The sequence below is a fragment of the Odontesthes bonariensis genome, chromosome 18, assembly GCF_027942865.1.
Source record: "Odontesthes bonariensis isolate fOdoBon6 chromosome 18, fOdoBon6.hap1, whole genome shotgun sequence".
Classification (NCBI taxonomy): Eukaryota; Metazoa; Chordata; class Actinopteri; order Atheriniformes; family Atherinopsidae; genus Odontesthes; species Odontesthes bonariensis.
In genome coordinates this window covers 31,927,724-32,214,103 of record NC_134523.1, presented here as the reverse complement: position 1 = coordinate 32,214,103, position 286,380 = coordinate 31,927,724, and the positions used below count along the sequence as shown (strand labels likewise).

The following is a 286,380-nucleotide window of genomic DNA, read 5'->3' as shown; positions in this document are numbered from 1 at the left end:
TTATCATTTGACTCGCATATAAAACAGGTTTCTAGGACTGCTTTCTTTCATCTTCGTAATATTGTTAAAATCAGGAACATCTTGTCTCAGAGTGATGCAGAAAAACTAATTCATGCATTTGTTACTTCAAGATTGGACTACTGTAATTCTTTATTATTGGGCTGTCCCACATATTCTCTGAAAAGCCTCCAGCTGATCCAAAATGCTGCAGGCAGAGTTCTGATGAGAACTAACAGGAGAGATCATATTTCTCCAGTTTTAGCATCTCTTCATTGGCTCCCTGTTAAATTCAGAATAGAATTTAAGATTCTTCTCCTTACATATAAAGCTCTTAATGACCGAGCTCCATCATATCTTAAAGATCTCCTTGTAAGATATTTTCCTAACAGAGCACTTCGTTCCCAAACTGCAGGTTTACTTGAGGTTCCCAGAGTTTCTAAAAGTAGAATGGGAGGCAGAGCCTTCAGTTATCAGGCCCCTCTATTGTGGAATAAGCTGCCAGTAAATGTCCGGGAAGCAGACACCCTTTCCACTTTTAAGACCGGGCTTAAAACTTTCCTTTTTTATAAAGCTTATAGTTAGGTCTGTTCAATTCAATTCATTTTTATTTATATAGCGCCAAAAACAACAAATGTCATCTCAAGGCACTTAGATAGTAAGTCCAATTCAAGCCAATTGGAATTCAATTAATTAATAATAATCATAATTCATAAAATAATCCAATTCGTTCATATAGAGCCAATTCAAAAACAATTTCCTAGCTAAGAAAACCAACAGATTGCACTGAAAACTTTTTGTTTTTTCGGTCCAATCTCCCGGCCTGAGCGGCGTGCCTGAGGCGACTGTGGAGAGAAACGACTCCCTTTTAACAGGAAGAAACCTCTGGCAGAACCAGACTCAGGAAGGGTGGCCATCCGCCTCGACCAGCTGGGGTTTGAGAAGACAGAAAGGGGGGGGGGGGGGGGGGGGGGGGGGGGGGGCACCGCGACGGCGGCACTGTAACACCATTCAAAGGATATCTGTTGGAACAGGGAAACACGAGTTAATGACCACAATAATATCACATATACATAAAGAGAGTAAAGTGAGGAAAGGTGTGTCAGATGAGGCCCCCCAGCAGTCTAGGCCTATAGCAGCTTAACTATGGGATGTTTCAGGATCACCTGAGCCATCCCTAACTATAAGCTTTATCAAAAAGGAAAGTTTTAAGCCTGGTCTTAAAAGTGGAAAGGGTGTCTGCTTCCCGGACATTTACTGGCAGCTTATTCCACAATTGAGGGGCCTGATAACTGAAGGCTCTGCCTCCCATTCTACTTTTAGAAACTCTGGGAACCTCAAGTAAACCTGCAGTTTTGGAACGAAGTGCTCTGTTAGGAAAATATCTTACAATGAGATCTTTAAGATATGATGGAGCTCGGTCATTAAGAGCTTTATATGTAAGGAGAAGAATCTTAAATTCTATTCTGAATTTAACAGGGAGCCAATGAAGAGAAGCTAAAACTGGAGAAATATGATCTCTCCTGTTAGTTCTCGTCAAAACTCTGGCTGCAGCATTTTGGATCAACTGAAGGCTTTTCAGAGAATATGTAGACAGCCCAATAATAAAGAATTACAGTAGTCCAATCTTGAAGTAACAAATGCATGAATTAGTTTTTCTGCATCACTCTGAGACAAGATGTTCCTGATTTTAACAATATTACGAAGGTGAAAGAAGGCAGTCCTAGAAACCTGTTTTATATGCGAGTCAAATGATAAGTTCTGGTCAAAAATAACTCCAAGGTTCCTCACTGTAGAACTAGAAGCCAAGGAAATACCATCTAGAGTAACTATATAGCTAGACAATTTCTCCCTGAAACGCTCAGGTCCAAAGATAACGACTTCAGTTTTGTCTGAATTTAGCAGCAGACAGTTCTGAGTCATCCAGGTCTTTATGTCTTTAAGACATGCTTGTAGTCTGACCAACCTATTGGGTTCATCTGGTTTTATAGATAAGTACAGCTGAGTATCATCAGCATAGCAATGGAAATTTATGCCATGCTGTCTAATAATGTTACCTAATGGAAGCATGTATAAAGTAAAAAGAATCGGTCCAAGCACAGAACCCTGGGGAACTCCATGACTTACTCTGGTGTGTGAGGAAGATTCTTCATTTACAAGAACAAACTGAAATCTATCAGATAAATATGATTTAAACCAGCCTAATGCAGTTCCTTTAATCCCAATAACATGTTCAAGTCTGTGTAATAAGATACTGTGATCGACCGTATCAAATGCAGCACTGAGATCCAACAGGACAAGCACAGACACAAGTCCGCTATCAGAGGCTAAGAGGAGATCATTGGTAACTTTCAGCAGTGCAGTTTCTGTGCTATGATGCACTCTGAATCCTGACTGAAACTCTTCAAACAAATTATTTCTGTGTAAATGATCACAAAGCTGAGCTGCAACTATTTTTTCAAGAACTTTAGACATAAAAGGGAGATTGGATATAGGTCTATAATGAGCCAACACTTCTGAATCAAGAGTAGGTTTTTTAAGTAAAGGTTTAATTACAGCAACCTTAAAAGTCTGAGGTACATATCCTGTCAACAAAGACAGATTGATCAAATCCAATATAGAAGTGTCAATTAATGGGAAAACCTCCTTGAACAGTCTGGTTGGGATTGGGTCTAAAACACAAGTTGATGGTTTAGAAGAGACTATTGCTGTTGTTAGTTCAGAGAGATCAACTGGGCAGAAGCCGTCTAAATACAAATCAGGTTCTAAAGATACTTCTAAAGCTGCTGTACTTGATGATACATCACTGATAATAGTGGGAAGGACTCCATCAATCGTCTCTCTGATAGAAACAATTTTATTAATAAAGAAGCTCATGAAATCATCACTGCTGAGAGTTAAAGGAATAACTGGCTCAGCAGAGCTCGGACTCTTAGTCAGACTGGCTACAGTGCTGAAAAGAAACCTGGGATTATTCTTATTCTCTTCTATCAATGATGAATAATAAGCAGTTCTAGCTTTACGAAGGGCTTTCTTATACATTGTTAAACTATCTTTCCAGACTAACTGAGACTCTTCTAAATTAGAGGAACGCCACTGTCTCTCCAGCTTTCTTGCAGTCTGCTTTAAAGCACGCAGCTGTGAATTATACCAAGGAGCCAACCTCTTCTGACTGATTACCTTCCTTTTCAGAGGGGCAACATTGTCCAGTGCTGTACGCATTGAAACTATAGTGCTGTCAACAAGAGAGTCAAGTGCTGCTGGAGTAAAGTTTATGTAGTCGTCCTCTGTCATATCTGCACATGGCAGTGAAGAAAAGGATGATGGAATTAATTCTTTAAATCTGGTTACAGCATCCTCTGATAGACACCTTCTATATGTAAATTTCTTCTCAGAAACTGTATAGTCAAGTAATGTAAACTCAAAGGTTATCAGAAAATGGTCAGATAAGACAGGGTTATGAGGGAACACTGTTAACTGTTCACTCTCAATGCCATAAGTCAGAACAAGATCAAGGGTGTGATTAAGGCAGTGAGTCGGTCCGTGAACACTCTGAGAAAATCCAATAGAGTCTAATATAGAATTAAAGTTCATATTCAGGCAGTCATTTTCAACATCTACATGAATATTAAAGTCACCCACTACAATGACTTTATCTGTACTCAGCACTAACTGGGATAAAAACTCTGAGAATTCAGACAGAAACTCAGAATAAGGGCCAGGTGGACGATACACAACAACAAACACAAGAGGTTTCTGGGATTTCCACTTTGCGTGGGAAAAACTGAGAATCAAATATTCAAAAGAGCTCAAACTAATCTTGGGTCTGGGACTGATGAGTAACCCTGATCTGAAAATAGCTGCCACTCCTCCTCCTCTGCCTGTGGTTCAAGTAACGTGAACATTTAAACAGTCAGAGGGAGTTGCTTCATTAATGCTAACATGATCCTCCTGCTGCAGCCAGGTTTCTGTAAGACAAAATATATCAATATGATGATCACAAATCAACTCATTCACTAACAGAGACTTCGAAAGGAGAGATCTGATATTCAGCAAACCACATTTAATAGTTTGATGTTTTTGTTCAGTTAAAGTTTTTGTTTTAATAATTTCTTTTTGCACAAGAGGATTTGCTCCTTTTGTGTTAATTGATTGGGTGGGTAGCAGCAGGTGGGAAGCTGCAGAGAAGTGTGTAAGACTACAACTCTGCATCCTGGTCTGAGCCCTGGGTTGTCATGTTTTAGGGTGGCAAATAAATTCATCCATATTTCTAGAAATGAGAGCTGCTCCTTCCAAAGTGGGATGGACGCCGTCTCTCCTCATCAGACCAGGTTTCCTCCAGAAAGATTGCCAATTATCTATGTAGCCCACGTTGTTTGCTGGACACCATCTAGACAACCAGCGATTGTAAGACGACATGCGGCTAAACATGTCATCACTGGTCAGATTTGGCAGGGGTCCAGAGAAAACTACGGAGTCCCACATTGTTTTGGCAAAATCACACACCGATGCAACATTAATTTTAGTGACCTCCGATTGGCGTAACCGGGTGTCATTAACGCCGACGTGAATAACTATTTTACCATATTTACGTTTATCCTTAGCCAGCAGTTTTAAATAGGATTCTATGTCGCCCGCTCTGGCCCCTGGAATGCATTTGACTATGGCCGCTGGTGCCTCTAATGCCACGTTTCTGACTATGGAGCTGCCAATTACCAGGGTTTTGTCCTCAGCGGGTGTGTCGCTGAGTGGGGAAAATCTGTTAGAAGCGTGGACAGGTCGATGGTGAACAACGGGCTTGACTTTAGAGCTATGCCTCTTCCTGACAGTCACCCAGCCACGATGTAATCCCGGCTGCTCGGGTTCTGCCTGGGGGCGGCTAATGGAGCTAGCTACGCTAGGTGGCTCCACACTGGCAAAAGGGGCCTGGCTCGCTATCGGTTGATTTTCAACAGTGCAGAGCCGAGCTTCCAATTCAGATAACCTCGCCTCCAAAACTACAAAAAGACTACATTTGTTACATGTACCATTATCGCTAAAGGAGGCAGAGGAGTAACTAAACATCTGACACACGGAGCAGGTGAAAGCAGGAGAAGGAGGAAGAGAAACGGTAGCCATGCTAAGCTAGAGAGCCAGACACACCGCTAAAAAGTGAGAATAAAGATTAAAGATCTGTAGGAGTGTGTTAGAACAGAACGGTAAGCTATAGAGTTTAACTATGCAAAATTGTGTAAGTTATAGATCGAAATAAAGTGATTATCAGTACTCCAAGCGGAGCAAGAAATTCCACAGTGCACAAGCAAGGTAACAGGAAGTGATGCAACACGTCTTACCGCAAAGCGTCACAGCGTCAGATACCACCAGAGTACCTGGTTAGGCAAATGAGAGTCAGCATTCTGTTGAATCTGATAGTGTGTCTGCTAGTGTGTCTTGTCCTGCCTCCACCTCTGGCACCCTCTATACTTTCATTACCCCCTACCCGAACCAGGGTTTGAATCCCATTCCCGCCTATCTTACCTCTTTTATTTCTCCCCCTACCCGAACCAGGGTTTGCATCCCCACCCCGCTGTGACTGGTGTGCAGTTGGTGAGAGGCTGAGGTAGCTTGTGGCTGTAAAAAGATGGTTGTTGTGGTGTGAGGAGCAGATCTATATAGGGAGTATAGGGAATTACTTACTGAGTCTGCTCCTTTATTTATTTATTTATTTTCGTTAGCACAAGTTTCTTGTGTTTACCTTGAATAGGGATGGCTCAGGTGATCCTGAAACATCCCATAGTTAAGCTGCTATAGGCCTAGACTGCTGGGGGGCCTCATCTGACACACCTTTCCTCACTTTACTCTCTTTATGTATATGTGACATTATTGTGGTCATTAACTCGTGTTTCCCTGTTCCAACAGATATCCTTTGAATGGTGTTACAGTGCCGCCGCCGCCGCGGCCCCCCCCCCCCCCCCCCTTTCTGTCTTCTCAAACCCCAGCTGGTCGAGGCGGATGGCCACCCTTCCTGAGTCTGGTTCTGCCAGAGGTTTCTTCCTGTTAAAAGGGAGTCGTTTCTCTCCACAGTCGCCTCAGGCACGCCGCTCAGGCCGGGAGATTGGACCGAAAAAACAAAAAGTTTTCAGTGCAATCTGTTGGTTTTCTTAGCTAGGAAATTGTTTTTGAATTGGCTCTATATGAACGAATTGGATTATTTTATGAATTATGATTATTATTAATTAATTGAATTCCAATTGGCTTGAATTGGACTTACTATCTAAGTGCCTTGAGATGACATTTGTTGCGCTATATAAATAAAAATGAATTGAATTGAATTGAATCGCAAATTAGAACTGTTGTATGCGTACACTCTGGAGGGGCTCTGGACGGTGGCGAGTGACCGTCTTCAAGAAGCCAAACTTGGAGAGGATCCACAGCTCCCTCTCAGTCAGGTCTGGGGCACCATCACCGCTCTTCTTCTTGTCAAGGCGTGTGTGGGTGTCACGCAATGACCGGAACCAGCCCTTAAGGGTGTCGACTGTCTTCTCCATCAGCTGGGCCTGGTCTTCCCAGATCTTGTTCTTCTTGTCCTTACGCCTGTAATCTGTCATCTTGACATTCCATAGCACAGGGTTATCAATTATAAACTCCAGCATCAGCTTCTCCTCAGCGATACTGATGTTGCAGGGGTTCTTTTTGGCCCTCTTCTTCTTTTTCCCCTTGTCATCAGCCAGACGGGCGGAGATGGAGGCGGCAACTGACATATCTGAGGCAACCGACGATTCACGGGAGCGGTCAGGAGGAGGAGTTGGGGATCTTGATCGCTCAGAAGCATGTAACTCATCAGCCGCAGGTGCATCAGGCATTTCAGCAGGTTTGGGTGAGAATGATTCTTGTGTTTTCTTGCCTTTTCCTCGACCTCGGCCTCGGCCCAGGGCCCGGGCAAACAGTAGCCCCTTTCACACTGCCGAATAACCCGCGTTTAATTCGCGAATTTAGCGTGTCCGCTGTTGCGTTCACACTGCCGACCCAGGCTGCCACGTCAACTCGACTCGCCTTTCGACCCGCGTCGGACCCTAGTCTTTTTGCCGAGCCGAGTTTGATGTGAACACAATCAACGCGGGTCGGACGTGGGCGTGGCGTGACGTGAGGAGTTTAAAAGACAGAATGGACAGCTGATTCAGAACAACAGCGACGGGTGAGGACAAGTTTCACTCTGTTTTAGCCTACATCAAGTTCGAGACATTTTTTAATATGGCCAACTGGGGAGACAAGGAGGTCCGCGAGCTCCTCAGCCTCCGAGCAGAGGACGTTATTTACCGCCACATTTCGGGGACGGTGTTCGCGTTCTTCTGCTTCAAATTGTAGCTGGATTTCCTCAATTTGGAGGTTAGTGCTCCCGTATTCTCCGCATATGTTCATCGGCGGCATCCCATGTTGTAACCATCCACACACCGTAAAGTAACATCTCCATGAACTGCATATACAATTGCATAAACAATATCTCAAGGTGTCCCGCCATCGTTTGTTTGAAAAATTTGATGCAGACAGGTGTATTTAACCCTACCTCCGACGCATGGCTTGTGCCTACGTCATTGTACATGCCCAGCATTTTATGTGTTTCGTGTGACGCTCTGCCACTAGGCAACGCCCCCTGAACTCGTCTTCAGGCAACACGGGTCACCCTGACACGCCAAGCGTTCACATTGCTCGACGCGGGTCGAAGGTGCAATTTGGACCCGCTAAGGTAGCAGGTCGCAGTGTGAAAGGGGCTGACGATTGCTTCTTGGGAGGCATGATCGAGATGAATGTCTCGAGAGATGTTGATAGCGCGTCGTCTACTGCAATAATGGAGCAATGTGGAAAGGCTGCTGATATAGGCGCGTTGAAACGTACGCTGGGCATGCGCAGTTCATATGCTACTCATACGCTAGTCATACGCAGAGTACGCTGGTTATACGTTGTTCATACGCTGACATACAATGGCCATACGCTGTCAATACGCTGACCATAAGCTACTCATACGCTACTCATAGGCTACTCATAGGTTCAATACGGTAAGTGTCCGCACAATTCTTTATTTTTAAGGACTTTTCGTGCGTATGAAAATTATATTATTAATTTTCATACGCAACTCATACGCTTCTCTCATACGCAACAGTGTGACAGGGCCATAAGTCTGCTATAGTACAAATGCCCTTTTCAGACCATAAAAGAAATGCATTATCTACAAGGCCAGGAGGAAACTCTGGGTTAAAATGAATGGGGGTGGAAAGAGAGAGACCATCCTCCTGAGTCCCCATCTTATTGAACATTCTCCAAACCTTTAATGTATTTTGGAGGAGGAAGTTTCCCATTACTTTGTTTGACACCCATTTTTTAGAAACATACATGATATTACGAAGAGGAATTGGATCCAGAGGGGCAGCTTCAATCCTAAGCCAAGTGGATCGGGAATCGTTTCTAAACCATTCCCAGAGGGGCGCTGCTGAGCATGGTTAGCGAGTAGACGTGTCCCAAACCAGCTCCTGAAACATTCGACAATAATTTAATGCAAACTTAATAGTTAACAGCTGTAAACCTGCCAGTATAAACCGCAGTGACACATTTTACTATCAAAATGTCAGGAACGAGAAAGACCAAGGGGAAAAGCCAAGCTTCGACCCCAACCACGGATGACAACGTGAATGCTAATGACACCGAGCCGACATTGGCTAACGTGATGAGTCTTTTGGAAAAGTTCAGGGAAGAGACTCACACCTCGATTGCAGCGGTACAAACAACTGTTATGTCTTTTGGGGGACGCTTGACGGATGTCGAAAACTCACTGGGCGATATTGACTCCAGAACATTACAATTGGAGAGTTTGTGTGCTCAGCTAGCTAAAGGAAATGTTGCCCTTAGCGAGAAGCTACAGGACCTGGAATCTCGTAGTCGCCGTCAAAACTTAAGAGTGATAGGCAACCCGGAGGATACGGAGGGACCAAGGATTACAGAATTTATGGAGGAATTTTTCAGTGAGACTTTGGACATGCCCAAGCAACCAAATCAGCTGCTTATCTGTGACAGGGCGCACAGAAGCCTCGGAGCGAGAGACCCCAGACGTCCCCCTCGACCGATCATCGTTCGGGTGCATCACGACCAGGTGAGACAAGAAATACTTCGGCGATCAAGGGAGAAGGGTGCGCTGACTTTTCGAAACAACAGAGTTCACATCTTCCAGGACTGGCCCCCAGACGTTGCGAAAAAGAGAGCTGCATTCAAGGATGTAAAAGCCAAGATGAAAGATCTCCCTGGTGTACGGTATGGCCTGATTCCCACAGCAAAGCTGCAGATCACCTTCCGAGGTAAGCAACAAGTTTTTGACAAACCAGAGGAGGTGGAGATTTTCTTTGCCAACACTATCGCCCCTGCTCTTGAGACAGTTATGGATGAAGCAGCTGGGGCCGAACGTGACAGTGAAACTACTGACTGAATCAAAACGTTACGCACGTCATGTCGGCTGCTGTCTAAGATGCGTCAAGGCAAGAGTTAAAATAAAAAAAAAAATAAATAAAAAAAAACACTTTTGGACACTATATCACGTTGTTACTGTTGTTTGGCAGGGCTCCAGAGTAAGTGTTTGCAGATCAATAATGTTATGTTAAGGAGCAATGGTTTTAGTGCTAAATGCACCAACTTGTGCACTTCTACGGGGAGAATGGAAGTGTCGGGGGGGAGGTGGGTTTTGTTTCTAAGGGTTTAGTTTGTGTGTTATTTTTATTGATATGTTTTTTTTTCCTTCTTTTTGTTTGGACAGAACAATTTCATGTTATGTATATCTATGGTAGAAATGGCAGATTACAGGGTACAAGTGATTATTTTAAGTGCACCACAATTATTTACTACTTACATTTCAATATATCAATATTGCTATAACAGCCCTTAAGGTGTGCTCATGGAATGTACATGGCATCCAAAACCCAATTAAACGGAAAAAAATCTTAAGTTATCTTAAAAAAGAGAAGATTCAGATAGCTATGTTACAGGAAACACATTTAAGTGACTCAGAACACCTCAAATTAAAAAAAGACTGGGTAGGTCAAGTGTATCATGCATCTTTTAACAGTAGGAGTAGAGGTGTTGCCATTCTGATACACAAGTCCCTTCCGCTATCTGAGGTGGAGATCAGGACAGATAAATGTGGTCGATACGTTTTAATCAAAGGTCTTCTGTATGGAGAATATACATCTTTTTTTAATATTTATGCACCTCCAAACCATCCAATAACATTCCACACGCATGTATTCTCTATTCTCTCAGACTGGTTGTTCCCCTCCTCAGTGGTGGGTGGAGACTTCAACTGTTGTCTACATCGCCTTGATAGGTCCCATAAGTGGCAGCTCAATTCTCGCTTCAGTCAGTCTCTCTTGCAATGCCTCTCTGAATTAGGTCTGCTTGACACTTGGAGAACATTACACCCCAATGCTAAAGAGTACACATTTTACTCAAATGTACACAAGACCTCCTCTAGAATTGATTATTTCTTTACATCTAAAGTGTCAATGGGGAATGTTATTTCATGCTCAATTGGAAATATTTTGATGTCTGACCATGCACCAGTATTTCTTGAAATTTCATGTTCTGTCGAGAGACAATATGGCGGATGGAGATTTAAAAATTATCTGTTAAAAGACCCTCATTTCAAAATATTTGTGAGGGCACAGTTCCAATATTTTATGGCAGTCAATAAAACACCCGAGGTAAGACCTCAACTCTTATGGGACACAGCTAAAGCGTTCATACGAGGGGGCATTATCTCATACACGGCACACCAAAAAAAAACTCCAGCCAATAAGCGACTGGAGCTGGAAAATCAATTATCAGATTTACAGAGGAAGTTTAATATCAGTCCATTACCTGAAATACGGTTACAACTTGATGCAACTAAAACAGCCCTTGAGACCATTCTTACTTCAGAGGCTGAGAAATCTTTACTTTTTTGTAAGCAGAGGATGTATGAGCATGGGAACAAGCCCAGTAAATACCTTGCAAACTTAGTACGAGAAAAAAGACAAGCACAGGCTATACCAGCTGTAAAAGACAAACACGGCAATAGACAATATCATAACAAGGACATTAATGCTATCTTCCTGGCCTTTTACGAGAATTTATATAAATCTGAGACAACAAATGAGTCCAAACAACATATGCTGCATTTTCTGTCTACCATTGAGTTGCCCTGTCTTTCCTCAGACGAGAGGAAATCACTCAACGACCCAATTAGTAAGGAAGAACTTCTTATTGCAATAGGCCAACTTAATAATAATAAGGCTCCTGGGCCTGATGGCCTAACAGCAGAATTTTTTAAAGAATTTAAAGACTGCTTAGTAGAGCCACTACTCTCTGCATTGGGACAGTCCTTTGAAGACGGTACTTTGCCAAGCTCTGCATATGAGGCTTGCATCTCTCTGATTCACAAGAAGGGTAGACCAGCAGATGAATGTGCATCCTTCCGTCCAATTTCCCTGCTAAATTTAGACAGAAAACTGTTAGCTAAAATATTAGCAATGCGACTTGAGACTGTGATGCCACAACTAGTGTCTGCTGACCAGACAGGGTTTATAAAGGGCCGTAACTCTTGTAATAATGTGAGGAGGCTTTTAAATTTAATACAGTATGGCAGCAGGATGACAGAAAAAGCATTGGTAGTGTCACTGGATGCCGAAAAGGCCTTTGACAGAATAGAAATGCCTTATTTATTTCATATTCTAGAGTGTTTTGGGCTTGGGGATAATTTTATACAATGGGTAAAAGTACTATATGCTGCGCCAAAAGCAAGTGTGCTAACTAACGGCAAACGTTCTAATGTCTTTCCACTTGGGCGGGGTACTGCTCAAGGGTGTCCATTGTCCCCCCTCCTCTTTGCACTAGCCATAGAGCCATTAGCAGAGGCTATCCGCACAGACGATTGCATTAAAGGTATCCAGACACAAATGAAACAGCATAAAATTTCACTTTATGCTGATGACATTTTATTATATATAAGCAAACCTGTAAACTCTATCCGTCGCATTATTGAACTCATCGATATGTTTTCTACATTTTCTGGATATAAGATCAACTACCTCAAATCAGAGGCAATGTCTCTTTCCAAGCAGAATCCCTGTGTATCTGCTGATGCCTCCCCATTTAGGTGGTCCCCCTCAGGGTTTACATATCTAGGCATTCACATTACTCCTCTCTTACCTGATCTGTACAAGGCTAATTTTGTCCCCCTTATTCGCCGTATTAAACAAGACCTTGCCCGCTGGTCTGGTCTGCCATTGTCACTTTTGGGTAGGGTGCACCTATTCAAAATGAACATACTTCCACGTCTATTATACCCCTTCCAAATGGTTCCAATAATACTGACACGCACATCCTATAAAGAGTTAAATAGTGCACTCATATCTTTTTTATGGCGTAACAAAGGCTCAAGATTGAAATTGGCAAGATTACAACTCCCAGTAGGGAAGGGTGGTCTAGCTGTTCCCGACATTAAGTTATACCAATTGGCATGTCAGTGCAGATATATTCGAGACTGGTTTCAGGAGGATCCAGAATCCACATGGCTGGATATAGAGTCTGAGAAGACATCCCCTATACCTTTAAAGAACATTCTATACACGTCAAAGAAATGGGCAAGCTCAGCTGTAAAAGGAGATTTTATTTTACAAAACACACTTAAAGTTTGGAGGTTGATAAAGAAAATAAAAGGCCAGAATGAAGTCACATCTTTACTGACCCCACTGCACTTCAATCCAGATTTCCCTCCCAGTCTTGAGAAAGGTTCTTTCAATGTGTGGTATGACAAAGGTATTCGGACATTAGGGGATATATGGGTAAATGGCTCAGTGTTAAGCTTTAATCAGCTGATAACTGAAAAAAAAATACCAGCCATGCAACTTTTTAGATATCTCCAAATGCGTAGCTATGTTGTAAACACTGCCAAGAAGTGTCAGATTAGTTGTACAACTTCCCCCCTGGAGGTTATATTCACTGGTGAAAATGACTCAAAATTAGTTACAAGAATTTATACAGAGTTCTGCAAGGTGATGAAAGAGAACACAACGACAGTGCGTTCAAAATGGGAGACTGACCTTGGTGTTCAAATACAAACAGAGGATTGGGACGAGCTATGGGTTAATCTAAATGGCTGTTTTACCACCAATAAAGCAAAGGAGCTACAATTTAGAATCACACACAGACTACACATCACCCCATTGCGACGTAATAAAATGAACCCGGACCTATCAAGGTTTTGTAACAAGTGCAAAATTGAGGAAGGCTCATACATTCACTGCCTATGGGATTGTGCTCACATTAATACGTTTTGGGGAGATGTACTTAAGGAAATCAATGTCATTTTGGGTAAAACAATTTGCATCTCTCCTTTATTTTGTATCCTGGGTATGAACCCCCCAGATATCCCTGCCACCAAGTTGACACTTGTAAAAATTTTGCTTTTCTGTGCCAGAAGATGTATTCTGTTAAAGTGGGTGTCAGAAGAGTCACCCAATGTAACACAGTGGATAAATGGGGTGTTGGAATTCATGCCTCTTGAGGCCCTCAGCTTTTACTTATACTTCGGCGATCAAGGGAGAAGGGTGCGCTGACTTTTCGAAACAACAGAGTTCACATCTTCCAGGACTGGCCCCCAGACGTTGCGAAAAAGAGAGCTGCATTCAAGGATGTAAAAGCCAAGATGAAAGATCTCCCTGGTGTACGGTATGGCCTGATTCCCCCAGCAAAGCTGCAGATCACCTTCCGAGGTAAGTGGGTGTCAGAAGAGTCACCCAATGTAACACAGTGGATAAATGGGGTGTTGGAATTCATGCCTCTTGAGGCCCTCAGCTTTTACTTAAAAGAGGAACCTTACAACTTTGACAAAATCTGGGGGCCATTTATGACTTACCTGGGCCCGGACTGTTTGGAGACACTAACAAAAGGGGTATGTGGGTTGGCCTGGAGAGAATAGTTTGTATTGTCCATGTGCTTGTGCATGTACATTCCTTATTATTTTTATTTATTTTTTTTGTACTAAAGTATCGTTGTGCCTCTGTCTGATGCCAATTGTGATAACATGTAATTCTGTCCATGTTCAATTAAAAAAAAAAAAAAAAAACATTCCCAGAGATAGCGACCGAGACAAGCCAACTGATAATATTTAATATTCGGCAAGGATAACCCAACCTCTCCTAAGCAAAGTTGTAGCCTTTGTAATTTCAGTCTGGCCCGTTTGTTCCTCCACAAAAATGAAGATAACGAGCTATTCAGGATGGAGAATGACTTTCTAGTCAGAAGAACTGGGACCATTTGGAACACGTATAGCAGACGAGGAAGTATGTTCATCTTCACACATTAACTACCAGCGGTTTTTACAGAATTATGTTGTAGACTCCCAGCGTTCTAAACCATTTTTTTGACATTTTTTGTACAGTCACAGCATATTATGTGATAGGGCCACTGAAACATGTTATGGCTCGTTTGAAAGCTGAGACTTTAAACTCTTTGTGGGTCAAAACTGCGTGTCTCTAGGTGCCGCCATTAGCGAGCTATCCTTAGCTAAACCAAGGCGGGTATCCACCAAAATCAACAACAAACTGAGATCGGGGCTTTTGTGAAACGTGCGCTCTTTCAGCCTGTGGCACTTTAGATACTTACATATCCGGGTCAGAGGATTTGCGTCGTGTCGCATGTGGCAAAGCTAACCTGTTCATAAGACCGCCTCCTTAGACTTGTCGCGTGTCTTCTTCTCCTTCTTGTTGTTTGTTTATGTTACTTTACCGTCACCCTCTGGAAACCGACACGTGCGATTGGACAAAATGCGGAAATGCACAACAATCAATGCAGCGTTATCAAAATTGTTCTTGAGTTGATGCAAAGCCATTGGCGTAATGATCAAAATGTCCAGATGATGACACCAGTTTTTGACTGCCATCTATGTCAGTTCTGTTCATCACATAATTACAAAAATCACACAGAATGTGCATTAGAATGTATAGATTCAGAATCCATAAAAAAAACGTAAAAACGTATTTTTACCATTTGGGAGCCAACGCATGGGCAGTAAAAACGTAGTTTTACGTGACTTGGGAGTCAATGTGTTAAAAAGGTTTGCCCTACCTATAAGAGATAATGGGAGATTGCTCCAACGTGCCAGATCTTCTTTGATTTTACGGATTAAAAGGTACAAAATTAAGGGAGGGAGTGATATGTATACCAAGATAAGTGAACCCAGAAGGTGACCATCGAAAAGGGACTGCACTGGAGGAGGACCAGGGAGTGTGGAGGGTTAGGGGCATAGCCTCTGACTTTGAATAATTAATCATGTAGCCTGAGAACTGGCCGAAGGTTCCAATTATTTCAACAATTCTGACAATAGAGATCTCAGGTTTACTTAGGAAGAGCAGCACGTCATCCGCATAAAGGGAGATGATGTGTTTTTGGGGACCTATATTAATGCCAGCCACCTGAGGATCGATCCTTATCGCCTCCGCCAAGGGCTCAATGGCGAGGGCGAACAGAAGAGGAGAGATTGGGCAGCCCTGGCGAGTGCCACGTGCAACTGAGAATGAGAGAGACTTCCAACCATTTGAAATGACAGAAGCACAAGGGGAATCATGTAAGAGAGAAATCCATTTAATGAAACTATCTCCCAAGTTAAATTTAGAGAGGACCCTCAGCAAATATGACCATTCGACTCTGTCGAAAGCCTTCTCGTCATCGAGAGAGACTACAACAGCTTGGGCTTTCAAGTTTGTGCCAAACTGAATAACATTCAGCAGTCTCCTAATATTATTGCAGGAATTACGTCCTTGAATAAAACCAGTTTGGTCCATTGAAATAAGGTTTGGGAGGACATGCTCTAATTTTCTAGCTAAGATTTTTGCGATAAGTTTCCTATCTACATCAAGCAAAGCGATTGGTCTGTATGAGGAGCAATCCACCGGTGGTCTGCCCTTCTTCAGAATCAGCGAAATGTTGGTATCCATCATAGTATTTGGGAGGTGACCAGAGTTAAACGAGTGGGATAACATTTTAAGCAGAGGGTCAACGAGCAGGCTCTGAAAAGTTTTAAAAAACTCAGGAGTCAGGCCATTGGGGCCCGGGGCCTTGTTATTTTGCAGTTCATTAATAGTAGCAATGACTTCGCCTCGTGAGATGGAGCTAGCTGTTTAACAAATCTTTCTGGGACTGAGACGCCTGAGGTAGAGTGATGGTTGATAGAAAATTTTGCATCAGGGTCTCAAACTGAGGCTCAGATTCAGATTTATATAAAGATTCATAAAACCCTTGAAAGCATCTATTGATGTCCTTACTATAATGGACTTTTTTACCCGTCTCATCTTTTATTGCAGAAATAGCTTGCGAGTCAGATCTGGTCTTAACCAAGTTTGCCAAGTATTTACTGGACTTATTCCCAAACTCATACATTCTGTGTTTAGCGAGAAACAGGGATTTCTGAGCCTCGGATGACAAGAGTGTATCCAGAGCTACTGTTGTGGTATCAACTTGAGATCTCAGATCACTAGAAGGGTTGCTGTCAAATTCTCTCTGGAGCTTCTTTAATTGTTGTTCCAAATTCTGCCGCTCTGACTCATTCCTGTGCTTGAGATGGGCAGAAAAAGATATTGTAATGCCCCTACACACAGCTTTAGCAGTCTCCCAAAGCACATTAGGAGAGACTTCTGGGGTATCATTCTCCGCCAAAAAAAGAACTGCTCAGTAAAATATTTGATAAAATCTGGGTTTTTAAGCAGGTGGTTTTTAAAACGCCATTGCGGTGGAGGACGCTGTTCTTTACTGGACATAACCAAAAACAATGGGGCGTGGTCTGAAATAACGATATTACCAATTGAGCATGAGAACACTTTTGAAAGGGCATGGCTAGGAGTGAAAAAATAATCAATTCTCGAGGAGGATTTATGTACTTTAGAATAGAATGAATATTGTTTGTCCATAGGGTGGAGGGCCCTCCAGGTATCTATGAGATTTAAATCTTTACAGCAGCCTAGAAGTGACTGACTAGAACTAACATTAGATCTCGACCCAGTATGGGATTTATCTAGGCGGGGGTTAAGACAGCAGTTAAAATCGCCCGCAATAACTGAAGATGCAACAATCCAATCAGAAAAACGGGAAAATACTTTGGTGTGGAAGTCAGGAGGACACATTGCTGGAATATAGACATTTAAATAAGAAACAGTGTCACCATATAGAGACCCTGATATCATTACATAACACCCAAGTTTATCACTCTTGACCTTCACTTCAGTAAGAGGCAAGGCTTTATGGATCAAATTGAGCTTTAATGTTGGCCTGTTCAACTGCATTGTGGGAATTTGATATACCTGGCTGAGATGCGGATAATTCTGTCCCACGCGGCTGGCAAAGTCTTCTAATACTTTTAAAGCAGCCATTGTTTTTAATGGTATGCATTGCACCACTTTGCGCTGCTTTTATATCCACTCGTGTAATTGCAGACACATGGGTGTGTTAATTGTTTATCAGTATTAATTGTTCATGTATCTCAAATGTGCACATCACTGTCTGATGACTAATTGTTTTCACATTTATTTATTATAACAGTTTCCCAAAATCACCTTAGGTGTCGCCAAAGAATCAACAGCTGTAGAAAAGTGCGTATGCCAGCCCTGAAGTTGGCGTGAGGCACCGCACATTTCCACGGTCATTTCTCTCTTTATACATCTGATCGTTGACGTGAAAAGGTGCGTACACCACTATTTTGTGCGTGTGCACCCTTTGTACATGAGACCCCTGGAAACAGTATGATGGTGATATAAGAAAACACATGCATCAATCCAAACATTCATATTAAAGGGATAGTTCGCCTCTTTTGACATGAAGCTGTATGACATCCCATATCAGCAACATCATTTATGAACATCTTCTTACCCCCTGCTGCGTCCTGTGAGCAGAGTTCCAGCTGAGTTTTGGCGTCCACGAAGGTAGTCCCGGCTAGTTGGCTGGGGCTAGAAAAATAAAGCGTCTTGCTTCTCAAAACAATATGCGTTCAAAAGAGTAATAGATTTGCATCACAAAATCGTTCTCGATGAAAAAGTCAGACCTCACATCGCTTGGCGCTATCTTCGCCTCCCTTGATATCACTGCGTGTTGTGTAAACTGTGCAGACCGAAGAGCAGACCGAGCAGTCCCCTGCTTCCGAGCAGCAAACACCGTAACAGGTGCGGCTATCGTTAGGTGGCTAAGACGCATTGATATCAAGGGAGGCAAAAATAGCGCCAAGCAATGTGAGGTCTGACTTTTTCATCGAGAACGATTTTGTGATGCAAATCTATTACTCTTTTGAACGCATAATTCCAATGCTCTGCAAGCCATAATATTTAAAGTAGTGCTTAATACTACACAAGCTATACAATTCAATAAGCCAGCCAGATGGTAAAAATATAACAGAACAGAACAGATCTGTTTAGCTGTGTGTGCGAACTGTGTGCAACATACTTATCAAAAGGCACGGGTATCAAGAACTAGGAGACTGGTGGACACAAATGCAGGCAGACAGACGGTATTCAGATCTCAGGGTCATTTATTCGGTCCAAGAGTCAAAATCCAAGGAGTCAATCAGAACCGGCGGAGGTACAAAATCAGAAGGCTAGACTCAAAAAAACTGGGAACGAAAACGATCAGACACGGGGAATTCTCTTTTACAAAACGCTGGAGAGCTGCTCGAGGAGACAAGACAATCTGGCACCGACACAAAGGGAAGCACTGATTATATACTCACAGGAGGGAAGGGATAACCGGACAGGTGAAACACAAAAGGGCGAGGACGGGTGATCAACGGGGAACAGGGAGTGAACACAGAGACAAGACTATCCAAATAAAAGAGGAAACTGACACAGACACAGACCCTACACCATGACAGGCTGCAGCAGTAAACATTTGGTGAGCAGGTCTGGGATGACGAGGCAACATTTGGCATATAAAAAGTGTGAGATTGTTGGTCATTTGAAGCCATCGGGTTCTCCAAATGATGCTGTCCCATCTTGACTATTTAAAGAGGTTTTTCCCACTGTAGGGTCATCTGTTGTTAATAGCAATCTGTGGTCAGGTGTTGTCGCAGGGATTTTTAAACAGGCAGTAGTGCAGCGTCTGATTAAAAACTGGTCTGGGTCCTGCTGATCTTACCAACTACAGACAGTATTCAAAGTGCTGCGCTTTTTCCACAATATTGTATATTACAGACTTATTCCCTTATCATTATATACTGTGATTATAATTAGAACTATAATTATATACTTAATATTATATACTGTAATATATTCCTTATAATCCCTTATTTCCTTATTCTTATAGATTAAATCATCTTTTCCCTCAAAATTCTCAACACAATACCCCATAATGACAAAACTTTTGCAAAAAAATTCAAATTGAAAAAATACAACATTATTTTTATTTATTATTATTATTATTATTATTATTATTATTATTATTATTATTTTTAATAACTTTTCAAAAGTTTCAAACAAACTTGTTTTACTTTGTCATTATGTAGAATTTCCAGGTAAAAGATGAATGTAATCTATTTGGGAATGAGGCTGTAACGCTGTGAATACTTTCTGGATGCACACTGTACAGGCCAGTCTCCAAACTACCTTTTCTATCAAAAATCCTTGAGTAGATATTATATAGTCTGTAGGAGCTAAATGTGTTGTGTTGGTGTCCTGAGTCCTTGGTGTAATGTACTCTGTATGTGTGTGGGGTCGCTGTGCTGTCACCAGGGGGTCTCAGGTGCATATAGGAGTCTCGTGCACTCTTGTTTGTCAGGTGTTTTGACCCGGAAGGGCAAACGGTGCTCGTCATGCCGCTGTTTGAATGTTGAATGCCTCTAATACTACAGGGAAGAATGAGCTAAATGACCCACACATTGGTGGCTCAGTGACACACATGTGACCATAATGTTTATGGTAACATGACCATCCATCCATCCATCCATTTTCTGTACCGCTGAATCCGTCGGTCGGGTCGCGGGGGTGCTGGAGGCTATCCCAGCGGTCAATGGGCGAGAGGCGGGGTATACCCTGGACAGGCCGCCAGTCCATCACAGGGCGTAACATGACCAGCTAATGTTTATTCACTATTTCTATTTTATTTTATTTTATTTTATATTTATTCTATTCTATTTGCTTGTTTTTACTTTAATTGTTTACATATCTTTTACTGTATGCTGCTGCAACACAACAATTTCTGAAATTGGGATGACTACCTAAACGAAGTGTGAATGGTCTTTCTGCTGCTTATAAAGTCATACTCCCCACCAAATAGTTTATAAGAAAAAAATACTTTATTTATGCCCGTCATGAAAATGCCAGGCTGGGTCTTACGTTTAGGTCTTTTATTAACAACTCATTCAAAACATATTCGTTGACATGCTCCTAACCTAGCATCTTCACGAATACAACTAACTCCCAGAAGTCCAAGCTTCACGTAATGACGTAACCAATATTATGCGTATGACAGATAAACATTACATCGCATCACATCTCCCCCCTAAGTTAAGTAAATCATTCCCATAAAATCAATCACCTGTTTATAACTAAAATTCCCAGCATATTTACTTTAAAAATAAACCTGTAATAAAGCATAACATAAATGGCTGGTTGTTACTTCAAATCTTTGTTACTGTTGTTCTTGCTTCTTTCATTTAGGTACCATTAAACCAATGAACTCATTAATGAACTGTTTAACTCATTAACTCAAGTAAGTTATCACTTGTTAAAAACCTGCAACATAAAATTCAACATTAACTTATTTTGCATTCTTGTTACATTTCTCTTTTTTCACAATGTTTTCATTTGACATTCTTGTTGCATTTCTTTTTTCTTTTTTTTTTTCTTACCACCTTCAGTTCTATTTAGGCACATAGTCCCTGAACCAGGCAGGAGGGTTAGTAACTCTCCCAGATCTCTTGGGGGTGGTAGGTGGTAGGCTTTGGGACACAGTGGGACCAGGAGTGACAGGCCCCACGGCAGGAAGGGAAGGGGAGCCCGGGTCACAGGACCTGGCCTGGCTCTGGTCACTAGTCTCTGATGCAGTGACCTTTTCTGATGACCCCGGCACTTCCTGGATGTGTCTGCGGTTCCGGCGGGCGAGTGTCCCTTGGTCTGTTTGGACGTAGTAGGACCTAGGCTCAGGTGCCTGCACGATGACTTTTGCTGGAGTCTTCCAGCCTTTCTCTCCATCCAACTTGATGTTGACGTGTTGACCTGACTGTAGTACAGGTAAGGGACGTGCTAAGTGCCGTCTGTTGTAAAAGAAACGATAGGCACTTTTGGCTTGTTGGTCTTTAATCTTCACAGCATCGTTGTCAACAGGACTCGGAGCCAGCTGTGCAGGTAGCACGGGAACTGTTGTCCTGATCTGTCGTCCGATGGCGAGTTGTGCTGGACTCCGACCTGTTGCGGTGATTGGAGTAGCCCTGTAGCTCATAAGGGCTAGGTGAGGGTCTGGCTGCCGCAGGATACGCTTAGCTGTGGCAACACTCCGCTCTGCTGCTCCATTGGCTTGTGGATAATGGGGACTGGACTTTGTGTGTGTGAAGTTGTACTGCTCACTGAACGCTTGAAACTCAGCTGAAGTGAACTGGGTACCATTATCTGACACCAGCTCCAGGGGAATGCCCCACCTGACAAACATGCTTTTCAGGCGAGCAATCACTTGCTGACTGGTTGTGGTAGTCAGCTGTACTATTTCAATGTCACGTGAGTAATAGTCCACAACAATGAGGTACTGCTTACCATCTTGTTCACAGAGATCAGCGGCAATTCTTTGCCACGCACCACTGGGCAGGGGCGTGGTCATCAGTGGCTCACGCCTCTGCGTAGGCTTGTTCTTAAGGCAGAATCCACATTTTCTCACTGTTTCGGTGATGGCGTGGCCAATCCCTGGCCACCACACCAACATGCTGGCCCTTCTGCGACACTTTGTAAGCCCCTGATGGCCATCATGTAGCTGGGACAGTACATCTGCTTGCATAGAGCGAGGAATGACAATTCTGTCATCATACAAGAGAAGTCCTTCTGCTTCTGACAAGTGTGCCCTGGCAGCATGGAATCCGTATAGTGTATGTGGAATGCGTGCTAACTCACCTGGCCAGCCGGCTCTGGTGTAGCGAATGACAGTTTGGAGATCAGTGTCCCGGCCAGTGGCTGACCTGATCGCGTCCAGTCTGTCCCCTTTGATTGGTCTTGTTCCAATCACAGCTTGTACGTAGGCCTTGACCTTGTCCTCCGTGTCAGACGTGTCTGTGTCTGGCAGAGGATTGCGTGACAATGTGTCTGCCACGACAAGTTGCTTCCCTGGGACATGCACGGCGTCGGCGTTGAATTTCATGAGACGCATCAGCAGCCGCTGGCATCTCACAGGTGCCTTGTCGAAGTCGTAAGAGTTTATGAGAGGGACGAGCGGCTTGTGATCAGTTTGTAAACAGAATTTCTCAATTCCCTGCAGATACCTGGTGAACCGCTCACATGCCCATACGCTGGCGAGACACTCTTTCTCGATCTGGGAATACCGTCGCTCGGCATCCGTCAGCGTTCTGGAACAGAAGGCCACTGGTCTGAGTCCGCTCCCCTGCTCCTGTAGCAACGCAGCCCCCAGACCGTAGCTGCTGGCATCAGCACTGACTACGGTAGGTCTGGATGCATCGTAGTACGCCAGCACTGGTGTGGAGGTCAGCATTTTCTTTACCTCCTTGAACGCCTCCTCTTGTGCCTCTTCCCAAACCCAAGCAGTGTCCTTTTTCAGCAGGCTGTTGATGGGGTGCATGACAGATGAGAGGGCAGGGAGGAATTTCCCCAAGTAGTTGATCATTCCAATGGTCTGGCGTAACTGGACAATGATCTCAGATTTTCCGAACTGGCACTTACTCCGGTTGAGCTTCAGTCCAGACGCTCCGATGGTCTCCAGCACCTTCCGCAGATTCTTGTCGTGGTCCTGTCTGTCCTTGCCGAAGATAAGGACATCATCCATGACCACCACGGTGCCTTCATGGTCTCTCAGGAGGGCACTCATCTTCTGCTGGAAAATTTCCGGGGCCGAGGTTATGCCAAATGGCAGCCTCCGGAAACAGAAACGACCCACCGGCGTGATGAATGTCGTGAGCCTCTTGCTATTGGCATCCAGTGGTATTTGCCAAAATCCACTGGAAGCGTCGACAGTGGAAAACACAGTGGCGCCTGAGAGCTTTGGTGCGATGTCTTCAAGCGTGGGCAGGATGAATCGCTCTCTTTTCACTGCTTTGTTTAGTTTTTTCAAGTCCACACATATTCTGGGCTTTTTGTTCTTTTTGATCACCGGCACCATGGGGGCGCACCAGTCTGTGGCTTCGTGCACCTCCTATATGATGCCCAAAGACTGCATGCGCTTCAGCTCCTCTTCCACCTGAGGCAGGATCGGGAAGGGAACACGGCGGGGTGTGGCGAGGCTATAAGGAGTGGCATTGGGCTGGAGCCTAATTTTCACAGGCTCACACTTCAAAAGTCCAATATCTCCAAAGACATCCTCAAAACTTTCGATTCCATCCACTCTGCGAATCAGCCCCATTTCAGAAGCTATTCTCCTACCCAGCAGGTTGGTGGTGAATGGGCCCCTCATCACATATATCCAGAATTTTTGGTTCACGCCATGTTTCTCAGCCTCTGCTAAGAATTTGCCTTTGCAGTCGAGCTTCCCACCAGGGCTAGTGAAAACGGCATGTGTTTCTTTCAAAACAGGGCGCTGGGGCAGGCTGAGCAATGTCTGTTCTGAAATCACAGTAATAGCTGCGCCTGTGTCAATCCTAAATTGCACGGTAGTCCCTTTAATTTGCAGATCTACGAGCCACTTGTCCTCGTCGACATCGTTGTTCTCAGTAACGGCTCCTAAGAACCAAGAGCTGCCCTCGTCACTATCACTATTAGCCGCTGCCACTGCTCGCACTGCTTTTGTTTTGCACATAGCTTCAAAGTGTCCATTTTTACTGCATTTCCGGCACTGTTTGCCGTTTGCTGGACACGCCCCGAACTCGTGCAATCTGCCACATCTCTGAGATCCATTTCCTTGTTTCAGTTGCCCACTTTTAGCTTTAGCAAAACTTTGTTTTCTTTCTGTATGTTTGAATTGTTTTGGCTTACGTGTGACTGCACTGACTTCACTCTCTGTGGATCGGGCAGTGAGGCTTTGTGCCTTGATGAGCTCTGACTGACGTGCCATGTTGATGGCTTTCTCTAAAGTCAAGTCCGGCTCCAGCTGTAGTTTTTGCGATATCTCCATGTCCACTAATCCGATGACAATACGATCCCGTATCTGTTCGTCTTTAGTCACCCCTAAGTCGCAATACTCCGCCAGTTCATACAAGTCTCTCACGAATGCCTCTACACTCTCACCATGCCTCTGCGAGCGTCTGTGAAAGCATGCCCGCTCGTGGATAACAGTCCGTTTGGGAACAAAGTGTTCGTCAAACTTTTTCATTGTTTCCCCATAGTAATCCTCGACATCTTCCGGAAAAGCAAACGTACTGAATATTGCCTCAGACTCCTTACCCATCGCGTAGAGTGTTTACTTGAATTTCACCATCCTCTTTGTCGAGCTTCGTAGCGATTCTGTAGCGGGAGAAGCGTTGTCTCCATACCGGCCATGTGGACGGTTGGGTGAAGTCAAACGATTCCGGAGCATGAAACTTTGCCATCTCGTCGTTGCTTCAGTCGGGTCTTCCTCCTCGCGGTCGATCACTGCTGCAGTCACTGGGCCACTTCTGACACCATGTCATGAAAATGCTTGGCTGGGTCTTACGTTTAGGTCTTTTATTAATAACTCATTCAAAACACATTCGTTGACATACTCCAAACCTAGCATCTTCACAAATACAACTAACTCCCAGAAGTCCAAGCTTCACGTAATGACGTAACCAATATTATGCGTATGACAGATAAACATTACATCGCATCACAATGCCCCCGTGGGAGAAATTCAAAATTAGTCAGGGAGCTCAAATTTTTTCTTTTTTTTTCCTTTTAAAACTTAACTTAGTTTTAATATTTATAACTGAAGAAGCCTTTCACCTGAGAGGTGAAACGTCTTCAACAACAAGAAAAACAAGTCCAGTTGCCCTTATTCAAGCTTTTACAATTACTGTGACTTGAGTGACTGAGACTCTACACATACATCTGAACAGGGAATCATGCTTCTACGTCATGTTTTGGAAAGAAGAAAATAAGAAACGAGCTGTGAGTATTGGTCAACTGCAGGTTCCTGATCATCAACGAGTGCTTGTTTGCAAATCTTGGTTATTTTGCCCTGGTTAATGCTGGTTTGGGCTGTGTTAGCAGATCAGTGCAGTTATAGGACGTCATCTACAAAGCTGTAAACTGTTATTGATGTTATTTTTTACATAAATTTGTGCATCTCTGCAAATCAGGGTCTCATAATATTGTTACATTATACTTCACTTCATACACTGTCCAATCTTGTGTGGATTTAGCAAATATTGTGCAGGCACCGCAGCTCGTTGTGTTACTTACACAGGCATATCTGAATGAAGCATAAGGAACATTAACGCAAAAATGACCAATGACTGAATGTAATTAATAAAGTAGTTAATAAGACAAAGAAAGCAGTGCTACTCTAAGGGCGTATTCAGACCAGGAAAGTCCGATAGTTCACTTGCTTTGGTCCGAACCTTTATTTTTCAGTTTGGTGCGGTTCGCTTTCAGACTGTACATTTCAGTAAACGGACCAAAATATGTCCACAAAGCCACGCGCCCTGAAGTCGTTCGGCTATTGGTCAGAATCGACACGCGCAACACAAAGTGCTAAGTTCAAAAGTGAATGTAGTCATGGATGCTTTCCGTGCCGTTATTGCTTTTAATATAATCAAAACTATATGTTTTTTCAACGTTTTGCCATTTTCACAACTGTGTAATTACTATGCTGCTGTACAAGTAATTTATCAACAACGACGACAAAGGGCAAGGCGGCTACGGAGGATAACGCTGATATGTGCTCATCAAGCTGAGACAATTCGGGCCCATGTTTGTCCCCTACTCATTTTCGGTCTAGAAATATTATTTTCGGTTTTTCGTTAGCTTTACCACAGCCGGTCTAGTAATTAGAAGAACGACGCTCTGTTCTGTTACCTAGCAGCAGACAAACGACGGATGCTCCCGAGGTACAAAAAAGCAAAAAGTCTGGGATTAGGTCCGGTCTGCTTTCACACCTTCAAAAGATCCGCACCAGGGTTCGTTTGATCCGGACCGAGTCCGACCTTTCAGCTCGTCTCGGTCCGCTTGTTTGGTCCGGACCAGAGTTCGGTGGTTTGTATTCAGACCATCCCAAAAGGTCCGAACCAACGAAAATCTGGTCCGTTTGGTCGTTTGGTCCGGACCAAACGAGGTAGGTGTGAACACGCCCTAAAGAAGCCCGAGGACACTTGGACCACCGTCCTTCTGATTGGAAGACAACAAAGACCCCACACCAACAAAGCAGATAAAGTGGACCATTTAGCCTTGAATGTCACTTAGAACTCCAAGGATCACAACCTAGATAGTTCATTAAAAAATAAATAAATAAATGATAATAATCTAACGGTAAATGATGGATTTTAAAGTTCATCTAAATGCTAAAACAATTAAACATAAAAAAGACATAGGTAAACGTGAGCTAAACGTCTTTATTTGGTTTTCTGCATATTGGAACACTGGAAAAAGGCAGAGTACACTTCAGACATTTAGGCAGAGCAGTCTGTATTCACACAGAGACGGAGCAGTGTGGCAGGAACCAGATGTTTGTGTTGTGCACATGTTGCCATGATACCTCTCCTGTTAAATATACCCTCATTTAAACAAGGGACACTAAATAAAACAAATAGTCATGTTTTGAACCTCTAACAACTTGAACTTAAACTCAAAGTAATATCTTTATCAATTGAGTTATGTAATGATGCTTCTTTGGCAACATCCTAAACTGTATTTTAATAACAACCCAATCACTAGAGAATATGTTCAGTTGGGTTTTCAGGAAACCACAATGGCGTAAAATGTCTGTTTTTTTTAATGTGTGACTAACTTTCAGATGAACAAAGATGTGCTTACAGGAAGAAAGAGAGGGAAGCCCAGTTCTAACCTGAGACCCGAGCGTAATCCCCCTCTCTTCTTTTAATTCTCCTTTGGCAAAATATATGCATTAACACCAGTTGGTAAGGGACAGAAAACCCAATAATTGGTTAGAGGGAATGAAATGGCTGTAAAAAATGATTTGGTGTTAAATAAAGGACTTCCGTGGCCTGCATCTTCCTCCCACACCATCACTGTGTCTCACAGTGGCAGAGACACCAGACTCCTTTGGCTGAGGACTGGACATGGAATATGGAATTGTGGTTTCCAAAAATGTAATGTCTTCTTACAAAATGTACAAACTCTCATTTAACGCTAAAGAAATCTATTCCATCAATTATTGTGTAAATGTTGTACTTTAACATGTCCTGTGAAAAGCTGTGAAATCAGCTGGTCTCTGTAAACAGCTGCAGGTGTTCTGCACTCAGTCTTTTCCTGTCCAACCTTTGGGCTTTGGCCAAAGACCATGAACAGTACCTTCTTAACAACAGTTTAAAGCTTTAGCAAGTAGCAGAATCAGGAGAAAGGTTGGAGGACAGGGAAGGACACAGAATGATTAAAGCTTTGTTTCTTACTGGTAATAGCTGCCAGTTTCTACTTTCCTACATTTCTCTACATTTCTGTCTTTCTCTTTCTTCTTATGACTGGCTCCTCGGACCAGAATGTGTGTTTGGCATCAAAAACGTTCCAGTCTTAAATTTACTCTCTGGAAATCTCACATCACTTCCTCAAAGGCCATCAAAAAGTAAAATCATTTTATAGCTCCCTTAAACATGTTAAACAGAGAAAATACTTCAATCTAATAATAATAATAATAATACTAACAACAATAAAAAGCAAATATTCATTCGGGCAACATTTCCTGTGCACAGCAGGAAGAACAAATGAAATGAAACAGAGCCGTTCCAAACAGAATCAACTATTTCAACAACCACGACATAATTCATTCTATAATCAATTCACTTTTTGGTTTCACATTGGTTTGACAGCTTCTTTGAAAAAAGGATAGCAGACAAATGTCCTTATTTTTTACAATGTTCTGCTTTGACCTTGAACACTCATGGATGACGACAGTTTACCTCGAGGGCTATAAAAGTCTGAGACGTGAAAAGGGGGAAAGCCGAGGTTGAAACCTGCGTTTGACTTTCAGCTGGGAAGCTGCTCCCTCTGAAATCACAAGTCATTTATTATTTGTTAATATTATATATTTTTTTGTTATTAAGCCTTTAAAAAGACACTACATTTGCGCTGGATATATGGATGCTTGGACTGTGCTGCAGAGAAATGTCAAAGTTACCAGGGTACCATTTCCCGTTAAACATCTATTCTAACATTTGTTTTCTTGGCTAAAAAGAAACATTCTTTTTTTTTTTTGTATTTTCAACTCCAAATGAGAAAAAGTTTGGATGGTATGGAAAATGAAAAGAAAAGAAAAGAAAAAAAAGAATTTCAGCGATCTTACGTTTACTTTGAGCTTTCTTTCTTTGCAGACACTATGAGCCCGAGACATTTTTTTTTCTCATCAACTCAATTCTATTTGTTAACATACATCGTTTTTTGCCTGCTGGACATTCCAAAACAAGTTGAGATGGGGATCATTTCGGCTTATCTGGAGGTAAAATGTGTTATTTCAAACAACTGATGTGAACAGATGACTGTAAACATGATTTGGTTCAAAAGCACCACCATGAAAGTGATCATCTTTTTAAGGGACATTCATGCCTTTTTCACCAAGTCAGTGTAAAACTGCATTCTGCACACATTCTGAAGGCTGAAAACGAGGCAGGACTGGCCTGTCCAAAAATACAACCCAGAACTGAAAGATGTGTTTGCAGGAAGGAGACTAAATAACATTTAAAACTCTTCATCACTCGGTATCAATGCCAAACTGACTTTCATGTGTTGTGAGAGGAAATGGCAACATTACAAAATAAAAACCTTTCTTTTGATGCAGGTCTGAAATGCAAAAGTTCACATATATTAACAAATTAAACTAAATCAATGAAAAAAAAATTCATGAATTGTCATGGCATGATACTGTTTGCAAAGAAATACAAATAAGAGTAAATGATTTATTTTTATGCATTTTCCATACCATCCCCAACTTTTCCTAATGTGGGATTATAGAGAAAGACACATTTAGTATTTTTCCTGTTATTCACTGTGATATTCGATCATATTGTTATACAGTTTGATATTCTTTGGTGAACTGTTCGAAGCAGCTCTCAGACTTTTAAATGCTTTTGCTGGCAAGCTTCAGGCACTGTTTTGCTTCCATGCATGTTCCTGTGCTTTGGTAATGAGAACGTGTCACGGTAAAGACTCTGAATGTTCACATTTTCACTCTTATTTTGTCACACATGTTTAGAGATAAGTAAATATTTGGCAATAGTTCAACTAATTTGAAAAGACAGCATATATTCCTAAAAGTCTTTCAAAAGATCTGACATCTTCATTTGGTCAGTCTTTAAAAGTAAAATGCTTAAATCAAGAAGATAAAAAGCTGCGTGTTGATGGGGTGCATCTGAAATGAATCATTATAAAAAGTAGCAATGAAAACATAATGAAACTTCTTTTGGTATGGGTTCAGTTAAAGCACTTTACATTCAGGTGACCCCTTCAAACTGAAACAACCTAAAACTGAAAGTTCATCTACATCTCTCAAAGGAACACACAGAAAACCATCAAATGTTTCCATCTTTGGGTAACTATTCAGTTTGGTTTTCATCAAAGAATTTGTTTTTGGAAAGGCTGACATAAATGATCTTTGTTCATTCAAGTGGATATCATACCACCAAACTCCTCGAAAAGCCAGCTCAGTGTCACTGGGGGTCCAGGCTAAGCAGTCAGCCACTGGGAGACGGAACGCTCTTTTTTCCTCCACTCTGGTGCACCGGCAGCTTTGTGTTGATGAAACCTCCATTTTGTTTTCTTTGATGGACTGAAAAATTAAAATAGTTGACTTCAAAGTTTCAAAGTCTCTTTTTGTGATCATCTGCATGTTTATATGTCTTCTGAGGTGGACAAGATGTCACTTTAAAGATGTGGAGAAGCACATGACAGAGCAACAGTAACCATGGACGCAAAACGCATGGCCACATCAAAATCAGAAGGTTTCTTCCAAAGTTTCTCCATGTTGATGGAAAAATAAGGCATCCTGGCTTGAACAGGAGGTTATTAAGGTTCAAGATGATCTCTGGTCCAATAAGGCTTAGGGCTGTGGCAGTGAGCACTCTCTGGGCAAACCTGGTCAGCGGCTGGCACGGAACACTGAGACTGGCACCGGTCAAGAAGAAGTTCTTAAAAGGATAGGATTTGCTGCTTGGTTGAGTGGGCCAAGTTAACACTAACTTCAGTTATTGCTCAGACATTGCTGTCACGCTGAGGTAGATCATTTGGGCATGGGCAGCGTTTGGTAGAGAAGGAGCTGAGGAGAAAGCCTGGTTTTATGGTCCCTACCTAAAAGTGATGGACAGTCGTCAGACTGCTCAGACTCACCACAGTTAGGTGTTTGCAAAGGTCGCTGTGTCTCTTTCCTCGGATCAGAGAAACTGAAGGCAAAGTCTGTCATAATAGATTCTGTAGAATTTCTCTTTAAGGTGATAATATTTGGTTTCATTTTGGCTTTTTAGAACACGGTACACATTCTTGCATGTCAGCTTTCCGATAGAGATCTGAGGGATAAAATCTTTTGGTTATAGAACAGACCCCCGTTGGAAAAGTGACATGTCTATTGTGAACGTTCTAAAATACTTTTACAGGCAATAATCTGAAGAGGCAATGCTTTGTGAAGGCTTTTCAGCATGTTGATGTGCATGTGCACAGGCAATAAAGGTAATTCGCTTTGGTTTGAGGTAGGGGCAGAGTGAGGGCTCAGGATGGCAAAGGACCAGTTTGTCTACATTCAGACTATTAGCAGCAGGTTTGGAGAAAAATGAATGGATGACAGAGTTTACTGGGTGAGTAACAGACTGTTGGAGGGGAAAACAGGGATGTGGGTGTTGAGATACTATTGACCAATGTCAGCCAGTGCTCGTGCCAGGCGACCCTGGGGAATGCTGCTCAATCAGAACCTGGCAAGGCGTTGGACACACCACCTGCTGACAGGAAAAGTCACAAGAGAAAAGAAAAGAGGTCATACATCAGATACATTCAATGGTTTTTGATCTAGAGATTTTTAGATCAAGTTTATATTCTGGCAGTCATTGTATATGACTCATTATCTTCAGCACCAAACCCGCTTCATACATGGCTATCGTGTCCACTTCTCCACCTCCGAGCAGGCTTTTTTGACCATCATCACCAATTAGGGTCCTTATACACCAAACTGATGTTAAGAAGCAGCATCAACAACAGGGCCCCTGTGGGCCTCCTCATGTTGCCAGCATCAGAACAGACAAAATACCAGAGAAACAGAAAAAAGACAAAGCTTGCAGTGCGAAAGGGGGGTAGTACGCAGAGTATACAGTAGGGGAAACTAGATGACAGGGTAGATTAATTAAAGAAAAGAAAGAAAGAAAAAAAACGTAAACTTTGTATTTTTCAGCAACGTCAGACCCAGTTCGTCTCTCTGGAGTCATGGCTACCAGCTGCTCTTTCGTTTCTTCAGTCCACAGGGACATGCAGGTCTTTCTTGTTTTGGTTAAATAAGATGAGATTTTGTGTGATATGTTGAATTTAGCCTTTAGCTTTCTGATGCTACTGTGCCGTTTGCAACACTGAACAGCCAATCAGAATGACCTCTTTCACCAACAGCCAATCAGAATGACCACTTTCACCAACAGCCAATCAGAATGACATCTTTCACCAACAGCCAATCAGAATGACCTCTTTCACCAACAGCCAATCAGAATGACCTCTTTCACCAACAGGCAATCAGAATGACCTCTTTCACTAACAGCCAATCAGAATGACCTCTTTCACCAACAGCCAATCAGAATGACCTCTTTCACCAACAGCCAATCAGAATGACCTCTTTCACTAACAGCCAATCAGAATGACCTCTTTCACCAACAGCCAATCAGAATGACCTCTTTCACCAACAGCCAATCAGAATGACCACTTTCACCAACAGCCAATCAGAATGACCTCTTTCACCAACAGCCAATCAGAATGACCTCTTTCACCAACAGCCAATCAGAATGACCTCTTTCACTAACAGCCAATCAGAATGACCTCTTTCACCAACAGCCAATCAGAATGACCTCTTTCACCAACAGCCACATTGGAGATTCTAGAAGTTGTTTTAGCTTAAATAAATGTGCCAATAGAGTTGCAAAAAATAGCTACAGGGGTGCACACACCTAAAATACAATAAAGAGACGGATGTTCACTGACCCCCCAAATGCTTGACAGACAGTTGTGGGCCCCTTAGAGCAGGGGTCCCCAACCTTTTCAGCACCAAGGACCGGTTTGGTTCTGCAATTTGTTCCCGCGGCCCGGTCGGGGGGGATACTTTTTTTTTTTTTTTTGTACTTTACGTTCAACAGACATTACATTTAGCAGACGCTTTTACAAATTAGGATATGATGACAGACAGACAGTCATCATTGAAAAAAATAAACGTGCACAATCGGCCTCCTATAATGCAATCTATGCAGTTTCCAAGTATAGAATCTAGCGAGTGAAATGAAAGAATTCCCGATTTCCATGTCTTTTTAAAAAAAAAAAAAAATAAATAAATAAATAATTCCCCCCCCCCAATCTCACGGCCCAGTTTGGAATGTCTCGCGGACCGACCTGGTGGTTGGGGACCCCTGCCTTAGAGGAAACGCAGAGTATGGCACCAAAGCAGGACAGAAATAAATCGTGGGACACCTGGCCCGGGTAACTGCCACCACAGTGGTGGTCTTTTGTAGAACCATTGTGTTCAGATTGAATCTAACTTGTGTTTTACATTTATTTTTGATGTTCATCGTCAGTCACTGCTTGGTTAAGTTTAAGCAACAAAAGCAGCAGTCTGAGTATTCTCACGCGAGGTCAGAAACCCTCTCACAACATTCATGGTTTCTGCATGCAGGCGGGGGAACTGATCAAACCTTTGCAGATGCAAATGCTGCTCCATTCATTCCACATGTTGGGTGAGCAGTTCCAAAGTGAGGAGTTGCAGAGGAATGGATAACAGCAAATCTCCTTTAAATGTCTTTTGAATAACACCTATCCATGTTGTTGTAGCAATATGCAATATAGATAAATGAGAAAACTACATCAACATATTTGTAACTTGACACAAGAAGCATGTTGGCTTGTGTTGCCTTTTTTTCTATAAAAAACCCAAACATGTACTGTAGTATGAAACCATTGTGCCATGTACCAATCAATTTGAACAAAATGTTGGGTCATTGAATGGATAAAGAAAAGATGTTTCAATTATACATGTAAGATGTACAATCAGCTATGATTGCTTTGTTGAATATAGTTATACATGCACTTCCTTTTGGAGTCTGGTTATTCATTTCATTTCTTTTCTTCTGCTCGATATCTTTGCCCTACATGTACACCAAATTTTGAAAGGAAAGGCACATTTTGTTGGGTGCAATATGTACAGTTGGCATGATTACAAAGATTTGGAATGCACGTGGAAGGCTGCAGAAGGGACAGTTGTACGTGATGCTGTATACATTACACTGGCCTTGTGCACCCTCTTTACCTTTAAAACTAGGCTTAAAACACCTTCATTCAAATTAAGGGTCGGCTTTGGGGTCTCTTAGCTATCCCTTTGATTATACTGCTCCCATGATGCACTGAACATCCCTTCTCACTCTTTACTGGCTATGTTCTAGTTTATTCCAGGATGACTCATGACATTGTTATCATTAACCCCCCCTCATGGTCCATGAGTTTTTGTGTTCTGGTTTTGACTGTCTTTTGGTTCCCTGGTTTCTCTGGTTTGTCTTCAGTTTACTTCTCGCTCTTCAGTAGCTCTGCATCCTGTTTTTTTTGGAAGAGTTTGGTCTGTGTATTCTGTTCTCATTCAGGGTGACATGCTTAGCATTCTGCTGGCCATGTTGCTTTTTGAGAACTTTGTTTTTCCCTTACACCCAATATGGAGTCAATGGGATGACCCACTAAGTGTATCGTCCAAACCCATGCATGTACAAGAAAAACTGCTTTTGTAAAGTTCTCCACTTTCATGTGAGGATTTTTACAATTGATAAGTCTTTATAAGTGGATACTACTATCATAATGATCCCTTAGATCAGGTCACCTGCTCTTCTAATAGGGAAGGAGGTACATATAATCCAAAATGAGAAATGAGAAAAAGAAAGTAGTTTTCTAAAATGTGTTTTATGATAGTGTCAAGTTACAATAAAAAAGTATGGTGTACACAATGAGATCTACACATGCTGCCTAATGATCAGTTTGATCATTACTGATCATTATTGAGGTTATTGAGCAGTGTCTGAATATGTATCTTCCTTTTGTTTTGGCCTGTGCCACAGTAAATCTGCTATGATTCCTTTTAAATGACAGAAAAAGATGACTTTAGCATTTAGTCTATGGACCAAAACCAAAACCAAGACAAACTCCTGAAAATGGAATATAGCTGCACAGCTTACCTGAGTCTCAGACTCCACCCTGGCACAGTTTGCTCCACCTTTAGGGATGTGTCCTGTATTAATTGTTGATACAGACCAGCTGTCTTGTGTGCCTTTACTGCAAAACAGACTGCGGGTAAGAGAACAGATTGAGCTACATATCAACATGACTAAAGAACTTTTCATCTAGGGTGATCACTAGAAGAGTTTAGTTGAGCAGGATATCAGTGAACATGATGAATAATGAATATTCATTTTTATTATCGAAGAAAAACTATTAATGGTGCTTAATGTACATATTTACACAGCTAAGAAAATGTTGACACTTGCCTGCGACGATACCCAAATATGAGAAAGAGAACACAGAAGATGATGCAGGCGGTGCCGATGTGGATGCCAATGACAACGCTGCTCAGAGACATCTCCCCATCCCTGCACTGGCATAGACTGTTTCCTCCTTGGAAAAAAAAAGAAGCAACATGCAATATTATTGGAGTCAATGATATGAGTTTTCATTTCAGTCTCAGAGCTGTCCAGGCAGGGGAAGGCGCTGGGAAAACGTTCTTATCCTGAAAACAGTAGCCTCAGCGTTTGAAATCTTTAATTCTGTGACTTCCAAATTTCTTGAAAACGGGGACCTTAGATCATAACTGGGTTTGAATAAGCCACATAATATGACAATATTTCCATTTCTGTTTTTAATTTACACTATCAAACAACTTTTGAACTTTTATTCCTTACAGTGATGCTAACTTCAGGCACTGGATTGCTTTGAAGTGTACGTCTACAAAAACGTGGGAATTATTTCGGTCAAATAATGGAAATATTGATGAAACTGCTTTCTGCAAAGTTATTGTGTTTTATAAAGGCCTACTGAGTGGTAATATGTTTAAGCCCGTCCGGAACACAGTGTCATCACACTTACCGGTGATTTCGTCATGGACGCCTTGCTCTGCCAGTGACACCAGCCTCTTGGAGCAATCACTCTCTCCATTTCCATTGTAGGCTGCCAGTCTGACCTCATACACGGCACCTGGTTCTGAAACAAAATGTCACCTCAGAGTTAAAGATATTTTTCTTTAAACTGAGTGATTTGTGTTGACTTCAATGAATATTTGCTACTAAAAACCTGAATTTTCTTTCTGAGGACATCGAATAAACCTTTCTAACCCAGAGGAAGAAATTCCCGTTCATCTAAATTTAATGATTATTTTCCATAAAAATGATTTATGTATGCCTTAAAATGTCTTTGAGGTACCTGTGTCACTGGAACTCATACTTCATATGTAATAACAATCATTATATTATATCCTGTAAGACTTATAGATAAATAGATACAAAAAACCTCATTGAGACTGATGCTCAGTCTGGTTAAACACAAAGAGGTAGCTGTGTTCCAGATCACACAGAGCCATAATTTGGTTTGTTGCTGGGGTGAAAACATTCCGCTTTGGATTTTGGGAGCATGCACAGGAATTTACAACCTGAAAAAAAGAGGAAAGGGCTGTGATAGCATCCAGAGAGGAGACCAGGTTGATCTAACCATTAAAAGAGAGTCCCTGCATCCTCAAAGGGGTTTCCAGGGTATGCAGGAAGGGTCGCAGGACAACAAGGAAGCCGGTAACAGCTTCGCATGAAGAAGGCACAAAGACAGAAGAAGTAGCCTTTGCTCTGTTCCTTATTGTTGACAACCAAAGAGTTGACTTTCTAGTTCAGTCTGTTATTCAGGTATGTGCAGACCTCCATCCCTCTTCTAAGAGTTGGACTTATTCCTGCTCCTCATGAAATCCAGAAGAATCTTTGTCTTATCCATCCATCCATCATCCATCCGTCCGTCCATCCATCCATCCATCCATCCATCCATCCATCCATCCATCCATCCGTCCATCCATCCATCCATCCATCCATCCATCCATCCATCATCCGTCCGTCCGTCCGTCCGTCCGTCCGTCCGTCCATCCATCCATCCATCCATCCATCCATCCATCCATCATCCATCCATCCATCCATCCATCCATCCATCCATCATCCGTCCATCCATCCATCCATCCATCATCCATCCATCATCTGTCCATCCATCCATCCATCCATCCATCCATCCATCCATCCATCCATCCATCCATCCGTCCGTCCGTCCATCCATCCATCCATCCATCCATCCATCCATCCATCCATCATCCGTCCATCCATCCATCCATCCATCTATCCATCATCCGTCCATCCATCCGTCCATCCATCCATCCATCCATCCATCCATCCATCCATCCATCCATCCATCCGTCCATCCATCCATCCATCCATCCATCCATCCACCATCCATCCATCCATCCATCCATCCATCCATCCATCCATCCATCCATCATCCATCCGTCCATTCATTTATTTATTCATTTTCTACACCCGCTTCATCTGATTAAGGGGAGGCGGAGCCTATCCCAGCTGTCCCAGGTCCAGAGGCAGGGTACATCCTGGAAGCTGATTAACCTAACATGGTTTATTTTTAACTTTGACTTATTCCCAGCACATTTGGTGTTGAGGTGAAAATACTGAGTCTGATAAGGATTTGAACCAGCATGTGCATCACAGTGTGTAAGAATGGTCGGCAGGCCTCCCTGAGCATATATTTACAGAATGATTGACTGGAACAGAGGACCGTTTGCTCACGTGTTGCTCAAAGCTTCCAACAGATGAGGAACTGGCTCCACATTATGCGTCTTGTTTTATAATGCAAGCATTTCCTTTTCTTCTGCTCTGAACTAACAGAATTGATCTCTTTTGTTGTTCAGTTTATGATTCCAAACCTGAGATGCCACTTTTCTCCAGTGTCTCACTTTCACATTCTCTAAAAGTCTGCTTCTTTTTAGCTGTTGTTTTTATTGTCATTTGTTCTTAGTTGGAGTGTAAACAGTGTTCCTAAATGTGGAAATGGAAATCAGGCTTGCTCAGAATGAGAACCAAACATGGCTTTTTAAATCTGTTGAAAAAGATGCCCAGTGTGTAACCCACTGCTTTGGTGACGAGTCGACAAACAGCTTCAGAGTGAGTTTCTGCTGGAAGTGGATGGTCTGATAAAGTATTCTGTTACTGCTTATTCATGGGTTATTTGTCATTACTGACTTACTATGTATGATACAAAGTTCATATTAGTTCATTTGAAGAGAACTGGAAGATACATACAGATTAAGATTATACGCACTGGTCAAACTAGGAGCTACACATACACCACAAATAGCTAGAAATAAAATCAAACAAAAACCAGTTGAAAGTCAGTTTGAAATCCTAGATATTTACTCATATTCATTGTGTCATGCAATCAAAAGTCCCACACATAATAATTTCACAATGTGACCCCCTGCGTGTGCTGAGGTGTGTGCACTAATACATGTGAAAGTTTTAGTTATTCACGGCTCCCTCTTACTGTGTGTTTTAAAGAATGTAGATTTATTCTGTTCAGATTGGACCACTCTGTGATGCAGTATTGTGGCTTTCACAAAGGAACTAATGTAGGATGATCCACATGCTAAACAAGCAGTGGAATAGCCCTTTAAGTGTATGTCTGAGAACATACACTTAACAGCGCCTGGCCACCAGGGCCGTGGGAAGTAGTTTTTAACAGGGGGTGCGGTTTAAAAAAAAAAAAAAGAAAAAAAAGAAAAGGGGGGGGGGGTTCTCAAACTTGTAGAATATTATGTAAATACAATAAATAGCTGTATATATCTCCTTCAATGAAATATTTTAATGAGCAAAAAACGGAGCCTTTCCTGCAATCTGACCGTGGAACTCTATCCGTGCTCGTGTGTAAAGGGCGCATATTTTGCAACATTGTTGCGAGCTTTAATTATATTAGAACGTTGTTTAAGTTCCTGTTGTTACATTGTGTTTAATCGTGTCCTGAACACACAGTTTAGGTCAGTGGCGGCTTTTTCGCCCTCGTTATGGTCAACGCAAACACACATACCATTCCAAAAAAAAGTATGCAGCCTCATCAACTGGTAAAATATTGCATTTTATTAAAGTACTAAAAATTCATGGCAACAAGGGTAGCCTATACATTAGGCCTACTGAACTCATGTGTGTGATGTGTCCCACGTCAGCTCACACAGCATCAGTCGAAAGTAATCACTAACAGAACTAATTAAGAATTAACTACATGCTGCGCGGAGGTAGCTGCAATAACAGCATCATCGAAAATAACTCAAAACTCAAAAAAATAACTATGCGTACATTACTGCTCGGCGGCAGCATTTAAAAAAAATTCGGCTATATAGAGAACAGAATGTTGCTGGGCTGAACTTGTTGGCCACACCTCCATCGAGGGTCTCTGTGGATGACGAGCACAGACAGACAGACATACAGTGGACATTAAACCAGAGGTGCCATAATATCATAAACCACGTCTCATTCTCAGCCTCCTCATGGAATGAGCCTACACGCAGGAGCAGGACTCGCGTGCCGCACGCTGTACGCTGTACAATAGGTTTTCATGAAATATATTTTTGTTAGCTCCCCACCATCTCGCAATGCACATTCAGCAGGGGGTGCAGCCGCACCCCCTGCACCCCTAGTTCCCACGGCTATGCTGGCCACTGAGAGGCTTCAAACAGGATGTTGTCAGACAGATGTGGCCACTGAGAGGCTTCACACAGGATGTTGTCAGACAGATGTGGCCACTGAGAGGCTTCAAACAGGATGTTGTCAGACAGATGTGGCCACTGAGAGGCTTGAAACAGGATGTTGTCAGACAGATGTGGCCACTGAGAGGCTTCATACAGGATGTTGTCAGACAGATGTGGCCACTGAGAGGCTTCATACAGGATGTTGTCAGACAGATGTGGCCACTGAGAGGCTTCACACAGGATGTTGTCAGACAGATGTGGCCACTGAGAGGCTTCAAACAGGATGTTGTCAGACAGATGTGGCCACTGAGAGGCTTGAAACAGGATGTTGTCAGACAGATGTGGCCACTGAGAGGCTTCATACAGGATGTTGTCAGACAGATGTGGCCACTGAGAGGCTTCACACAGGATGTTGTCAGACAGATGTGGCCCCTGAGAGGCTTCAAACAGGATGTTGTCAGACAGATGTGGCCACTGAGAGGCTTCAAACAGGATATTGTCAGACAGATGTGGCCACTGAGAGGCTTGAAAGAGGATGTTGTCAGACAGATGTGGCCACTGAGAGGCTTCAAACAGGATGTTGTCAGACAGATGTGGCCACTGAGAGGCTTCATACAGGATGTTGTCAGACAGATGTGGCCACTGAGAGGTTTGAAACAGGATGTTGTCAGACAGATGTGGCCACTGAGAGGCTTCAAACAGGATGTTTTCAGACAGATGTGGCCACTGAAAGGCTTCAAACAGGATGTTGTCAGACAGATGTGGCCCCTGAGAGGCTTCAAACAGGATGTTCTCAGACAGACAGACAGATGTGGCCACTGAGAGGCTTCAAACAGGATGTTGTCAGACAGATGTGGCCACTGAGAGGCTTCAAACAGGATGTTGTCAGACAAATGTGGCCACTGAGAGGCTTCAAACAGGATGTTGTCAGACAGATGTGGCCACTGAGAGGCTTGAAACAGGATGTTGTCAGACAGATGTGGCCACTGAGAGGCTTCAAACAGGATGTTCTCAGACAGATGTGGCCCCTGAGAGGCTTCAAACAGGATGTTGCCAGACAGATGTGGACACTGAGAGGCTTCAAACAGGATGTTGTCAGACAGATGTGGCCACTGAGAGGCTTCAAACAGGATGTTGTCAGACAGATGTGGCCACTAAGAGGCTTCAAAAAGGATGTTGCCAGACAGATGTGGCCACTGAGGGGCTTCAAACAGGATGTTGTCAGACAGATGTGGCCACTGAGAGGCTTCAAACAGGATGTTGTCAGACAGATTTGGCCACTGAGAGGCTTCAAACAGGATGTTGTCAGACAGATGTGGCCACTGAGAGGCTTCAAACAGGATGTTGTCAGACAGATGTGGGCACTGAGAGGCTTCAAACAGGATGTTGTCAGACAGATGTGGCCACTGAGAGGCTTGAAACAGGATGTTGTCAGACAGATGTGGCCACTGAGAGGCTTCAAACAGGATGTTGTCAGACAGATGTGGCCACTGAGAGGCTTCAAACAGGATGTTGCCAGACAGATTTGGCCACTGAGAGGCTTCAAACAGGATGTTCTCAGACAGATGTGGCCACTGAGAGGCTTCAAAAATGATGTTGCCAGACAGATGTGGCCACTGAGAGGCTTCAAACAGGATGTTGTCAGACAGATGTGGCCAATGAGAGGCTTCAAACAGGATGTTTTCAGACAGATGTGGCCACTGAGAGGCTTCAAACAGGATGTTACCAGACAGATGTGGCCACTGAGAGGCTTCAAACAAGATGTTGTCAGACAGATTTGGCCACTGAGAGGCTTCAAACAGGATGTTGTCAGACAGATGTGGCCACTGAGAGGCTTCAAACAGGATGTTGTCAGACAGATGTGGCCACTGAGAGGCTTCAAACAGGATGTTCTCAGACAGATGTGGCCACTGAGAGGCTTCAAACAGGGTGTTGCCAGACAGATGTGGCCACTGAGAGGCTTCAAACAGGTTGTTGTCAGACAGATGTGGCCACTGAGAGGCTTCAAACAGGATGTTGCCAGACAGATGTGGCCACTGAGAGGATTCAAACAGGATGTTGTTAGACAGATGTGGCCACTGAGAGGCTTCAAACAGGATGTTGTTAGACAGATGTGGCCACTGAGAGGCTTCAAACAGGATGTTCTCAGACAGATGTGGCCCCTGAGAGGCTTCAAACAGGATGTTGCCAGACAGATGTGGCCACTAAGAGGCTTCAAACAGGATGTTCTCAGACAGATGTGGCCCCTGAGAGGCTTCAAACAGGATGTTCTCAGACAGATGTGGCCACTGAGAGGCTTCAAACAGGATGTTGTCAGACAGATGTGGCCACTGAGAGGCTTCAAACAGGATGTTGTCAGACAGATGTGGCCACTGAGAGGCTTCAAACAGGATGTTCTCATACAGATGTTGCCACTGAGAGGCTTCAAACAGGATGTTGTCAGACAGATGTGGCCACTGAGAGGCTTCAAACAGGATGTTCTCATACAGATGTTGCCACTGAGAGGCTTCAAACAGGATGTTGTCAGACAGATGTGGCCACTGAGAGGCTTCAAACAGGATGTTGTCAGACAGATGTGGCCACTGAGAGGCTTGAAACAGGATGTTGTCAGACATATGTGGCCCCTGAGAGGCTTCAAACAGGATGTTCTCAGACAGATGTGGCCACTGAGAGGCTTGAAACAGGATGTTGTCAGACAGATCTGGCCACTGAGAGGCTTCAAACAGGATGTTCTCAGACAGATGTGGCTGCTGAGAGGCTTCAAACAGGATGTTGCCAGACAGATTTGGCCACTGAGAGGCTTCAAACAGGATGTTGCCAGACAGATGTGGCCACTGAGAGGCTTCAAACAGGATGTTGTCAGACAGATGTGGCCACTGAGAGGCTTCAAACAGGATGTTGTTAGACAGATGTGGCCACTGAGAGGCTTCAAACAGGATGTTCTCAGACAGATGTGGCCCCTGAGAGGCTTCAAACAGGATGTTCTCAGACAGATGTGGCCCCTGAGAGGCTTCAAACAGGATGTTGTCAGACAGATGTGGCCACTGAGAGGCTTCAAACAGGATGTTTTCAGACAGACAGACAGATGTGGCCACTGAGAGGCTTCAAACAGGATGTTCTCAGACAGATGTGGCCACTGAGAGGCTTCAAACAGGATGTTCTCAGACAGATGTGGCCACTGAGAGGCTTGAAACAGGATGTTGTCAGACAGATCTGGCCACTGAGAGGCTTCAAACAGGATGTTCTCAGACAGATGTGGCCACTGAGAGGCTTCAAACAGGATGTTGTCAGACAGATCTGGCCACTGAGAGGCTTCAAACAGGATGTTCTCAGACAGATGTGGCCACTGAGAGGCTTCAAACAGGATGTTGCCAGACATATGTGGCCACTGAGAGGCTTCAAACAGGATGTTGCCAGACAGATGTGGCCACTGAGAGGCTTCAAACAGGATGTTGTCAGACAGATGTGGCCACTGAGAGACTTCAAACAGGATGTTGTTAGACAGATGTGGCCACTGAGAGGCTTCAAACAGGATGTTCTCAGACAGATGTGGCCCCTGAGAGGTTTCAAACAGGATGTTGCCAGACAGATGTGGCCACTGAGAGGCTTCAAACAGGATGTTGTCAGACAGATGTGGCCACTGAGAGGCTTCAAACAGGATGTTGTCAGACAGATGTGGCCACTGAGAGGCTTCAAACAGGATGTTGTCAGACAGATGTGGCCACTGAGAGGCTTCAAACAGGATGTTCTCAGACAGATGTGGCCCCTGAGAGGCTTCAAACAGGATGTTCTCAGACAGATTTGGCCACTGAGAGGCTTCAAACAGGATGTTGTCAGACAGATGTGGCCACTGAGAGGCTTCAAACAGGATGTTGTCAGACAGATGTGGCCACTGAGAGTCTTCAAACAGGATGTTGTCAGACAGATGTGGCCACTGAGAGGCTTCAAACAGGATGTTGCCAGACAGATGTGGCCACTGAGAGGCTTCAAACAGGATGTTGTCAGACAGATGTGGCCACTGAGAGGCTTCAAACAGGATGTTGTTAGACAGATGTGGCCACTGAGAGGCTTCAAAAAGGATGTTTTCAGACAGATGTGGCCCCTGAGAGGCTTCAAACAGGATGTTGCCAGACAGATGTGGCCACTGAGAGGCTTCAAACAGGATGTTGTCAGACAGATGTGGCCACTGAGAGGCTTCAAAAAGGATGTTTTCAGACAGATTTGGCCCCTGAGAGGCTTCAAACAGGATTTTGCCAGACAGATGTGGCCCCTGAGAGGCTTCAAACAGGATTTTACCAGACAGATGTGGCCACTGAGAGGCTTCAAACAGGATGTTCTCAGACAGATGTGGGCACTGAGAGGCTTCAAACAGGATGTTGTCAGACAGATGTGGCCACTGAGAGGCTTCAAACAGGATGTTGCCAAACAGATGTGGCCACTGAGAGGCTTCAAACATGATGTTGCCAGACAGATGTGGCCACTTAGAGGCTTCAAACAGGATGTTGTCAGACAGATGTGGCCACTGAGAGGCTTCAAACAGGATGTTGTTAGACAGATGTGGCCACTGAGAGGCTTCAAACAGGATGCTCTCAGACAGATGTGGCCCCTGAGAGGCTTCAAACAGGATGTTGGCAGACAGATGTGGCCACTGAGAGGCTTCAAGCAGGATGTTCTCAGACAGATGTGGCCACTGAGAGGCTTCAAACAGGATGTTCTCAGACAGATGTGGCCCCTGAGAGGCTTCAAACAGGATGTTCTCAGACAGATTTGGCCACTGAGACGCTTCAAACAGGATGTTGTCAGACAGATGTGGCCACTGAGAGGCTTCAAACAGGATGTTGTCAGACAGATGTGGCCACTGAGAGGCGTCAAACAGGATGTTCTCAGACAGATGTGGCCACTGAGAGGCTTCAAACAGGGTGTTGCCAGACAGATGTGGCCCCTGAGAGGCTTGAAACAGGATGTTGTCAGACAGATTTGGCCACTGAGAGGCTTCAAACAGGATGTTGTCAGACAGATGTGGCCCCTGAGAGGCTTCAAACAGGATGTTCTCAGACAGATGTGGCCACTGAGAGGCTTCAAACAGGATGTTGTCAGAGAGATGTGGCCACTGAGAGGCTTCAAACAGGATGTTCTCAGACAGATGTGGCCCCTGAGAGGCTTGAAACAGGATGTTGTCAGACAGATGTGGCCACTGAGAGGCTTCAAACAGGATGTTCTCAGACAGATGTGGCCCCTGAGAGGCTTGAAACAGGATGTTGTCAGACAGATGTGGCCACTGAGAGGCTTCAAACAGGATGTTCTCAGACAGATGTGGCCACTGAGAGGCTTCAAACAGGATGTTGTCAGACAGATGTTGCCACTGAGAGGCTTCAAACAGGATGTTGTCAGACAGATGTGGCCACTGAGAGGCTTCAAACAGGATGTTGTCAGACAGATCTGGCCACTGAGAGGCTTCAAACAGGATGTTCTCAGACAGATGTGGCCACTGAGAGGCTTCAAACAGGATGTTGCCAGACAGATGTGGCCACTGAGAGGCTTCAAACAGGATGTTGCCAGACAGATGTGGCCACTGAGAGGCTTCAAACAGGATGTTGTCAGACAGATGTGGCCACTGAGAGGCTTCAAAATGGATGTTGTCAGACAGATGTGGCCACTGAGAGGCTTGAAACAGGATGTTGTCAGACAGATGTGGCCACTGAGAGGCTTCAAACAGGATGTTGTCAGACAGATGTGGCCACTGAGAGGCTTCAAGCAGGATGTTCTCAGACAGATGTGGCCACTGAGAGGCTTCAAACAGGATGTTCTCAGACAGATGTGGCCCCTGAGAGGCTTCAAACAGGATGTTGCCAGACAGATGTGGCCACTGAGAGGCTTCAAACAGGATGTTGTCAGACAGATGTGGCCACTGAGAGGCTTCAAACAGGATGTTGTCAGACAGATGTGGCCACTGAGAGGCTTCAAGCAGGATGTTCTCAGACAGATGTGGCCACTGAGAGGCTTCAAACAGGATGTTCTCAGACAGATGTGGCCCCTGAGAGGCTTCAAACAGGTTGTTCTCAAACAGATTTGGCCACTGAGACGCTTCAAACAGGATGTTGTCAGACAGATGTGGCCACTGAGAGGCTTCAAACAGGATGTTGTCAGACAGATGTGGCCACTAAGAGGCTTCAAACAGGGTGTTGCCAGACAGATGTGGCCCCTGAGAGGCTTTAAACAGGATGTTGTCAGACAGATGTGGCCCCTGAGAGGCTTCAAACAGGATGTTCTCAGACAGATGTGGCCCCTGAGAGGCTTCAAACAGGATGTTGTCAGACAGATGTGGCCACTGAGAGGCTTCAAACAGGATGTTCTCAGACAGATGTGGCCCCTGAGAGGCTTGAAACAGGATGTTGTCAGACAGATGTGGCCACTGAGAGGCTTCAAACAGGATGTTCTCAGACAGATGTGGCCACTGAGAGGCTTCAAACAGGATGTTGTCAGACAGATGTGGCCACTGAGAGGTTTCAAACAGGATGTTCTCAGACAGATGTGGCCCCTGAGAGGCTTCAAACAGGATGTTGTCAGACAGATGTTGCCACTGAGAGGCTTCAAACAGGATGTTGTCAGACAGATGTGGCCACTGAGAGGCTTCAAACAGGATGTTGTCAGACAGATCTGGCCACTGAGAGGCTTCAAACAGGATGTTCTCAGACAGATGTGGCCACTGAGAGGCTTCAAACAGGATGTTGCCAGACAGATGTGGCCACTGAGAGGCTTCAAACAGGATGTTGCCAGACAGATGTGGCCACTGAGAGGCTTCAAACAGGATGTTGCCACACAGATGTGGCCACTGAGAGGCTTCAAACAGGATGTTGTTAGACATATGTGGCCACTGAGAGGCTTCAAACAGGATGTTCTCAGACAGATGTGGCCCCTGAGAGGCTTCAAACAGGATGTTGCCAGACAGATGTGGCCACTGAGAGGCTTCAAACAGGATGTTGTCAGACAGATGTGGCCACTGAGAGGCTTCAAACAGGATGTTGTCAGACAGATGTGGCCACTGAGAGGCTTCAAACAGGATGTTCTCAGACAGATGTGGCCCCTGAGAGGCTTCAAACAGGATGTTCTCAGACAGATTTGGCCACTGAGAGGCTTCAAACAGGATGTTGTCAGACAGATGTGGCCACTGAGAGGCTTCAAACAGGATGTTGTCAGACAGATGTGGCCACTGAGAGGCTTCAAACAGGATGTTGCCAGACAGATTTGGCCACTGAGAGGCTTCAAACAGGATGTTGTCAGACAGATGTGGCCACTGAGAGGCTTCAAACAGGATGTTGTTAGACAGATGTGGATACTGAGAGGCTTCAAAAAGGATGTTTTCAGACAGATGTGGCCACTGAGAGGCTTCAAACAGGATGTTGCCAGACAGATGTGGCCACTGAGAGGCTTCAAACAGGATGTTGTCAGACAGATGTGGCCACTGAGAGGCTTCAAACAGGATGTTCTCAGACAGATGTGGCCCCTGAGAGGCTTCAAACAGGATGTTGTCAGACAGATGTGGCCCCTGAGAGGCTTCACACAGGATGTTCTCAGACAGATGTTGCCACTGAGAGGCTTCAAACAGGATGTTGCCAGACATATGTGGCCACTGAGAGGCTTCAAACAGGATGTTGCCAGACAGATGTGGCCACTGAGCGGCTTCAAACAGGATGTTGTCAGACAGATGTGGCCACTGAGAGGCTTCAAACAGGATGTTGTTAGACAGATGTGGCCACTGAGAGGCTTCAAACAGGATGTTCTCAGACAGATGTGGCCCCTGAGAGGTTTCAAACAGGATGTTGCCAGACAGATGTGGCCACTGAGAGGCTTCAAACAGGATGTTGTCAGACAGATGTGGCCACTGAGAGGCTTCAAACAGGATGTTGTCAGACAGATGTGGCCACTGAGAGGCTTCAAACAGGATGTTGTCAGACAGATGTGGCCACTGAGAGGCTTCAAACAGGATGTTCTCAGACAGATGTGGCCACTGAGAGGCTTCAAACAGGATGTTCTCAGACAGATTTGGCCACTGAGAGGCTTCAAACAGGATGTTCTCAGACAGATGTGGCCACTGAGAGGCTTCAAACAGGATGTTGTCAGACAGATGTGGCCACTGAGAGTCTTCAAACAGGATGTTGTCAGACAGATGTGGCCACTGAGAGGCTTCAAACAGGATGTTGCCAGACAGATGTGGCCACTGAGAGGCTTCAAACAGGATGTTGTCAGACAGATGTGGCCACTGAGAGGCTTCAAACAGGATGTTCTCAGACAGATTTGGCCACTGAGAGGCTTCAAACAGGATGTTGTTAGACAGATGTGGCCACTGAGAGGCTTCAAAAAGGATGTTTTCAGACAGATTTGGCCCCTGAGAGGCTTCAAACAGGATTTTGCCAGACAGATGTGGCCACTGAGAGGCTTCAAACAGGATGTTGTCAGACAGATGTGGCCACTGAGAGGCTTCAAACAGGATGTTCTCAGACAGATGTGGCTCCTGAGAGGCTTCAAACAGGATGTTGTCAGACAGATGTGGCCACTGAGAGGCTTCAAACAGGATGTTGCCAAACAGATGTGGCCACTGAGAGGCTTCAAACAGGATGTTGTTAGACAGATGTGGCCACTGAGAGGCTTCAAAAAGGATGTTTTCAGACAGATTTGGCCCCTGAGAGGCTTCAAACAGGATTTTGCCAGACAGATGTGGCCCCTGAGAGGCTTCAAACAGGATTTTACCAGACAGATGTGGCCACTGAGAGGCTTCAAACAGGATGTTCTCAGACAGATGTGGGCACTGAGAGGCTTCAAACAGGATGTTGTCAGACAGATGTGGCCACTGAGAGGCTTCAAACAGGATGTTGCCAAACAGATGTGGCCACTGAGAGGCTTCAAACATGATGTTGCCAGACAGATGTGGCCACTTAGAGGCTTCAAACAGGATGTTGTCAGACAGATGTGGCCACTGAGAGGCTTCAAACAGGATGTTGTTAGACAGATGTGGCCACTGAGAGGCTTCAAACAGGATGCTCTCAGACAGATGTGGCCCCTGAGAGGCTTCAAACAGGATGTTGCCAGACAGATGTGGCCACTGAGAGGCTTCAAACAGGATGTTGTCAGACAGATGTGGCCACTGAGAGGCTTCAAACAGGATGTTGTCAGACAGATGTGGCCACTGAGAGGCTTCAAGCAGGATGTTCTCAGACAGATGTGGCCACTGAGAGGCTTCAAACAGGATGTTCTCAGACAGATGTGGCCCCTGAGAGGCTTCAAACAGGATGTTCTCAGACAGATTTGGCCACTGAGACGCTTCAAACAGGATGTTGTCAGACAGATGTGGCCACTGAGAGGCTTCAAACAGGATGTTGTCAGACAGATGTGGCCACTGAGAGGCGTCAAACAGGATGTTCTCAGACAGATGTGGCCACTGAGAGGCTTCAAACAGGGTGTTGCCAGACAGATGTGGCCCCTGAGAGGCTTGAAACAGGATGTTGTCAGACAGATGTGGCCCCTGAGAGGCTTCAAACAGGATGTTCTCAGACAGATGTGGCCACTGAGAGGCTTCAAACAGGATGTTGTCAGAGAGATGTGGCCACTGAGAGGCTTCAAACAGGATGTTCTCAGACAGATGTGGCCCCTGAGAGGCTTCAAACAGGATGTTGTCAGACAGATGTGGCCACTGAGAGGCTTCAAACAGGATGTTCTCAGACAGATGTGGCCCCTGAGAGGCTTGAAACAGGATGTTGTCAGACAGATGTGGCCACTGAGAGGCTTCAAACAGGATGTTCTCAGACAGATGTGGCCACTGAGAGGCTTCAAACAGGATGTTGTCAGACAGATGTGGCCACTGAGAGGCTTCAAACAGGATGTTCTCAGACAGATGTGGCCCCTGAGAGGCTTCAAACAGGATGTTGTCAGACAGATGTTGCCACTGAGAGGCTTCAAACAGGATGTTGTCAGACAGATGTGGCCACTGAGAGGCTTCAAACAGGATGTTGTCAGACAGATCTGGCCACTGAGAGGCTTCAAACAGGATGTTCTCAGACAGATGTGGCCACTGAGAGGCTTCAAACAGGATGTTGCCAGACAGATGTGGCCACTGAGAGGCTTCAAACAGGATGTTGCCAGACAGATGTGGCCACTGAGAGGCTTCAAACAGGATGTTGTCAGACAGATGTGGCCACTGAGAGGCTTCAAAATAGATGTTGTCAGACAGATGTGGCCACTGAGAGGCTTGAAACAGGATGTTGTCAGACAGATGTGGCCACTGAGAGGCTTCAAACAGGATGTTCTCAGACAGATGTGGCCCCTGAGAGGCTTCAAACAGGATGTTGCCAGACAGATGTGGCCACTGAGAGGCTTCAAACAGGATGTTGTCAGATAGATGTGGCCACTGAGAGGCTTCAAACAGGATGTTGTCAGACAGATGTGGCCACTGAGAGGCTTCAAACAGGATGTTCTCAGACAGATGTGGCCACTGAGAGGCTTCAAACAGGATGTTCTCAGACAGATTTGGCCACTGAGAGGCTTCAAACAGGATGTTGTCAGACAGATGTGGCCACTGAGAGGCTTCAAACAGGATGTTGTCAGACAGATGTGGCCACTGAGAGGCTTCAAACAGGATGTTGCCAGACAGATTTGGCCACTGAGAGGCTTCAAACAGGATGTTGTCAGACAGATGTGGCCACTGAGAGGCTTCAAACAGGATGTTGTTAGACAGATGTGGCCACTGAGAGGCTTCAAAAAGGATGTTTTCAGACAGATGTGGCCCCTGAGAGGCTTCAAACAGGATGTTGCCAGACAGATGTGGCCACTGAGAGGCTTCAAACAGGATGTTGCCAGACAGATGTGGCCACTGAGAGGCTTCAAACAGGATGTTGTCAGACAGATGTGGCCACTGAGAGGCTTCAAACAGGATGTTCTCAGACAGATGTGGCCCCTGAGAGGCTTCAAACAGGATGTTCTCAGACAGATGTTGCCACTGAGAGGCTTCAAACAGGATGTTGTCAGACAGATCTGGCCACTGAGAGGCTTCAAACAGGATGTTGTCAGACAGATCTGGCCACTGAGAGGCTTCAAACAGGATGTTCTCAGACAGATGTGGCCACTGAGAGGCTTCAAACAGGATGTTGCCAGATAGATGTGGCCACTGAGAGGCTTCAAACAGGATGTTGTCAGACAGATGTGGCCACTGAGAGGCTTCAAACAGGATGTTGTCAGACAGATGTGGCCACTGAGAGGCTTCAAACAGGATGTTCTCAGACAGATGTGGCCCCTGAGAGGCTTCAAACAGGATGTTCTCAGACAGATTTGGCCACTGAGAGGCTTCAAACAGGATGTTGTCTGACAGATGTGGCCACTGAGAGGCTTCAAACAGGATGTTGTCAGACAGATGTGGCCACTGAGAGGCTTCAAACAGGATGTTCTTAGACTGATTTGGCCACTGAGAGGCTTCAAACAGGATGTTGTCAGACAGATGTGGCCACTGAGAGGCTTCAAACAGGATGTTGTTAGACAGATGTGGCCACTGAGAGGCTTCAAAAAGGATGTTTTCAGACAGATGTGGCCCCTGAGAGGCTTCAAACAGGATGTTGCCAGACAGATGTGGCCACTGAGAGGCTTCAAACAGGATGTTGCCAGACAGATGTGGCCACTGAGAGGCTTCAAACAGGATGTTGTCAGACAGATGTGGCCACTGAGAGGCTTCAAACAGGATGTTCTCAGACAGATGTGGCCCCTGAGAGGCTTCAAACAGGATGTTCTCAGACAGATGTTGCCACTGAGAGGCTTCAAACAGGATGTTGTCAGACAGATGTGGCAACTGAGAGGCTTCAAACAGGATGTTGCCAGACAGATGTGGCCACTGAGAGGCTTCAAACAGGATGTTGTCAGACAGATGTGGCCCCTGAGAGGCTTCAAACAGGATGTTCTCAGACAGATGTGGCCACTGAGAAGCTTCAAACAGGATGTTCTCAGACAGATGTGGCCACTGAGAGGCTTCAAACAGGATGTTGTCAGACAGATGTGGCCACTGAGAGGCTTCAAACAGGATGTTGCCAGACAGATGTGGCCACTGAGAGGCTTCAAACAGGATGTTGCCAGACAGATGTGGCCACTTAGAGGCTTCAAACAGGATGTTGTCAGACAGATGTGGCCACTGAGAGGCTTCAAACAGGATGTTGTCAGACAGATGTGGCCACTGAGAGGCTTCAAACAGGATGCTCTCAGACAGATGTGGCCCCTGAGAGGCTTCAAACAGGATGTTGCCAGACAGATGTGGCCACTGAGAGGCTTGAAACAGGATGTTGTCAGACAGATGTGGCCACTGAGAGGCTTCAAACAGGATGTTGTTAGACAGATGTGGCCACTGAGAGGCTTCAAGCAGGATGTAATCAGACAGATGTGGCCACTGAGAGGCTTCAAACAGGATGTTCTCAGACAGATGTGGCCCCTGAGAGGCTTCAAACAGGATGTTCTCAGACAGATTTGGCCACTGAGACGCTTCAAACAGGATGTTGTCAGACAGATGTGGCCACTGAGAGGCTTCAAACAGGACGTTTTCAGACAGATGTGGCCACTGAGAGGCTTCAAACAGGATGTTCTCAGACAGATGTGGCCACTGAGAGGCTTCAAACAGGGTGTTGCCAGACAGATGTGGCCCCTGAGAGGCTTGAAACAGGATGTTGTCAGACAGATGTGGCCCCTGAGAGGCTTCAAACAGGATGTTGCCAGACATATGTGGCCACTGAGAGGCTTCAAACAGGATGTTGTCAGACAGATGTGGCCACTGAGAGGCTTCAAACAGGATGTTCTCAGACAGATGTGGCCCCTGAGAGGCTTCAAACAGGATGTTGTCAGACAGATGTGGCCACTGAGAGGCTTCAAACAGGATGTTGTCAGACAGATGTGGCCACTGAGAGGCTTCAAACAGGATGTTCTCAGACAGATGTGGCCCCTGAGAGGCTTCAAACAGGATGTTCTCAGACAGATTTGGCCACTGAGAGGCTTCAAACAGGATGTTGTCAGACAGATGTGGCCACTGAGAGGCTTCAAACAGGATGTTGTCAGACAGATGTGGCCACTGAGAGTCTTCAAACAGGATGTTGTCAGACAGATGTGGCCACTGAGAGGCTTCAAACAGGATGTTGCCAGACAGATGTGGCCACTGAGAGACTTCAAACAGGATGTTGTCAGACAGATGTGGCCACTGAGAGGCTTCGAACAGGATGTTGTTAGACAGATGTGGCCACTGAGAGGCTTCAAAAAGGATGTTTTCAGACAGATGTGGCCCCTGAGAGGCTTCAAACAGGATGTTGCCAGACAGATGTGGCCACTGAGAGGCTTCAAACAGGATGTTGTCAGACAGATGTGGCCACTGAGAGGCTTCAAACAGGATGTTCTCAGACAGATGTGGCTCCTGAGAGGCTTCAAACAGGATGTTGTCAGACAGATGTGGCCCCTGAGAGGCTTCAAACAGGATGTTGTCAGACAGATGTGGCCACTGAGAGGCTTCAAGCAGGATGTTCTCAGACAGATGTGGCCACTGAGAGGCTTCAAACAGGATGTTCTCAGACAGATGTGGCCCCTGAGAGGCTTCAAACATGATGTTGCCAGACAGATGTGGCCACTGAGAGGCTTCAAACAGGATGTTGTCAGACAGATGTGGCCACTGAGAGGCTTCAAACAGGATGTTGTCAGACAGATGTGGCCACTGAGAGGCTTCAAGCAGGATGTTCTCAGACAGATGTGGCCACTGAGAGGCTTCAAACAGGATGTTCTCGGACAGATGTGGCCCCTGAGAGGCTTCAAACAGGATGTTCTCAAACAGATTTGGCCACTGAGACGCTTCAAACAGGATGTTGTCAGACAGATGTGGCCACTGAGAGGCTTCAAACAGGATGTTGTCAGACAGATGTGGCCACTAAGAGGCTTCAAACAGGGTGTTGCCAGACAGATGTGGCCACTGAGAGGCTTCAAACAGGATGTTGTCAGACAGATGTGGCCACTAAGAGGCTTCAAACAGGGTGTTGCCAGACAGATGTGGCCCCTGAGAGGCTTGAAACAGGATGTTGTCAGACAGATGTGGCCCCTGAGAGGCTTCAAACAGGATGTTCTCAGACAGATGTGGCCCCTGAGAGGCTTCAAACAGGATGTTGTCAGACAGATGTGGCCACTGAGAGGCTTGAAACAGGATGTTCTCAGACAGATGTGGCCCCTGAGAGGCTTGAAACAGGATGTTGTCAGACAGATGTGGCCACTGAGAGGCTTCAAACAGGATGTTCTCAGACAGATGTGGCCACTGAGAGGCTTCAAACAGGATGTTGTCAGACAGATGTGGCCACTGAGAGGTTTCAAACAGGATGTTCTCAGACAGATGTGGCCCCTGAGAGGCTTCAAACAGGATGTTGTCAGACAGATGTTGCCACTGAGAGGCTTCAAACAGGATGTTGTCAGACAGATGTGGCCACTGAGAGGCTTCAAACAGGATGTTGTCAGACAGATCTGGCCACTGAGAGGCTTCAAACAGGATGTTCTCAGACAGATGTGGCCACTGAGAGGCTTCAAACAGGATGTTGCCAGACAGATGTGGCCACTGAGAGGCTTCAAACAGGATGTTGCCAGACAGATGTGGCCACTGAGAGGCTTCAAACAGGATGTTGCCAGACAGATGTGGCCACTGAGAGGCTTCAAACAGGATGTTGTTAGACATATGTGGCCACTGAGAGGCTTCAAACAGGATGTTCTCAGACAGATGTGGCCCCTGAGAGGCTTCAAACAGGATGTTGCCAGACAGATGTGGCCACTGAGAGGCTTCAAACAGGATGTTGTCAGACAGATGTGGCCACTGAGAGGCTTCAAACAGGATGTTGTCAGACAGATGTGGCCACTGAGAGGCTTCAAACAGGATGTTCTCAGACAGATGTGGCCCCTGAGAGGCTTCAAACAGGATGTTCTCAGACAGATTTGGCCACTGAGAGGCTTCAAACAGGATGTTGTCAGACAGATGTGGCCACTGAGAGGCTTCAAACAGGATGTTGCCAGACAGATTTGGCCACTGAGAGGCTTCAAAAAGGATGTTTTCAGACAGATGTGGCCACTGAGAGGCTTCAAACAGGATGTTGTCAGACAGATGTGGCCACTGAGAGGCTTCAAACAGGATGTTGTCAGACAGATGTGGCCCCTGAGAGGCTTCAAACAGGATGTTGTCAGACAGATGTGGCCACTGAGAGGCTTCAAACAGGATGTTGCCAGACAGATGTGGCCACTGAGAGGCTTCAAACAGGATGTTGTCAGACAGATGTGGCCACTGAGAGGCTTCAAACAGGATGTTCTCAGACAGATGTGGCCCCTGAGAGGCTTCAAACAGGATGTTGTCAGACAGATGTGGCCCCTGAGAGGCTTCAAACAGGATGTTCTCAGACAGATGTTGCCACTGAGAGGCTTCAAACAGGATGTTGCCAGACATATGTGGCCACTGAGAGGCTTCAAACAGGATGTTGCCAGACAGATGTGGCCACTGAGCGGCTTCAAACAGGATGTTGTCAGACAGATGTGGCCACTGAGAGGCTTCAAACAGGATGTTGTCAGACAGATGTGGCCACTGAGAGGCTTCAAACAGGATGTTCTCAGACAGATGTGGCCACTGAGAGGCTTCAAACAGGATGTTCTCAGACAGATTTGGCCACTGAGAGGCTTCAAACAGGATGTTCTCAGACAGATGTGGCCACTGAGAGGCTTCAAACAGGATGTTGTCAGACAGATGTGGCCACTGAGAGTCTTCAAACAGGATGTTGTCAGACAGATGTGGCCACTGAGAGGCTTCAAACAGGATGTTGCCAGACAGATGTGGCCACTGAGAGGCTTCAAACAGGATGTTGTCAGACAGATGTGGCCACTGAGAGGCTTCAAACAGGATGTTCTCAGACAGATTTGGCCACTGAGAGGCTTCAAACAGGATGTTGTTAGACAGATGTGGCCAGTGAGAGGCTTCAAACAGGATGTTGCCAAACAGATGTGGCCACTGAGAGGCTTCAAAAAGGATGTTTTCAGACAGATTTGGCCCCTGAGAGGCTTCAAACAGGATTTTGCCAGACAGATGTGGCCACTGAGAAGCTTCAAACAGGATGTTGTCAGACAGATGTGGCCACTGAGAGGCTTCAAACAGGATGTTCTCAAACAGATGTGGCTCCTGAGAGGCTTCAAACAGGATGTTGTCAGACAGATGTGGCCACTGAGAGGCTTCAAACAGGATGTTGCCAAACAGATGTGGCCACTGAGAGGCTTCAAACAGGATGTTGTTAGACAGATGTGGCCACTGAGAGGCTTCAAAAAGGATGTTTTCAGACAGATTTGGCCCCTGAGAGGCTTCAAACAGGATTTTGCCAGACAGATGTGGCCCCTGAGAGGCTTCAAACAGGATTTTACCAGACAGATGTGGCCACTGAGAGGCTTCAAACAGGATGTTCTCAGACAGATGTGGGCACTGAGAGGCTTCAAACAGGATGTTGTCAGACAGATGTGGCCACTGAGAGGCTTCAAACAGGATGTTGCCAAACAGATGTGGCCACTGAGAGGCTTCAAACATGATGTTGCAAGACAGATGTGGCCACTTAGAGGCTTCAAACAGGATGTTGTCAGACAGATGTGGCCACTGAGAGGCTTCAAACAGGATGTTGTTAGACAGATGTGGCCACTGAGAGGCTTCAAACAGGATGCTCTCAGACAGATGTGGCCCCTGAGAGGCTTCAAACAGGATGTTGCCAGACAGATGTGGCCACTGAGAGGCTTCAAACAGGATGTTGTCAGACAGATGTGGCCACTGAGAGGCTTCAAACAGGATGTTGTCAGACAGATGTGGCCACTGAGAGGCTTCAAGCAGGATGTTCTCAGACAGATGTGGCCACTGAGAGGCTTCAAACAGGATGTTCTCAGACAGATGTGGCCCCTGAGAGGCTTCAAACAGGATGTTCTCAGACAGATTTGGCCACTGAGACGCTTCAAACAGGATGTTGTCAGACAGATGTGGCCACTGAGAGGCTTCAAACAGGATGTTGTCAGACAGATGTGGCCACTGAGAGGCTTCAAACAGGATGTTCTCAGACAGATGTGGCCACTGAGAGGCTTCAAACAGGGTGTTGCCAGACAGATGTGGCCCCTGAGAGGCTTGAAACAGGATGTTGTCAGACAGATGTGGACCCTGAGAGGCTTCAAACAGGATGTTCTCAGACAGATGTGGCCACTGAGAGGCTTCAAACAGGATGTTCTCAGACAGATGTGGCCCCTGAGAGGCTTCAAACAGGATGTTGTCAGACAGATGTGGCCACTGAGAGGCTTCAAACAGGATGTTCTCAGACAGATGTGGCCCCTGAGAGGCTTGAAACAGGATGTTGTCAGACAGATGTGGCCACTGAGAGGCTTCAAACAGGATGTTCTCAGACAGATGTGGCCACTGAGAGGCTTCAAACAGGATGTTGTCAGACAGATGTGGCCACTGAGAGGCTTCAAACAGGATGTTCTCAGACAGATGTGGCCCCTGAGAGGCTTCAAACAGGATGTTGTCAGACAGATGTTGCCACTGAGAGGCTTCAAACAGGATGTTGTCAGACAGATGTGGCCACTGAGAGGCTTCAAACAGGATGTTGTCAGACAGATCTGGCCACTGAGAGGCTTCAAACAGGATGTTCTCAGACAGATGTGGCCACTGAGAGGCTTCAAACAGGATGTTGCCAGACAGATGTGGCCACTGAGAGGCTTCAAACAGGATGTTGCCAGACAGATGTGGCCACTGAGAGGCTTCAAACAGGATGTTGTCAGACAGATGTGGCCACTGAGAGGCTTCAAACAGGATGTTGTCAGACAGATGTGGCCACTGAGAGGCTTGAAACAGGATGTTGTCAGACAGATGTGGCCACTGAGAGGCTTCAAACAGGATGTTCTCAGACAGATGTGGCCCCTGAGAGGCTTCAAACAGGATGTTGCCAGACAGATGTGGCCACTGAGAGGCTTCAAACAGGATGTTGTCAGATAGATGTGACCACTGAGAGGCTTCAAACAGGATGTTGTCAGACAGATGTGGCCACTGAGAGGCTTCAAACAGGATGTTGTCAGACAGATGTGGCCACTGAGAGGCTTCAAACAGGATGTTCTCAGACAGATGTGGCCACTGAGAGGCTTCAAACAGGATGTTCTCAGACAGATTTGGCCACTGAGAGGCTTCAAACAGGATGTTGTCAGACAGATGTGGCCACTGAGAGGCTTCAAACAGGATGTTGCCAGACAGATTTGGCCACTGAGAGGCTTCAAACAGGATGTTGTCAGACAGATGTGGCCACTGAGAGGCTTCAAACAGGATGTTGTTAGACAGATGTGGCCACTGAGAGGCTTCAAAAAGGATGTTTTCAGACAGATGTGGCCCCTGAGAGGCTTCAAACAGGATGTTGCCAGACAGATGTGGCCACTGAGAGGCTTCAAACAGGATGTTGCCAGACAGATGTGGCCACTGAGAGGCTTCAAACAGGATGTTGTCAGACAGATGTGGCCACTGAGAGGCTTCAAACAGGATGTTCTCAGACAGATGTGGCCCCTGAGAGGCTTCAAACAGGATGTTCTCAGACAGATGTTGCCACTGAGAGGCTTCAAACAGGATGTTGTCAGACAGATCTGGCCACTGAGAGGCTTCAAACAGGATGTTCTCAGACAGATGTGGCCACTGAGAGGCTTCAAACAGGATGTTGCCAGATAGATGTGGCCACTGAGAGGCTTCAAACAGGATGTTGTCAGACAGATGTGGCCACTGAGAGGCTTCAAACAGGATGTTGTCAGACAGATGTGGCCACTGAGAGGCTTCAAACAGGATGTTCTCAGACAGATGTGGCCCCTGAGAGGCTTCAAACAGGATGTTCTCAGACAGATGTGGCCACTGAGAGGCTTCAAACAGGATGTTGTCAGACAGATGTGGCCACTGAGAGGCTTCAAACAGGATGTTCTTAGACAGATTTGGCCACTGAGAGGCTTCAAACAGGATGTTGTCAGACAGATGTGGCCACTGAGAGGCTTCAAACAGGATGTTGTTAGACAGATGTGGCCACTGAGAGGCTTCAAAAAGGATGTTTTCAGACAGATGTGGCCCCTGAGAGGCTTCAAACAGGATGTTGCCAGACAGATGTGGCCACTGAGAGGCTTCAAACAGGATGTTGCCAGACAGATGTGGCCACTGAGAGGCTTCAAACAGGATGTTGTCAGACAGATGTGGCCACTGAGAGGCTTCAAACAGGATGTTGTCAGACAGATGTGGCCACTGAGAGGCTTCAAACAGGATGTTGTCAGACAGATGTGGCCCCTGAGAGGCTTCAAGCAGGATGTTGTCAGACAGATGTGGCCACTGAGAGGCTTCAAACAGGATGTTGTCAGACAGATGTGGCCCCTGAGAGGCTTCAAACAGGATGTTCTCAGACAGATGTGGCCACTGAGAGGCTTCAAACAGGATGTTCTCAGACAGATGTGGCCACTGAGAGGCTTCAAACAGGATGTTGTCAGACAGATGTGGCCACTGAGAGGCTTCAAACAGGATGTTGCCAGACAGATGTGGCCACTGAGAGGCTTCAAACAGGATGTTGCCAGACAGATGTGGCCACTGAGAGGCTTCAAACAGGATGTTGCCAGACAGATGTGGCCACTGAGAGGCTTCAAACAGGATGTTGCCAGACAGATGTGGCCACTTAGAGGCTTCAAACAGGATGTTGTCAGACAGATGTGGCCACTGAGAGGCTTCAAACAGGATGTTGTCAGACAGATGTGGCCACTGAGAGGCTTCAAACAGGATGTTCTCAGACAGATGTGGCCCCTGAGAGGCTTCAAACAGGATGTTCTCAGACAGATTTGGCCACTGAGACGCTTCAAACAGGATGTTGTCAGACAGATGTGGCCACTGAGAGGCTTCAAACAGGACGTTTTCAGACAGATGTGGCCACTGAGAGGCTTCAAACAGGATGTTCTCAGACAGATGTGGCCACTGAGAGGCTTCAAACAGGATGTTGTCAGACAGATGTGGCCCCTGAGAGGCTTGAAACAGGATGTTGTCAGACAGATGTGGCCCCTGAGAGGCTTCAAACAGGATGTTGCCAGACATATGTGGCCACTGAGAGGCTTCAAACAGGATGTTGTCAGACAGATGTGGCCACTGAGAGGCTTCAAACAGGATGTTCTCAGACAGATGTGGCCCCTGAGAGGCTTCAAACAGGATGTTGTCAGACAGATGTGGCCACTGAGAGGCTTCAAACAGGATGTTCTCAGACAGATGTGGCCCCTGAGAGGCTTGAAACAGGATGTTGTCAGACAGATGTGGCCACTGAGAGGCTTGAAACAGGATGTTCTCAGACAGATGTGGCCACTGAGAGGCTTCAAACAGGATGTTGTCAGACAGATGTGGCCACTGAGAGGCTTCAAACAGGATGTTCTCAGACAGATGTGGCCCCTGAGAGGCTTCAAACAGGATGTTGTCAGACAGATGTTGCCACTGAGAGGCTTCAAACAGGATGTTGTCAGACAGATGTGGCCCCTGAGAGGCTTCAAACAGGATGTTGCCAGATGGATGTGGCCACTGAGAGGCTTCAAACAGGATGTTCTCATACAGATGTTGCCACTGAGAGGCTTCAAACAGGATGTTGTCAGACAGATGTGGCCACTGAGAGGCTTCAAACAGGATGTTGTCAGACAGATGTGGCCACTGAGAGGCTTCAAACAGGATGTTCTCAGACAGATGTGGCCACTGAGAGGCTTCAAACAGGATGTTGTCAGACAGATGTGGCCACTGAGAGGCTTCAAACAGGATGTTGTCAGATAGATGTGGCCACTGAGAGGCTTCAAACAGGATGTTGTCAGACAGATGTGGCCACTGAGAGGCTTCAAACAGGATGTTCTTACACAGATGTGGCCCCTGAGAGGCTTCAAACAGGATGTTCTCAGACAGATGTGGCCACTGAGAGGCTTCAAACAGGATGTTGCCAGACAGATGTGGCCACTGAGAGGCTTCAAACAGGATGTTGTCAGACAGATGTGGCCACTGAGAGGCTTCAAACAGGATGTTGTCAGACAGATGTGGCCACTGAGAGGCTTCAAACAGGATGTTGTCAGACAGATGTGGCCACTGAGAGGCTTCAAACAGGATGTTCTTAGACAGATGTGGCCCCTGAGAGGCTTCAAACAGGATGTTCTCAGACAGATGTGGCCACTGAGCTGAGAGTGAGACACCTCTGGGATCAGCAGCTGTGGAGCTGCTCCTAACTGTCCCCCAGAACCTCAGAACCTGAGGGCCGCCCAGCAGGAGCGGGACGCCACACCTCAGCAGACAACAAGTCGAACAGCGTGAGACGTCGTTGTCGAGCTGTAACTGATGCTCAAGGGCTTATGACAAGTTATTGAGACATTGACATTTTTTTGTTGTGGTGTACCCACCACTGTTGTTGGTTTTTGTTTCAATAAATGGTTTGAGATGAGGAAATCACCAGTGCATGCTTTTACTTTAATGCCCTACTTTCAGGATTTAATATCACCGTAGCGGGAAGTTTTTACATTTCCCATAAATTGCACCCGAAAGCATGGGGTCAGTGTGAACTCCTCCCCTCATATTAGCCGACAGGCATGCAAACTATGGTGGGTGAACTCGTCAGCTGTTTCGAGTTGTTTAAAGTCGTGAGACTCAGACGCAAGAAAGTGTCATGAGAAAAAAGGGTGAGAAAGAGAAGAAGATTTACTGTCACGGGTTGCCAAGGGGAGCCAGGAACCAGCATTTGGAGAAGCTGGAACTTGGAAATAGTTTCGATACATAAGAGAACAAAGATTCCGACCTGCTACAAACACACTAGATGTGTGGTGTTAGTGCCTGTTCACCTGGTTGTACTCACATGTCCAAAGGTCAAGGTATCATCAGATCATTTAGAATTCATTTGTGAAACATACTCAAGAAAACCATGACTCTGTTACTTGTTTAAAATCCAATTACAAGATAACAGTCTGTTTTTGATAATTCCTTTTTTGTTTTCTGTTTAGAAACTAAAAACAGAAGTCAAGTGGGTCTTTTTTCTTTTTAAAACCAAAAACCCAAAACCACATGACATATTTGTTTTGGTTTTGTACGTGTTCAAACCAAAAAGAAGTAAATGAAAGTCAAATGATCGTCCAGTTTTGTGTCTTTAAAATTCCATCTGAAATTCAAATTTGGAGCATACAGAAGGCAACCTGCAGATAGAAACTCGAATCCTCTAAATAAACCCTGATGTACTGTAGAAAAGATAGATGTGTTCTTTTCATCAGGCGATCTCTGCCTGTGGGTGTCTTCTAAATAGTGTTGTCCACCAAGCCACCAGCAGAGGTCGCCACATGCCAATAAATGAACTGTTTCAGAGGTCCAGCGGTCCGTTTCACAAAGCAGGTTCAACAAACTCTGAGTCTATTCCTGAACTCTGAGTTGATCTACTCTGAGTTTTCGGTTCCAGAAACGCTGATTTGAGTGACTTTACAGACACACTGAACTGTTGCTCTGAGAGCGTAGGGCACTCATGCTTCAGTTTTGACACATCACCAGGTTAAGTTGCTAAATTGCCGTATGGATTGTGGCCATGGTGGACTCACAGTTCAAAAGAGGAGGTAAATTTGGTCCTCAGGACAAGAAAATACAATGTTTAACCCGTGTGCGCTGGATTACTTGTTCAAGCAGTCCGTTAGAATTATGTGCAACAATGTGTATAAAGCCTTAAAGAGAGAGATGGCAAGATTTCAAGACTTGACCTTCTCTTCTTACACATGGACATGCAAACTCACACAGAAACAAGAAGCACTCAGACTTACCGAGGTTAGAGATGGTGTGGGCATTGATATTATAAGGCAACTGAATGGGCTCCAGGTATTCAGCGTTGGGGACCCTTCGGTAGGAGAGCCTGAAGCCCTCAGCTTTCCCAGGCTTACCGGGGAGCTCCCAGAGGACCTGCACAGAGCTGGAGTTCAGCACCTTGGTGAAGTAGGTGGGTGGGGCTGGAACTGGAAGAAGAAGACAGAGAAAGAAAACTGACTATCAAATCTGAAAAAAAGAAATGTCTGTGCTCCCAGGAAATGGAGGAGAATATTATGATCACAGCAGCCAAAAGAAAGGGCAAAGACAACAGACATAAGAGCTGGGAAAGACCTAGTTCTGGCAATTTAAAAAAAACCAGCAATATGGACAATTTATTGCAAAGTCAACACAAACTGAAGACTTGTGACACTTGTGTGAAAGCAGGAGTCACTTTAAGGAAGTAGCCTAGATAAGAAGTCTTCTCTGTTCAATAAATAAAAAAATGTGTTTCCTGACTGCAGCCTCCTACTAATGATCAAACCAAATAAGTTGGATCAATTTAGCCCTCGCAGTAATGAAATAATACAACTAATCTAACCACCAACTGAAGAATAACATTCTTAATTCATTAAGATTAAGTTGAGAAATGGCCCTGCCGAATGAAAGGGGCTTTCTTTGACACAGTTTGGCGATAAAGCCTAATCCTTCATCCTTCTCCTGGATGGCTCGCTGAAAGGAATTGGACTTTGCACAGAATGCATGAGCCTGTGTTTTTGTCCAGTCAATTTTCTGATCATGCAAATCATGTCAGGATATTTAATTCTCTTTTATGTTTGTTTCAAAAACTAACCTCACTGATCTTCTCCCTTCTCTCATCATTTGGACAGTGATCAGTACAGACATCTGTCATATATTCATGATAAAAAATATACTGTAAGTTTTATCATGTTCTTACCCCCCCCGAGTGTTGTAGCGACCACGGTGCGGGACTGCTGGCTGGCTCCCAGGGCAGAGTAGGCCTTCAGGTGGAGGGAGTACGTGGTGGACGGCTCCAGGTTGGTCACATCGTGCTGAAAGCTGTCTTTACTTATGGCCTCCTGCAGTTCCATAGTATCAGGCTCTAAATCAAAGACACACACACACACGTTGAGATGCAAACACACACCGAGTTTGACTTTGTGTGTGCTCATGCTCACACTTACCACCTATTTTGCGGATGTGTAGGACGTATCCGATGATGCTGTCAGTGACGGCCGTGGGTGGGTGGCTCCATGTTATCTGCAGGGAGTTGGTGGAAAGGGCTCCGGCTGCCAGGCCCTGAGGGGCAGCGGGCAGGTCTTTGGCCTGGCTCACAGCCAGACGGGCGCTGGCCTGGTTGGTGCCAGCGCTGTTCTCAGCAATGCACTGGTAGATAGCCTCATCCTCTGTGCTGATGCGGGTCAGAGCCAGAGTGCTGCACAGAATGCCATCAGTTCACTCTTAATTCAAGTCTACGGTACTCAGGGTGTAAGGCATCCAGTCTGTGAGCAGAACAACTGCTATCGCTGGTACAGTTAGTGTTATTACTACAACTCTGAGCAGTTAACCGGAGTAATACTCCATCCATGTCGTCTGCATACTTATAACTGAGCAATATCAATAATGAAAGAAGTTACTATTCAAGCTAAAATATGTTACAATGAATGTAGGAAAACAGAAAAAGAAACGCATCTTTAAATGTATTTTCATATATCCAAACATAATTCATGTTCATGAAAACAAAGTTTCAGTGCAATCTGTTGGTTTCCTTAGCTAGGAAATTGTTTTTGAATTGACTCTATATGAACGAATTGGATTATTTTATGAATAATTATGATTACAATGAATTGAATTCCAATTGGCTTGAATTGGACTTTATTATCTAAGTGCCTTGAGATGACATTTGTTGTATTTGGCGCTATATAAATAAAAATGAATTGAATTGAATTCATCAAATCGGAGCATCAGCACAGTTTAAGCTGACAGTGGACTGATGACATGTCATTTAATGTCATCATTAATCACACATTCATCTGAAGACATTCACAGCCTAACAGGAGTTATCGGATCTGTGTCGTGTTGCCACCATATGGAGCATGTGATGGAACACCACATAAAGCAAGGCTACAATGCCTGTAGTAGAAGTCATTTGCATACGTTGAGTATTTGATCTAAAACCATGAACTCTTTCTGAGAATAACACTATTCTGAGGAAAGCTTTCAAATGTTTTTCTTCTGAGATGCTGAGGTGAGTTATCTCTCTGTTTCTGCTCTGTGTTACAAACACACACGCTTTCAAAAAAACAACATTTCCTTTAGAAATCTGAATATAACTCCCATGTTTTGTCTGCTAACAGTAACACACTGACACAGTGTGACACGTATCATCATTAGCATCATTCTGAATGACTTTTTTTATTACTAATTTGGGTGCTCCAGTCTCCACCCACAGAAACATGCATCTTAGGTTAACATTGTTTATGATTGGAGCATGAACATGCATGTATTCAGGATATATCCTCTCTAGTGACTAATGTCAGCTGGGATAGTCTCCATCATCAACAGCCTTTAACAGGTGTAAACACCAGATGGATGTAACTGAAGTCAGTAATACATGTACAGCATCATTTACCTGTTGTTGTTTGTCAGCTTGACATTTTGTCCAGGCATCAGGACCTTGCCATTCTTCAGCCAGATGAGGTGAGGATCAGGGACACCTTGGGCTACGCAGGTGAACACAGCACTGCCCCCTGCTGGTCTGGATACAGACTGCGGCCATTGTACGAATTCAGGTGGAGCTTCGGAAGAACAGAGAGGGAGATGAGACTGGGTGTGCTGTACAAAGGCTCAATATTTTTACAACTGAATCATCATTGTAAATTAGTTTCTGACATAATATGTGAAAACATGAATCAGAGAAAATAAAAAACAATTATTATTCAGAGAGACTATAAAAGTTATGAAAAGATACCATGTTTAAACTTTTATTATAGACTCCCTCCAGTGAAAATCAAATTTGGGCTGCTGAATGTACCCTACCACTTATTACTACTTTACTACTTAAAGAAAAACAACAACAACAGTCACCAGGTTATGACCAAGATTGGGAAAAGACTGAAAACATTCTCAAAGGTCCAACAACTGCTCTCCTCAGTTCCCAGACGGCTGTTGAAAGAAGATGCTTCACAGTGGGGAAAACGGACCCGTCCCAACTTTTTTGGAACATGTTGTTACCATCAATCAAGCTGCCCCAATATTTTTCATGAAATAGTGAAATGTCTCTATTTTAGCATTTGATATGTTTTCTATGGTCTAATTTGAATAAAATATTGTTTTACGAGATTTGCAAATCATTGCATTATTTGTCAAGTGTCAAAACTTTTTACATGCCGTCATCCCCCAGCTTTTACTGCTGCTGACCATCAAAGAATTACTTTTACTGGCTGTTCATCCAAACTGAACCTTAACCATCACCAGTTTATGCCTAACCCTGACTTCAGGCTTAATTTACACCTTAGCTCTAACCCTGACCAAGACCACGTTAAGTATTGGCTTTGGATCCTTTAAGTACTGCTGTACCTAACAAGCTACACATCTAGAAAAGATGCCATTGAGGGAAAAAAAACATGAAGACACACAAACATTTTGGCTGACCCTGGCCAGTCCATAGCGGACCTTGGACAGATGCAGGGTTCACTGCTTCCTATTCAACCATTTCACTTTTAGAGACACAAAGGACAGATATTAGATTTAAGTGCTTACCCCAGAAGACCTGCAGCCCCTCCCACTTGGATCTGCCCTCAGCATCTCATTGATCTGTTGACCTCTAATACTGATACTATTTTGTATACAAATGGACATACAACAGCATAAACCAAGGGGGACCTACAAATGAGACTTCTAAATATCACTTCCTGTGTTTTGAAAAACTAAATTGTTTAGAAACCAAAATGAAAGCGCATGGATCAATGAAAAAAAAGCCTGAAAAGATTCAGTTAAAAGAGTTTTCAGATAAAGAATGCATTGAAAAGGTTTACATTATTAAACTTTTTGGTATGCTTTCAAATATTTGTTTATTTGTAACTCCTCTCATCAGTCACTTATTAGAGAAGATTAGTAATACAGCATGTTTGATTTGACTATATGTGGTCACAGATACAATGGAACAGTAATCTAGGCCTTATTTGGCCGCAGATACAATGTCCCCCTGCCATAAAATGACATTGAGGTCCTGGTTGATATCCTGGAATACGACATCCCAGTTACTGAAGAACATAGTATTCAAGGGTGGTTGGACATTATTGAGAAAAGAACATTTTGTTTATGCTAAAAAGTATAAAAAACAATGACTTACTCTGAGTGATAGGGTAGGGACACCTGGTCATAAGTAACAGCACAGTATGAACTTTCATCCTAGGATACTGTTTCTTACTTAATCTCATCTCCTCTGATTAGTGCATTCGAAGCTGGATTCTAAACTATTTAAAGGCTCAAAAAACTGAGATGTTTTGGTGCAAGAATTTCATAAACATTATATTCCATAAACCATTCCATAGACAAAACATTTGAAAAAATGAGAAAATATACATACTTCTGTGGTCAACTAACAGATTATTAATTCATATATGTGTGATTTTTCTCTGTGTGGGTAACATGATGATTAAAGAATGTGTAAAGTAAGCTGAGGCAGGTTCTGTCTGAAAAACATCAATAAATGACGGGCAAAAAAAGCTGAAACATGAAAGAATAAGAGTATTTAAACCAACATTCTGCAAAATTGCCGGCCATGTTTCACGTCTCCCTGGAAGAAATGCAAATGTAGTTGACCCTGACCCCTCCCCCCCGGGTGCTATCCCTCTTGTGGCCCACACCTCCTTCCTCTATCCGCCCCCATTTGTGGATGTCCTGCCTCCAGTGCCTCCTCCCTCCCTGCAGTCATTTTACAGACACATCCCCGCAATCCTTCTGTCAGGGTCAGGGGTCAGAGGTCACAGGTCATTCTGAACCCCAGCTCTTTTCCAACTGCAACCCCCAGCTGCACTTTGCATTGACCATTGAATCATCCCCCACTTTTTGTCTCTCCATATGTTGTTGCTTTGTCCCTCAGTGTGACCATGACCGTGGACATCCAGTCACAGACTGTGTGAACGTTCAGACCTCTGCTAATCCTCATCCTAAACAGCAGCCATATTCACTGAACTGAAATTCAGTCAAATAATATAAACAAGGAATTTTACTGAGAGTCATGAAAGCATCTCTGGACATTTGAATTTCAAGCTTTTGTAGTACATTTAAGATTCTTATAAAACATGAATGCTGACTGATCTAAAACAATATTGTCTCTGTTTACAAACGTGTTTCTGAAAAATACATTTCCATTTTTAAGCTCAAAAAAATGTTTCAATTCATGCATGTGTTTTTGTAACTCACCAAAGGGCTCAAATCTGGGGAAATGGAATTGGAGCTTTTGAAATGCAAAAGAAAACAGTTCAAAGCTTTTTGTAATGAACAATAATTCCATATTATCACATGTGGGGCTAATCTCAGCCCGGACCCCTGCAGCATGGTGATATTAATCCATTCGCAGATGTATTAAGGCATTTAGCTTTCTACACTTTCAGTGGCTTTGTAACCCAGAATGTCTGTAGTCACATGACCAAACACCGAAAGCCAAAAGCTCTTTGTTCTCTTTCTCTTTCCCATGAGGACAAAAAGATTGATCAATAAGTCGATACATTTTTCAGAGATCAGACCCTTTTCCCCTTCTCTACGCCAAAGGTACTGCCGATCGCTGTGAGAGAGTGACAGAGGGAAGGATTGATTGTTCCAGTCATTAAGTCCAGCACAAAAGGTGAAAAGGGACGATGGCAGAAGGCCACCATGAATCATTTGAATGATGTCATGCAGATTACAAGAAACGTGGTGAAACACACTTTAGTTGGTTTTGGGATTATATGCTGTTAATTATTAGTTTCTCAATTTAGAGGATAGATTATGTCGTATAGTATTCTCAATTAAATTATTTAATTGAAGGTTTCTTAATTCTATTTAATTTTTTTGTAGCAGCCTACAACATAAAGGAAATTCAGCTCTGTACCCTTTCAGGCCAGAGTTCCGGAAGCTATACCAGGTAACATTCTAGAAGCTTGATCACTTTTCAGAATAAATCATTACAGTTAACATCACGCCTAAACATTTTTATATCAAATATAAAGCAAAGCAATCAGGATGTAACTCTGAAGGATTAATAGAGCATAATTCAAGTTATTTTCACATTAGTTATATGACCGTATAAATCTGATAAAAATATCTTATCATTTTGTTACATGGTCTGTGTTTTTAGTGTTTGAATAAAAAAAAATCATTTGAAAGCACAATACTGAATGATAACATCTTCACGTGGTTAAATGTCACAGCAAACCAAACTTTTGTCACATATAGATGACAGAAGGACAAAGTAACAAGCTGCTGTCTGACTGTAACATTTTACATTCAATCCAACTTTAAAGACAACACAGTTGGCCTGTAAAAGTCACAGTAAGAGCCGGGGTGAATTAAAAGCCAATAAAAGAAATGTGCTTTAAGAGAAAACCTGAAAGCAGGAAGTGAGTTGGCCTGCCAGATGTTCAAACTCAGAGTTTACAGTTTTAAAAAAGTGTGAAAGCGTGTGAGGATTGTGACAGTTAGAGGCAGTAATATCATCCATCCATTTTCTAGGCCTGCTTAATACATCTTAGGGTCATGGGGGACTGGAGCCTATCGCAGCTGTCATTAGGTGAGAGGCGGGGTCACCAGTCCATCACAGGGCCCCACAGAGACACACCATCCACAGAGCAGAACCCAACCCTCTGCTGTGAGGGGACGGTGCTAACCCCCGCACCAACGTGGAGCCCCTGGCAATGTTGTCAGAAAAAGATTTCCCAGTTCTCCTATAAAAAGCCCAGCTGTCCTTCAGCATCTGGAAGAACAGCTCTGAACTGTCCTTCAGCATCTGGAAGAACAGCTCTGAACTGTCCTTCAGCATCTGGAAGAACAGCTCTGAACTGCAGCTCTCCTGCGATCACACCTGACAGCCCGGGTAGCATCATTTAACTAAGGCTCGGGTTTGGCTTTGGAAAGCTTCGGTATCTAATATTGTTAAACAAAAAGAATGAAATTGAGAGGATGAAGTCTTAATATCTGAATCAAAACACAGAGATTCAGTTGGGTTTATTGCTGAGTGGAACGCTGCAGAGAACCAAGTAGCAGTGAAAGATTTATCAACACGACAGCGTGGAGGTTTAACCACGTGACAAAGGAGAGGCATGTGGTCTGAGAACACAGCATCCCAAACCAAAGGTTACAAACAGGGAAACTATTTGTTAAAACAAGATCAAGAGTGCGTCCACCTTCTCGTGTCCCACAGACACACAAAAATATCCCGTTTCTGGAACACTTTATTAGAACTGTCTCTGCCAACGCAGTCAGTTGGCAGTTGGTAAGTTGAGATTTAAACAAAATTTGTGAATTACAAGTGGTCAAGTTTGATTTAATTTGTACAAAAAGTTAGTACAATATATCCTTTAGAAAAGGCAAATGCATATATTTTCTCTATTATTCTTTACAATATGCGTCTCTCTACAGCATGTGGTAGAAAGGATTGATTTACATTTACTCTATTGTGAAATCAGTTTTCCTCAGCACAGAAAGAAGATGTCTCTTGGTTCCTAAACAATGAGCCGAGCTCTCTTGATATTTCTTGCTTCCGTACTGCAAACTTCCCCCAGATACTCTGGGAGGTGAATTCCTGCTGGTCACCGGGGAGGAAGAGCTAATGAGAGTGAGAGATAAGGTAGGGCTGGGTGTGGACATGTGCACACCTCCATCCACCTTACGCAGCAGGCATTGCTGTTACTAAGTCTGCCCAGCAAACACCAGGGGCAAAGCTGGAAAAACAGGCATGGAGCTTCGTTGTGGAACCCCTTCCTCTCTTCCCCTCAATACCAGCACCAGGTAATATGGTCAATATTGCACCTCTATAGGATCTATCATGAAAATCTATTAAAATCAGGTTTAAAAAAAAAAGTCTGCAACATGGTTTCATGTTTCCTGGAAACAACTCATCTGTTTACAAAGCTAAATAAAGTCTGCTATTTATCTGATATTCACTGAGTCTAGATGATGATAATAATAAGAAACATTTACAGATTTTATGACTGTGAATCGTAAATTTCCAAATAGGTTCTGACATTGAAAAACATGCTGTTTAAGCTTCTGGGTGTACTTGACACACAGACATTCCGACGTAAAACAATATGAGGAAGATGTGATCACAAAGAACCAGTAAGGCCTCACCTTGTACTACAAGGCGTCCGAGTGCAGTACGTCTCATTCTGGTTCCAGGACGATTGGCAGCACACACGTACACACCAGAGTGTTGCAGGGAAACATCTGAGATCATCAGATTTCCAGTCCCTAGGACTTGGATACCCTCCACCCCAATGGAGCGCCCATCTGTTGGACACACAGACACAAAGAAATAGAAATAAAAGGGAAAGCACATGGCTTGCTTATAATAATCTTTCACAGACATAAATTCTATTATGATCAAATCAAGGTACCCAGCCTGCTCCAAGAAACAATGGGCCTTGGGTTTCCTGTAGCGATGCATTCCAGGATAGCAGTCTGATGAACAGTGATGGTTAGATTTTGGGGCCCGGACAAAATGACTGGCTCTTTGTAGGTTTTGGGAGCTCCACCTGGAAGGGTGAGACAACAGAAAAAGGAAAGAACACACTGAGACAAGGCCTATGACTAAGTGTTAGCTGAAGCACTGGTTTCCATGTCAAACCACACCAAACTATGGATTGAACAGCTCAAAAGATTGAATGCTATCTCTCTCGTATTTTTGGTTCTTAATACACAAGATATAAACAGAACAATTCAGCTTACCTGTTTACTGTTTTAATTTGAAAACTAGACTCTAACTGTGAAACAAACTTAATGGATTTTCTGAAGAAATTAGCTTTCATAATTACAGAAAGTCTAAGATCCAAACTCTAAGGAAGAAATAATGTTTCAAGTGAGGACTCTTTTTAGGAAAACAAAAACTGGTGCATTAGAACTACTCAATTATCTCAGCAATTATCTCTAGAGGCAAAGAGATATGTAGCATTTTACTGTATCATTCAGAAGGGAATAGAATCGTTTGTTCCACAGGGGTCTCTCTAGCTACTAGCATTTTACATGTTACACAGATGTTTACCTACCGGTAACATTGAATGTGGCCTCATGGCTGTAGCGAGTATTGGCAATGTTGGTGGCAACACAGCGAAAAAAACCCGTGTCCACCTGCCTCACCCCTGTCACCTGGAGGATACCCATTGGAAGGAGAGTGTACCTAGACAAAGGAGCCAAGGAAACGGTAAGGCACTGCAAACTATTGCTATATCTGTAGAACTATTACAAACAAGACATTCATTAACATTACAGCATTGTCAGTCCATAAATATCAACGGTGGTGTCAATTATGGTCAAATGATGAAGGTGTCCAACAGAACATAGTCAGCGTAAAGGTCAGCATAAAGCTGCTTGAAGTGGTTTAAAGGGTTTTTATGGTCTTCTATACTTGTAGCTCTGACTTTCACAAATGAGAAAAATAATGATAAAGAAATCAAAAAGTACTTTTATAGTTATAAGCAATGATAAAATATAAATGTGTAGTTGTCACATATGGTAATATATGATAGTAGTATATGATGTTAAGTGTATATGAACTACAGATACAGGTAGTTCAGGTGGTACCTGCTGTCAGAAGTGTTGAGCGGTACTCTGTTTTTCTCCCAGCTGATTCTAGCCTCAGGTACTCCATTGATCTGACACTGGAAACGAGCAACACCTCCCTCATCCACCGACATAGACACTGGGTGGGTGTGGAACTTTGGAAGAGCTAAAGATCAAAGTACAGAGAGCCAAGCCTGATGAGGAAGATTTTTGACAAGACAGGTACTTTGAAACATTGTAGAGAACATTTTAGGGAACTTCATATGTTTATTGATCAGTGCTTGCCTGCGAAAACAGCTTCAATACGTATTCTGTGGCTTTCTGTGAATTACAATATATCCCAGATTTTCTCATTGTGATGTCATAAGTGTCATCTCAGGCTTTAAAAATATCTTGATAGTAGAATTAATAGATAAACTTAATAATATAGATATTGTACAGTTTTAATACAAGACATATGAGAGACAGGTAGAATCTAATAATCAGTATTTTTCAGGTGTGAAAGAAATAAACAACATCTAATCATATTTTGTAATGTTCACTTTTTATTCATTCATGTCATCTATATGGCGTACAGGGGCTGAGTAGGTTACAGAATGAAATAGAAGGCCCTATTTGTAACATTTGTTGTGGTAAATGGTGTGTTTTTTTGTTTAAATATGTTTTTTTGTTATCAATGTTATATGTGCCCAAATCTAAATTCTGTCCACTCACATTCATGTATACACAAACACTACTACTCATAAAAACGCTTGATAAAACTTAATCAATACCCGTGTTTACCACGGAGAAGCTGTCTGAAACTAAAAGAGCATTACTATAGCAACTCACTACACTGAAGAGTACTTCTCCTTGACTACCACAAACCTGTGGTTTCATTGGTCTCAGTAGGGGTAGGGCTGACGTGAGATAGTTGTTCTCTGAAGTAGTGCACTTGTTGAGTGTTGAGTGCAACATGTTTTATGGACACCAAATGATGGGCCTCATAAAGGTGGCTTTAAAGTGGTTCTACATGCTGTTGAATCATAGAGAAATGTGCATATGTCACAAAATGAATGCAGACATTGTTTGTAATGGTAAATGGACTGTACTTGTATAGTTTCTAGTCTAACTGACCACTGAAAGCGCTTCAACACTACATGCCACGTTCACCCATTCACTCTAACAGCACGCCTTAGATAACTACGAGCTTTCTACTCATTCACACACATTCACACACCGATGGATGCATTGGTAAGCAACGTGGGGTTCAGTGTCTTGCCAAAGGACGCTTAGACATGTGGCCCGGGGAAGCCGGAGTCGACCTTCCGATTGGTGGGCGACTGCTCTTCCTCCTGAGCTACAGCCGCCCCTGAATTGGAACGGAATTGGAACTTCCATTAATGTAAACCCTGATTAAACATAACCCTGTTAGAACTTTTTTTGAGAATTGTGGTTGTCATCAAATTCAAGTGTTGATTTTAACATTTGATATGTTTTCTATGTTTTATTGTGAATAAAATGTTAGTTCATGAGATTAGCATATCATTGCATTTTACACAATTTCCCAACATTTTTGGAGTTGGGGTTATAGTTTTTTTACCGGTGGATAGGTTGGATGCACGAATAACATCATCACTTACATGCCAAATGAACTTTGGCCTTGCGGCTGACCAGCAGACCATAACGATTTTGGACCGCACAGTCATACTCGCCCATATCTGCATCACTCCCCTCTCTGCGTTTTTGGAATCTCTGGATTAGCAATGTGCCATTTTCTAATACCCGAACTCGCGGGCTGCTGGGTAAAGGTGTCCCGTTTTTACGCCATGTGACTGTTATTGGTTCCTGGCCCTGCACCTGGCAGTCCAGCATGAGTGGGCGATCCCTGACCGCAATCACATCACTGGGTTGCAGCAAGAAAGATAGCTCTGAGGCCAAACAGCCACCTGCAGACAGGAAAAAGCAAAAGAGAGAAATGCTATATTACTCCACTGCTTTCTTACAAGTATTATTTACTCTACAATGAAATGGCATATTTAAACTAAGATTCATGTAATCTTTTTAAACATTCCTGAAAATTAGATCCATAAAGGTCCAAACAAACTATTCGTATCTCTAAAAATTGAAATACCCTTTTCAATATGACCTTTAAGATCAAGTCAGTGTTTACAACATCATAATAGGAATCCAACAGATATGGGAATATTTTTGTCTGATCATAACTCTCAAGAATCCCCAAATGATTTGAAATGTTATGATATGATATGAATGGTAATATGAACGAAACACTGTGGATAAAAGAAAATGGAAAAATATTTCAATTAAATCTAAAACTGCAAGCAGGGCAGATATTTCTGATCCAAGTTCATCACTTCAAAGGTACATGTCATGGGCTCTCTCTATCTGCCTGGTAACAACCTCTGTTGATTACCTCCACCTGTCCCTGCTCTGCTCTGCTCTGCTCTGCTCTGCTCCACTCTCGTTAACCTGCCAGCTGCACCTCATTCCAGCTCATCATGCTCTGTATTTAAAGCCCTGTTTTTCAGCCACATCTTGTCAGATTGTCTGCAAAGCTCACAGCCGGAACCAGGTTGCTTGTGACTCTCTCTGACTCCTGTTCTGTGATCTCGGACCCGCCTGATTCCTGACAACTCTTCTGCCCTGGAAAACCAGACCTGCCCTCTGCCTTGACAACTGCTGACTACTCTTCTGCCCCGGTAATTCTGACCAGCCTTCTGCCTTTGCAACTACGATTTCGGATTCTCCTTGAACTGCACTTCTGCCTTTTCATCTGCCCTGTTGTCTGTGTGTTCCCCCCCCAGGACTTCCGGACCATCCACCAACAGCTCCATAGGACGCATCACTGCCACTGGGGGGGACACACATTCGGCACCTTGGACGGACCACCATAACCCCGGTAACCCCTGTAACCCTCGGAACCCCTGGAGCCCCTGAGACTTTCTCCTCAACTCACTCCAATCTTCCCTTTCCCCTGAAGTTAATAAACCTTCTTGTGTGACGCAATTGTGGTCCTCTGGTTGTCTGTCTGAGCCGTGACAGTACAGAGCTTAAAATCAAACAAGGTAACAGTTTCATTTTTCAGTTCAGAAAACCATTAGAATCCATAAAAAAAAGAATAAACTAACAAAAAAAGCAGATCCAATGGAACAATCATTCAGAACCGTGAGACGTTGTTATATCGACGTGAAATGAGTTGTATGTAGGAGGGAAACCTGGAATTGCGGGAGAATTATGGTCTATCAGGGCAATTCCAACTTGAAAGAACATCAACAAGCCAACCAACCCAGAGAAGGCAACAGCAATGTCGCTGCTGGGGAGGGGAGTGCTCAAAAGTGTTGCTGGGGTCAAGTGAGTTGAGCCTCCATTGAAGCAAGGGCCAGTAGTGACAATAGTATTGTGACTATGCTTATTTGCACCCAACCCCCAGCAACCTCTGTCAAAAACATCCATCAGCCTCCATCCACCCTACGCCCAAAGGCACCATCTGCCCCTTTTTTTTTTTTTATACATCCACTCAACCCCTCCCGCATCTTTCCCTCCTTTCAGACCCAACTCGAAGGTTACTTTCCCATGCCACCAGATCTCTCTTCCTTAACCTTGTCCGCTCCCCTCCATGACCTTGGTGACACCCCCAGTCTCTCCCATTTTCTCTCAGTTCTTTTTTGGTGTTAATGTCCTCATATGCAAAAAACCTTTGCGCCACAATAGATGCTATTCCACAGCTGGGAAGCATTAACAAACACTGTTGCACTTGAACTAGAACTAGCAAGATGCCTTATCAATGTCCTTATGGAGTTTTCTCTCTCTCTACATTTATTTATATATATATATATATTACATCTCTTTACCAACAGTTATTCTCTATTGTAATCATATCTCACACAATGAAACTTGCAAATAGATTTTAAATCAAATTTGCAGACCATCTGAAGAAAACAGTGAGTTCTGTTGTAATTGAATTTGACTCAAAATAGTTTCACCGTAATATCTATATTATAAAGATGATTCCTTTCTATTCTTTAATGCAACCCACAGAAATGCTCAATAACTATACCATAGTTGAACTGTTTGAATTACAACAGTTTTTTTATGATGTTACAAAGGTTCGGTTAGATTCAGTCCCAAAAACAGCCTGGTGAGGTTTACAGGAAAAAGGACTTGGATTAGAATGAGTATGACATGAAAGTGTGGGGACCTTGTTGTTGTCATTGTTGTCACAGTTATGAGAGTCTCAGTGAACAATGCTGATAGTCAGTATTACATATGAAATGGAAAGCACTCTCCAATATCAAAGTCCAATGTTTTGACAACCTATACATGACTCCATCAACACTGTCTCATTAGCATCATCATCCTTTTCTCCCAGTATTATCTCTACAGCCACAAGAAGACTTCCCTTTGATGTAAACAAGTATGTGTCAGATTTTCTGGGGTGTTTGCTAAAATGTCTGATGCTGTTCACACTGTTCAAGGTGTATTGAAACTCGTCTCATATTACTCGGTTTCAGCATATCATTTATTGGATAAGAATTGCTCTCCGATCACTGAAGTTGACAACTGGAATTGACTGGAAAACGTATCTGTTATGATACTTCAGTGTTCAGGTGGATCTCCCCAATGGATATAAGCGAGGTAGAGGGATCCTTTGTTGACAAAGCTTTAGTGTGCCAAATGAGGAAGAACCCCTTTCTTTTTCATTTGTTGCATCAGCTAACAAGCTTAAAAAAAAACACAAGTTTGCGTGTATAGCATATCTTACAAGATATTGTGGGAGATTTCAAGCAAAAGATTCATGGTTCATGTCCCGTGCTGCTCAATCTTTGAAGCAGTTCTTTCCTTTCCCTTTTTTCTATTTTCTTTTTCGGCTGTTTTTTTTAGCTTTTACCTACTTTTTTTACTTTGTGACCATGAGCTAATGATTGCAGTTAGGTGTTAAGTGTATATGGCTAGAGTTACAATTTATGTACAATTTATGGTCGAGGCAGAAGGAAGCACTCCCTCAGCCTGGTTCTGATGGAGGTTTCTTCCTGTTAAGAGTTTTTCATTTCACAATCAGAATCAGTTTTATTGCCAAGTAGGTTTTCACATACACATGACTAAATCCTAAAATTAAGGGAAGCTCTTTACATTAGAACAGATTTTTAAAAAGATTAGTCCAGACAAAACAGGGTAAGCAATAAGGAGTTCAGTGTACTTTAGGCAAGATCCAACAAGCTAAACCTGTTTAACGTGCGACTGAGTAAGAGTGGCCCGTTTTAAATATAAGGAAAGGACTATAGTGAGATTTTATGAAGAATGGTAACAGTCAAGAAACCCTTTTAATAGTTTGAAACATCAGGTCCAGAGCTCATGAGAGTCAGAGGTCAAGATGATATGTAGATTAAGGGGGATGGGGCAGTGGGTTGTTGTGTCCAGCAACTTTCCCCATCCTCTGCTCTGCTGCCCCTGAACTTTACAGACTTCTCACAAACCCCCATTAAAAAAAAAAGAAAAAGTGGTCTTGATCCCTTTACACAAATGTTGTACCCATACATACACAACAAGCTTACGTGTTATGTATTAATTGCACGTATTTGAAGACAAACCAGTAAAGTAAATTTATTTTGCTTAAATATTAAGGAAAAAGGGAGCATTTCAAAAGCCTCACCATCTATGAAATATTATTTTCCAATGTTTCTGCCTTATTTTCCCCACCCTCTGACTTCTTTTTCTATTTCATCAGAAAATGAAACAAATTTAACCTTGAATCTGTGGTTGAATGAGAGAAAAGCAATGCCCTGCTGTTGTTCCTTTGTCTTCTCATTGGTCAGTCCCTTGAGGTGGCATGCTTTCTTGTGCATGCTGGTTTAGGCCAGGCTAACCAAGCATTGTGTTGAAACTTAATGATGTTTAAGTACTAGGTGTCATATGCCAAGCTCAGAGTCTTAACAGTGAGAAAAGAGATACATCAACCGTGCTTGTGTCCATAAAACTGCAGCTTAAATGATATTTTTAATTTTAAGGTAGGTTTCTATTTAGCCTTTTTTATTATTAAAAAGAGAAAACAGCTTAAATGAAAAAATACGGTTCCGCACATTTCTCTGTGCAAAATCTTGGAAAAGTACAGAAGTTTTCTGAAATGTTCTGATTTTAGGGGTTGATTTAAAAAGTCCATGCAGAGCCCGACCAGCAATGAGGTCCCCTGCTGCCATGGACATATATATAAAAAAGGCCATCTTGTTTTCCTTGAAGTAGTAATCTGTGATGTCACAGCTCACATGGAGGGTACAGCAACTTTGGAAACTTCGTTAGATTATCATTTAGTTTAAAGATAAAATAGATTTGTCAATATCTCAATAAATTCACTGTTGACTTTAAAAATTGCCAAGGATTTGAAGCACTGCTCATGTAAATGTTTACAATTTTTATTTTTTACGTTTTATGAAGATAAATCTATTTCCAGATTTCAGAAAACAGGAATGTTTTTGCACATTTGTGCATCCTTATACTTGCTAAACCAGGTGATGCATATATTCCCGTATATAACCCATATATTCCCTGATATAACCCATATATACCCTGATATAACCCATATATATATACACCCAGATATAACCCATATATACCCATATATAACCCATATATTCCCTGATATAACCCATATATTCCCTGATATAACCCATATATTCCCTGATATAACCCATATATTCCCTGATATAACCCATTTATACCCTAATATAACTCATATATATACCCTGATTTAACCCATATATACCCTAATATAACCAATATATACCCTGATATAACCCATATATACCCATATATAACCCATATATTCCCTGATATAACCCATATATTCCCTGATATAACCCATATATACCCTGACATAACCCATATATTCCCTGATATAACCCATTTATACCCTAATATAACTCATATATATACCCTGATTTAACCCATATATACCCTAATATAACCAATATATACCCTGATATAACCCATATATACCCATATATAACCCATATATTCCCTGATATAACCCATATATTCCCTGATATAACCCATTTATACCCTAATATAACTCATATATATACCCTGATTTAACCCATATATACCCTAATATAACCAATATATACCCTGATATAACCCATATATACCCATATATAACCCATATATTCCCTGATATAACCCATATATTCCCTGATATAACCCATATATACCCTGACATAACCCATATATTCCCTGATATAACCCATATATACCCTGATATAACCCATATATTCCCTGATATAATCCATATATACCCTGATATAACCCATATATACCCTGATATAACCCATATATTCCCTGATATAACCCATATATACCCTGATATAACCCATATATTCCCTGATATAATCCATATATACCCTGATATAACCCATATATACCCTGATATAACCCATATATTCCCTGATATAACCCATATATACCCTGATATAACCCATATATTCCCTGATATAACCCATATATACCCTGATATAACCCATATATTCCCTGATATAACCCATATATTCCCTGATATAACCCATTTATTCTCTGATATAACCCATATATTCCCTGATATAATCCATATATACCCTGATATAACCCATATATACCCTGATATAACCCATATATTCCCTTATATAACTCATATATACCCTGATATCATTCAGTGCAAGTGATAGAGGACAAAATGCACACTGCTTTTCAAGTAGTCCCATGTTGAAAAGTTCAACTGAAACGGAAATGCACATCAGTATTTTTTTACAACATGACAAACTGACTGTGGCATTCTCCAGCATAACAGAGACTATTCTCAGCAAATGTTCGTACTTTTACAAGTAGCATAAAGATCATCACAAGCACCATGAAGGTTGACAACTATACCTTCTTACACAATCTGGAATCTACCAGAAAGTATTTTCCTCCGTAGCCTTGCCGTCAGCCACCTAGTTGCAGTGGACATGTACTTATTATGTTCTAAGGTTATGTCTGGGTGCCTATACAAAAGAATTCTGAAACCCATATGAGGATTCCATAAGTAACTGTCCATTACTCTAATAAAGTGAGGTTAACGTTGATGAGAATTATCTTCAGAAAGTCCCATCAGCCTCATAGTTGTACATAGTTCAGATCCTATTAAAATGACCCAACTTTTCTCAGATGGAGATGTTAGATTATTTTCTGTTGCACTCTGTTAGTCTTGACAATAATGGACGCTGTGTGTGAGACACAATGTGAAAACCTGACAGGGAGGGGTGGACACCATCATGGGCAGCTGCAGGGAGATTACCTTAGAGACACATATCTTTAATAAGGCCTCAATATGAACACAGACAGGGGGCAGTGTTATGGAGATGAGGGTGTCAAGGTCAGATCACTGAGGTCTGAGGACTTTGAGGGGGGCTATTGTGTCCGTAGTCCCCCCCCAACTCAGACGACTCTGTTGACCCAACAAAAAAAACTCAGGTCAGAGATGGTAAGCAGTGTCTGAGGTCGGAGTTAAAGACCCCCCAAAGCTGCTCCTCCTCTCACAAACTGCTTCTCCGTGTCGCTTTATTTTTCACGTTCTGCCATTTTTGTTTACATTTCAAAGATTGTGCAAATATCCCAAAAATGAAAAGAAATCATTTTTGCTTCACATTTTCATAATTTTCTTCAAAATACTTAAAAAGAATAAGATGTGGATGAAAGGGAAGTAAAGTTGTCAAAATGTTGATTTTTTTTTTTTTTTTGTAGAAGTTGATTGTAAGCTCCAGTATATACCCATATATGCACATCCACTTTTAGTCAGAATATTTTGCAGGATCTGAGAAAATCAGTTTACGTCTGTGTTCTACATTGAAGCTGTTCCAGCCATCTGGACTGAGAGGAACTGATAATTCAGCCTTAGTTGGTGACGAGGACAGAACAACAGTTACAACAATCCAAAGTGATAGCATAAAGAATTAACTCTACTTACTCAAACAGTGGAAAGCTGACAGACACACGAGGATGAGAACTGCTTTCATTTTCATCTGCTTCCGTCCAGCCTTCTTGACATTGAAGCTTCTTACCCCCAGAACAATGAAAAGAAGAAAAACAAAAGAAGAAAAAAGTAATCCAAACGGAATGGGAGCAAATTCAAATTCCACCTACTTTGTAAATTCTTCTGAAATGAAGTTTTAGTTCATGTTGTTTTCATAAAAACATCATTCTTATGGGCTTAAGCATTTGGCCCACTACAGTCTGCTGACCACGTCCAAAGCTGCTCTGAGAGTGGCGTCAGGAAGACACCTCAGCCTGGACGGAGCTCATTAGTTATTCAGCGTCATTGTTGTCACTGAATGGATAGACTCTCATCGACCACTGGTAAATTTTTCTCCTCCGGACCAATCCCAGCTCTGTGAGGGTTGTAGCTTAAAGTGGAAGGAATGATTGATATTCATTTAAACAGAGGATCTCTGGACAGCCGCTTAGTTCCAGCCAAGTGTCTGATGAGCCAGCTGTGGCCTGAGCTGGACACATTGCTCCCAATCAAGTTGAGATTCGGACCTTTTATTAACACAAATATGCCAAAAATATATTTACAGGAAGCCAATATCAGGATGGAAAACATTCAGGATTCAGGAACATGTCCCATTCTTTTAAGAAGTTTCTTTTGTGCTGTCACAGTATGGAGCTGAGCTTTTCAAAAAGGCTCATTATCTATTGTTTTATCTTTAAGGTTGTTTGATGGAGCTCAAGTTCAGTATCAAGTGAACACTACAATAAACTCGATATATTGAATATCCACAAATACGACTTAAGTTGATGCAGAAAGGTCATTTTTTTAACTGCAAACCCTTGCAAAAGAGATCTTTGATTTCAATGAGACTTTTCCAAGTTAAATACAATTTATAATAGCATTATAAATATCTAAGCAAGCCTTACATGTTTGACAGTGGGATATAGGTGCCCTTGCTTAATGAAATTATGTTAAATATTTCAAAGTGAAAGCTGACCAAATTATGTGTGGATACTCATAATTTTACTCATTTTAAACAAGTTCTTTTATTTCAGTCAATATTGGGATCTCTGGAACTGATTTATTACATTACAATTGATCAATAATTAGATGAATTGAAAGATACTTTATTTATCATGAAAGGAACCTAATATTCTTGCAGTTGTAGAAGTCTTCATCTTTATAAGAAGTGATTTTGTAGAGTTACTGCTGTAATGTTCTTTGTAGCAGCAGAGCTGAAGAAGTCTCTGGTTTTTAATCACAATGTCACATACAGGCTATGCAGTGTTGTCCTTATAATCAGTAACTTATGCAGCAGTTTTCTTTGTACATGTAGCTCTAAGGGATCCAGATCAGTCCCCAACAAAATCCCGTGAGAAACTTTACTTGTGAGAAACCTGGCTACACTCCAGGTTTCTCACAAGTAAAATAACAAAATAATGAAATTACATTTCATTAAATGACATGAAAGACAGAATAACATAATAGCATTGCCCTAGAAGCTTGCAGCCTGCTGCAGTAGCTCTGGACATATTGTGTCACAAGATTTGCTCGTTTTCTCTGTGATAACACTCAGTGGGTCTACATGATGAGATTAATTCCATTATAGCTATAGTTGGATTCTGCTCCTTATTTGAGCAAGGGTAATTCTCCTTGGATATATGGCGGTGAATGAATGGGATCAGAGGCACAAAGCGTGTCATACCCCGGTATGATAGGTGGCGCTGTACCCATTCCAGCTGTTGCTAATAGAGCCACTTCCTGTTGACCTCTTCACCACCAACAACAAACTCAGGCATTGGAGAAAGATGGAGAACGCAGAGCAAGATGAAGCTACGTCCCTCTACATTTGGTCTGTGATGAGCTGCTTGTTGCACAAACGATGCCCAACGGAGCATTCTCCATCGCGTTGTTTGTTTCTTTCTGACGACAACAACAGGAATATCGTCTCCTTTGACTTCCGGGTCACGACCCCTGGAAAACATCTGGAGCATGCGCAGAACGCAAAGTCCGATTCACCACGTGCTTCAGCGTCTACAAGCAGGTTTAGAGTGACTTTCAACCCACTTATCTCGGGGTCTGAATCCCATCCGATCCAATTCTTAGTCAGATTAAAGGCCTACAGAAAGGTGATTTTTTTGCACAAAACTGAAATAGAATTGAATAGAAAAATACTTTATTTATCCCCCAATGGGGGGAAATTCAAATTCGTCAAGTAGCTCAACATTTTTTTTAAATATTTACAATGATTGAATTAACAACAATAAAACAACAATAATAATACTACTACTAACTAAATAATAATAAATGACTTAATGGCAAAATAAACAAATAAATAAATAAAAATCAATCAATCAATTTGAGAAGAACTCAGCAGTCCCTGTTAAAAAGCCTTCTGGCTGTGGGAACAAAGGACCTCCTGAAGCTCTCAGTCCTGCAGCCTCTCACTGCAGCTGCTCCTCTGTCCTGTCAGGATGCGGTGGAGAGGATGTTTATTATTCTCCATCACTGAATCTAACTTCCTCCTCATCCGTTGCTCCACCACAGCACTGAGAGGGTCCAGCCTTCTGCCTACAACAGAACCAGCCTTTTTCACCAGTTTGTACAGGCGCCTACAGTTTGTGTCTGTAGTGCAACTCCCCCAGCAGACAGCAGCATAGAACAGTGCACTCTCAATGATAGTGTGATAAAACATGCACATCATATCACTGCAGACATTGAAGGACCTGAGCCGTCTCAGGAAGAAGAGACGGCTCTGGCCCCTCCTGTACACTGATTCTATGTTGGCAGACCACTCCAGTTTATTATCCAGCACCACCCCCAGGTATCTGCAGGTCTGAACAGTCTCTATCTCCCCTCCATCAATGCAGACTGACTGGTTTGGGGTTTTAGATCTCCTGAAGTCCACCACCAGCTCTTTGGTCTTGGTGGTGTTCAGGAGCAAACCGTTCTTTTTGCTCCAGTCAGTAAAGGCCTCCACAAGGTCCCTGTACTCCTTCTCCTGTCCACCATGCACACATGCCACAACAGCCGTATCATCAGAATACTTCTGAATGTGGCAGGACACTGAGTTGTACCTGAAGTCTGATGTGTACAGGGTGAAAAGAAAAGGAGACAAAACAGTACCCTGCGGAGCACCAGTACTGCATTCCAGTGTTCCAGAAACACATTTCCCCATCCTGACATACTGTGGTCTGGCAGACAAATAGTCTATAATCCATGATGTCAGGGAGGGGGCCACACCCATACCGAGCAGCTTGTCTTTCAGTATGGGAGGCCGTATGGTGTTGAAGGCACTGGAGAAGTCAAAGAACATGATTCTCACATATGAACCAGGCACATCCAGATAAGCATATGCCCGATGCAACATGTACAGAATCGCGTCTTCCACTCCTATGTGTTTCTGGTAGGCAAACTGGAGGGGGTCAAGAGCCTCAGCAACCTGCAATCTCATGCGACGAACAAGAAGTCTCTCCAAGGTCTTCATGATATGAGATGTCAGAGCCACCGGTCTGTAGTCATTCAGCGCCACCGGTTGCCCTAATTTGGGCACCGGTATGAGACAAGAACTTTTCCACAGCACCGGGACTTTTTCCATCTGAATGCTCATATTGAAGAGCCTCTGAAGAGGGACCGCTAGTTGCTGCTAGGCGCAGCTGGACAGAGGAGGGCAGGCAGTGGAAGCTGCCGCAGAGGTGGAAGTACAGAAGGGCAGTGGAAGCAGTATAGAGGAAGCAGCTGTAGTGGTGCGGGTGGAGGGAGCAGCAGCAGAGGAGGGGAAAGCCACACTGTCAAACCTGTTGTAATAATGGTTGAAAGTATTGGCTCTGTCCACATCACCTTCTACAGACTGAGAGTTCTTCAGTCTGTATCCAGTGATGGTCCTCATGCCCCTCCACACCTCCTTGGTGTTATTGTTCTCCAGCTGTCTCTCCACCTTTTTCTTGTACTCCACCTTAGCTCGACGTAATGTCTTTTTAAGCTCCTGTTGTACACTGGTGATCCATGGTTTGTTATTTGGATAGCACCTTACAGTCCTGACTGGAATCACAGTGTCCCTACAGAAGTTAATGTAGTCTGTGATGGTGCTGACCCTCCTGTCCATGTCAATGTCAATTTCATCTTCCTCCAGCAGTACAGCCCAGTCTGTGACATCAAAGCAGTCTCTCAATGCATCACTCGCCTCTGGTGACCACTTCCTGAAAGATCTGGTAGTAACAGGAAGTCTTTGTACACAAGGTCTATATGTGGGTTGTAGATAGACCATGCTGTGATCACATCTACCCAGTGGTGGAAGAGACACTGTCCTGTAAGCCTCCTTCACGTTAGCATAGAACAGATCTAATGTCTTTTCTCCACGTGTTGGACAGTCCACATACTGTACAAAGCCAGTCAGGCAGGAGGATAGAGAGACGGGGTTGAAATCTCCTGTGATTGCAATGAATGCCTCAGGATGCTGGGTCTGTATCCTAGCAACGGCGTCATGGATGACGTCACACGCCGTTGCAGGTGCCGCCCTCGATGGAATGTAAACAACAATGACGACTGTGTATGGGAACTCTCTGGGCGCATAGAACGCACGGAAACCAACTGACAGCAGTTCGATGTCTGGACAACAAACCCTCTCCTTAACGGTCACATAGCGGGGGTTTACCCATCTCTGATTAAAGAACAGTATAACACCCCCTCCTTTACGCTTACCGCCGCTCGTATTCAGGTCTCGATCCGCTCGTACGGCTGTGAAGCCGGGTGTGTCCACACATGAGTCTGGTGTGTTGTCGTTCAGCCAGGACTCAGACAGACAGATCAAACTGATTTCCTTATACAGCCGTTGGTTCCGCACAAGCGCCTCTAACTCATCACACTTGTTTGGTAGCGAGTTAGCGTTTCCCATGATCACCGAGGACAGAAAAGGTTTGTACCTCCACCTCCTGTTGTGCCTCTTTGCCTTTAGTTTCACTCCAGCTCTGCATCCACGGTACAGCTTTTTAAGCTCGGTCGGAATTGGATGTTTAATTCCGCGTCCAATCCTTGACAGTGCCAACAGTTCTTCTCTTGTGTACACTGCTTTAGTAGTAGTGCACATTGTCAAAAAAGATAATTAAAACAAAAAAGCAGATCAATAAAAACTAACTAAAAATTTTTAGATTAATGACAATTAATCATATAAACGATGAGAAAAACTGAGAGCTACACAGACTTGCTGCCGATAAGGTCGGCGCATAGCAAACGAATCATGATAGCAGATCGATTCCTTATATACCATGGAATTTTTATGATTTTAAAATAATTTTAGGCCCCTGGATAGTCCTGATTAGGCCCAATAAACTATCACCACATTTGACTCGAATTTGGCAAACCGAAAGTAGCAGATGACAGGTGCGTGACGTCACGAGTGCCAGCTGCTGGAACAACCCCCAACAATCAACATGTCTGATACTAGTAGTTCTAGTAGTGAAGCCAGCAGTTTGCCAGACCTGGACAGCTTCTTCATGGCAAATTTCGATCCGAATATTGTTGATGACAATGAAGAAGACAATGAAGAGCCTGAAGAAGAAACCGAGGAGGGATTGGGGCTAGAACCATACAGGTTCGAGCCAGCCATTGCCAGTGACAGTGGGTCGGAGTCCGAGTCCGAGAGCAGTGGGGACGATGATGGTGATCATGGTGATTTTGGTCGTCTTCAGAATGCCGATTGGTGAGCATACACTGTGTTTGGTCTGGGCCACGAGTCACAAAAGCAGCGTGTAATTGTGCAGCTATTTCCACCGCTGTATACACAGCTGGACTGTTTGGCACCAAAGCAGGTGGAACAAAAAAAGGTCACCGGTAATAAAACATAACAGTCCATTAGGCTGCAACAAAGAGACAGAATCCCATAACGCCCTCCTCTCCATCTCTGATAGATAACACCACTGTTGCTACATTTGCGGCACTGAAACCTTGTCCAAACACAAGTATACTCCCATTCACTTTCGTGCTTGGAAGTTCCCCATGTGTGCTGCGGGACGTCGGGGCTCTTGATGATCGCTCTGCCGGCTGATTTCAGGGCATCCATCCCGAGGTGTGTCCGCTCTCCGCCAGGTGGATTCCCCCTGAGCGTCCGCACCGCAGGGAGCTGAACACGGCGGGATGCGCTCAGGCTGATTTCACCAGAGAGGAGGCAGGCGAACAGGGAGACACAGACACAAGTTCCGACCGCGGGTCTCTCTGCTTCCTCTGTCCCCGGTGGTGTGAGCTGCTGGTGCTGAGGGCAACACACGCACCCACAGCACGTCGTATACTCGCAATAAAAACTGCACTGAACCCGACGTTTTATTGCCTTCACCACTCAACAAGCATACTACAATAGCGGCAGCCAGGAAAAACCATGGCACATGTGATGTCGCACGGAAGCCCCGCCCCCAGTCTGGAATTCCAGGAAGGATTTCCAAGCGGCAAATTCAAAATCGCAAATTTCATGCGTTTATGAAATGTTTTGGTGTAGGGTCCAATGATCATTATTGTTCCTCTGTGTATGTATTATCATTATGTATTGGGTGTAGTGTCAGCTTTTAAGGTGTCTACATGCACTTAATAACTAAGTCTGATTGTAATTTAGCCAATAATCCGATTTTTACAGTGCCATGTAACCCCACTGACAGATTTCTCCTTTTTTTCCTTTAATCTCAGGATTTCTCTGTGTTGGCTTGGATGTTGTGCTGCCTGAATGACTTTACAACTGTTGTGATGACGTATAACCATGGCAACAAAAAAGTTGTTTGTCTGCAGGAGCAGCTAACTGAGCTCTCCAAAGCTCCTGCCTGGAAGTGCCTGGAATAAGACGTCCGAATCAAGATGAGTTGAAGAAGAGACTCAGATGCAGAGTGGGAACAGACTGGAAAGAAAAATCAAAGAGGTTTAAACCAATTCTTCCCTTGATCGTCATGGGATCTGTGGTATCACTAGCAGATGGAATGGACAAGTTTGGACCTCTGATGAGGAAACAGCAGGAATATTATTTTTTTTATTGAGATGTGGCTGCAGGAGCAGCTCTGGCACCTCTCTACTCAGTTTTACTGGGTGTAAAACTGCATGCAGTGAGACGTTGAAGTATTGCCCCTGAGTTCCTGTACATGTTGTCTGCAGATAGAGTTCAGCTGGGTTACCTGCCAATGCTCTATCTGACACTGTGAGCTACGTTGTTGACAAGCTAGTGTGAATGCTGCACATGTGAAAGAATGTTACATTCAGGTCAAAATGCTGTTCTTTTGTTGTTTGTTGGGCTTGGGGTCATCATGATAAGCTTTCAGCACATATTTTTTAAGAATGCTGAAGAATGTTCTCTGCAATAATTATCAGGACAATTTGGTTAAAAACAGCCGGGAGCGCTCGATTTTTGCAAGCACGATTACAGGCTTTAGAGGGAGCTACAGAATTCGGGATTTTTCCTAAACAGCCTATTTAATATTCTACTTCCAGAATCCCATGACAGTTCAAGCTAATATGACTAAAAAAAAGTTGCCGACGGCAGCTTTAATGACCACAATAATATCACATGTACATAATGTCATTTGAGAAATTAAACAGGGGAAAAAAAACAGGGAGTAAAGTGAGGAAAGGTGTGACAGATGAGGCCCCCCAGCAGTCTGGGCCTATAGCAGCTTAACTATGGGATGTTTCAGGATCACCTGAGCCATCCCTAACTATGTTCTTTATCAGAAAGGAAAGTTTTAAGCCTGGTCTTAAAAGTGGAAAGGGTGTCTGCTTCCCGGACATTTACTGGCAGCTTATTCCACAAGAGAGGGGCCTGATAACTGAAGGCTCTGCCTCCCATTCTACTTTTAGAAACTCTGGGAACCTCAAGTAAACCTGCAGTCTGAGAGCAAAGTGCTCTGTTGGGAAAATATCCAACTATGAGAAGCTAAAACTGGAGAAATATGATCTCTCCTGTTAGTTCTCATCAGAACTCTGGCTGCAGCATTTTGGATCAGCTGAAGGCTTTTCAGAGAATATGTGGGACAGCCCAATAATAAAGAATTACAGTAGTCCAATCCTGAAGTAACAAATGCATGGACTAGTTTTTCTGCATCACTCTGAGACAAGATGTTCCTGATTTTAACAATATTACGAAGATGAAAGAAGGCAGTCCTAGAAACCTGTTTTATATGGAGCTGTATGAGGATTTTAAAAGTGTCATCACCAGAAATGGTAATACAGCTGTGATCAATAAAGCGAGGGAAACGGCATGGCAAACAACTGCAGACAGACTAAATACTGAAGTTTCATACCATTGTCAATTGTTACACGTTTATTTTACTGTCCTCATGTATTTATGCTCTCCTCTTTGTGTTATAATGTGTTTACATAAAGCATGCTGAATTGTCTCTGTATGAGATGTACACCACAAATATACTGGCCCTGCTCAGTTTATTAATAACCCAATAATTGACACGCATCATCATACTTTGTGACTATATTATCCTGTGTGTGTGACCCACATATTAATTCTTCACTGTTACATCTCAGCAGGAGCAATGTTAACAGCCAAAAGCGTACCTGGCAGCAAGTGAAGGTAAAGTACAGGAACATGTTTCAGAGTGGTAAGTAGCCTTTGAAGAAATGTGTTTGTCCAATAAAGAGAGCACCAAACTAGATATGGGTGTGGAAAGAGGTGTGGAAAGTTATAAATCATCTCTGTCCATTCAGCCTTCTTACACTTGCTCTGATTTAAACTGCTACTGTGTCAATGCTAAATTATGAAAAGAAGTTCTAACTCAAAGGTCACAACAATAAGGATCAAAGGAAATAAGCCTGAAAAGTTGTCCACAAGACAAAATGTATAAAATATGAAGTATACTATTAATTTAAGATGGCTCTGTCAGAAGTCAGCCATGGTGCCTGAGAAGTTTAAGCAATGAACCTGGATTTAATTTGGCCAAAGGTCATTTCTATCCGTGCCCTTGATTTAGCATGTGCATGTGAATGTGCATGTGCATGCCCTTGTTCGTGGATCAGGATATGGTGTGAGGAGGTACGGCCAGCATGCATAGCCTCTGTCCCCAAGCAGGACACCACTGAACTCTCCTGCAGAATAAGAGTAATGTTGGATGGATATACATGTGTTAAGACTTTAGGCAATTTGATGCAATATGTGCCTTATATGGCTATTTATAATAAAGTATGACAAGCACTTTAAATTCCTTAAGATGACCTCTACACCTGACCTCTCATTAGATTACCAAAATTCTGCCTATGCTACACCTTACTTCAAAAGTACACTCCTTCGGGTCAGTAAAATTCTCGCGCCTTGTGCAAACCTCTGTGCCAGTGAGGATGCTCGGAAGATCCTAGAATCATGAACCGATCCCGGCCATTTAGCCTCAATGTTGGAAATGAAATGAGCTCTATCACAGATCATCTGTATGCACGGAGGATAGGAGTCAATGATGAGGTTTCACAGGGCATAAATGTAACATTGCTCAGCATTACCCAAAGGGGTTGATGTGGTGTTTTTCAAAATGAGAAATCCAGTTCAGAGTCTATGGACAATTATCCCCAAGTGTACCTGTACATTTAGGATATGGAAAAATGTTTGGTGTACATAGTCAGCCTCCACAGGTCCAGCAGGGGCCTGGATGCGTACATGGGCACAGTGTAGTGCACCGATAACATGGGGAAGCCTGAGGGAGATGATGAACTTAATGCAAATACTTCAGCCAGTAGGTTGTTTTACATTATCGGCTACTGTAAATGTGGAGCAGCAGCCTGAAAGGACCTGTCCCCCATTTTTCTGAGTCTGGTCCTGGGTGGGTGTTTGTGAAATGTGGGACGGAGATGTAATAAGGTATCAATTAGTTTTAATGAATTCCATATTCTTTTTCATTCAATTTCATGTTCAGTGCTTGTATAGTTGCATTTCTTTAGTTGCACTGACTGATTGATTTATTGATTTTCTGAGACAGTGAAAGTGGTGATATGATAACCACAATTTTTTTTTGTTTTGTTTTTTATATAAGACATGAGTTGAATTCTACCAGGTGGAACTTTCTTTCGGGAGTCTGTTTCAGATATTCTTTGAGACACAGAAGCTAAGCATGAACGTTAGCCTGCCCAAGAGCATGCTAGTTCAGCAGTATAAGTTACCATGGTTACTCAGCGGGCATTCAAATAAGCTACGTTGGTGGAACGGAACTCTCTGTTAAATGAGCCAGAATGATGTGTAGAACTCGTATGAACCGGGTAAACATAGGAGGACAACTTCTCTGGTTAGCGGTATTTATTCGGATCAAACATAACACGACTGCCCGTCACAGTAGCAGATCTTCAACTGTCATATCAACTGTCATATCCAACTGTCATATCCTCTGTGGCACGCACATTAGATTCATTGTAACAACATTAGGCGCATGCGCACACTACATGAGTGGCTCATGACATCTTCCCCTTTTTGAGACGAAGGCAATGGCTGGGCTCAACACAGAAATGAAACAAAATTGTTTAACTGACTATTAATTATTATACCCAGGCACACTGACAGACAGGTCTCTGTCAAGCATACATATACACACATTACGCAAACGCATATCTGAAACAATCTAAGTGATTTCAACACTTTAAATATAAGCCAAGCATTTCATTGTTTTTAAATATTTCTTACTCTATCATAAGGCACATTGGACATAGGCTACTATATACTTAACTTTTCATGCAATACAACATACAATAAATATCAAAGATATCAATCTCTTTTTTTTTTTTTAATCACACAGGTAATCTAAGGTCATGGGGTGGACTACCCAGTAACCTGCATAGTTGCCGGAGGTTATTCTGCTCCATGTGGCAAACTATGGTCGATCTAACACAAAGTCTTTCAGTCTTGCGGGTGTATGAATGACTCTGCCTCTGGAAGTCACTCGAGTTAGGGTGTTTTCTGCAGGAACAGGCTGTTCAGGAACAGTCTCTGTGTGGCACGCCTGCGTGCCCTCTGCCTCACCTGGCTGACTGCTCAGCTGCACGTTGTCTTCACCATGCCGCTGAGCTGTGTCGAATGTTGGTCGTAGATGACGTCTGTTGCGACGCAGGACTCCCCTGTCGGTCTGCACCAGGTAGGACCTAGGCGCAGGGTGGATGCTGTGGACCGTGCCGGTTGTTGTCCAACCAGACTCGTTGTCCAGTTTCACCGCCATGCTCGCCTCTGGGGTGAGAGGTGGAAGTGCACGGGCGCCGTGACGCCTGTCGAATGCACGCCTGTAGCCCTCCTTGGCTCTGGCGTCGGCTTGCCTGACTGCTTCCAAGTCAGGCCACTTTGGGGAGAGGACTGTGTCGAGAGCAGGCACAGTCGTTTTGATCTGGCGGCCCAGCATCAGCTGTGCGGGGCTGGCACCAGTGGCTTGCAAGGGTGTTCCTCTGTAGCTCATGAGAGCAAGGAATGGGTCAGCCTGCCGCATGATCTTTTTGGCTGTCTGTACAGCTCTCTCAGCCTCACCGTTGGACTGTGGGTAGTGAGGACTGGAAGTGTGGTGTGTGAAGTCATAAGTGTCAGTGAAGGATTTGAATTCTCTGCTCACGAATTGACCTCCGTTGTCTGTGTACAGCTCATCTGGACACCCCCACCGCGCGAAGATGTTCTTCAGACGGGCACAGGTGGTCTGGCTGCTCATGTCAGGCAAGTGGGCGATCTCCAGGTAACGAGAAAAATAGTCAATCACAACTAAATAGTTCTGCTTGATCCGCTCCAGTTTCGATGGGGATACTGGCCAGGCGGTGTGTGCTGCATTTTCAAAAGCTGTCACATCACAGATCAGTTCTGACACTTCACTTTGTACTGCTGGTAACGGTTGTCTGGAAAGTGTGTCTGCTACAGTCAGTGTTTTACCAGGTACATATTCTGCTGTGGGGTTGTACTTCATCATACGCATGAGTAAGCGTTGGCATCGCAGAGGAACTGTGTCGAGATCTTTGTTGTTGATCAGTGGAACTAATGGCTTGTGGTCTGTGTGCACTGTGAAACTCTCTAGGCCACACAGATACTGGGAGAACCTCTCACATGCCCAAACAGCTGCCAGGCACTCTTTCTCTATTTGCGCATAGCGCGTCTCAGAGTCAGTTAGTGTCCGAGAACAGAATGCTACTGGTTTTAGTCCATCATCATGCCTCTGCAGCAGCACGGCGCCTAGCCCATAGCTGCTGGCATCGGCGCTCACTATTGTTGGCTTGTTGATGTCATAGAATGACAGTGTGGGTGCTGTGCAAACGAGTATCTTTACCTTGCTGAAGGCCTCGGCTTGGGCTGTGTCCCAGGACCACACAGCGTTGTTCTTCAGCAGGTCGTTGAGGGGTTTTGCTGTCGCTGACAGGCTCGGCAGGTACCTGCCCAGGTACTGAACCATACCCAGGAACCTCCGCAGCTCGGGCACGTAGCTCGGGCACGTCGCTCGGCGCTGGAATCTCCATGATGGCACTGACTTTTGATGGATCGGGTCGAATGCCCTCCTGATCGATGCAGTGTCCCAGGTATGTCAGCTTTCTCTGGCGCAGGCGAAACTTGTCTTCATTGAGCTTTAGGCCTGCGTCCTTCAGGATGCGTAGGGCTGCCTGCAGTCGCTCCTCATGTTGGCCCTCGTCAGCACCATGGACAAGGATGTCGTCCATGAATACCTCAACGCCCTCCAGGTCGCGGAACAGCACCGACATCTCCCTTTGGAATATCTCGGAGGCGCTGGAGATTCCAAAAGGGAGCCGCTTGAAATAGTACCTTCCCATGGGTGTGATGAAGGTGGTGAGCATCTCCGTGTCTTGGTCCAGTGGTGTCTGCCAAAATCCACTGGCGGCGTCTAGAAGGGAGAACACCCGAGAGTCTGCCAGCCTCGGCAGGATGTCATCTATGGTGGGCAGGACATACCTCTCCCTCTTAACTGCGGTGTTCAGGCGTTTGAGGTCGACGCAGATTCTCCCCTCGCCATTCTTTTTGGGAACCGGGACCATGCGTGCGCACCACTCCGTCGGCTCCTTGACCTCCTCAATGACGCCACACTGCACCATCCTCTTCAGCTCAGCCCTGACTTTGGGGAAAAGAGGAGCAGACACCCGCCTAGCAGTGCTCACGCTGTAGGGAATAGCGTTCTCTTTTAGGTGGATTTTTACAGGTTTTACTTTGAGTGAGCCCAGCTCTGTGTCGAACGTGCTCTGTACCTCATTTAGCCTCTTCACCAGCCCCATCGCCTCTGCCACATTGCGCCCCAGCAAGTTACTTCCCTGTGTTCTAATAACATGAATGCTGAATTTGTACAGCTGGCCCGAGTACTTCACTGTCGTGTTGAACATTCCTAAGCAATCCAGTCTGCCTCCCGGGCTCTGGAGGGATGTGGTGTTGTTGGCTAACGCTGGTCTGGGTTTTAATCGGCGATATGTGTCTTCCGATATGACGGTAGTGTCGGCCCCTGTGTCGATCTTAAACTCTACTCGGGTCTGACTTATTCGCAGCTTTACAGTCCATGGGGTGGTGGAGTCGGTAACGGTAACAGGCGGCTTTGATTTCGCCGAGAAAGTGCCCATTGTCTCCGCTTGCCTTGTACTCTGCCCCCATGTTAACAAGCTCGTTGAGTTTGGCTGACCGGCATACGGTTGCGAAATGCCCAACTTTTTGGCAATTTCTACACGTAGCGTTCACCGCTTTACACTGTGCCTGTGTGTGGTAGTCTTTGCCACACCTAAAACATTTTTTTCCTTGCCCCCCCGGCGGTTGGAAACGGTTGGTTCCAGGCTGCTTTCGTAGTTCATCTTTGTAGCTAGCCGGTATCTTTGAAATCTTTGACGCCACTCCGGCCACTGCTCCGGTCGAGTGAAATCCAGACTTTCTGGTGGATGAAACTTCGCCGTTTTACGTTTTTACTTCTGACACCATGTAGAACTCGTATGAACCGGGTAAACATAGGAGGACAACTTCTCTGGTTAGCGGTATTTATTCGGATCAAACATAACACGACTGCCCGTCACAGTAGCAGATCTTCAACTGTCATATCAACTGTCATATCCAACTGTCATATCCTCTGTGGCACGCGCATTAGATTCATTGTAACAACATTAGGCGCATGCGCACACTACATGAGTGGCTCATGACATGATGGAGATAAACCAGGCTTTCCCTTAATCCAGCTTCGTGGAACACCCCTCTGGACCCGGTGTTATGCCGAGAAATGCATCCCCATTCGCGGGATCGTTTCAGGTGTGGATTATTATCAAATCATCAAATCAAATCAAATATATTTATATAGCACATTTCATGTACAAACAGTTCAAAGTGCTTTACATAAAATAAAAGCATTGCAGCAGGGAGTGTAAGAAGCATTAAAAATACATAAAAGAATATAAAGAGAAACAAATAAAATAATTTAAATGAATTTAAAAACAAGCAACAGTCTAGATAAGTTCAAAGATATTTCATGCATAGACACATGAGAACAGAAATGTCTTTAACCTGGATTTAAAAATGTCTACATTTGGTGAAAGTTTAATCTCCACTGGCAGTTTGTTCCACTTGTTTGCAGCATAACAGCTAAATGCTGCTTCTCCATGTTTAGTCTGGACTCTGGACTGGACCAGCTGACCTGAGTCCTTGGATCTAAGAGCTCTGCTGGGTTTATATTCTCTGAACATATCACAGATGTATTTTGGCCCTAAACCGTTCTGGGATTTGTAAACCATCAGCAGGCTTTTAAAATCTATTCTGTGACTGACTGGAAGCCAGAGTAAAGGTTTTAAAGCTGCTGTGATGTGTTCAGATCTCTTAGTCCGGGTTAAAACTCCAGCAGCAGCTTTCTGGATGAGCTGCAGATGTTTAATGCTCTTTTTGGGAAGTCCAGTTAAAAGAGCATTACAGTAATGGAGTCTACTGGAGATGAATGCATGGATGAGTTTCTCCTGGTCTTTTTGGGAGAGGAAACCTTTAATTCTGTTGATTTTTCTGAGGTGGTAAAAAGCTGCCTTGGTGACAGCTTTGATGTGGCTGCTGAAAGTCAGATCTGAGTCTATCAACACTCCGAGGTTACCAACTTGGTCAGTGATTGTAAGGTCCCGAGTCTCTATTACGTTTGTCCAGTAAAGTTACAGTGATAATATTGAGCTGGTGATGGTGTTTCATTCGTTCATCTTTTATTCTCATTTTTTCATGTGGATTAATATGATAATCCGACATTTGCACATTTTATATCATCTCTTTCACCTATTATTATATTATTGTACAAATATTCCAAAGTAAGGGCCGTGACTAACACTTTTATAGTAAGCCCGAAAGATGGAGACATTTTCTATGAATATCTATCTTTACTCAGTATAGCCCAGATGAAATAATCTAAAAATTAACCTAAAACTATGAAATTTGATTATTTTAATTTTAAAGACAATTTTGAACTTATTGAAATTAGCATCTGTTAATTCAATCAGGTAAAGTCATGATAATGTAGTTATGTCATTCCATTCTCTCTTTAAAGCAGGGGACCAGCAGGGGATGCATTGAACATACCGAATCATGTTCCTGAGCATCATGTGATCTGTGGATTAACAGTTGGTGAAATTGCAGAATATTTTGGTGTGTCGAAGAGGACCATCAGGAGAGAATGTGGTCTAAGGTAATTACAGCTAAATACACACACTCTTTTCACAGTACTGATTTCACTACTCCTATAACTACCTAAAATGTAGCTGTACTCCAAATTGTCTCTCTGTGCAGAAAGACAGATCGTTATTCATCTGTTGCTGACGAGGAATTGGACCGCATGGTACTCAACGTTCACAGAACCCATCCAAACACGGCTACAAGCTCATGCATGGACTTCTAAATGCAAGAGGTGTGCGTGTTCAAAGTGAGTATACAATTAACATGCTATAGGTCACTGACTAGATATAAATACAGATATGAATAATGTTGGTAGTAGAAGCACCTAGCCTAGTTAAAAGCTCTGTCACATTTTAGACAACTTGTGAAAATGTTATGAGTATAATACTCATATATTCAATAATCATTAGCATTACAGTATGTATTTGTAGTATGTATGTATGCACCCAAGGTCAGCATATTGTTTGCGTTGGAGCCCCTGCTTTTTGAGCAGCCAAATTAAGTTTCTCTTGCTAAGAATCACTCCATGCCTAACCGCCAGTGACTGAAGAATATAATTGTAATTAATTCCTGCATCATAGCACAGAAACAGCACTGCTGAAAGTTACCAATGATCTCCTCTTAGCCTCTGATAGCGGACTTGTGTCTGTGCTTTTCCTGTTGGATCTCAGTGCTGCATTTGATACGGTCGATCACAGTATCTTATTACAGAGACTTGAACATGTTATTGGGATTAAAGGAACTGCATTAGGCTGGTTTAAGTCATATTTATCTGATAGATTTCAGTTTGTTCTTGTAAATGAAGAATCTTCCTCACACACCAGAGTAAGTCATGGAGTTCCCCAGGGTTCTGTGCTTGGACCGATTCTTTTTACTTTATACATGCTTCCATTAGGTAACATTATTAGACAGCATGGCATAAATTTCCATTGCTATGCTGATGATACCCAGTTGTACTTATCTATAAAACCAGATGAACCCAATAGGTTGGTCAGACTACAAGCATGTCTTAAAGACATAAAGACCTGGATGACTCAGAACTATCTGCTTCTAAATTCAGACAAACTGAAGTCATTATCTTTGGACCTGAGCGCTTCAGGGAGAAATTGTCTAGCTATATAGTTACTCTAGATGGTATTTCCTTGGCTTCTAGTTCTACAGTGAGGAACCTTAGAGTTATTTTTGACCAGAACTTATCATTTGACTCGCATATAAAACAGGTTTCTAAGACTGCCTTCTTTCACCTTCGTAATATTGTTAAAATCAGGAACATCTTGTCTCAGAGTGATGCAGAAAAACTAGTCCATGCATTTGTTACTTCAGGATTGGACTACTGTAATTCTTTATTATTGGGCTGTCCCACATATTCTCTGAAAAGCCTCCAGCTGATCCAAAATGCTGCAGCCAGAGTTCTGATGAGAACTAACAGCAGAGATCATATTTCTCCAGTTTTAGCTTCTCTTCATTGGCTCCCTGTTAAATTCAGAATAGAATTTAAGATTCTTCTCCTTACATATAAAGCTCTTAATGACCGAGCTCCATCATATCTTAAAGATCTCATTGTAAGATATTTTCCCAACAGAGCACTTTGTTCCCAAACTGCAGGTTTATTTGAGGTTCCCAGAGTTTCTAAAAGTAGAATGGGAGGCAGAGCCTTCAGTTATCAGGCCCCTCTATTGTGGAATAAGCTGCCAGTAAATTTCTGGGAAGCAGACACCCTTTCCACTTCTAAGACCAGGCTTAAAACTTTCCTTTCTGATAAAGCTTATAGTTAGGGATGGCTCAGGTGATCCTGAAACATCCCATAGTTAAGCTGCTATAGGCCCAGACTGCTGGGGGGCCTCATCTGTCACACCTTTCCTCACTTTACTCTCTTTTTCCCCCGTTTAATTTCTCAAATGATATTATGTATATGTGACATTATTGTGGTCATTAACTTGTGTTTCCCTGTTCCAACAGGTATCCTTTGAATGGTGTTACAGTGTTTGTTGTCCCCTCTTTTCTGTCCTCTTAAACCCCAGCTGGTGGAGGCGAATGGCCACCCTTCCTGGTTCTGGTTCTGCCAGAGGTTTCTTCCTGTTCAAAGGGAGTCGTTCATTCTGCCTGAAAGGCAACAAATGACTTACAACATATTTTGTTCTACAGATGGTAGTGCAGCCTCATTGAGGGGCATTGACAATAACAGCTTGAGATGTCACCCTGCAAGGTAGTTACATTACATATAATGTGAAGGGGTTGCACAGTAGGCCTACCTCAAAAAAAAAAAAAATATTAGACCAACTTAAACAGATGGATTGTAGTATTGCTTACCCTCAAGAAACACACTTGTCTGAGGCTGAACATAAGAAATTAAACAGATCATGGGCCTTACAGATTTTCTATTCCTCACACAAATCAGGTCGTAGACGGGGTGTAGCCATTTTGATACATAGATCACTACAATTCTGCCTTGACTCCTCATTTCAGGACAAAGAAGGGCGTTATGTATTGATTAATGGTACCATAAACAGAACCCAGGTGTCAATGTTAAATGTGTATGCCCCAAATGATAACAGCCCACAATTTATGAAAACTATATTTGACTTAGTACTTGAGAAGGCACAAGTTTTATTCCTGATTAGAGGAGACTTCAACTGTACGCGGAACCCATTTCTAGATAAAAGTATGAACTCAAACACTCACCCAGATTATACGTTTTACTCTCATTCTCATACTCCAGGAATGATTATATTTTTATGCCTAGTAATGAATCATTTAGAGTACTAGACTGTCAAATTCACAATATAACCCTGTCTGATCATGCACCTGTGTCAGTGGTTTGGAATGTGGGAAGGGCGGCCACCTCGAGTAGATGGAGACTAAATACCTCCCTGCTGGGAATACCAGCATTTCAAACATCTTAAAGAGATGAGTTTACCTTTTATCTGGAATCTAATGACAAAGACATATCCCCAATCATACTGTGGGAAGCGGCTAAGGCTGTGATACGGGGAAAAACAATCCAGTTGGCCTCAACTTTTAAAAAGGCTAGGACAGATAAACGTATAGAACTGGAAAAAAAGATAGATGACCTAGAAAAACAACATCAAGAAAATATATCGGCAGAAAATCTACTTAAGTTGAAAAGGGCTAAACAGGAACTTGATGATCTCTTGATGAAAAAAGTCGAAAGAAATTTAAGGATCCTGAAACAAAAATACTATGAGCATGGGGGTAGAGCTAGTCGCCTACTGGCGTCTCAGTTGAGGAAACAATACAGTCTCACAACAGTTCAAAAAATCAAAAGTGACAAATCAGACAAACCATTCTTATACAAACCAAATTAAATAGCAGAGGCCTTTGCAGGGTTCTACAAAGACATGCACTCAGACAAAGATGAAGAACGCGACCCAGAAAAAATGGACAATTACCTTAAACAACAATTTTAACCTTAACAATTACCTTAGATAAGAAGCTATCTGACTAAACACCCAGACTGGACATCCATTAAAAAAACTGATTCACCCATAGAACAATCCTTGACAAGGATCCAAAAAAGAGAGCATACTAGGAGACCAATATCTACTGCAGTGTTTCTCAATTCCGGTCCTCGGGACCCACTGCCCGACACATTTTCGATGTTTCCCTCCTCCAGCACACCTGATTCAAATTATCAACTCGTCATCAAGCTCTGCAGTGGCCTGATCAGGAGCCATTCATTTGAATCAGGTGTGCTGGAGGAGGGAAACGTTGAAAACATCGAAAACATGCAGGGCAGTGGGTCCCGAGGACCGGAACAGAGAAACACTGATCTAGTGTATACAATACGCTGTCTACTATGAAACAAGAAAACACTCTACATATTAAACAAAAATGGGAAACATAAGTTGAACTAGAGATAAGCATAGAAGTATTTCAGAAGTGCATAAAGTTACTTGTGCAAACCTATGGAGAGAGTTCCAGTGGAAAATAGTCCATAGATTCTTTAGAACCCCGCTAATCCTTTCCATAATGGATCCCAGTCAAACAGGTACATGCTGGAGAAATTGTGGATATGAGTCTGCTAACCACACACATATATTTTGGAAGTATCCCCTTTTAGACAATTTTTGGAGGGAGATATTTGATTTATTAGACAAAACATTTGCTTCTCAGGAACCTGCTGCTGGCCATCCTTGGGGCCATCCCTGAAACAGAGATGAGCAAGAAAAAAGAGATATCTACTGCATATATTACTTACAGCAGCTAGGAAAGCAATAACCCTAAACTGGCTTAAAAAAGCCCCCCCAACACTTGATACATTGCAGTCAGTAGTTAGGAGAATTTACATAATGGAAAAAATTACTTTTATGTCGAGACTCCAAAATACACAATTTACAGAGCGTTGGGCCCCGTGGCTGGAAGTGGTGGTGAGGAATGGGGTTAGGTGAGGGTGTAAAACTCTTAAAGTTCATCAACCTGTGCACCAGGGCCAAGAACTGTGAGAACTGTTTCTTTTACACTGTCATTGTTTTTGTTTTATGATCGAGCAGAATGGAGAAAAAAAAAAAGAAAAAAAACTGTAACAACTCGAACATTTTTTTTTCTGTGGCGGTGTTGTTCAATAAAATATAAAGTTGAATTATTGGTCTTCTATATTTGATACCCTATCCAAAGTATTTAAAAGAACAATAAACCCAAAACCTCTCACAGCCATTTTTGGTATTCAATGTGAGAATGACCATATTCCTAGGGCACAATCTGATGGAGTTGCTTTTGTCACCCTCATAGCGAGAAGAATAATTTTACTTTTTTGGAAGCAGGCTGCTCCACCCTCCTACAAACATTGGGTTAGAGATACGCTACAACTCTTGAAGCTAGAAAAGATTAGACTGGCTCTACGACGTCCTAATAATAATTTCAGCAGGTTATGGCAACCTTTTATTACAATACCTGCTCGGACAGGTATAACGTTTTGATATGTCATGTATATATTGTCATTCATCATTACTGAAAACCACATGAATGCTCTCTCACACACCTTTATTTTGTCTTCATTTCTTTAATTAATATGTTTTATTCCATTTTTTTTTCTTTTCTTTTCTGCTTGTCCCCTTGGGGTGGTGGGTGTTCTTATATTTCTGTATTTCTGTATGTCTTATGTGTCATTTTAAATTGTGAAAACCAATAAATAAAGTTGAAAAAAAGTCGTTTCTCTCCACAGTCGCCTCAGGCACGCTCAGGACGGGAGATTGGACTGAAGACAAGTTTCAGTGCAATCTGTTGGTTTCCTTAGCTAGGAATTTGTTTTTGAATTGGCTCTATATGAATGAATTGGATTATTTTGAAATTAATTATGATTACAATGAATTGAACTCCAATTGATTTGAATTGGACTTTATTATCTAAGTGCCTTGAGATGACATTTGTTGTAATTTGGCGCTATATAAATAAAACTGAATTGAATTGAATTGAATATATATATACACAGATTGCACATTATATTTTATTGCACCTTTGAGTTCCAGGCCATGATTACTTTGGGGTAAAAACTGTTTTTTAGGTGATTTGTCCTGGTTTTCATTGCTCTGTATCTCCTGTCTGATGGTAAGAGTTGTAAGAGACAGTCAGTGGGGTCACATGGCACTGAAAGGATCGGATAATTGGCTAAATTACAATCAGACTGAGTTATTAAGTGCATGTAGACACCTTAATCTGACTAAGAATTGGATCGGATCGGATTCAGACCCCGAGATAACTGGGTTGAAAGTCACTCTAAACCTGCTCGTAGACGCTGAAGCACGTGGTGAATCAGACTTTGCGTTCTGCGCATGCTCCAGATGTTTTCCCGGGGTCGTGACCCGGAAGTCAAAGGAGACGATATTCCTGTTGTCGCCGTCAGAAACAAACAAACAACGCGATGGAGAATGCTCCGTTGGGCATCGAGTTTGTGCAACAAGCAGCTCATCACAGACCAAATGTAGAGGGACGTAGCTTCATCTGGCTCTGCGTTCTCCATCTTTCTCCAATGCCTGAGTCTGATTCGATTCATTCACCGCCATACATCCAAGGAGAATTACCCTTGCTCAACTCATTCTTATTGTAATTTAGCCAATTATCCAATCCTTTCAGTGCCATGTAACCCCACTGAATGACCGGGGTTTGAAGAGTCTTCTGAGATGTCCATTGCTTTCCTGCGGCATCTGGGGGTGTAAATCTGCTGCTGCTGGGTGGGGAGGGGGCAGCCTGTTGTTTTCTCTGCAGCCCTGTGGAGCGCCTTCTTCTCCGAGGATGTGCTGCTGCCGTACCATACACACAGTCTGTACGTGAGCACACTCTATGGAGCAGTGATAGAAGGCCAGGAGCAATTCTTGGGGGAGACAGTTCTTCCTGAGGATTCTCAGAAAGTACAGTCTCTGCTGCGCCTTCTTCAGCAGCTCCTTGGTGTTGGTACTCAAGGTAAGGTCGTTCTCCAACCCTGAACCCTCCCCACACAGGCCCCGCTGATGATGAGTGGCTGGATGTCAGTTTGGTTTTTTCTGAAGTCAATAACCAGCTCCTTTGTTTTGGTGTGTTGGGGAGCAGATTGTTGTCTTGGCACCACTCTGACAGCCGCGCCACCTCCTCCCTATAAGCAGCTCACCCTTCTTCATCTGCCAACTTCACGATCTTGACTCACACGTGTAGAGGGTGTAAAGGAGTGGGCTTAGCACACGACCTTGTGGCGAGCCGGTGTTCGGGCTGAGAGCAGTGGAGGTGTGGGAACCCAGCGTGATAGAAAGTCCAGAATCCAGCTACAGGTGAGGGGTGGAAGCCCACGATCCACCAGCTTGGACAGCAGTCGTTGTGGATGGTTTTAAATATTTGGGTCAAAGCCCATTAACAGGCCTAAATCACAGGACCACCAGAATAGATCCAGATCTTAAAAGTTGTGCTCACAGTTGCTTTGTTCACTGCTACTACAGAAATGCTAAAAGTTGAGAAGGATGTGTTCTGTTAGTGATACAACCATCAGTTGTTTCCCTGATGAACAGTTTCTACCATGAACTTGTTTTACTTACAGCCACATTGCTGCTTTCTGCTATACTATATTTTTATTCTTCACTCTCTCCATTGAAATAACCTGCTTTTATGAATGAGATGTTAGGCGATCGGTGTATTTTGTTCAGAAAAGGACTCCTTAAATATTCCCTTTTATGTGAGCACTCAGAGAGGATGAAGAACACATCTTCGTTAACAAAGAAATATAATAACCACTGTTGTAGTGGAAATCTGTGGCTTGCCTATGCTTTGCCAAAGGAAGGTTGGCTCTGTTGCTTGGACATTATCAGTGGATCTGCTGATGACTCTTTGATGTAAATTGCAAAGCTGACTGCATATCAGATCCCAAGCTGTCACTAAAGATGCATATGTGGAGGTATTTCAAAGCCAGTTGTGAACACCTCACAGCATATTGAAAGATAACAGCTGAAAACATGTTAGTCTCCGCCCGGTGGCGCTGCTGTCCAACTTTCGACACAGAACACTGCTCGTCTTGAATCCTACCTTTTTCTTTTTTGTAAACACCTTTATTGAGCTCAATGCAACTTACAAACAAATGAGAAACAACAGTAGCGTAGCATAGAAAGATATGGTGTAACTATCAATTGGGGAATGTTTCAGTAAGTCTCGCTAAGTATTTATGAATTTGTTACCACTGAACCCATTTTAACCATTACCATTGGATTTGTTATCAGTTGTAACCCAACCCAGAGTGGTGTAAAAAGAGAGTGGCGACACTCCCATAGACTTCTATTGAAAGAAAGGAATGCGGAAGTCACGTGGGTCACGGAGACGCCACAGTTCCAAACAACGGACGCAGCTCCGTTAACCTCAATTGCTCGTCAAGAACAATTACTGGTAAGTTAATAAAATAACAGCATTTTAAACGTTTTTTTACATTTTTAAGCATTATCTATCAGAAGTATACTCTTAGACATCGTTATTTTTACATTTGGTTAGCATGAAATGTCGATGTTGATGTTAAAAATGGAATGGATTTAGGGACCTAGCTTAAAGCTTGGTAACGGAGGCTAACGTGAGGTAATTAACGTGATCATTTCACTAAAGTCGAGAGGCGTCTGGCTGCAGACCTGCACTGTCAGGACCCATGACCTGCACTGTCAGGACCCTTAGTTGCAGACATGCATTGTGACGTCACCTGCACTGTGAGGACCCGAAGCTACAAGCGAGGAGCACGTATTTTTCGTTCCCCATTTGAACTGTGGAGACGACGAGGTGAGTAAAAGTCGAGTGAAAACAACTTTCTTTCATACAAAGAAACAGAAACAGTCTTTATTCACCTTAACGTTACGTTGCACACTATATACTCTAAAGTTATATTAATTTTAAAGAATCAGGTTTTTTTTTTAAACTTTTGGCTAGTCTTCAGCGTTGTAATCGTATCGATAGTGCTCACTTAAATGTGCCATTTTTCGTATCGATAGTGCTGACTTGTTTAATTTTGTTTGACTTATTACGACATTATTTGTCTCTTACAGATGCATATTTCAATAACTATATACTGTAAAGTTATATTAATTTTAAAGAATCAGGTTTTTTTTACTTTTGGCTAGTCTTTAGCGTTATCGTATCGATAGTGCTCACTTAAATGCGCCATATAGGCCTATATATATATATATATATATATAAATATAAATAATTTAGTTTTACTTATTACAACATTATTTGTCTCTTACAGATGCATATTTCAATAACAATCGCCGGCACTACGCCCAAAATTGAACGCTGCACGTCATGTTGCAAACTGTTTCACTGCCCTCTGTGCCTACAATTTAAACCAGCAAAAGCTGCAGAGCCACTTAGAGGCACATACAAAAGGTGGCATTTTATTTAAAGGTAAGCATAATGTATTTGTCTGTTTGTTTGTACTCATAAGTATTAGCCAACGCTACTAACTTCTGGCAGGTTGTGGTTTGGTTTGTAAAAGGGTAAAAGGAAAATGAAGGGAATGTAGGTTGCAGTGAAGAACATCTGACACCTCACTTTCTGTCTTTTAGAAACCTATCCCAGTCACTAAATCCTGGCAACTGGACAGAGAAAACTGGACTACAAATTCAGGTAAGAGTATAAAGTATGTATAATGCATATATTCATATTAATAGTTGAGTACTCAGGAAGAAGAGCAGCAGGCAGAGGTCTCCAAGAGAGCCAGACTTGCTGATGTGGACACACCAGTGGAAGGCGTAAGCTTTTGCACAGTATCAATTGGTCAGATACTGTTGGTGTGGCAGCTATAGTACAGACATCTTTCTTTCTGTCTTTTCCATAGGACTCGGTTGAAGATCGCATTCTTCAAAATTGCAGACATGCAGCAGAGTGGGCTGAGGCCAACAAACCACTGTTGTCTGCCAGAGTGGACCTGCCTGACGTTCTGGGCATGGGGGAAGAGGAACAGGCAGAGGCTGCTCTACAGTATGGGAGGTTGTGGAACGAAGAACTGGACGAGGATGAAAGAGAAGCGATCCTGGAGCCTTTCAAAATGATATTTCACAATATTAACGACATGTTGATATTTTGTGAACAGGTAGTCGACAAAAACAAAGATTTTTTTGTCATATTGTGAATGTTTGACTGAATAAACACTACAGAACATTTGATCATGTTGTGACTTGGTGTGTTTTTTATGTTTTCTCATTGATCCCTTAATAATTTGACTAAGATTATACTGTAGATATCAAGAGTTAGGGTACTATTTAGTGGTACTAAGGTGTTCCAGCAGCACAAAAACATAATTGGCATAGACATAGAACCAAACATGAAATTTATGGTGGTTAAGGATAAAAATACAGAATAATACAACAGAAAAACAAATTGAAAGAAATATATATATATATATATATATATATATATATATAAAGAGCAGTGCGATAAAGTCAAAATGAAATGATAATGAAATAGCAGTGACTTACTCTATAGTACACAATAAAATGTACAGTATAGGCCTATGGCATCTTGTGAGATGTTGACTTATGAATATGAGCCTAAGAGAAAATGTGTGCAGTGACCAAACAAAAGCTTACAATACAAATAAAAACAATAGACCGGGAATTGATAGATTTTATGTCGTACTGTTAACTAATTAATTCATTTGTGAGGACCTCTTGAAAAATATAGTGTTTAAAATCGTTTAAAAATACGTGCTTCCGATACACACGCTTTTATTTTGAAAGGCTTCAAATCAACTTCCGGTCCTCACAGTGCACTTCCGGTCCTCACAGTGCAGGTGACGGTCTGCAACAGGGTCCTGACAGTGCACGTCTGTGGGTCCTGACAGTGCAGGTCTGCAGCCAGACTCTCTTGCTAAAGTCCGTTAACTTTTTATTGTCAGGTGACATTGTGTAAAGTTGTTTTGATTGTTAGGTTTTAAAACATTACCAAAATACAATATATTTAATACATTTTTGGTATTTCTGACGTATTTTCTCCGGTAAATTGATTAAATTACTACATTTTTGGCATAGTGAGGCATTAGCTGACTGTTCTTTAATTAAGTAAGTTTTTTTCAGCATGACTTTGCAGCTGTGATAATAAATTTATTAATTTCTCTGTTGTTGTCAGGGAGGTCAGCAGATGTGGTGCTCGCTGCTGCCATGGATCAACCCTTAGGACTTCAGAACTTTTCTACAATGTCCAAACCCTTGAATTTGATCAAATACAGTTCATTGTTGCAGATTAATCTACCCAACAGTAGAGATAGCAGTAAAATAACTTCTTTATTAAGGCTTGTTTTACATGTTCTATGATGACATTTTATAATAAAATGTTTGGTTTAAATCTGTTTTGTTTATTTTTTTCACAACTGACACATTTATTTTGTCATTAATATGGTTTTAACCAGAAAAAAAGTTAAATTCATATTTTAATCCATCCATTCATTATACCCGCTGAATCCGTCGATCGGGTCGCGGGAGGGGGGGGCTCATTGTCCATCTGACACCAGAGAGAACAGACAGACTGAATGACATCTTCTACAGATAGAGTGTTTGGGACAACAGGAGTAAATCCTGGGAACAGACAGTAACATCATGCTCTGTTGAAGGATGTAGATCTGAAGGTAAGCTGGACCACTGGCATGATTCAGTATAAAGGAGGACGAGGTAGCTGCCCCCTGCTAGCATGCAGGGGTACCCTCTACGATTTAAAATGGTGATAAATGTGTCTCTGTGCTCCAAAAAAGAAAAACGTTGATTAAAATACATAGTCGGTGAAGTGATCAATGCACATTATGGGTCAATATTTACCGAAAATTGCGTCGTAAATGTTAAAGTTATCGTTTTTGTGCTCCGTCCCGCTAAAACCCGTTCAAACTGACTGACAGCACTGATGTTTGGAACTCCGGAGGCTCACATGAACCACGTGACAGCCCTAGCGGCGACTTCAAAGCGTGTCGCAACTCTGTATTACTCTATAGCTCTGACCCAACCTAATCCTTTGTGCGTGACGTTGCGAGGTAACGTCACAAAATAAGGAAGTAAAGTATTCAGACTTTCGAGGTTGATTATGGTTTCGATTGGAGGCCGGGATGAAGTGGGAGGGATTTTATGTTGTGATTGGTGGTTAGGTTTGGGCTGTGATGGGTGATTGGTTGTTTGGGGAAATGGTCCACGATCTCAGCTGACACTATCTAGCACCAAACCTAATCGCAGGCGAAAGTTCTCTACCCATATGTGTTCATTTTCAGCAGACTAATACGCAAGTATCACATGAAACTAAACGCTTTATTCTTCAGTTTTCCATAAATCATATATGCGATTAACATTGTTAATGGATTTGATGTAGCCATCGTATTGTAAACAATAGAAAGCTAACTAGTTAGCACAAATTAGCTAGGAAGCTAAAAGCGGAGAATAACTCAATACGGTCTGTCGTAATATTCCGTGAACAGAAAGCCAACTGAGCTGACTGGCTCTGTATTATGCACATTCCTGTACATGAAACGTGCTACCATTATGTCCCAGCTATAGTGTGACGTATTCCAATATTCCGAACGCCTGCTCTGTTTGAACATTAGCAGGCTTATGTGTTAACAAGCTAACAGGTGTCCGGAGCCATTGAAACAAGTTTAGGTTTACCTCTCCATCAGTAAAACAGTGAATTTCAACCATCCGGACATAAAAGGTGACCATGTTAGACATAATGCTACATATCGAACGATGGTCTTGTCTGCTTTTTTTGTGTCAAGATTTTGGTAAACATTAGCTCTGTGGCAGGGACGCCCACATCCGGTCCTGGAGGGCCGCGGTCCTGCAGGTTGGAGATGTTTCCCTGCTTCAGCACACCTGATTCAGATCAGTGCATCATCAGCAGGCTGCTGCAGAACTTAACAATCTGTTGAAGAGATCCATTTCATGTGAATCAGCAGGACAGCGACCCTCGAGGACCGGATTTGGACATCCGTGCTCTATTATATTGACATTCAGAAATCATGTCCTCAACTGAGACACAACCTAATATAGTGTATAATTGCGCCCCCCCCCCCCCCCCCCCCCCCCTTTACAAAGTGTTTTGATGTATGTCTTATATTCTGTTGTCTGCACTTAGAGCTCACCAACTGAGGGGCAAGGACAGACTCAAACATGTCGTATGGCAAAGCAGAGTTCCGCCCTGTCTCCAGGGATTTCAGCACGCTCATTCAGACATGCAGCTCCAACATCCAAAAGATCACGCAGAACAGTAAGTGCTTCAGTGTGACAAAGCCTTTCCACATGCTCAAAAACTGATCATGAATGATTGCTAGAAAGATATTTAAAAGCGTGCTATTGACACTTGTAACTGGAGAGAAGTCGGTGGTGTTTGTCAAGATGGTCTCCATCCCTTTGTAAAAGCCTAATATCAGATGTTCAGGTCCCATTTTCCTAAAAGTACCCACAGGAGCCACACTTCTGGGTGTAATAACAGAGACGGGCTGGTTGACCAGAAAGCCGCTCACTGGGTGCTGTTTGTTCAAAAAGGAAGAGAAAAGTAAAAAAGTATTTGAATTGGTCAAGCATGCTGTTCATTTTTCAGTGACAGGGACATCGGGTTGTCAAGCCAATTTCCATTTTCACACTTTTTAAAATGAGTATCTCATAATTCTACAAAATGATTACCGACCCAATAAATGGATCATTCGCTGGTAAAATCGATTTTTTTTTTTTTAAGATGTATTTTTCTACACATAATCAGACTTTCTCACGGTGAGGTGAAGTTCCTCCAAAAGAGTGGAATGCCACCTCAGTTTTAGCGTTCTCTGGGTTGGCACAGCCGTGAATCACTAAGGAGGCTTCTGTTTCAGAGGGGCAGCACAAACCTGCTGAGATGAATTCCAACGTCAGAAAACTTTTCTCAGTAATGGATGAAATGACTTTGTGCACATGTAATGGCTGTGATTCCTATTTCCAGGTTCTTGGGTAGGTCTATGTTCTTTAAATTCCAACAGCATTGCATCTATAGTTAAATGTGTGTATTTTAGGAGAAGCAGCGAACACCAAGCTGTGTCTTTGCTATTAAAGAGTTTGTACTCGTTGGGTTTTCTTTATATGATGGTCCCAGCAGACAGACATTGAGGTGTTTTTAAAAAAAAAAAAAAAAAAAAAAAAAAAAAAGTTCATGTGACTTTTCTATTAAACATTTTGTGAGCTTCATTGCTTCTTAGACTATTACTATTGTTCTTATCTGGATGAGCAGCTCACAGCTCTCATTTGAACACGTTGTGGTGTATGCACTACATCGTTTACATTATAAATGAAACACGGCGCAGATGTTAGAAACATTTTCTCAACACTATTTGAACTGATGTGACCCCTGTTGGCTTTATCACAGACTTTTGTAGTTCATGTCACTGCTTCGCCTCACTCTGAGCTGCATGCCTACTGGTTTCATGGATCTTAGACAGCAGACGGTTGAGGACAGGCTGCATTAGAGGAGTAAGCAAGCCGCATATCATCACTCTGAAATCTGAAAAAAAGCCTGTGTTGTATCATGCATACACTTGAGCTGGATGTGCTTTGGTGCTTATTTTCCTCTCTACATTGCAGAGCCACTCAAATGTCAAGCTGATACATGGCTTTGTTTTTCATGGCTGGTGTGCTTAAAGTATGCAGTTTGCAACAGTTTCCTGTAGAAAAAGGCACTGCCATTTAAATGGCTTGGGTTAGTCCTGCTGTATTAATAATTGTTTGTGTTGACGATTGAATTGGAATGCCACACATTTCAGTAGGTTCTGTTTGGGACGCAGATGGAAGCATTATCCCTTCACTGAAAGACTCCTTGCGGTCCTGAGTTGATTCCACATTGAGTGACACTGTGATGGAGTGGGACTGTGCAGAAGCCACATTTCTATTCACACACGCTCCTGCGCCTCTGATAGTTTCCTTTCACATGTTGTAGCATCTGTATGTTCTAATTAACTGCTGTTATTCATATTCACGTATTAAGACTTGTCATTGTCTTCTCATGACAGCTGCTCATATCAAGACCATGGTGAATCAGCTGGGAACCAGGCAGGACACCAGCGAACTTCAGGATCGTTTGTATGTACCGTTTGATTAACCTCCAAATATTATTTTTATTATATTTATAATGTTTTCAGCTCCCAGAAACACAGATGGAGAGTTTGATAAATTTGCTCAATCTGACAGTTGAAACCAACACAGCTGTTACACTCTAGTACTGTTGTTAGATTGTCTAAGATGACTAGTCTTGTTACATTTAGAAATGAGATTTGTGAACCTATAGAACCTAAAGAACCTGTAGTGTGTGTGGCGAGAGGGAAACTTGAGAAGCGGCAGCACCGACACGTTTTGGATGTAGAACTGAGAGAAGCTCGACTAAAGCAAAGCAACATTTTTACTAATGTCCAAATGTATTTTATGAATGAAATTGTTTGCAGTTAAATTTGTGAAAACATCTTTTGTAGACGAGCCAAATTTGGACTGAAACGGAACGATTTGAATTCATACTGAGTCGAATCGCAACCATGTGAATTGGAATTGAATTGATTCAGGAAACCAGAAGTGGTACCCAGCCCTGCTGGAATGCTACACCGTCATGTGCTTTTTTTTTTTTTTTTTTTTATACAGGCAGCAGATACAACACTATACCAACCAGCTGGCAAAGGACACCAACAAGAACCTGAAAGAGTTGGGCTCAATCCCGTTGCCCTCCTCTCCCTCAGAGCAGGTAAGTGTCAGTCTGCACATGTAAATATCCGTCCTCTGTCAGCTGTGAGAACAAATGACTTATCCCCCCCGGGTTCATACAGCAGCTCCTACAGCGGCTCGTACAGCAGCTCCTACAGCGGCTCGTACAGCGGCTCGTACAGCGGCTCGTACAGCAGCTCGTACAGCAGCTCCTACAGCGGCTCCTACAGCGGCTCGTACAGCAGCTCCTACAGCGGCTCGTACAGCAGCTCCTACAGCGGCTCGTACAGCGGCTCCTACAGCGGCTCGTACAGCGGCTCCTACAGCGGCTCGTACAGCGGCTCGTACAGCGGCTCGTACAGCGGCTCGTACAGCAGCTCGTACAGCGGCTCCTACAGCGGCTCCTACAGCGGCTCCTACAGCGGCTCCTACAGCGGCTCGTACAGCGGCTCGTACAGCGGCTCGTACAGCGGCTCCTACAGCGGCTCGTACAGCAGCTCCTACAGCGGCTCGTACAGCAGCTCCTACAGCGGCTCGTACAGCAGCTCCTACAGCGGCTCGTACAGCAGCTCCTACAGCGGCTCCTACAGCAGCTCCTACAGCGGCTCGTACAGCAGCTCCTACAGCGGCTCGTACAGCAGCTCCTACAGCGGCTCGTACAGCGGCTCCTACAGCGGCTCCTACAGCGGCTCCTACAGCGGCTCCTACAGCAGCTCCTACAGCGGCTCGTTTGCTTCTCTGCTGCATTGTTGTTCGACTTCTGATTCTGGTTCATCATAATTTCTAATCCGGATTAGAATCAGATGAAAACTGTTACATTCTTCTTACAGTCAGAAGAAACTTGAGTGACAGGTTATGTCATTTGTACCATAGATGAACTCCTAAGTTCCATGATTCATGGCAGATGATCAACTGAACAGAAGTTCAGTGTGTGTCTTGTTGAAGTTGGTTTCTGTGCTTTCTTCTTGTCCTGCTGCTGATGATACAACAAAGTGCACATGTTGTGGGAGCCCATCTGGTATTCGCAGAACTGGAGAATAATTTGTCCCATCTTCTTGTCTCTAGAAACGATAATCTTCGGCTGATACGCAGTCATCCTGATTTGTTTTCAGATGTGCCTCCATGTACAGATATATTAATGCTGGTGATCATCAGCCGGTCCAACAGCATCCCTGCCGTGGGAGTCCTCTCAAGCAGGCTGGGATGCAGGAGGAGGTTGAGTAGGGATGTCACCATACCAGACATTTAGTAGTTGATACCAATACCAGTGAAATTCCACCAGTCTCGATACCACGATACCATGATTTTCTATAAAATCAGCCAGACATTAATGCGTTGGGCCACCATTGTTAAAAAAAAAAAAGATAACTTAGACGTTCGTCCTAGGTGGTAAAAACGTTGCTGATACCTTGTCACAAGTTCATGAGTGACGTCACCTTTTGGTGGCGGTTAGATCCTGAACTGATGGACCAGCCCCTGTAATCTGTGCAGGTTAACCTGGCTCCATCCATCCATCCAGAAGCACCTTTGTGTGCTCGGCATGTCCTTTTCTCATTCATGTTTCATCTTTATTAATAAATATTCAAACCCTGGTGCCGTAACACCACAAACTGTTGAGCAGCTCAGAATGAGAATAATAAGAATGTTCAATAAGAGTGGACACAGATTCCTCCAGATTTGTTTCATTTTCATAGATAAAATGAATCAATGGAAAGCAAGTTTACGCTTCTAGTGTTTAAAGATATAATGTCAATAATAAGAAAAAGTAAGGGTTAAATCATTGCTTTGATGAAGACTTTTAGGAATCCATTTTATTCCATGCTTTCTTCTCTGTATGTCTAACTCTGCTCTCTCTGCCCTGTGGTGTCCTGTGGTGTTCAGAGGCAGCAGAAGCTCCAGAGGGACCGTTTGATGAGCGATTTCTCAGCAGCGCTCAACAATTTCCAAGCAATCCAACGACAAGCCGCAGAGAAAGAGAGGGAATCGATAGCCAGGGCGAGAGCTGGCTCACACCTGTCAGTAAGTGACGAGCAGACAGAAGAAAAGCCAAAGATTTGAATGAATGAATGTATTGATGCTTGAAGTGTAGCCTCACCACTGTGATAGGGATGGTTAAACATGGCTTTTCCCCTCTCTTTCAGACTGAAGACAGTTTTCGGGATGAAAAGCTTGTGTCTTTTGATAAGTAAGTGATAGTCAGTGAGTTTTTATCCAATGGAACTTGGCGAGGTGCATCATCGAGACCCAAAGTGTGAAATGATTGAAGAATCAAGACGATACATAACAGCTAATTGTTTGAATGAATTTAGAAGAGAAAATTGTCCGTTAAAAACTGAAAATAAAAAGGAATTTTTATAAAGGTGAGAGACGAATATAATCCGGTGAAAAGCTTTGACTGTTGGGGGTTGAGTGGGCACCCTGTGTAGAGGTTAAAGCTCCTCAATGCTCGGGCCGTTTGCTGCAAGCCATCCACTCTCTTTGCCCCAGTTCCTGTCAGAACTTTTGAATAAGGACCACTAACTCCAAAAAGCCCCTAAAAAAAGTGACAATATCACAGCAAAAAAATCTGATGTATAAATAATTAGTTTTTCGAATGTATTGAATGAAATCTGTAAATTTGTAAAATTCTGTGCAGACTTTCTTTTCTTGGCATAAAATAGCCTGTTTGTGGAAAGCTGGAGCTAATTCTCTCTGTTTTCAGTATGATCACAGACCCTCCATATTCAAAGAGTCTTTGTTTGGATCAAAATGTTTGTTTGACCTGCATGTCCAACAGGCAGAGCGTAGTAATATTTTTTTTTTTTATGGAGATTTGTTCCCAGTTCCAGTCGATCTCCTTCTTAGTTTTGGTAGATGAAAACAACCAACTTTTCCTTCAGTGCCAGGGAATATACCCGACGCTGCGTACACCCACGCTGCGTACACCCACGCTGCGTACACCAACCAGAGAGAACCTCCAAAGAACGCTACCAAAACAGAACAAGACCGCTCATTATCCATTTTTTTCTACTTTTGATTAGCGCATAAAAGCGGAAAATGTTTTTGTTTTTCATTTCAAAATATTTCTTCATTTTTTGTTCCATTTTGAAATGGAATTGAATGACTGACAGACTCTTTTAGGTTTTCTGTACAAAGTGTAGGCGCATTTGTCTCTTTTAATTTATCCTCTAACTTTTCATGGACACATTTCCTCAAACCTTTATATATAAACTTTGTGTGCCCTTACAGTTGTGTTGTTAAAGTTCGTTGTACATGTGTAAATGACAGAAAAACAAATGTTGTCATGTTTTTTTCTGTCCTGTGTGTAAAGCCAGGAGGACTGGGGTCAGATGACCACCCAGACAGAGGAAGCGGCCATCACTGAGGAGGACCTCGAGCTCATCAAAGACAGAGAAACCAATATTAGGCAGCTGGAGGTGACCTTTGCTTACTCTTCTATTTGTAAAGTGTATTATGGGGGACCCAACAGTAGCTTATTGCCTTGTCCTGTCCTGGGCCTGCACACACCTGCCACAGCTGATTCTTGCTTTTTGTCCGTTCATCAGTCTGACATCATGGATGTGAACCAGATCTTCAAGGACCTGGCAGTTATGATTCATGACCAGGGAGAGATGATTGGTGAGTAGTCCTCGGGTCAGTATGGAGGAGTGAGATCCTGTCAAATGCACCCAGAGAGGTCAGTTAATTTCTTAGCTTAGGAAAAGTGTGGACTCAATGCCCTGAAAGACAACATTCACAGTCAGACAGAAAGAAACGGGCTAACGCAGTCACAAGACTTCCTGTTGGTGTGGGACACTTTTTTCTTAGCAGGTCCTGGGATGTTTGCACAGATCTGGGGACAGTGCTGTCTTATTGGAATCATCATAGAGTCATTCTGCCACACCTAATCCTAATCCCACATTGTGGCAGTTCTGTGCCACTCTGGGTTCGTTCAGCAAGACAGCAAGCCTTTCTTGGCAATTTTAAATGCTTTATTTTACACGATTGCTCGTTCTCATGTGGAGTCTTCCCAGCTCCTGCGTCCAACTCCACATGCGGTTACTCGTGTCTCCTTCCTCCCCTCCCAGGTCCAGCTCGCTACTGTTTTTAAAAGGGGAGAGTGATTAGACAATTGGTTTCTGGTGTACTAATCACTCACCTGATGCTGCTTCCCTGAGCCCCTTCCACACCTCTCTCTCATGCAGCTGATGCACCACGCCCCCTCCACATACCTCCACTGCCCGACTTAGGCCGAGGAGCCGTCTGGCCCCCCCCCCCCCCCCCCTCCCTCCTGCGAGCGGGAAAGGAAGTCGGCCACAACCATCTGTGCCCCCGGCCTATGGATCACCTTAAACTTAAACGGCTGTAGTGCGAGATACCAACGGGTGATCCGCGCGTTGGCATCCTTCATGCGGTGGAGCCACTGGAGGGGAGCGTGGTCCGAGCAGAGAGTGAAGGGGCGCCCCAGCAAGTAATACCGCAGAGTGCCAACCGCCCACCGGATGGCCAGGCACTCCCTCTCCACCGTGCTGTACCTGGTCTCCCTCTCCGAGAGTTTCCGGCTGATGTACAGCACTGGGCGGTCGACACCCTGCACCTGCTGGGACAGAACGGCCCCCAGCCCCCTGCCCGATGCATCAGTCTGCAGGACAAATGGGAGAGAAAAATTAGGTGTGTGGAGAAGAGGCTCCCCGCAGAGGGCCTGCTTTACCCTCTCAAGCGACACCTGGCACTACTCCGTCCACTGGACCGGATCTGAGGTACCCTTTCGGGTGAGGTCGGTCAAGGGGCTGGTCAGCTCCGCGAAGTTGGGAATAAATCGCCGGTAATATCCGGCCAGCCCCAAGAACCGCCTCACCTCCTTTTTTGTCTTGGGCCTTGGGCAGGCTGCAATCGCTGCTGTCTTGTCGACCTGTGGACGCACCTGCCCGCCGCCCAAGTGGTACCCCAAATACCGTACCTCCCTCCGTCCAACTTTTCACTTCTTCGGGTTGGCCGTGAGCCCCGCCTGCCTCAGTGACTCGAGCAGCGCAGCCACCTGCTGCAAATGCTCTGCCCAGCTGTTGCTGTGGATGATAATATCATCCAGGTAGGCGGCAGCATATGCAGCATGCGGCCGCACCACCCGGTCCATGAGGCGTTGAAATTTGGCTGGGGCCCCGAACAACCCGAACGGAAGTGTGACAAATTGGTACAAACCGTACGGAGTGGAGAAGGCCGTTTTCTCCTTGGACTCTAGAGACAAGGGAATCTGCCAGTAACCCTTGGTCAAATCCAGTGTCGTGAAAAAGCGAGCAGTGCCCAGGCGATCCAGGAGCTCGTCGATCCGGGGCATGGGATAGGCATCAAACCGTGAAACATCATTCACCTTGCGATAGTCCACACAGAACCGAATAGACCCATCCTTCTTGACCACAAGAAGGATGGGGCTACTCCAGGCACTGTGGGACTCTTCTATCACACCCATATCCAACATAGCTTTCAATTCTGCCTAAACCACTTTTCTCTTGTGCTCAGGTAACCGATAGGGCCGTGAACGCACCGTCACGCCCGGGTGAGTCTCAACCTGGTGTTGAATAAGGCTTGTGCGTCCTGGCAGGGGGGAGAACACATCAGCGTACCGCTGCTGCAACTTGGCTATGTCTGCTCCCTGGGACGGTGAGAGGTGGCTTTCACAAAGGAGCGAGAAGGGATTGGTCGATTTTGGTACCTCAGGCCCCAGCTCATCTCCCTCTGTAATTGTCGTCACCAAGGAAACAGACTCTGCCTCTCTCCAGGCTTTAAGGAGGTTGAGGTGATAAATCTGTGTTGCAGCTCCCCTGTCAGATCGCACAAGCTCATAATCAACGTCACCCTCTCGTTGTGTGACCACAAATGGCCCTTGCCACTTGGCGAGTAATTTTGAGCTGGAAGATAGGAGCAATACAAGTGCTTTATCTCCCGGTGAAAATTGTCTTAACCGAGATCCTCTGTTATACAGCCGCTGCTGACGTTCCTGGGCCTGGAGCAAGTTCACACGTGACAACTGCCCTAGTGTGTGGAGTTATGCTCTCAGGTCCAGGACGTACTGAACTTCGTTTTTACTGGGGCTCGGACCTTCCTCCCAGCTTTCTTTAACCAGGTCCAAAACCCCGCGTGGTTTCCTGCCAAAGAGCAGTTCGAAGGGAGAAAATCCCGTGGAGGCCTGGGGTACCTCGCGCACTGCAAACAGCAGAGGATCTAGCCACCTGTCCCATTTACCACTATCCCCGTGCACAAACTTGCGGATCATGGACTTCAAAGTCTTATTCAGGCGCTCAACGAGGCCGTCAGTTTGAGGGTGGTACACACTGGTTCGAATGGACTTGATTCCCAATAATCCGTACAGTTCTCGCAGTGTTCGTGACATAAATTGTGTGCCTTGATCAGTCAGGATCTCTTTCAGGATCCCGACTCGGGAGATAACTTGAAACCGTGCTTGTGCAACGCTCTTTGTAGAGATGGTGCGCAGCGGCACTGCCTCTGGATATCGTGTTGCGTAATCCACCAGGACTAACAAAGCGATATCCACGTGCGCTTCGGTGGAATGGCCCGATGAGGTCCATCCCAATATGCTCAAATGGGACCTCAATCAGCGGTAATGGGCGCAAAGGCGCTCTCGGGATGGCCGGTTGGTTAACCAACTGGCATTCGGGGCAGGACGCACACCAGCGGCGTACGTCTGCCCGAATGCCTGGCCAATAGAATCGGGCCATTACACGGTTCAGTGTCTTTTCATACCCCATGTGCCCAGCCATCGGGTTATGAGCTGCCTGGAAAACCATTTCCCGACGGCTTTTCGGGACCAACAGCTGTGTTATTGTTTCCTCTGTCTGAGTGTCACGACTCACTCTGTACATCCTATCCCTGCACAATGAAAAGTGTGACCATCAATTTTTATCACTTGGTCAAAGGCACAGCGTAGAGTATCATCACGAGACTGCTCAAGTGGAAAATCTTCCATGGAGTCGAACACGGGAACCTGCGGAGCCTCCTGTGAAGGCGCCGCCGGCTCCCCCTCCCCGTCTGCAGTGTCGGACAACCTTGCGTCACCACTGAGCACAGCGCACATATCCCATGTCCCTGATGGTCGTGAGCGCACCCCCACACACTGCCCCACTAATCTATCAAACCCAGGCCAATCAGTACCCAAAATCAGGGGGTGCACCAGGCGGGAGCTAACCGCAGCCTTCACACTATGCTTTTTTCCCTTATAATGAATTTCCACTGGAACTACAGGGTATCTGTGAATATCCCCATGTACACACCTAATATCCACCCACCCCGCCTCTATCAAAGCCCCGGGTCGAATCAGATTCTGGTGAACTATGGACTGCGTGCAGCCTGAGTCCACCATTGCCTGATGTGTACCCCCCTGAATCCTTACCGGAACGCTGTACGTCCCTCCTGGACCGGGGGAGGGTGCTGGAGGGCCGACAACCCGAATCACCTGGCTGACCTCCATCAGCGGGCACTTGCGGCGAAAGTGACCGGGCTGCCCGCACCTCCAACACTCCTGCACTGCCACCTGAGGGACCCTCTGCGGGTCGGAAGCAGCACCTGTAGCGGCTGGAACCTGGGGTGGAAAGAGCGGACGGAGGGTGTTAGTGCGGGAAAGGGGGAATGGTCGGGCGGGTGTGTGGTGTGCCGCCTCGGCCGTGAACTGTCTCCTTCGGGGCGCTGATGACCGAGGTCTGTTGGCCGGGCCTCCGGTGTCCGGCCCCGGGAAAAGACCGCCAGGTGATCCTCCGCGAGGGTGATTGCAGCCGCCAGGTCGGTGGCAGCGCACCCACTCTGCAGTACCGGACGGCAGCCCCTCAACGAACTGCTCCAGGATTACTTTATCCAGCATCATCTGCATCGTCACCTGGCTGCAGCCATCGAGTCGCCGCATCTTTTAACTGCAGCGCGTAGGTGAAAGGACGGTCAGTGGGGCCCAGTTTTGCCCCCCTAAAGCGGCGGCGATGGTCCTCCGCCGAATACCCGAGTCGATCCAGGATGGCTCTCCTGATGTCTGGGTATTCTCCCCGACAACGAGTAGGAAGACCCACGCCGCTGTTTGGGCGTACCCTGACAGGAGGGGAAGCAGTCGCACTGCCCAGTCTTCCTCCGGCCACCTGCATGCCGCCGCCGTTGTCTCCAACATGTCGAGAAAGGACTGTGGGTCATCGGTCGGCGACATTTTATGGAGGGTAACTCCGGCGAGCGAGGGAGTCAGTGGCGCTGTTCCGGCTCGATCCACCATTGCTTCCATCAGCTGGGTCTGCCTCTCCGCCTGGTCCTGGAGCGCAGCCAGCTGTTGCCTGCTGAGCACTGCCTGGTCCCGGTTCATCGCCGCGACCTCCGCCAACAGCTGAGCCAGCATGGCAATCGGCTGTTGCGGTTCAGTCATTTCCGAATTTTTTTTTAATTTTTGTTGAGTCCCTGGTCAGGCGCCAAATGTGGCGGTGCTGTGCCACTCTGGGTTCGTTCAGCAAGACAGCAAGCCTTTCTTGGCAATTTTAAATGCTTTATTTTACACGATTGCTCGTTCTCATGTGGAGTCTTCCCAGCTCCTGCGTCCGACTCCACATACGGTTTCTCGTGTCTCCTTCCTCTCCTCCCAGGTCCAGCTCGCTACTGTTTTTAAAAGGGAAGAGTGATTAGACAATTGGTTTCTGGTGTACTAATCACTCACCTGATGCTGCTTCCCTGAGCCCCTTCCACACCTCTCTCCTGCAGCTGATGCACCACGCCCCCTCCACATACATCCTATTTCGATTTCCACCACGTTTGAGTTTTGTTAGTTTTCAATCATTCTTACCTCCTTTTTCTGTTATGTTCAGGACACTAATCTACTTATTTCAGCTAATAAATAGAATAGATTCTGTTAAACAGACAGTGGATGTTAGGAGATGGCATTTAAAGAAAGGACATTTTATATATGTTCTATTGGAATATTTGTGCATATACAAGAGCTTGTTTATCATTCGATCCCAGATGAGCTTGTTTGTGTGTTCTGGCCTGCAGATAGCATTGAGGCAAATGTGGAGAATGCTGAGGTCCACGTAGAACGAGGATCGGAGCAGCTCCAGAGAGCCGCCTACTACCAGGTGAGCCTCCACCGGTCGCTTTAAGCGCTGCCACTAACCCTACTGTCTCTGATTTCTTCTCATCTTCTCTTTTTCACAGCAAAAGTCCCGGAAGAAGATGTGTATCCTTGCTATGGTTTGCTCCGTTATACTCACCATACTCGCCATCATTATCTGGTGGGCTTCTAAGTGAGCTGATTTCACACCACCCGTGTTTCACGACTCCATTTTCCGCTGCCCCCTCCCTGAAAGTACATGCTTGGAATCCCAAGAACAAGAAAAGCCTGTAACTATAACAAGATCAGCAGAGTAAAGCCATACAAAGGGCTGTTCAGTGTGTCATCTGATCAAGTACTTGTAAAGTAGTTGGAAAACGTACTTTAACTGGAATCAAGGAGACAATGGAGAACTGAGATGGTGTTCGGGAGCAATCTGTGATCTGAAATTCCTTCAATTTCCTCTTATTTATCTGTTGTCTTATATATTGCACTAACACTAGCTGTCACTGTATTTCAAAAGTAATAAAAATATATATTGGGAATGACTTAAGAATATGCTACTTGTTTAGATATTCTCAGATTTTTCTGTTTTTCATCTCCATAACTTGTGGTTGTGGCATGAAGTTAATGAAGAGCTGCCGGAGCTGCTGCGGCTCGTTGCCTGGCAGCAACGCAGTGTTTGGTGGTGACTGGTGTTGTAGAATGAAAGATGCAGTTTACCGACATAAGTTAAGTCTAAATATTCTGCTAAGAACATGAAGGATGATAAATGACGAAGTGGAAGACCTGTCTTCAGATTAAATGTTTTAAGTTGGTTCATATGACTCCAGACAGTATAAATAATAAATGTCTTAAGCGCTTGTACTCTTTTCTGAAGGTGTCATCGTTCCTCTGAGTGTTAACATGGTGCTTCCAGGCTCAACTCACAGTTGAACCTTCATTTGGGCTGGAAATTTGAATACCTCTCAAAGTTAAAAAAAAAAAGTATCTCCATGGTTTAGGAAAAGGAAAATATATTAGGATATACTGATTGATGTATTTAGTTACCATTTCTATCACGTATAGCACTGAACAAACAAAAATGAATATTTGCTTCAACAAGAAATTCGGCAATAGATGCACAAGCAGATCTGCATAAATAGATACATTTATTTCCTTTGTTTAGCCAGGAAGGCCCCATAGAGATACAAAATCTCTTCTTCCATGGAGCCCTGGCCAGGAAGGCAGCACGAGACAAAATGTCAACATGAGTTCTTTCTAAAAGACTATTTCAAATTTGAGTTAAAGAAATCAAATGAAATAAAAGGGTCCATACCAATTAAGTGCAACATGTTTTGCTTCTGGTAATAAAACTTAGTATTTAAAACACCTTTAAAAAATATGCAATGAGGGGAGTGTTTGTAGGCCGATGATATTTTGAAGCTCATTTCATTCATAAAAATGTTTCCAAGTGACTATAAAGCTTACTCTCCCCAATTACATCAGAGAGCTTCTTGAAGTGATTTACCAGAAGATGCCATTTTTCAGTACGATTCAAAAACACTGTTTGCAGAAAAGTTTGGAAATATTCTAAAAGGCAGTAAAAACTGAAATTTGTTCATTTGGTGGACCTATATTTAACCGATGCATGTCTGAGGAAATTACTTTCAGTGTTGTTTCTCACCAACCGTTTCACTGCTCGGTCCCTAATGATGCCTGCATATCTCTCTCCCTCACCCACTCACACTATTGTGATCACAGTATTCCCCAGCAGGACATACGCATCCCCCTCTTACATTAACAATCTGGGCAAAGTGAGGCTCCACTTCTATAAACTGGAGATGCATTTAGCTGCCTTTGAATACTCTGACCTGGTGGTGGTAGCCTGGCTCCTTGTGTCTGCCCACACTGACCTGCCAGGGCTGCTGGTTTCATGGCTGGGGTCTGACTGGGCCTGATCTGGGTCTGACTTGTGCTTCTTTACAAAGAAGTCTGCAATATTTCCCTTTTTCATTGTTATCTGTCCCTACACAAAATAAGACAGCCTCGTTAAAGCTCAATATTGTGTAAATCTTAAACTATTTGTCTCCATTCTTGTGCTTTAACTTACTTTAAAAACAACTACCAGCCTAGCTACTATACAATTAAACTAGATCATGTAGGTTAGTCAGGTGAAGTAGCTTGGCTAAAGTTATACTTTTATACATTTATAATAACAAACAAGCTTCATGGACATTGTAACAAATGCCCAAAGATTATATCAGTTTCATCTAACGTTACAGTATGAAATCCTTACGAACTGTGTTGATTATACACTTACTGAAAACCAACAATGATATAACCTCACCCCCCCCACATTATCCCAACACAGTGGTACATTGAGTTACGAGTTTAATTGGTTCCGTGACAGAGCTCATAAGTCAAATCAATATTCACCATTGATGCCATAAATGCCATTAATCCTTTACATGCCCCCCCAAAAACCTCCCCAATTATTTTTGTTACGGCTTAAATTTAGCAGCGCGTTTCAATAAAAACCTGTCCAAGGAGGTTTGGTTAATCCTGCCTTTCAGAATGTTTCTGTTTCTGTGTCATTATATAGCGCAGCTGCACGACCAGTTGCATTTTTTAAGGGTGTTTCTTTTCAATGGACTTTGAAATTTTGGCTAAACAAGTGCACAAATGCGAGCCAAAAACACAAGAGATGCTTCCTTGGTAAGGTAACAAAGTGAAGTGAATGAGTAAGAAGCGGGATGCTGGCCGGATTCACTCACCAAGCCAACTAGCGGCGGTGTTCCTGAAGCTTCATAACAAGTAACTTAAATTTCTGCTTGCAAATCAAAGCAAAAAAATCAACGGAATAACGGCTCGTAACTCAAAAAACTCGTATGTCGGGACACTCATAACTCGAGGTACCACTTCCAGTGTTGGGAGTAACAGCGTTTAAGTATAACGGCGTTACTAACGGCGTTATTTTTCCAGTAACGGAGTAATCTAATTAATTACTTTTCCCATCGTTACAACGCTGTTATCGTTACTGAGAATATAAAGTGGTGCGTTACTACTATAGGGCTCGGGCACACGCGTTGCATTCTGGGATATGGTCGCCATATTGGAGGCTCAATCTCGTAAACAAACCCTGAGGCAAGACGGAGATCAAGGACCAAACAGTGAGAGAAAAGTGAGAGAAAAGCATGTTAAAATCGAAGAAAGGATGTGGGATATACCGGGATACATTACAGAAGGAAGCCAGAGATCGGTACATACAGAAGATTGGCGTTATAAACGGACTGAACCCTTATGAAATACCGAGCAAGGAATGGACTGTCGACGAAGATTTAGTGCCTAAGTTCACCCTTTCGGACATAATTGCGTATATAGTATGTGGTGTCAGTGCTTATACTTTGCAACAGTTTCAATTCTAATGACACTTTACACTTTTGTCATGTTACTCTACTTGTAAATAAAAAATGAAACACACACACTTGGCTGTATCTCAAAGCATATTTATTTCAGACAACTTTAACTTTGCACAACACTCCTGCTCATGGTGGTCAGAGTACAACATACAGACGCAATCTTGTCAAAGAATGTTTTGTCTTCACCTACGCATGGCAAAACTATGTTGATAGGTACTTTTGCTGACAAAAAGGTGTTTCTGACAGTTCCAATCGCCCTTTCCATGTGAATTTGGAGATGGGCAATTTTCCTTGTATTTTCCACATTAAATTAAGATTAAGATCAGATTTATTGTCATGTATACATGCATACACACGAAATTTGTCCTCCGCTTTTAACCCATTGAGACATCCCTTGCTTCCAACTGACAGTGTCCTCTTGTGAAGGCGGGGATCTTTACCTCAGCACACAAAAGTCTGTAACTTACCACAATGAAAATGCAGAGAACACACTCTCATCGACACCGGGATTGAGTGGAAAGTTATGCTTGGTCGTCTTACAGCAGCGATCCATGCTAGTCGACGACGCTTTGTTATCTCGGACACTTGGTCTCCGTGGGTGCGCCTCCAAGCAGGAAACCGTTAAAAAGATAAACCATTTACGATTTCCCCCCCATTCCTGTCACAGCTTACGCTATTGCACCCCACGACACAGCAACGTGCGACCATAGTGGCAAAGACAATAAGTAAAATAGATAAACCAACGAAGAAAGTTCCGAGACCAGGCGGGAGTACGTCTGCGCGCAGTGGAAAACAATGTAAACAAAACAGTTCTGAGCCTCCAGTATGGCCGCCGCTCACGTAGTGACGTCACGTGCCCGAGCCCTATTGGGTTGTAGGCTTTCGGCTACACATCAGCTGCATGCTGCCTGGAGAGAGCAGGGGTGGGGGTGATGACACCGTTGCAAATGCGATGATGATTGGCTGTGTGGGCGGATGCCTTGCTCACGCTGTCTCACTGCACTCGCTGACGACTACAACTAAACACATACAAAGACAGCGACAATGGCGATGAGCCAGGGAAGTTCAAAGGTAGCGTTCTCTAACTGGAAGAACCGGCACTACTTCTCACTCGTGGAGATAAAAGGCAAGAATGTGTATGTAACATGCACGCTATGCCCAGGGAAAAAAACTTTATCCACGTCTGCCTCAAGCAGACATCCCAAGTTCCAAAAACTCATTTCAGGGAAATGCTTATCGAACTCCCCCCCACACACACACACACGCACACATATTTTCTTTAATTAATTTACGCTTAATTTATTTTGCATATTTATCTATCCTATTTATTATCAACATATTAAATTGGGGATTTTTTAAAACGCTTTGACAGGCTGGATATAGATGGTTAGATACTGTAGCTGGCTAGTTAGATATAGGCCTACACAATTTAGTAACTAAATGTGTATTGATACTTTAAATAAGTCTTTGATACGTTTTGCTTTATTTTATAACAGCATTTAACCTCCACCTCCACCTTAATGTCGGACCACTTCTTCTTCACATCCACCTTAATGTGGGACCATTTCTTCTTCACATCCACCTTAATGTGGGACCACTTCTTCACCTCAACCCTAATGTGGGACCACTTCTTCTTCCCCTCCACCTTGATGTGGGACCACTTCTTCTTCACCTCCACCTTAATGTGGGACCACTTCTTCTTCACATCCACCTTAATGTGGGACCACTTCTTCTTCCCCTCCACCTTAATGTGGGACCACTTCTTCTTCCCCTCCACCTTAATGTGGGACCACTTCTTCTTCACATCCACCTTAATGTGGGACCACTTCTTCTTCACATCCACCTTAATGTGGGACCACTTCTTCTTCCCCTCCACCTTAATGTGGGACCACTTCTTCTTCACATCCACCTTAATGTGGGACCACTTCTTCTTCCCCTCCACCTTAATGTGGGACCACTTCTTCTTCACATCCACCTTAATGTGGGACCACTTCTTCTTCACATCCACCTTAATGTTGGACCACTTCTTCTTCCCCTCCACCTTAATGTGGGACCACTTCTTCTTCACATCCACCTTAATGTGGGACCACTTCTTCTTCCCCTCCACCGTAATGTGGGACCACTTCTTCTTCCCCTCCACCTTAATGTGGGACCACTTCTTCTTCACCTCCACCTTAATGTGGGACCACTTCTTCTTCACATCCACCTTAATGTGGGACCACTTCTTCTTCCCCTCCACCTTAATGTGGGACCACTTCTTCTTCACATCCACCTTAATGTGGGACCACTTCTTCTTCACCTCCACCTTAATGTGGGACCACTTCTTCTTCACCTCCACCTTAATGTGGGACCACTTCTTCTTCCCCTCCACCTTAATGTGGGACCACTTCTTCTTCACCTCCACCTTAATGTGGGACCACTTCTTCTTCACCTCCACCTTAATGTGGGACCACTTCTTCTTCACATCCACCTTAATGTGGGACCACTTCTTCTTCCCCTCCACCTTAATGTGGGACCACTTCTTCTTCACATCCACCTTAATGTGGGACCACTTCTTCTTCACATCCACCTTAATGTGGGACCACTTCTTCTTCACATCCACCTTAATGTGGGACCACTTCTTCTTCACCTCCACCTTAATGTGGGACCACTTCTTCTTCACATCCACCTTAATGTGGGACCACTTCTTCTTCACATCCACCTTAATGTGGGACCACTTCTTCTTCACTTCCACCTTAATGTGGGACCACTTCTTCTTCCCCTCCACCTTAATGTGGGACCACTTCTTCTTCACATCCACCTTAATGTGGGACCACTTCTTCTTCACATCCACCTTAATGTGGGAGCACTTCTTCTTCACATCCACCTTAATGTGGGAGCACTTCTTCTTCCCCTCCACCTTAATGTCGGACCACTTCTTCTTCACCTCCACCTTAATGTCGGACCACTTCTTCTTCACCTCCACCTTAATGTGGGACCACTTCTTCTTCCCCTCCACCTTAATGTCGGACCACTTCTTCTTCACCTCCACCTTAATGTGGGACCACTTCTTCTTCACTTCCACCTTAAAGCTGCAGTCTGCAACTCTTTTTCAAGCATAATGCCTGGAACTGTCCGGGGATTCTGAAAGTAGTACATTAAATACCCCAATACAAAAAAAAAGAGTTCTCTAGGTCCCCTATATGTCCCGCTAGGTCCCTCCAAAGCCAGCAGGTTTGTTTACAAAATTGCAAACCGGACCGGTAAAAGGTAACCAATCAGGTTACGAGCTGGGCTCTGCTGCCTGTCAATCACCGATTGTTTACGCGCGATAGAAGGTAGGCTCGTCCCCACGCTTATTTATCTAGACTATTGAACTTCATTACGGGCTAGTCTACTTACTGTGTCTTCCATGATCGCAAATGACAGGTGAGTTGATGAATGAGGAGTCGTGTACGCGCATCTGGCGTGCACTTAGACGTGCACGAGTTCTCATGTGTTTTGATGGGGCGGGACAGGAAGTTGAATAACTTTTTATTTTTCGGTTAAAAAATAAGCATTTCTTGCATTTTGCGACTACGGAGGTCACCGTTTTCAACTTCAAGTGTTCTGATAGATCATGTAAACTCTTAAAATGCCAAAAATTAGGACTTTACGTATGACAACAAGAAATCCTGCAGACTGCAGCTTTAATGTGGGACCACTTCTTCTTCACATCCACCTTAATGTGGGACCACTTCTTCTTCACCTCCACCTTAATGTGGGACCACTTCTTCTTCACCTCCACCTTAATGTGGGACCACTTCTTCTTCACATCCACCTTAATGTGGGACCACTTCTTCTTCACCTCCACCTTAATGTGGGACCACTTCTTCTTCACCTCCACCTTAATGTGGGACCACTTCTTCTTCACCACCACCTTAATGTGGGACCACTTCTTCTTCCCCTCCACCTTAATGTGGGACCACTTCTTCTTCACCTCAACCCTAATGTGGGACCACTTCTTCTTCCCCTCCACCTTAATGTGGGACCACTTCTTCTTCACATCCACCTTAATGTGGGACCACTTCTTCTTCCCCTCCACCTTAATGTGGGACCACTTCTTCTTCCCCTCCACCTTAATGTGGGACCACTTCTTCTTCACATCCACCTTAATGTGGGACCACTTCTTCTTCCCCTCCACCTTAATGTGGGACCACTTCTTCTTCACATCCACCTTAATGTGGGACCACTTCTTCTTCACATCCACCTTAATGTTGGACCACTTCTTCTTCCCCTCCACCTTCATGTGGGACCACTTCTTCTTCACTTCCACCTTAATGTGGGACCACTTCTTCTTCCCCTCCACCTTAATGTGGGACCACTTCTTCTTCCCCTCCACCTTAATGTTGGACCACTTCTTCTTCACATCCACCTTAATGTGGGACCACTTCTTCTTCCCCTCCACCTTAATGTGGGACCACTTCTTCTTCACATCCACCTTAATGTGGGACTACTTCTTCTTCACATCCACCTTAATGTTGGACCACTTCTTCTTCCCCTCCACCTTAATGTGGGACCACTTCTTCTTCACATCCACCTTAATGTGGGACCACTTCTTCTTCCCCTCCACCGTAATGTGGGACCACTTCTTCTTCCCCTCCACCTTAATGTCGGACCACTTCTTCTTCACCTCCACCTTAATGTGGGACCACTTCTTCTTCAAATCCACCTTAATGTGGGACCACTTCTTCTTCCCCTCCACCTTAATGTGGGACCACTTCTTCTTCCCCTCCACCTTAATGTGGGACCACTTCTTCTTCACCTCCACCTTAATGTGGGACCACTTCTTCTTCACCTCCACCTTAATGTGGGACCACTTCTTCTTCACATCCACCTTAATGTGGGACCACTTCTTCTTCCCCTCCACCTTAATGTGGGACCACTTCTTCTTCACCTCCACCTTAATGTGGGACCACTTCTTCTTCCCCTCCACCTTAATATGGGACCACTTCTTCTTCACATCCACCTTAATGTGGGACCACTTCTTCTTCACATCCACCTTAATGTGGGACCACTTCTTCTTCACCTCCACCTTAATGTCGGACCACTTCTTCTTCACATCCACCTTAATGTGGGACCACTTCTTCTTCACATCCACCTTAATGTGGGACCACTTCTTCTTCACTGCCACCTTAATGTGGGACCACTTCTTCTTCCCCTCCACCTTAATTTGGGACCACTTCTTCTTCACATCCACCTTAATGTGGGACCACTTCTTCTTCACATCCACCTTAATGTGGGACCACTTCTTCTTCACCTCCACCTTAATGTGGGACCACTTCTTCTTCCCCTCCACCTTAATGTGGGACCACTTCTTCTTCACATCCACCTTAATGTGGGACCACTTCTTCTTCCCCTCCACCTTAATGTGGGACCACTTCTTCTTCACATCCACCTTAATGTGGGACCACTTCTTCTTCACATCCACCTTAATGTTGGACCACTTCTTCTTCCCCTCCACCTTAATGTGGGACCACTTCTTCTTCACATCCACCTTAATGTGGGACCACTTCTTCTTCCCCTCCACCGTAATGTGGGACCACTTCTTCTTCCCCTCCACCTTAATGTGGGACCACTTCTTCTTCACCTCCACCTTAATGTGGGACCACTTCTTCTTCACATCCACCTTAATGTGGGACCACTTCTTCTTCCCCTCCACCTTAATGTGGGACCACTTCTTCTTCACATCCACCTTAATGTGGGACCACTTCTTCTTCACCTCCACCTTAATGTGGGACCACTTCTTCTTCACCTCCACCTTAATGTGGGACCACTTCTTCTTCCCCTCCACCTTAATGTGGGACCACTTCTTCTTCACCTCCACCTTAATGTGGGACCACTTCTTCTTCACCTCCACCTTAATGTGGGACCACTTCTTCTTCACATCCACCTTAATGTGGGACCACTTCTTCTTCCCCTCCACCTTAATGTGGGACCACTTCTTCTTCACATCCACCTTAATGTGGGACCACTTCTTCTTCACATCCACCTTAATGTGGGACCACTTCTTCTTCACATCCACCTTAATGTGGGACCACTTCTTCTTCACCTCCACCTTAATGTGGGACCACTTCTTCTTCACATCCACCTTAATGTGGGACCACTTCTTCTTCACATCCACCTTAATGTGGGACCACTTCTTCTTCACTTCCACCTTAATGTGGGACCACTTCTTCTTCCCCTCCACCTTAATGTGGGACCACTTCTTCTTCACATCCACCTTAATGTGGGACCACTTCTTCTTCACATCCACCTTAATGTGGGAGCACTTCTTCTTCACATCCACCTTAATGTGGGAGCACTTCTTCTTCCCCTCCACCTTAATGTCGGACCACTTCTTCTTCACCTCCACCTTAATGTCGGACCACTTCTTCTTCACCTCCACCTTAATGTGGGACCACTTCTTCTTCCCCTCCACCTTAATGTCGGACCACTTCTTCTTCACCTCCACCTTAATGTGGGACCACTTCTTCTTCACTTCCACCTTAAAGCTGCAGTCTGCAACTCTTTTTCAAGCATAATGCCTGGAACTGTCCGGGGATTCTGAAAGTAGTACATTAAATACCCCAATACAAAAAAAAAGAGTTCTCTAGGTCCCCTATATGTCCCGCTAGGTCCCTCCAAAGCCAGCAGGTTTGTTTACAAAATTGCAAACCGGACCGGTAAAAGGTAACCAATCAGGTTACGAGCTGGGCTCTGCTGCCTGTCAATCACCGATTGTTTACGCGCGATAGAAGGTAGGCTCGTCCCCACGCTTATTTATCTAGACTATTGAACTTCATTACGGGCTAGTCTACTTACTGTGTCTTCCATGATCGCAAATGACAGGTGAGTTGATGAATGAGGAGTCGTGTACGCGCATCTGGCGTGCACTTAGACGTGCACGAGTTCTCATGTGTTTTGATGGGGCGGGACAGGAAGTTGAATAACTTTTTATTTTTCGGTTAAAAAATAAGCATTTCTTGCATTTTGCGACTACGGAGGTCACCGTTTTCAACTTCAAGTGTTCTGATAGATCATGTAAACTCTTAAAATGCCAAAAATTAGGACTTTACGTATGACAACAAGAAATCCTGCAGACTGCAGCTTTAATGTGGGACCACTTCTTCTTCACATCCACCTTAATGTGGGACCACTTCTTCTTCACCTCCACCTTAATGTGGGACCACTTCTTCTTCACCTCCACCTTAATGTGGGACCACTTCTTCTTCACATCCACCTTAATGTGGGACCACTTCTTCTTCACCTCCACCTTAATGTGGGACCACTTCTTCTTCACCTCCACCTTAATGTGGGACCACTTCTTCTTCACCACCACCTTAATGTGGGACCACTTCTTCTTCCCCTCCACCTTAATGTGGGACCACTTCTTCTTCACCTCAACCCTAATGTGGGACCACTTCTTCTTCCCCTCCACCTTAATGTGGGACCACTTCTTCTTCACATCCACCTTAATGTGGGACCACTTCTTCTTCCCCTCCACCTTAATGTGGGACCACTTCTTCTTCCCCTCCACCTTAATGTGGGACCACTTCTTCTTCACATCCACCTTAATGTGGGACCACTTCTTCTTCCCCTCCACCTTAATGTGGGACCACTTCTTCTTCACATCCACCTTAATGTGGGACCACTTCTTCTTCACATCCACCTTAATGTTGGACCACTTCTTCTTCCCCTCCACCTTCATGTGGGACCACTTCTTCTTCACTTCCACCTTAATGTGGGACCACTTCTTCTTCCCCTCCACCTTAATGTGGGACCACTTCTTCTTCCCCTCCACCTTAATGTTGGACCACTTCTTCTTCACATCCACCTTAATGTGGGACCACTTCTTCTTCCCCTCCACCTTAATGTGGGACCACTTCTTCTTCACATCCACCTTAATGTGGGACTACTTCTTCTTCACATCCACCTTAATGTTGGACCACTTCTTCTTCCCCTCCACCTTAATGTGGGACCACTTCTTCTTCACATCCACCTTAATGTGGGACCACTTCTTCTTCCCCTCCACCGTAATGTGGGACCACTTCTTCTTCCCCTCCACCTTAATGTCGGACCACTTCTTCTTCACCTCCACCTTAATGTGGGACCACTTCTTCTTCCCCTCCACCTTAATGTGGGACCACTTCTTCTTCCCCTCCACCTTAATGTGGGACCACTTCTTCTTCACCTCCACCTTAATGTGGGACCACTTCTTCTTCACCTCCACCTTAATGTGGGACCACTTCTTCTTCACATCCACCTTAATGTGGGACCACTTCTTCTTCCCCTCCACCTTAATGTGGGACCACTTCTTCTTCACCTCCACCTTAATGTGGGACCACTTCTTCTTCCCCTCCACCTTAATATGGGACCACTTCTTCTTCACATCCACCTTAATGTGGGACCACTTCTTCTTCACATCCACCTTAATGTGGGACCACTTCTTCTTCACCTCCACCTTAATGTCGGACCACTTCTTCTTCACATCCACCTTAATGTGGGACCACTTCTTCTTCACATCCACCTTAATGTGGGACCACTTCTTCTTCACTGCCACCTTAATGTGGGACCACTTCTTCTTCCCCTCCACCTTAATTTGGGACCACTTCTTCTTCACATCCACCTTAATGTGGGACCACTTCTTCTTCACATCCACCTTAATGTGGGACCACTTCTTCTTCACCTCCACCTTAATGTGGGACCACTTCTTCTTCACCTCCACCTTAATGTGGGACCACTTCTTCTTCCCCTCCACCTTAATGTGGGACCACTTCTTCTTCACATCCACCTTAATGTGGGACCACTTCTTCTTCACATCCACCTTAATGTGGGACCACTTCTTCTTCACATCCACCTTAATGTGGGAGCACTTCTTCTTCCCCTCCACCTTAATGTCGGACCACTTCTTCTTCACCTCCACCTTAATGTCGGACCACTTCTTCTTCACCTCCACCTTAATGTGGGACCACTTCTTCTTCACATCCACCTTAATGTGGGACCACTTCTTCTTCCCCTCCACCTTAATGTGGGACCACTTCTTCTTCCCCTCCACCTTAATGTGGGACCACTTCTTCTTCACATCTACCTTAATGTGGGACCACTTCTTCTTCCCCTCCACCTTAATGTGGGACCACTTCTTCTTCACATCCACCTTAATGTGGGACCACTTCTTCTTCACATCCACCTTAATGTTGGACCACTTCTTCTTCCCCTCCACCTTAATGTGGGACCACTTCTTCTTCACATCCACCTTAATGTGGGACCACTTCTTCTTCCCCTCCACCGTAATGTGGGACCACTTCTTCTTCCCCTCCACCTTAATGTGGGACCACTTCTTCTTCACCTCCACCTTAATGTGGGACCACTTCTTCTTCACATCCACCTTAATGTGGGACCACTTCTTCTTCCCCTCCACCTTAATGTGGGACCACTTCTTCTTCACATCCACCTTAATGTGGGACCACTTCTTCTTCACCTCCACCTTAATGTGGGACCACTTCTTCTTCACCTCCACCTTAATGTGGGACCACTTCTTCTTCCCCTCCACCTTAATGTGGGACCACTTCTTCTTCACCTCCACCTTAATGTGGGACCACTTCTTCTTCACCTCCACCTTAATGTGGGACCACTTCTTCTTCACATCCACCTTAATGTGGGACCACTTCTTCTTCACATCCACCTTAATGTGGGACCACTTCTTCTTCCCCTCCACCTTAATGTGGGACCACTTCTTCTTCACCTCCACCTTAATGTGGGACCACTTCTTCTTCCCCTCCACCTTAATGTGGGACCACTTCTTCTTCACATCCACCTTAATGTGGGACCACTTCTTCTTCACATCCACCTTAATGTGGGACCACTTCTTCTTCACATCCACCTTAATGTGGGACCACTTCTTCTTCACCTCCACCTTAATGTCGGACCACTTCTTCTTCACATCCACCTTAATGTGGGACCACTTCTTCTTCACATCCACCTTAATGTGGGACCACTTCTTCTTCACTTCCACCTTAATGTGGGACCACTTCTTCTTCCCCTCCACCTCAATGTGGGACCACTTCTTCTTCACATCCACCTTAATGTGGGACCACTTCTTCTTCACATCCACCTTAATGTGGGACCACTTCTTCTTCACATCCACCTTAATGTGGGAGCACTTCTTCTTCCCCTCCACCTTAATGTCGGACCACTTCTTTTTCACTTCCACCTTAATGTCGGACCACTTCTTCTTCACCTCCACCTTAATGTGGGACCACTTCTTCTTCCCCTCCACCTTAATGTCGGACCACTTCTTCTTCACCTCCACCTTAATGTGGGACCACTTCTTCTTCACTTCCACCTTAAAGCTGCAGTCTGCAACTCTTTTTCAAGCATAATGCCTGGAACTGTCCGGGGTATCTGAAAGTAGTACATTAAATACCCCAATACAAAAAAAAAAGAGTTCTCTAGGTCCCCTATATGTCCCGCTAGGTCCCTCCAAAGCCAGCAGGTTTGTTTACAAAATTGCAAACCGGACCGGTAAAAGGTAACCAATCAGGTTACGAGCTGGGCTCTGCTGCCTGTCAATCACCGATTGTTTACGCGCGATAGAAGGTAGGCTCGTCCCCACGCTTATTTATCTAGACTATTGAACTTCATTACGGGCTAGTCTACTTACTGTGTCTTCCATGATCGCAAATGACAGGTGAGTTGATGAATGAGGAGTCGTGTACGCGCATCTGGCGTGCACTTAGACGTGCACGAGTTCTCATGTGTTTTGATGGGGCGGGACAGGAAGTTGAATAACTTTTTATGTTTCGGTTAAAAAATAAGCATTTCTTGCATTTTGCGACTACGGAGGTCACCGTTTTCAACTTCAAGTGTTCTGATAGATCATGTAAACTCTTAAAATGCCAAAAATTAGGACTTTACGTATGACAACAACAAATCCTGCAGACTGCAGCTTTAATGTGGGACCACTTCTTCTTCACATCCACCTTAATGTGGGACCACTTCTTCTTCACCTCCACCTTAATGTGGGACCACTTCTTCTTCACCTCCACCTTAATGTGGGACCACTTCTTCTTCACCTCCACCTTAATGTGGGACCACTTCTTCTTCACCACCACCTTAATGTGGGACCACTTCTTCTTCCCCTCCACCTTAATGTGGGACCACTTCTTCTTCACATCCAACTTAATGTGGGACCACTTCTTCTTCACCTCCACCTTGATGTGGGACCACTTCTTCTTCCCCTCCATCTTAATGTGGGACCACTTCTTCTTCACATCCACCTTAATGTGGGACCACTTCTTCTTCCCCTCCACCTTAATGTGGGACCACTTCTTCTTCCCCTCCACCTTAATGTGGGACCACTTCTTCTTCACATCCACCTTAATGTGGGACCACTTCTTCTTCACATCCACCTTAATGTTGGACCACTTCTTCTTCACCTCCACCTTAATGTGGGACCACTTCTTCTTCACTTCCACCTTAATGTGGGACCACTTCTTCTTCCCCTCCACCTTAATGTGGGACCACTTCTTCTTCACATCCACCTTAATGTGGGACCACTTCTTCTTCTCCTCCACCTTAATGTGGGACCACTTCTTCTTCACATCCACCTTAATGTGGGACCACTTCTTCTTCACATCCACCTTAATGTGGGATCACTTCTTCTTCACATCCACCTTAATGTGGGACCACTTCTTCTTCACATCCACCTTAATGTGGGACCACTTCTTCTTCACATCCACTTTAATGTGGGACCACTTCATCTTCACCTCCACCTTAATGTGGGACCACTTCTTCTTCACATCCACCTTAATGTGGGACCACTTCTTCTTCCCCTCCACCTTAATGTGGGACCACTTCTTCTTCACCTCCACCTTAATGTGGGACCACTTCTTCTTCCCCTCCACCTTAATGTGGGACCACTTCTTCTTCACCTCCACCTTAATGTCGGACCACTTCTTCTTCACATCCACCTTAATGTGGGACCACTTCTTCTTCACATCCACCTTAATGTGGGACCACTTCTTCTTCACATCCACCTTAATGTGGGACCACTTCTTCTTCCCCTCCACCTTAATGTGGGACCACTTCTTCTTCACATCCACCTTAATGTGGGACCACTTCTTCTTCACATCCACCTTAATGTGGGAGCACTTTTTCTTCCCCTCCACCTTAATGTCGGACCACTTCTTCTTCACCTCCACCTTAATGTCGGACCACTTCTTCTTCACCTCCACCTTAATATGGGACCACTTCTTCTTCCCCTCCACCTTAATGTCGGACCACTTCTTCTTCACCTCCACCTTAATGTGGGACCACTTCTTCTTCACCTCCACCTTAATGTGGGACCACTTCTTCTTCCCCTCCACCTTAATGTGGGACCACTTCTTCTTCACATCCACCTTAATGTGGGACCACTTCTTCTTCACTTCCACCTTAATGTGGGACCACTTCTTCTTCCCCTCCACCTTAATGTGGGACCACTTCTTCTTCACCTCCACCTTAATGTGGGACCACTTCTTCTTCACCTCCACCTTAATGTGGGACCACTTCTTCTTCACATCCACCTTAATGTGGGACCACTTCTTCTTCACATCCACCTTAATGTGGGACCACTTCTTCTTCCCCTCCACCTTAATGTGGGACCACTTCTTCTTCACCTCCACCTTAATGTGGGACCACTTCTTCTTCCCCTCCACCTTAATGTGGGACCACTTCTTCTTCACATCCACCTTAATGTGGGACCACTTCTTCTTCACATCCACCTTAATGTGGGACCACTTCTTCTTCACATCCACCTTAATGTGGGACCATTTCTTCATCACCTCCACCTTAATGTGGGACCACTTCTTCTTCCCCTCCACCTTAATGTGGGACCACTTCTTCTTCCCCTCCACCTTAATGTGGGACCACTTCTTCTACCCCTCCACCTTAATGTGGGACCACTTCTTCTTCACTTCCACCTTAAAGCTGCAGTCTGCAACTCTTTTTCAAGCATAATGCCTGGAACTGTCCGGGGATTCTGAAAGTAGTACATTAAATACCCCAATACAAAAAAAAAGAGTTCTCTAGGTCCCCTATATGTCCCGCTAGGTCCCTCCAAAGCCAGCAGGTTTGTTTACAAAATTGCAAACCGGACCGGTAAAAGGTAACCAATCAGGTTACGAGCTGGGCTCTGCTGCCTGTCAATCACCGATTGTGCACGTGCGATAGAAGGTAGGCTCGTCCCCACGCTTATTTATCTAGACTATTGAACTTCATTACGGGCTAGTCTACTTACTGTGTCTTCCATGATCGCAAATGACAGGTGAGTTGATGAATGAGGAGTCGTGTATGCGCATCTGGCGTGCACTTAGACGTGCACGAGTTCTCATGTGTTTTGATGGGGCGGGACAGGAAGTTGAATAACTTTTTATTTTTCGGTTAAAAAATAAGCATTTCTTGCATTTTGCGACTACGGAGGTCACCGTTTCCAACTTCAAGTGTTCTGATAGATCATGTAAACTCTTAAAATGCCAAAAATTAGGACTTTACGTATGACAACAAGAAATCCTGCAGACTGCAGCTTTAATGTGGGACCACTTCTTCTTCACATCCACCTTAATGTGGGACCACTTCTTCTTCACCTCCACCTTAATGTGGGACCACTTCTTCTTCACCTCCACCTTAATGTCGGACCACTTCTTCTTCACTTCCACCTTAATGTGGGACCACTTCTGCTTCACCTCCACCTTAATGTGGGACCACTTCTTCTTCACATCCACCTTAATGTGGGATCACTTCTTCTTCACATCCACCTTAATGTGGGACCACTTCTTCTTCACATCCACCTTAATGTGGGACCACTTCTTCTTCACATCCACTTTAATGTGGGACCACTTCATCTTCACCTCCACCTTAATGTGGGACCACTTCTTCTTCACATCCACCTTAATGTGGGACCACTTCTTCTTCCCCTCCACCTTAATGTGGGACCACTTCTTCTTCACCTCCACCTTAATGTGGGACCACTTCTTCTTCCCCTCCACCTTAATGTGGGACCACTTCTTCTTCACCTCCACCTTAATGTGGGACCACTTCTTCTTCACATCCACCTTAATGTGGGACCACTTCTTCTTCACATCCACCTTAATGTGGGACCACTTCTTCTTCACATCCACCTTAATGTGGGACCACTTCTTCTTCCCCTCCACCTTAATGTGGGACCACTTCTTCTTCACATCCACCTTAATGTGGGACCACTTCTTCTTCACATCCACCTTAATGTGGGAGCACTTTTTCTTCCCCTCCACCTTAATGTCGGACCACTTCTTCTTCACCTCCACCTTAATGTCGGACCACTTCTTCTTCACCTCCACCTTAATATGGGACCACTTCTTCTTCCCCTCCACCTTAATGTCGGACCACTTCTTCTTCACCTCCACCTTAATGTGGGACCACTTCTTCTTCACCTCCACCTTAATGTGGGACCACTTCTTCTTCCCCTCCACCTTAATGTGGGACCACTTCTTCTTCACATCCACCTTAATGTGGGACCACTTCTTCTTCACATCCACCTTAATGTGGGAGCACTTCTTCTTCCCCTCCACCTTAATGTCGGACCACTTCTTCTTCACCTCCACCTTAATGTGGGACCACTTCTTCTTCACATCCACCTTAATGTGGGACCACTTCTTCTTCCCCTCCACCTTAATGTGGGACCACTTCTTCTTCCCCTCCACCTTAATGTGGGACCACTTCTTCTTCCCCTCCACCTTAATGTCGGACCACTTCTTCTTCACCTCCACCTTAATGTGGGACCACTTCTTCTTCCCCTCCACCTTAATGTGGGACCACATCTTCTTCCCCTCCACCTTAATGTGGGACCACTTCTTCTTCACCTCCACCTTAATGTGGGACCACTTCTTCTTCACATCCACCTTAATGTGGGACCACTTCTTCTTCCCCTCCACCTTAATGTGGGACCACTTCTTCTTCCCCTCCACCTTAATGTGGGACCACTTCTTCTTCCCCTCCACCTTAATGTCGGACCACTTCTTCTTCACATCCACCTTAATGTGGAACCACTTCTTCTTCACTTCCACCTTAATGTGGGACCACTTCTTCTTCACCTCCACCTTAATGTGGGACCACTTCTTCTTCACATCCATCTTAATGTGGGACCATTTCTTCTTCACATCCACCTTAATGTCGGACCACTTCTTCTTCACATCCACCTTAATGTGGGACCACTTCTTTTTCACTTCCACCTTAATGTCGGACCACTTCTTCTTCACATCCACCTTAATGTCGGACCACTTCTTCTTCACATCCACCTTAATGTGGGACCACTTCTTCTTCCCCTCCACCTTAATGTGGGACCACTTCTTCTTCCCCTCCACCTTAATGTGGGACCACTTCATCTTCACATCCACCTTAATGTGGGACCACTTCTTCTTCACCTCCACCTTAATGTGGGACCACTTCTTCTTCCCCTCCACCTTAATGTGGGACCACTTCTTCTTCCCCTCCACCTTAATGTGGGACCACTTCATCTTCACATCCACCTTAATGTGGGACCACTTCTTCTTCACATCCACCTTAATGTGGGACCACTTCTTCTTCACCTCCACCTTAATGTCGGACCACTTCTTCTTCACTTCCACCTTAATGTGGGAACACTTCTTCTTCACATCCACCTTAATGTGGGACCATTTCTTCATCACCTCCACCTTAATGTGGGACCACTTCTTCTTCCCCTCCACCTTAATGTGGGACCACTTCTTCTTCCCCTCCACCTTAATGTGGGACCACTTCTTCTACCCCTCCACCTTAATGTGGGACCACTTCTTCTTCACTTCCACCTTAAAGCTGCAGTCTGCAACTCTTTTTCAAGCATAATGCCTGGAACTGTCCGGGGATTCTGAAAGTAGTACATTAAATACCCCAATACAAAAAAAAAGAGTTCTCTAGGTCCCCTATATGTCCCACTAGGTCCCTCCAAAGCCAGCAGGTTTGTTTACAAAATTGCAAACCGGATCGATAAAAGGTAACCAATCAGGTTACGAGCTGGGCTCTGCTGCCTGTCAATCACCGATTGTTTACGCGCGATAGAAGGTAGGCTCGTCCCCACGCTTATTTATCTAGACTATTGAACTTCATTACGGGCTAGTCTACTTACTGTGTCTTCCATGATCGCAAATGACAGGTGAGTTGATGAATGAGGCGTCGTGTACGCGTATCTGGCGTGCACTTAGACGTGCACGAGTTCTCATGTGTTTTGATGGGGCGGGACAGGAAGTTGAATAACTTTTTATTTTTCGGTTAAAAAATAAGCATTTCTTGCATTTTGCGACTACGGAGGTCACCGTTTCCAACTTCAAGTGTTCTGATAGATCATGTAAACTCTTAAAATGCCAAAAATTAGGACTTTACGTATGACAACAAGAAATCCTGCAGACTGCAGCTTTAATGTGGGACCACTTCTTCTTCAAATCCACCTTAATGTGGGACCACTTCTTCTTCACCTCCACCTTAATGTGGGACCACTTCTTCTTCACCTCCACCTTAATGTGGGACCACTTCTTCTTCACTTCCACCTTAATGTCGGACCACTTCTTCTTCACTTCCACCTTAATGTGGGACCACTTCTGCTTCACCTCCACCTTAATGTGGGACCACTTCTTCTTCACCTCCACCTTAATGTGGGACCACTTCTTCTTCACCTCCACCTTAATGTCGGACCACTTCTTCTTCACTTCCACCTTAATGTGGGACCACTTCTGCTTCACCTCCACCTTAATGTGGGACCACTTCTTCTTCACATCCACCTTAATGTGGGACCACTTCTTCTTCACATCCACCTTAATGTGGGACCACTTCTTCTTCACCTCCACCTTAATGTGGGACCACTTCTTCTTCCCCTCCACCTTAATGTGGGACCACTTCTTCTTCACCTCCACCTTAATGTGGGACCACTTCTTCTTCACTTCCACCTTAATTTCGGACCACTTCTTCTTCACATCCACCTTAATGTGGGACCACTTCTTCTTCAAATCCACCTTAATGTGGGACCACTTCTTCTTCCCCTCCACCTTAATGTGGGACCACTTCTTCTTCACCTCCACCTTAATGTGGGACCACTTCTTCTTCACATCCATCTTAATGTGGGACCATTTCTTCTTCACATCCACCTTAATGTCGGACCACTTCTTCTTCACATCCACCTTAATGTGGGACCACTTCTTCTTCACTTCCACCTTAATGTCGGACCACTTCTTCTTCACATCCACCTTAATGTCGGACCACTTCTTCTTCACATCCACCTTAATGTGGGACCACTTCTTCTTCCCCTCCACCTTAATGTGGGACCACTTCTTCTTCCCCTCCACCTTAATGTGGGACCACTTCATCTTCACATCCACCTTAATGTGGGACCACTTCTTCTTCACCTCCACCTTAATGTGGGACCACTTCTTCTTCCCCTCCACCTTAATGTGGGACCACTTCTTCTTCCCCTCCACCTTAATGTGGGACCACTTCATCTTCACATCCACCTTAATGTGGGACCACTTCTTCTTCACATCCACCTTAATGTGGGACCACTTCTTCTTCACATCCACCTTAATGTGGGACCATTTCTTCATCACCTCCACCTTAATGTGGGACCACTTCTTCTTCACTTCCACCTTAATGTGGGACCACTTCTTCTTCACATCCACCTTAATGTGGGACCATTTCTTCATCACCTCCACCTTAATGTGGGACCACTTCTTCTTCCCCTCCACCTTAATGTGGGACCACTTCTTCTTCCCCTCCACCTTAATGTGGGACCACTTCTTCTTCACTTCCACCTTAAAGCTGCAGTCTTTAACTCTTTTTCAAGCATAATGCCTGGAACTGTCCGGGGATTCTGAAAGTAGTACATTAAATACCCCAATACAAAAAAAAAAGAGTTCTCTAGGTCCCCTATATGTCCCGCTAGGTCCCTCCAAAGCCAGCAGGTTTGTTTACAAAATTGCAAACCGGACCGGTAAAAGGTAACCAATCAGGTTACGAGCTGGGCTCTGCTGCCTGTCAATCACCGATTGTTTACGCGCGATAGAAGGTAGGCTCGTCCCCACGCTTATTTATCTAGACTATTGAACTTCATTACGGGCTAGTCTACTTACTGTGTCTTCCATGATCGCAAATGACAGGTGAGTTGATGAATGAGGAGTCGTGTACGCGCATCTGGCGTGCACTTAGACGTGCACGAGTTCTCATGTGTTTTGATGGGGCGGGACAGGAAGTTGAATAACTTTTTATTTTTCGGTTAAAAAATAAGCATTTCTTGCATTTTGCGACTACGGAGGTCACCGTTTTCAACTTCAAGTGTTCTGATAGATCATGTAAACTCTTAAAATGCCAAAAATTAGGACTTTACGTATGACAACAAGAAATCCTGCAGACTGCAGCTTTAATGTGGGACCACTTCTTCTTCACCTCCACCTTAATGTGGGACCACTTCTTCTTCCCCTCCACCTTAATGTGGGACCACTTCTTCTTCCCCTCCACCTTAATGTGGGACCACTTCATCTTCACATCCACCTTAATGTGGGACCACTTCTTCTTCACATCCACCTTAATGTGGGACCACTTCTTCTTCACCTCCACCTTAATGTCGGACCACTTCTTCTTCACTTCCACCTTAATGTGGGAACACTTCTTCTTCACATCCACCTTAATGTGGGACCATTTCTTCATCACCTCCACCTTAATGTGGGACCACTTCTTCTTCCCCTCCACCTTAATGTGGGACCACTTCTTCTTCCCCTCCACCTTAATGTGGGACCACTTCTTCTACCCCTCCACCTTAATGTGGGACCACTTCTTCTTCACTTCCACCTTAAAGCTGCAGTCTGCAACTCTTTTTCAAGCATAATGCCTGGAACTGTCCGGGGATTCTGAAAGTAGTACATTAAATACCCCAATACAAAAAAAAAGAGTTCTCTAGGTCCCCTATATGTCCCACTAGGTCCCTCCAAAGCCAGCAGGTTTGTTTACAAAATATCAAACCGGACCGATAAAAGGTAACCAATCAGGTTACGAGCTGGGCTCTGCTGCCTGTCAATCACCGATTGTTTACGCGCGATAGAAGGTAGGCTCGTCCCCACGCTTATTTATCTAGACTATTGAACTTCATTACGGGCTAGTCTACTTACTGTGTCTTCCATGATCGCAAATGACAGGTGAGTTGATGAATGAGGCGTCGTGTACGCGCATCTGGCGTGCACTTAGACGTGCACGAGTTCTCATGTGTTTTGATGGGGCGGGACAGGAAGTTGAATAACTTTTTATTTTTCGGTTAAAAAATAAGCATTTCTTGCATTTTGCGACTACGGAGGTCACCGTTTCCAACTTCAAGTGTTCTGATAGATCATGTAAACTCTTAAAATGCCAAAAATTAGGACTTTACGTATGACAACAAGAAATCCTGCAGACTGCAGCTTTAATGTGGGACCACTTCTTCTTCAAATCCACCTTAATGTGGGACCACTTCTTCTTCACCTCCACCTTAATGTGGGACCACTTCTTCTTCACCTCCACCTTAATGTGGGACCACTTCTTCTTCACTTCCACCTTAATGTCGGACCACTTCTTCTTCACTTCCACCTTAATGTGGGACCACTTCTGCTTCACCTCCACCTTAATGTGGGACCACTTCTTCTTCACCTCCACCTTAATGTGGGACCACTTCTTCTTCACCTCCACCTTAATGTCGGACCACTTCTTCTTCACTTCCACCTTAATGTGGGACCACTTCTGCTTCACCTCCACCTTAATGTGGGACCACTTCTTCTTCACATCCACCTTAATGTGGGACCACTTCTTCTTCACATCCACCTTAATGTGGGACCACTTCTTCTTCACCTCCACCTTAATGTGGGACCACTTCTTCTTCCCCTCCACCTTAATGTGGGACCACTTCTTCTTCACCTCCACCTTAATGTGGGACCACTTCTTCTTCACTTCCACCTTAATTTCGGACCACTTCTTCTTCACATCCACCTTAATGTGGGACCACTTCTTCTTCCCCTCCACCTTAATGTGGGACCACTTCTTCTTCACATCCACCTTAATGTGGGACCACTTCTTCTTCACCTCCACCTTAATGTGGGACCACTTCTTCTTCACATCCACCTTAATGTGGGACCACTTCTTCTTCCCCTCCACCTTAATGTGGGACCACTTCTTCTTCACATCCACCTTAATGTGGGACCACTTCTTCTTCACCTCCACCTTAATGTGGGACCACTTCTTCTTCACATCCACCTTAATGTGGGACCACTTCTTCTTCACATCCACCTTAATGTGGGACCACTTCTTCTTCACATCCACCTTAATGTGGGACCACTTCTTCTTCACCTCCACCTTAATGTGGGACCACTTCTTCTTCAAATCCACCTTAATGTGGGACCACTTCTTCTTCCCCTCCACCTTAATGTGGGACCACTTCTTCTTCCCCTCCACCTTAATGTGGGACCACTTCATCTTCACATCCACCTTAATGTGGGACCACTTCTTCTTCACCTCCACCTTAATGTGGGACCACTTCTTCTTCCCCTCCACCTTAATGTGGGACCACTTCTTCTTCCCCTCCACCTTAATGTGGGACCACTTCATCTTCACATCCACCTTAATGTGGGACCACTTCTTCTTCACATCCACCTTAATGTGGGACCACTTCTTCTTCACATCCACCTTAATGTGGGACCATTTCTTCATCACCTCCACCTTAATGTGGGACCACTTCTTCTTCACTTCCACCTTAATGTGGGACCACTTCTTCTTCACATCCACCTTAATGTGGGACCATTTCTTCATCACCTCCACCTTAATGTGGGACCACTTCTTCTTCCCCTCCACCTTAATGTGGGACCACTTCTTCTTCCCCTCCACCTTAATGTGGGACCACTTCTTCTACCCCTCCACCTTAATGTGGGACCACTTCTTCTTCACTTCCACCTTAAAGCTGCAGTCTGCAACTCTTTTTCAAGCATAATGCCTGGAACTGTCCGGGGATTCTGAAAGTAGTACATTAAATACCCCAATACAAAAAAAAAAGAGTTCTCTAGGTCCCCTATATGTCCCGCTAGGTCCCTCCAAAGCCAGCAGGTTTGTTTACAAAATTGCAAACCGGACCGGTAAAAGGTAACCAATCAGGTTACGAGCTGGGCTCTGCTGCCTGTCAATCACCGATTGTTTACGCGCGATAGAAGGTAGGCTCGTCCCCACGCTTATTTATCTAGACTATTGAACTTCATTACGGGCTAGTCTACTTACTGTGTCTTCCATGATCGCAAATGACAGGTGAGTTGATGAATGAGGAGTCGTGTACGCGCATCTGGCGTGCACTTAGACGTGCACGAGTTCTCATGTGTTTTGATGGGGCGGGACAGGAAGTTGAATAACTTTTTATTTTTCGGTTAAAAAATAAGCATTTCTTGCATTTTGCGACTACGGAGGTCACCGTTTTCAACTTCAAGTGTTCTGATAGATCATGTAAACTCTTAAAATGCCAAAAATTAGGACTTTACGTATGACAACAAGAAATCCTGCAGACTGCAGCTTTAATGTGGGACCACTTCTTCTTCACATCCACCTTAATGTGGGACCACTTCTTCTTCACCTCCACCTTAATGTGGGACCACTTCTTCTTCACATCCACCTTAATGTGGGACCACTTCTTCTTCACCTCCACCTTAATGTGGGACCACTTCTTCTTCACCTCCACCTTAATGTGGGACCACTTCTTCTTCACATCCACCTTAATGTGGGACCACTTCTTCTTCACATCCACCTTAATGTGGGACCACTTCTTCTTCACATCCACCTTAATGTGGGACCACTTCTTCTTCCCCTCCACCTTAATGTGGGACCACTTCTTCTTCACATCCACCTTAATGTGGGACCACTTCTTCTTCACCTCCACCTTAATGTGGGACCACTTCTTCTTCCCCTCCACCTTAATGTGGGACCACTTCTTCTTCCCCTCCACCTTAATGTCGGACCACTTCTTCTTCACCTCCACCTTAATGTGGGACCACTTCTTCTTCACATCCACCTTAATGTGGGACCACTTCTTCTTCCCCTCCACCTTAATGTGGGACCACTTCTTCTTCCCCTCCACCTTAATGTGGGACCACTTCTTCTTCCCCTCCACCTTAATGTCGGACCACTTCTTCTTCACCTCCACCTTAATGTGGGACCACTTCTTCTTCCCCTCCACCTTAATGTGGGACCACATCTTCTTCCCCTCCACCTTAATGTGGGACCACTTCTTCTTCACCTCCACCTTAATGTGGGACCACTTCTTCTTCACATCCACCTTAATGTGGGACCACTTCTTCTTCCCCTCCACCTTAATGTGGGACCACTTCTTCTTCCCCTCCACCTTAATGTGGGACCACTTCTTCTTCCCCTCCACCTTAATGTCGGACCACTTCTTCTTCACATCCACCTTAATGTGGAACCACTTCTTCTTCACTTCCACCTTAATGTGGGACCACTTCTTCTTCACCTCCACCTTAATGTGGGACCACTTCTTCTTCACATCCATCTTAATGTGGGACCATTTCTTCTTCACATCCACCTTAATGTCGGACCACTTCTTCTTCACATCCACCTTAATGTGGGACCACTTCTTTTTCACTTCCACCTTAATGTCGGACCACTTCTTCTTCACATCCACCTTAATGTCGGACCACTTCTTCTTCACATCCACCTTAATGTGGGACCACTTCTTCTTCCCCTCCACCTTAATGTGGGACCACTTCTTCTTCCCCTCCACCTTAATGTGGGACCACTTCATCTTCACATCCACCTTAATGTGGGACCACTTCTTCTTCACCTCCACCTTAATGTGGGACCACTTCTTCTTCCCCTCCACCTTAATGTGGGACCACTTCTTCTTCCCCTCCACCTTAATGTGGGACCACTTCATCTTCACATCCACCTTAATGTGGGACCACTTCTTCTTCACATCCACCTTAATGTGGGACCACTTCTTCTTCACCTCCACCTTAATGTCGGACCACTTCTTCTTCACTTCCACCTTAATGTGGGAACACTTCTTCTTCACATCCACCTTAATGTGGGACCATTTCTTCATCACCTCCACCTTAATGTGGGACCACTTCTTCTTCCCCTCCACCTTAATGTGGGACCACTTCTTCTTCCCCTCCACCTTAATGTGGGACCACTTCTTCTACCCCTCCACCTTAATGTGGGACCACTTCTTCTTCACTTCCACCTTAAAGCTGCAGTCTGCAACTCTTTTTCAAGCATAATGCCTGGAACTGTCCGGGGATTCTGAAAGTAGTACATTAAATACCCCAATACAAAAAAAAAGAGTTCTCTAGGTCCCCTATATGTCCCACTAGGTCCCTCCAAAGCCAGCAGGTTTGTTTACAAAATTGCAAACCGGACCGATAAAAGGTAACCAATCAGGTTACGAGCTGGGCTCTGCTGCCTGTCAATCACCGATTGTTTACGCGCGATAGAAGGTAGGCTCGTCCCCACGCTTATTTATCTAGACTATTGAACTTCATTACGGGCTAGTCTACTTACTGTGTCTTCCATGATCGCAAATGACAGGTGAGTTGATGAATGAGGCGTCGTGTACGCGCATCTGGCGTGCACTTAGACGTGCACGAGTTCTCATGTGTTTTGATGGGGCGGGACAGGAAGTTGAATAACTTTTTATTTTTCGGTTAAAAAATAAGCATTTCTTGCATTTTGCGACTACGGAGGTCACCGTTTCCAACTTCAAGTGTTCTGATAGATCATGTAAACTCTTAAAATGCCAAAAATTAGGACTTTACGTATGACAACAAGAAATCCTGCAGACTGCAGCTTTAATGTGGGACCACTTCTTCTTCAAATCCACCTTAATGTGGGACCACTTCTTCTTCACCTCCACCTTAATGTGGGACCACTTCTTCTTCACCTCCACCTTAATGTGGGACCACTTCTTCTTCACTTCCACCTTAATGTCGGACCACTTCTTCTTCACTTCCACCTTAATGTGGGACCACTTCTGCTTCACCTCCACCTTAATGTGGGACCACTTCTTCTTCACCTCCACCTTAATGTGGGACCACTTCTTCTTCACCTCCACCTTAATGTCGGACCACTTCTTCTTCACTTCCACCTTAATGTGGGACCACTTCTGCTTCACCTCCACCTTAATGTGGGACCACTTCTTCTTCACATCCACCTTAATGTGGGACCACTTCTTCTTCACATCCACCTTAATGTGGGACCACTTCTTCTTCACCTCCACCTTAATGTGGGACCACTTCTTCTTCCCCTCCACCTTAATGTCGGACCACTTCTTCTTCACCTCCACCTTAATGTGGGACCACTTCTTCTTCACTTCCACCTTAATTTCGGACCACTTCTTCTTCACATCCACCTTAATGTGGGACCACTTCTTCTTCACATCCACCTTAATGTGGGACCACTTCTTCTTCCCCTCCACCTTAATGTGGGACCACTTCTTCTTCACCTCCACCTTAATGTGGGACCACTTCTTCTTCACATCCATCTTAATGTGGGACCATTTCTTCTTCACATCCACCTTAATGTCGGACCACTTCTTCTTCACATCCACCTTAATGTGGGACCACTTCTTCTTCACTTCCACCTTAATGTCGGACCACTTCTTCTTCACATCCACCTTAATGTCGGACCACTTCTTCTTCACATCCACCTTAATGTGGGACCACTTCTTCTTCCCCTCCACCTTAATGTGGGACCACTTCTTCTTCCCCTCCACCTTAATGTGGGACCACTTCATCTTCACATCCACCTTAATGTGGGACCACTTCTTCTTCACCTCCACCTTAATGTGGGACCACTTCTTCTTCCCCTCCACCTTAATGTGGGACCACTTCTTCTTCCCCTCCACCTTAATGTGGGACCACTTCATCTTCACATCCACCTTAATGTGGGACCACTTCTTCTTCACATCCACCTTAATGTGGGACCACTTCTTCTTCACATCCACCTTAATGTGGGACCATTTCTTCATCACCTCCACCTTAATGTGGGACCACTTCTTCTTCACTTCCACCTTAATGTGGGACCACTTCTTCTTCACATCCACCTTAATGTGGGACCATTTCTTCATCACCTCCACCTTAATGTGGGACCACTTCTTCTTCCCCTCCACCTTAATGTGGGACCACTTCTTCTTCCCCTCCACCTTAATGTGGGACCACTTCTTCTACCCCTCCACCTTAATGTGGGACCACTTCTTCTTCACTTCCACCTTAAAGCTGCAGTCTGCAACTCTTTTTCAAGCATAATGCCTGGAACTGTCCGGGGATTCTGAAAGTAGTACATTAAATACCCCAATACAAAAAAAAAGAGTTCTCTAGGTCCCCTATATGTCCCGCTAGGTCCCTCCAAAGCCAGCAGGTTTGTTTACAAAATTGCAAACCGGACCGGTAAAAGGTAACCAATCAGGTTACGAGCTGGGCTCTGCTGCCTGTCAATCACCGATTGTTTACGCGCGATAGAAGGTAGGCTCGTCCCCACGCTTATTTATCTAGACTATTGAACTTCATTACGGGCTAGTCTACTTACTGTGTCTTCCATGATCGCAAATGACAGGTGAGTTGATGAATGAGGAGTCGTGTACGCGCATCTGGCGTGCACTTAGACGTGCACGAGTTCTCATGTGTTTTGATGGGGCGGGACAGGAAGTTGAATAACTTTTTATTTTTCGGTTAAAAAATAAGCATTTCTTGCATTTTGCGACTACGGAGGTCACCGTTTTCAACTTCAAGTGTTCTGATAGATCATGTAAACTCTTAAAATGCCAAAAATTAGGACTTTACGTATGACAACAAGAAATCCTGCAGACTGCAGCTTTAATGTGGGACCACTTCTTCTTCACATCCACCTTAATGTGGGACCACTTCTTCTTCACCTCCACCTTAATGTGGGACCACTTCTTCTTCACCTCCACCTTAATGTGGGACCACTTCTTATTCACATCCACCTTAATGTGGGACCACTTCTTCTTCACATCCACCTTAATGTGGGACCACTTCTTCTTCACCTCCACCTTAATGTGGGACCACTTCTTCTTCACCTCCACCTTAATGTGGGACCACTTCTTATTCACATCCACCTTAATGTGGGACCACTTCTTCTTCAACTCCACTTTAATGTGGGACCACTTCTTCTTCACCTCCACCTTAATGTCGGACCACTTCTTCTTCACATCCACCTTAATGTGGGACCATTTCTTCTTCACCTCCACCTTAATGTGGGACCACTTCTTCTTCACCTCCACCTTAATGTGGGACCACTTCTTCTTCCCCTCCACCTTAATGTGGGACCACTTCTTCTTCCCCTCCACCTTAATGTGGGACAACTTCTTCTTCACATCCACCTTAATGTGGGACCACTTCTTCTTCACATCCACCTTAATGTGGGACCACTTCTTCTTCACATCCACCTTAATGTGGGACCACTTATTCTTCCCCTCCACCTTAATGTGGGACCACTTCTTCTTCACCTCCACCTTAATGTGGGACCACTTCTTCTTCCCATCCACCTTAATGTGGGACCACTTCTTCTTCACCTCCACCTTAATGTGGGACCACTTCTTCTTCCCATCCACCTTAATGTGGGACCACTTCTTCTTCCATCCACCTTAATGTGGGACCACTTCTTCTTCACATCCACCTTAATGTGGGACCACTTCTTCTTCACCTCCACCTTAATGTGGGACCACTTCTTCTTCACCTCCACCTTAATGTGGGACCACTTCTTCTTCCCATCCACCTTAATGTGGGACCACTTCTTCTTCACCTCCACCTTAATGTGGGACCACTTCTTCTTCCCATCCACCTTAATGTGGGACCACTTCTTCTTCACTTCCACCTTAAAGGTGGGGTAGGGGTTCTTTTTCTGGAGCATTTTTTTACATATTGCTTGAAATACTCTTCACACCCCCATTGCAACCAATTAATTAAAAGTTTTGACACAAAAATGAAAAGTTTTAGTGGCCTCTAGAACGTACAATCTAGGAAAAACAGTATCCAATCATTGTGAACGGACCGTTCACAATGATTGGATTCTGATGCATCTATCAAACTGCAATCTGCTCCTCCCTCCCCCTCCTTCCCCCTGTGCGCGTACCCTGCTCCGTGAACGAATTACTCGTCCAGAAGCTTGGCAGGAAGCTAAACTAGAGCCAGCTTGGCTAGCACCTAGCATTATTAAACGTATCGTTATCATATACTAAATACGGCAACGATCGATGCTTGCTGTCAGAACAGCGCTCGTGCACCTTCGTGCTCGTGCGCGTTCATGTACTCTAGAGGCGTGCCTTCGGGGGGAAAGTGAAGAAAAGGGTTGGGACTTTTTACCTGTGTATTTTCAAAATGCAGCTTCGCTGGACTCAAAATCCAGGATCTTCTACCCTACCTTTAATGTGGGACCACTTCTTATTCACATCCACCTTAATGTGGGACCACTTCTTCTTCACATCCACCTTAATGTGGGACCACTTCTTCTTCAACTCCACTTTAATGTGGGACCACTTCTTCTTCAACTCCACTTTAATGTGGGACCACTTCTTCTTCACCTCCACCTTAATGTCGGACCACTTCTTCTTCACATCCACCTTAAGGTGGGACCATTTCTTCTTCACCTCCACCTTAATGTGGGACCACTTCTTCTTCACCTCCACCTTAATGTGGGACCACTTCTTCTTCCCCTCCACCTTAATGTGGGACCACTTCTTCTTCCCCTCCACCTTAATGTGGGACAACATCTTCTTCACATCCACCTTAATGTGGGACCACTTCTTCTTCCCCTCCACCTTAATGTGGGACCACTTCTTCTTCCCCTCCACCTTAATGTGGGACCACTTCTTCTTCACCTCCACCTTAATGTGGGACCACTTCTTCTTCAAATCCACCTTAATGTGGGACCACTTCTTCTTCACCTCCACCTTAATGTGGGACCACTTCTTCTTCACATCCACCTTAATGTGGGACCACTTCTTCTTCACCTCCATCTTAATGTGGGACCACTTCTTCTTCACATCCACCTTAATGTGGGACCACTTCTTCTTCCCCTCCACCTTAATGTGGGACCACTTCTTCTTCACCTCCACCTTAATGTGGGACCACTTCTTCTTCCCATCCACCTTAATGTGGGACCACTTCTTCTTCACCTCCACCTTAATGTGGGACCACTTCTTCTTCACATCCACCTTAATGTGGGACCACTTCTTCTTCACCTCCATCTTAATGTGGGACCACTTCTTCTTCACATCCACCTTAATGTGGGACCACTTCTTCTTCCCCTCCACCTTAATGTGGGACCACTTCTTCTTCACCTCCACCTTAATGTGGGACAACTTCTTCTTCACATCCACCTTAATGTGGGACCACTTCTTCTTCCCCTCCACCTTAATGTGGGACCACTTCTTCTTCACCTCCACCTTAATGTGGGACCACTTCTTCTTCCCCTCCACCTTAATGTCGGACCACTTCTTCTTCACATCCACCTTAATGTCGGACCACTTCTTCTTCACATCCACCTTAATGTCGGACCACTTCTTCTTCACATCCACCTTAATGTCGGACCACTTCTTCTTCACATCCACCTTAATGTGGGACCATTTCTTCTTCACATCCACCTTAATGTCGGACCACTTCTGCTTCACCTCCACCTTAATGTGGGACCACTTCTTCTTCACTTCCACCTTAATGTCGGACCACTTCTTCTTCACATCCACCTTAATGTCGGACCACTTCTTCTTCACATCCACCTTAATGTGGGACCACTTCTTCTTCCCCTCCACCTTAATGTGGGACCACTTCTTCTTCCCCTCCACCTTAATGTGGGACCACTTCATCTTCACATCCACCTTAATGTGGGACCACTTCTTCTTCACCTCCACCTTAATGTGGGACCACTTCTTCTTCCCCTCCACCTTAATGTGGGACCACTTCTTCTTCATATCCACCTTAATGTGGGACCACTTCTTCTTCACATCCACCTTAATGTGGGACCACTTCTTCTTCCCCTCCACCTTAATGTGGGACCACTTCTTCTTCACCTCCACCTTAATGTGGGACCACTTCTTCTTCACATCCATCTTAATGTGGGACCATTTCTTCTTCACATCCACCTTAATGTCGGACCACTTCTTTTTCACTTCCACCTTAATGTCGGACCACTTCTTCTTCACATCCACCTTAATGTCGGACCACTTCTTCTTCACATCCACCTTAATGTGGGACCACTTCTTCTTCCCCTCCACCTTAATGTGGGACCACTTCTTCTTCCCCTCCACCTTAATGTGGGACCACTTCATCTTCACATCCACCTTAATGTGGGACCACTTCTTCTTCACCTCCACCTTAATGTGGGACCACTTCTTCTTCCCCTCCACCTTAATGTGGGACCACTTCTTCTTCCCCTCCACCTTAATGTGGGACCACTTCATCTTCACATCCACCTTAATGTGGGACCACTTCTTCTTCACATCCACCTTAATGTGGGACCACTTCTTCTTCCCCTCCACCTTAATGTCGGACCACTTCTTCTTCACTTCCACCTTAATGTGGGAACACTTCTTCTTCACATCCACCTTAATGTGGGACCATTTCTTCATCACCTCCACCTTAATGTGGGACCACTTCTTCTTCCCCTCCACCTTAATGTGGGACCACTTCTTCTTCCCCTCCACCTTAATGTGGGACCACTTCTTCTACCCCTCCACCTTAATGTGGGACCACTTCTTCTTCACTTCCACCTTAAAGCTGCAGTCTGCAACTCTTTTTCAAGCATAATGCCTGGAACTGTCCGGGGATTCTGAAAGTAGTACATTAAATACCCCAATACAAAAAAAAAGAGTTCTCTAGGTCCCCTATATGTCCCACTAGGTCCCTCCAAAGCCAGCAGGTTTGTTTACAAAATTGCAAACCGGACCGGTAAAAGGTAACCAATCAGGTTACGAGCTGGGCTCTGCTGCCTGTCAATCACCGATTGTGCACGCGCGATAGAAGGTAGGCTCGTCCCCACGCTTATTTATCTAGACTATTGAACTTCATTACGGGCTAGTCTACTTACTGTGTCTTCCATGATCGCAAATGACAGGTGAGTTGATGAATGAGGAGTCGTGTACGCGCATCTGGCTTGCACTTAGACGTGCACGAGTTCTCATGTGTTTTGATGGGGCGGGACAGGAAGTTGAATAACTTTTTATTTTTCGGTTAAAAAATAAGCATTTCTTGCATTTTGCGACTACGGAGGTCACCGTTTTCAACTTCAAGTGTTCTGATAGATCATGTAAACTCTTAAAATGCCAAAAATTAGGACTTTACGTATGACAACAAGAAATCCTGCAGACTGCAGCTTTAATGTGGGACCACTTCTGCTTCACATCCACCTTAATGTGGGACCACTTCTTCTTCACATCCACCTTAATGTGGGACCACTTCTTCTTCACCTCCACCTTAATGTGGGACCACTTCTTCTTCACCTGCACCTTAATGTGGGACCACTTCTTCTTCACATCCATCTTAATGTGGGACCATTTCTTCTTCACATCCACCTTAATGTCGGACCAATTCTTCTTCACATCCACCTTAATGTGGGACCACTTCTTCTTCACTTCCACCTTAATGTCGGACCACTTCTTCTTCACATCCACCTTAATGTGGGACCACTTCTTCTTCACCTCCACCTTAATGTGGGACCACTTCTTCTTCACTTCCACCTTAATTTCGGACCACTTCTTCTTCACATCCACCTTAATGTGGGACCATTTCTTCTTCATCTCCACCTTAATGTGGGACCACTTCTTCTTCACATCCACCTTAATGTGGGACCACTTCTTCTTCACATCCACCTTAATGTGGGACCATTTCTTCTTCATCTCCACCTTAATGTGGGACCACTTCTTCTTCACCTCCACCTTAATGTGGGACCACTTCTTCTTCCCCTCCACCTTAATGTGGGACAACTTCTTCTTCACATCCACCTTAATGTGGGACCACTTCTTCTTCACCTCCACCTTAATGTGGGACCACTTCTTCTTCCCATCCACCTTAATGTGGGACCACTTCTTCTTCACCTCCACCTTAATGTGGGACCACTTCTTCTTCCCATCCACCTTAATGTGGGACCACTTCTTCTTCACCTCCACCTTAATGTGGGACCACTTCTTCTTCCCCTCCACCTTAATTTGGGACCACTTCTTCTTCACATCCACCTTAATGTGGGACCACTTCTTCTTCACATCCACCTTAATGTGGGACCACTTCTTCTTCCCCTCCACCTTAATGTGGGACCACTTCTTCTTCACCTGCACCTTAATGTGGGACCACTTCTTCTTCACATCCATCTTAATGTGGGACCATTTCTTCTTCACATCCACCTTAATGTCGGACCACTTCTTCTTCACATCCACCTTAATGTGGGACCACTTCTTCTTCACTTCCACCTTAATGTCGGACCATTTCTTCTTCACATCCACCTTAATGTCGGACCACTTCTTCTTCACCTCCACCTTAATGTGGGACCACTTCTTCTTCCCCTCCACCTTAATGTCGGACCACTTCTTCTTCACATCCACCTTAATATGGGACCACTTCTTCTTCACTTCCACCTTAATGTGGGACCACTTCTTCTTCCCCTCCACCTTAATGTCGGACCACTTCTTCTTCACATCCACCTTAATGTGGGACCACTTCTTCTTCACTTCCACCTTAATGTGGGACCACTTCTTCTTCACCTCCACCTTAATGTGGGACCACTTCTTCTTCCCCTCCACCTTAATGTGGGACCACTTCATCTTCACATCCACCTTAATGTGGGACCACTTCATCTTCACATCCACCTTAATGTGGGACCACTTCTTCTTCACCTCCACCTTAATGTGGGACCACTTCTTCTTCACCTCCACCTTAATGTGGGACCACTTCTTCTTCCCCTCCACCTTAATGTGGGATCACTTCATCTTCACATCCACCTTAATGTGGGACCACTTCTTCTTCACATCCACCTTAATGTGGGACCACTTCTTCCCCTCCACCTTAATGTGGGACCACTTCTTCTTCACCTCCACCTTAATGTGGGACCACTTCTTCTTCCCCTCCACCTTAATGTCGGACCACTTCTTCTTCACTTCCACCTTAATGTGGGACCACTTCTTCTTCACATCCACCTTAATGTGGGACCATTTCTTCATCACCTCCACCTTAATGTGGGACCACTTCTTCTTCCCCTCCACCTTAATGTGGGACCACTTCTTCTTCCCCTCCACCTTAATGTGGGACCACTTCTTCTTCCCCTCCACCTTAATGTGGGACCACTTCTTCTTCACCTCCACCTTAATGTGGGACCACTTCTTCTTCCCCTCCACCTTAATGTGGGACCACTTCTTCTTCCCTTCCACCTTAATGTGGGACAACTTCTTCTTCACATCCACCTTAATGTGGGACCACTTCTTCTTCCCATCCACCTTAATGTGGGACCACTTCTTCTTCACCTCCACCTTAATGTGGGACCACTTCTTCTTCCCCTCCACCTTAATGTGGGACCACTTCTTCTTCACCTCCACCTTAATGTGGGACCACTTCTTCTTCACATCCACCTTAATGTGGGACCACTTCTTCTTCCCCTCCACCTTAATGTGGGACCACTTCTTCTTCACCTCCACCTTAATGTGGGACCACTTCTTCTTCACATCCATCTTAATGTGGGACCATATCTTCTTCACATCCACCTTAATGTCGGACCACTTCTTCTTCACATCCACCTTAATGTGGGACCACTTCTTCTTCACTTCCACCTTAATGTGGGACCACTTCTTCTTCACCTCCACCTTAATGTGGGACCACTTCTTCTTCCCCTCCACCTTAATGTGGGACCACTTCTTCTTCCCCTCCACCTTAATGTGGGACCACTTCTTCTTCCCCTCCACCTTAATGTGGGACCACTTCATCTTCACATCCACCTTAATGTCGGACCACTTCTTCTTCACCTCCACCTTAATGTGGGACCACTTCTTCTTCACTTCCACCTTAAAGCTGCAGTCTGCAACTCTTTTTCAAGCATAATGCCTGGAACTGTCCGGGGATTCTGAAAGTAGTACATTAAATACCCCAATACAAAAAAAAAGAGTTCTCTAGGTCCCCTATATGTCCCGCTAGGTCCCTCCAAAGCCAGCAGGTTTGTTTACAAAATTGCAGACCGGACCATTAAAAGGTAACCAATCAGGTTACGAGCTGGGCTCTGCTGCCTGTCAATTACCGATTGTGCACTGCTTGTGAGGCTTCTCAGACACCCCAGCATTGACAGCCTCAGGCTCTCCCACCCACTCCTCTTGCTTTGCTGCTTATGCTGGAGGACAACGTGCCAAAGAACACATTTTTGCGCCTCCACTTCAGAAAGTAGCACCGACATCTCACTTTTCGTAAAGTTCTTCTTTTTCCCGTCTTATTCATTCTTTTTTCTTTATTTTCTGACCGTACACATAGGGGAATCACAGGTGCAGGGCTCATTTAAATATGATTTGCGTATTTAAGTAGGGGCGTGGACAGGGAGGAGTCGGGTGCTCCGACATCTGCGCTCAATTCCACGTTGATTGTGATGTACAAAGGAAATGTGCTTGGATTGATGCGTGCGCACAGATTCATACATCTGGATATTTTTGTACGTTGGAGGTCATTTGGGTTTGAGCGTACGCCATGTTTTAGTAGGAAATCCACGCAAGTCTTTGTACATGAGGCCCCGGGTCTTTACCCTTGCAGAGTTACTCAGGGGATCATGATAGTTTGACTATCCAGTCTACATATGTTTTGTAGATTTGAAAAAGGCTTATGACCATGTTCCCCAAAGGATTCTGTGAAAGGTATTGAGGGAGTATGAAGTACCCGAATTGCTTTTACGAGCTATCCCTGTATAACCGAAGAACTGTGTCCACATTCATGGCACTAAGTTGATCTTATTTACAGTGCGTGTTCGGCTCCGCCAAGACTGCCCCTTATTATTGATCCTGTAGTAGATCCTCTAGTAGGGGATTCATTATAAAGTTCTGGGGGGAGCCAGTGCTGAGAATTAAGCCTGATTTATGGTCGGTGACGCAAGACGCAACGCAAGACGCAACGCAAGCCCTTGCGCGGTTGCAAGCCCCCCCTTGCGTGCTTGTGTGTGTCACCTCAATTTTCTAAACTTCACGCACTTGAAAACGGCATACTCATCGATCAGACAGTATGCAGAGCGTTTACACACAGTGCACTTCACTCCTGCCCGAGCCGAAATCAGCCGGCCTCAAAAGCTGATTTCGCTTAAGCTATAAACTCTGTAAATATATAACTTTAGCAACATTTGACACATTTTCAGGCGAGAAAGTAGTCGTTTAGACCCCCAACGTGTTGAAAATCTGAGAAAATACCGGCTATTTACAAGAAGAAGAAGAAGAAGCATGAATCCAGTCGAAGAGAGACTTGCCGAAGAGGTCCTGGCGGTGAATTTCCTTTCATCGTAGTAGGCTTGTCATTGAAAAAACCCGCTACTCCACCTACTGTCCTGGCGGTGAATCGCCACGCAGCACACGCAAGCGCCGGCAAAGCTAAATGAAGCATAAACGTCTCGAGCCATTAACGCAAGCGCAAGACGCAAGTGCAAGGGCAATTAAAAGAAGTATAACTCAGCCTTTAGGGCTGGGGAGATGTTGGGGGCCAACTCTCTGGAAGCGATGTGACAGAAACTCATTGATCCAGAAAGAAATAGCAAGGTAGTCAGAGGTTTGATAGTTAAGAATCCAACCTGTGAGAGGAGGTGGTGTTGAATACAGAGGTGAAGTCTACAACAAGCAGCCTGGCAGAGTTCCCCTACTGCTCCATGTGAGTCATGTGATTATGACTCATGATTATGACTGATTATGACTCCATGTGATTATGCCAGATATGTATTTTGTGTTTGCTGTGCTTATGATTTATAAAGATTCAGGGAAAACGAGTGAAGTAGACAGCGGCTGTTTATTCATTCACCCATCGCTATTTTCCTTGTTCAAGGGTACAACATTCGCATATATCTTTAAAGGGCCTTACAATTACTTTTATGGTGAAGATTTAAATTTGCTTAATTTGAAAAAATTTAATCTTTTACTTGAACTAAAGACACTAAGCACATCGACATGAAAAAAAAATGTATTCGTCCAACCAAAAGCAGACTTTATAAACAAATGTAAACATTTTTGTCTGACTGAAATCATATGTCCAGGATCATGGCAAGCGGAATGATGATCGGAATGCCATGTTGTTCCAAACACATTTGCTTTACCAAGGGGAGCTTTATGGATACAGAGCTCCCCTTGAAGCTTAAGTATTATTTATTTATCCATATTTGTTTCTTATATATTATTGCCGAACCTGACAGGGGCGACAAAGAAAGAGGGAGAGTGAAGAAAGGAGACACAAAGGAATCATATGTAAATGAGAACAAGACAAAACTGGGCAACCAGATGTTACATTTGTAGAGAAAGCTGACAGAAAAAGCCCTACAGGCTCTGTGGGGAAAGCAGGCAGAGAACCATCAGTAGCACCTGCAGGAAGACAAACTGAGAAAAACACAAACAGCAACCACAACACCAGCAGCAAGAATATGAAACCAGAACTGGATACTGATGATTAAAACCATAGAATGACACAGCAACTGTATAATCAGCATGCGAGTGAGTGAAGATGCATTCAAAGTATAAGCCATAGGTCTTATATGAACTTTGCTCAATGGTGGTTAGCACTATTGCTTCACAGCAAGAGGGTTCCTGGTTTGAATCCTGGCTGGGGCCTTTCTTTGTGGAGTTTGCACGTTCTCTTCAGGTACATTAGCTTCCTCCTACCATCCAAAAACATGCATGTTAAGTTAATTACCCCCCCCCCCCTCCCAATTTCTGAAATACATGAATTGTCCCGCTCAATAAAAAATTAAAAGTAAAATTGTCATGTTGTACAATTATTTATCCTTTATTGTATAGAGGAGTTGTACAGATGATACGAGTTATACAGATACAGGATCTCCTCTTCTAGGGAGTCCTGGAAAATGACAAATGAAAACAAAAAAGGAATGATTCTATGTAAACCAGCATAACTGCCATTGTAAAAACATGATACGTTAGTTTACACAACTTGGTTAGGGCTTCATTTTTTAATATTCATCCATATCAATTAATCATGCATAAAGTAGCCCCATACAGTGGGAGAAAAGGAAGATGGTGAAAAGAATTGGGGATCTGGGAGGGTCAGAGGACCCTTAAAATTAGGATTTATTAATATAACAGTTAAGTAAGCAGTGATTGGCTGTTTAGGACAAATAAACAAGAAAGTTAAGCACAATAAATGATTCCCTGTGCAATACTTTTTGAATGATATGGCGAGCCTCTACGAAGCTGTGATTTATGGTGGCTTGGTATAAGTTGCATACGGGCAAAAAAAAAAATCACTTTTGTGTCTCCCCCAATCCTGACATCGGATCTGCACCCCTGGTTTGGACTGTATTCGATTTGGAAGATACTTTAAGTCACAGGGCATTATAATCTGTAAATGTGGTTGGTATTATATCAGCAATTATGTTATTCTGATTCAAACCGTTGGAAACTAACCAAGGATTTGTGTGTTATATGAATGTACAAGCTTTTATACACCATCTGAAACTCACAATTTTGTACCTTCCATAAATCTACTAAATCAAATATAAGTGTTGACAAAGTAAAGGATGAATTTTTATGTGTCCACCTGTCGAAAGAGCAATCAAAGGTGATACTGAAATGACCACATAAAATGTTCCTTTGATAAGAGGCATCTCTACCCTAAATAAATAATTATTTTCTGTTATTAAACTGAAAAACAATACTTGCACAACCTCAACAATCCAGAGAAGAATATTTGTTGATTGGGTTTAGAAAAAATGTAGAATTAGGTCACATCATGATGCTAAACTGAATGCCATCAATGCATTTTCTGTGCATCCTGACACATTTAGAGCCTCTGAATGCAATGCAATATAGCATACTGCTATTTTAAAAGAAAATATTTATCATTCTGTCAGACTACCACAGTGAGTTGGTAGTTTAAAAGAAGGAGAGGACAAAATTCTGTCTACTGTGATCATGTTTGATTGTACATCTGTCTCGGTTGTCTACAAGTAAATACTCTGCTCTCCTCTTTCCACGGGATCAGCATGCAGGCATTTGATGACGATAATCCATCCAAAGTCAGAGACCACCTGTTCATCCATTTCTGCTGATCTTCTCTGTGCTGCACTCTGCTGCAATGACCTACAGAGACTGTTTTTTGTGGAAGACTGCCACTAAAGCAGACCTTCTAATCTAAATATGGACTTACAATAAGACAATATAAATGAATATTGGTAATAAAGAATATCATTTTAGCTGCATGTAAGCAGAATTCGAATAATATAGCTGACTGGGATGAAACCAGCTTGAAGCTCGAACCAGCTAGTTGATTTGAAAGAAAGCTCAGGTTTTATAAATGAACTGCGACTGTCAAATGATGTACACTATATTGCCAAAAGTATTCCTTCCATGGCCCCAGGTGTATAAATTCAAGCAGCTCGGCAGGCAGACTGCTTCTACAAACATCTGTGAAAGAACGGCTCGCTCTCAGGAGGTCAGTGAATTCCAGCGTGGTACCATGATAGGATGCCACCTGTGCAACAAGTCCAGTCGGGAAACTTCCTCTCTACTAAAGTCAACAACACACAGTGAACTGACCCGTAATTTTTCCACTCATTTTTCATCTCACTCTTATCACTCAGATAACACACTCATCACAGGAGGGGACTTCAACATGGTATCTGACTCAGGATTGGACAGGCTCAGTACCACAGGGAGTCCACAAAAATTGTTAAACAGTACATGTTTTACATGTTTCCCACTCTCAGGGAATACAGCTTCTTCTTACCAGTACACCATTAATATTCAAGACCAGATTATTTCCGAGTTAGCAGCTCTTTCATTAGTGAGATTTCAGACTATCCCCTCACTATCAGTGATTACGCACCAGTCTCTATCACGCTGAAGAAGAAATTGGAGATTTAATACATCATTATTAAAAAACCTTGATTTCATTAATTATTTCAAAAGGGAATGGTCTGTATATCTAGAAGAACCCCACAATTCCTGATACAGTTTTGATACACAGTTTCTGACTTTGTTAGAAAAAATTTGAATGTGGCAATCAATCTCGAAGACAGGGTTGCCCACTTTCCCCCTCACATTTTGCAATTTTTATTGAACCTAGCAGCTACTGTCAGACAAAATAAAGTTATTCATGGCATCAAACCCAAATACGTTGAGCATGAAATAAATCTTTATGCTGATGATGTATTACTTTTCCTCCAGAACTCACAGACATCTCTCACTCACACGATCACACTCAATAACAAATAGATAAATTCTCAGCACTTTCTGACCACTCTATTAATTGGTCTAAGACCACAGTTTTTTCTATTAATTGTAATTCCAGAATATATCTGCTGTCACTTTACAGTCAGAAAATATCAGATATTTAGGCATAAACATTTCCTCTAGGCTCTCAGAGCTAACGAAGCTAAATTATGTGCAGCTTTTAAAGACAGTAGAGGATAATCTCACACAACGGAAGTCACTACCCATATCACTCATGGGGAGAGTTGCTACCATTAAAATGATGATCCTACCAAAAGTTAACTACTTGTTTTCAATGATCCCCATAAAAACCATCCGCTACTTGGTTTAATTCACTAGATTCATGCATCTCCAAAGTGGAAATCCCAGAAACCTCTTGTGTTTGTTGTTGTGTATCGTCCACCTGGCCCTTATTCTGAGTTTCTGTCTGAATTCTCAGAGTTTTTATCCCAGTTAGTGCTGAGTACAGATAAAGTCATTGTAGTGGGTGACTTTAATATTCATGTAGATGTTGAAAATGACAGCCTGAATATGAACTTTAATTCTATATTAGACTCTATTGGATTTTCTCAGAGTGTACACAGACCGACTCACTGCCTTAATCACACCCTTGATCTTGTGCTGACTTATGGCATTGAGAGTGAACAGTTAACAGTGTTTAACAGAGGCGGCAGCTCAGAGGTGGACTGGAGACCAACGGAAGTCCGGAGGGCGGCCGGGAGGGCGGCCGAAGTCAAGACTAAGGTCCGGAGGATCCAGCATGGACCCCCGGAGCTGCGTTGGCGAGGGAACGCTGGAGCTCTGAGCACTACAATGCCCCTTTAAACTGTCACTTTAATTCTACTGCACACTACCTCAGTGATACAGGACTGTTGAATACTGCTGTGTCTCTTCATTGAAGTTAATTTCCATGCTTATTGTATATCCTTAGTTAGCTATTTCTTTTTTATTCTATTTATTATTGGGCTTGCACCGGGACCAGAGTAACCAATTTTGTTTCACCCCATGTTTTTAACATGTGTCGAAATGACAATAAATCCTTGAATCCTTGAATTCTTCTCCTGTGTGTTTTCATTGAATTTTGTCAGTCTGTTTCTCTTTTTCTGTTTTTAGTTTTTGTTTGCAGTTTTTCAGTTCAACTCTGCTTGCTATTTAGTTTAAAATGTCATTAAACCCCTTTTTCATTCTATCGTTAGTTCCTCACCTTCTTCCTCAACATCCTGCTCCACCAGACATATTGTGACATACATGGACCTATTAACTGGGGTACATTCATATAAATTTATATATGATGCATTTTTTCTCAATATTTATTTCATTATTTCATTTATTTAGTGTCCGTAGCTGTTGGGAGGGGTAAGGACATATGGAAGGATTTTGGTCTTAGATTGTAGAGTTTTTTTTTCTCTTGGGAGTTGCTCTGCATCATGTTGTTGCTTACACACAGCAAACGTCTGCCTTTGCACCTGCTCCTATCATTAGGGAAGGGTGGGTGGAGGATGCCAGTGAAGGGGGAGGGGACTGAAGGGGTGTCCTTTTGTAAAGTGATGGGGGAAGGAGCGTCTGTATGAATGTGTGAGATCTGATGATAAATGCTGATGATGCATGGAGCATTGTGTGATCAGACCACTCCCCGCACAAATGCTTTAAACATGGCTTAGCTATGCCAATTATCACAACTCTCCTCTATCTGTGGGGATCTATTTTTTACTTCCATACAAATGCTACATGGGTTTTTGTTAGTATTTAGTTCTGGTTTTGTATTTATACTAGCCTTTTTTTTTCTTTTTTCTGAGTACTGTTGAAAACTGAATGACAGCTTTATTCTGTCTTTGCTCAGTATTTATTATTTTGAATTCAATTTGACCAAATCTGTGAAGGAAATTTGACTAGAATGACTGGCCAAAATGTTCATTTCTTAGTTAATCATCTAAAAGTAAAAAGGTGTGATAACAGACTCATGATTTTTCGAGTTTAAATAAATAAATCAAATCAAAATGTCATTAGTCATGACATACCTTTATCCACTATGTTATCTATTTCACCTGCAGTGAGCATAGTCAGCTGCCTCTATTCAACAAAAGTTATGAAAGGTTGGTCAACATGTCACTTCATTTTGTGGTCTATTAGTTTTAATATTTGTTTCAGACACTTAAACTGACAACACTTTTTATCCCCAGGCCATCTTGCTTCTGAATCACGGACTATAACCCCAGTTTTGGACAATAAGCTATCTACAGGCAATATTTGCACATCACATTTGCACACTGATCTTTTGTTGGATATTTTGCATTTAATATTCTCTCTCTATATATATTTATATTTACTTTTTTAAAAATAATAACATAGTTCTTTTGGTTGGAAAGTTGCAAAGTAAGATGTTCATGAGCCAATAATAACCACTGTGTCTGTTATTGGGTACATGACAAATAAACATCTTGAATCTTGAATCTAAATCACACCATTTGTGCGGTTGTGACTTTGCACCTTAAGATATTCATTTTATTCTAGACGTTACACAAAAACAAATAAAAAGCAAATAAGGTCTATACAGCATTTAAACCAACTCCTCACTGTTCTATTTCAATCTTTATTATTCTCAGATCTACATAGAAATAAATAGAAAGGCATGTCTGAGCTCTCTGGTAAACTGTGGGAACAATAGGCTTTTGTAACTGTTTACACCTACTTCCACATTTTATGCAAAGTTAGCTGAAGAACAGTAGCTCTAGTGATTTCTCTTTACTGGGAAATCTTAAGGGAAAATAAAAATGAAAAGATTGAAATAAGGATGTATTGTGTATTGAATGGTAATTGTAGCTATTGGTCTGAAGCCTTTGTCCCTCCCCTGTTCCTTAAAGTTTGTTATTTAATGATAACAGTAAATCTGTAAACGGAGCCCGGTTTCACAAGCTATTTTGTGAATGCTGGCCTAACACATTGTGTGATGTAACAAATAGAATCCATCACACATTTGCATCAGTGGTCCTATTAGCCCGCCATGCCAGATGACACATCCCATAGTTAAGCATCATTCTGACATCTGAAACACAGCACTGTGTATGATCATCATCCAAACATTTGTGATAACATCACTGTATACATTCTACTCTTACACTAATACTTAATGGAAATGGGCACATCGTTTTTTTTATGGCACGGGCCCCTTGGTTACAGAAGGTGGAGCTCTGAGAGGATCAGGAGCTTTAAGAGCTCTGATTGGAGCAGGCTGCTCCCTGTGCTGTTCTCATTGGCTCCTTTCACAAATACTCTTGTCTCATTACATACAAAACTCAACCCTCCTTAAAAAAAAAAATGTGTGTGTGTGTTTGTGCCCGTTAGTCTGTAAAGCCCTGTGAGTTGTCTTACAGGCTTGTTCCATTTAGATCAGATCTACAGATTTACTGAAATGAATTCATGAAAGGCTGTTTTTTTTTCTGTTCTCAAAAAAGTAGCGCTAAAAAGCCAATCACACAATAACAACAACAACAATGATAATAATAATAATAACATAACAATAATGACATGCAGCATCAGAAAGATCCACTGAATACAAGATTTTTATTTTTCAAGTGCTTGGAAATTTGACTCTAAATGATAACCGTTCTGTAGTATCCCTGGATGTGGAAGTCAGCAACAATTAGCTGCCAAGCTGCATATCTACTCAAAGGTCAGTAAATGTAATCTCTGGCCAATTAAATCTGATTGGATACTCCTGTGGACTGCATTAAGAAAAGTTTCAAGGGGCACCTGCCTGCTCACGGATATGTTGAGTGAAAAGTGTCGTCGCTTCCAAGCTGCTATTCTGGAGAGGATGATGCATGAAGAACAAGGTGTAAAGAGTCAGGAACTGAATACCAAACAGAGGTGTAAAGTAGTGACCTTTGTGTGCCTGTCATGGCCAGAGTTTTTGTGTTTTGCTTTGTTTTTGGTTTACTTTTGCACTTTTTTGCCCTGCTTCCTGTTTTATTTTGAAATGTCTGTGTCTATCCCAGGTGCTGTGTAGATTCCCTCCTGTGTAATTACCTGTCCACTCATATTGATCACACCTGTCCCCTTCCCCTCTGTGCCAGACCATTGTATGGAGGTTGTTTTTGATGATTCTGTCTGGCTTAGCTCGCTGGGATTTTCCTTGATGGTTTGTTTTTTCCTGTCAGTTAGTCATTCTTTTGTGTAGTTCCTTCAGTTGAGCTTTTATTTCCTTTCTCGGCTGCGCTTTTAGTTAGTAATAATAAAGCCTTTCTCTTTATCCTTCGCTTGTTCTTGCCTTCTCAGTCCGACAATTTGGTCCTCAGCCTCCTACTCCTCCGTGGTACAGTCTACATTTAACCTGAACCCAATCTCAGTCCCATAACTTGATATTTCAGCTTAAAAGTGAAGGAGTGTGTGACCGAATTGGAACTCAAATTTCGGTGAAAGAAATCCAACCTGCCCCCCGCAGCCTCCTGTTCAGGCCTGTCTTGTCGCTGCCTGTCAGACAGCGCTGCGGGTGCACGCACAGCATCGCTCCTGGTACCCAAACACATTGTTAAAGCCGCTCGTTTGATAACGTTGTTGAATTTACGCTCTATCTTTCAAATCTGAGGTTTGTAAGGAGAAGCGGGCGCTGAACTCCGGGTTTTTCTTCTGCTGGATGATTGGAACAAAGCGGGTGAGTGACTGAATCCATCCCAGATAATTTGTTGACATTTTTCACATTCAGCGCCATTTGCAGACAGGTAGCTACACCTCCTGTTCTTCCCAAAGCGCTCTGGATTCATCATCAAAAACTACAATCTGACATTTTTCCAAATAAAAAAAATATCAATAATTAGAATGGTACAGTTGTATGAATGGAGGAACATGTATTCGCTTTAAGCCTGCGTAAACAGCGCTGTTCCATGTAGTTGACAGGATAAACTGAGAGGGAAAAGGCTGATTTTCTTTATTGGTCATTCTAACATGTTGATGGCCAGGCCTGCCTGCAGACAGCCTGCATGGGCTCATCACGGTGGCAGTGCAGGTCGGGAGCTCATCATCTGTTTTCCCAGTACATCACGGAACCATCATGAAGACGTGATTGTGTACAACCAATAGGAAAGTGCTTTATTTATTTATTTATTTTCGTTTTGATGAAAGAAGAAAAAGTCAGTTCCATCCTCTGAGACTAAAGATCTGGATTGAAATGTTTTTTCTTTTTTTAATCTAAATCTGTTGTTTTAAGCTACACACACACACACATATATATATAGGATCACTTGTACAGTTGTAAGTTGTGGATCCACCTGCATACAGCGGTGTCCAGTCCCAGGTGGCTCAGCTCAGTGAGCAACTTGGAGGGCACTACAGTGTTAGAGGCTGAGCTGGGCTCCACAAACAGGATCCTCTCATAGTTTCCCTTCCCAGAGTCCAAGTGGGCGGGACTCTTGTGGAGTAGGAGTGTCAAGGCGTTGTCTGTGAATCTCCCTAGGCGGCATGCGAACTGTAGTGGATCTAGAGTGGCAGGTAGGGGGGGTGATTAAGTTTTTGATCAGTCTCATCACCACATGTGGCTATGGGGCGGCAGTCATTTGGTCTGCTGGGCTGAGATGTCTTGGGGACCGGCACACTTCCTGAGGGAGGTTGAATATGTCTGTGAATAGCGAGAGTATGTTTCTAGCGTTTGCACTAGTGTTCGGCCCTTGGGTGCATCGAGAAGGGGGGTTTGTTGCTGATACAAAGCCAACTTCCTGTGGCCTTCACATCTGCGCACAACAGCCTTTAATCCCACACAGTGCCAGATTAATTTTAAAGCTGCTTTTAGTGCTTTAACTCACTGTCAGCACCCTAACACAAGCTACCATGCAGGCAGATACAGATTTACATAGTCATGCTCTCGTCTGTCACAAATGGACTTAACTTTTTAAGACAATTAATTATTAGTGTGTTTGTTCATGTTTGAGGTCTCTGTGATTGTAAATTTCAGTATCTTTGTGATTCAATGAGAGTCCACCCAGTCCAAACGAACTGTTGGCTAATGTCTTTCAGGTCTACCTGATCAAGGGCTTGTTGATGCACATGGCACACAGAAACATTGTTAAGCCGCTGTTGTGACATGGTAGACCTTAACCATGTTTTTAGCCTTTTTAGGGCTCTAAAGCTTCGCTCAGCTTCAGCTGATGATACAGGCACAACCATTAAGGCTCTAGCATGGTTGCCGCGGCTGCTAGCGCAAGCGGTGTTGATGACGTCACGATTTCGTGCCGGCTACATATAGTGGCGCTAGTCGATGCTCCAGTCGTTGCAATCTTCTCCGTCACAGAGGTGGCGCTGCTACGTGAAGGTTAGCGCTACTCTACAACCACGAAAGTCGAGAAGAAAACAATGAAGAGCAGGAACACTGTCATTAATGATACTGCTACAGTATTCGGATCATTTTAATTTTTTAATTCAGTTAAAAGAGGTGAAGGTCTGAAGCCCCCGGCATCACCACTTGGAGTCTCTGCCCTCTTCTTTGCCTTCGCGTATCTGTCCCGTAGCTTCTTCCACACATTCTTACAGAACTCTCCCTCTTTCCCCAAAGTTCTGCCAATCTCTGTGCACCAGTTTTGGGAGTTTACGTGCTCCCTGTGCTGTTTCACTGCAGTTTCGTACAGCTGTCTGTACAAACGCACCTCCTGACTGAGCCTGGTCTCACAACGGTCCATCCGGTTCGTCGTTCTCGGCGCAGCCAAGTTACAAAAATCGACTGGTGCACGACAACGCGCTGCGCCGTCTTTTCAAGGGAAGCGCCAGGCCTGAAACGTCATTTTGACGTCACGGGCCGGCTGCGCCGTGAGCGACGCGTCGACTGTAACTCCGGCTTTAGTACTCTAACTTCTCCACCTCATCAAACAGGCCTCTTACTTCTCTTGACATTGCTTTAAGAACGTCTGCAACTTCTTTAGTAGACTTGACTGGATTTTTTGAGAGAAACATTGGAAGTTGCACCTTCAAAATATCCCTGTCTATTTCTGAGTATTGTACAATGATATCATCCATTTTCCCTGTGAGGAGAACATTCTCAATTTTTTTAAGTCTCTCCAAGTCTGGCTGATTAAATCTCTCCTTAAACTGCACAGCCAAACAATCCAACGCCTTTAAAAACTCTAACCTAAAGAACTCTTCAGGTGTCTTTGCCTTGTGGTGGCTAGCCCCACCAGTAAATCTCTTGGGTGGAGCTCTCTGGTAGGGAATTTGAATCGGTTCTATTCCCAGATCCTCAATCTTTGAAACAGATTTCCCAAACTTCTCCTCAGTTCTTTTCCCTTGAAGTGTAGAGCTCACGTAGGCAACAGCATCCTGAAAGCCACCAATCGTTTGATTGATTTTACAATGATCGGTTTAAACACTCCAGCTCACCCAACACTTCAGAGGCCACCATTAATCCAAGAACCGTCTTGCTCTTAAAGTGATAGTTCGGAGTAGATTCACCCTAGGGTCATTTGAACCGTGATATCCAGCCAAGTAGCCCACCCGAAGTTTTTTCGATCTTGGCTGAACATCAGCCGAGTTACTGAGTTATCCCGAATAGCTTAGTACAAGCGCTAACGGAACCTGGCAGTATCTCCAAAATTCCCACACTAAAATCACATGCCATGACACCAAACTTCTACAGTAGTACAAATATGGTCTGTACTCACAAAACGATGCATTTGGAAGTTTGAAAATAGTCCAGGAGTTTATTATTATCAACACAAGCCTGATAGCTTCTCTGCAGCTAAAGCTGCGTCGACGTCACTTCAGGGAGCTGGGAGCTTCAAAGTAAGATGAGGGTTGATCTACTACTGTAGACAACAAAGCAAGGCTGCTCAATTTCTCCATTGATAAAATAATTTCACAACTCTACAACATAAAAATTCATTAAAAATCATGTAGAATATAGCATATACTTTGTTGTCTACAGTAGTAGATCAACCCTCATCTTACTTTGAAGCTCCCAGATCAAGGAAGTGACGTCGACACAGCTTTAGCAGCAGAGAAGCTATTAGGCTTGTGTTGATAATAATTCTGGGGGCGTGTGCGGTGGATGTGTGCTCTCGGTCCGTTCCCTGTAGTATCTCGAAGACCGCACTTGCTGTATTAGTTCCGCTTTACTTGGCATATTTGAATAATCGGAATTTGGATGTTTGTGAATCGTTCTCGATTCTTCCACGGCCGAATCTAGATTAATCTAAAAATCGGAAATTTTCCCCACCTCTAGTCTGAAGTATGTCTGACCTCGCAGCAAGAGATTGGAATATTCAATCTTAGGAGCACATCAAGAGAGAGTTTGGCCATCTGCTCACCAGTTGTCTCTGGCACCTCATACAGTCCCGCAAATACTTCCTGTGGCACTAGGTCTTTATCCACATATCTTAAACATATAGAAACCTGCTCTTTCCCCTGCACATCCTGAGTGCCATCCATTATAATTGAAAACCGCACCACTGGCAAGGATCTGATCTGTGAGGCAAGTCCCCTCAGCATTGTGTTACAAAACAAAGTCAGGTAGTCATTTTGGCACTGTGGACTGATATAATCATGTGAACGGGTAAGCCAAGAGGTCAAAAGAGGATCACCTGTTGCTGTTAATTTAACAAGGTGGTACAAATTACCTTCAGCCACCTCATGCCCTCGAAAGGCTAGCCCCTGTCTTGCAAGATACCTCATGCATCCCATGATTTTCAAAAGGCAATGCCTTGCTTCTTCCTATGTTTTAGGTATTAAGCCCTATTCGGACGGGACTAGTTTAATGGGGGGACCTGGGGTAAAGAAATAATAACCGGGAAATCTAGTCCCGTCCGAACGCGCCATGTCAGTAAAGATAGCGGAGTATGTCGGTAAACTTTGCCGAGAATTCTACCTCCTGTGAAACGGTCCGGAGTATCTACCATAGGTAATACTAATCCCGTGCGAATGCGACCTTCGGTAATAAGAACGGAATATGTCGTCACATCCTTTTAAAGAGAGAAACAATTAGGTGTGTCTGTTTGCAAACATGGAGGTTCTGGATGAAGCGCTGCTTGCAAGCACGCATGGTCGGCGCCATGTCTGTTTACAGATGGGGTTTACGGAAGTGAAATGAATACGTGCAGCATCCAGGATGTGACGGTTGTGCGTAACCAACAACTCCTCCCATGTTAGATGAATATTACAGGGATTTCTTGTCCCGTCCGAATTGGTCATTTCTTCTCCCTGGCGTCGTCTGGTTAACCAACATTACCATACGTCCCCCCATTGAACTAGTCCCGTCCGAATAGGGCTTAAGACTAATGGCGCATTTCCACTGGTTGGATGGTTGTGTTTCCATTACAACCGAGTATCACTTCGTGCCTCCTTGACGTGGTCGGGGTCGTCGTAACATGGCTGCGCGAAAACTCTGTGTCTACATCATTTACACGGCGCCAAGCAACGTACAAATCCGGACCTCCTCGACCGACCAAGGAGTGGATTTCCTCTGCGAAGCCATCTCGTAGCAGTACAAACTGAAGTAGTAAAATTTGGAGTCTTGTCTTGAGTCTTGTATTTATTTACATTCTAGTCGGTCGTCGTGCGGTTATGACGCTTCCAGTGACGACACTCATCGGCCAATCAGTGGAAGGCAGTCGGCTGACGTCACGTTTTAGTAACGCTTCGGCCCGCTTGGAACCAGGGCTGAGGTGATACGAAAAGTCTACCCGGTTGCAGGTACTGCGTGCTAGTGGAAACGCGCCATTAGTAACTGAGTGTGAACTGGCGTTTTCTCCAGTGCATTTGTGGTAATGGCATTTGTGTGCCTTTGATGGCGATTAAAGATGTCAACAGCATTTTTCCAATTACAAAAACCATTTAAGTAGAAGGCTGGGTCATGCTTTTTTCCAGAGTGGTCTTTTTGATGGTATATGCTTTAACACTCTCAAAACAAAGTAACCTTTTCAATGTAGGACTATAAAAGAGCCATGGATACTGACTATACCACTTTTCCTAAAACCGTAACTTTTTATCATAACCTGATCTAAAACCTTTATTTCTCTGTATTAACTCCGATGCAGATAGATAATCAAATCAAATTAATAAATTCCAAATTAGTCCAATTCATACAAAGCCAATTAAAAAATGAGCTGCCTAAGGAAACCAACCAATTGCATTCTTATTGATTTAATCTCCCGTCCTGAATATGCACAAGGCGACAGTGGAAAGAAAAAACTCCCTTTTAACAGGAAGAAACCTCAATCAGAACCAGGATGGGCAGCCATCCGCCTCTACCAGCTGGGGGTTGAGAGGACAGAAAAGAGGGGACAACAAACACCGTAACACCAGGCCAGGGACACCTACTGAGAGAGAGAAACACAAGTTAATGACAACAATGATGTCACATGTACATGGTGAGGAAAGAGAGCAGAGGGAGGAGAGGTGCATCATGGGAGCTCCCCCAGCAGTCTGGGCCTATAGCAGCTTAACTATGGGATGTTTCAGGGTCACCTGAGCCATCCCTAACTATAAGCTTTATCAGAAAGGAAAGTTTTAAAGGGATAGTTCGCCTCTTTTGACATGAAGCTGTATGACATCCCATACTAGCAATATTATTCATGAACATCTTCTTACCCCCTGCTGCGTCCTGTGAGCCGAGTTCCAGCTGAGTTTTGGCGTTGACGAAGGTAGTCCGGCTAGTTGGCTGGGGTTTAAAAAATAAAGCGTTTTGCTTCTCAAAACAATATGCGTTCAAAAGAGTAATACATTTGTATCACAAAATCGTTGTCCAGGAAAAAGTCAGACCTCACAATCGCTTGGTGCTATTTTCTCTCCCTTCGTATCAATGCCTGCTACAGCCTGCCGCGCCTGTTACCATGTTTGCTGCTCAGTCTGCACTTTGGTCTGCACGGTCTACACAGCAGGCAGTGACTGATTGGGTTTTTGGATACAAAAAGATAAGATTATAGTCTGGGTTAAGTAGAGGATCTTTATTATTAAAGTTACAATGAAAGAAATGTATGTCTAAAGCGGGCTTGTTGGAACTGTGACTACAGAGATTAAGATCTTGATCTCCTAACCTGAGACATAGTAGCTGTAAAACTATATGAACTTACTTCCTTGTTTGCATCTATGACAAGGTGCAAAATATAGAATGATAGGAGTGCCACAAAAAAAGAATTACTCTCAATGAGATTTAAAAAATAAATGAAGAACTAACAAGAGGAAGTAAAGTGTGACTAATGCAGAAATAAGAAATATTTTTGCAAAGTTCTATTTAATGTAATTTAAGTTAATTCTAGTATAGTTCTTTTTCTTTCGTGTTTGGACATTACTTTTGATTTTCAATTTTTCAGAGTACTGCATGCAATAGGGAAGTGGCAAAAGCAAGTGAAGGATGAGAAAAAGCAAAAGCATTAGAGAAATAGCAAAGCAAATAAGTAAAGCAAAACTTATAAATAAGTAAAGCAAAACCAGCACATAATAGCAGGAGCAGCCAAAACAGCAAAGGCAAAACCACATGAAAAGAACAAAAACAGCAATGAATAAGTGAAACAATGTGGGCCAGAATAAAACACTGTCTTACAGAAGTAAGCCTGAACAAATATTTTTTTATATATTTCATTTGTTATTTCTTTCCATTTACATTTCCACATTCTCTTTGTATCCTTAACAGGATTTTGAGTCATATTATGCTGCTTGCTAAGGCAGCTTATGGGGTTGCTTTTGTGGCAGTGCAGTAAATGGACTGTATGTATAGCACTTTTCTACTCTACCTGACCACTTCAGCACTACATGCCGCATTCACCCATTCAGCACATCTGTAACTACAACTAGAACTACGTGCTTCTATTCATTCATACATGGTTGGCAACGTGGGGTTCAGTGTCTTGCCCAAGGAAACTTTGACATGTGCGGGGAAGCTGGAGTCGAACCACCGACCCTCTGATTGGTGGGTGATGGCTCTTCCTCCTGAGCTACAGCTGCCCCACAGTCTGAAGTAGAGGCTTTGATCCTTAGACAAACTGGATGACAGCAGATGAAACGATGTGAGTTTCAAGTGAGTAATATTCAAAGGGATTTATTCGGCCATTTTTAAATCAATATTAACCCGTCCTCCCACCACCCCAGTCTCATCTACATGTGGACACACCCACATTAACACACAAATACGAAAGTGCAAATGACAGCCTTTCACATTTTTCACAACATTTGTTCACTTGGCGATCACACTCTTTCACAGTGCAATGTACGGTGGCCCTGAAGTGCAAATCACAACGGCAAAAGATAAAACACAACGACATTAACCAAAACGGAAAAGGTAGATACCCTCGGGCGACATGAATTGTCGCTGATTGAACTGGTGGTGGTCTGTCCTTTGAACCGGAAAGACTAAGGTTTACATGTTTTCAAAATATGAGCACTGCTCGTGACAACGTAGGCGCTAATATTAAAGAATATTTTGATGCGAATATCCCGTCTTACATGCTGCTTTGTCTCTCGATGTTAAAGGGATAGTTCGGGATATTTGACATGAATCTGTATGGCATCACCATAACCAGTGTCGTGCATTCAAACTGACTTACCCCCGACAGTGTCCTGTGAGCCGAGTTTTTGTCCAGTGTTGGTCAAGGCGAAAGTAGTCCGGCTTGTTTGCTGGGGTCAAGAAATTAGCGCGTTTTTCTTCCCAAAACAGTACGTGTGCTAAAGAGTGATTTATTTCATCACAAAAACCGAAGCCGGCAAAAGTCACTCCTCGTTATCACTTGGGCCCTACTGTCTCTCATTGTGTATCAGTGCGCACGTCATTCTGACCGCGAGCTGTGCGCACGAGTCTTTCTGTTCTTTGGCAGTGCTCAACACTGTCTTACTCTGCAGACAACTGGCCATCGGGTCCAGCTGGTCTGGGACGCCTCTTCCAGTTGATCTTGGGAACATGGAAAAAAGTTCTCAGACGCGTGCATTCAGGAGTGCAGGGAAGTCACCGTTATTTGTGATGCAGGCAGCAGCTGTCCCGCCGACATCCTCATCTATGGAAAGGTTTTGTATCTGGGGCATAACTAAATCCCACTCGTGGCAGCAGTAACATTCCACCTCTGTCTGCATTACTTCACACTTCAAACAAGTGCACCAGGATTTGTCGGCCACCCTGGGTATCGCAGCTCCAGCAGTGGCTCCAGCTTCTGTTCCATCACTTCTCTGTCGACCCTCTCTCTTTCTGCCCGATCTAAGTCCATTTGGCGAACTTCCTCCTCAGTATAAACGGGTTCATAAAGATACCCCCTTGGCTCTGAACGGAAGTCAATATGTTCCTCGTCGCTCTCGTTGTCAGACATCTTCCCGAGCAGTAAACAAAGTGAACTCGTGCGCACAGCTCGCGGTCAGAATGACGTGCGCACTGATACACAATGAGAGACAGTATAGGGCCCAAGTGATAACGAGGAGTGACTTTTGCCGGCTTCGGTTTTTGTGATGAAATAAATCACTCTTTAGCACACGTACTGTTTTGGGAAGAAAAACGCGCTAATTTCTTGACCCAAGCAAACAAGCCGGACTACTTTCGCCTTGACCAACACTGGACAAGAACTCGGCTCACAGGACACTGTCGGGGGTAAGTTAGTTTAAATGCACGACACTGGTTATGGTGATGCCATACAGATTCATGTCAAATATCCCGAACTATCCCTTTAACAAAAAGGTCTCAAAAGATATTGACAAGATGTTATTAAACTTTATATGGAGGAACAAAAACCACTACATTAAAAAAAACAGTAATAATGAACTTTAAATAATTTATCAAGAACCCATCTTCAATTTGGAACTTCATACTTTTTCCGTTTTGGTTAATGCCGTTCTGTATTTTGATTTGCCATTGTGATTTCTCTTTTGTCGTTGTGTTTTTTAAATTTGCCGTTGTGAGTTCTCTTTTGCGTTGTTTTTTTATTTATTTGCCGTTAAGTTTTCTCTTTTGTCGTTGTGTTTTTTGATTTGCCGTTGTGAGTTCTCTTTTGCCGTTGTCGTTTGCCATTGTGTTTTTTGATTTGTTGTTGTGTTTTCTCTTTTGCTGTTTTGTTTTTTGATTTGCCGTTGTGATTTCTCTTTTGCCGTTGTTTTTTTTTAAATTGTCGTTGTGTTTTCTCTTTTGCTGTTTTGTTTTTTAATTTTCCGTTGTGATTTCTCTTTTGCCGTTGTTTTTTTTTATTTGCCGTTGTGAGTTTTCTTTTGCCGTTGTTTTTTTTTTATTTGCCGTTGTGAGTTTTCTTTTGCCGTTGTTTTTTTTTATTTGCCGTGTTGAGTTCTCTTTTGCCGTTGTTTTTTTTGATTTGCCGTTGTAATTTCTCTTTTGTGGTTGGGATTTGCACTTCAGGGCCACCTTAGCAATGCAATAATTAAAGGGACACTCCACCCATTTGCATTAGGCTTTGCATTGTTAGAAACCCAGTCATACTTTTGAATGGTCATGCAACACTCTCTCACATCCCCCTGAGACGGGAGAAATCCGTATTCACCTCTTTACACTTCCTCCTACAATGACGCAAAAATCTTCATTTTGCGTCATTGTAGGAGGAAGTGGAAGAGGGGTGGATTTCTGTTGAAACTACAAGCGCTAGTTCCCACCCTTTAACACCGCCCATAGGGGGGTTGGACCTAATGCGCTAACAGACCTATCACAGATCAGTGCCAGTGCTTTTGAGAGCTGCAGCTAACATGGTCGAAGGTACCGAATACTCAGACAGATGCAATACGGAGGACTGGGATTTAGAAGAAGATATGGCTCGAGCTGGGGCGAATTGGTGGTGCCTGTGCTCTAACTGTGCGCCAATGGACACTGAACAAGAGTCTGTCTGCTGCCGAGAATTCCAGCGGTGCCAATTTCTTCTGGACGAAATCGGAGGATGACACGGACGTGTGTGTTGTTGATCACCCGAGTTTCGCACCCCATATGGATAGTGGCGTCCTGGAGACCTACTTTAGAATACCTAAAGTCAACTGGAAACGACAGCCAAAGCCTACAGGGCCAAATGGACGTCTTTCTGTAAAGTAAGTTTGTTTTCTTTGTTACTATGTCAAGGAGTACTCTTGCTAACACGCTAACGTGGCATGTTCATTGCACAAATAGCTTGCAGTTATGCAAGCTACTGTGGCACGCTAGGCTCAAATGCCATCACTCACTTTGTGATCAATGTTTTGTCTAGACAATTTCGTCCAACAGCCTACCGGCACTTTCTTGAGTGGGTCCTGCAAGGAGAGAGATTGGGCAGAGGGCCTCGTGTCGTGCAGGCTATCCGCCAGAACTACCCAGCTCCAGACGGCCAGTACTGCGGGCACCAAGAAGTGGAGGACGCTCAGGAGAAGCTATAGTTTCCTTGTTTTATATTCATTCAACAGTTGTATTGTTTGTATAGTTATTTAATTAAATGGTTAAAATATACGTTGTTGTGGTTCTTTCTTAGTAGCCTAATGTTGCTCCAAGTGTATTCGAGTTATTGAACGACTAACATTTCAGAACTGGAACAATATAGCTACTGTTACCTCAGATGACAAAACGACAGAATTGTGATCATAGCCTACCTATAATTACTATAAATTATGAAGCATTACAAGTATACATTGCATTATAAGTTTGTTGCAAATCAGTTACCTCCTTCCAAGTTTATGATGCTATTCTAAACTTTGTTGAAGGCAGACAGGAGAGAAGGAGTGACATTTTGTTTTTTAATTCACAAAATAAGAATTGTCATGAACATAAAGACACACAAACAACATTATCCACACTATTAAAAAAAAGAGGTATTGACCCTGTGATTGAGTATACAGTAAGGTGCTCGATGGAAGTGCAAACAGGTAAGGCAGTGCAAGGATAAGGTAAAGACCATATAAGACAAAGACATTTAGGACATATAAGACATGGTAATATTACAAAATGTATCACGAGGAATGGGTTAAGGTACAGCTGACGTCTGGCGCTGTCTGGGATTCAATGTTTTCTGGTGATGAGGACAACTCTGCAGCAGACGTCGACGTCGTTTTAGTCTGAAATGTGATACGTTCAATAACGTTAAAAACATTTGAATAACGTCAGACTAACACAGTAAAACATGGTGGATTTACATCGCTAATAACGAACTTATTTAGATCTACATAGCAAAGTGTCTAACGTTACATTGCTAACTTTGCTGACGAGTGGAGTTAGCGAGGCAGACACACTAGAACAGCAAGCGACCAAAACATACAAGATATTTACTTTGTAAACAGCCAAATCATATGAGATGTGCTGCTTTACAGCAGACGACTATATCAGTGTGTGTTCTCAGTAGCCGCTAGAGTCGAGTTAGAAAAAAAGCCTTACCTCCAGGCAAATGCGTTTAGCATTGCTAGCAGTTCCAGAAGTTCCTGGCTTTTTGCACAAGTCCAACTCTTTGGGTAATCTATGAAAACTTACTCCGTGTATTTTTCTTGTGCTGGCTGAACATCCCGGTACCATGCAAGTGCACACCATTTCGAAACACAAACGAGGAGTAATTCACTAATGATTTCGCAAACTCTTCACTAGAAATTGTGTGACATGATTTCCAGGTAGCGTAGTCGGGTGGAGCTACTCTCGGGGGAGTGGCCTGCGGATCTTGAGCATTGCAATGCACTATGGGGATTGTTGTCTTTAATCCACAAGCACAAAAAAGTCATTTTCTGCCTTTTCTCGATCAAGAAGGCACCAAATTAGAAATTTATGCTACTATTCTACTACATATATGGCCCACTTTCAATACATATTCATGTCTCCACTGGTGGAATGTTCCTTTAATATCGCACAAAACATGTTTTGTCATACTTATCACAAACATACTTATCACTTTCATACATCAGAAAAAAAAAGAAGATAAATCAGGTCTTTTTTAAAAGTTCCACACAGAAGTGCTTGACAGCTGCGATCGTTTACATGTTTCTCTTGTTGGAGCAGCATTAGCATCTAAGCTCACAATACCAGGACCTTGCAGTGCACTCTCCTATTTTTGTCATGGTGGTAGGTGAACAGCTACAGATACACTTCGTATCATCTTGTAGTGGTAAGATTGATACCATTTGAACTAATTAAACACTTCTCTTTTAATCGTGACAAAGCGCATCACACAGTGACAACAGCTGCAAGTTGCTGTTCCAGAACACAGGCTCAATGAACTTTTAGCAATGGAAACATCAGCTGGTGCTATGTTTAGTTTTCACTACACATTCAAGCACACCAGGAGCTGTGGAACCCACACGCTGGTTTTCTCTGCCCTGTCAGCACTTGTGCAGCTATTTCAGTTTCAGCTCAGCACTGCATGCTGCCAGCAGCTGGTGAAACTTCCTAGTCGCAAGGCTTTTTGTCTTTTCAATCTTAATCTGTCAGCATACCTTAAAATTACTGAGAGCAACAAGAGATTTTAAACATATTGTGATAAGTGGTTTTACCTAAACCTAAATATGATCTGTTCAGAGAATATAAAGCCAGCAGAGCTCTGAGATCCAAGGACTCAGGTCAGCTGGTCCAGTCCAGAGTCCAGACTAAACATGGAGAAGCAGCATTTAGCTGTTCTGCTGCAAACAAGTGGAACAAACTGCCAGTGGAGATTAAACTTTCACCAAATGGAGACATTTTTAAATCCAGGTTGAAGACATTTCTGTTCTCATGTGTCTATGCATGAAATCTGCACGCTATCTTTTAATTTATCTGGACTGTTGCTTGTTTTTAAATTCATTTAAGTTACTTTAATTGTTTCTCTTTATATTATTTTATGTATTTTAATGCTTCTTCCACTCCCTGCTGCAATGCTTTTATTTTATGTGAAGCACTTTGAACTGTTTGTACATGAAATGTGCTATACAAATAAATTTGATTTGATTTGATAAACTGAGAAACGTGTAGGACAGGGGTGGGAAGTTAAGGGGCCACATGAGAAACCTGAATTGTGTCAGAGGGCCACACCAACAATAACTTGAACTTGATTCTGCTCAACTTTCTCCCACTGTAAAATGTACAAAATTAAATATTTTCAATAGCTGATACTGGTAATCAGAAAAATAAAAATAGTCTGTAAGTGTTTGTAGGAATAGGCTATGTATCGGTCAAATAGGAAAATACTACTATAGCAGTAATAAACGAAAACAAACATCAGTGCAATTTATTTTTAACTTGCTAACCTTCACAAACAAAAATAAAAAAAACCCAACAACAACTTTCTATAAAAAACTAGAACTTTTAATGTTTTTCATTTCATTCTTTCACTTTTGTGAGAATAATAATAATAAGTATCTTGGGCTTGAACACATTGAAAACTGGCTGAACGTGTGAGGTGGCTATGCGAAGGACAGCTGAGGTGCGCATCAGTGATGGAGCATCTGTGTTTGGATTTGTTGAACTTCATTAATCCAAAGAGGACAAGAATCTTCTGAGCATGCCTCCTCAGGTGAGGAAAGTTCTCCTCTTTGAGAGAAGAGCAAAAATCCTGCAGTGAGACTGACCTTAAGTGCTCTTCCAGAAGTGTGTCAGACTGCAGGTCAGTGAGTTCCATCTGAACATCACTGGCGCATTATCCACCTGCAGTGGAAGGGAAAAGAAACCATGTGCATTTCACTCTCAACTGTTTAGAAATCGCCTTGAAAACTCTCCATGCAGAGCTTCTGACATGGATGAGCACTTGTGGAGGTGAACAGCTGATCTTGTGGCTTCCTTTAGTGTTGGCAGGTGGGTGAGAATGTTTTCCTCCACTTGGTTTGAGAAAAGCTGCAACTTTCTCATGAAAGCCTTCACTGCGCTGTACATTTCATGCACAAAAAGGCTCTTGCATTGCAGTTTAACATTCAGTTCATTCATTAGTGCAGTCACATCCACTGCAAATCTGAGGTCTGCCAGCCAGTCTTCATCTGAGAGCTGTGGGATGTCGTGTCCTTTCTCCACACAGAAATCCTGGATCTGGTCTCTCAGGTTCCAGACACTTTTCAGTACTTTGCCCAGGCTGAGCCACCTGGCAGCGCAGCGATAGCTTATGTCACCATGTTCGGTCTCATTTTCCTCCAAAAGTGCAACAAACTGTCTGTATATTCTACACTGTGGAATATTTTGTATTTTTTATACCCCGAACATGTCAGAAAAATCACATACTGCTTGTGTATTTAATGTGTTTATTGTGTTTACCCCATTTATCTGTGTTTACCCTGTGTATCTGTGTATCTGTTTCGACCTCACTCTGACCGTCACTACGGTCTTAAAAAGGAATGATCACCTTCGTTCTGCCTATCACCGAAACCATATGTCAAAAACGTCACGCCCGTGACCTCCGGAAGCAGAACGACCTGCGTTAACAAATAGCAGGGATTGCTCCCGGTTCAGTCTCTCACCTTGATCGCCTCAAAACCGGACCAGGTAAGAAGCAGATATTTTTTGCATAGGCTACACAGTCACAGAATTCACTACCCGAGGGTAACAGGTGCCTTGTGTCCCTGTGAATTGGACTGTGCAGTTAAGCTAATATCACGTTGCCGTGAGCCTGCTTTAATTGCGTTCGCGCTCTGTTGCAGATCACCGTAGCGCTTCACTTATTTTGTTATTTATTGTTTGTTATACGTTGCGTGCCCTATACCGCTGTTCGCAGCCGTGGGGTTAGTGTGCGCCTGCTAGGTGCGTTCGCGCACTGGTGCAGGCCGCCAGAGGAAGATTATTAAGTGCTGTTGGTTACCACTAAGTGAGCCTTCTTAACGCGTTTGCATACGTACAGGCCACCCTAGCGCTACACTTGCATATATTTTGTATTGCCGGTAGCATATTGTTTTCTAAGGTAGTGTGTTGTTTAAGTTTCACATTACTCTACCGCTGTTGTAACTGGTTGTGTAAGCCAGTAGGTGAATGCGTGCACTGTTGCGGGTAAGCAAGTGCATTTGGGCATTTTTTGTTGTTTAAAAAAAAAACAAAAAAAACACTCAGTTCTGCACCTGCATATTTGTTTGTTCTGTGTGTTACTTTGGCCACTGGAATTTTTCAGGTAAGTAGCCAGATAAGGTAAGGATTATTGTTATAAATAAATGAGTGTTGTTCAGGTAAGTACAGATTGGTGCTTACTGATTATTGTTTACTGTTTCAGTGGTGACATAAATAAATAAATTAATTAATTAATTAAGTGGTTTATCAAACAGCACCCTATAGCCGCTGTTCGCAGCCGTTGGGTTGAGTGTGTGCCGGTTAGGTGCGTTCGCGCGCTGTTGCCGGCCACCAGCTTTTTTCCTGCAACTCGCCATAATGGCCTCGCACCACTGCAGAGTCTGCATGGTTGCGATGAGCACCGCAGACGGGCACAGGGAGTGCCCTACTTGCCTTGGGGCTGCCCACGTGTTGGAGGACGTGGACAACTCCTGCAGTGCAGCAGTTGACCTGCTTAGGGGGGAACGACTTCGCCGTGCCAACCTGGTGTCTGGTCACATGCATGAAGGCAGGGCGGAAAGGCGACGCTCACCCCATCGGTCGGCCCGAAAACATGGGCATAAGCGTACGCGCAAATGCTCAAGGGACCGGCAGCGTGAGTCCCCCCATAGGTCTGACCAGGAAGGGGCCTCCAGAGCTGCGAAGCGCCCTGTTCCAGCTGAGGCAGCAGAGGGCGGCAGTGCGGGGTTAGCCCAAATCCTCTCAGCTCTTCAGGGGCTATCAAGGAGGATGGACAGGCTAGAAGGCCATCAAGGCCCGCCATCCCTACCGCCATCCCTACCGCCGGGCCAGGAGGGTCCCCCCTTACGCAGGCCTGAGAGCCATGGTGAGGAGGAGGACTGGGCCGATACAGACGTGCTGTCCCTCCACGCGTCACAGACCTCTGACGCCACAGGTGGAGGCAGCCGTGGTGGTGAACTACACACTGGCTCTAGAGGTGAGCCCACAGTCGTGGGGGAGATACCGGTAAGCCATCTGCTGTCAAGGGTATTGTGTGCCTTCAGCCCCCCACACCAGACCCAGCTCCTTATGGGGGTGTTTGGGAGGGTGTATCTCACGCTAGCCCCCCACCTTCTATTCCCGTGGCGGAGGACTACACCAAGATGCTGAGGACCGCTTGGGGTAAGACCTTGCAGCGGCCCCAGTTTAACCTGCTGAAACAGGGCTGGGAGACATGCCACCAGTGGAGGCGTCAGTTGCCTCTTGGACGTCACTTGGGCCTGCGCGGGCATCCCCTAATCCACGTTGCCCGCGTAAGGAGTGTGCAAAGACAGACCGCCTGGTCAGTAGGTCTTTTAACGCTTCGGCACGAGCAGCACGTATGGGCAATGCCCTTGCTATGACGCTGGCGGCTCTGCGTAAGACGCTAGACCCGGCAGACGGAGATGCCATGGCCCTGGTGGAGGCTGCGCTATCTGCTCACTCCCAGCTCACACGGGATGTAGGAGACTCGATGGCCTCGGCAGTGTTGTGCCGTCGTCAGGTGTGGCTTGCGCAAACCTGTCTGCCAGAGGCTATTAAAGCAGAGCTGATTAACCTCCCTGTGGCACCTGGGTGTGTTTTTCATCCAGGATCCCAGGAGGTGCTGGACCGTGCCGAACGTGCCGCAGCATCAAGGGAGGCTGTCCAACGGGTAGGCGTTAGAGCAGCTCCCGGCGTCTACAGAGCAGCAGTGGGTAGGTTCAGGCAACGGCAGCCCGGCCGGCCTCCTCGGGCTAGTATCGCTCAGGGCCAGCGCTTTCAGGCAGTTACCCAGGGGCCAGCCCCACATCCCCAGTTCAGGGGGAGGCGGGGAGCAAAAACAAACAGGGGCAGAAACGCAGGCCGGGGCGGTGGCCCGGCGTAGCAGTCAGGGGCTGCCCGTCGGATGCCCTTCCCAGCTGTCTCGGATCTCCTGGGAGGGGATTGTGCCAGACCCTTGGGTCGTGACAATGGTTGCCCACGGGTACTGGCTACAATTTCGACGGCGGCCCCCAGTTTTTTCAGGGGTCAGAATAACAGCTGTAAGAGACCCAATTTTAAAGTCCGTACTCGACAACGAGGTTCGAGAACTACTTTTAAAAGGGGCTATCTCGGAGGTACCACCCAGCGCACAGCGAGCTGGGTTTTATTCCAAATATTTTATTGTGCCCAAAAAGGACGGCGGTCATCGGCCTGTCCTCGACCTCAGGCCCCTAAATCAATACCTCAAGGTGCTGCCATTCAAAATGGTTCACACCGCAGTGGTAATACGATCAATCCAGCAGGGGGAGTGGTTTACGTCTCTGGACCTGAAGGACGCATATTTTCATGTCCCAATCTGCCCAGAACACAGGCCATACCTCCGTTTCGCCTTTCGAGGCAGGGCGTTCCAGTTTCAGGTCCTTCCTTTCGGCCTCTCCCTGGCCCCAAGAGTTTTCAGTTGTGTGGTGTCCGCTGCACTAGCCCCCCTCCAGGCACAGGGTTTGAAGATACTACCGTACTTAGACGATTGGCTCGTTTGCGCCCATTCTCAAGAGCAAGTGGTGCGCGACACGGAGACACTGCTGGCCCACATCCAGTTCCTGGGCTTCGTGGTAAATTGGAAGAAATCCAATTTACAGGCAGAATTCCTGGGTATCCTCCTAGATTCAGCCCACATGAAAGCGTCTCTCACTGGCCGGAGAGTAGACAGCCTAATAGAGGCCCTGAAGTGCTTTCGGCTCGGCGGACTAGTTACCGCCCACAGAGTCCAAAGGTTGCTGGGCTTGATGGCTGCGGCAGCCGTCGTGGTTCCTCTTGGCCTGCTGAGGTCACGTCCCTTCCAATGCTGGTTCAATGTGTTCCGACTCCACCCGAGAGACGACAGGCAGGTCAGGCTGCGTGTTTCTCGGGCTTGCATCCGAGCCCTGCGTCCTTGGAGGAGCAGGGAGTTCCTGCTCAGTGGCGTCCCCCTGGGGGGTCATCCTCACAGGAGACAGGTCATCTCGACGGATGCATCCCTAACGGGCTGGGGGGCTGTCTGGGAAGGACGTTCAGTGTGGGGCATTTGGCAACCTCCATGGACGTCGGAACATATCAATGTTCTCGAACTGAAGGCCATTCACCTTGCGCTACAACGGTTCCTGCCAACATTGCAGCACAGCCATGTTCTGGTGAGATCGGACAGCACCTCTGCGGTGTATCACGTCAACCACCAGGGGGGGACAAAGTCCCAGAAATGCCTCCAAGTGGCGGAGGAGCTCCTAACATGGGCATGGCCACGACTGGCGTCACTGAGGGCTGTGCACGTCCCGGGCGTGGAGAACGGCGCGGCCGACATGCTCTCCAGGACTGGTCCACTCCCGGGAGAATGGAGACTGCACACAGATGTGGTCAACCAGATCTGGATGCGGTACAGGGTTGCGCAAGTGGACCTGTTTGCGTCAGCAGAAACGACCCACTGCCCAGAGTGGTACTCCCTCAGGGGACAGGGGGGCAGTTTGGGCCTGGATGCTCTATCGAAAGAGTGGCCAATAGGCTTACTGTACGCTTTTCCTCCACTCCCTCTCATCCCTCAGGTTCTACAGAGGATCAAGGAGGGCCAACACACAGTCCTGCTGGTTGCCCCACGTTGGCCAGCGAGACCCTGGTTCTCGGACCTGCTCCAGTTACTGCAGGGTCAGCCATGGCGGTTGCCAAGCAGAGCAGATCTGCTGTCACAAGCAGACGGGAAGGTCTGGCATCCGAACCCAGCCGCCCTGCGCCTTTGGGTTTGGCCGTTGCAGAGCCGGTCGCTGATCGCTTAGGTGAGTCTGTACAGGAGACACTCAACAACGCCAGGGCCCCATCTACTCGAGCCAGTTATGCGCTCAGATGGGGAATTTTTTCTGACTGGTGCCGTAGTATGGATATTGAGCCAGCAGCAACTTGACCTGTGCCTCATGTGTTACGCTTCTTGCAGTCTCAACTGGATCAAGGCAAGGCGGTTAATCTTCAGCCATTTCCGCTTTCCACCAGGGGGCGAACAACGGGCCTCTCGGAAGGCATCCTTTGGTTGGCCAGTTCTTGAAAGGGGCGCGCCGGTTACGTCCAGTTCGTACCCTACGGGCACCAGGCTGGGACCTTCCGATGGTTTTAACTTCACTCACGGAGGCTCCGTACGAGCCCATTTCGGATTCCGATCCACGCTCTTTCGGGGAACTGTGTGCCCTCTCTGTCAGTGACGACTGCCTCAGATGGAGGGAAGGCGGCACTGGTGTGTCACTGTGGCCAAATCCAGCCTTTTTACCAAAGGTTATTAACAGGCAGTCCATCAACCATGTTCTGGAGGTGGATCAGTTTCAGCCTGCCTCTGCCTCACAGGCAGAGCAGGAGAAGTTACTCACCTTGTGCCCAGTGAGATCCTTGAGGGCTTATCTGGCCCTTACACAGCCACTGAGGAGAGCACACTCCCAACTGTTTGTCTGCTATGGGGCAGCAAAAAGGGGGTTGCCTCTTTCAAAGCAAAGGCTGTCCCATTGGCTAGTAGAGGTTATTTCCCATGCCTATAAGGCACGGGGGATGCAAGCCCCTCCTGGTATAAGAGCTCATTCTACCAGAAGTATGGCAACGTCCTGGGCTGCCCTCAGGGGAGTACCAGCAGACGATATCTGTGCAGCGGCCTCATGGTCTACGCCATGCACTTTTACTAGGTTTTATAGGGTGGATGTAACTCGCCCAGCTTCGGTCGGCGACGCCGCCCTCATGTCCGTGACCGAGCGAGGTTTTAATAATTAGCTTTTATGTTCTTCGCGACCATTTTGGTATTTGTCATCCCTTTTTAAGACCGTAGTGACGGTCAGAGTGAGGTCGAAACAGATCGTAAGTTACGAATGTAACTACGGATCTGTGAGACCGAGGGATGACCGTCACTATCTTTTGTCGCTCAGAACAGCCTGAGGCGCTCAAGGTAGGAGACTGAACCGGGAGCAATCCCTGCTATTTGTTAACGCAGGTCGTTCTGCTTCCGGAGGTCACGGGCGTGACGTTTTTGACATATGGTTTCGGTGATAGGCAGAACGAAGGTGATCATTCCTTTTTAAGACCGTAGTGACGGTCATCCCTCGGTCTCACAGATCCGTAGTTACATTCGTAACTTACGTTACCCCATGTATCTGTGTTTACCCCGTTTATCTGTGTTCACCCTGTGTATCTGTGTTTACCCCATGTATCTGTGTTTACCCCGTTTATCTGTGTTTACGTGTTTATCTGTGTTTACCCCGTTTATCTGTGTTTACCTTGTTTATCTGTGTTTACCCCGTTTATCTGTGTTTACCCCATTTATCTGTGTTTACCTTGTTTTTCTGTGTTTACCCCGTTTATCTGTGTTTACCCCATTTATCTGTTTACGTGTTTATCTGTGTGTACCCCGTTTATCTGTGTTTACCCCGTTTATCTGTGTTTACCTTGTTTATCTGTGTTTACCCCATGTATCTGTGTTTACCCCATTTATCTGTGTTTACCCCATATATCTGTGTTTACGTGTTTATGTTGACCCCGTTTATCTGTGTGTACCCCGTTTATCTGTGTTTACCCCGTTTATCTGTGTTTACCTTGTTTATCTGTGTTTACCCCGTTTATCTGTGTTTACCCCGTTTATCTGTGTTTACCCCATGTATCTGTGTTTACGTGTTTATCTGTGTTTACATGTTTATTTGTGTTTACGAGTTTATTTGTGTTTACGAGTTTATCTGTGTTTACCCCATTTATTTGTGTTCACCCCATGTATCTGTGTTTACCCTGTTTATCTGTGTTTACGTGTTTATTTGTGTTTACGAGTTTATCTGTGTTTACCCCATTTATTTGTGTTCACCCCATGTATCTGTGTTTACCCTGTTTATCTGTGTTTACCCCGTTTATCTGTGTTTACGTGTTTATTTGTGTTTACGTGTTTATCTGTGTTTACATGTTTATCTGTGTTTACCCCGTTTATCTGTGTTTACCTTGTTTATCTGTGTTTACCCCGTTTATCTGTGTTTACCCCATTTATCTGTTTACGTGTTTATCTGTGTGTACCCCGTTTATCTGTGTTTACCCCATTTATCTGTTTACGTGTTTATCTGTGTTTACATGTTTATCAGTGTTTACCCCCGTTTATCTGTGTTTACCCCATTTATCCGTTTACGTGTTTATCTGTGTTCACGTGTTTATCTGTGTTTACATGTTTATCTGTGTTCACGTGTTTATCTATGTTCACGTGTTTATCTGTGTTTACATGTTTATCTGTGTTTACCCCGTTTATCTGTGTTTACCCCATTTATCCGTTTACGTGTTTATCTGTGTTCACGTGTTTATCTGTGTTTACATGTTTATCTGTGTTCACGTGTTTATCTGTGTTCACGTGTTTATCTGTGTTTACGTGTTTATCTGTGTTTACATGTTTATCTGTGTTCCCCGTGTTTATCTGTGTTTACATGTTTATCTGTGTTCACGTGTTTATCTGTGTTTACATGTTTATCTGTGTTCACGTGTTTATCTGTGTTTACATGTTTATCTGTGTTTACATGTTTATCTCTGTTCACGTGTTTATCTGTGTTTACATGTTTATCTCTGTTTACATGTTCATCTGTGTTTACGTGTTTATCTGTGTTCACGTGTTTATCTGTGTTTACATGTTTATCTGTGTTTACATGTTTATCTGTGTTTACGTGTTTATCCGTGTTTATCTGTGTTTACGTGTTTATCTGTGTTTACGTGTTTATCTGTGTTTACATGTTTATCTGTGTTTACATGTTTATCTGTGTTTATCTGTGTTTACATGTTTATCTGTGTTTACATGTTTATCTGTGTTTATCTGTGTTCACGTGTTTATCTGTGTTCACATGTTTATCTGTGTTCACGTGTTTATCTGTGTTTACATGTTTATCTGTGTTTACATGTTTATCTGTGTTTACGTGTTTATCCGTGTTTATCTGTGTTTACGTGTTTATCTGTGTTTACGTGTTTATCTGTGTTTACCCCGTTTATCTGTGTTTACCCCATTTATCCGTTTACGTGTTTATCTGTGTTCACGTGTTTATCTGTGTTTACATGTTTATCTGTGTTCACGTGTTTATCTATGTTCACGTGTTTATCTGTGTTTACATGTTTATCTGTGTTTACATGTTTATCTGTGTTTACCCCGTTTATCTGTGTTTACCCCATTTATCCGTTTACGTGTTTATCTGTGTTCACGTGTTTATCTGTGTTTACATGTTTATCTGTGTTCACGTGTTTATCTGTGTTCACGTGTTTATCTGTGTTTACGTGTTTATCTGTGTTTACATGTTTATCTGTGTTCCCCGTGTTTATCTGTGTTTACATGTTTATCTGTGTTTACATGTTTATCTGTGTTCACGTGTTTATCTGTGTTTACATGTTTATCTGTGTTCACGTGTTTATCTGTGTTTACATGTTTATCTGTGTTTACATGTTTATCTCTGTTCACGTGTTTATCTGTGTTTACATGTTTATCTCTGTTTACATGTTCATCTGTGTTTACGTGTTTATCTGTGTTCACGTGTTTATCTGTGTTAACATGTTTATCTGTGTTTACATGTTTATCTGTGTTTACGTGTTTATCCGTGTTTATCTGTGTTTACGTGTTTATCTGTGTTTACGTGTTTATCTGTGTTTACATGTTTATCTGTGTTTACATGTTTATCTGTGTTCACGTGTTTATCTGTGTTCACGTGTTTATCTGTGTTCACATGTTTATCTGTGTTCACGTGTTTATCTGTGTTTACATGTTTATCTGTGTTTACATGTTTATCTGTGTTTACGTGTTTATCCGTGTTTATCTGTGTTTACGTGTTTATCTGTGTTTACGTGTTTATCTGTGTTTACATGTTTATCTGTGTTTACATGTTTATCTGTGTTTACGTGTTTATCCGTGTTTATCTGTGTTTACGTGTTTATCTGTGTTTACGTGTTTATCTGTGTTTACGTGTTTATCTGTGTTTACATGTTTATCTGTGTTCACGTGTTTATCTGTGTTCACGTGTTTATCTGTGTTCACGTGTTTATCTGTGTTTACGTGTTTATCTGTGTTTAAGTGTTTATCCGTGTTTACGTGTTTATCTGTGTTCACGTGTTTATCTGCGTTTACATGTTTATCTGCATTTACGTGTTTATCTGTGTTCACGTGTTTATCTGTGTTTACGTGTTTATCTGTGTTTACGTGTTTATCTGTGTTTACATGTTTATCTGTGTTTACATGTTTATCTGTGTTTACGTGTTTATCTGTGTTTACATGTTTATCTCTGTTTACGTGTTTATCTGTGTTCACGTGTTTATCTGTGTTTACGTGTTTATCTGTGTTTACGTGTTTATCTGTGTTCACGTGTTTATCTGCGTTTACATGTTTATCTGCGTTTACGTGTTTATCTGTGTTCACGTGTTTATCTGTGTTTACGTGTTTATCTGTGTTCACGTGTTTATCTGTGTTCACGTGTTTATCTGTGTTTACGTGTTTATCTGTGTTTACGTGTTTATCTGTGTTTACATGTTTATCTGTGTTCACGTGTTTATCTGTGTTTACATGTTTATCTGTGTTCACGTGTTTATCTGTGTTTACATGTTTATCTCTGTTCACGTGTTTATCTGTGTTAACATGTTTTTCTGTGTTCACGTGTTTATCTGTGTTCACATGTTTATCTGTGTTTACATGTTTATCTGTGTTTAAGTGTTTATCTGTGTTCACGTGTTTATCTGTGTTTACATGTTTATCTGTGTTTACATGTTTATCTGTGTTCACGTGTTTATCTGTGTTTACATGTTTATCTGTGTTCACGTGTTTATCTGTGTTCACGTGTTTATCTGTGTTTACATGTTTATCTGTGTTCACGTGTTTATCTGTGTTTACATGTTTATCTCTGTTCACGTGTTTATCTGTGTTTACATGTTTTTCTGTGTTCACGTGTTTATCTGTGTTCACATGTTTATCTGTGTTCACGTGTTTATCTGTGTTTACATGTTTATCTGTGTTTACATGTTTATCTGTGTTTACGTGTTTATCTGTGTTCACGTGTTTATCTGTGTTTACATGTTTATCTGTGTTTACATGTTTATCTGTGTTCACGTGTTTATCTGTGTTTACATGTTTATCTGTGTTCACGTGTTTATCTGTGTTTACATGTTTATCTGTGTTTACATGTTTATCTGTGTTTACATGTTTATCTGTGTTTACATGTTTATCTGTGTTCACGTGTTTATCTGTGTTTACATGTTTATCTGTGTTTACCCTGTTTAAGTTGCCTTTCATCTCTGGATGCATTAAAGGTTTCCCACCTTAATCAGCTGTCACTGTTTCTGAGGGTTTCATCTTCAATGAATTGATTGCTACACAGATTTTCATTCTCGTTTTCTTTCATGTACACTTCCTCTCTGACCTGAGGGGTGTTCCACGAAGCTGGATGAAGGGAAAGCCTGGCTTTTCTCGATAGTTCTGGCTAATCTAAGAGAGAGCTTCGTTCCACTAACGTGGCTTATTTGAATGCCCGCTGAGTAACCATGGTAACTTATGTCGCTGAACTAGCCTGCTCCTGGGCAGGCTAACGTTCAAGCTTAGCTCGGCTTTGTCTCAAAAAATGTCCAACCGGCTGAAACACACTTCCGAAAGAAATTTCCACCTGGTAGAATTCTGCGCTCTCACAACTCATGTCTTATATAAAAAAACAAAACAAAAAATAATGTGGTTATCATATCACCACTTTCACTGTCTCGGATATAGTGCAGTATTTGCATTAAGTTCATCATCTCCCTCAGGCTTCCCCATGTTATCGGTGCACTACACTGTACCCATGTACGCATCCAGGCCCCTGCTGGACCCGTGGAGGCTGGCGAGTAAACCAAACTTTTTTCCATATCCTAAATGTACAGGTATACTTGGGGATAATTGTCCATAGACTCTGAACTGGATTTCTCATTTTGAAAAATACCGCATCAACCCCTTTGAGTAATGCTGAGCAATGTTACATTTATGCCCTGTGAAACCTCATCATTGACTCCTATCCTCCGTTCATACAGATGATCTGTGATGGAGCTCATTTCATTTCCAACATTGAGGCTAAATGGCCGGGATCGGTTCATGATTCTTGGATCTTCCGAGCATCCTCACTGGCACAGAGGTTTGCACAAGGCGCAAGAATTTTACTGACCCGAAGGAGTGTACTTTTGAAGTAAGGTGTAGCATAGGCAGAATTTTGGTAATCTAATGAGAGGTCAGGTGTAGAGGTCATCTTAAGGAATTTAAAGTGCTTGTCATACTTTATTATAAATAGCCATATAAGGCACATATTGCATCAAATTGCCTAAAGTCTTAACACATGTATATCCATCCAACATTACTCTTATTCTGCAGGAGAGTTCAGTGGTGTCCTGCTTGGGGACAGAGGCTATGCATGCTGGCCGTACCTCCTCATGCCATATCCTGATCCTGGAACAAGGGCGGAGAGGGCATTCCACCATGCACATGCTAAATCAAGGGCACGGATAGAAATGACCTTTGGCCAAATTAAATACAGGTTCATTGCTTAAAGTTCTCAGGCACCATGGCTGACTTCTGACAGAGCCATCTTAAATTAATAGTATACTTCATATTTTATACATTTTGTCTTGTGGACAACTTTTCAGGCTGAAGTCTTTTCTTCGTTGAGTCCCTGGAGGTTCCAGTGCCTGAAAGGACTCAGTTTCTCCTGACACAGTGAGGGACCTGTACAGGGACACATATTTCCTTTGATCCTTATTGTTGTGACCTTTGAGTTAGAACTTCTTTTCATAATTTAGCATTGACACAGTAGCAGTTTAAGTCAGAGCAAGTGTAAGAAGGCTAAATGGACAGAGATGATTTATAACTTTCCACATGTTTAGGTCATGGGACCCCACTGTGAAAATAAATGTAAAAAACACATTTCTAACACTTTGCATGAACCGTACAATAATGACAAGTTTGAGTTCAAGTTGTGTTGAATTGTTTAATTATTATTACATGTTTCTCAAGCTGTGGAGAGAAAACAGAATTAAATACAGTTCACACCACGACCTTCTCCTTTATCTGAATTTATACTAACATCCCTCTCCAGTTTCATAATCTCTAGCTTGATCTTTTTTATTTTCAGTTTCTTGTATTCATATCTAGTTTGGTGCTCTCTTTATTGGACAAACACATTTCTTCAAAGGCTACTTACCACTCTGAAACATGTTCCTGTACTTTACCTTCACTTGCTGCCAGGTACGCTTTTGGCTGTTAAGATTGCTCCTGTACAGATGTAACAGTGAAGAATTAATATGTGGGTCACACACACAGGATAATATAGTCACAAAGTATGATGATGCGTGTCGATTATTGGGTTACTAATAAACTGAGCAGGGCCAGTATATGTGTGCTGTACATCTCATACAGAGACAATTCAGCATGCTTTATGTAAACACATTATAACACAAAGAGGAGAGCATAAATACATGAGGACAGTAAAATAAATGTCTAACAATTGACAATGGTATGAAACTTCAGCATTTAGTCTGTCTGCAGTTGTTTGCCATGCCGTTTCCCTCGCTTTATTGATCGCAGCTGTATTACCATTTCTGGTGATGACACTTTTAAAATCCTCATACAGCTCCATCAGCATTATTTGTTCAGCTGCAGAGAAAATAACAGCGCTTGTCTTGCTCTCCTTTTCTGCCATCTCCGTTTTTCCACCATCCACTCGTCAGGGCTTCTTACGTTCCTCGTGCACTCGCACTAAGCCAGGCTATGGAAGCCTCGCTAAGATGCAGCTGAAATGTCTTCGTGGAACGACTTGAGGCTTAACTGGGAGATGGTGTTAGTTTCTTTAGCTGCCTTCGTGGAACACCTCTCTGGTTGTAGTTGCCACAGCAACATTTCTGACTGTTGTTCATCTGTATTCAGCTGCCATCTGATGCAGCCGCCCACCTTCACTGAAGTAATGAAATACACTTGTGGAGGCATTAGAAAATTAACATGAGCAGAGAGCTTTCAGAGTTGCAGTGATTGCAAGGTTGTGCTATGTATGGATGATTTGGGGACGTGATCAAAACAAGCAAAACATGGATGATTTTTGAGTGAGAATCTTTTAAATCCTGAGCTTCAGTTTCTGTGTTAGCATTACTAAGTGTGAGGAAAAAAGCGTTGTTTAGTACTGTATCAATGGAGACACAAATGTGGAGGGTGAAAAAACTGATTTTAAAGCATATCATGGAAATTCTGGTGATCACAGTGGGATGTGATGGAGGAGATCCTGGAAATGTAATGTAAAAGGAGATAATCTGTCATACACGCTGGGCCGTGATTGTGATTTAGCTGGATTTTAAAAACATCTAGATTGGATCTGGTAGTTGTATTTATTGTTTACAAAAGAATATTTGTGTTTGGAAGTTATCTTTAAAGAAAAACAAGAATTGGTCTCATTTGTTTCTGAGAAATCAGAAGACTCAGTGTTAAAATATGAAAACCAAAAGTTAATTTACTAACTTTATCCACAACGTTCAGCTGTATTTTTTATTCAAGTCAAAATGATTTATGCTATTTCACATTCATTTATGAATTGTCATTGAGTTCCACAACAGAACAGTCCAAACTGTCAATTGAAAACAGTATAAAAAGAATCTTCACAGCTTGCTGCCCTGTGCATGATCAGGATGCAGGATCGACTTACAGCCATGATTCTGCGTGATTCGTTGGTTTCTTTAGATAGGCAATTTTTTATGAACTGCCATAATATGATTTGGATTTAGTTGGATTAAACTGAAATTTTTATTAATTGGACTGTATTTAACTGATTTCTGGGGGGACCCCGAGGCGTTCCCAGGCCAGCCGAGAGACATAGTCTCTCCAACGTGTCCTGGGTCTTCCCCGGGGTCTCCTCCTAGTGGGACGGGCCCGGAACACCTCACCAGGGAGGCATCCAGGAGGCATCCTAACCAGATGCCCGAGCCACCTCATCTGACTCCTCTCGATGCGGAGGAGCAGCGGTTCTACTCTGAGCCCCTCCCGGATGACCGAGCTTCTCACCCTATCTCTAAGGGAGAGCCCAGACACCCTGTGGAGGAAAGTCATTTCGGCCGCTTGTATTCGCGATCTCGTTCTTTCGGTCACTACCCACAGCTCGTGACCATAGGTGAGGGTAGGAACATAGATTGACTGGTAAATCGAGAGCTTCGCCTTCTGGCTCAGCTCCTTCTTCACCACGACGGGCCGGTGCAGAGCCCGCATCACTGCAGACGCCGCACCGATCCGTCTGTCAATCTCCTGCTCCATTCGTCCCTCACTCGTGAACAAGACCCCGAGATACTTGAACTCCTCCACTTGGGGAAGGATCTCATTCCCGAACCGGAGAGGGCATTCCACCCTTTTCCGGCTGAGGACCATGGTCTCGGATTTGGAGGTGCTGATTCTCATCCCAGCCGCTTCAAACTCGGCTGCGAACTGCTCCAGTGAGAGCTGAAGGTCACGGCCCGACGACACCAACAGAACCGCATCGTCTGCAAAAAGCAGCGACCCGATCCTGAGGTCGCCAAAACGGACCCCCTCCATAAAAGTTATGAACAGAATCGGTGACAAAGGGCAGCCCTGACGGAGTCCAACCCTCACAGGAAACATGTCCGACTTACTGCCGGCAATGCGGACCAAACTCTGACACCGGTCATACAGAGACCGAACAGCCCATATCAAGGGGTCTGGCACTCCATACTCCCGGAGCACCCACCACAGGAGTCCCCGAGGGACACGGTCGAACACCTTCTCCAAGTCCACAAAACACATGTAGACCGGTTGGTTGAACTCCCATGCACCCTCCAGGATCCTGCCGAGGGTATAGAGCTGGTCTACTGTTCCACGGCCAGGACGAAAACCACACTGCGCCTCCTGAATCCGAGATTCGATTATCCGGCGGATCCTCCTCTCCAGTACCCCCGAATAGACCTTACCAGGGAGGCTGAGGAATGTGATCCTCCTATAGTTGGAACACACCCTCCGGTCCCCTTTTTTAAAGAGGGGGACCACCACCATGATCTGCCTGTCCAGAGGCACTGTTTCCCGATGTCCACGCGATGCTACAGAGGCGTGTCAACCAAGACAGCCCTACAACATCCAGAGCGTTCAGGAACTCAGGACGGACCTCATCCGCCCCTGGGGCCTTGCCACCGAGGAGTTTTTTGACCACCTCGGCAACCTCGGCCCCAGAAATGGGAGGCCCCACGTCCGAGCTCCCCAACTCTGCTTCCTCATCGGAAAGCGTGTTGGTAGGATTGAGGAGGCCCTCGAAGTATTCCCCCCACCGACTCATGACGTTCCTAAATGAGGTCAGCAGAGCCCCGCCCTCACCATACACGGTGTTGACGGTGCACCGCTTCCCCCCCCCTGAGCCGCCGGATGGTGGACCAGAATCTCTTCAAGGCCGTCCGGAAGTCGTTCTCCATGGCCTCCCCGAACTCCTCCCAAGCCCGAGTTGATGCCTCAGCAACCGCCGAGGCTGCGTTCCGCTTGGCCTACCGGTACCCATCAGCTGCTTCAAGAGTCCCACTGGCCAAAAAGGCCCGATAGGACTCCTTCTTCAGCTTGACGGCTTCCCTCACCACTGGTGTCCACCAGCAGGTTCGGTGATTTCTGCCACGACAGGCACCGACCACCTTACGGCCACAGCTCCGTTCGGCCGCCTCAACAATGGAGGCACGGAACATGGCCCATTCGGTGTCAATGTCCCCCACCTCCCCCGGGACATGGTTGAAGCTCTGCCGGAGGTGGGAGTTGAAACTCCTCCTTACAGGGGATTCCGCCAGCCGTTCCCAGCAGACCCTCACAATACGTCTGGGCCTGCCAGGTCTGACCGGCTTCCTCCCCAACCAGCGGAGCCAACTCACCACCAGATGGTGATCAGTTGACAGCTCCACCCCTCTCTTCACCCGAGTGTCCAGGACATACGGCCGCAAGTCCGACGATACGACCACAAAGTCGATCATCGAGCTGCGGCCTAGGGTGTCCTGGTGCCAAGTGCACATATGGACACCCTTATGCCTGAACATGGTGTTCGCTATGGACAGTCCATGACGAGCACAGAAGTCCAATAACAAAACACCACTCTGATTCAGATCGGGGGGCCGTTCCTTCCAATCATCCCTTTCCAGGTCTCACTGTCATTGCCCACGTGAGCACTGCAAACGACCCCCTTGGCCCCTCCCACGGGTAGTGAGCCTGTCGGAAGGGGGAGGCCCCGGTGACCCGCGTCCGGGCAAAGGAACATGTTTTCCAACCATTTTATGCATCACAGGGGGTTTTGTGAGCTGTTCTTTGTCTGGTCCCTCATCTAGAATCTGTTTGCCTTGGGTGACCCTACCAGGGGCTTAAAGCCCCGGGCAACATAGATCCCAGACTCATTGGGGCATGCAAACCCCCCCCCCACCACTGTAAGGTGACAGCTCATGGGGGAGTAATTAATATTATTATTTTTTATGCTTTATGGAAGGATTTTATTTGCCTTCTTGTGATTTTATGTAGCTGTAAAGCACTTTGAATTGCCTTGTGTACGAATTGTGCTCAACAAATAAAATTGCCTTACCTATTATCATGATCAAATGTTGCATCAAACATTCTCAAACTAGGCAGCCTCAAAAGCGTAACTCACCTGGGAACTCATGAGGTCCTCCATGTTCACATAGAAATGAGGTTCTTTGCAGTCGGTTGGAGGGTGTCTGTAACAGTTATCGGTGTGAAGTCATTAGGGTGCTTCCTGCTTGGGTTTGGAGAATCCAGATTTTAATGGTTAGAGTGCGTTTTGAAGCACATGGTGAATGCTCAGAGACACACATATGACCTCAACTCTTGTGTTAATCACTAAACAAGACTCCTCACCAGTCAATTTGAACTAAGGATGACTTGAAAACTCAGAAAGAAGTCAAGTTGGTTTCTGTTTAAGATCTTACAATTGTCTGAGTAGATTACCTCTATAGTTATGTTTTTTAAACTTGATCTTTTTGTCTACATCAGCAGCTGTTGCCATGACCACAGATGAGGTTGAAAGTCACCAGAAGAAGCCGAAGCAGCAGGACGAAGCTGGCCAGGATGTCAGGCCACCCTCTCCTGAGGATGAGCAGCTCCGGCCCCGAAACCGTAACTCTGCTGGTCGTGGTCTCTCACGCCTCTTTTCATCCTTCCTGAAAAGGCGTTCACAGTGTGAGAGTGAGGAGGGAGAGGGGGGTAATCTGGAAGAAGAAGAAGCTAAAGCCCCAATCGCTGACCCTGAGCCTGAATTGAGGATAGAGGGAGAGCTCGCCCTGGATCAGCACTCAGTCAGCAGTGCTGAGGCTCAGGTCAGTCCACATGGGTGTCTTTGGGATAGACAATATCACTTATTGGTTTGCTAACATACCAAGAACTAGAATATTTCATGAGATTTCATTATTTAAATTAATGCTTTGTTAAGAAACTACTTGAATATCTATGACATTTCCTGATCAATTTGTGGATTCGGGGTATCACTCCGGGCTCTCCTTTTGGCACGGCAAACAATCATAACAGATGTTAAAGTTGCCAGAGGTATCATGAGGAAGCCTAGCCAGCACAACACCCTCAGTAGTGCAAAATAAATCCTTGAAAACCCTTTCAAAGAAAGGAGGCTTGTGTTCACCTGCTGCAGATAAAACAGGAGCTGTTGCTCCTCCTCTCTAGTCCTGATGAACATTTTGGTTACTGGTTTATAATCCCACCATGTCTTTGTTACAAAGCTGATCATTTGTTTCTTTTCATATCTTCAAAGCTTCATGCTTTGGTAGCACTTTAGGTTTTGTTTACGTAAAACTTTGTTGCCTCCTCAACAGCCTCCAACCTCTTAGTCCAATGTTTGGGTCCTCCTTACCATGGAACATGATAGTTACAGCCCTGTACTGTCTGTTAAAGGGGAACTCCGGTATTTTCAACATTAAGCCTCTTTTCTGAGTCGTCTGCAATGTTTTAGAACCCCCCTCACCGCTTTTTTGATGTTTACTGCTGTCTCCGTTGTTTGCCTAATTTTGATTCTTCTCAACCTGCTTCAGAACGGCCAGTCATGCGCATGTCTTAAAAGGTCCGTAAAAGCACAATAAACGTCCGTTTTCAAAATCATCAACTCACCGGAGTGGTTACTGGTGTGCACTGGTAATCCATATCAAATTTCGTAGCGAAAAGTTGCTTCTGTCGTGTTTTATTTGACATTTTGTAAATCCCATTGAGTTGTATTGAAGACTGGATGTTCGTCGATAGCGGACATGTTTGTAGTTCTCTCGCACCGGAAATGCTGCTAGGTGTATTGCATTTCCGGTGCGAGACAGCAGTAAACATCAAAAAAGCGGTGAGGGGGGTTCTAAAACATTGCAGATGACTCAGAAAAGAGGCTTAATGTTGAAAATACAGGAATTCCCCTTTAAAGATTCCTGTCAGATGGTGTGTGTGTGTGTGTGTGTGTGTGTGTGTGTGTGTGTGTGTCTGTGTGTGTGTGTGTGTCTTCTCCCCTTGCATTCGTCGGTTTGAATTAGGGGTGGGCGATATGGGCAAAAAAAAATATCTCGATATTTTTTAGGATTTTCACGATAAAGATATTTTGACGATATTTAAAAAAAAATTCAAACTTGCGTTAAGATCACAATAAAATGAACATAAGCATGCAAGTCTAAGCACACACGGCCGGTAGGCTACAGTGAAACTGCGAATGGCTCATTAAATCAGTTATGGTTCCTTTGATCGCTCTAACGTTACTTGGATAACTGTGGCAATTCTAGAGCTAATACATGCAAAACGAGCGCTGACCTTCGGGGATGCGTGCATTTATTAGACCCAAAACCCATGCGGGTGCCTCTCGGGGTGCCCCGGCCGCTTTGGTGACTGATAACCTCGAGCCGTTTCTCAGGCTTCTTCTCCCTCCGGAGAGGGAGCCTGAGAAACGGCTACCACATCCAAGGAAGGCAGCAGGCGTGCAAATTACCCACTCCCGACTCGGGGAGGTAGTGACGAAAAATAACAATACAGGACACTTTAAATCCTTTAACGAGGATCAATTGAAGGGCAAGTCTGGTGCCAGCAGCCGCGGTAATTCCAGCTCCAATAGCGCATCTTAAAGTTGCTACAGTTAAAAAGCTCGTAGTTGGATCTCGGGATCGAGCTGACGGTCCGCCGCGAGGCGAGCTGCCGTCTGTCCCAGCCCCTGCCTCTCGGCGCCCCCTCGATGCTCTTAGCTGAGTGTCCCGCGGGGTCCGAAGCGTTTACTTTGAAAAAAAATAGAGTGTTCAAAGCAGGGCGTGGTAAGGGCAGAGGACCACTGGCGCCGCACTTTATTGATTTTTGGCGATTGAAAAAAAAGAAAACAAAAAATATATATATTTTTTTTTTTTTTTTGCCTATATCTCGATATTGCAAAATTACTCATCGTCAAAACAACATTCACGATAATTTCGCAGACGATACATATCGCCCACCCCTAGTTTGAATACTCTTTCTTGGTTTCCTGCAGTCCAAAAACATGCATGTTAGGTTAATTAGTGATGCTAAATTGACTGTAGGAGTGAGTGTGTCTCTGTGTTGGCCATGCAATGGACTCGCTGTCCAGTGTGTCCTGCCTCTGCCCAATGGCAGCTTGGATAAATATGTCCTATAAAAACTCTTAGAATTCAGACAGAAACTCAGAATAAGGGCCACTTGGACTCTACACAACAACAAACACAAGAGGTTTCTGTGATTTCCACTTTGGGAAAAACTGAGAATCAGAGATTCAAAAGAGCTCAAACTAATCTTGGGTCTGGGACTGATGAGTAACCCTGATCTGAAAATAGCTGCCACTCCTCCTCCTCTGCCTGTGGTTCGAGGAACGTGAACACTTAAACAGTCAGAGGGAGTTGCTTCATTAATGCTAACATGATGCTAACATGATCCTCCTGCTGCAGCCAGGTTTCTGTAAGACCAAATATATCAATATGATGATCACACATCAACTCATTCACTAACAGAGACTTCGAAAGGAGAGATCTGATATTCAGCAGACCACATTTAATAGGTTGATGTTTTTGTTCAGTTAAAGTTTTTGTTTTAATAATTTCTTTTTGCACAAGAGGATTTGCTCCTTTTGTGTTAATTGATTGGGTGGGTAGCAGCAGGTGGGAAGCTGCAGAGAAGTGTGTAAGACTACAACTCTGCATCCTGGTCTGAACCCTGGGTTGTCATGTTTTAGGGTGGCAAATAAATTCATCCATATTTCTAGAAATGAGAGCCGCTCCTTCCAAAGTGGGATGGATGCCGTCTCTCCTCATCAGACCAGGTTTTCTCCAGAAAGATCTAGACAACCAGCGATTGAAGGACGACATGCGACTAAACATGTCATCACTGGTCAGATTTGGCAGGGGTCCAGAGAAAACTACGGAGTCCCACATTGTTTTGGCTAAATTACACACCGATGCAACATCAATTTTAAGAAGTATGGCAACCGTGCAGCGGAGCTCCGTCAGGATTTCGTCTTTCATATTGTCGAGCAACCCCTTAAAATCTTCATGGGTGAGTTGCGGGTTAGCGCTAGTGTTAGCCCTAGTCTCTGTAGCTTTACCGGAGTGGCTATCGCTTGCTGCGGTTTTGCTTGAGTGGGTTGCTCTCGTAAAAGGCTTTCCGCTCATTATTAAGTTCTGCTATTTGCCAGGTTTTAGGACAAAGTCTGATACACAAGAAATGTGTGTATAGTTTGGATAACTTGATGATTTAGGTAAATAAATTTCAAAATAGGTGAGGCCCACAGGAGTTTGCGTCTTCACTCCGCCATGACACCGGAAACCCCCTCGGATCGGTACCACCAATGTTTAACTTAAATATAGACACATTGTAGTCCGTACAAAATTTGTCACAAGGACAATTTACTACAGAATGAAAGAATATGAGAGAATCTAATACTGTGTTTTAAGTGACTGTGCTGGGCTCTACAGGTTGAAAAGAAAGAAGCTGAGGAGGAGAAAGGTGGAAAGGAACAGAAAAACAATGATGAGAGGGATGAGGAGGTTGTCCAGGGAGAAGAGGAGGACAAAGAAAAAGAATCTGGTCCTGAAGGAGGCGGGGAGGAAGAGATGAAGGAGACGACAACAGAGAAGGAAAGCAAACCTTCCAGAGCTCCACGTCGACCAAAGACCATCCAGATTAAAGTCACCCTGCTGGATGACACTCTGTATGAGTGTGAGTTGGATGTAAGAACATTTTTCATTACAATTCTTCATTTAACAGATCAAAAGTAAATGTCATTTAAAGTGGTTACATTTTTGTTTGTATTACCAGCCAAATAGTGTTTACATGTAAATGTTAACATATGATGACTTCTTACTTTGGGATGAATGAAGTATTGTACAACTCCATTTGTAAATTCGTTGATTTTTAAAAAGATTTATCGTTAGGGTTTAGATGAAGAACGTTTAACAACTTTTGTTTGGACCCATTGTTGAGCATTGTTGGTCCAGTTTCACCCACTGAGTCATGTGTGCCCACCCTGGATAATCTACCAGATGGGGAGCAGCTCACAGTGCAGGCTGCTGTCTCTGGGTCCAAAGTGTTCTTTTTAAGGTTTTACAGTGTTTAATCTGTAGTGCAGACATGCTATGATAATGTTGATGGAGACCACAGAAGGACGCTTGTGTTGTTCAGTGGAGCTAAATGAATGCAGACACACTTTTCAGTCTTTGTTTTTCTGAGAGAGCACCGTGTCACGCTCAAACGCTGCAGCTCGAATGGTCAGGAGAGCTTAACTATCTCCATCCATCAAAGGCACGAGTGAGGTCGTCTTTATGTTGAAGAACCAGTGTATCTGCTTTTTCATGTTCAGCATGTTGGAAAAGCAGTTATGTTGGTGATGACTGGTCTATGGCATCACAAGATCTTGTTCTCTTAATGATTGTATGTGTATCAGAAACATGCCAAAGGCCAGGAGCTGTTCATGAAGGTGTGTGACCATCTCAACTTGTTGGAGAAAGACTACTATGGCCTGGCTATCTGGGAGACACCCGCAATGAAGGTGAACTTGATTGTTATTGGCACTTGGTGGTATTTATCTTACCATTCCTTATTCAGTATTCTATAAACAAGAAAAAAGATGCTAACATGAAGCTGTGGCCTTGGTGCTGAAGGAGTTCTGTATTTGATGATAAATGGCTCATTTTATTTGATCAGACTTGGATGGACCTGACCAAAGAGATCCGCAGGCAGTCACGAGGTGAGCCAAATACACCCCCACTCTCTTTTCTAATAAGTTCTTATTAGATATTTACTTGATCCATCATGACCCTCTTTTCTTTCCTAAGGAACTAACTACAATTTCACTTTTAATGTGAAATTCTATCCACCTGACCCAGCCCAGCTGTCAGAAGACATTACAAGGTACTGTATGCATACCCGTGTTTCTGTCTACCAGCTAAAAACAAATGTGCTGCATGAAAACCTCAGTATGGTCAAGGTATTATCGGAATTAAGGTTCTAAGTTTACTGCAAATAAACACAAATCCTGTGTATGAAATGTGAGTTAGGATTTAAGGTGCCTGAAGCCTCTAGCATGGTTGCTGCGTCTGCTAGTGCGAGCGTGTTGATGACATCACGGTGTCGTGCCGGCCTTTTATAGTGGCGTGAGTCGTTGCGCCAGTAGTTGCAATTTTCTCCGTCACAGAGGTGTCGCTGCTACGTGAAGGTTACCGCTAACTACTCTACAACCACGCAAGTGGAGAAGAAAACAATGCCCCTGTCCAGAGCAGGAACACTGCCATCACTGATGCTGCTGCAGTATCTGGAAGATGAAATGCTTAGAACTTTGCCGGCGAAAAGAAGACGAAAGAGAAGATGGGATGCGTCTTCTCTGTGTTTCACGAAGTTCGTGAGCCAAGATAATTCAGTCAGTAGAGGTGAAGGTCTGAAGCCCCCGGCATCACCACTTGGAGTCTCTGTCCTCTTCTTTGCTTTCAGGTATCTGTCCCGTAGCTTCTTCCACACATTCTTACAGAACTCTCCCTCTTTCCCCAAAGTTCTGCCAATCTCTGTGCACCAGTTTTGGGAGTTTACGTGCTCCCTGTGCTGTTTCACTGCAGTTTCGTTCAGCTGTCTGTACAAACGCACCTCCTGACTGAGCCTGGTCTCACATTGGTCCATCCGGTTCGTCGTTCTCAGCGTAGCCAAGTTACAAAAATCGACTGGTGCACGACAACGCGCTGCGCCGTCTTTTCAAGGGAAGCGCCAGGCCTGATACGTCATTTTGACGTCACGGTCCGCCACCGCCGTGAGCGACGCGTCAACTGTAACTCCGGCTTGAGGCGGACCTGAAGGGACAGTGGGGGAGGGAAGGCTTGTTTTTAATTGATTTTATTTAAAGGAGAACTCCGGGGCATTCACATGCTCTGGTCCCCATGCCAGTAATGTGAGAACCATGCATATGGTTTTGATGGTAAGGCTTGTGACTTTATTGTCGGATGGGTTATAAAGTGGTGTGACGTTTCTGCAGTGTGCAAGTTGTTGTTTTACGTGGAAGGTTTAGAATTTGCCCCTTGGCCACCACGTATTAGCCTCGCATGACAGGCTGCGCAAACAGCGCAATCGCCGCACAGGGAGCGCCGATTTGCACCAGTCTGTGTCCTACTGTCAGTTTTTGACAACCTCTAGCAATGGGATTGCGCTTCAAATGCCCCGGAGTTCTCCTTTAAAACTCTCTACCTTCTCTTCCTTCATGCACTCAACAGTCTGGTTGAGATTTTTCAGGTGGATCGAACAACTTTTCCTGAGAAAGTCTCATCTGAAAACATTAAGTTATTGAAGACGAAAAATTTGACCAAATTTACCATTCGTGAAGTTAATTCTTGAAAAAGTTGTAAATGTATAAAATGATGTATGAATCAAGCTTAATTAAGAATTTTCACAAGTGGGAAATATTTTCTTAGATGATGCTTGGTTTTGCTGCTCTGTTTTATTTTTTTTCAGACTTTCCAATGGTACCAGGTGGGTTCCATGGTTCAAGTATACATAGAGTTTGGACAAGTTGTGGTTGACTAAATAATCGTTTATTGGCAAATTATCATTTATATTAGCATTGTAGCCTCACTTCGATCTAACTGACCAGCAGCCCTTGATTACAAGAACTCCATATTTTTGACTCTGATCTTTTTCTTTATCTTTAAACCACATGTCACAGTCTTCTTCAGGAGAGTTCTGCATGTCTAACATGTGATCTGTGCTTGTACTTTCAGGTACTACCTGTGTCTCCAGCTGCGGAAGGACATCCTACACGGTCGCCTTCCCTGTTCTTTTGTCACCCTGGCTCTCCTCGGCTCCTACGCCCTGCAGTCAGAGCTTGGCGAGTATGACCCTGAGGTGCATGGCAATGAATATGCTAAGGAGATGAAAATGGCCCAAGGCCAGACAAAGGAGCTAGAGGACAAAATGATGGAGCTGCATCGTACATATAGGTCAGAACATTGTCTTAGTCTACCTGTAGTGGAACAAGTTTTCAGTTCCTCAACTTATTAGCTTAATAAAGTTATCAAAATGTTTTTAAAGGAACAGTTTATGTTTGTGTAAGTCTCTCCCTCTGTGATGTCATGGCAGGTCAATGAGTCCAGCTCAGGCAGACCTGATGTTCCTGGAAAATGCCAAGAAACTCTCCATGTACGGAGTAGATCTCCACCAAGCAAAGGTGAGCTCTGTAAAGAATTAAAACCCACATTGACTGGCATAACCTCTATTATGTCATATATTTTACAACTTTGAGTCCTAACTGTTATCTTTTTTTTTAACCATTCTTTGTAAGCCTTTCCAGTTTTTCAATAGGTTGTATTTAAATTTTTTACTTAAAGTTTCAATACATAGTAAAACCAAATACAGCCACAAAGAAATGCTTCCTATTTGAGGAAATAGTGACAAATGTTCTCACCGGAGTGCCCTGTGTGCCTCGTTCGTCTAGCACACATACAGCATGAGTGTGAGCAGCTCTATAAAAGCAGAAGTTCTGCAGCATTCAGGTGTGTGTTAACACGATGCCAAGGAGGAAAGACATCAGCAGTGATCCCAGAGAAGCAGCTGTTGCTGCCCATCAACCTGGGAAGGGTTAAAGGGCCATTTGCAAACTATCTGGAGTCCATCGTTCTACAGAGAGAAAGATTATTCACAGGTGAAAAACATTCAGGAGAGCTGTCAATCTGCCCAGGAGTGGACGTCCCAGCAAGGTCACCCCAAGGTCAGAAACCCAAGAGCTACATCTCAGAGTTAGCATGTTAAAGGTTAAAGGTCACCCCAAGGTCAGAAACCCAAGAGCTACATCTCAGAGTTAGCATGTTAAAGGTTAAAGGTCAGAAACCCAAGAGCTACATCTCAGAGTTAGCATGTTAAAGGTTAAAGGTCACCCCAAGGTCAGAAACCCAAGAGCTACATCTCAGACTCTGCAGGCCTCAGTTAGCATGTTAAAGGTTAAAGGTCAGAAACCCAAGAGCTACATCTCAGAGTTAGCATGTTAAAGGTTAAAGGTCACCCCAAGGTCAGAAACCCAAGAGCTACATCTCAGACTCTACAGGCCTCAGTTAGCATGTTAAAGGTTAAAGGTCACCCCAAGGTCAGAAACCCAAGAGCTACATCTCAGACTCTGCAGGCCTCAGTTAGCATGTTAAAGGTTAAAGGTCACCCCAAGGTCAAAAACCCAAGAGCTACATCTCAGACTCTGCAGGCCTCAGTTAGCATGTTAAAGGTCACCCCAAGGTCAGAAACCCAAGAGCTACATCTCAGACTCTACAGGCCTCAGTTAGCATGTTAAAGGTTAAAGGTCACCCCAAGGTCAGAAACCCAAGAGCTACATCTCAGACTCTGCAGGCCTCAGTTAGCATGTTAAAGGTTAAAGGTCACTCCAAGGTCAGAAACCCAAGAGCTACATCTCAGACTCTGCAGGCCTCAGTTAGCATGTTAAAGGTTAAAGGTCACCCCAAGGTCAGAAACCCAAGAGCTACATCTCAGACTCTGCAGGCCTCAGTTAGCATGTTAAAGGTTAAAGGTCACCCCAAGGTCAAAAACCCAAGAGCTACATCTCAGACTCTGCAGGCCTCAGTTAGCATGTTAAAGGTTAAAGGTCACCCCAAGGTCAGAAACCCAAGAGCTACATCTCAGACTCTGCAGGCCTCAGATAGCATGTTAAAGGTTAAAGGTCACCCCAAGGTCAGAAACCCAAAAGCTACATCTCAGAGTCTGCAGGCCTCAGTCAGCATGTTAAAGGTTAAAGGTCACCCCAAGGTCAGAAACCCAAGAGCTACATCTCAGACTCTGCGGGCCTCAGTTAGCATGTTAAAGGTTAAAGGTCACCCCAAGGTCAGAAACCCAACAGCTACATCTCAGACTCTTTAGGCCTCAGTTAGCATATTAAAGGTTAAAGGTCACCCCAAGGTCAAAAACCCAAGAGCTACATCTCAGACTCTGCAGGCCTCAGTTAGCATGTTAAAGGTTAAAGGTCACCCCAAGGTCAGAAACCAAAAGAGCTACATCTCAGACTCTGCAGGCCTCAGTTAACATGTTAAAGGTTTAAGGTCACCCCAAGGTCAGAAACCCAAGAGCTACATCTCAGACTCTGCAGGCCTCAGTTAGCATGTTAAAGGTTAAAGGTCACCCCAAGGTCAAAAACCCAAGAGCTGCATCTCAGACTCTTTAGGCCTCAGTTAGCATGTTAAAGGTTAAAGGTCACCCCAAGGTCAGAAACCCAAGAGCTACATCTCAGACTCTGCAGGGCTCAGTTAGCATGTTAAAGGTTAAAGGTCACCCCAAGGTCAGAAACCCAAGAGCTGCATCTCAGACTCTACAGGCCTCAGTTAGCATGTTAAAGGTTAAAGGTCACTCCAAGGTCAAAAACCCAAGAGCTACATCTCAGACTCTTTAGGCCTCAGTTAGCATGTTAAAGGTTAAAGGTCACCCCAAGGTCAGACAGTGCAATACTTAGAGAAACTTTGAAAAACTCAACAGTGAGTCCACCATGAACTCCTCTGGATACCAAAGTGTTCTGCAGTCAGATGTGAGGCCGTCTGTCTGACAGCTAAAGCTGGGCTGAAACTGGCTCATCAGCAGGACAATGATCCCAAACACATCTACAGCTGAATGTGGGAAGAAGAGAAGAATCAAGGTGTTGCAATGGTCCAGTCAGAGGCTACGTTCACACTGTAGGTCTTGCCCAATTCCAATTTTTTGCTTGTTTACATTTTCTTTTTAGTCTATTTCTTGGAATAACGATAATAATAATATTATTGACGATAATTATAATCATAATAAAAAGAAGAAGACCAAGAAAAGGAAGAACCAAAAACTTGTTTACAACTTAATGCTAAAAGATTTCTCAGCTGTTGAGTGAAAACTAAGCAACCCCTCATGCTTAAAAACAGTGGCACAGTGATTACATTTTGCTCAGTGGATCCAATTTTAAAAAATGTATTAGGATGTATTAAGAACAGAGTGTTTGCATCATGAAAGACCATCCATTTTCTATACCCACTTAATCCCATTCAAGGTTGCGTTGCGGGGCTGGAGCCTATCCCAGCTGTCATTGGGCAACCTGTACACCGTGGACAGGTGGCAGGTTCATCGCAGGGCCACACAGAGACAAACAGCCATGCACACTCATACTCACTCTCTCTCCAAAAGTCCATTTAAAATCGCTAATTAACTAACCAGCATGTTTCTGGATGGTGGGAGAAAGCAGGAGTAACATTAGAGAACGCACACAAGCACATGCAAACTCCACACAGCCAGGATCCGAAGCTCTTGCTGTGAGGGGACAGTGCTAAGCGCCCCACCACAATGCAGCCCTCATGCAAGAGGGTTGCCTTAATAAGTCAATCAGTCAGTCATGAAGTTAAATGAAGGGCTGCACAGTGTGGTGGTTAGCACTGTTGCCTCAGCTAGTGGCAGCTCTGGATAGTCTCCAGCATATCTGCGATCCTGAATAACATGCAGCGAGGATGGAAAACTATTGATTTAGAATAAAATGGAATACAAAGAAAGAGAAGAAAAGAAATAGAGTCAAAATAAACAAATGCCTCGATCCGGTCTCAGTACCTGTTGTCATCTGTTCAGGGTCGCTACAGGCTGGATTCTTTCCTCGCTGTGATAGGGTGACAGGAGATTACCTCCTGAGCCAGTCACCCATCACAGGGATGAAAAATGAACAATAAAAATATGACATGAAGTGGGAGTGTTACGTAATGACTCCCAGGGTCATGCAGTGACTGAGAAGCAACAATTCCTCAGATAAAGGTGGGTCTGAATGTAATTCAGCCTTATACTGCTGTATGAGGACGAATGTCAGCAATGTACAGCATTAAGTGATCGCTTTAGGGCCATGAATCTGCTGGGCTGAACAGCAGGAAGACTTATCTTCCATCAGAAATCAGGTCAATCGTTTTGCATAAGAACAGGGTTTTAAGTAAGTAAAGGAGGAACTCTGCTGCCCCCTGTGGATCATTTGGAGCAGTACAAAGTAGCTCCACTTCACATATGAAAAAACATCTGAACATTTGAAAATACATAAACACATAGTAATGTTGTGTGTTTTCACAAAACGCTCAGAAACTAGTAAGTTGGGACCCTGGACCATCTCAGGCATGGAGATCCAAACGTTCTGGAAGTTGCTGATTGATTCTTTGGTCAGTACCAGGTGGTGTTTAATTGTCAACAATATAGCACCAGCCCAAATTAACAGAGCCAAACAAGCAATGTACTACAATTTCTCTCAACAGGCGAAATGGGACAGTCATCACTGGATCCCAAAATAACTGTTAAGATCACAGTCTGCTTTGCTTTGACACCACATATCCTTTTAATGTGTCAGATTTTACATTAGCCAGAATGGGCTGTTCCAGGGATCCATGTATTGCCATTTAGACAATGCAAGATCTCAGATGTGATTTGTCCCTTCTGTTTAGTGAAAACTCTGAGTTGATTAACCTTGAAATGAGAGAAACTGAGTTGATTAACCCTGAAATGAGGGAAACTGAGTTTTCCGTTTCACAAAGGGAGGTAACTCAACCCAGAGAAAGAGGGGTAACTCTAGCCTGTTTCACAGAGAGAGGTAACTTAAGCTCTCGGTCAGTTACCGTAGTAACAGACTCTCTGAACCTAACCAGGTTTTACTCAGTGAACCTGGAGTTTCTCTCTGTCTCCGCCCTCTTTCAGCCATTTGATTTCCTCATTCATTCAGTCAGCAGAGCAAGTTCTTCTACTTCTAGAAGTCCATCAGGCACAGCAGGAGGCGACTGTTTCCACCAACATGTCCTTCTGACAACGATCCCGTGGATGAAGGAGCAGTATTACTGCGCAGAGAATTAAATATTCATCAGGAGATGGTTATCATAGATGTTTTAGCATTTGCAGATAATTATCTTTTTGAGCGGCACTATCAGAATGTGTTGGGACAAAAGAAAAAAAGACATAAAAGACAAATAAATATTTGTATGAATAGGCTTAAAAAAGACATCTGTAGGCCTATTATATTTTATAAAGGCACTTGTGTGTTGGGGGTGGACTCCCTCCAGGGATTCCCTCAGCCACTGGCCCTCCAATATTCTGCTTAGGGCCAGCTCCTCTGCCTCCGTTAGAGGTGGTGGTGCTGGGCACCACCCGTTTTACGGGCATCTGCCTTCTTTCTGTTGGCTCAGTAAAAGTCTGTGTTAGTGTAAATAGGCTTAATTATTTAACAGAACATGATATAGATGAGAAGACATTTATGTGTGTGAAAGCAGCATTATGTTGGGGATAAAACAATCCATTGATGCTGGCTTTTTAAAGTTGTGGTGCTCATGCTAAACTCAAGGTGAACCTACTCAGAGTTGATTAAACTCACTCAAATCAGCGTTTCTGGAACCGAAAACTCAGAGTTTTCGGTCTCAGAGTAGATCAACTCAGAGTTCAGGAACAGACTCAGAGTTTGTTGAACCTGCTTTGTGAAACGGACCCCTGGAAGCTCTACTGGAGCGTGATGGGAAAACACTTTCTGACACTCATAGCTTCCTGAAATGTGCAGATCCTCTCAATCCTTAATGAAAATTTTCTTTTTTCTTCTGGTATCTCTGACAGGATCTGGATGGTGTTGACATCATGCTGGGCGTGTGCTCCAGTGGTCTGATGGTTTACAAAGACAAACTGAGAATCAACCGTTTCCCCTGGCCAAAAGTCCTCAAGGTCTCCTACAAGCGCAGCAGCTTCTTCATCAAAATACGTCCATCTGAGGTGGGCCGCCATGAAGTTTCAACTCTGCACTTATCCTTACCATTACTGACACCATTGTTTACCCTTGTTTTGTGTTTTTATTCCAACAGGTGGAACAGTATGAGAGTGCAATTGGTTTCAAAGTACCCAATTATAAGGCAGCCAAAAAGTTGTGGAAAGTGTGTGTTGAACATCACACCTTCTTCAGGCGGGTTATATCTGTTACTTCTTACAGTATTGTTGAAAAAACTTCAGATTTTGCTCAACACCCTTTTGTCTGGCTCTTGTTTAATTATTGATCTATATCCTTATTCTTTGTGTACAGGCTGACCTCCACTGAGATGGCCACCACCCCCAGGAAGTTCCTGGCCCTGGGCTCTAAGTTCCGTTACAGTGGACGGACTCAGGCTCAATCCAGACAGGCCAGCTCTATGATCGCCAGACCAGCTCCTCTGTTTCAGCGCTCCTCCAGCAAGAGAAACTCCCGTAGCCTGGATGGAGGTACATCACCTGTGTTCACACAAACAAACTGCATCCAGCATGGCTGGGAGGTTTAAAAGAGTTTGGTTTCTTTTGTGTTCTTCAATCATCTGTCTTGTGCCTTTATAGCAGAACAGATATAGTGGAAACATCATCCCAGCATTTCTGCACTCACAGTCTGAGCCCCGCTAAAACACATTCAGCTTTTAGCTGGAACATAGATTTAGTTTTACCACAGCATGGTGTGGTACAGCCAGCTACACACACACACACACACACACACACACACACACACACACACACACACACACACACACACACACACACACAAACACACGCACACACACACACACACACATGCATGCACAAAAAAAAATTTCGGGGGGGGGGTTCTTTTAAACATTGAAGGGTGGGAATTAACCATGCCCACTTTGACTTCATTTTTGACCCCAGAACATCTTGCTGACCAAGTTCACAAAATTTCATACAAACCCCTTCAATTGTTTTTGTGATATAAACTTCACGTCTATCGTAATTCTAGGATTCTACCGTTGCTGATTGCTGGAATCCCTTACGCAAACCACATTCACAGTTTTTGGTTTGCTTGATAGCAACAAAGTAGTTTTAATCTGCATCAGAGTCAGGTGACATCTGTCTAGTTTCTGCCCTCATATCCACAGTTAGCTGATGCTGACTGACCGGTCTGCAACTATTTATTGTTAGAAACTCCTTCTCCTGTTATATTATAAATTCAGAAATGTGGGATTCATTTTAAGCATCCACTGGCCTTATGCAGGCATTTGCCATCATTTTGCATTGGTCTTGCTTAAATTCTAAATTTGAGAAACATTTGTTCAGAATTTTCCATGATTACACTCCAGAGGGCAGGATGAGTGATCATTGGGTCTCATGCAACAACCGTTCGTACGCACAGATTTGTTCTTAAGTCGTCCGTACGAGTGATTTAAGAGAATTTGCGCATTCACCAATCTTTTCGTATTTTACGTTTTCTTTCAGGTACGAACAGAATTTACGAGTGATCCAGACCTGTCGTAGGAGTTTCCTAAAATAGTCTGCTGTTATTCCAATCAAGTTTGCTTGACTAATGGATTGTATATTTAATTACTTTGAAGCAAACATAAATAAATATATACATTATACCCCATAATGATGCTGAAATTATTCTGTTTGACTTAAATGATGCACTAATTGAAGGTTAATCTGACTCTGTATATAACAAGGTCAATGTGAAGTGTAACCAGCGGCTGACTTTCTACTTTTGGATGCCTTAACGCGTCAGGCTCTTGGAAGAGAGCGTGTGCTCCGAGCACAGCCTTATATGGTATTATTTTGGGCGTGGAGTATGCAAATCTACTATCCTCGTGCACTTAAATACGCACAGGTGGCATTCATCATTTACGCAGCTCGTTTACACACTTTTTCCCAAGTTAAGAGCGTTTGTTGAATCTGACGCGGCGTGTTCGTACGAGACCTTCCTACGAAAAAAGTGAGAGAAATTTAGAATAAAAATAGGAAAATGTCCTTGCTCTTCAACTAAAATTAATTCAGTAAACAGACAAAACAACTATTTTTGTCATTGTTGGGCCAGATGCTGGTGCATTAGTGTAATAATATAAGAACGCTTAAACATCAAATTTGTTGTCATAGAGACTTTAAAGTGAAGCCATCTCGTTTTCTCTGCAGCAATTGCATCTACTCCTGACAACAAATCCAGTCGTCCAGTCAGCGCCCCTGTAATGTCACCAGTGTCTCCAGGTGAGGCATCTCCATCGCCGCTGCTATCCACACTGCCTTGCCTTGACCACAATGATGGCTCAACCCCCAGAAACCAACGCTCTAAAGACAGGAAAGTGGAGGTAAAGGCGGAATGTAAGAAGGAACACATCAAGACCCCAAAACCAGGCTCTACTCCAGAAATCAAGGTAGGGTGCTTCAAATGTTTCATTTCTTTTGTTGTTAAGGCTATAGACCATTCTATTTATCATTTAACCTAAACAACCTTAGAGTGACTATATGATCCCAGAGCAGAATAAAGCCTGTTTCATGAGCAAATTTAGAAATGAAGTGTTATAAATGATGTATGTACACTCTTTGGTACAACCCCCCTCCCCCCCAAAGTGGAGTCATCACACGTTCATTTTTATGTTCACTCATCTTTTTTATTTTTTACACAAAACAATTTCATTCCATAGCTGAACATTCTGGCTTTGTAAAACATACCAAAAATATTCAGAATGAAACAGTTCAAATTTTCTGCTTTTTTTTCTCGTTACATTATATGGAGGACAAAAATGTGAAATCACGAAGCAAGAAAATAAGTTGGCACTTAGTTCCAGCCCCTCTGTCTTTAGTGACAGCTTGAATTCTTCATCAGTGAAAAACGACATTCTTCATCTTTCTTGTTCAGCAGCTGACAGATCAGCTCTGCAGGACGGAGCATTTCTTTCAGTTTCCACCATAAATCTGAACTGAGACTGAGATCTGGACTGTTTGCCGGCCATGTCGCTGAGCTGATGTGTCTTTGCTGGAGAAAATTTTGAACCCTCTTTGCTGTGTGGAGAGATGCATCACCGTCCAGAAAAATGAGCTCAGCATCAGCAAAGCTCCTTTTGATTGAAGGAATGTGTCCACCTGTGCATCTCCTGCAGAGGTAATGGCTGCCATCTCCCCATGTCCTTTACCTGCCATCTCCCCTGGTCCTTTACCTGCCATTTCCTCTGGTCTTTTACCTGCCATCTCCTCTGGTCCTTTACCTGCCATCTCCCCATGTCCTTTACCTGCCTTCTCCTCTGGTCTTGTACCTGCCATCTCCTCTGGTCCTTTACCTGCCATCTCCCCATGTCCTTTACCTGCCATCTCCTCTGGTCCTTTACCTGCCATCTCCCCTGGTCCTTTACCTGCCATCTCCCCATGTCCTTTACCTGCCATCTCCCCATGTCCTTTACCTGCCATCTCCTCTGGTCTTTTACCTGCCATCTCCCTATGTCCTTTACCTGCCATCTCCTCTGGTCCTTTACCTGCCATCTCCTCTGGTCCTTTACCTGCCATCTCCTCTTGTCCTTTACCTGCCATCTCCTCTGGTCTTTTACCTGCCATCTCCTCTGGTCCTTTACCTGCCATCTCCTCTGGTCCTTTACCTGCCATCTCCTCTGGTCCTTTACCTGCCATCTCCTCTGGTCTTTTACCTGCCATCTCCTCTGGTCCTTTACCTGCCATCTCCTCTGGTCCTTTACCTGCCATCTCCTCTGGTCCTTTACCTGCCATCTCCCCTGGTCCTTTACCTGCCATCTCCTCTGGTCTTTTACCTTCCATCTCCTCTGGTCCTTTACCTGCCATCTCCCCTGGTCCTTTACCTGCCATCTCCTCTGGTCCTTTACCTGCCATCTCCTCTGGTCCTTTACCTGCCATCTCCCCTGGTCCTTTACCTGCCATCTCCTCTGGTCCTTTACCTGCCATCTCCTCTGGTCCTTTACCTGCCATCTCCCCTGGTCCTTTACCTGCCATCTCCTCTGGTCCTTTACCTGCCATCTCCCCTGGTCCTTTACCTGCCATCTCCCCATGTCCTTTACCTGCCATCTCCCCATGTCCTTTACCTGCCATCTCCCCATGTCCTTTACCTGCCATCTCCCCTGGTCCTTTACCTGCCATCTCCCCATGTCCTTTACCTGCCATCTCCCCTAGTCCTTTACCTGTCATCTCCCCTGGTCCTTTACCTGCCATCTCCCCTGGTCCTTTACCTGTCAGCAGCCCCATATTATCACTGATGGTGGAAATGTGCTGCTTTTCTTCAGCCGGTCATCTTAGGTTCCAGCATCATCTTCTTGTTTAGAGCAGATTTGGGATTCATCTCTGAACATCACTTTCCTCCAACCATCCACAGTCCACCGCTGCTTTGCATTTATTCCTTTTCTATTCTCTGACATCGATTTGAGTTTTCTGTCCTGACTCTTTGACGCCTTCCTTGGTCGAAGCTGTCTGCCTTCCTTTTCCAACCTTCCCATTTGGTTTGTTCTTACTCCAAATTTCAGACAGCTGACGGGGAACATCCAACATCTTCTGCCAAACTCTGAGCTGAATTTCCTTCTTGGAGGAGTTTTAGAATCCCTTCCATTGTTTCCACTGCCAGCTCTCTTGTTGGGGCCATGCTCCCTGCCACTCATTCAGGTGCACCAGCTTGTTAGGCTCTGCAGGAACTCCAACTGCACACTCATTTGCATATTTAGACTTGTGCATATATTGTGTGCAATGATTCCATCATTTTTTCCTCACAGTTGATTTCATATTTTTCCTTCTACTTCATCTAAAAAAACCAAATTCATCAGTAATCAGTTTTCTTTATTCTTTTACAAATTAAAAATGCTAAACAAACATGTGTGGTGATTCCAGAACTGTAATATATTAATGCCATCTGTTAGTAATAGCATTTAAGGAGCATGGTAAGCTACTAATAAATACATATTTGAAGCTTTTGATTCAAAAGATAGAAACATAAAGAACTTGTTGAAATGTAGTATATGCATCAATCTAAATAAGGAGTAATGCTATAACTAGAAAATATGCATGACTGCCATGGGAAGGAAAGGGATGTGGTTATGGCTTCAGAAAGGTTTGGAGCCCTGTTTCTTGCTTGGTATTGACTCTTAATACAAAAGCTTTGTGTATACTACCAGACCGTGGCCAGGAGGGAGCGGAGGCACTCCCCATCTGTGATCAATGGGGAGAGAGAAAGAAAGAGCCAGGTTTGTTTGCCTGATTCACCATCAGAAAAAAACAGGTTCGAAAAGGTTCAATCTGTCCGTACATGAAGAAGTCCTGGGGTGTTCGACAACCCAAGGATATAAAATAACAAGTTAAATGTATGCAAACACAGGTGCAGTATGTAGAAGAGTGAGATCCATACACAGAAACATTTAGATTGATTAAAGTAAGAAAATAAGGACCCGAAACAGAATGTACTGTCTGTTTTCATCCTGCTGTGACCTGCTGTTGGACAGGCTGCCCACATCCATCTCAGTCAGCCATGTTGGAATATCCAATGTGGATGGATAACATGACAGAAACTGGGCCATTAAAGTGGACATGGCATGGTAATTTCCAATTAATCTCGGGTACCTCTGCATTAGCCTCTCATAACTCCAAATAGTACGTAATTATTTCAGAAGGAAGGAGAAGCCTTCTACAAGAAAAAGAAGATTTGGACTGTGTTGTCTCTCTGTTCCCCGCTGAATATATTTCTGTATTCTCCCATGCTAATAGGTGAAGATGTTGGAAGTGTAGTACAATGCCAACTGAGGCAGAAAATATGCTAATGGATCTGAAAAAGGTAAAGATGTTTATACACACCCCTGCTGTTACCTGAAGCTAAGTTGCTAATTGCTTTACATTGTACACAATAGGTGGAGTGTGTTTGGGTTTGGTAAATGCAAAATACGGTTGCTTGTGTGAGTAACTTTGTGTTTCTTAGTGGTTGCAGAAGCAACAAATGGATACTTTAGATTGCTTCATGTACAAATTATGAATGACTTATTCACACAAAGTACAATTAGCCCCCTTGGCCCCCTTTTCACTCAGTGTACCCTGATGTTTGTTCTAAAATATGTTTGCAGACTTAATGCCAACGCAACATGTCCACTCAGCACTTGTGATTCAGTGTTGGAACAGCCTCCACTTTTGGTTTCAGTCTCCGCGCACATACATCTAATACTGGGCCTTCTAAAACTTCTGTCTGTGAGGTGTGGCGAACAAATCCAAACTTTTTCACGACTGTGTTGTTGGCCAGGAAAAACAAAGTGCGTCCACTGAACCATGATGGCTGGGTCTTTAGGGAAGCATCTGAAACAATCAGTTGTGCTCTGAGAAGCCGTAATGGATCACGTGCTCTTTTAAAAACGTATGCTTTTAAAATGCTTGAGGCGGATGATGTTCATCCCCCAGCAGTGCTCTGTCTGGAGAATTTAACCAGACAAGAAAATTCTGAAACTATGAAAAGTGAGACTGAATAGACTGCCAAAAAAATGTTTTTAAAAAGATACTGGATAAAATGACTTCCCCCTGTATGAAGATACAAAAATATGCATTTACCTCTTTATTTTAGCTTTGGGTAACACTTAAGATGCCTTTAAAGCATTAACCTTGCTTACTGGAAACTTTCTCAAGCTGTACAAACGATAAACTTTGCACAGCTTAGCTTAGCAGCTGCTTTCAGTGTGCTCTCCATATAAAGATCCAGGTTCCCTCCCTGTGAAGCCCACCTGATAGCAGTTCTTGTTGCAACAATATTATATCAGAGCAATCCCATTGTTACACCTACCATGTCAAACCCCTGTCATCCAAAAAGAATCGCTTTGGTAATCATGAAACATTAGAAGACTGTGATGATGAACATTGGAGGTGCTTGGCTCGTCTTTCATTTGTAACCCTGTTACATCCTGTTATCATCATTGTTTTTGATAGACGTTAAGGCTAGTTAGCTAGTTAGCTGCTCATAAATAACATGAAATGATTACGACAGGGTTGCCTAATGCGAGCAGCAAAACCTCCAGATTCAAAAACACACCACTATGCACTAAGATGGTATTCATTTCTGTTTACGAAGGAAAGACTCACAGACATGGTGAGCTGTATGGGCTTAAAACTTCTAACTGCTTCTCTTGTTTGACCATTGCCGGAGCGATGCTTTAGATGTAGGAGGCAAGGCAAGGCAAGTTTATTTGTACAGCACAATTCAACTATAAGGCAATTCAAAGTGCTTTACAGAGACATTAAAACAGTAGAAATAAAAAGCATGATTTAAATTTTAAACAAAAAAGAAAGAAATAAGAACAATAGATAAAATCAGAGAAATAAAAAGCATGATTTAAATTTTAAACAAAAAAGAAAGAAATAAGAACAATATAAAATCAGTAGTGGGAGGGGCTTCTTACGTACCAAGATGGCTGACTTGGATGTTGGCTGATTTTGATGGTTCAATTGCAGGTTGCAGCTAGAGGCTACGCTCTGTTTTTGGGTTCAATTCAAAGAAAAACCAAGTAAGACAATATTTAGACTTTTTTTTAAAATTAAAACCGTCTATCTGATATTAAGTGACATCCCCTCGCACCACCAAACAGCTCTGTCTCATTGTGTCATGGACACAATGTCTCTGTGGCTGACCTGTGGATCTTTAAGGTCCTTCATGATCTGAGGTGGGGCCTCCATGAATTGCACTTGTTTTGGTGCATCTCATTGACTTTCAGTCAGATTGGGATCTAGGGACTTAATCATGTTATTAAGCTGTTGCCTTGGAGGATTGTCTTTGGCACATACACATCCACGTGAATCCAAAAACCCAAAGTTTCCCAGGAAAACATTCCATTGTTACCAGATTAATGTTAATGTAAACGCAAAACTTGTTATGGCTGTTTGATCAAAAACAATGATGTACATATCATTTCTAATAAAAATACAGCAAACATATTTGTCCTTCTTTCCCTTTTTCTGCTACAATGTTTGTACACGGTATATTCAAATATAAGATATAAAGTTATTGTTATGGGACACAAAAAGGGGGAAAAAACACTCAAAAAGGGTAAGAAAAAGAAGAAGAAAGATAGAGAAAAGGGAGGCATAAAAACCCTTTCCAATATACATAAAAACTTACTCTGATCTGCCATAACATTATGACCACCTGCCTAATATAGACTATGTTCTCCTCGACCTGCCAAAAAAATCGGACCGGTCAAGGCGTAGTAAAATGACATCTGAAGGTGTCCTGGAGTGTCTTGTACCAGAACTAAGCAAAGGATCCTTTTGGCCCTGTGGGTTGTGGCCCTGCGGGTCGTGTTGCTCACTTTACCTGTCAGTGGTTTTAATGTTATGGCAGATCAGGGAATTTTTGTGTATCAAGAACAAATGGATGTGCTTAGAAGCACATGCCCCACAGTTCCCCCAACATGAGCTGGGATCTGATGGATCCATTCTGGGTACTACTTCTGGTTTTCTGCAAGACCCTCTGATGATTTTCCATTTCAGTTCCCTGAATGTGTTTAAATTTGAATGCTTGAGAGCATGCATCCTTCCTGGTACCCTGTGATATAACCATGTTTGTTACTGCTTCCCATCTCAGTTTTATATATAGTGTCAATATATAAGGTGTTAATTATAAATTTATAGATAAGAATATAGGATATAATTTGCTAAGTATTTTTGTATGCTCTTTCCATTTGTATTTTTTTAGGAGCTTTACTGGATTTATGATGTTTTTCCTCCCATTCTTTCACATTGTCAGAAAATATCTGAACTGTAGATATATGAAGAAATTGGTCGTTTTTTTTAACTGTTGAAACATTTTAAGATTGTCTCCATCAAATACCTGCTGTAAATACACCATTTCTCTATTTGGTATCACACTTGTTAAGTGTAAATATCTACATAAAACACAAATCATGTTAATGGAAAATGACTTTTTGGAACCCCAAAGGATGATTTTATTATTTTCCATATCTTAACAGTGACCTCAGTTCAAGGTGCCAGTTCTTCTCTAGGTGGGCCCAGAAATGGTAGAATTTGCAGGAGGCACTGAGCACGATGTTTTTTTCAACGTGAAGCCAGTGTGTATATGTATTGAACACATAAAAACACAAGTCTCATTTGTTCAGCCCAAAAGAAATGTTTAAAAATCGGGAGTTTATCTTTATCTAAACTGTCAAAACTATTTCATTGTTTGATTTATGTGTTCTTTAGTAAAATGTCTTCAATCTGCTGTTCACTGAAATGAATCGCTACATTTTCCAGTTGCTTTGATGAGTTCAGGAATTAACATTGTAATGTTATACTCCCACCTTTGCTAATTATTTTCATTTTCCTTTATTTGGCCATTTTTAAATGTCCTTCAAAATGGGTAGGATCAACTTATCTACTCTTCCTTTTACACGATTTCCTTCCGATCTCTCAAAAGTTGTCAATTACATATACACAGACACTGGCCACAGAATTCACATTGTGCAAAAATATAAGAGCTCATGGAACGTGACAAAGAACCCATTGATGGTCTGTGGTATGTGCCACAACAAATTCATTGGACACCTCACCCAGATACCTCGAGGACTAAAAAACTCCACTGTCAACAGCCAGTTTTATATGTGAAGAATCAAAGTCATAAATTGTATTAATGACAAACTTTTATGTTACCTAAATCTGTCCTTATCCTTAATAAGCATTACTGTGAACAATGGTTTAATACTGCTGAGGAAGTTCAAAGGAGAGCTGTCCTCTAATGAGGGATTTTATATTTTATTTTGTATCTTGTGTGTTGGAATTTAAGAGTTTCATTGATAGTTGCTTAATGCAGATCAGAAGATCAAAAGAATGGCAAATTATTCATCCCAGTCCTGTTTGTTTGTTAGATTTGACCAAAAACATCCCTTGCAACTTATATATCGGAGGAAGTTTTACGCTTCTTGAAAATCTTTCTTGCATATCATTTTTGTGTTGTGTTGCTGAATTAGAGAACATGTCTTAACATGTCTTTCTTCTGATGTGGAAACAGCACTCTCTTCAGGACAAAAAGGTGGAAATGGTTCGCACGAGGAAGGTTAGAAAGTTTCTGTGCTAGCTTTCTTCCTGATCTCCCATCCCTGCATCATTACCAAATTAAGAAGACTTCATTTTCTTTTTGTGTCCAACAGTATTGTCTTCCATTGCAGAGGAACACAGTGCTTTCATCTTTTGACTGTTTTATAATTTGTGGCTGGCTGTCTCTGAAAACTTGTACACATCATTTCAACTAGAACAGGAGACATCAGTCTATTGATCATATTCTTACTGGGTCACTTTTACTTACCATTACATATACTACTACTACTATGATTATTAATAATAATAAATTCATTCCAAATTTGTATAGAAATAAAATGTATGATTACATATTTAAACAAATGATATACAATTATATATACAGTATATATATATATTACCACTGGTGCCACTACTGCCTTCAATTCCCATCTTTTCTACTTGCCCCTTCAGCCTTTGGTGTTTTTCAAGCTTCTCGTGGGCCTTCTTGATGTTGTCACTTGGAATTTCTACATCTATACTGATTTCCTCTGCAGTTTGTTGACCACCACAATGTCCAGTTTTTTGGCCATCACCTGCTTATCAGTCTGGATCTGGAAGTCCCACAGGATCTTAGGTCTGTCATTCTCCACCACCTTTGGAGGTAGCTCCCACTTTGACTTTGGGACTTCAAACCCATACAGGTACAGCTCAAAAATTTAAATATTATGAAAAAGTTCAATATGTTTCGTCACCCATCTCAATTTTGGGTTTTCATTATCTGTAAGCCATAATCATCAAAATGACAAGAAAAAAGCTTGAAATATTTCACTCTATGTGTAATTAATCTATATTAATATGTGAGTTTCACTTTCTGAAATGAGTGACAAAAAATAAAAAAACTTTTTCCCGATATATTCAAATTTTTTGAGCTGTACCTGTACTTGGCACAGATATTCCTGTACACTATTCCTTCCACGTGGTTATGGCTTTCCATGCATGCCATACCTGTCTGCATCTTACACCCCGCTACTATGTGCTGGGCTGTCTCAGAAGCCTCTTTGCACAGCCTACACCTGGGGTCTTGTCTGTTGTGGTAGACCCTGGCCTCTCTTGCTCTTGTGGTGAGGGCCTGATCTTGAGTTGCCATGATTAGTGCCTTTGTACGGTCTTTCAGACCAGCCTTTTCTATCCACTGATGGACTCCTCGATATCAGCCACTTCTTCAATCTTTCAATGGTACATGCCGTACAGAGGCTTATCCTTCCATGATGATTCCTCCTCTTTCTCCTCCCCTCCCCTGGGTTTCAGCAGTCTGAGACACTCACCACTTTATCACTGGGGGCCATGTATTCTTGGATATTTGTTGTTTCATTCTGGATAGTGGCTCTGACGCTCACTAGCCCCCGGCCTCCCTCTTTCCACTTAGTGTACAATCTCAGGGTGCTGGACTTGGTGCTGGACATGGGGTGAAACCCTCTGTGCGTTGTGAGGAACTTTCTGGTCTTGATATCAGCAGCTTCTATCTACTCCTTTGGCCAGGTTATTATGCCAGAGGGGTATCTGATGACTGAGGGTGTATGTGTTTATGGTTTGGACTTTGTTCTTCTTATTCTCTTTGCAGGTACTTGGTTGTGGCTAACTTCCTTGTTGCCTCCTTATGGTTGTCATTTGCCTGTGGGATCCCAAGGTATTTGTAGCTGTCCTGAACGTCTTCTATGGTGCCCTCTGGTAGTTCAACCCCGTCAGTAATGATCACATTGCCTCTTTTTGATAGAATTTGTCTGCATTTATCCAGTCCGAATGACATCCCGATGTCCTTGCTATATTGCTATATATCCTAGTGATGTGTATCAGTGCTCCACATCAGAACCGGTATCCATAGCCACTCTTGGGATGATGTGGCTGAGGGGATTTAGGTCTATGCAGAACAGAAGTGGGGACAAAGCCAGGTGGTGCACATATTTGTATACTACAGGCCAAAAGTTTGGAAGCAACTTCAAGGTTCTGTTCACAATGCCTTTCTTAAAAACCGTCCTACTGGTTTTTCTATGGATTTTGGGAAGTATTTAGAACGTGATCAGACCTTGCTTTCATTGATATGCACCATTTTAATTAATTTACCTTTATGTATATATTGATGTTACCAGGCCATTGCTGAATAAATGTTAACAAAGGTAGGTTTTAGATTTTGGGTTGAGAAGATTTGCAAGAGTCACAAAACAAATCACAGTTTACATTATTCACTTTAGCTCTTTGGTTTTTGAGAGTTTGCATATAAAAATCCCAATGAATCTCAACTGTGTTCATATCTCAGACAAACTATCACAGAAATAGCTAAAAAGAAACAGCAAACAAGAGCACAGATTTGTACATTGAGGAAAGAAGGATACACTGAAAGAGAAATTGCCAAACACCTAATGGTGTCCAACAAAGAAGTTCACTACACCCTGAAGAAACTAGAAGAAAATGGAAGTCATGATGATAGAAAAGGGTTTGGAAGAAAGAGGGTTACTACAAAAGCAGAGGATAAACATATCACTGTCAACAGTAAGAGAGATAAGCACCACAAATAAAGGAGGAACTCAACATGACAAGGTCAAAACCCATATCTCAAAGAACTATGAAAAGACATTTGAGAAAGGCTGGTCTGAAGGGTTGTGTATCTGCAAGAAATATACCACTTCGTCCACAGAACAAAAATTAGACCTATGATGACTGGAAACAAGTTTTTCTGGATCAACGAAAACAAGTTTGAACTCTTTGGTTCAAATCGCAGTCTAGTCTGCAGACAAACTGGTCTTAAAGCACCATGCGTAACACCCACAATAAAGCATGGAGGTGATAGTGCCATGGTATGGGGATGTGTTGCTGGTGACGGAGTAGGACAGTTGTTTGAAGTAAAGGGTATCATGAAGAAGGAACAGTACCACTCAATCCTCCAGCATAAGTTACATCTGGATAAAGACTTGTGGGTCGAAAGTTTGTTTTGCAGCAAGATAATGACCCTAAGCATTCTTCCAAGCTCTGTCTGGATTATCTAGACAAAAAAGAAGAGGAGGGTGTTCTTTTAAAGATGGTTTGGCCCCCTCAGTCTCCAAACTAGGGCTGTCGTGGTTGAGGAATTCCCCCTGCGGTGAGTCAGGGCGGCTCAATATCGCGATATGCGATATTATTGCACCATCTTTTTTTTTTTTTAATCTATCTATCTATCTATCTAGCAAATTCGTTTGTTAATTACTAAATTACTAAAGTCATTGCAATGTTTCAACTCAACTCAACTTTATTTATAAAGTCCTTTAAAAACAGCCATGGCTCGGGGCGGTCGGTGGCGTAGTGGGTTAAGCAGCCGCCCCATGTACAGAGGCTATAGTCCTCGCTGCAGCTGGCCCCGGTTCGAGTCCCGCACTGAGCGGCCCTTTGCTGCATGTCTCCCCTCTCTCTGCCCCTTGCATTTCTGTCTCTCTCCAACTGTCCTATCATTAAAGGTATAAAAAGCCCCAAAAAATTATTTTAAAAAAACAGCCTTGGCTGAAACAAAGTGCTGTACATGAATAACAAGACACTTATGAAAACCCTCTCCGATGGTTGCGCTTGTTGTGCACGTGTACTTGCGTGCGACTGCGCAGAGCAAGGGGAAATCTCTCCTGGTTGTTGCACCACCATGCCAGGGGGTTTTCATTAGGGTCGATGGGCTCCTCCTGCAGGTAGCGAGTGAGGAAGTGAGTGAGCAAGTGCAGGTCGGTCGGCTCTCTTCGGGACGGTTGCCGACGTGCTTGTCCGTGACTTCAGCAGATCAACCAGATACCGTGTAACAGCGCCTGTTAGGCGTTTATGTCTGTCACTGTCTCTGCTGTACTTGGCGACTCGAGCAAAGGCTTTGTCGACTCCAAGCTGTCGGCTAGCCCCGACATGAGCTGCTCCGCCACTCTGTGTGGCAGGAGGCCACGGCAACCGCGCCTCAATAGCCATGGGTAGCTTGCTAGGTGAGCCCTTAAATTAGTTGTGTTTCCTTGTTTTACTTGAACCATTTTGCCGCAGATTTTACAGATTGCCTCATTTAAATTGGCTGGTTCCCCCTTTTCATTTGTCTGAAAGCCAAAATGCTAGCAAAGGGGCGAAGTAACATCCATCCATCCATCCATTATCTTCCGCTTGTCCGGGGATCGGGTCACGGAGGCAGCAGCTTGAGCAGAGAAACCCTGTCCCCGGCCACTTCCTCCAGCTCTTCTGGGCGGACCCCGAGGCGTTCCCAGGCCAGCCGAGAAACACAGTCTCATCAACGTGTCCTGGGTCTCCCCCGGGGTCTCCTCCCAGTGGGACGAGCCCGGAACACCTCACCAGGGAGGCGTCCAGGAGGCATCCTAACCAGATGCCCGAGCCACCTCATCTGACTCCTCTCGATGCGGAGGAGCAGCGGTTCTACTCCGAGCCCCTCACCCTATCTCTAAGGGAGAGCCCAGACACCCTGCGGAGGAAACTCATTTCGGCCGCTTGTATTCGCGATCTCGTTCTTTCGGTCACTACCCAAAGCTCGTGACCATAGGTGAGGGTAGGAACATAGATTGACTGGTAAATCGAGAGCTTCGCCTTCTGGCTCAGCTCCTTCTTCACCACGACGGGCCGGTGCAGAGCCCGCATCACTGCAGACGCCGCACCGATCCGTCTGTCAATCTCCTGCTCCATTCGTCCCTCACTCGTGAACAAGACCCCGAGATACTTCAACTCCTCCACTTGGGGAAGGATCTCATTCCCGACCCGGAGAGAGCATTCCACCCTTTTCCGGCCGAAGACCATGGTCTCGGATTTGGAGGTGCTGATTCTCATCCCAGCCGCTTCACACTTGGCTGCGAACCGCTCCAGTGAGAGCTGAAGGTCACGGCCCGACGACGCCAACAGAACCGCATCGTCCGCAAAAAGCAGAGACCCGATTCTGAGGTCGCCAAAACGGACCCCCTCAACGCCCTGGCTGCGCCTAGAAATTCTGTCCATAAAAATTATGAACAGAATCGGTGACAAAGGGCAGCCCTGACGGAGTCCAACCCTCACAGGAAACATGTCCGACTTACTGCCGGCAATGCGGACCAAACTCTGACACCGGTCATACAGAGACCGAACAGCCCATATCAAGGGGTCCAGCACTCCATACTCCCGGAAGTAACATTTAGTTTTGATACCAGTGCAACTGCCATTGTCTCCTTCTCAGTGTGTGTTGTGGTGAGATCAGGTGACGTGCGGTGATGGCGGTGGCCCATCATGAATCGCGGTGGGCTTCTTCATATCGCGATATTTCATTTTTGCGGTTACCGCGACAGCCCTACTCCAAACCTCTCTCCAATTGAACTTGTGTGGGACAAATTGGATTGATCAGTCAGAAAAGTGCATCCCACAAATCAGCAGTCTCTCATATAAACTTAAGAAAGCTTGGAATGCAATTCCTGACACATACCTTAAAAAAACTTGTCGAACAAATGCCTTATAAATGCATACTGTTATTAAAGCCAGAGGAGGTTACTTTAAAGAAAGTAAAGTAAAAAAAAATTAAAAAAAAAAAAAAATAGTAATTACAATGATGCTGTTTATTTTGATGCACAGTTTACTGTCACAGTTTGGTAAGGGAGGACCCAGGTGCAGACACGGTACAAGAGTCAGAAATAAACTTAAGTCAAAAAAGCGCAGCAAAGCTGGAACACTGAAAAAACTAAGAAAATAACAAAACCAGACTGAACATGGACAAGGACTGACAATGAAAACCATTGATTGCTATGACAGAAAAATCATGGGAAGTAGGACGGGAAATTTTGACGGAGGATCTGACAAGGACTGAAAGGAACTAGGAGACTAAATACTGTGTTACTACTACTGCGAGAGTGATTAGTGAATGGGAACAGCTGAAGGCTCATGTATACTTCGCAGCAGTGTGTCGCAGTGAGCTTGTCGCAGACACGACGCAGTTATTTTTGATTTATGCCTTGAAGCACTGTCTGCGCTATGTTAATCCCACGCCACAACGCAAGAGGGACAATCACGAACAAGCTAGGATTGTGGGTGTTACGGTTACGGAGGTCATTCAACAACAATGGCGACTAGACGAATGCGCACTTTGATTGAGGTGCAGCTGATCGATCTAGAAATAGAAGAAATATTGCTACTACTGGAGCTGGCAGAGAGGGAAAGAATCGTTACGGTTAGCACGGTTAGCGTCAGCCGGTTAGCAAACCGGAAATACGCATAGTGTAGAACGGATGTAGAGTTGACCAATCAGAGGCCTCCTTTCTCTCCTCCCTGCGGCGATGTCTGCGGCACTGTCTGCGGTGAGTTACAATTTTGAGGAGGTGCACCAGAGTGTCTGCGTAGTGTCTGCGTAGGGGGGGGGGGGGCATGTCTGCGTTAACTGCGACACACACGCAGACGACCTGGTTTCCGAGTATAAATCAGGCTTGAGGATGATTGAAACAGGTGAAGGGAGTGGAGCTGACGACCGGCAGGAGGGAACTGAGGAAAGGTGAGGAAATGGGAAGGCCAGACTAAGAAAACTAAACAGACAAACCAGAAAAACACACAAAACATGGAACATGACATTTGCCAATTTGTACAAATTTGATCTTGCTTCCAAACTTTTGGATTGTAGTGTATGAGTGACAGTTCTGTCGATCAGTAGCTGGTGTTTAGCTCCTCGGGTGTTACTCCCATTTCCCCTCCGGTATTGAGCCATGTGCCTACTCCTCTTATCTGCCATGATGCCAGAAAGGAGGTTCCGTGTTATACACAGGCATCTTATTGACTGGTAGTCCCTTACATAATCAGAGTGGGTCCCATCCATTAGCAGCTGGTTCGTTTGTGCTGCCAATGGAGTGCAGTTAATTTCTTTAGCCATTAGACGTGTAGGGCATGTATCATGTCAGCATTCCAGCGCTCTGGATTTTATTCTTGGTCAGCTGAGTTCTCAGATCCACTTTCATACGTGTACCATACACCATGTGTAGGCAACGTGGTTCAGTGTCTTGCCAAAGAATTCTTTGACGCTTCCTCCTGAGCTACAGCCGCCCCATATGGTGTTCCAGTTTTGTTCAGTCTCAGCCCTGGGAGGGTCTATTTTCAACTTATAGTGTATCTTCTCAAATGGGCCAGAGCTGTAAGTTGTTGTTTGGCAGTCTCCTTAGGGATTTCTCTCTTCATTGCACCTTTCTAAAGCTCTGATAGCTGGCTAACCTCCATCCGTGTTGCCTTGATCTTGGCCTCCAACCTTAATTTCCATGTGGGGTTCTGCCCCATACTGCTCCTTGTGTTGTTCATCTTGTAGCTAAGCATCTCTAGGAGCACTGCAGCTGTGGTGTACATTAGCTTATTGGTCTCTGGGATGGTTCAATTCAATTCAATTCAATTCATTTTTATTTATATAGCGCCAAATACAACAAATGTCATCTCAAGGCACTTAGATAGTAAGTCCAATTCAAGCCAATTGGAATTCAATTAATTAATAATAATCATAATTCATAAAATAATCCAATTCGTTCATATGGAGCCAATTCAAAAATAATTTCCTAGCTAAGGAAACCAACAGATTACACTGAAAACTTTTTGTTTTTCGGTCCAATCTCCCGGCCTGAGCGTGCCTGAGGCGACTGTGGAGAGAAACGACTCCCTTTTAACAGGAAGAAACCTCTGGCAGAACCAGACTCAGGAAGGGTGGCCATCCGCCTCAACCAGCTGGGGTTTGAGAAGACAGAAAGGGGGGAGGGGGGGGGGGGGCAGCACTGTAACACCATTCAAAGGATATCTGTTGGAACAGGGAAACACGAGTTAATGACCACAATAATATCACATATACATAAAAAGAGTAAAGTGAGGAAAGGTGTGACAGATGAGGCCCCCCAGCAGTCTAGGCCTATAGCAGCTTAACTATGGGATGTTTCAGGATTACCTGAGCCATCCCTATTCAAGGTAAACACAAGAAACTTGTGCTAACGAAAAAATAAATAAATAAATAAATAAAGGACCAGACTCAGTAAGTAATTCCCTATACTCCCTATATAGATCTGCTCCTCACACCACAACAACCATCTTTTTACAGCCACAAGCTACCTCAGCCTCTCACCAACTGCACACCAGTCACAGCGGGGTGGGGATTCAAACCCTGGTTCGGGTAGGGGGTAATGAAAGTATAGAAGGTGCCAGAGGTGGAAGCAGGACAAGACACACTAGCAGATACAGCAGTCAAATTCACCTAAACAGTCCTATATTCACTAAAAATACCAGCAAAAACAAAGCCATACAACTCACCCTCACCAACTGCACACCAGTCACAGCGGGGTGGGGATGCAAACCCTGGTTCGGGTAGGGGGAGAAATAAAAGAGGTAAGATAAGCGGGAATGGGATTCAAACCCTGGTTCGGGTAGGGGGTAATGAAAGTATAGAGGGTGCCAGAGGTGGAGGCAGAACAAGACACACTAGCAGACACACTATCAGATTCAACAGACCTAACTATAAGCTTTATGAAAAAGGAAAGTTTTAAGCCTGGTCTTAAAAGTGGAAAGGGTGTCTGCTTCCCGGACATTTACTGGCAGCTTATTCCACAATAGAGGGGCCTGATAACTGAAGGCTCTGCCTCCCATTCTACTTTTAGAAACTCTGGGAACCTCAAGTAAACCTGCAGTTTGGGAACGAAGTGCTCTGTTAGGAAAATATCTTACAATGAGATCTTTAAGATATGATGGAGCTCGGTCATTAAGAGCTTTATATGTAAGGAGAAGAATCTTAAATTCTATTCTGAATTTAACAGGGAGCCAATGAAGAGAAGCTAAAACTGGAGAAATATGATCTCTCCTGTTAGTTCTCATCAGAACTCTGGCTGCAGCATTTTGGATCAACTGAAGGCTTTTCAGAGAATATGTGGGACAGCCCAATAATAAAGAATTACAGTAGTCCAATCTTGAAGTAACAAATGCATGGAGCAGTTTTTCTGCATCACTCTGAGACAAGATGTTCCTGATTTTAACAATATTACGAAGATGAAAGAAGGCAGTCCTAGAAACCTGTTTTACATGCGAGTCAAATGATAAGTTCTGGTCAAAAATAACTCCAAGGTTCCTCACTGTAGAACTAGAAGCCAAGGAAATACCATCTAGAGTAACTATATAGCTAGACAATTTCTCCCTGAAGCGCTCAGGTCCAAAGATAACGACTTCAGTTTTGTCTGAATTTAGAAGCAGACAGTTCTGAGTCATCCAGGTCTTTATGTCTTTAAGACATGCTTGTAGTCTGACCAACCTATTGGGTTCATCTGGTTTTATAGATAAGTACAACTGAGTATCATCAGCATAGCAATGGAAATTTATGCCATGCTGTCTAATAATGTTACCTAATGGAAGCATGTATAAAGTGAAAAGAATCGGTCCAAGCACAGAACCCTGAGGAACTCCATGACTTACTCTGGTGTGTGAGGAAGATTCTTTATTTACAAGAACAAACTGAAATCTATCAGATAAATATGACTTAAACCAGCCTAATGCAGTTCCTTTAATCCCAATAACATGTTCAAGTCTCTGTAATAAGATACTGTGATCGACCGTATCAAATGCAGCACTGAGATCCAACAGGACAAGCACAGACACAAGTCCGCTATCAGAGGCTAAGAGGAGATCATTGGTAACTTTCAGCAGTGCAGTTTCTGTGCTATGATGCACTCTGAATCCTGACTGAAACTCTTCAAACAGATTATTTCTGTGTAAGTGATCACAAAGCTGAGCTGCAACTATTTTTTCAAGAACTTTAGACATAAAAGCGAGATTGGATATAGGTCTATAATGAGCCAACACTTCTGAATCAAGAGTAGGTTTTTTAAGTAAAAGTTTAATTACAGCAACCTTAAAAGTCTGAGGTACATATCCTGTCAACAAAGACAGATTGATCAAATCTAATATGGAAGTGTCAATTAATGGGAAAACCTCCTTGAACAGTCTGGTTGGGATTGGGTCTAAAACACAAGTTGATGGTTTAGAAGAGACTATTGCTGTTGTTAGTTCAGAGAGATCAACTGGACAGAAGCCGTCTAAATACAAATCAGGTTCTAAAGATACTTCTAAAGCTGCTGTACTTGATGATACATCACTGATAATAGTGGGAAGGACTCCATCAATCTTCTCTCTGATAGAAACAATTTTATTAATAAAGAAGCTCATGAAATCATCACTGCTGAGAGTTAAAGGAATAACTGGCTCAGCAGAGCTCGGACTCTTAGTCAGACTGGCTACAGTGCTGAAAAGAAACCTGGGATTATTCTTATTCTCTTCTATCAATGATGAATAATAAGCAGTTCTAGCTTTACGAAGGGCTTTCTTATACGTTATTAAACTATCTTTCCAGACTAACTGAGACTCTTCTAAATTAGAGGAACGCCACTGTCTCTCCAGCTTTCTTGCAGTCTGCTTTAAAGCACGCAGCTGTGAATTATACCAAGGAGCCAACCTCTTCTGACTGATTACCTTCCTTTTCAGAGGGGCAACATTGTCCAGTGCTGTACGCATTGAAACTATAGTGCTGTCAACAAGAGAGTCAAGTGCTGCTGGAGTAAAGTTTAGGTAGTCGTCCTCTGTCATATCTGCACATGGCAGTGAAGAAAAGGATGATGGAATTAATTCTTTAAATCTGGTTACAGCATCCTCTGATAGACACCTTCTATACGTAAATTTCTTCTCAGAAACTGTATAGTCAAGTAATGTAAACTCAAAGGTTATCAGAAAATGGTCAGATAAGACAGGGTTATGAGGGAACACTGTTAACTGTTCACTCTCAATGCCATAAGTCAGCACAAGATCAAGGGTGTGATTAAGGCAGTGAGTCTGTCTGTGAACACTCTGAGAAAATCCAATAGAGTCCAATATAGAATTAAAGTTCATATTCAGGCTGTCATTTTCAACATCTACATGAATATTAAAGTCACCCACTACAATGACTTTATCTGTACTCAGCACTAACTGGGATAAAAACTCTGAGAATTCAGACAGAAACTCAGAATAAGGGCCAGGTGGACGATACACAACAACAAACACAAGAGGTTTCTGGGATTTCCACTTTGCGTGGGAAAAACTGAGAATCAGAGATTCAAAAGAGCTCAAACTAATCTTGGGTCTGGGACTGATGAGTAACCCTGATCTGAAGATAGCTGCCACTCCTCCTCCTCTGCCTGTGGTTCCAGGAACGTGAACATTTAAACAGTCAGAGGGAGTTGCTTCATTAATGCTAACATGATGCTAACATGATCCTCCTGCTGCAGCCAGGTTTCCGTAAGACCAAATATATCAATATGATGATCACAAATCAACTCATTCACTAACAGAGACTTCCAGTAGGTATAGTATATAGTGCTACATTCACATCTTCTAGTAGACTTTCAACCGACTAAATGACTACAGGAGCACTCCAATCATAGCAAAGTGCTTTGAAAGACTGGTTCGCCACATTCAAAACAGCATCCCAGATACCCTGGATCCACTGCAACAAGTTGGCTTCAGACTCAATTGCGGCCTCCCTCCATCACTCCCCCTCCCACTTGGAAAACAAAGACTCCTACATCAGGATATTCTTTATTGACTACAGCTCCGCCTTCAATACGGTCATCCCTCACAAACTCACTCACAAAGTATTCGCACTTGGTCTGCATCCCACCCTCTGTGACTGGCTTCTAAACCTTCTGACAGGTAGACCTTAGACCAACTTTATTACTGCATAGTATGGCAGCACAACAGCCTTGGACCATAAATGCCTGCAGAGAGTGGTTAAGACAGCCAAAAAGATCACCAGGACACCATTGGCCTCTCTGCAGCACATCTACCCTTGCATAGTCCACAGGAGAGCTGCCTCTATCCTCAGGAACCACACCCACCCCACACAAGCAGTTCACACTCCCACCCTCAGGCCGGATATTCAGGAGTGTAAAAATGTAGGACATCACGGCTCTCTCAAAAACTCTTTCATTGAAACTGCCATCAGACTCCTAAACAGCAGATAGCAGCCATGCTATAGACAATATTTCAATATCTCACTGCTCCTGTCAGGTTTGGGTGTGGAAGGGAGGACACGGATGCGGACTTACAAAAAAAGGGTGATTTATTTAACAAAAAACAAAGTACAAACAAAAGGCGCGGCAAAGCCGGATTCAAAAACTAAACTGTGACAAAACCAAAACAAAATCACTTGACATGGCATGGAATAAATACTTAACTTTAGCCGGGCAGGTTGGGACAGACAGGTCATGAACACTAACAAAGGCAAAGATCCGACAAAACTGAAAGGGGAGGCAGGAAACTAAATAGGGAGTGAGAGTGATTGGGGAGTGAGTGCAGCTGAGGGAAAAAACACAGGTGAAGTGAGTGAACTAATAAACAGAGTGCAGGGAAACTAAAGCATGACAAAAACTAAACATGGAGTGACACAAACATAACCTAAAACATGAAACTAAAAACGTGAGTCCATGGGTGTGACAGAGCCCCCCCTCAAGGGGTGGATCCCAGACAACCCCTAAGAAATCCGAGGGTGGGAGGGAGGGGCTCGAAGCCGGTCAGGCCGGGGACCAGAAACGGGTGTGTGGTACCGGCTTCGGGCAGCAGGAGGCAGTGGTCTGGCGGACGCCCAGACCGCAGACGGCATAGCCGGAACAGGCAGTGGTCTGGCGGACGCCCAGACCGCAGACGGCATAGCCGGAACAGGCGGTGGTCTGGCGGACGCCCAGACCGCAGACGGCATAGCAGGAACAGGCAGTGGTCTGGCGGACGCCCAGACCGCAGACGGCATAGCCGGAACAGGCGGTGGTCTGGCGGACGCCCAGACTTCCGTCGGCGTGGCGGCAGGAGACGGCGGTGGTCCGGCGGACGCCCAGACCCCCGATGACGTGGCAGCAGGCGTTGATCCGGCGGACGCCCGGACCCCCGATGACGTGGCAGCAGGCGGTGATCCGGCGGACGCCCGGACCCCCGATGACGTGGCAGCAGGCGGTGGTCTGGTTGGCACCCAGACTTCCCTCTGCGTGGCGGCAGGAGACGGCCCGGCGGACGCCCGGACCCCCGATGACGTGGCAGCAGGCTGTGGTCTGGATGGCACCCAGACTTCCGTCGGCGTGGCGGGAGGAGCCGGGGACCGTCCCACGGTCGGACGGACCTCCGACGGGGGGGGAGCCCCCCCTTCAAGGGATGGATCCCAGACATCCCCAAAGTCTGGGGGTGGGAGGGAGGGGCTCGAACCGGTGAGTCCATGGGCCCCATGGGCTCTGAGGCTTGGTCAGGCCCGGAGGCCTCGTGGTCGTGGTCAGGCCCTGTGGCCTCTTGGTCAGGCCCTGTGGCCTCTTGGTCAGGCCCTGTGGCCTCGTGGTCAGGCCCTGTGGCCTCGTGGTCAGGCCCTGTGGCCTCGTGGTCAGGCCCTAAAGCCCCTTGGTCAGGCCCTAAAGCCTCTTGGCCAGGCCCTAAAGCCTCTTGGTCAGGCCCTGTGGCCTCTTGGTCAGGCCCGGAGGCCTCGTGGTCGTGGTCAGGCCCTGTGGCCTCGTGGTCAGGCCCTGTGGCCTCGTGGTCAGGCCCTGTGGCCTCGTGGTCAGGCCCTAAAGCCTCGTGGTCAGGCCCGGTGGCCTCTTGGTCAGGCCCTGTGGCCTCTTGGTCAGGCCCTGTGGCCTCTTGGTCAGGCCCTGTGGCCTCTGGAACGGCTGGGGCCGGGGCCAGCTCTGGGACGGCTGGGGCCGGGGCCAGCTCTGGGACGGCTGGGGCCGGGGCCAGCTCTGGGACGGCTGGGGCCGGGGCCAGCTCTGGGACGGCTGGGGCCCTGGTGACTGTGGCTGAGGAGAAGCTGTACAGCATGGTTACCTGGTGTGGCTCCAAGCCGAAAATGTCCTGGGTTGCTGAGCGCTGCACACTCACGACCTCTGCCCAGATGTCTGCCACATCCGGCAAGTGCTGGAGGACCTGTTTGTTTATAAAGAAGTCCACCAGGTCATCAGCCACGTTCAGTTGTTGCCAGGAGGTGCTGTCCCGGGCCAAGCAGCACCAGAACTTTGTGACCAGCTTCCAGAAGGCGTTCTCGTCCGCCGCGTCCATTTCTGGTCGGATCTTTCTGTCAGGTTTGGGTGTGGAAGGGAGGACACGGATGCGGACTTACAAAAAAAGGGTGATTTATTTAACAAAAAACAAAGTACAAACAAAAGGCGCGGCAAAGCCGGATTCAAAAACTAAACTGTGACAAAACCAAAACAAAATCACTTGACATGGCATGGAATAAATACTTAACTTTAGCCGGGCAGGTTGGGACAGACAGGTCATGAACACTAACAAAGGCAAAGATCCGACAAAACTGAAAGGGGAGGCAGGAAACTAAATAGGGAGTGAGAGTGATTGGGGAGTGAGTGCAGCTGAGGGAAAAAACACAGGTGAAGTGAGTGAACTAATAAACAGAGTGCAGGGAAACTAAAGCATGACAAAAACTAAACATGGAGTGACACAAACATAACCTAAAACATGAAACTAAAAACGTGAGTCCATGGGTGTGACAGCTCCTACCTCAGGAACTGCACACACTGGACTTGATCTCACTACTGCACCTTGAACATTTCTATTGCACTCTGTTGATCTACTGCACACATGCTCAGTTACAGAAGTGTTACTTTCATGCAAAATACTCCACTAATTCTCTACCTCAGGGAACTGCACACACTGGACTTGTATCACCTATTGTATTTTTGCAGGTGCTGACCTTTTATTTTATTGTGCCCTTTCAATCTAAATGCATTCTTGCAGACAGCAAAGGAAGAATCTCGTTGTACAGGAATGTGTTTCTAACATGTATTGTATATATGACAACAAATTCTTGAATCTGAGTCTGAAAAGGTAAGTGTTAAGGTTTTCAGGGCTTGGTACCCATTGTCAGATGGTAGGGATTATGATGTATCCCCCTGACCTGTCGTCCTAGCTTCCCTTGCTGTAACATCTTTATTGTACCTCGTCGGTGTCTTGTTGTGACAGCAGAATCAGTTTCCGAACACTGGGTTAGAAGTTGTTTCTTAGTTAGTTTAGATGTTGGGTTTCAAAGTATCGATTGTTGGAATAGTAGCATTCCTACGATGTGAGATTCTCCACTCTATTCCATGAATATCCAGTAGCCCACTTACCAGCAGTATGTTCTGGTCCCCCCAACACCTGATGTCCGGCTTCAATTCTGTGTCTCTTGCTCATATTATTATTAAGGTTGCTGGAGGCATGCCCTGACCCAGACAAATGCAACGATTATCAATTTTAGGAGGACCGGGAATAAGCCAAACACTATTTCTATCCTTGGAGAAGAGTTGAACTACAGATACCTGGATGCAACCTGGACAAGGCACTGAACTGGAAATACAACACTGAGGCAGTCTTCAAGAACCAAAGATCAGACTCCTCGAGGAAGCTAAGGTCCTTTCATGTCTGCACCAAAATGTTGCATATCTTTTACAAGTTTGTGGCAGAGAGTACAGTCTACTTTGCAGCATCTGTTGGGACAGCAGCATCAGAGCCATTGAGTCAAAGAAACTGATAAAGAAGGTTTGCTCTGTGCTGGGGACTGCTCTCCAGCCCCTGGAACTAATTATAAAAAGAAGAACGCTGCACAAGTTGATGAACATAATGAACAACACTGCACACTCTCTGCATAACATTGTGAACAAACAACAGCGTGTTTTCATTGAAAGGCTTCCTCAGCTCCACTGCAACACAGAACAATATAGGAGGTCCAAACTGCTACTAGTTAATTACAAATTAGTAAGACTGAATCACTTACTGAGTAGTTGAAGACAGTGGTGTATTAAGGATAGTAAATGTTGATTTATAGTACAGTTTTTAGATACCCTATCATGTCATGGAATATATGCAAACTATGCCATTTGTACTTTTTCATAGTTGTCATCAATTTTGCCCAAGATTTGTATGTATTTTTTAGGTTACAGTCTTACCATTTTTCCCGTTTACACACAATTTGAAATAATTTGCTTCCATTCATAGAATTGCTGAAAGGCTTTCAGTTTTTGCAGAAGTATGCATGATCGCTTACATTTTTTGGAACAATGTGTGATGTAGCAGTGTTTGTTTATTATTCAATCATTTTCATCCTTCCATACCAAGATAACTTAAATGTTCAAATTATGACTATATCACTATAATTATATTATAGTGAATGTGTTGTTCTCTTAAATATGCAAATTGTGGAAGTTGTGCAGTAGACAGGCATATGTAGACATACTCTTCTTACCAGTGGCATCCTTTTCATGCAAAGTATATTCCTGCTCTATTTTCATTAGCATCCATATTCATATGCATAACTGGTGTGTGTGTAGCTGTGTTCCTCATCTTTCTGCTGCACTGAGCTGAGCAGTGGGAACTGCAAACAGCACTCAGTGTTCCAACCCAGCAGCCTTTTTGCTTTTTCTTATCTATGTCACTGTGGTAGTCTTTGCTGCTATTGTGGGACTTATTAAAATCATGTGTTGTTTACAGCAAGCTTTCTGTTTTCCTCATTTTCCACAGAGGAGAGCTAAGAGACTTGAGGGTGAAACTATTTATATCAGACATAGCAATTTAATGTTGGAGGTTTGTATCTTTAGTCTTAAAATATTTGTGCTTGTTGTTTGGTGCAACACTTTTTCTGCCTGCGTGAATGTTGTGTTGATTTTCATTTTGCTTGATACTTTTCTTTTTGTCTTTGTTTGTGTCTTTCTTTTTTTGTAGCTTAACCCCAAGGGGTTAGCATGCAGTATTTTCCTCTCTGATTCTCATGCAAGTAGCTTTACATCATTTTAATGTTGTATTTGTCATGTAAGTTTTTCATCCAAGGAAATATATGATAGGAAAACACCCTGTCATAGTAAAACTGGCACGACAGCAACAGTTTGTCTTTGGTACTGAAACAAACAATTTATTAAAAGATCTGAAACACGTGGTATTCTATGACACAAAATCTGGAAAACAAAGTGTGGGGGGGGCTTTATGTACCATTGATGATTTAGCTTGATGTGTCTGTCCGATGGACTTTGATAGAGTATGTCTAAATGCTTGCACTTTGGTTTGAGTCATGTCAGGCATTTTGAGTATGCTTACACTGGATCCTGCGCTTTCCAAATTGAAACTAGAAAGTAAATTTGGGATTCTGTCTCGTTTGATGGATGTTTTCACCTTTCAAACTGACAGTATTTTCGTATTTTGTGGACTTTACAGAACAACTCCAGCAGCATACAGTGAGTCATCAGTATTAGTCATTATTAAACTAAAGTTAACAAAAGTTTCTCAAGTTTGAGACAAAGTATTAACATTGTATCAACAATTTATTAGAAAAAATCCCTACCTAACTACATACCCCTAACTCGCACACACACGTCTGTATGTATATATAGATATATATTTATGCATACAGATGTGTGTGTTTTTGTACCACATATTGTGGTGGTTATTGCTGATTATGTTGTCGTCCTTGGTAAGATACTTGAATGCAGTGGCGTGGCATGAGGGTAGTTACTGAGTGTATGCATGTGCTACTGCATGGGGTTTTGGAGAATAAAAGGGATTTCACCTACATATGCACACATGCTAGTTTTGTATTAGACACTTTATCAGCTAATGCCGTGCTTCAGAATTTATGCAAACATCCCACACAAATGCATTAGCTTAGATTTCAAATAAGAGATAAATCAATTATCATCCTGAGATTGTCATGCGTGATGATCTTATCAAATATCAACAGATCACATGTACAGTATCATAAACTGCAAACTCCATCATATAGCACACACACACAACTTTCTATGTTTTATCTTTTTTCATGTAATATTCAATAAGACCTATAAGACTAACAACTCAGATCTGTAGAGGGTAGGAACAGTTATATTTACGGTTGACTTGGCTCATATGGGCGCTGTTCCTGGTACAGATTTTCTGTGCAATAATATAACAACACATTTAAGGTCCTTCACAACAACAGTCAGTGCACCTAGTTGACAAGTCTGTCCTGTCCATATATATTTCTCAAGTACATTTTAGTACACTTAAGATAGGAAAACCAGTGCTTTGGCGATGTATTGTGAGCAAAAGCTTAAACAACTTGTAGACCAGAGTTTAATGAGATGTTCTTCACCTGTTCATTGTGTTTCTTTGTGTCAATGCTTCTTGCTAAATCCAGAGCTTGGTCAATCCTGACACGTCCAAAGGGCTTCCAAAAAATAGTTTTTCTCTAAGAGCTCTAAATCGTTATCCTCTATGATTGCACACAGCCTGCTAATGTTGCTGACACTGTATATCAATGACGCTGACAAACTGCTGTGATTTGATTGGTGTGATGCCAAACAGCAACTGGCTTCCCTTGGCATAGGCTATTACACTTTGGAAGTGCCACAACAGTAATCTCATTTGATTGGTTCATCATTCTTTTCTCTTTTTTCACCAAGGGATCTCACCACACATAGGCACTGTTTAACTCATTTCAGAGACAGCAATAGGAGAAAGCAAAGAGGAATCCTCTTTTGTCATTATTCTTTCTTAGACAATAGGCGAAGCCTGTGGGGTTTAACAGAACTTCTATTGAACTGCTGCTAGTCCTTCGTGCTTGGCCGACATTCACTACCTACACCTGAGTTTGGGCTTTTAGCTAATTTATCATTTGAATAAAGTGAGTGGGCCATTCTGGTTGATTAACATGCAGGTCCATTTTTATACGCTCTGTTTAAAGTCAGTGATTACAGTTAAGCTACATAGCACTTTCCTAACCTTCACACAGTTGATCCCCTGTACAGTTTGACAAACTAATTGCCAAAGAAGCCCATGGCCAGCAGGACTTGTTGGACTGAACCAACTGAAAGTGGTGTAGGTCTGGGTGTGTGGGATTTTTTTTTTGGTTTTGTCTTTTGGTTTTGGTAGTCATAAATATTTATACCATGAGAAATTTAAACTCAATGAAATTGAGGGACTTTAGTGTTTTATTACAGTTTTAGTTTTCAGACACTGGTATATAAAAAGGTTGGGGGGGACTGTCATGTTTGATATATTAAAAAAACATAGTTTGGATTTTCAACATAAATGCCAAAGAAATGTTGGCCAAACCCTCAGCCTGACTACTAAAAATTGTAATCTTTAACCAAAATATTTTATGTTGTTTTGTAGATTATCCACAATTTAGAAGTAATAAGAATATCCTGGTTGTAAATAATTGTTTCAGTACCAAGCCTGGTGCTCTGATATGATGCCATCAACTCTTTTCATATCAGACGTTTTGACTTTCTAAATCAGGAAAGACACAAGTGTAAAAATGTGATTTCAAATGGTTTAATTTAGTCAGCAATAATAGTAAGTTCTGTGAGTTAATGAGAAATTTTCAGTTCAACCCATTCTTGTCCTGCCTGACAGGTTAAAAGGTGTAGAAAAAACATCTTGATTTTCTCTTTCCCAATCCTGCATGTCTCATTGTTGTGACTAACAGATTGTGAATTCCACTGTAATTGTTCTCACTGGCTCTCATAGTAACTGAGGAATTCCTGTCTCCTTCATTCGAATCATTGTCTTCATGAACCAGTCCATGAAGTCCAGTATACTGTCTGTGTGACTGAACTTCTGTTGCCCTGGTTACTGTGGTCACCACTATAGTGCGTTCTGAATTGAGTTTACATTATGAAAGGGACAGCATGTTTATTAAACTTTGAAACATTCATATTGTTCAAATCTACGTGTAGTGTGAAAGAAATACCATTGTGATAAGCCCACCAAATTCTGCATCTTATTGAGCTTTTTTGGCTTTATTTTTGCTGTTATACTTCCAGTGTACCTGGGCTTCTGATTCAACCACACAGATTATGTCATCTCTTAAAGTGTCTGCACTGTACCGTCTGCATTCGAAAATATAAGGACATTTCATGGAATTTATTTTTTCATCTCTGGACAAGCAATCAGTTGATCTGTTCAAAAACAGTGCCTATTTAGAAAATATACTAAAACAGAAAATAAGAATCAAGACTGCCAGAAAATGTTTACTGCGAGGATCTGATTTTCTAACGCCATTATGACATGATGAGCTCTTGATGGCCTTGACAGAATACATTGTAGATTCCCATGATACTGGTGTTGAATTGTAATAGATCTTCGCTTTGCTTGGAAGATAAGCTTGAAATATCTCCAAGAACAATTCTCGCTGCTGGTATTAAATTTATCAACAGTGGTGCAGAAATTGCATCAAATCTGACTGATGGAATATCATGCTAAATGCTTACAAGCAGAATTATTCATATCCTTATTGATATTCTTGAAGAAATGATTGAAAATCCTTATAATATCGATCAATTGTGTCACCTTTATCTATTGTCGCTGTTTGAAAGAGGATCACATGTTGCTCGTCTAAATATGTCAAAAGCTAACTTTTCGCATGGTAAGTACTGAATTTTTCAAAAGTGCCTGTTGCAGAAAAAGTAATCATTTAATATGGTGTGATTTACTTGGTTGAAGTATCTGATTGTTGTTTCATCTGAATATACATTAATGAAACAGATCAATTGAGAAAATGCTCATCCACTATCAAACCCTGACAAGCAAGTCAGTATCATCTCTACCAATAAGAGAAAGACCACATGATATTATATAATACCCATTATAGCTTACATAAAACATCCAATTGGCCTGTATATTGATTTCCATGCAGTTCATTGTCAATATTGGAAAGTGGAAAAGATACCCTCTTATAACAGTACATAAACAGCTACATGTATCTACTATTCTGTACAATATAGTCATTCTTTGAGTCTTTGAACCAGTGGCTTGATGGTAACTACTAATCAGGTGTAATCTGTTTTTCATTTAGTTTTTTACATTTATCTAACTGCTGCTGAGCAAAATACAGACAGTGCTGTCCGATTTCTGGTTTGTCTGGAAAATATCTTCTTCCAGAACCACAACAGTGTTTTAAAAAAGCACTGAGATCTCATCTCCCTTAGCTTACAGGTGGAATGGTATGTTTGAATACAGTGTGGTCTGTTATCTTCACTCCTCTTTTTATTCACACTTCACTCGTATTGTAATTGTCGTCATCATTTCTCCACTCTTGCTCTTTTTTTTCCTTTTCATTGAGATGATGTGACTTTTACATTCTTGTTGAAGGACCTGGATAAGACCCAGACAGAGATCATGCGTCACCACACCAGCATCAGTGAGCTGAAGAGGAGTTTTATGGAGTCTGTACCAGAACCTCGGCCCAGTGAGTGGGACAAGCGTCTTTCCACCAACTCACCACTGCGCACAGTGAGCATCAACGGCCAGCTGCAACCAGCGGTGAGTCCAGTATATTGGGTAGAAAATACCCTGCAGATGGATTGTTGTACTCAAATTCAGCTTAAATTGAGTTCAGGGGAGCAGGTTTTAACTAGTAGAAAGGTATTTCATTAAAAAATGTGTTTATGTCACAATAAAAATCACAGGTGTCAAGGACTTTGCTGTCTTTGGTTGTTCAGATGTTATTATTCTTCAGCACTCACTGGGTATATCTCCACTACTTGAAATTATCAAATCGTTTTTGATGAGACACACGTTCAGCACTGATCAATGTATTGTTGGTTTTGACAATAAAGAATGTCATTTAGATGTGTTCATTGAGTGCCCTTTTTGTGAAAGTCTTGGCTCTCTTCATGTTATTTCACTGCTTTAGCATTCTTGTAACTACATGTGGTTGCAGACAGTGGCTGTGTTCGAAACCGCATACTTCTCCTACTACTCATACTAACTTTAACTTGTTTAAGTTCCCGGATGCATACTAGATTCGCCGAAATGTTGAGTATTCATCATGAGGTTACTACTCATACTCAAACTACCCAAGATGCAACGTAACGTGACGTCGCCGATTGTCATTTCCTGTCAAAACGGCAGTTTCAAGCTAGCTACAACGAGGGTAGGTTCACTTCCTGTTTTCAAAACAAAAGCACCAATTGTATCATAATGGCTTTCCCTATGATAAAAGGCAACGGGTATTTTATTTTGTGAAAATAACCGGAAGTACGTTGCTCACTGCGGCTAGCTTTAGTAGCGCCGAATTCGTGGGAACAAAATTGTAAACAGCCGGTATTTTGTCAGGTTTTCAACACGTTGGGGATCTAAACGACTACTTTCTCACCTGAAAATGTTTCAAATGTTGCTAAAGTTATATATTTACAGAGTTTATAGCCCGAGCCGAAATCAGCTTCAGGCTGGCTGATTTCGGCTCGGGCAGGAGCAAAGTGCACTGTGTGTAAACGCTCTGCATACTGTCTGATCGATGAGTATGCCGTTTGCAAGTATGTAGTATAGTAGGCGGTTTCGAACACAGCCAGTATTATGTGGTCATCTGCTGCTGTGCTAAGATGGTAGCGTGTTGAGTTGAAGGTAGTTAAAGGTCCTAGGGTTTTCTGTGTTTTCTGGGTGATGTATTTTCACCTTAAATTTCATCCAAAGTTTTTTGGAAAAAAGCTATATGTGTGTTTTAGTATTTTCAACCAGAAGGAAGTCATTTTATCTAGTAGTCTCAAGCTCACGCTCATAAGACTTTTTTTTCCAACATCTTTTAAGTCACACGTCACAGTGAGTGAAAGGTAGGATTTCCTTTTATGCTGGAATTCTTTATCCACTGCGAGTATTTTAACAGCAGAAGTGAAAGAGAGGAAGCGATGTCTTCAAGAAAATTGACCTTTTTAAGCTTCCCCAAAGACCCAGCCATCTTGGATCACTACATGCAGTTAGTTTTTTCTGGCCAACAACACAGTCTGGAAACGGTTTGGATTTGTTCACTACACTTCACAGATGATAGTTTTATGAACAAGAACGAGTTTTGACGCTGGCTTGGCAGGGAAAAGTTCAAAGTTGAGGTTGTTCCAATACTAAAAAGACATGAGTCTGAAACACAAGATGTGAGTGAAACTATTTCAAAAGTCTGTGCTATGTTGGCATTAGACAACTCCAAATAGTTTGTAATTAGTTCAGAGCGAGGAAGAGCTTTTTCTGGGGGGAAACTTCCTGTAAACCAGCAGATCTGGTTAAAGTGTCTTCTGATTGGTGGAATTCCTGGAGGTTTCCCGAGAGACTAAGATGTGCTGTCGGAGTGTGAGTGAATGTGGCATAGTGTTGAAGCGCTTTGAGTGGTCAGCTAAACTATCCATTTAGCATTTATGAGATATTTAAATCCTGCATTCTGTCATAATTCAACACCTTTCAAATGATAATAATAATCATAAAGTAGCTGTTAGGGTTTGGGAATATTCTGTTTTTTATTTTTTTTATTTTTTTTTTTTCAGTGTTTGATTTTATTTCTGTTTTATACTTATTGATTTTTGTTTTTGGTCGCAATAATCTAGTTTATTCTTTTCTCTGTTTGGTTTTGTTTCTGTTTACTTATTAGTGCATTTATTTATTCCTTGTGTTTCATGTTTTAGTTTTAGTCACAGTTGTAAATCCACACTCCTCAGAATCACATTTTTCCATTTTGGGAGAAAAAACATCTAGTATTTCTCAGGGTTCTTTCTTTCTTTCTTTCTTTCTTTCTTTCTTTCTTTCTTTCTTTCTTTCTTTCTTTCTTTCTTTTGAAGTGGGATTGTGCAAAGTACTTATGAGTAGTCGTTACGGGGTAACAATAAAGTGTCCCGGGCTGAGGAAATAAAACAAGGACTTTTTGTCCAATATATTCCAAACTCTCAAACAGGCTCTCAACACAAATTTAGAACCGAACCCCCTGACTGCCCTCTTTGGTCTCCCTCTGTCCAAAAATCTCCCCGTTTCTGCACAGCGTGTCATGGCCTTTTTACCACCCTGCTTGCCAGGCGTAGCATTCTCCTCAAATGGAAACAGGTTTCACCACCGACTCAACAATTGGATACGGGAAATTTTACAATGTCTAAAGTTAGAGAAGTCTAGGTTCTCACAGAAGTAATCTTCGACAGCATTTCATAAAACTTGGGACCCACTGCTGGTTTATATTAGTAATAGTCTTGATGTTACTCCTGACGATGCCGAGGACGCTTCTTAACAGTTGGAAAGAGAGAATACCCCCCCGCCCCCTCCACACACTTTATCTATTTATTTTATTCTGTCGTCCTTTATCCTTTTAATTATTATTATTATTATTATTTTTAATTATTATTATTATTATCATTTTATTATTTTTTGTCTTACCATACTTCAATCTCTTTCACAGCAACAAAGTTTTCAACTACAAGTGCTACAGTAGCTTAGCCTGGCTGACGCGTCCACATCTCGATGAGATGGTGGTCTGGGAACTAGGTGTGCATTTTCTCGTATATGAGGCGTGGTTTACGAATGTCTAGAGCCGTTTATTGGGCGCTACGAATGTCTATCAAATGACGTCAGGTTCTTCCCATGCTGCTTTGCGCGCGATTCATAGCCAATTGTATCACTTATACCAGATGACGACAGAAATTCGACGAGGAAGAAGAAAAAAATGGAAAATAAAAGTAAACTTGCGCTCTAAGCTACTTAAATTGACAACAAAGTAGGCCTATATGCTATATTCTACATGAATTTTTATGTTGTAGAGTTGTGAATTTATTTTAAAAATGGAGAAATTGAGCAGCCTTGCTTTGTTGTCTACAGTAGTAGATCAACCCTCATCTTACTTTGAAGCTCCCAGCTCCCAGAAGTGACGTTGACGTAGCTTTAGCAGCAGAAAAGCTATCAGGCTTGTGTTGATGATAATAATAAACTCCTGGACTATGTACAAACTTCCAAATGCATCGTTTTGTGAGTACAGACCATATTTGTACTACTGTAGAAGTTTGGTGTCATGACATGTGATTCTAGTGTGGTAATTTTGGAGATACTGCCAGGGTCCGTTAGCGCTTGTACTAAGCTATTCGGGATAACTCAGTAACTCAGCTGATGTGTTCAGCCAATATCGGAAAAACTTCGGGTGGGCTACTTGGCTGGATGTCACGGTTCAAATGACCCTAGGGTGAATCTACTCCGAAACACTTTCTAAGGCTGCATTGAACGGTAACGTTGTGTCCGCTGCCATGTTGGATTAACACTGTACAAGCTTCGGTGTAGCGCATAGACGTCGTCATCGTCTTGCTGACCCCCCCCCCGTTCTGTGATTGGTTCCCAAACTCTGGCAAAAATAAGGGCGGTGGTTTCCAGGCTGACTTTGCAGTGAGAATGAAATCGAGCGCAAAGCAGCATGGGAATTCCCAGGCTAACAGTAGCTTTCCTTTAGGGTAGGACCCCACAGCAGGTTGTCCACTAATCAAGATTGGTGTTTCTGTCCACGGCCACTCCTCGTGTTGAAGGCTGCTGCAGATGGCTGCTCTGGGTCACACCTTGTATGTCAGCACTGGATATTTGTTTTTTGAATGTCTAGTTGAACAGACGAATGAGAAAATAAAGATATCATATTCAGGTTTATTCTACCCCACGCAAAAAAACCTTAAATTAATATAATGCTGGGACTTCCGGTGTAGCAACTAATGGAGTAGGACGCGTTTTTTTTGAGCTCCTGCAAAAACTTTTAAAATGTTTATTTAAGGCACACTTTTTCTATCTTCTCTCGGTGTCCGTGTTTTATACATCTAAACCCGTAATTTATAGTCGACTGCAGGTTGGTGAAAATGCCTAAAAAAATCAAACCAACTACATCTCCACCGCGGCCTGCTTCTCCCGTCGAATCCCCGCCTCGCAGTAGCTCCTCTCCAGAACCAGAGGGAGCCACAGGCGGCACCCCCACCTCCGACTTTAAGGATGAGCTGCTCTCTTCACTCCGCATCGAGATGGCGGCTATTTTCAAGACTGCGCTTCAAGAGGCCATGACTGAAAATTTGTCAGCCATCAAGTCTGAGCTGCAGGCAGTGAAGTCAGAGCTATCTAGCAGCATTACAACTATCCAGTCTGATATGCGCGCTCTGAAGGACACCGTAGGTGAGATGGAGGGGTCACTTTCCACATGCACCGATGACATCGTTACACTACAGGCTAAAGTGGATCATCTATCAGCAGAAATGATAAGACTGGACAATAAATGCGATGATTTGGAGGCAAGATCTCGGCGCAATAACATCCGGGTAGTGGGAGTTCCCGAGGACTCTTCCAGCTTTTCTAACATTACAGCAACAGCTGTCTCCTCTCTGCTCAAGGATGCTTTTAAACTTGAGAAGGAGCCTCTTGTGGACCGCGCTCATCGCACTCTCCAGCCGAAGCCGAAACCCGGAGAGCGTCCTCGCCCCATAATTGCCCGTTTACACTACCACACAGATTGTGTCGACATTTTGCGGCGAGCCACGGCCCAGCAACGGATCAAGATCGGGGACATGAGTTTATCTGTCTTTCCCTACCATACTCCGAGGACGGCTCGCGCCAGAGCCGCCTTCAATGATGTCCGCCGCCAGCTCCGAGAGATACCCGGGATACGCTTTGGACTGCTTTATCCGGCGCGCCTCCGGGTCACACACAACAGAGCCGAGAAGGAGTTCAAATCACCCGAAGAGGCCATGGCATTTACCAAGACACTCACCAGGTAAAGGAACTGAGCTAAGGTACACGTTATTGATGTGGTATTGACGCTTCACAGTTAATATTATGGTCAGTCATTACTTTCTCAATTCATATGGGCGTTGCTGCCGGTGCTCAGTCTGTAAGCGTTTTTATTTTATTTTATTTTTTTTATTACTGTTTTTTCTCTCTTCCCTTTTGGTGTATTTTGTTATGCTTCTCTTCTTTTCTCTGCTTTCCACTTTCTCTTCCTCTTCCTCCCTCTCTGGGGGTCCACATTCAGTCTATTTCTATGTCTAAGAACTTAATGTATGGCCACTAATCCTAGAACACCAATCAGATCTTCTGTGAGATTTTTGAGCTGGAATATTAAAGGCATGGGGAGTCCAATTAAGAGATCAAGGATATTTGCTCATTTGAAGAATCTTAAAGCTGACGTGGTATTTCTGCAGGAAACCCACATGCACAACAAAGATCAGGTCAGACTTAAATGCCCCTGGGTTTCTGAGGTGTTCCACTCAAATTTTAACTCTAAAGCCAGGGGGGTTGCCATTTTAATCGGGAGGTCAATTCAGTTTTCAGCTTCTAAGGTTATATCAGACAAAAACGGCAGATACTTAATTGTTACAGGTACACTATTTCATGTTCCTATTTTATTAGTTAACATATATGCCCCCAATTTCGATGATCCACACTTTATGAATAAGCTTTTTGAATGTCTTCCCTCATTGGATAGCAGCCTCCTTATATTTGGAGGGGATATGAATTGTGTAATTGATCCCAATCTAGACCGTTCTAACCCACGTACTTTGACTCCATCATTAATGTCGAGATCACTTTCAGACTTCATGTCTAAGAATGGTTGTACTGATCCTTGGAGATTTCATAACCCTCACGCTAAGGAATATTCATTCTTTTCACAGATGCATCAGACTTACTCTCGGATTGATTATTATTTTATTGATGCTAAATTAATTTCCAAAGTGTTGACTGTTAATTACCACCCTATTGTTATCTCTGATCATGCCCCTCTCTCTTTAGATATTCAGTTTTCCTCACAATCCAGATACCCACCATCATGGAGATTCAATACTTTACTTCTTTCAGATGATAAATTCAATAAACTTATTGCAGCCAAAATTGACGATTTTATCGCCATAAATCAAAATGAGATGGAACCGATTTCAAGCTCACTGCTGTGGGAATCATTAAAAGCATACCTGCGGGTACAAATTATCTCCTATTCTGCCCATTTGAACAAGTCCCGTAAAACCAAATTACAAGAACTTTCTATTAATATTACTAAACTGGACCAACAACTTGCTATTAACCCCTCTCCCTGTTTACTTGAACAGCGTGTTGACTTACAGACTGAATTTGATTTCATCACCACCAGTGATGCAGCGCGACTTCTCCTACGATCACGCTCCACATATTATGAGTATGGTGACAAGGCAAGCCGGCTCCTGGCTCACCAACTACGGCGCCAGGCGGCCTCACGTATGATCTCTCAGATAAAAGATTTATCGGGCACACTGCATAAGGACCCCACCACTATTAATTCTGTTTTTCGTTCTTTCTATTCCTCGTTGTACACGTCTGAATCTCCACCTGACACCACTGAAATGAACTCGTTCCTAGATAGTCTAAATTTTCCTGCGATAAACTCGGAAGCTGCCAAGGAACTTGACTCTCCATTAACAGTAGAAGAAATCTCTCTCGCTATGAGAAGTATGCAGACTAACAAAGCTCCTGGTCCTGATGGATTCCCAGTAGAATTTTTCAAAAGATTTCAAGATAAACTGTCCCCATTACTACATGCTGTATAAAGAATCACTGCAACATGGCACTCTTCCTCCTACCTTAAGACAAGCTTCCATAAGCCTCCTTTTAAAAAAAGATAAAGACCCAAATTTTTGCAACTCTTACAGACCAATCTCCTCAATAAATGTGGATGCTAAGATCCTTGCTAAGGCTTTGGCCTCCCGTCTGGAAAATATTGTTCCAACTATTGTTTCAGATGAACAAACTGGGTTTGTAAAGGGGCGCCAGCTGTTCTATAATGTCCTCTTAAATATTATCTACTCCAAAACTACCACAACAACACCTGAAGCAGTGATCTCGGTCGATGCCGAGAAAGCTTTTGACAGGGTTGAATGGGACTACTTATTTAAGGTACTAAGGAAATTTGGGCTGGGAAATGTATTTATTTCGTGGATACGTCTCCTTTATACATCTCCACAGGCCAACATCTCCACCAATGGCATCCAATCCAGTTTTTTCACTCTTACCCGTGGCACTAGACAGGGATGCCCCCTATCTCCCCTGTTGTTTGCATTAGCTATAGAGCCCCTGTCAATCTTCCTGAGGTCCTCCACCATTTTTACTGGGATTTCTCGGTTGGGCACAGAATTTAAGCTGTCACTCTATGCTGACGATTTATTATTGTATGTCTCAGATCCAATCCATTCTATACCGACAATTTTATCCACTTTTCAGAGGTTTGGGTCATTCTCAGGCTATAAAGTGAATATTTCTAAAAGTGAATGCTATCCTATCAATGCTCCTGCATTACAGTTCACACAGTCTGATATCCCTTTTGAATTGAGCCCGTCTGGCTTTAAGTATCTGGGCATCAATGTAACTAGAACGCTAAACTCCCTTTTCTCTGCCAATTTCTCCCCTTTAATATCAAAAGTTAAATCTGACCTCCAAAGATGGGGAAGTTTGCCTCTCTCGTTGATCGGCAGAATTAATGCAATTAAGATGAACATCTTACCCAAATTCCTATTTTTGTTCAATTGTCTCCCACTTTTCCTGCCGAAGCATTTTTTCAAAACAATTGATCAAATCATTTCTGCCTTTCTGTGGTGTGGAAAGGCACCCAGGATCCGCAAATCCACACTTCAGAGGTGCAAGTTCAAAGGTGGACTGTCTCTCCCTAATTTCCAATTGTATTATTGGGCAGCACATATCCACAAAATTTTGTTTTGGTCTAAACCGATGGATCTGCCATGGTGCAACTTAGAGGCGCAGTCATGTGTTACATCTTCATTAATGGCTTTACTTACTTCCTCCATTCCAACCAACCTCTCTGGCTTTACAAACAACCAAGTGGTCCGTTCTACACTTAAAATTTGGTATCAATTTAGGAAGCATTTCAGGTTTACGTCAGCGTCTATTTTAGCTCCTTTATTGAGGAATCACTTATTTCGACCCACGTTTACAGACTCAACCTTTTGTACATGGCACAATAAAGGCCTGAAATGTTTTAAAGACCTATATAAAGATTGTATTTTTCGCAGTTTTACAGATCTTTCAGGAGAATTTCATCTCTCACCCTCTCATCTTTTTCGATACTTTCAGATTAGACCCTGCGCTAAAGTTTTATTTCCAGGCTTTCCCTCCTCTCCACCGAGCCTACTGTGGGAAGAGCTTTTAAGCCACAAACCACATCAAAAGTCACTCATTTCTAAAATTTATAACGAACTCTTGTCTTTTGATAGCTCATCAGTTACTAAAGTTAAAACTGCTTGGGAACAAGAACTGGGTCTGAATTTGGAGGATGTCTGGTTGGACGCTGCTCTTCAAAATATCTACAAAAGCTCACCTTGCGCTCGTCTCACACTTATACAATTCAAGGTACTATTCAGAGTTCATCTTTCCAAAACTCGACTGTCACAATTTTATCCTAATATCGCCGACAACTGTGACAAATGTCTAGCTTCACCCTGCAATCTAACACATATGTTCTACTCTTGTTCATTACTTTCTCGCTTCTGGCAGAACTATTTTCATGCCATGTCAAAAATACTTTTGACGAACATAAAGGTTTCTCCCCATGTCGCTATATTTGGGCTCCCGGAAGACCACAACCGGTTTACTTCCAAGCAGCTAGATATCATAGCCTTCACTTCATTAATAGCTAGACGCCATCTCCTCCTTCACTGGAAGTCAACTAAAGCTCCCTCCAGCTCTCAGTGGCTCAACGATACTATGTCTTTTCTAAAGCTGGAAAAGATCAGATATTCAGTGAAAGGTAACTCTGACAAATTCTACAACAAGTGGCATCCTTTTTTAACTTTTTTTCATTCTCTTCAAACTCTGCCCCCTGATTGATGGACCCCCACTCACTCTCTCCTTCTCTTTCCTCTCTTTTTCCTTTTCTGTCTTTTGTCCTCCTTTTTATTTATACTGAGCAGCTTACACACACGTACATATTACACTTATTATATTTATTCAATTGCTATATATAGATGTCCTTAACTGTTAGTTAAGTAGCCCCCCACAATAGTGTATTGTTCTGTAATTGTTGTAAAAAAAAAAAACACTAGAGGAGGTAGATTGTATGCTATTTTTATTTTTTTTTAAGATGCACATTATTTTGACTGTATCAATGTTTGCTCAAACTGACAGTGGTGATACAATTCTCAATGTAAATGTGACATTGATTTCTATTCCAATGTGCCTTACCTCCCAATAAAAATATTAAACAAAAAAAAATTAATATAATGCTGAATCCAGTAAGAACTTTTACACAGACCATTCTTTGAGGGACACAGCGTTTGTTGGACAAAAGGAAGAATTCAGTTCCTGTGAATACCACTCAGGTGTCAAGAATGTAAACCTTTTTTATGATGTTTTTGCGTCAGTGTGGCAGAGAACTCTTTCAAAGTAAATTACATTTAGAAAAAGGAGGAAGACATTAAAGGGACACTGTGTAATATATTAACTCATTTATTAGCTCAAATCAACATATTCATTCATAAGTTAGTCCTCATTGGTGTAAAATTATCTCTGTCAACAATCTCACTTATCCTCCTGAGTGAAGAATAACTTGTCTGTATCTACATAGAGCGGGCAAGCTCTATGGAGGCTGCCATGTCCTTCCGGCCTATGAAAAACGACGAAGTGCCGAGAGGGACATAAAGCACTTCGAATCACGTTTTCCCCAACGCCAGGCCTGCAAGCGGAAATGACGTCATTTTGACGTCACGTTTGCACGCAGGTATAAACAGAGCCAATCTACGCCATTAAACATTCTCTGGTATAAACCAGCCTGAACAGCCGGCACTTTTGTTCGCAATGGAAGACCATAGTTATGCCACGCCACAGGAGAAGGGATCCTCGTCGCCAAAAAAGCGAAAAAGAGAATCTTGACACATACCGCCTGCCGTAGTTCAACAAGTTGCAACGCACATTTGAAAATGCGAGGCGCTGGAGAGCAAATTCATTCGACTTTGCAAAATAAAATTGCACCACTTGATGGGGGAAGAAATTACAAAGTGTCCCTTTAAGATTCTTCAAAAGTTTTGGCCTTAAGCAACTTTGGACCGTCCAACAAGAATCTTCAATCAAAAGTGGTCAAGAAACGATTTGCAAAAAGGCTATTTCCAGTCTGTTGTCACATGATGATGTCATCATCCATCCATCCATCCATTATTTTACATTAATCCAAGGTCTGGTTGCTGAGGCAACAGGTCCAGGAGGGAAACCCAGACCCCCCTCTCCCCAGGGACACTTTCCAGCTCCTCCTGGGGGTTCCTTTGGTGTTTCCAGGCCAGAAGGTGTATATTATCACTCCAGTGTATTCTAGATCTGTCCCGGGGCCTCCTCGCAGTTGGATATGCCTGCTGATTGGCTATTCAGCATAGCAAATAAGTGCACAAGAAGGGTGTGATGATGGAAAGCCAACAGCTAACCAAACATCCCCTTAATCTCCTCTCATTTGTGTTCTCCTTTTTTCCAAAACAAGCAACAAATTCACACATTCCACAGTTTGCTTCTTTATTAGTTAATGTGATTACTGTTACAGTAGACACGAGTTTCTACTAATAGTTTCCTATCAAAATGTCATTATGTAATGACAAATACAGGAGGAAAACTTGTTGCTCATTATAAATACATCTAAACAGGATTACAAGTGAATAAGAAACAATAACCTCAGAATTAAAGTCACAAAAACAGTAGCTACACTTCCCGTGATAAAACTTTTAAAAAAGGAACACTAAAAGAGGCTCTGGCTTACATTGCAGGGACTTAAGCTGTAATTTAATAATATGTTTGAATGTGCTTTAGCTGAGTTAAACGATAATGTTCAATTTGTTTTGCCTTAATAAAACCATGAGTGAGTTTATTGCTGTTTATCTGATCCTGCAGTCTCCTGTGCTAAAGACCCAGACAGCCACCATCTCAGATGTCACCAACTCCCTAAGAGGAACTGTGACCTACCAGGACATCCCATTAGTTCACACCGAAACCAAGACCATCACATACGAGTCTGCACAGGTGAGGGGAATTCAGGGAGCTGCACACTTAAGCAACAACATTTCACAAAGTATTTGTAGACTACTATTTGTAACCTAAAAACATAGTCTTAATAGCCTCTCCTGGTATGCAATGTGGAGTTATTTTTCATGGATATTTCATGGATATTTATTATATTTATGGACTTTTAGATTTACTGTAGAAGAGTCTGGGCTGAACTTTCGGTCCTGTCATTCTCTTAGTCTTTCGGCTAGATTTTGCCAGTGTACTGGGCAGAGATGGGGACTCAAGTCACTGTGACTTGGACTCGAATCGACTCGAGTTGCTGTTTTGATGACTTGTGACTTGACTTGACATAAAATAAAAGACTTGAGACTCGACTCGGACTTGGAAGTTAAAGACTCGTCACTTGACTTGACTTGAGACACGATGACTTGAATGACTTGAGTGTTAAGCATCTAGCATAACTTCGAACTTTGTTCATCATTTGAAGATCCATTCTGACCAGTAAGTGCTCGTCAAATTAGCTAATATTATCTTGTTAGCATAGTCGGTAGTTAGCTAATGTCAGCTTGATATGATAAGGGGTGGGGGTGGGGGACAGTTACTTATATCTTGTCTTTTCACTTTATTAAGATCAGATTCTGCAGGTAAAATTGCAATAATAAGGTGACTTGACTTGACTTGCCCAAGAAAAAATTACTTGAGACTTACTTGAGACTTGCACATGTGTGACTTGGTCCCATCTCTGGTACTGGGTCAGGATGATTCAAAGCAACTATTAAAGGAAAAAAAAATTAGCTAAAATAAGCTAAGGCTGTTGTTAATGTAGGCATAGACTTTGAGGTGGAAGCCATCCAGCTTGAAGGGGTTGAAGCAATTCTGCCTTGATACATAAGTGTGTTTCTAAATGGATGTGGGGGCTTATTGAGACATAACCACAGAAACGTATTGCTGTAAAGGGGCTCTTCATAGTATTGACTTTGTGTTTAGTCAGAGCCCTGGGTCAGTCCAGCTCAGACGTTAATCCAGCTGATGACTTCAGGTATGACTTCAGATTGCAGCACAGCAGCACATCCCACCCATCTTGATAAAACTGATGCAGTTCTGTATTGAGGAATGAGCTTTTTTTTTTTCAGGATGTAGATGCACCTGGATTATAAAGCTGCGCTGATTAGATTATACAAACCGCACAAAAATCCATTTTAACTTCAGCTTGGAAGTTTTAAAAATTGGACAAATGCCAAAGAGGGGTGAAGACTTTCTCCTTTCTCTGTAGGAGGTTTTCTGCTCACAGAGTAACATTTTTATCTCAACAATTGCAGAGAACCATTTTTATTTTGCTTTCCGTGTCCACTAAAACTAATCTGGAAACTCCAAGCCGACTGTCAGATGGTTTTTAATCAAGAGGGTCATCCATCTAGCCACTGAGAGCTATAAGGACCGGTAAGTTCCCTGATGGACAACATACTCTCAAAGGCTTTTTCTTTAGTTGCGTTCGCACTTCAAATACAAATGTCAAATTCACGTTGCAGTCTTTGTTTTTGTCAGTTTGTCAGCCAAATATCCCCAGATGTCCTCAGCTGCCTCATTACCTGATCGCCCCGTTCTTGTTACTCATCTACATCCACTCACCTAATCAGCCACAACAGTATACAGTGTGGAAAATAAGTATTTGATACACGGCCCATTTTGCAAGTTTTCCCACTTACAAAGAATGGAGAGGTCTGTAATTTTCATCGTAGGTACACTTCAACTGTGAGAGACAGAATCTTAAAAAAATCTAGAAAAATCTCATTGTATGATTATAAAATGATTAATTTGTATTTTATTGCAGAAAATAAGTATTTGATACAATAGAGAAATAGAACTTAATATTTGGTACAGAACCTTTGTTTCACAATTACAGAGGTCAGACGTTTCCTGTAGTTCTTGACCAGGTTTGCACACACTGCAGCAGGGACTTTGGCAACACAGAGTTTCAACTCCCTCCAAAGATTTTCTATTGGGTTCAGGTCTGGAGACTAGCCAGGCCACTCCACGACCTTGAAATGCTTCTTACGGAGCCACTCCTTAGTTGCCCTGGCTGTGTGTTTCGGGTCATTGTCCTGCTGGAAGACCCAGCCACAACCCATCTTCAATGCTCTTGCTTAGAGAAGCAGGTTGTTTCCCAGAATCTCGCGAAACATGGCTACATCCATCCTCCCCTCAAGACGGTGCAGTCGTCCTGTCCCCTTTGCAGAAAAGCACCCCCAAAACATGATGTTTCCACCCCCATGCTTCACGGTTGGGATGGTGTTCTAGGGATTGTACTCATCTTACTTCTTGTGCTGGCTTGAGCAGGGGGACCTTGCGCACCCTGCAGGATTTTAATCCATGATGGCGTAGTGTGTTACCATGGTAACCTTTGAGGCTGTGGTCCCAGCTCTCTTCAGGTCATTGACCAGGTCCTCTCGTGTAGTTCTGGGCTGATCCCTCCCCTTTCTCATGATCATTCTTACTCCACCAGGTGAGATATTGCATGAAGCCCCAGTCCAAGGGAGATTAACAGTCAACTTGAGTTTCTTCCATTTTCTAATAATTGCACCAACAGTTGTTGCCTTCTCACCAAGCTGCTTGGCTATTGTTCTGTAGCCCACCCCAGCCTGGTGGGGGTCTACAATCTTGTCCCTGGTAACCTTAGACAGCTCTTTGGTCTTGCCCATGTTGGAGATGTTGGAGTCTGATTGATTGCGTGTGTGGACAGGTGTCTTTTATACAGGTAATAAGTTCAAACAGGTGCAATTAATACAGGTAATGAGTAGAGGATAGGAGGGCCTCTTAAAGACCAAGTAACAGGTCTGTGAGAGCCAGAAATCTTGCTGGTTTGTAGGTGATCAAATACTTATTTTCTGTAATAAAATGCAAATTAATTATTCAAAAATCATACAATGTGATTTTCTGGATTTTTTTTAGATTCTGTCTCTAACAGTTGAAGTGTACCTATGATGAAAATTACAGACCTCTCCATTCTTTGTAAGTGGGAAAACTTGCAAAATGGGCCGTGTATCAAATACTTATTTTCCCCACTGTATGTTCCATGGCTTTCAATATTCAGTGCCTGATCATCGTCATCTCCTCGTCTTTGCTCTGAGTCAGTCGGTCTGTTATGTATCATCTTTGCAGTCGGTCAGTCGATCCTGTGTTTTCTCTTGAGTTTTGTTACTTGTTAGTTTTGATTTTGGAGTTTTGCAATTTCTGCCTCAGCAGCATCGTTTGTTTCGTCTGAGTAAAGTCACCGTGATCTTCAACTGCCTGCCTTCCCCCTCTTCCTGCCGTTGGAGTCTTTTCTCCTGTATCTCTACCATGTATTATGACAGTATGATCTAGCCACATGTGGACAGCGAGCCGCCCATTTCTCCTCAAGGACAATACAGAATAAAATTCTGTCTTCAACTCACTCCCCTCAGCCATCTCTTGATGCACAGACATCGGGCAATGTCTCTTTGTCTATCTTATTTTGGGAAAATTGAAGCTTCCTCAAATAGCAAAAGATCTAGAGGTCATCTCTACCCTCAAGAAGGACTTACTGTCCACACCAGAGCCACAGCCGGCGTCCACATCAGGCCCTGCTCCAGCCCAGGGTTATGCAGATGTTGCCCTGTTCCCGTTCTTATTCCTGCCCTGAGGTCAGCACACGGAGCTTTCCACATCTGAACCGAAGTCCCCCTGACCCCATACACTCTCTCAGGATATCGAGGAGGTCCCACCTCGGCATCCAGTCTCTGAGGGGTTCTGTGTGGGCGCTCCTCTGTCCCTGCCTGAGAGGCTGCATGTCCCCTGCCGGCTTGTGGATGGCCACAGCCACAAATATGATTAAAAAAAACAGATATAAATATACCATGACAAGATAATCAATGCACGGGGCGGTCGGTGGCGTAGTGGGTTAAACAGACGCCCCATTTACAGACGCTACAGTCCTCGCTGCAGCTGGCCCCAGTTCCAGTCCCGCATCGGACGGCCCTTTGCTGCATGTCTTTCCCCCTCTCTCTGCCCCCTGCTTCCTGTCTCTCTTGAACTGTCCTGTCCATTAAAGGCATAAAAGCCACAAAAATAATAATAAAAAAAAAGATAAAACAACACACTCGAGTTTCAGTGAAAAAGGTAGAAAAAAGACCATCACTTGGTCCAGAATCAGCTAGATCAGAAACAAGCAACTCTGTTGCCCAGAACAGAACCTTGGAGAATACATCAACAACATTTATTGAGATAATTATAAGTAACACTTAAAAAAGTATTTTCTGAGAAACACCTCCATTGTGTTAGCCTTTTAACTGAAATATTATGATCTAAAGTTTCAAATGCAGTTACTCTAAGATGAGTTTTGTTTGACATCACAGTAAGCTGTGAAAGGGAACTTAGGGATAGGCCTGTAATCAAGGGCGTCAGTTTGGTTTTAGAAGTGGTGGGGACAAAAAACGTAATGCATTCTATGCCCCCCACGGACCACCCACCATCCAGCACATTAAAAAGTAACGCATTCTAGATCTATTCCAGCGTCATGTTTAATAAGCTGCCCTTTTTTTGATGAACGCATACAGAGTTTATAAAATATATCCTTTAATTTCATGTTTCCATATCATTATGATCTGATTCGAAATTATGTATTTATTCATGAATTAATTACTGTTAATTAATTACGCTACTGTACTGTTTGTAAGAAAGAACAGTGAAAATGATCTGAACAACAGAAAAAGGGGAAAAGTGCAACTGCAGTTGTTAGTCCGGACAGACTATCAAAACAAACACAGACTTCGGCCAACGGGCCCTATAACTGAGCAGAAACCTGTAGTCTGTGGGGCTCCTCATTCCTCCTCATCGAGCCTCTCACTACCACCTTTCCATCAACTACATTTGACACTGAGCATATACAGAATGTTATTTTCAGGAGTTGCTAAAAAAAAACAAGCAAATAACTAGCTTAACCTTTCCTTGGATAACCTAAAATGCTAACGCTGCACACGGAGACTTCATAGCCACCATGGCAAATTATATTCATAATATTATAGTCTACACATAATAACAAATATTTTACACACATTTCACACACAGACAATATTTCAGATGATTTCTATGGATCGTATATTTGCTTATCATTACAAAACATGAATGTGCAAGGCTATTGAGTAGCCTACTGATAAAAATAAAACGTTAGACAATTTACCTTGATAACTGTGTATATACTAGTCTCCACAAAGAACTTGTACCCTTTCCTCAGCCTGGACTGTGGTGTTGGTGAGTGTGACTCCACGATCCTGTATATCCTCAAAAGTTATCCTTGGAAGAACCTCCAGCGAAGTTGCGAAAAAACGCTGCATTTTTGTTTGTGTAGAAGTAGCGCTAAATGAGTTTCGCCGGGAAAGCGGTTTACCAGGGGTCCATTTCACAAAGCAGGTTCAACAAACTCTGAGTCTGTTCCTGAACTCTGAGTTGATCTACTCTGAGATAGAAAACTCTGACTTTTCGGTTCCAGAAACGCTGATTTGAGTGAGGTTAATCAACTCTGAGTAGGTTCATCTTGAGTTTAGCGTGAGCACCACAACTTTAAAAAGCCAGCATCAATGGAGCCCCGATTCGACGGGTCACCATGGCAACGGGAAGAGGAGGGGCTACGTTTTTCACCAACCTCGAATTGGAAATCTTAATGCGCTCATACGGCGAGTTTCAATACGTTTTTAGAAATAAGTGCAACACCGCTGCTGCTGCAAAAGTGTAAGTTTAAATGTAGTCCTTTGCAATCACAACAATATTACAGGGAAACTGCTTGAATGGTAACCCATTCATTTATTTCATTTAGGTGCAATCCCGCAGGGGAGAAGCGCACTTGGCAGCAGCTTAAGATGAAATATAAAAACATTGTTCAAACAGGTGAGACCTCGGCATGGAGGTACCTCATTCTGATCATGTTTTACACTGTAAAGTAAATAGGCAATGCAAGGCAAGGCATCTATTTATATAGCGCATTTCATACTACAGGCAACTCAATGTGCTATATTTAAATATTAAGTGGCTATTTGACTGTGCAGTTATTTTATTCCCAACATAATGCTGTTTTCACACACATAAACTATGTCTTCTCATCTATATCATGTTCTGTTAAATACTTATGCCTATTTAAACTAACACAGACTTCTACTGAGGCAACAGAAAGAAGGCAGATGCCCGTAAAACGGGTGGTGCCCAGCACCGCTGGGGAGGGCAGTGGCTGAGGGAGTGCACCCCCAAGACACGAGTGCCTTTATAAAATATAATAGGCCTATATAATTCTTTTTTTAAGCCTATTCATACAAATATTTATTTGTCTTTTATGTCTTTTTTTCTTTTGTCCCAACACATTCTGATGGTGCCGCTCAAAAAGATAATTATCTGCAAATGCAAAAATCTATGCACGGTCTGATAACCATCTCCTGATGAATATTTAATTCTCTGCACAATATTGCTGCACCTTCATCCACGGGATCGTTGTCAAAAGGACATGTTGGTGGAAACAGTCGCCTCCTGCTGTGCCTGATGGACTTCTAGAAGTAGAAGAACTCGCTCTGCTGACTGAATGAATGAGGAAATCAAATGGCTGAAAGAGGGCGGAGACAGAGAGAAACTCCAGGTTCACTGAGTAAAGGTTTCCCTCATTTCAGGGTTAATCAACTCAGAGTTTTCACTAAACCTGCTTCGTGAAACGGACCTCTGGTGTGACGTCATTGGAATGCACCGACTCCGCTGTCATTTTACAACTTCATGTTTCTACAGTGGCTCACAGTCGGCAAATCAAACGACTAAATACAAAAATGGGGTTTTCACATGTTCGTGCGCGCCTATCGCATGATTTAGACTCGACGATTTCGGTTGAGTATGTGGGGATTTTTTTTCAGTCGCATCAGAGCACATTTTTAAAAGTCGTGGGGACAAAATTCAAATCATAAATAGTGGGGGGGACATGTCCCCACCGTCCCCCCCGTAATCGACGCCTATGCCTGTAATTCTGCAGCAAGGAAGGGTCCAGATTGTTTTGGGGGTTTTTCAACCTTTTTTTTCTTATAAGGGATTGAAAAGCAGCTCGCTTGAAATAAGCTTGAATACAACAAAATGTCAATGATTTACAGTATTGATTATTGTTGGTCCATAACATTATGACCACCTGCCTAATATAGACTGTGTTCTCCTCGACCTGCCAAAAAAATCGGACCGGTCAAGGCGTAGTAAAATGAGTAAGTAAGTAAGTAAGTAATTTTTATTTATAGAGCACGTTTAAAACAGTTTCCACTGACCAAAGTGCTGTACATATGATATGGCTAAAAAATAGAAAAATAAAAGCAAATCAGAACAAGCAAAATATAAAAGCAAACACAAAGAGAGTAAGAAAGACAAATACAGAAATACAATTGACAAATAGACAGCACTAACAAATAAATAGCAACAGAACAGAAGACACTTGAATATAAAGAGAGGAGAGAGATGGAAAGCTAGGAAGCAGGGAAAGCCAGGGAGTATAGGTGGGTCTTGAGCCTTGATTTAAAGGTGGTCACAGAGGGAGACAGTCTAACATCTGGGGGAAGACAATTCCACAGACGTGGGGCTGCTACTGCAAAAGCTCTATCGCCTTTTTGCTTGAGGCGGGTGCGGGCCACAGAGAGAAGACCCTTGTCGGCAGATCTAAGGGACCTGGATGCTGAGAGGGGATGGAGGAGGTCTGAGATATATGAGGGAGCCAACCCATGCAGTGCCTTATATACAATCAGCAGGACTTTAAAGTGGATCCTAAAGCTAATGGGGAGCCAGTGTAAGGAGGCCAGTACAGGGGTGATGTGTTGATATTTTTTGGTGCCAGTTAGCAGCCTTGCAGCTGCATTCTGTACCAATTGCAGACGAGAAAGTTGGGACTGGGGGAGACCAAGATAGAGGGAGTTGCAATAATCTAACCGGGATGTAACAAATGCATGAATTACTGTTTCTAAGTCCTTGGGAGACAGGGAGGGTTTGAGATGGGAAATAATTCTCAGCTGATGGAAGCTACTCTTGATAACAGAGCTAATCTGCCTTTTAAAACAGAGCTCTGAGTCAAATGACATCTGAAGGTGTCCTGGAGTGTCTTGTACCAGAACTAAGCAAAGGATCCTTTTGGTCCTGTGGGTCGTAGCCCTGTGGCCCTGTGGGTCGTGGCCCTGTGGCCCTGTGGGTCGTGGCCCTGTGGCCCTGTGGGTTGTGGCCCTGTGGGTCGTGGCCCTGTGGCCCTGTGGGTCGTGGCCCTGTGGCCCTGTGGCCCTGTGGGTTCTGGCCCTGTGGGTCGTGGCCCTGTGGCCCTGTGGGTTGTGGCCCTGTGGCCCTGTGGGTTCTGGCCCTGTGGGTCGTGGCCCTGTGGCCCTGTGGGTCGTGGCCCTGTGGCCCTGTGGGTCGTGGCCCTGTGGATCGTGGCCCTGTGGGTTGTGGCCCTGCGGGTCGTGGCCCTGCGGGTCGTGGGGCTTGCCTCCCACAGATGCTATCAGATTGGTATCTGGAGAGTTTAGGGCTCAGGGAACACCTCAGACTGTTGGACATGCTTTTTAACCTGTCTCAGTGCTGTCCCTCTGCAGAAAGCTGCTTGTGCTGTTGCCATACTGTGACTGTGGGGGGTAATTGGTCTGCAGAAATATTTAGGTAGGTGTCAAAGTGAAATCCATGTGAGTCCCAGGATGCAGGTTTTCCCAGCAGAACATTGATGAGAACAAGATGAGAAGTGTTGCTCACTTTACCTGTCAGTGGTTTTAATTGGTTTGATTTGTGTGTATCTTCAGCATAAGAAAATGCTCAAAGAGTAAAGGAATTGAACATGTTTTTGTCTCACATTGAAAAGGTATGTCTCCCACAGCCCATGGATAACCTGGTGGAGAGAGACTCTGGAGTGCTGCTGAGTGCCCAGACCATCACCTCTGAGACCATCAGTACCACCACTACGACCCAGATCACAAAGGTCTGTGCACCTAATAAACTGCTCCACTAATACAGCAATATATCACCACAAACCTTTTTCAGCCACTTGTTACTTTAACTTTCTTAGTTAAAGGCGGGGTAGGGGATCTTTTTCTGGAACATTTTTTTACATATTGCTTGAAATACTCTTCACACCCCCATTGCAACCAATTAATTAAAAGCTTTGACACAAATATGAAAAGTTTTAGTGACCTCTAGAACGTACAATCTAGGAAAAACAGTATCCAATCATTGTGACTGATGCCGTCTATCAAACTGCAATCTGCTCCTCCCTCCCCCTCCTTCCCCCTGTGTGCGTACCCTGCTCCGTGAACGAATTACGCGTCCAGAAGCTTGGCAGGAAGCTAAACTAGAGCCAGTTTGGCTAGCACCTAGCATTATTAAACGTATAGTTATCATATACTAAATACTAAATACTAAATACGGCAACGATCGATGCTTGCTGTCAGAACAGCGCTCGTGCACCTTCGTGCTCGTGCGCATTCATGTACTCTAGAGGCGTGGCTTCGGGGGGAAAGTGAAGAAAAGGGTTGGGACTTTTGACCTGTGTATTTTCAAAATGCAGCTTCGCTGGACTCAAAATCCAGGATCTCCTACCCTACCTTTAACTGGGCACAGTTGTAAATAAATGCAACTGGTGACTCACATTATAGGCCACAACAGAAATCACATTGTAAGGTTGTGAAGTCACCAAGCCAGGGTAGGGCAGTGTTCAAAAAAGGCTTACTCTGAACTTTCTAAAGAAGTAGTTTTATTCCCCAAAACACAAGGTAACAGCTTCTGCTTCTTCCAACAAAACTTCCTTCTGGACCTTAGGTGTTATGTAGGATGGAGCAGCTCAGGAAGGTGTCCCAGTGGCTTAGCTATGGCCAGAGAGGCCCCTTCCACAGAAGCTTCACACAAAAGCTTGAATAGGCCAATTGAATGAAATCATTCTTAATTATCATTATCCCATGTGCTTATCTTCTGTTGTTACTTCTTCTCCTTCATACCAGCTCCTTCTGTTGCTTCCAGGTAAAAGTCTGGGGCAGAGTACCTTGGCCAATATGGGATCAATTAAACAGACACATGTAGAAGTAATTCCTCTCCAAATCACATAACTGAGTGTGTTAGTAGAGATTTTTTTTCCCTAATCCAATTTGTTGGCTTCTAAATCACATTGCAAATATCAATATAATGAGTAGATCAGTTTTAGATGAATATTTGTACCTTGTTATCAGTAACAAAGATGTTTGTTTCTGATAACACATACATGAGAAACAAGATACGGGAGGAAGTATCTCAGCATGATCTGCTGCCACTTTATTTGTTCTGATTTAAGTGTATGCCCTCGGTCAAATGTTTCAAAGGTCCTGCACTACCAAAGCAGTCCTGCATGTCCAGCATACATCCATGTTCCACGGCATCATACTGTGCACTGTGCCTGGGACCCCCCTGCTTTTTAACCCCACAGTATTTGGGAAGGACACAGCTATGTTGTTGATGTCATGTGGCTACCTGAAAATGGTGATTCTGTTCTCATCCAAAGGTGAAGATGATTAGTTTTTTCGGCATGTATTTTATTTGTGTCGTATCTCTTTTGTAGACGGTGAAAGGTGGGATCTCTGAGACTCGCATAGAAAAGAGAATCGTCATCACTGGGGACACTGAAATTGATCACGACAAGGTGAGGAATGGGCGAAGAGACTTTTTTAAGTGCTTTATTTTTCACAATAAATGATGTGAAGATGTTTTTTCTCAGATTTCTGCAGTAAGCAGCTGATTTGACTGTTTATATATTGTCACAGATTTCTGCTTAAAATGTAGATGTACCAGGTAAGTAGCTGGAATCATTCGCAGCCTTATTTTGTTTAGTAGAAAAATATATAGCAAAAATAAGAAAAATAAGTTCATTCACAGGTGCTAAGTTAGTCAAACAAGAGCTTTTCTCAATAAGAAAAACTGATTTTCAGATTTTCTTTTAAAACAATGAAAATACCTACAAGCCATGAGATACCAACTTGTAGAGGTGGTGTGGGAATGATGTAGACAGTTACTGAGATGTGGCTATAGGTAAGCAATGCAGGGAAATGAGATTTGTCATGACCAAGTGTTTCTCAGATGTGCAATCAAACACCATAAAGAGCAACTGAGCCACAACAAAAACATGCCTTATAGATGTGGCTCCACTTTAATAACAATGTTCTCACAGAGTACTAAATTGTAGCCATGACTTGATTATAGAATTCCTAGACATTAAATGCTGAATGGTCCAAATTTACAGAGCACCTTTTTAACCTTGTCAAGATTCCCCAAAGTGCTTTACAATGTGTTTTCCATTCAGGCAAAGACTTGTATAGCACTTCTTTCTTACTATCTTGTAGCCATGCAATGAAATATTTTCTACTAGTGTCACCACATGGGCTCTTTAGAAAGTGGTGGTGATTCATTTCTATAACTCTGACAGTAAAGATGATTCTATATACGTAAATCTGTTTGGCATGCTCATGTTCTTCTTACAATGCTTTCTATTAAATCTATGGTCCACTCTTCAGGCTTTGGCTCAGGCTATTAAGGAAGCAAAAGAGCAGCACCCAGATATGTCTGTTACCAAAGTGGTTGTGCACCAGGAAACAGAAATTACCCCAGAGTAAGAAGGTGAGTGATCAATCTGAAAACCCATCCATTTTCATGGTATGACTCAGAGACAGTGAACATTTGCAAGAGATATTGTGAAGATTATAGCTTTTTACCTTAAAGCTTAATAACAGAGGGGCCATCAGTGAGTACAGTCTTCTGTTGAGGGCAGTATCTTATCTCACTGTTACAGAAAGTAATATGGATTTGAAGCAAAACTGCATTAGATTCCGTTAAATTTAGTTTTATTTATATAATGCCACTGCATAACAAAATAGTTTTTCCTGTTAACTTTAGATAGAGACACCAATAAAAAAAACTTTCCTGAGGTTTCCTCCCTATTGACAGGAAGAAACCTCAGAACAAACTCAAATCATCTGCCTCAGCAAGAGAAAAAGACGGATAATAATTCTCCTACTTCTCTCCCTGATGCAGCCACCCAAAGGCCAGTAAATGAATGGATAAGGACAGAAATGATCATGTCAAATATTTGCCTTATAAATTAATCTCTAAATCAATGGAAGGCAATACATCAGGTTTGGACAGTTATGTCCAGATGCAACAATCTAAACCTAGATTTACAGTGATGTGGAGGTGGGTGAGCTAAGGTGCTCAGGCGGATTGCTTTTTTGAAAGGCTTTTAATTTTTATTTTTATCAACAGTTTGATTTTGAAGATTCAATTTTAAAGCACTACCACACATATATGGCAACACTAAATATGACCCAGTGTTGTGTTTATTGAATTTTTCTGTCCTATGTTTGGTGTAAAGTATCCACTTTATAAATCTAGAATCTGTCACAGTGCAGCAGGACAGCTCAGCTTTTAGAACCAAGTTTGTGCTTCAAACTTTGCAAGTTCTCATACCACATAGTTGTGGTCATATTGTGTTTGAATTAATTCTGGAAACCCCTTTCCCTAAAAATGTAATATAACTTGTTTGGCTTTAAAACGGATCGTCTACAGGCCTACATTATATCAGCTTTTATGAGGCCAAAACACTGCAAAGATAAGAAAATGAGGAAAAGCTTATTAAGGTTATTTCTAGTTTTAAGGAGCAAATTATAAACAACTACAGATATACATCTTTTTAACCCTGTGACATGGGAATTCACTTGTTGCCAAATCTAAGAAAAAAATGTGCTTGGTCTGTCTCTATGAAAAAGTGTCCCAATTCATAAATATATAAATTAGTTCTTTTCACTCCATAAAGAACATATTGTAGGACAAGATACAGATGATAAGGATTTAAGTGCTGCATCTCCCCATCCCAATTGATTTAATTTCCCTTGTGAATAATTTCAGTTAATAATATCAATGCTTAAGAACAAGAACCCATTATTAGCTTTGTTGATATGAAAATGTTGATATTAAAATGTGTACGCTTAAAAGGGTGTATGCTGCAAGTGGCAGCTGGAATAGGCCCCAGCTCCCTCTGCATCCCCAAATTGGGTTAAGTGGGTATAGAAAATGGATAGATGGATTTTATGTTCACCTAAAGCGGTCCAGCCTGAAAATCTGGTGTCGTTTAGTCAGCTGGCAGGTTAGCAAGCAAACTCTGCAGAAATAACTCCTAGTCTGTCCGTGCAGTTGGGCTGGAATGGGCCCCTTTCTGGCTGGAAGTATGCTAAAGCGATCAATGCTGTCTTACAGACAGACAAATGGTCAGACACATTGGTATAGTATGTAATTAGTTTTAGTATTTAGTTAGTCTCTAACTATGTATTAAGACAGAAGGTTTGTAAAGAATAGCAATAGAGTGGTTTTGGAGGCTTTCCCCAGAGTACTTTATGTTGTAATTGTTCTAAAAAGACATAACTAAATCTTCCTGTTTTGACATTATCATAATTGACTTTTTTTTTTTTTTTAGATTGATGGGCAAAAATCATACAATGAATAAAAAGTTTAATTATAGCATACCAATTATACAATTCACTTTTCTTGTATCCCTTGTATAGTTTTCCTCTGTACAAATACTGTATCAGATTTTGCTTCTTCATTCAAGTGTTGCTATCTTAAAGACTGAGGTCTAGCTGATAATGCTACTAAATATCTGTCTTTCTGTTTTTCTTCTTTGTCTATCTGTCAATCTTTCTTTTTCTCTCAATCTACAGATCAATCGACACATCTTAGCCCACTCAGACGTCATCTCTCCTCCTCTTTACTTGTGTCTCCATAACACTGTTTTACCTCGGCAGTCCCAGTCGTCACACCCAGCTGCCCTGCCTTTGACATGAAATACCAGAACTTATCAGAGGGAACAGGCTTCAACATTGAATGAAGTTTTAACCTCCATGTGTGGAGACTTGAGGGAGACAGTCACCAGAAATTTCCCAAGAACCCTTCCAGTATTCCCAACAATGCCCCTCTTGTCCCATTTACTGCCAACAGAGCAACAGCTGGAGTTTTGAATAAAATCAAAAAAATCTGTAAGTAGTAAAAGGATGCAGCTTTTGTGGATTTACTCTTCTCCCATTTGCGTGGAGATTTTAAGAAAAACAATCAAGGGCATTTGGTCTTTTAATCTTGAGATTACCGGTACTTTATTTTTCTACAACTTTTCTTACCATCAGAATTGGTTATCAATATCTTGGAAGGCGACATTTTTTTAACTCTGTATTGAAAAACACTGACTATGGGATTGTGGGAGATTGTACATGTTGGGACTGGAGCATCCCTCTCAAATTTCGAGTTTGGTGTCATTTCTTGTACAGTAAGTATTTTATTTTCCCTCTGTGTCAAAAAATATTTTTTCAATTTATGTATAAATAGATTAATTCTATTAAAGCGGGTTGTGGAGAGGGTTTGGGTGGGGTATTACTTCTTTCACCATATTTAAAGTTCAACTTAAACATTTGTGGAGTGATTTCACATCTTTTGACTGTTTTAGCTGTTGTAGTACTTGTGCCGTTCAAAGAGGGCTTTGATCGGGACCACAGAGACACAGGGTACTTAAATAACTTTATTCTTTATTTATTCCCATCTCTGTCTTCATTTTCTGTGTTTTATGGTTTAGCTTTAGACTCAGCATAGTGTATGAATTCACAGTTTTGGATACAGCCCATCCCTGTTAGTCAGATACAGTTTTAATCATTTATATTGAGCATGACATCATTGTCAAGTGTTCCTGAACTATTTTCCCATTTCTGCCTTCCTACTAAATGGGCAACTCATCCATAGTGATGGAATTCCAATGTTTGTTTACCTGCTTGATTGTTATTAAATTGCTGCAAGTTCAGAAACCACTGGATATTAGCTGCCTCATTAAAGTGCGTCAGAGTCTTACACATACACTAATAATGTTGTTTACTGATTTTGATAATAATCCATTTTTAAAGCATTATCAAGGTCAATTAATCAATGTAGTGGAGAAATTACACCAGATCATTATCTAGAAAAATGCAAACAAGAAGCATCTGTTCTGAATAGTAGTTGAGCTTGGATCTTGTATTCATAATTTTGGCCATCATTTCTGATTTTAACATTCAAGTAACTATTTAATTGATGAGACATGCGAGACAAGTTGAGAGAAACATTTTGCCTGTTTGCAACAGCAACATGAAGGTAAACCTGTCTGAGACTTGTTTAATATGCCGATTAATGATAACAGAAACTGAAAAACTTCACCATATAACATGCATGTAATGATGTGCATATGTATATATTTTAAGCATTTTTAAGATAACACTAAAGAATTATCATTGCATTTTTGGCATATTGCTCATGGGTCATTTTGTGATAATAGTCACAGACACGCATATCCAATGTTTACAATACACTGATAAAACCCGAAAACCACATTAAACTGATATCATAACAATAATAAATTAATAATACCAAAAATAACCACTTTAGAATGCACTGCCTATTCAAATCAGACACATGACTGTATTCGCACCTCTTCTTTTTTGTCTATATTCAAACATGCTTGTAGTTGTACACTACATTCTGTGCAGTGTCTTTGTGAAGACATTTGAAATCTTTCTAAAATTTCAAATCACAACTTCATGTAAAGACCACCATGCTTAAAATGTTGTATTTAGCTAGTGATCTTAATCTTAATTATATTTCCCAGTTTCTATTTCAAATTCATGTTAATGCATTTTCCACATAAAGTGTGGGGACTATTAGCCTGGCTGACGCATCCACATCTCGATGAGATGGTGGTCTGGGAACTAGGTGTGCATTTTCTCGTATTTGAGGCGTGGTTTACGAATGCCTAGAGCCGTTTATTGGGCGCTACGAATGTCTATCAAATGGCGTCTGGTTCTTCCCATGCTGCTTTGCGTGCGATTCATAGCCAATTGTATCACTTATACCAGATGACGTATGTAGAGCGACAGAAATTCGACGAGGAAGAAGAAGAAGAACGGTGCTCTTTTTTAAAGTAAACTTGCGTTCTAAGCTACTTAAAACACTTTCTAAGGCTGTATCGAACGGTAACGTCGTGTCCGCTGCCATGTTGGATTAACACTCTACAAGCTTCGGTGTCGCGCATAGACGTCGTCATCGTCTTCCTACCCCACCCCCCCACCCACCCCCCCCCGTTCTGTGATTGGTTCCCTAACTCAGGTAAAAATAAGGGCGGTGGTTTCCAGGCTGCCTTTGCAGTGTGAATGAAATCGCGCGCAAAGCAGCATGGGAATTCCCAGGTTAGGGGACTATGACAATATTTAGTAATTACATTTACGTCTGCTCATTATATAGATATCATTAGATTAAGTTAAGTTTAAATGTTGGCATAATGTTAACCATATTGGCATTCAACTATGATGATCAATATCAAGAAAAGCCTTAAAGCTATTCATTCTGCTTCGAGCAAAGCACTAAAGAGAAAGCTTATGAAATGTAAGCTTTCATTATCAAATTAGCCAGATCCAAACACAGCCTTGATTTTGCACTTAACCTGACTGTATGTTTCAATTTCTTCAAACTCTAGGATGGCTCATTTTGTTCTCCACTGAAGAATGGCATTGCCATATATCAGCATTTTTGGATTCTGTACACACAGACTACTGAAAGTGTTAGTACATCACCCATTTGTACTGTAGAGGACTTCGAAACAAACACAGATATACCGACACTATGATGGTAGACCAATAACACTGCATGGATTACTTTCCCGAGGCAAAGTGCTAAGTAAAGTCCAGTGAAAGAACAGATCTTGAAAGCAGACATAACATGATCATTTCCAGTCATTTCATTCTTTAACTTGGGAACGTCAAGAATAATTCTGCACACTTTATAACTCCAAATAGTCCAACAGTTGTTTTTATTAAGTTGCTGTGGGTTGGTCTACATTGGTCATGCAAATGAATTCATGTTTTCATTCTTCTGTTACATGTTGGGTAGATGGTGGTGTGGTGGTTAGCACCAGTTCCTGGTCGGAATCCTGGCTAGGGCATTTCTGTGTGGAGTTTCCTTGTTCTCCCCGTGTATGCGTGGGTTCTATCCGGATACCATCCAAAAACATGAATGTTAGATGTTAATTAGTGGCTCTAAATTGTCCATAAGACACAACCTGTGATGAACTGGTGACCTGTCCAGGGTGTATCCTGTCTCTCGCCCAATGACAGCTGGGATAGGCTCCAGCCCACACTAAATTAGATTAAGCGTGTATAAAAAAATTAATAGAGGAATGAATGGATGTTGGATACCTCAAAGCAACTCTTCATTTTACTACAACCTAGTTGACAAAATTTGACTTAACAGTGGCTCGAGAGGAAAGGTTACAAAAAGCTATTTTGTTCAAACAAATGAGAACAAAATGTCGTTCCTGTTGCTTTCCAATGGCAACAGCTGATGTCTTTCAATCCTGACCACCATTGCTTTTAGTTTACAACCAAGGCCTTATTGTTTGACAGTGAACACAGTTGCGTCGCAATCAAACAATTTAAAATAAGCAGTTAACATAAAACCTTTCTCTGTTTGGGGTACTGACCAAAACACATCAAGTCGTTTTCAGTGAATGGATAAATACCCCCCCACCCCAAGGATTTAAAATCTGCTGGACGCTGGACGGCAGCTGACTATCCCCTGGCTTTGGGTCACTCCCAGGTGAAGACCATCTGCATGATCACATCTAACTCCACCCTGGCCCTTACTATGTAAAGGAGGCAGCTGACCACCTGTATGGCTGTCTTTGTCCCTGGCAGCCCTAACCCAGAGCTATAGAGTAATACAGAGTTGCGACACGCTTTGAAGTCGCCGCTAGGGCTGTCACGTGGTTCATGTGAGCCTCCGGAGTTCCAAACATCAGTGCTGTCAGTCAGTTTGAACGGGTTTTAGCGGGACGGAGCACAAAAACGATAACTTTAACATTTACGACGCAATTTTCGGCAAATATTGACCCATAATGTGCATTGATCACTTCACCGACGATGTATTTTATCAACGTTTTTCTTTTTTGGAGCGCAGAGACACATTTATCACCATTTTAAATCGTAGAGGGTACCCCTGCATGCTAGCAGGGGGCAGCTACCTTGTCCTCCTTTATACTGAATCATGCCAGTGGTCCAGCTTACCTTCAGATCTACATCCTCCAACAGAGCATGATGTTACGGTCTGTTCCCAGGATCTACTCCTGTTGTCCCAAACACCCCATCTGTAGAAGATGTCATTCAGTCTCTCTGTTCTCTCTGGTGTCGGATGGACAATGAGCCCCCCCACCCCCGCGACCCGATCGACGGATTCAGCGGGTATAATGGATTAAAATATGAATTTAACTTTTTTTCTGGTTAAAACCATATTAATGACAAAATAAATGTGTCAGTTGTGAAAAAAAATAAACAAAACAGATTTAAACCAAACATTTTATTATAAAATGTCATCATGGAAAATGTAAAACAAGCCTTATTAAAGAAGTTATTTTACTGCTATTTATACTGTTGGGTAGATTAATCTGCAACAATGAACTGTATTTGATCAAATTCAAGGGTTTGGACATTGTAGAAAAGTTCTGAAGTCCTAATGAGGGTTGATCCATGGCAGCAGCGAGCACCACATCTGCTGACCTCCCTGACAACTACAACAGAGAAATGAATAAATTCATTATCACAGCTGCAAAGTCGTGCTGAAAAAAACTTACTTAAATAAAGACCAGTCAGCTAATGCCTCACTATGCCAAAAATGTTGTAATTTAATCAATTTACCGGAGAAAATACGTCAGAAATACCAAAAATGTATTAAATGTATTATTACTATAGGCCTATATAGTATTTTGGTAATGTTTTAAAACCTAACAATCAAAACAACTTTACACAATGTCACCTGACAATAAAAAGTTAACGGACTTTAGTGAAATGATCACGTTAATTACCTCACGTTAGCCTCCGTTACCAAGCTTTAAGCTAGGCCCCTAAATCCATTCCATTTTTAACATCAACATCGACATTTCATGCTAACCAAATGTAAAAATAACGATGTCTAAAAGTATACTTCTGATAGATAATGCTTTAAAATGTAAAAAACGTTTAAAATGCTGTTATTTTATTAACTTACTAGTAATTGTTCTTGACGAGCAATTGAGGTTAACAGAGCTGCGTCTCTTGTTTGGAACTGTGGCGTCTCCGTGACCCACGTGACTTCCGCATTCCTTTCTTTCTATAGAAGTCTATGGGAGTGTCGCCACTCTCTTTTTACACCACTCTGCCCTAACCGACTGCGAGCAACACGCTCCCTTCCCTAACGGCGCCGCGCCGTACTCACTGAAAGCGCTCCTGCCCGCCTCCCCTCCTGGCTTTATCCCATCCCTGTTTCCCCCTCTAATTGCATGCACCAGTTCATCATGAATCTCTGCTGTGGAAGAATGGCCCAGGTAAGCGCCGCCCAGTCACACCACATTACTGACACAAAAAAGACGCTCAGGTTTGTTGAACTTACAGGTTGTTTCCTTTTGTAACGGCGTTTTTTAATTGAAAAACATAATAAGAAAACTTAAAAAATCCAAGAGAACGTTAAAAAATAAACACACACACACATACTAAAATATTCAGGTGAGGCTTACCATTTAGGAAGCAAGTTAACAAGGTAGTGGGCATCTCAGCCATCTCCCCAAATCCCACACATACACTTACAGCTGTACCATCCGAACCAGTAGAAGCTTAAAAAAAGAACAACACATATATATATATATATATATATATATATATATATTGTTACGACCGGCTCAAAGTCACAACACATTTAAGAGACACCATACTAAATAAAATGCAAAAGAATAACATTTATTTACAAGAAAAAGAAGTGTAACACAAACAAAGGCTGGGAGCTTGAGCCAGGGAGTAGAGCTCCAGAGAGTGAAGGGAAGATCCACTTATATCGGCCCCAGCCACAGATTCACGCAGGTGCCCTCAATAGGCGCATTCCCACTGTAGGAACCTTTTGCAGTTCCTATAACCTTTTCAGGAATAGGGCCGTTTTTTCCCGCATTCGGACATTTCAGCTCCTTCTCCTCAGCAGGGTCTTTTCATGGTTCTATAGGAACACATCTGACGGAGGTGTTTGGTGGTTGGTAGCTCCGCCCCTTGTCATGTTGTCACAGCTAAAATGTTTCCTCATACGACACAGACACAACCGGCGCGTGTTTAATAAGTTAAACTTACACGTCGTCTCGTGTAACTAAGTCAATAACTGTCGGAAGGGCAGTTGAACTGCGTTCTTAGAACTGCTCTGTCCGAATGCGGCTGATCATCACTCAGGAAACTGCACCTTAAACACAGTGATGGCAGGCGGATTGCAAAAAAAAATATATACAATGACACGTAACACCCTCTCCCTTAAGATGACAGCCATGCTAAGTTACACGTGAGAGGGCATCGGCCACAACATTATCACACCCCTTCCTGTGCCGAATCTCTATATTAAAGTTCTGGGCCATTAGAACCCTCCGCATGAGCCGTTGGTTATTGTTGTACATGCGGTTTAGGAAGACGAGAGGGTTGTGATCAGTGAAAACCAATACCGGCTGTGGCGTTGAGCCAACATAAGCCTCAAAATGTTGGCGGGCCCAAAGCATGGCTAAAGCCTCTCTTCGATAGTGCGATACCTATATTGGGCTGCAGAGAACTTTTTAGAAAAATAGCAAATGGGATGATCGATACCCGAAGAATCCTCCTGCAGTAGTACAGCACCAGCACCAGTCCCACTTGCATCAACCTCCAACTTAAACGGGACTCCAAAGTTAGGATCCAACAACACTGGAGAAGAGCTAAGAAGAGCTTTAACGGACTGAAAAGCAAGCTCACACTTGGTGTCCCACAACAAATCCTTGGTTGGGCTAAGGAGGTCAGTCAAAGGAGACACAATGGCAGCAAAGTTACGGCAGAACCCTCTATAATAACCAGCTACACCAGCACACTATTCCCCATTGTTTCGCACGCGGCGATGTGCTTTTTATGCTGGTCGGACCAACGGTGCGGGACTAGTAGCGCGCCAAAATTTAGGGCGAAAACAGGAAAATAATAAGTATGCACAAGAGTAATATGTGTGCCCTGCCTTCGTTATTGGCACCCATAATTACATAATATTTTCTCAGAAACATTAAAAGAATTCAGCTTCTGCATTAGGTGGATCCTCTGTTGACCCTCTTTAACAGTTACCTCTGTGGTGTGACGTTTCTGCTGTGTGCAAGTTGTTGTTTTACGTGGAAGGGTTAGCACTTGCCCCTAGCCACCACGTATTAGCCTCGCATGACAGGCTGCGCGAACAGCGCTATCTCCACACAGGGAGCGCCGATTTGCACCAGCCTGTGTCCTACTGTCAGTATTTGACAACCTCTAGCAATGGGATTGCTCTTCAAATGCCCCGGAGTCCCCCTTTAAGTAAATTTTTTGAGTATCTGTACTTTACTTGTTTTTTTGGAAACATGACTTTCACTCCACTACATTTCTAGGAAACTTTTCATTACTCGTTCCTTTTAGGCTTTGTAATCCGCTGTTGCTGTTTTTCGTTCCTAAAATGCAATTAGCCACACCAGAGTGGTGCAAAAAGCTCTGGAGTCTCAGCAGAAAACTGGATTTGGCTGCGAGGCTGTTTTCTGCCGAGAACTGAAGTGAACTGAAGATCTTCATCAAAGCAGTTGTAGTTTGTCCGCGGTAATGGACTCAACAGTAAACTTCTACTCCATAGTGAATTTGTGGGGAGAAAAAAAAGGCTCTCCTGTTTTTTGAGTGGGGATGTTTTAAATAAAATTTTTTTATGAAAATAGCTGTCATTATTTATATTGCATTGTTATACTTGTTTCCCAAGTACTGCTTATTTATGTATTTTTGTTACAATACTTATACATATATGTAATAGTGCAGAACCTGACAGGGGGACAGGGAGAGAAGGAGAGCAAAGATAAAGAAACAGCACAAAAATAAAAAGAAACAATCTGAGAAAACAATGAAAAACAAGACAACCAGTCGCTACACCTGCAGAAACCAAACAGAAGACATCCCACGGCCTCTATGCAAAATCTAGGTGGAGAACCACCAGGAGCACCTGTAAGCAGACAAACAGAGTAAAAACAAACAAACAAAAAAAGCACAAGAAGCAACAACACCAGCAGCAAGCACATACAACACCACCGTGGATCAATTGCCCATCCAAATCCTGCTACCCTACTAGGGAGTTGTAAGTCTGGTTGGTTGAAGATATATTTCTTAGTTAATATAGACTTAAGTTGTTGATATTCTAGAAATGTATTGCTGCTGATCCCATGTTGTGATCAGTTGTGCGCATCGAATGAGATAAAATTCCCATTTTGGATTATATGTTCAAGATGTTGTATTCCTTTGTTCTTCCATAGAGGAAAGTGGGTGTAAGTTTACACGGGAGAAGTGAGGACTGTAATTTTAAGAAATTCCCACCAGGCTGTCACAGAGGTGCTGATGTTAATGCTTTTGATACATTTGTGATGTTTTATGTTTGAACTAACAAGTGGAAGGTCAGAGATTTCCAGATTGTCACACAGTGCTTGTTCTATATTTATCCATGGTTCATCTAGTGGGCTAGGTTTAAACCATGTTGATATATATTGTAACCTATTGGCTAAGAAATAGTGCTGAAAATGAGGTAAATCCACCACTGCCCTTGGTCTTCTGTAGTGTTTTTAAACTACCAGTAATACGTGGTAGTTTGTTTTGTTCATGTATGAATCTAGTGACTTAAACCAAGTAGCAGATGGTTTTATGTGGATCATTGAAAACAAGTAGTTAACATAATTTTAATTGTAGCAACTCTCCCCATAAGTGATATGGTAATGACTTCCAACGAGTGAGATCATCCTCTACTGTCTTTAAAAGCTGCACATAATTTAGCTTTGTTAGCTCTGACAGCCTGGAGGAAATGTTTATGCCTAAGTATCTAATATTTCCTGACTGTAAAGTGATCGCAGGTATATTCTTGAAACTACAGTTGATGGGCAGAACGGTGGTCTTAGACCAGTTGATAGAGTAGTCAGAAAGTGCTGAGAATTTATTTATGAGTGTGATCGTGTGAGTGAGAGATGTCTCTGAGTTCTGAAGGAAAAGTAATACATCATCAGCATAAAGACTTATTTTATGTTCAATATTTTTGGGATGGATGCCTTTAATATTTCCATCTTGTCTGATAGCAGCTGCTAAAGGTTCGATGAAGATGGCAAAAAGTGAGGATGAAAGTGGGCAACCCTGTCTGGTACCTCTCTGCAAACTGAAGCTTGGAGAAATTTGATCATTTGTCCTGACACATGCATTTGGGGAGCTATATAATATCCTTATCCAGTTAATGAAGTACGACCCAAACCCGAATTTGTTTACTGAATGGAAGTACAGGGTCTTTTCCTGGTTTCTGTAGAAGGATAATGTTAGCAGAGTTCACGTTTGGGGATAATCTTTTTTCCTTGACTTGTAAAACCATTTTGTGAAATGTAGGTGCCAAAATAGTCCCAGATTCTTAGTAAAACTCTGCTGGAAATCCATCTGGTCCTGGGGCTTTATTACTAGGCATAAGTTGAAGGGTTTCATGAAGTTTGCATATTGAGAGAGGTGAATCCAGAGCCGTGGCCTGTTCGAGAATTTTGGGAGGTTGATGTTGTTTGGAAGACACTGATCTATGTTTCTGTCTGGTGGATCATTTTGTGATGAATATAAGGTTTTATAGCAGTCCCTAAAAGCGTTGTTTATTATGTCAGGGTCATGGGTGATATTTCTTTCTGAGTCCCTAACAGAGTCTCTTTGTTTATCTTTAATTGATTGGTTAGGACTCTTCAAGATATATTGCCATGCTCAAAGTTCTCCAAGTGAAGTCTTTGTATCAGAAACTGTGTGTTTGTTTGTAAATAATTTCATTTAACTCGAGGTCAGCTTTCCTTAATTCATTCAGTATGTCGTAAGGCTAATAGCATAATTGCCTAAGTCATATTTGAATGTTTTTGGAAAACAAGAAATCACTATCTGCCCAAGTCAAAGATAGGCTGAGGACATAGGCAATAAGGCAGGGTGATGCAGCAGTGGTAAGAGAGTAAAGTTAGGCAGATATCACAATTTGACTTAGGCAATTATGCTATTAGGTTAACGATGTGTTCCTCTTGGGAACCACTGTAGACAACTTCTAATGATTAAATCCTGAGTTATAATTCTGATCTTCTTGAACTCTCCTTGTTTTTCTTATTTGATGAAAAAGAGATTATTTTGCCTCTCATAACTGCTTTTTCTGCTTCCCAGAGAACACAAGCTGACATTCCTGGAAAGTCATTATTTTCTAGATATACAGATCATTCCCTTTTGAAATAATTAATGAAATCAGGGTCTTTTAGTAATGATGTATTAAATCTCTTCAGCCATGATTTATTTTTTAGTGTGATCACTAATAGTGATGGGAGGGATTTAGGTGTCTGAAATATCACTCATCAAAGAGCTGCTAACTAGGAAATAATCTATTCTTGAATATGAGTGGTGTACTGGTGAGAATAAAGTGTATTCTCTGAGAGTGGGATGGTGGTCGCCAAGCATCACAAAGACCAAAATCATTCATATGTTATTTAACAATTTGTGGACTGCCAGTTCCGCTGACTTCCTGTGTGTTTATGTTTATGTTTATGTTTATGTTTATACATTTAGCAGACGCTTTTATCCAATGCGACTTACAAATGAAAAAATATAACATTAAAGCTAACATCAAAGCTAACAATAAGCTACATAGAAGGAAACCACCACTCAGACTCTGTCAGAGGTGACAGGGTAGCGATAGAGTGCAGGCATAGAGTGAAGTACAGAAAGGTAAAGTGCAGTAGAGGGGGTAGGGAAGTGCAGGCTCAGTGCTAGGGTAGGAGATGCTCTCTGAAGAGCTGGGTCTGCAAGAGTTTCTTGAAGATATTCAGGGACGCCTCTGTTCTGGTAGCGCTCTGTAGGTCATTCCACCATCGTGGAACGACACATGAGAAGAGTCTGGATTGTTTTAAGCGTGGTGTAGGCACTGCTAGACGACAATCCTGTGACGACCGGAGTGACCGAGTTGTGACATAAGCCTTTGAAAGAGCATTCAAGTAGATGGGAGCCATTCCATTAAGGACTCTGTAGGCTAACATCAGTGACTTGAATTTGATGTGGGCGGTAGCCAGTGGAGCTCAATGAATAGAGGGGTGACGTGTGCTCTTTTCAGCTGACCGAAGACCGTTCTGGACCATCTGCAGAGGTTTCACAGCACAGGCTGGGAGACCAGTTAGGAGAATGTCTTGTGTTTAGCAATGCAAAGCGGCATGATCGAGCAACGGAGGTAAAATGATCTTTAAAGGTCAGCCGGTCATCAATCATGACACCCAAGTTTCTAGCTACCTTTGATGGACCAAGAGACAGGGATTCAGTTTGGATGCAGATGCTGTGGTGTATGGTTGGTTTGGCTGGAAAGACGAGCAGTTCAGTTTTAGAGAGGTTTAATTGGAGTTGATGGGCTTTCATCCATTTCAATATGTCAGAGAGACAGTTTGAGATTGGTGCTAAGACCGTGTGGTCGTCAGGTGGGAATGACAGATAGAGCTGGGTATCGTCAGCATAACATTGGTATGAGAATGTAGTATTGGGCCTGTGCATTCATGAGTCCGGTACCATGTTAAAGTCCCCTCCTATGATGAATGTGTTATTTGAGTGATCAAATAACACACTTTGAGTAAAGGGAAAAAGGAGTGAAAGAATGAGGGGTCATCAACATTTGGACCATATATATTAGCAATGTATAAATTCATATTTTGGATAAACAAGTTAACTATAATAAATCTGCCTTCTGAATCTAAAACTGTGTTATTTACCGTGAAATTTACTCTTCTACTTATTAGAATGGCTGTGTAATGACAATAAATGTGATTCTATTCTATTCTACCTCTTTGTCTGGAGTTGTAACAGGCTGAGTACACATGAGGAAACTGTGCAGTGGTGAGAACATCAGCTGCAGTCTTTGATAAATGAATCTCCTGTAATAAAACAATGTCTGCCTGTAGGTCCTTCAGTCTATTGGAGATTTTTAATCTCTTCTCCCTGGACAAAGCTCCATGCACATTCCATGAAATAAACCTTGCGTGGACATGCTCAGACTAACGCAGTGAGTGCTGGATGCTTGCTAAAACACTGATTTTTCTCCTTTGCCAACAGTTCCCTCTCAAGTAAAATATTTCAGAGTTATGTATGTACCACCTATAGATTTACAGAAGTGAGCAAACTCAGATCACCTGGATATAGTAGAGCCGAGGAGTGGTGTTCTGGTCGTGGTACAGCTGCCCATTGACGAATAATTTATCCACCGCGATGACAGCACGGGACCCTCCCTCCATGAACTTTCTCCTGTTGGGGAACAGGACCCTGCGTCTTGCCAGTATTTCTTTAGGAAACTGGTCGTTGATGCTGAAGTCCGTTCCTTTCAGCCGAATGCAGCCAAGTTCTCTATAATCTGCTCAAGTCTGTCACGGGAATCCCATTCAGAAATTGTATTTAACTCCACATGGGAAGCCAATTCTAACGAGGACTGTGCGATGGTGTCAGGAAGCACCATGTTGTGTGTAGGTGAGCCCAACCAACCCAGAAGAAGAGCGGCCACTGACGTCACTCTCCTGCGCCGCTTGGGATTGACAATTCAAATTGAATTATGGAACATTTTTGCGGCTGCGGGCATGAAAACAAAAAAGCAATGTTCTTTTCTTTATCAGTTTAATTAAGCTACAAAATGAGCAGTCTTGAAGAAGAAAATGAAAATGCAGTTTGGATGATCTATTATTCATTTTATTTATGAGTCATATAATGCAGCTATATTCTGAAAATGAAAAAGCACTTCTGTTAATGCATTTTAATTTGAATTATGGTACAGATTTGCTTCCATAAAAATTAGGCTACCAAGGGTCATATTCACAGAACATACCTAAGTTAATCTTGTGTCAACAAAATTTTGCTGTTGAGAGGAATTTTTGTTAACTTTTATTAACATATTAATTTTTAAACCCTTAATAAATGTAAAAAATTATTAAATAAATTAAACCTAATGCATTACATTTAGAATAATTTGTGTCGCAGCTATATATAACAGTGTATTTTAACAAATGTCTTCACATTCTTCAGATCATGCTAATAACCTTGGTGAAGTGTCTTCTTTCCTTAATAAAGTTGGAGGGGGATCCAACTTTATTAAAGAAAGCAAACATTTCCATAAATATTCTGGTACCTTAAAAGAGCTATAAAAGCAAGTTATTAGACTTACATTAATATGATAATTATTTTTCCTCTAAAGATGTAGAGTTATGTACCAGTGAGTATGTTATTATTTACACTACAGATCTCCATGAACTATTTTTTTTTACGGTGAAATCAAGGCATAATTATGTGACTCCAACTCTACTGTGAGAGTGCACACTCCCATGTATGGGAAATACACTTCCTATCATAAAATCATAGGATAAGCATCATCAATATCTTATGTGTTGTCTGACAACATTTGGTGAAGTGGCTTAAAAGGTCATAGTAATAGGTCAAAGTTCAATTTGGGATGAATTGTCCACACTTTTTGATGAAAAATTAAGTTTTTAATCACTTTTAATGACAAGGGCTTTCTGCTCATACTGACCAAGTTTCAGGGTCAAAAAAATGGGTCCATGAGGCTTTTTTGTACACCTTGGCATGTTACATGTAAGCGCCGATTTTCAAACCTGTAGGTTTGTCTGGTTTGAGTCAGTCTGGTTTTAGGAAGAACCACAGTACAGAGACAGCCCTTTTAAAGATTGTTAATGATCTCAGGTGTAACATGGATTCACAGAAGCTTTCAGTCCTGGTGTTGCTGGATCTTAGTGCAGCTTTTGATACAGTAGATCACCACATTTTATTAAACAGACTTAGAAGCCTGGTGGGTGTCTCTGGCACTGTTCTTAAATGGTTTTACTCCTATCTCACGGATCGACAGTTTTTTATAAGTATGGATACATGCTCCTCAAGAATTCATAAAATCAAGTGTGGGGTTCCCCAAGGATCAATTTTAGGCCCATTGCTTTTTAATCTGTACATGTTGCCACTTGGGGATGTCATCAGGAGATATGGCATTAGTTTTCACAGCTATGCTGAGGATACACAGCTTTACATTGCTGTGTCTCCTGATGAACGTTCTTTTAAACTGTATTTTAGATATAAAGTCATGGATGGCAGAGAATTTCTTACAGCTCAACCAGGGCAAGACTGAAGTTTTAATTATTGGTCCTGAAGACAAGAGAGAGATAATTTTATCCAAACTACAAAATTTTAAATCTTCTCAACATGTAAAAAATTCCTTCAACATATGCCTAGTAACAAAGCCCCAGGACCAGATGGTTTTCCAGCTGAGTTCTACAAAGAATTTTGGACTGTTTTGGGACCTACATTTCACAAAATGGTTTTACAAGTCAAGGAGAATGGCAGATTATCCCCTAACATGAACTCTGCTAACATTATCCTTCTACAGAAACCAGGAAAAGACCCTGTACTTCCATCCAGCTACCGCCCAATATCACTAATAAATGTAGACCTCAAAATAATCTGCAAAGCTCTCGCCAAAAGAATAGAAAAAATAACTCCCCTTATAATACATCCTGACCAGACAGGTTTTATAAAGGGTAGACACTCATCCACTAACACACACAGACTAATTAATCTCATAGATTATTCTACCATCAACAACTTGGAAACCACAATGGTCTCTCTAGATGCTGAAAAAGCATTTGATAAAGTTAACTGGAAATTTTTATTTGCAGCATTAAACAAATTCGGGTTTGGGTCGTACTTCATTAACTGGATAAGGATACTATACAGCTCCCCAAATGCATGTGTCAGGACAAATGATCAAATTTCTCCAAGCTTCAGTTTGCAGAGAGGTACCAGACAGGGTTGCCCACTTTCATCCTCACTTTTTGCCATCTTCATCGAACCTTTAGCAGCTGCTATCAGACAAGATGGAAATATTAAAGGCATCCATCCCAAAAATATTGAACATAAAATAAGTCTTTATGCTGATGATGTATTATTTTTCCTTCAGAACTCACAGACATCTCTCACTCACACGATCACACTCGTAAATAAATTCTCAGCACTTTCTGACTACTCTATCAACTGGTCTAAGACCACCGTTCTGCCCATCAACTGTAGTTTCAAGAATATACCTGCGATCACTTTACAGTCAGGAAATATTAGATACTTAGGCATAAACATTTCCTCCAGGCTGTCAGAGCTAACAAAGCTAAATTATGTTCAACTCTTAAAGACAGTAGAGGATGATCTCACTCGTTGGAAGTCATTACCATATCACTTATGGGGAGAGTTGCTACCGTTAAAATTATGGTATTACCAAAAGTTAACTATTTGTTTTCAATGATCCCCATAAAACCATCCGCTACTTGGTTTAAGTCACTAGATTCATGCATCTCCAAATTTTTGTGGAAAAACAAACCACCACGTATTAGTTTAAAAACTCTACAGAAGACCAAGGACAGTGGTGGATTAGATCTACCTAATTTTCAGCACTATTTCTTAGCCAATAGGTTACAATATATATCAAAATGGTTTAAATCTAGCCCACTAGATGAACCATGGATAAATATAGAACAAGCTTTATGTGATAATATGGAAATCTCGGACCTGCCACTTATTAGTCCAAATGTAAAACATCACAAATGCTTCAAAAGCATTAACATCAGCACCTCTGACAGCCTGGTGGGAATTTCTTAAAATTACAAAGTCCTCACTTCTCCCGTGTAAACTTACACCCATCTGGAACAATCCTGACATCCTGCAAAACAAAAAAATGCTAAACTTTACTCTATGGAAGAACAAAGGAATAAAACATCTGGAACATGTTGTCCAAAATGGAAATTTTATTTCATTCGATGAGCTCACATCACAACATGGGTTAGGAAGCAATACATTTCTAGAATATCAACAACTTAAATCTATAATAACTAAGAAATATATCCTCCAACAACCAGACTCCCCATAAGGGTAGCAGAATTTTTAAGCTTCTACACACAAAAACTGCTTTCAAAAATATATAAATTACTGTCTAAGATGGACGATACAATTTCTTTACCATCCTCAAAATGGGAGGCAGATCTATCCCTCAGTTCTAATTCTAACCATAACTTCTGGCCACAAATATGTTTGAACACCTTCAGAATGACTCGAAATCCTAATTTGCAGCTCATACAATACAAAATCCTTCACAGAACACATTATACAGGACAAAGGATGTTCAGGATGGGTCTAACACACTCAAATATCTGCTCACATTGCACAGATAACACACCTGATAATTATGCACACGCTTTATGGTTTTGTGCGCCTGTCCAGAAGTTTTGGCTTGAGGTCTGTGAGGACCTATCAACATGGCTAAAGTGTAGTATTCCTGCATGCCCCACACTGTGCATACTGGGTGACTTGGACAACATCAACATGGAAATTAACTCCGCACACATGGTCCTCACAGTGCTATGTATCGCAAAGAAAACTATTCTCATGAACTGGAAAGCAAAGAGGAATCTGTGTATTAACCAGTTTAGAAATTTTCTTTTAGATTATATTAGCATGGAAACAATGGGCCTCATGCAACAACCGTTCGTACGCACAGATTTGTTCTTAAATCGTCCGTACGAATGAATTAAGAGAATTTGCGCATTCACCAATCTTTTCGTATTTTACGTTTTCTTTCAGGTACGAACAGAATTTACGAGTGATCCAGAGCTGTCGTAGGAGTTTCCTAAAATAGTCCGCTGTTATTCAAATCAAGTTTGCTTGACTAATGGATTGTATATTTAATTACTTTGAAGCAAACATAAATAATTATATACATTATACCCCATAATGACATTATTCTGTTTGACTTAAATTGTGCACTAATTGAAGGTTCATTTGAATCTGTATATAACGGGAAGCGTAACCAGCGGCTGTCTTGCTACTTTTGGATGCCTTAGCGCGTCAGGCTCTTGAAAGAGAGCGTGTGGAGACAGACGAATGGCTGAGATCGCGATTAAGATTCCCAAGGACTGCTGCTGCTAATATGCAGCTTGCTAGAGCCACAACTCAAGAGAAAAACACGCCGATCAAACCCAATTCCACCACACGTCCAGGTCCTCACCACCCTTGGATTTTGGCCACTGGAACCTTTCAGAGGGAGATTGGAGACAGATCGGGGGTGTCCCAGTCCTCTGTGAGCCGTGCGCTCCCCTTGGTCATCAAAGCTCTCAATATTGCGCCATGAACGAGGGTCTCCACCTGAACCAGCCCAGGCAGACAAGAAGCTGTGGTGCCAGAAGACCCCCCTCATGGACCACCCCAACAAAGTGCCATCATGGTGAGGCAACAACTGATTGCACGGCTTTAGTTGCAGTCATCGATTGCCTGCCCATGGCGAGACGTTTTTTTTTAAGCCATTTTCATATCAAACCTTTTTTTTTTTTTTCGGTGACATGGTATTAACAGCACTCGTAATAACTTCCCATTTCTTGGCTTTAGCAGGTCCCGTAATTCCACTGCTGACACTGCTAAAAATGACAGATTTTCCTTTCTGGATCTCTGAAAGCAGAACTTCAGTCTCAGAGCCCCTAAAGTTGTTATTTTTGCGCCTTGATGTCATTCTCATGACTCAACACTTCCTGGCACAGCAGAGAGGAAGCACAGCCTTATATGGTATTATTTAGGGCGTGGAGTATGCAAATCTACTATCCTCGTGCACGTGAACTTAGATACGCACGAGTGTGATTCATCATTTATGCAGGTCGTTTACACACTTTTTCCGAAGTTAAGAGCGTTTGTTGAATCTGACGTGCCGTGTTCGTACGAGACCTTCTTACGAAAAAAGTGAGAGAAATTTAGAATAAAAATACGAAAATGTTCTTGCATGAGGC

The 286,380-nt window shown here is 43.5% G+C and overlaps 2 protein-coding genes across 10 annotated transcripts; both read left to right on the top strand.

Annotated features, from left to right (window-relative positions):
• Nucleotides 1-108,088: 108,088 nt before the first annotated feature.
• On the top strand, nt 108,089-121,238 carry stx12 (syntaxin 12). Of its 2 annotated transcripts, none has more exons than XM_075449148.1 (10): nt 108,089-108,198; nt 109,048-109,179; nt 110,948-111,017; nt 111,567-111,666; nt 113,508-113,645; nt 113,768-113,811; nt 114,937-115,042; nt 115,172-115,244; nt 120,633-120,715; nt 120,795-121,238. In XM_075449148.1, the coding sequence occupies exons 2-10, from the start codon at nt 109,083-109,085 to the stop codon at nt 120,885-120,887; spliced, it is 804 nt and encodes a 267-aa protein (XP_075305263.1). In that variant the 5' UTR covers nt 108,089-108,198; nt 109,048-109,082; the 3' UTR covers nt 120,888-121,238. The 2 variants fall into 2 exon arrangements, with proteins under 2 accessions (XP_075305263.1, XP_075305262.1); XM_075449147.1 differs by having other exon boundaries at nt 108,094-108,624.
• A 45,843-nt stretch (nt 121,239-167,081) lies between these two features.
• epb41a (erythrocyte membrane protein band 4.1a) lies at nt 167,082-269,268 on the top strand. 8 transcript variants are annotated; one of them, XM_075449618.1, is made up of 21 exons: nt 167,082-167,209; nt 198,402-198,721; nt 202,346-202,600; nt 203,314-203,418; nt 203,574-203,616; nt 203,705-203,780; nt 205,628-205,846; nt 205,986-206,073; nt 211,476-211,628; nt 211,718-211,815; nt 211,933-212,108; nt 213,792-214,030; nt 216,779-216,847; nt 221,635-221,679; nt 238,173-238,235; nt 242,775-242,945; nt 254,292-254,420; nt 263,266-263,382; nt 264,988-265,068; nt 265,937-266,039; nt 268,133-269,268. In XM_075449618.1, the coding sequence occupies exons 2-20, from the start codon at nt 198,410-198,412 to the stop codon at nt 266,033-266,035; spliced, it is 2,538 nt and encodes an 845-aa protein (XP_075305733.1). In that variant the 5' UTR covers nt 167,082-167,209; nt 198,402-198,409; the 3' UTR covers nt 266,036-266,039; nt 268,133-269,268. The 8 variants fall into 8 exon arrangements, with proteins under 8 accessions (XP_075305733.1, XP_075305734.1, XP_075305732.1 ...); XM_075449619.1 differs by having other exon boundaries at nt 198,399-198,721; nt 263,281-263,382; XM_075449617.1 differs by having other exon boundaries at nt 198,399-198,721.
• Nucleotides 269,269-286,380: the final 17,112 nt, after the last annotated feature.

What these genes read in the sequence shown, in the direction of transcription:
- epb41a (XM_075449618.1), top strand. Translation starts at nt 198,410, where the DNA reads ATGACCACAGATGAGGTTGAAAGTCACCAGAAGAAGCCGAAGCAGCAG. An exon ending in TAGATCTCCACCAAGCAAAG is followed by an intron (nt 206,074 to 211,475) that starts GTGAGCTCTGTA and finishes TATCTCTGACAG; the next exon opens with GATCTGGATGGTGTTGACAT. An exon ending in CTCCCGTAGCCTGGATGGAG is followed by an intron (nt 212,109 to 213,791) that starts GTACATCACCTG and finishes TTTTCTCTGCAG; the next exon opens with CAATTGCATCTACTCCTGAC.
- stx12 (XM_075449148.1), top strand. Translation starts at nt 109,083, where the DNA reads ATGTCGTATGGCAAAGCAGAGTTCCGCCCTGTCTCCAGGGATTTCAGC. An exon ending in TGACCAGGGAGAGATGATTG is followed by an intron (nt 115,245 to 120,632) that starts GTGAGTAGTCCT and finishes TCTGGCCTGCAG; the next exon opens with ATAGCATTGAGGCAAATGTG. An exon ending in AGAGAGCCGCCTACTACCAG is followed by an intron (nt 120,716 to 120,794) that starts GTGAGCCTCCAC and finishes TCTTTTTCACAG; the next exon opens with CAAAAGTCCCGGAAGAAGAT.